The 243793-nt window shown below is 41.6% G+C and overlaps 3 protein-coding genes across 4 annotated transcripts; 1 reads left to right on the forward strand and 2 right to left on the reverse strand.

Annotated features, from left to right (window-relative positions):
* Positions 1 to 9106: 9106 nt before the first annotated feature.
* Positions 9107 to 10093, reverse strand: OR13A1 (olfactory receptor family 13 subfamily A member 1; the record flags this gene model as incomplete). The annotated part of the gene is made up of 1 exon (XM_080823071.1): positions 9107 to 10093. One exon carries the CDS (start codon positions 10091 to 10093, stop codon positions 9107 to 9109), a length of 987 nt encoding a protein of 328 aa, XP_080679197.1.
* A 51794-nt stretch (positions 10094 to 61887) lies between these two features.
* On the forward strand, positions 61888 to 105162 carry ALOX5 (arachidonate 5-lipoxygenase). Its single transcript, XM_080823504.1, has 14 exons — positions 61888 to 62088; positions 67457 to 67655; positions 71870 to 71951; positions 80269 to 80391; positions 88495 to 88601; positions 90397 to 90569; positions 93590 to 93736; positions 99229 to 99432; positions 100143 to 100229; positions 101895 to 102073; positions 102325 to 102446; positions 102832 to 102932; positions 103248 to 103418; positions 104468 to 105162. The coding sequence occupies exons 1-14, from the start codon at positions 61939 to 61941 to the stop codon at positions 104645 to 104647; spliced, it is 2025 nt and encodes a 674-aa protein (XP_080679630.1). The 5' UTR covers positions 61888 to 61938; the 3' UTR covers positions 104648 to 105162.
* A 7024-nt stretch (positions 105163 to 112186) lies between these two features.
* MARCHF8 (membrane associated ring-CH-type finger 8) lies at positions 112187 to 242928 on the reverse strand. Of its 2 annotated transcripts, XM_080823449.1 has the most exons (8): positions 242801 to 242928; positions 192314 to 192493; positions 135091 to 135141; positions 121032 to 121114; positions 119946 to 120785; positions 118336 to 118516; positions 116236 to 116383; positions 112187 to 115829 (listed from the first exon to the last, which is right to left on the reverse strand). In XM_080823449.1, the coding sequence occupies exons 2-8, from the start codon at positions 192413 to 192415 to the stop codon at positions 115525 to 115527; spliced, it is 1710 nt and encodes a 569-aa protein (XP_080679575.1). In that variant the 5' UTR covers positions 192416 to 192493; positions 242801 to 242928; the 3' UTR covers positions 112187 to 115524. The 2 variants fall into 2 exon arrangements, with proteins under 2 accessions (XP_080679575.1, XP_080679576.1); XM_080823450.1 differs by lacking the exon at positions 119946 to 120785.
* Between the last annotated feature and the right edge of the window lie 865 nt (positions 242929 to 243793).

The following is a 243793-nucleotide window of genomic DNA, read 5'->3' on the forward strand; positions in this document are numbered from 1 at the left end:
CTCTGGTCAACTAGGGTTCATCTCAGATCTCTAAACTGGCTGGGTGACTTAGTCAAGCCCCACTCTTTTAAGTATGTTAAATCAGCTTGAAGAGAAACAGACCCTGGTTCAATTCACAATAAATAAACAGCAAAATAAGCCAATCACACTACAGCCATGTACTCACCCAAATGTAGTTCACAATAAGCAGAACTCAGTCTCCCTCTCTTTCACTCTCTCAATAAGCCAAAATGCTGATCTAGGCACTTAGAAATGTGTGTGTTGGGGGCGGGGGGGTGTCGGGGAGAGCACTTGCGTTTGAAATGACCCTAATTTGTCCTAGAGAAATGTTCAAAATGTGCATCATGTGTCCCAAACATGCTTCTTCATATGAAATCAGAACTTTCCAAAATTGGGGAAAAGTGAAAGTTCCATGGCAGTCTGGCCTGATGAAATCCTGGAAATCCTGGAAAAGAAAGGATTACATACATACATAAAGTCCCTAGTGCTCTACTGGAATCTGAGAGTAAGTTAATCTGGAATTCCAAAAAACTTTTATACCTTCCTTGCAGGCTCTAGGTTCCCCAAACTCCCATTCTGCTCCTGCATTAGCCACCACCAGCAAGAGACCCTGCTTGTTGGCAAATGCTCCAGGGCATAGTGGAAGACATTAACCTCCTCACTCAAATTGGTCCCTTCTAATAGTATGCTTCTTAAATGCATTCCAGGGTAGGTAAAATGCATTTCCACTTCCTGACTTCTCTAGGTTGAGGAGAATATGCATGTCATTGGAAGCTGAGATAAAAGTGAAATTAATTCTGCCCATCATATTCTTAGCGTAGGAGTCTCTTGACACCACTCAGGATCCACCAGGACCAGTGGGCAAATCCCAGACACACCAGATCTCATTAGAATATAGAACATAGCTAGTTAGAGATCAATGTCTCTCTAGGATCCCCGGTGGCTACTAATTGGGCATTGCTGGAAACAGAAAATTATAATACAAAAATCATACCTACCCTTTCATTATATATGCAAATACAATAATATGGACTCCCAAATGTCTATTGTCCTCCATAAAAGTCTTCAAAGATAGACTGCATATAATCCTCCCAGATTTTATAAAGTCCCAACTTCATAGTGCTAGGTGGAGTTGAAAGCTCAAGTGGAGGAATTTAGAGCCCCACCTGTGGTAATAAAGTAAAGCTCTCCCTTAATCTCCAAGAGCAGGGTCAAAGAACACCAGACAAAACACCAAGTTTAAAAAAGAGCTAAATGCCCAGGTTTCAGTTGATAATAACCTTTCACACCAAGAACAAGGAAGAGTTCAACTTGAATGAAAAAAAGACAATCAATGGACACCAATATCAAGATGCGAGAGATATTACAATTATTTGACAGAGTTTGAAATAGCCATCACAAAATGCTTCAATGACCAATTACAAGCATGCTTGGAACAAATTTAAAAATAGAAATTTCCAGCTAAGAAATAAAAGGCATAAAGAGGAACAAAATGGAAATTTTGGAACTGAAAAATATCATAATTAACTTTTTCCTTAAATTCAGTGGATGAGGTCAACAGCAGAATGCAGGAGATAAAGGGAAAAATCAATGAACTGAAGAAAGAATAACAGAAATTACCCAAACGAACAACAAAAAGAAAACAAACTGGAAAAAAAAAAAAAAAGATACAGCCTCCTGGATCTGTGGAACTATAACAAAAGATCTAACATTTGTGTCACTAGAGTCTGAAAAAGAAAAGAAAAAGAGTGGGGCTGAAAAAGGACTTGGAAGAAACAAAGCCTGAAAACTTCTCAAATTTGGCAAGCAATATAACTTACAAATCCAAGGAGCTGAATAAATTCTAAATAGTATAAATCCAAAGAAATCCACATCAAGACACATCATATTCAAACTTCTGGTAACTGAAGAGAAAGAAAAAATTTTAAAGCAGCAAGAAAGAAACAACACATTACCCATGGGAAAGAACAATTCAAATGACAGTAAATTTCTCATCAGAAACCATGAGGGCCAGAAAGAAGTAGCACAATATTTTTTTCAAGCGCTGAAAGAAAAGTATCGCCAATATATAGAATCCTACATCTAGTAAAAATATCCTTCAGGAATGAAGGGGAAATAAAGACACTCTCAGATGAAGGAAAACTGTAAGAATTTCTCACCAGTGTACCTATCTTAAAAGAATGAACAGAAGTTCTCTGAACAGAAAGGAAATGATATCCAGAGCAACCACTAAAACTGCTATGCAAATACATACACTTAAAAGCATTATAGATAAATCAAAATTGAATTATTATAAAATGTTCGAGTAACCCATATGAAGGCAGGAAAAAGAAAATATGGAAATAAAAAACAAACAGAAAACAAAAATGTAAAATGGTGGACTTAACCCCTAAGACATCAAAATGTGAATGGTCTAGCTATACCAATTGAAAGAAATATAGATAAAATAGACTGAAAATCATAACCCAACTATATGATGTCTATAAACACTCACTTTGAATATAACAATAGAGGCTGTTTGAAAGTAAGTGGATGGGAAAAGATTTTCACACAAATATTTATCAAATGAAGACAGGAGTGGCTATATTAATATCAGACTAACTAGACTTCATAGCAATAAAAATAACCAAAATCAGAGAGGGACATTACACAATGATGACAGCATCAATCCACCAAGAAGATACAGCGATCCTAGGTATGTGCACCAAACAAGAGACCTGCAAAATGTGTAAAGTAAAAACTGATAGAACTGAAAGGCAAAAAAAGATAGTCAACAATTACATTTGGATACTTCACTGTCCCTCTCTCAACAATTAATAAAACAAGTAGCCAAAAAAATCATTAAGATGTAGAAAAACTCAACACCACCAACTATCAGTTTCTAATCAACAATTATAGAACACTCCACCCAAGAACAAAGAATAAAATAAAAGCTCTGAAACTATGAATGATGTCAGGAGAAAGTCCTCTAGAGCATTCAAAGAGATTTCTCTCCAGTCCAGTTGTGCAATGAGGAACATGTTGACCTCTTTTCAAAAAGATCCTGAAATCTGTAAGAGGAAGCCTGAAAAAATTCTTAACTCTTATAACAAATACCACCTAAGGTCATCAGAAATGTCAACAAAATCAGAATTACGGTCTCCTAGCTCCTGGGGCAGGATAGACTCTGGCCCTTGATCATCTGTCAAATGTCTGAGACAGAAATTGATGGAGTATGGCTTAGATCTGTCAGAGTCTGAAGCATTCCTGCTGGAGACGATAGGAGCAGCAGCAGAAACATCATTAAAGCAAACATCCACTGAATGGAAGCCTACATCAATGTCCAAGTTGGGAAACAGAAACAGTATCACACAACTTTACAGAGAAGATTTAAAGTAGGAACTGGTTAGACAAGTTTTGGTGGACCAAAAGGGCATGAAGCAAACACTGAGGTGATACAGAGACAGCAAGTGCAGAAGAAAGCCTCATCTCCTAGGACTGGAGGAACCAAGACAGAGATTAAGGCTGTTGTAACTGAGAAGCCCAGAGAAGGAATTCCACTGAGCTAAGTCAGAGATCTCTGTTGGGTGTGTGTTTCCTGGGTAGCCCTGGTCTTCCTGTGGTGTGAAGAGATTCTATGGAGCTAGGACTCAGGCCCCTGAGGCATAGGCACTCCTCAGAGAGTGCTGCTTCCTCAGGATCTTGAAGGAGAGAGCTCCTGCTGAGCTGGGATTCAAACATCTAAGTAGGCAAAGCTTGTCCTGACCACAGGACACTTGTTTCTGTGGGGGCTAATAACGGTACTCCTGCAAGTGTGAAAACAGCAGCCAGCTGCTGCCCCTGGGCCCAATCACTGCTGCAGAGTTAAAGAAAGAACATTACAGCAATGCTGACAAAAACAGGAAACAAGTGGAACAGAACAAGTCCCTTCTGCCTCTAGCAGCTCAGTCTTTCTCTAGGGCTCCCTCTGGGCAGAGACTAACAGAAATCCTTCTGCAAAGGTGAAACATGGTTTGCAGAACCCCTGGCTCAGAGTTCCAGAGCTGGGGTTGGCGCTGAGAGATAATAGGTTAATAATGAGCCAGCTGTTGCCCAAGCAACTCAAGACCTCCCCATCTAGACTAGCTCAAGCAGCTATCCTAGCACAGAGGGAAGCAGAAGAATGTGGTTGTGTTTCCTGGCATGTAGACCCACACAAAAGTTATGCTATGTAGATTAATTAGCATCCCAAGGAATCTGAGTGGAGAATGGATTATAATTCGGTCTCTGAGTTTTTCCACTGTCCAATACAGGAAACATGGATGACAGTTTTGTTTTAGAAAGCACACATTTATGGGGCTACCCAATCACCATAATTCATTATAATCCAGAAAAATGAAGTATTCTGATAGGTCTCATTCTTCTCATAAGCATATCATAACCTGTACAAGTCTACCATGGCCTGTAGAAGAGTACAAGTGTTGAAGGTGGAAAAGGCAACATGTGGGAGCACATGACAGTAGATCAACTCAGCATCATACTACCAATAGATTCAGATGCAGATGTATGGGAAATCCCAGCCCACTGAAGTCCTGAGGTTTGCTTACCACCCCCCCAAAAAAAGGCAAAGCAAGAACTAATCATGACTTGGTCCTCAAATCTGACATGAAGCCAATGTAAGGAAGTACTGTCTTCAAAAGCCCAGACCCTCTCTTCATTTCATGTTTCTATAAGAGAATGCCAGGTGTACTCTCTAGCTGAGCTGTCAACATAGTATGACCAAAATATGGTGCCTAGCTGATGGATTTAAGGAGGCTACTGGGCTCACTCCAGTGGCTGGTGGAAAACAAAGGACTAGCCCTGTCTCTGGGCTCTGTAGCTCCCAGATGAGGTGGGACAAATACCTTTTGCTTGTCTTTGATGAAAGTAACCCCTCCAAACTCCTAAGAGAAAGGAGGATCTTAGATTAAATTTAAAAAGATAACATAAGAATCTGTTCCATGAGATGGGAAGTTAAATGGGACAGGGCTTCTGTAATCTCACGCATCCCTTTCTCTGGAATAAATGCCTGCCCCTGCCAAACGGGCCTCTGAGAAATCACATCTGGGGAAATGGCTCAGGTCTCTCATCTCTGTTAAGTGATAGACATCACCGCACCAATTCAGTATCCCCACAGAAAAAGTTATTAGGATCTAAATCTGTGTCCTCTGCTGAGGCCAGTTGCTCCATTTCAAAACACTTTCAAAAAGATTGCTCTTCCAAACCCACTGGTTGGAAGGAGCTACAGCAGGTTTGCTGCTTGTTAACAAAGACCCTTTTCCCAACCGTGGACAGTGGCAGAAGGTGGAGTCCATGACAGGCTCTAATATGCTTTGGTGGATAAGAGCATATGCTCTGGATTCATGGAGCTGTAGCTGAAATCCTATCTCCACCTCCCACTCGTTGTAGAACTTGGGTGTATCACCTAGCCTCTTACAGTGTTCCTGGAAAACCAAAGATAAATTGTGGCAGTATTTAGTCTCAGACCTGACACACAGAAGCTACCTTGGCTAGAGGCAATAGTCAGTGGTGGAAGTGGCACACCAGTGACTACAAATCCCAAAAGTGTGAGAGACTGGTTGGTTGGAGCTCAGTGGTTCTCACCCAGAGATGATTTTGCTCTCTCCTCACCTCCAAGGAGATCGGGCAATGTCGAGATATTCTTGTCTGGAGTGGTTCTACTGACATCTAGTTGGTAGAGGCCAAGGATGCCGCTAAATTTACTATGATGTACAGGACAGCACCTGCCATGATCAACAAGGTCAAAGTTGACAAACTCTGGTATAGTGGTACCCAAAGGTCAACCCTAAACTGAAGAAAAAGGAAAGCCAATATAAAATACAAGAATAGAAGTACCTCATTGTCTGGAGCCAAAGGACAGGAATGTGGCTAAGACTTCAGTTCATAAAGCAGCCTCCAGGGGTGCCTGAGTGGCTCAGTAGGTTAAACCTCTGCCTTCGGCTCAGGTCATGATCTCAGGGTCCTGGGATCAAGCCCTGCATCAGGCTCTCTGCTGAGCAGGGTGCCTGCTTCCCCCTCCTCTCTCTGCCTGCTGCTCTGCCTGCTTGTGATCTCTCTCTCTCTCTGAAAAATGAATAAATAAAATCTTTAAAAATAAATAAATAAAGCAGCCTCCATGGAGGAGGAGCTGGATGTACCACAGCCCATATCATATCTCCATCATCCAGACCCTTTATCAAAATATGGCTGTTGGTGTTGGTGAACTAATCTGGTGGAACACTTACAGAAGATCTGCTTGGTCAGGGAGGCTAAAGGGGTAAGGGCTTGTGGTTGGAGAAACATCTGAAGAAAGGGTGAGCCTCCCTTGACTGATAGACACTATCAAAGACAAAAAGCAGAGAAATGGGTAAATCAGAAGTTCTAACAGTTCCCTTCTGTGGCTCACCAAAGAACTGATAATGTGAAGTCATATCAGCCTGTCATAGAAAATGCTGCCTGCTGGATGCCTGTGGCGTCATGAGTTTGTCTACACGAAATCACAAGGACTAATTTTAAGAGATAACATCTGAGAAGCAAGAGCTGCATCTCTGTTTCGGCTAAGAAAAGCAAATTTGCTGCTGTAAAAGGAGCCACCAAAAAAAATGTCAGGTATCAAGACTGTTGAAGGAAAGGAAGGCAGCTAGAGATCTTCTAGAGAAAGGAATGATCTAGAGAAGATAAACTCCAAGCAAGACAGGACTCTGGCAGGGAGGGGTGCTGACCTGGACCTAGAGGTCACAGAGAGAAGGACCAGTTACTCACATAGGGCTCAGAGGGACAGAACCTGACACAGGGCTCCACTGAACAGGGAAGAAGGTGATCTGAAAACTAAAATGGACTGTTTGCATTTGAAGAGCAGGAACAAAAGTTTGGGGCCTGAAATATGACAGGCTTTAGGAAGCTGGGAGAGAATCCACTAAGGAAATGTGGATGATCTATCAGGAACTCCATCTGGCCTTTCCTGAGCAGAGCTGGTCTCGCTCATGAGCCTGAGGATCCCTGAGATAAACAGGATCCACTCTATATCAGAAACCACCAGAATGGCTTTTTATTTACCCATCTCAATGCTGTTTCTCACTGTGTCTTTGCTGAATCCACTGCCATCCCTGCAGCCTCTTCCTGTGTCGTTGGATCATCTTAACCCCCACCAACCCTTTCCAGCTAGCCACCACAAATGTCACCCTGAGGCAGGCAGAGGTGAGGGGCTGTGACATCCAGACTTCCTGGGCTGCTCCTGCCCTCAGCAATAATCCACCACAATAAAATCTTACGCTTAGACAGCACTTGACAGCATTGTCTTCAGTTCTCTTATTCAGTCTTGACAGCAACTCTGGGTTATTTATTTTCCTCATTACACTTAGAAGGAAACTACAGCTGAAGTGAGTTGAGTGCTCTGAAAGTCTGAATATGAATCCAGATCTTCCCAACCAGTGCAGGGCTCCTTCTACATTGCATTCATCTTTGTACATCCACACCATACCCTGGAACGCAACACTCTTTATGTCTTTTCTTTTTATATTCACCATCATGGATACTGCTATATATTTTTTTCAATTCCAATGTTATTTTATTTTTTGGAAAAAATGCTCAGAGACACATTGGAATCCAGCGAATAATGCATACAGTTCCCTCTATACATTTTTTTTTATTTTTTTGTAATGTTTTATTTCTTTTCAACGTAACAGTATTCATTGTTTTTTCACCACACCCAGTGCTCCATGCAATCCGTGCCCTCCCTAGTACCCACCACCTGGTTCCCCCAACCTCCCACCCCCCATCCCTTCGAAACCCTCAGGTTGTTTTTCAGAGTCCATAGTCTCTCATGGTTCACCTCCCCTTCCAATTTCCCTCAACTCCCTTCTCCTCTCCATCTACCCTTGTCCTCCATATTGTTTGTTATGCTCCACAAATAAGTGAAACCATATGATACTTGACCCTCTCTGCTTGACTTATTTCACTTAGCATAATCTCCTCCAGTCCCGTCCATGTTGCTACAAAAGTTGGGTATTCGTCCTTTCTGATGGAGGCATAAAACTCCATAGTGTATATGGACCACATCTTCCTTATCCATTCATCCATTGAAGGGCATCTTGGTTCTTTCCACAGTTTGGCAACCGTGGTCATTGCTGCTATAAACATTGGGGTACAAATGGCCCTTCTTTTCACTACATCTGTATCCTTGGGGTAAATACCCAGTAGTGCAATTGCAGGGTCATAGGGAAGCTCTATTTTTAATTTCTTGAGGAATCTCCACACTGTTCTCCAAAGTGGCTGCTATATTCTTAAACTGAAATTTTTTAAAGATTTTATTATATGATCTCCCTGATATGAGGAAGTTGAGAGGCAATGTGAGGGGTTTGGTGGGTAAGAAAAGAATAAATGAAACAAGATGGGATCGGGAGGGAGACAAACCACAAGAGGCTCTTAATCTCACAAAACAAACTGAGGGTTGCTTGGGGGAGGTGGGTAGGGACAGGGTGGTGGGGTTAGGGACATTGGGGAAGGTATGTACTATGGTGAAGTGTGTAAACCTGGCCATTCACAGACCTGTACCCCTGGGGCTAATAATACACTATATGTTAATTTAAAAATTATTAAAATTAGAAAAAATATTTTATTTATTTATTTGACAGAGAGAGACATCAGAGAGAGAATTCAAGCAGGGGGAGTAGAGAGGGAGAAGCAGGCTTCCCGTCAATCAAGGAGCCCAATGTGGGGCTCCATCGCAGGACCCTGGCATCATGACCTGAGCCAAAGGCAGACGCTTAATGACTGAGCCACCCAGGCACCCCTTAAACTGAATTTTCTAAGGATACAGATCAAATGAGCTTTGTTTTATCAAATGAGTAATGTGTTTTTAATCACTCAATGCTCATTTAAATGTTTTTTATTTTTTTAAATCATTACAAAATGTAGAAAATATAAAAATTACGAGATTACAAGAAAGCAAGATGAATAACAATAATGGCTCTTCAAGTCATTAGAGAATCTATCAGTAACCACACTGAGTCATTAGTGGTAGTTTCCAAAACCTTATTCATTGGAGAGTCTCTGAAACCACTGTGGACTTCAACATGTAGTCTCCAACAAAAGCTTCAGAAGACAGAAATTAATTTCCGGAGAAGGCGAAAAGCTTCCTGAGGGCTGCCTTGACCTCCTTGTTTCTCAAAGTATAGATGAGGGGGTTGAGCGTAGGGCTCAACATGGTATACAGTACACCAGCCAACTTGCTCTTTTCTGCACTATAGCTGGAGACTGGGCTTATGTAGGCATAGAAGACAGCAGTATAATACATGCAGACCACAATGAGGTGGGAGGAGCAGGTGGAAAAGGCTTTCTTCTTCCCCTCTGCAGTCCGCATCTTGAGGATGCTAGAGATGATAAAGCCGTATGACACGATGGTCATCAGGAAGTTCAATATGCCATAAAATGCATCAGCCAGGACAATCATGATGCTGTTCACATAGGTGGAGCTACAGGAGAGAAGCAGCAGAGGAGGGACCTCACAGAAAAAATGGGTAATGACATTAGGGCCACAGAAATTCAACCGTAGCATCAGCCCCGTGTGGATGGCTGTGTTGAAGGCACAGAGCACCCATACACCTGTAGCCAGCTTGCAGCAGAATGCCTTGCTCATTGTGGTGCTGTAATGCAGAGGATGGCAGATGGCTGCATACCGGTCATAGGCCATGACCGTGAGGAGCAGCAGCTCAGAGGATGCAGACCATGTGAGGAAATAGAGCTGGGCCATGCAGCCCCCGTAAGAGATGGAGCTATCCTTTGACATCAGACCCTCCAGGGCTTTGGGCATGATGGAAGAGGTGCAGATAATATCCATAGTAGCCAAGTTGAACAGAAAAAAGTACATGGGGGTATGAAGCCCAGGGTTGAAGGTGATGGCCAAAATGATGAGGATATTACCTATGAGAGCCACAGAGTAGAGGGAGAGGAAACAGCTGAATAAGAGCACGTGGTATTCTGGGTGCTCTGAAAAGCCCTGCAGGATAAATTCTGCTACTAGTGTCTGGTTACTCATGGTTCTTGGGCTGAGAGAGGTTTCCAGGACTATCAGGTGAATCTCTACCCACAGCTTCATGTGATTTCCAGGCTAAAGAGAGAAATGAGAGGTATTCTAAAGCAGGCTGCTATCATTTGATTCATACCTGACATCATCCATGAGAAATATTATACAGATGTACTGGGATTTATTAAGGAAGAGAAACATGCCAATAGGACATTAGGCAAAGGGCATGAACATTTATCTCATAAAAGGTAAGTATAAATGGCCAACTAAATTCATAAAGCATCATTCAACCTCAAAGAAATGCAAGTTAAATCAACAATCCAATCTTTATGCATGATTTGGCAAAGTTTGAAAACCCTGGTTTTGATGAACAATAGCATGGGTACCAAGAGCCAGGCCTTTTAAAATTCATATTCAATATGAGCCAGAACCTCCACTTCTAGGAATTTAGCCTAAAGAAATAATTAAGAGCATCTTCAAGGTGTCATCACAGCATTATTTGTAATACTGAAAATGTAAAAGCAACTATACTTTAAAAGGTCAGAATATTATGATGTATTAATATAGCATAATGCTCTATACCTATCAAAATGATGCTTTAGGAGGGTTTTACTGATGCTTATAAAAATAGAACAAAGAAAATTCAAAAGTAAAAAGAAAGAAAATTCAAAAGTAGTGTATACAAAGGGATCTCATGTTGAGTTTAAGAAAAAAAACTTATGTTTGTATATACACCTGGAGAAAAAACAACAGGTGAATGACAGTACAGAATTTGAATAGTGGGGATACATTGTCCTTGATTTCATTTCTTTGTCTTTGCTTCTCTGTATTTTCCGATTTTTCATTTACAAACCTTTCTAAAAGTCAGGTCTGACAAAATAAATGCCCCCAGCTGGTACCTTGGATGCACCTCCTCTCCAGACATTGTCTTCCCTCTCATCTCATTCCTCAAAGCCCAAGTTCCAGCCACACCCAGGACCCCCGAGTCTGGCCAGATTTTGTGGCTTTGTTCTTGCAGCTCCCTCAGCCAGAAATGCTCTCTTTCTCATGAACCAGGTCTATCACCATCTCTCACCTTTTCTAACATCCCTTCCCTAGAGATAAAGATAAAGCTCTCTCCTTTGTGACCCCTCAGGATTCTGTACTGACTTCTACCCTAGAACCCACTGCACTTCACTTCACAGTATGGTCCTCTTAGACTGAGGCATTTGCCTCATTCATCTCTGAGCACCACTTCTTGGTCGCCAGATACGTTTGTTGAAATAATAGTAAGGAACAGTCCAGTAGCAATAAAAGCAGAGTGATTTCTATTCTCAACACAGTGCACATTCTGTACTGTTTAAGATGAAATCAGCATGGTACCACATTTGCTTTTCCCTTCTTTTCGACTCTCTATTCATTAAAAGGGTTCATTTAAGGAAGATGCGCATTTTCAATTAAGAATTCTGGTTTTTGTCAAACTTCAATAAATATATTTGCCACTGAAGTGTTAAAAGGTTTATACAAGATGACTAAACACCTATGATCAAGTCATGTCGCCACTTTGTAAGGTGAAGATGATTCTTTGAATAGAAGAGCATAAAATTTCTCTGACTCAGAGCAATAGGCTGTGTTAGTATAAATTCTGTTCAAAGCTGATGCAAATGACAGAACTCCATCTGCATCTTCCCAGCAGCAAGGTATCAGGTCAGCCCCATCAAATTGCCGGAGATAACAAATGCAATATGTTTTAACTTATTTCATATTTGTTTGGGACAAAAGTAGTGAATGTTATTTTTGTATAGCTCGGGCTGCAGATCTGGAGATTTTATTTGCTCTCCTGGAACTTTACTGGCTCCTCAACATAGTCTGGTGGGTGACTTTGGTTTAACTCCAAGGACCACTGTGAGACTGAAAAGCTGAAGCAGGCTGAAAAGGGACAGAGTTGGATTTGCCCCATGGATGTCCCCCTGTAAGGTTTCTCCACTTACCGCTGATTTCCTCCCTAGGATTCTAACCACCTGACACCCCCCAGTCATCACTCACAGTCCACTCCGCCACACAGATTATAAGCCAGAGACTCTTAAGGCTGTAGCCACACCTAAGAGGAGACAGACACCTCCATCACCAAACACTGAGCAGTCGATCACACTGAGGTCGATGACACAGCATGACTGGAGTACCAAAAGAACCTATTAGGAAGGAAACCTTATACCCCGTCTTTCTCTTAACTCCAGAGTGAGGACAGAAAATAAATAACTGAAACCTAAATGGAAGTTTTGAACAGGTGCTCAGCACAAGGAAGTGTCAACAAACTGATTCACATTCAGGGAACAAATTACCCCTCAGATAATTACCCTCTCACTATAATTTCCACGGCAGGTGGACAGTCTCCTCATCCAATTGGTCAACAGAAAGATCAAAGAATCTGGAAGCCAAGATTCTTTCTGTGAGAATGACCATAAAATCTCTGTTGGACTTCAGCCAGTCACTTCCTCTTCTGAAAATAACAAAAATCCTTTCTCTCCTGAGGTCCATAGGGCATTGGCTTTTATCCTCATCAAGCATTACAGAATTATTTCCAAAGGTGTGAAGGAAAAGGAAAAGATTTCAGGTACCAATTGCCAAGTTTAAACATGTACTGCATGCAGACTACATGACTCTCCACATGTGGGGTGATAGGACAGTTAAATAGTGATAATTTTCCACGCTTACCAGACCCGTCAGCCCTCAAGTTTCAAAAAAAAATAAAAATGCATCTTGGATGACTTGATTACTTTAACGAAACAGCACAAAGTGTCCTAAAATCCCTGAAATTAAAATGTTCATTTCACTTAGTTTTTTATAAAGATAGGTTGGATTTTATGTGAAATATGTTTTATTTTTAATGAAATTTTATCTTAGCTCCAATTTATTGTTCATAATTTCAAAACTGGAGAATTATTGTTTTTGTAAGGTACTCAATAATGGAGAAGTTGACTACTTCTATTATTCTTATCTCTAAAGAAGTTTGAGAATTTTCAGACACCATATAATTAATCCAATGTTCATCTATTACATATGAAGATAAATATTTCTATTGCAAAAATATTTTAAGAACAGAAAAATAAAAATCAGAAAATGCCAAAATCTCAAATGTTTGGGTTTAAATATGAAAGATGCTTTGAAGACAACCTAGTCCAACCCATTTATTATAAAGTCACAGAGGCATCCAAGTGATTTACCCTAATCACACAGAGTATTAGTGACAAAGCTAGTATCTAGTCCCAGGACTTTGGGATTCCAGCCTAGAATTCTTTGCTATGTAATTTGCTAGTTGTCCCACTAAATCTCACCTTATTGAATGTCCAAAGAAAGTCAAGAAAAAGAAAAATCAACAAAGAATTTTTATGATTACTATTATGATTGAGGCATGAATGCAAACCCTAACTCTCAGCCAGTCTTTGCATCTTAGTTAGCCTATTCATTTTGTGATCAAACAGTAATAATACAGAGTGATAAATCTATAAATGTTAATGATTGTAGGTCAGCTAAATGAAAAATATCAGGTCTTATAAATAGTTAATGATAAAAATTAAGCATACTTAGAATTATGAGCAGAATGTTTCTCATCCATTTATATCACCCAAAAGAATGAGCCATCTTCACAATACTCTTAATTACCTTGAAAAAAATTCTTCACCTTTGTGGAGCTAATGGATTTTATGTATAGCCATCCTTTCGCCATCAGTCATGACTGAGGTTGGAAACATGGTGACACTGAAGCAGTATGCAATCTAGGACAAGATCAGTCCAGATAAAAAGCTTTCTTCCCCTATTTAAGCTAATCCTGCCAAGAACTTGTGACTCATCTTCAGCAAAGTTTGTCACTGCCAATGGGAGACACCTGGGACACCCGTTCTCAGCTATTATTCTAAGTGGACCCTGAAGGAGCAATTAAGTACCATTTTGCTGGGTGCTTGGCTGTCACTGGTGTTCAGACAAAGGCCAGTTCAGATTTCTGATCCAAATGTATATAAAACGGTATGAGCTTGGACAGAGAGCAAGACCAAAACTTTGTCCTAGTTCACAGAACCTGGGGCAGTGCAAACCCAGGTTCAGGCGCCCAGAATAATGACTTCACAGATATAGACTGGGCTGGGCTGGGGAGGGGAGGGGTATCAGGAAGGCAGCTGGCATTTCTAGACTGCCTTTCATGGAAATCTAGAGCCATGAAGTAAATGTCCCCGTGTTTACCAGCATAAACCTTCCCTACCAACAGCACTGGCCCCCTCTCCATCTTTCACTCACACCTTGGCTCCCTTACCAAGCTATCTTCCCTTCCCCTGTGCTCATATTTTCTCTCCCTATCTAAATCCCAACCAGATCTAACTCTAACAACTCTACCAAGGCTTCTTTGACTTCCTGGAGGGAAATAATTACCCTCTGGTAAATTTCAGTCATATCCAGGGACTCCCCCACCATGCTTTAGTGATAATAACATGAGTTTGGGAATCTTCACAGACCTAGGGTCAAATCCCAAGCCTGAAAGCTACTGGTTGTGTGACTTGGCGCAAGTCTCTTAACATCTCCAGGACTTTCAATTATAATAAGACTTACCTCATTATTGCAGTATTTAAAACATAAAAAGGGCTTGGTCATATGGTACTTCCCCTTTCCCCAGTGTGGCACCTGTTTACATATACATGTTCTTCTGTATGAGCAGAGAACAGGCTAGAAAGGACTATGACCTTCTTCCCTATGAAAAGGAACTGAATATCACTGACAATGCATAGTTGTTGATTAAGTGACTGATTAGCTTGGGTGGGGACTTAAGTGGGTTTGTTATATTTTCTTTTAAGTAATCCCTTTTTATTTTATTATTTATTTATTTATTATTTTTTAAATTTTTAATTAACATATAATGTATTATTAGCCCCAGAGGTACAGGTATGTGAATTGCCAGGTTTCCACTTCACAGCACTCACTATAGCACATACCTTCCCCAATGTCCATAACCCCACCACCCTCTCCCTAGCCCCCTACCCCCGGCAACCCTCAGTTTGTTTTGTGAGATTAAGAGTCTCTTATGGTTTGTCTCCTTCCTGATCCCATCTTGTTTCATTTATTGCTTTCCTAGCCCCCAAACCCCCCACATTGCCTCTAAACTTCCTCATATCAGGGAGATCATATGATAATTGTCTTTCTCTCATTGACTTATTTCACTAAGTATAATGCCCTCTAGTTCCACCCATGTAATCACAAATGGCAAGATTTCATTTCTTTTGATGGCTGCATAGTATTCCATTGTGTATATATACCACCTTTTCTTTATCCATTCATCTGTTGATGGACATCTAGGTTCTTTCCATAGTTTGGCTATTGTGGACATTGCTGCTATAAACATTTGGGCACGTGCCCCTTCGGATCACTACATTTGTATCTTTAGGGTAAATACCCAGTAGTGCGATTGCTGGGTTGTAGGGTAGCTCTATTTTCAACTTTTTGAGGAACCTCCATGCTGTTTTCCAGAGTGTTGAATCAGCTTGCATTTAAGGCAGTTCAATCACTTCTAACTTTACCAAGCAGTGTGAAGTACTTAGAATAAGCACTAAAGTAAATAGTTCACAAATGGCTTTGAGACCTGTTACTTGAGTAGTTGTGTAAGTTAATATAAGTCTTTTTTTAAAAGATTTATTTATTTATTTATTTGAGAGAAAGAGAGACCACGCATGCACGTGTGCATGCACAAGTGGGGAGGGGGCGCAGAGGGAGAGGAAGAAGCAAACTCCCTCCTGAGCAGGGAGCCCAATGAGGGGGTTTAATTCCAGCACCCTGAGATCATGACCTCAGCCAAAGGCAGACATGCTTAACCAACAGAGCCACCCAGGTACCCTGAATTTATGGAAGTCTTCTAATCTCTCTGAATTCAATTTTTTAATCTATAGAATGTGAATAATAATATCTTCCTTCAGGATTTTTCAGGACTCCATTTTTGTTGTTTTTATGGATTATTAATTTGGTTATTGTATTTATTATCTATTGTTAATATGGAAACAATTACACAGAAGGATTGTGCCCTGACAGCACTACACCCAATAAGGTTATATTTTTTCCAACAAAATAAAAGATACATAAACAAAAATTTCCTTCCTGGGATATTATGTATATTTATGATATGTCACCATTCATGAATAAATGTGTTAAATTAAATGTGTTAAATTAAAGACTCAACTGTTATAATGAACTGCTATAATGAAGAAACCCAAATATATGGTGGCTTCATATTTTCTCTTTTCTCAATAATCTGAAGTGTGTATGAGTGGTGGGGTAGTTTCCAGACTGATGGGGTAAACTTGCCCCATCTCATTAAGGGATCCACTTCCTCCCAAGTCAATTATTCTTGATCTCCTCGGCCATTATTGTCTTCAACTTCATGAAAGATTCCACAATCTCCACATTTCAGCTTTTAGGAAGAAAAGTGACAGGAAGCCTTAGGAAAGCAATTTATTTCAAGCAAGTGAGGCATATTTGCACACAAAACTTCCGCTCACAGTCTATGGGCGAAAATTTAATTATATTGCCTATTTAGCTACAAGGGAAATGTAGTCAAGCTGGGAAGTCATATAGGAAAAAGGGAGAGTAGGTGCACCTGGGTGGCTCAGGGGGTTAAGCCTCTGCCTTCAGCTCAGGTCATGATCTCAGGGTCCTGGGATCGAGCCCCGCATCAGGCTCTCTGCTCAGCAGGGAGCCTGCTTCCTCCCGCCTCTCTCTCTGCGCCTGCCTCTCTGCCTACTTGTGACCTCTGTATGTCAAATAAATGAATAAAATCTTTAAAAAAAAAAAAGGAGAGTAAATCTTTGAGGAAAAAAATAACTATTTCCATAGATATACAAGAAGAAACTAAATAGGAGAATTTACAAAAAAAGACTGGCAAGTCAGAGTGAAATTTATTCTACTCCTTTAAACAGAGACTCAAAAAAGGAAAGGAGAATGATCATATAATTATACAGGAAGGAAAGGAAAGGTAAACAGAAGGTAAAAGAAACAGAAAGGCAGATTATGCTGAGTGAAATAAGTCAAGCAGAGAGAGTCAAGTATCATATGGTTTCACTTATTTATGAAGCATAACAAATAACATGGAGGACAAGGGTAGATGGAGAGGAGAAGGGAGTTGAGGCAAATTGGAAGGGGAGGTGAACCATGAGAGACTATGGACTCTGAAAAACAACCTGAGGGTTTTGAAGGGGCCGGGGGTGGGAAGTTGGGGGAACTAGGTGGTAGGTATTAGGGAGGGCACGGATTGCATGGAGCACTGGGTGTGGTGAAAAAACAATGAATACTGTTATGCTGAAAAGAAATAAAAAATTTAAAAAAATAAATAAATAAAAATGTAAAATAAGTATAAAAAATAAATAAATAAAAATAAATAAAAATAATTTTTTTAAAAAATAATAAATAAATAAATAAATAAATGTTACACTTAAAAAAAAAAGAAACAGAGAGGCAAATGATCTACACTGAAAGTTCAAGGAAGAAAGTAAGAAAATGAATTTAAGAGTTCTAACATTCTTATATAGTATTAAGAGTCTCAGAGTGTTGGGACTCTGAAAAATTATGTGTAATCACCAAAAGCTGCCATCTGACAGACAAGGGTACCAGGCAGAGTTGAAGAATGGTTGACTGAAAGATAGTAGGGGCTGTGCTGTGAGACAAAGCAGAAAGGGAAGGCCTTTCAGCAAGATGTTTGGAAAATTGTATCAAACTTAGGGATCTACCGAATGCCATGGGGAGTCCTGCCTAGGCAATAGCGTAGCCCACTCTTCCCAGGCCCTATGCCCTAACCTCAGCTAAGACCAACTGTTAAAACAATCTAATTATTAATTTTTGGTTGAGTCCTTATTTCCCAGCTGTAGCCCTGAGTGTATTTCATACTCTTCAAGTCCTTCCTTTTCTGCCTAACTCTCTCATACGTACCAGCCTTGCCTCATACCTTCCTGAAAAGGGAAACACCATCCTATCAGACTTCCTCCATCTCGTTCCTTCTCATCTCAATCTTTCTACATCTTTATCCTCAGTCTTTGTTGACTCCTGTCCTCTGTTAAAGTTCTATGAGAAACCAGTAGAAAAACCAAGAACAGAGCATTTTCCCTACAACAAACTGTTGAACTTGTTATTTTCTTTAAGATACCTATTGAATCTTAAAATGATTCCCATGCTAGGCACAATTTGTATACAAGACATGCAAAGAGGAAGGAAAATATACTCATATTTTGCAGTGAGAAAAATGAATCAAAACTGAAAAATGACAAAAAATGATAAAATTAGACAAGATCATTAAAACAGGTATTATAACTATATTATAAATCTTCAGAAAACTATAGAAAAACATAATAAATGGGGACATAGAAGATTTAAAAGATTCAAATACAATTTCTGAGATGTAAACTACAATGTCTTCAATTAATAATACACTTAATGGGACTAACAGTAAATTAGACATTGCAAAAAGAAAATGGGTGAATTTGAGAAACTAGCAATACAAGCTACCCAGTCAAACACAGGAGAAAACAAAAACCATAAGAATAGTGCATCAGTGAGCCATAAATCCACTTCAAATAGCCTAATACATGTGTGATTAAACCCCATAAGGAGATAAGGAGTGGAGTAGAATTTAAGAAATATCTAAATGAAAAAAGGCTGACTTTTTTCCAAATTTAATAAAAAAATATAAACTCACAGATGTAATAAATTCAATACACTCCAAGCACAATAAAAAATGAGAAAATCACACCAAGACACATGCTTAAGACCAATGACAGAAAATCTCTAAAAACAGAGTAAAAAAGACACATTAAGTGCAGAGAGAAAAGACAAGAAATACAGAAGACCGTCTATAGAATCAATGCAAGAAAGAAGACTGTTAAGAAACATCTTTAAAGAACAGAAAAGAAGGGAGGGAATGTCAGTGTAAAATCTTACATCCAGGAAAAAAATCTTTCAAAAATAAAGGTGAAAAATATTTCAAGGAATATAAAAGGAATATAAATATAAAAGGAATTCATCACCAGCACCACTTTTCTTTCTATGTAAGAAAAGTTAAATGAAATCTTCAGTGAAAAGGAAAATTATACCAGATGGAAATCTAGATTTACTCAAAGGAATGAAGAGTACCGGAAATGGTAAAGATGCAATATTTATTTATCATTTAAAACTACTTAAAAGATAATAAACTATCTAAAGAGAAATAATAACAGTATTGTGGGGTTTAAAATATATTCAGAAGTAAAGGATGACAGTGACACAAAGGCCATCTGGAAAGAAATGAAATAATGTTATCATAGATTCTTACTACTATATATTAAATTATATAATACGACTTAAAACACACTGTGATAAATTAAAAATGAATACTATAAGCTCTAAAGTGACCACTAAACTTAAACACAGAGTTATAGTTAACAAAGCAGAAATCAAATTGAATCATAAAATATACCTATAGTCATGCATAAGAAAGCAGAAAATAAGAATAACAGGAACAAAAAGTAGATGAGGTAAAGCAAAAGCAAATAGAATACAGTAAATTTAAATCTGAAGTTCAAGTGTAGGACACCCTTAAGAACAGCGGAGGTTGTGGGGAAAGACATTCCACCTTTAGAATCATGGATCAAACAAAGATACAGTCTAGACTTAGCAGCTAGTTCACAGGGGAGAACCCAGGAGTAAAATAGCTGGAAGAAACTGTCCAGGCTAAGAACAAATATTAGACACTGACCTCATACAATGGATTATTATTCAGCCATCAAAAAGAATGAAATCTTGCCATTTGCAATGATGTGGATAGAGCTAGAATGTATTATGCTAAGTGAAATAAGTCTGTCAGAGAATGACAAATATCATAAGATCTTACGCATATGCAGAATTTAAGAAAGAAAACAAACAAACATATGGGAAGAGAAACAGAAAAAAGGGAGAGAGTGAAACAAGCCATAAGAGACTATTAATGATAGAGAACAAACTGAGGGTTGATGGAGGGAGGTAGGTGGGGTATGGGCTAGACGGGTGATGGGTAGTAAAGTGGGCACTGGTGCTGAGCCCTGATGTTGTATGTAAGTGATGAATCACTGAATTCTACTCCAGAAACCAATATTGCATTGTATGGTAACTAACAAAATGTAATTTAAAAAAAAAAAAGAAATTATTTCTACTAAGAAGCCGCAGTTTCATTGAATTCATTCATAGAGCCTTTTATGCCCCAGGGCATTGTTGAAAACAATACAGCAATCATCTTGCAATTAGTGAAATTGAACAGCTGGGTATGATGGGGAAAGAGTGGAAAAGAGACCTACCATTGCCACTGTCGCACCAGGATGACTGTGGGCATACTCAAAGCTAGGCTTTCTAAGGCTTATATTAGATATTTCATACTGGGGGGAGGAGAGAGACCTCACTAAATGATCCAGTCAGTCACTGAACAAATAAACAAGCAAAGAATAGGAGGTCCTGGGGTGGGGAGTCTGTCCCAAAGTTGATACAATATATTACCTAAAATGCTGAGTTTCCAATAAAAAATTACAAGTCATACCAAGAAACAGAAAAATATGACATGCATACCAGAAAGTAGGCAACAGAAACTACCTGCAAGCGCAACCAGATGTCAGATTTAACAGAAAAAGATTTCCAGACACTACGACTATGCTCACAGAAAGAAACATCTTTATATAAGGGATGATGACAATGTTATACGAAATAGAGAATACCAATAAAGAGATAGGAATAAAAAAAAAATAATAGAAGTGATGATATCTGAAAGAGAGTAAACTGGAAGCTTCAGGCCTTCATTTCCCCCAGGGAGACACTGAATTAACAACAACATATAAACCAAAATACCTCTGTGAGAACTTCAGGAACTAGTTCAAAACCTATAATCCCCAAGTGAATGCACAGTCAAGAAATGAAAGCTCACAAAAGGGTAAGTTTGTTGGGTCCCCAGTGTTGGGTCCCCCAATAATGGGTCCGTGATTAAAGGAGCGAGACTGATACAAAGTGAAGGTCAAGCAAAGCTTTATTTCACACCAAGCATCGAGAATCCAACTGACCGGCCGGGGCCACACCTCTTATAGAGAGCGCAACACCTCCCTGCTTCACAGACTAACTTTTATAGAGCAAAGGCCATGTGGTTGGGCCTGGCCACACACAGGTGGCGAATGAGATTGTAACACACAGAGAAAGCTGCACAGTCATGCTAGGTCACACATAAGTGACCAAATGAATTACAATTTACCCTATAGTAGACATTTGAACTAGCCTATCTCCTTGGTGAGAATTGGTGCCCAAAAGGCTGGGACCACACTCCTTGGTAGCCAGGGAGACAGTATCCACGCTTTACTGACCCGCTCATCCCTGCATTCGGGATGTTCTCTCTACCTGACCTGACCCACCCTTGTATTTGGGGGGGGGGGGGCAGGGTATTTAAGTTTTACTGCATAAACAACAAAATGGCCGTTCAACCGAGGTGGGGCCGCTCTGGCTAAATAGGCCCTTACAAGTTCATAGCATTTTGCTCACCTTTGCCTCTTCCCTTATCTGGCACAGAGCAATTCAAACAGGAGGAAACCTCCCAATTTTCACCCCATCACTTAGGATGGACAGAAAAGAGTGGGACTTGTGTCCAGAGTTTTGGTTTGTTGGTAGGGCTGCCTGAGGGACTGGTTTCTGTCTCAGCTGATCAGGAACATGAATGAGAATGGCAGCATCCATCTGTCACCATTTTAGAGGTCACTGAAAACAGAGGCAGGTGCCACAGCACATTTAGAGCCACAAGGAATCTGATGTTCCACAGACAGGTGGTAGGGAAGCAAGAGATTATGGGCAGAGGAGTAAAACAGATGCCAAGACCAAAAACTTCCAAGAATCAGGGAATATCTTAGGAAAATTAAGACTAATAAAAACTGTATTGGTTTGGAAGAAAGGCACACACAAAAGCCTACAGAGATGCATCCCCAGAAAAAGACTGAAAGGTCCAAAAGCCTCTCACTGGACTACTTGGTGGAGGTCTTCTACATAATCAATGGGAGAAAGCAGCTTTTCAAATGCCCAAATCTCAACAAAAGATCACAAGGGATATAAAGAAATAGGGAACTATGAACCAATCAAAGGACCAAAATAAATCTTCAGGACCTGACCCTAAAAATAACAGATATCCGTGGATTACCTGGCAAGTAATTTAAAACAATTGCCTTAAAGACGCATGATTAGCTAAAAAAGAAACACAAAGGCAACTAAATGAAATCAAGAAAACAAATAAAAAATGATAATATCAACAAGGAGACAGAAACTATAAAAACTAAACAAATTCTGAGGCTAAAGGATATAATAACTGAATTGAAAAATTCACTATGCAGGTTGGAAACTTAAAGGGCAGAAGGGAGAACCAGTAAACTTGAAGACAAGTCATTTGAAATTAGCAAAAAAGTTAGAGGAACAAAAACAACAAAAGAAAGAAAACAAAGTAGAGAGAGCCTAAGGGACTAAAAGATCACCAGAAAGCAGACCAATGTACACATTATGGAGTCCTAGAAAAAGAAGAGAGAGAAAACGGGGCAGAGAGCACATTTTTTTTTAATTTTTTTTAAAGATTTTATTTATTTATTTGTCAGAGAGAGAGAGAGAGAGTGAGCACAGGCAGACAGAGTGGCAGAGGGAGAAGCAGGCTCCCCGCGGAGCAAGGAGCCCGATGTGGGACTCGATCCCAGGACACCGGGATCATGACCTGAGCCGAAGGCAGCCGCTTAACCAACTGAGCCACCCAGGTGTCCCGAGAGCACATTTTTTAAATAGCGAATGAAAATTTCCCAAGGTTAAGGAAAGACATGGACATACAAATTCCAGAAGCTCAAAAAACTTAAGGATAAATGCAGAAAAATTCATACTGAGACACATTATAATCAAACTGCTTAAAGTCAAAGACCAAAAAAGAGTCTTAGAAGCAGCAAGAGAAAAGTGACTTGTGATGTTCTAGGAAACATCTGTAAGATTATCAGTGGTTTTCTCAGCAGAAACCTTATAAAGGGCTAAGAGGCACTGGTATGATATCTTCTCAGTACTGAAAGAAAGAGCAATCAAAAAAAAACATTATATTCAGCAAAACTATCCTTCAAAATTAAGAATAGATAAAAGATAAGAATTTCCCAGATGAAGAAAAACTGAAGGAGTTCATTGCCACTAGATCTGCTCTATGAGAATGCTAAAGAAATCTGCTCTATAAGGAAATGCTAAAATGTTACACCCTCAAGGTGTAACAAATGGATGCTACACAGTGACATGAAGCCATGTGAAAATATAACATTCTCCCATAAAGGTAAATATATGGATGTGTAGAGACTTATATCATGTAATTTTGGTATTTTTAAATTCACTTTCAATTCTTACACAGTGTTTAAAAGGGAAGGGTATAAAAATAACCACAAAGCTACGTTAATGGATGTTCAATATATCAAGATATAATTTGTGACATCAGTAACATAAGGTGGGGGCAGAGCTGTAAAGGAATAGAGTCTACACGCAATTGAAGTTAAATTGTTATCAGTTTAAAACAGATAGTTAAAATTTTAAACTGTCTTACATAAGCTCCATGATCTCTCTCATCTCCACATAGAAAATATCTATAGAAAGTACACAGGAGATGAAAAGGGAAGCAAAGCATGTCGCTACAAAAAAGAACCAGCAAAACACAAAATAAGAGAATAACAGAGGAAATCAGAATCAAAAACCTATAAGACATACAGAAAATTATTAAAAGGCGAGAGTAAGTCCTTCCCTGTCAGCAGTTACTTTATACATAAATTAATTAACTCTCCAATCAAGAGATATAGATTGGGAAATTGATTTAAAAATAGGTTCCAACTTTATGCTGTCTATAAGAGACTCACTTTTTTTTTTTTAAGATTTTATTCATTTGATAGAGAGAGAGAGGTAAGCAGACTCTGCTGAGCAGGGAGCCTGACAAGGGGCTTGATTCCAGGCCCCTGATATCATGACCTGAACTAAAGGTAGATGCCTAACCAGCTAAGCCAGGAGCCCCAAATTAATGTAAGTCTTATAATCTCTCTGAATTCAAGTTTTTAATCTATAGAATGTGAATAATATCTACTCTTCAGGATTTTTCAGGACCCCATTTTAGAAACCTTTTAGTTGTTATTGTAGATTATTTATTTTATTTATTGATTTAATTTATTATTTATTATTAATAAAGACACAATTACACAGAAAGATTATGCCCTGGCAGCACTACACCCAATAAGCTTATCTTTTTCCAAAAAGAGCTCAACAACAACAACAACAACAAATGTCAAACAAGAGTCCTATATCCAGCAAAGCAGTAATTCAAAAATGAAGGTGATATACTTTGCCAGATAAACAAAAACTGAGATAACTGACTGCTAGTTAATAGGATGAAATCAAGGAACCCCCAAATAGTAATTCAAATCCACATTTTTAAAAAGCCACTTGAAAAAATGAAGATAATTACATAATTATTAGACAATAGAAATGAATTTTTTCTTGGCTTCTCTTAACTGATTTTTAAAACAATATATTTTAAAGATTTATTTATTTATTTTTAGAAAGAGAGAGAGAGAGAGAATAAGTGGAGAGGGGCTGAAAGGAGAGAATCTTTCAAAAAGATTCCTTACATAGTGCAGAGCCCAACATGGTCTAGATCCCATGACCCATGAGGTCATGACCTGAGCTAAAACCAAAAGTCCAATGCTTAAACAACTGAGCCATCCAGGCTCCCGATTTTTAAAACAATTGTATAAAGTAACACAAATTATATGTCACATATGATATTATAGACATAACATGCATATAATGTGTTCTATTGGACCTATAATATGTACAAATGTAGTATATGAGTATTATATTTGCTAATAGCAGCAAGGAGCAAAGCTGTTATAGGCTAAGGAAATGACTACAGATGGCAAAGTAATAATTAAAACAACACATTTTGGGGTTTGTAGCACAAAGATATGTAAGATGAATAACAATGACCACAAAAGGGGAGAGAAGTTATAGAGCTATACTCTATTATAGAGTAACATTTCTATACTTTACTAGAATTAAGCTCCTATAATATGAAATTAATACTAACAAGTTAAATATATATAGTAAATCTAGAGCAACCATTAAAAATTTTTCAAAAACATAATGAAAAAATCATCAATGAAATTAAAATGCTATATTAAAAATATTCACTCAGGGCGCCTGGGTGACTCAGTGAGTTAAAGCCTCTGCCTTTGGCTCAGGTCATGATCCCAGGGTCCTGGGATCGAGCCCCACATCGGGCTCTCTGCTCAGCAGGGAGTCTGCTTGCTCCTCTCTCTGCCTGCCTCTCTGCCTACTTGTGATCTCTGTCTGTAAAATAAATAAATAAAATCTTAAAAAAATTTTAATATTCACTCAATGTTAACAAAAGAAGTAAAGGAATGGAGGAACATTATATATATATATATATACACACACATATATATATACATATATGTGTATATATATATGTATATATACATATACATACATATATATGTATATATACATATACATATACATATACATACATATACATATACATATATGCGTATATATATTATATATGTATATATATTATATATGTATATATAATATATATACATATATATAATAAAAAATTATATATATGTATATATATATTATATATACATATATATGTATATATATACATATATATGTATATATATATACATATATATGTATATATAATATATATATACATATATATATAATAAAATGGTAGAAATAAATGCAGTAATATAAAAGATAACATTAAATGTGAGTGAAATGGGGACACCTGCATGGTTCATTTGGTTAAGCACCTGCCTTTGGCTCAGGTCATGATCCTGGGATCCTGGGATCAAGCCCCGCATCCAGCTCCCTGCTCAGGAGGGAGTCTGCTTCTCTCTCTCCCTCTGCCTCTCCCTGCTGCTCATGCCCTCTCTCTTGCTTGCTCTATCTCTCAGGTAAATGAGTAAAATCTTTTTTAAAAATTTTAAAATGTGAGTGAAGTAAACTATCAAAAAAGAGATGCTAGATTGGATAAGAAAACATGATCCAACTGTATGTTGCCTACAGAAGACACCCTTTAATTTCAAAGACACAAATAGGTTGAAAGTGAAAGGATGGAAAAAGATAGATTACACAAATAGCAACCACAGGGAAGTTTGAGTGGTTATACTGCTATCAGGCAAAACAGACTTTAAAACAAAAAGTGGTACTAGAGACAAGAAGAACCTTTTATAATGACAAAAAGAATCAATCCATTAGGAAGATACAATGATTATAAATTAATATGAACCAGTAACAGCACCAAAGTAATGAAGCAAAAACTAACCCAAATGAAAGGAGAAATAAACAACCCAAAAAGCCAACAATCATAGACACTTCAATACTCCACTTTCAATAATGGATAGAATGACAGAAGATGAACAAAGAAATAGGGAACTTGAACATTATAAACCAAATATACCTAAAACATACCATAGAACACTCCTCTCAACAATAACAGAATATACATTCATCTCAAGGACACCTGGAATATTCTAGAGGATAGACAATATACTAGGTCGTAAACAAATAAACAAATTTTAAATAATAGAAAGTATGTTCTCTGACCACAATGGAATGAAACTAGAAATCAGTAACAGGAAAAAAATGTCGAAATGTAAAAACACATGCTAAAACAACCCACAAGTTAAAGAAGAAATCAAAGGAAATTATAAATACTTTGAGATGACTACTAATGAATACACAATGTATCAAAACATGAGATGCAGTTGAAGAAAGGCCTGGAGTGAAATTAATATCTATAAATACCTATATTAAGAAAGAAGAAAGATCACAAATCAATAACCTAACATTCAATCTTATGATGCTGAAAAAAGATCCCAATAAAGTAAGCAGAAGAAAGGAAATAGTAAAGATTACAGCAGAAATTAATGAAATCAAGACTAAAAACAACAGGCAAATCAATGAATCCAAAAGCCAATTATTTGAAAAAGTCAGCAAAGTTGATAAATCTTTATCTAGTTTCATCAAGAAAAAATGAAAGGAGTCAAATCATAGAACCTAAAATGAAAGAAGGAACATTACTACTGACCTTACTCAAAAAAAAAAAAAAGGAATATGAAAGAATACTATAAACAACCATATACCAATAAACTGGATAATCCATATGAAGTAGACAAGTTTCTAGAAAGATACAACTATCAAAACTTACTCAAGAAGAAATAGACTTGACTTGGAGGGGAAGATAGCAGTGGAGTAGGAAAAGCCTAGGCTCATCTCATCCCACAAATACAATCGATAACTATCAAATCATCCTAAATACTCCAAAAATCAACCTGAACACTGGCAGAATAAATTCAACAACTAAAGTTAAAGAAGAGGCCACAGTGAAGAAATCAGGAAGTCTGGAGAGACAGATTAAGAGAGAAATGGATTAAGGCTGCTATGGTAGAGAGGAAGACACAATTGCAGAGAAGGGTGAGAGAGAGCCTAGCACACAGGAGTGTGCATGGGGGAAACAAATCCCCATAGAACTGGCTTGTAAATTGAGAGGAGCTGAATTTCATGAGTTCTTGTAACCAGCAGAACTTAAAGCCTGGAGTTTTAAGTCAGCAGGCTTGGCTCATCTGAGGAGAGCCCAGAAGCAGTGGGGCTGCTCTTGGACAGAAGGCAGGGCAAACAGCTCATGGACATACAGCATGGAGACAGTGATCTGAAGAACACTTGGGGCACACAGTGGAGAGACTATCTGCTCATCTCAGAATGTGTCTCAGAGAGGCAACATTCATGGAGAGACCAATACAGGAACACAGGAACTGGCAGGTGCCATTTCCTTCCCCTACCCCTCAAGATAAACAGAGTCACTTGTGGGAACCAGCACAGCACCACCATTTGCTATCTAACTTGCTTACACCAAGCTGTGCCTCCCTATGCTTCAATGGAACTGCCCTTCCCTGTCACACTTGCCTCAATCCCAGCATAGTGGGTCCCCTCCTCTGAAGACCTGCCCACACTACATTTCCAAACCCATGAGTTTTACAGGGCCTTGGTTCTGATGGCAGTGGCAACAGGTCTCATTTCACAAGCAGACGAGAGCATACCCGTTGAAACATTTAGGTCAGGGACCAACAATGTCCACAACAGGCAAAGAGAGCCTCTTCAGATGACTGGTCTAAAGGACAAAGCAGCCAGAAGACAACAGCAGAGCACATACAGCACACACTGCAGACATTCCTGGACGTGCCAGGCCCTGGGGACACTAAACTGCAGAGCACTACTGGACCTCTTCATAAGTCCATTACCCTCAAGAACAGAAAAGTAATTGACCTTCCTAACACACAGAAGCAGGCACAGAGACTTAGACAAAATGAGAGGAGAGAGGACTGTGTCCCAAATGGGAAAAAAAAAAAAAAAAGGATAAAGTTATGACAAAGCTAAGTAAGATGGCTGGAATTTAAAGTAATGATCACAAAGATACTCACTGGAATACAAGAAAGAGTGGAAGACATCAGTGAGACCTTTAACAGAGATAAGGAATAGCATAGCAGAGATAAAAGGCTTAGTAAATGAAATGAGAAACATGCTGGATAGAATGAACAGCAGGCTGGAAGAAGCAGAGGAACAAATTAATGACACAGAACACAGAGTAATAGAAAGTAATCAAACTGAACAAAAGAGAGAAAAAAGAATTATGCAAAGCAAGAGGAGACTTAAGGAACTCAGTGACTACATTAAACATAAGAACCCTCAAATTATAGGAGTCCCAGAAAAAGAAGAGAGTGAATAGGGGGCAGTGAATTTATTTGAAGAGGTAATAGCTAAAAACTTCTGTAATCTGGGTAAAGAAACAAAGATAGATATCCAGGAGGCACAGAGAACCCTTCCCAAAAAATAAAAAAAAACAGGCCCAAACCAAGATATATTATAATTAAAATGGCAAAATATAGTGATAAAGAAAAAGGTTTTAAAGCAGCAATACAAAAGAAGATAGTTACATAAAAGGGAAACATCATAAGGCTATCAGGGGATTTTTCAGCAGAAATTTTCCAAGACAGAAGAGGGTGGCATCATATATTCAAAGTGCTAAATGGGGAAAATCTGCAGCCAAGAATACTCTATCCAGCAAGGCTATCATTCAGTATAGAAGGAGAGATAAAGACCTTCCCAAACAAAGGAAAACTAAAGGAGTTCATGACCACTAAACCAGCCCTGCAAAAAATATTAAAGGGAGTTTTTTTAGTGGAAAGGAAAGATCAAAAGTGACAACATGAAGGTAGGCAACATAAAAGCAAATAAAAATGAGTATTTTTGTAAAATACCCATTAAGGAACTCACAAAAGAAAAGGATGTAAACAAAAGTGAAAATGAACTTTTGGGACTTCATCAAGATCAAAAGCTTCTGCACAGCAAAGGAAACAGTCAACAAAACAAAGAGGCAACCCACAGAATGGGAGAAGATGTTTGAAAATGACAGTACAGACAAAAGACTGATATCCAAGATCTATAAAGAGCTTCTCAAACTCAACACACACAAAACAGACAGATAATCATGTCAAAAAATGGGCAGAAGACATACAAATGGCTATCAGACACATGAAAAAATGTTCATCGTCATTAGTCATCAGGGAAATTCAAATTAAAACCACACTGAGATACCACCTTCACCAGTTAGAATGGCCAAAATTAGCAAGACAGGAAACAATGTGTGTTGGAGAGGATGTGGAGAAAGGGGAACCCTCCTACACTGTTGGTGGGAATGAAAGTTGGTGCAGCCACTTTGGAGAACAGTGTGGAGATTCCTCAAGAAATTAAAAATAGAGCTTCCCTGTGACCCTGCAATTGCACTACTGGGTATTTACCCCAAAGATACAAATGTAGTGAAAAGAAGGGCCATCTGTACCCCAATGTTTATAGCAGCAATGGCCACGGTCGCCAAACTGTGGGAAGATCCAAGATGCCTTTCAACGGATGAATGGATAAGGATGATGTGGTCCTTATACACTATGGAGTATTATGCCTCCATCAGAAAGGATGAATACCCAACCTTTGTATCAACATGGATGGGACTGGAAGAGATTATGCTCAGTAAAATAAGTCAAACAGAGAGAGTCAAGTATCATATGGTTTCACTTATTTGTGGAGCATAACAAATAACAAGGAGGACATAGGGAGATGGAGAGGAGAAGGGAGATGAGGGAAATTGGAAGGGGAGATGAACCATGAGAGACTATGGACTCTGAAACAATCTGAGGGTTTTGAAGGGGCTGGGGGTGAGAGGTTGGGGAGCCAGGTGCTGGGTATTATGGAGGGCACGTATTACATGGAGCACTGGGTGTGGTGCATAAACCAATGAATTCTGTTACGCTGAAAAGAAATTAATAAAAAAAAATTCCAAACTCAAAAAAAAAGGTGTGAAGTATGACACCATATACATAAAACATGGGGAGGACAGAAGCAAAGAATGGATTCAAACTTAAATGACCATCCACTTAATATAGACAGCTATATATAGAAGTTATATACAAACCTAATGGTAACCACAAATCAAAAACCACTAATAAACATGCCATGAATAAAAAGAAAAAAATCCAAATGTATCATCAAACAAAACCAGCAAACCATGAAATGAGAAAAATAAGATAGGATCAGAGAAAATCTTCAAAAACAACCATAAAATAGGTAATAAAAACACTCTTAACTATAGAGAGCAAACTGATGGTTACCAGAGGGGAGGGTGGGTAAGGGGAATGAGTGAAATAGGTGATGGAGATTAAGGAGTACGCTTATCATGATGAGCACTGGGTGATGTATGGAATTACAGAATCACTATATCATACACCTAAAATTAATATAACACTGTATATTAACTAACTGGAATTAAAAAAAAAAACTACAAAAATTTGAACAGGTGAGGAATTGCTTCTTATGGATGAACCAAAAATGTGGTTTCTTGAGAATGGAATGGAATATACTCCTGGTGAAAATGCTGTGAAGATTTCTGAAAAGACAACAAGGAATAAAGAATATCACATAGACTCCACAAATAAGTGAAACCATATGATACTTGACTTCACTTATTTGTGGAGCATAACAAATAATACAGAGGACAAGGGTAGATGGAGAGGAGAAGGGAGTTGAGGGAAATTGGAAGGGGAGGTGAACCATGAGAGACTATGGACTCTGATAAACAACCTGAGGGTTTTGAAGGGGCAGAGGGTGGGAGGTTGGGGGAACCAGGTGGTGGGTATTAAGGAGGGCACAGATTGCATGGAGCACTGGGTGTGGTGAAAAAACAATGAATACTGTTACGCTGAAAATAAATAAAAAATTTTAAAAAAAAAGAATATCACATAGACTTAGTGACAAGATTGACTCCAATTTTGAAAGAAATTCTACTAGGAGTAAAGTCCTATCAAACAGCATCACATGCTAGAGAAATCATTTGTGAAAGCATGAGTAGATCAAGACAACAAACTTCATTCTTGTCTAATTTGAATAAATTGCCACAGCTAGCCCAACTTTGCTCAACCACTGGCCTGGTGAGTCAGGATCTATCACATCAAGGCTATACCTTCCACCAGCAGAAAGATTACAACTCCCTGAAAATAAGGATGATGATTATCATCTCTTAGCAATAAAGTATGTTTTTAATTAAAAAGAAGAAATAGACCATCTAAATAGACCTAAAACAAATTAAGATGTTGAGTCAATAATCAAGAAACCACTCAAAAAGAAAAGTCTATGCTAGGTGGCTTTACTGGTGAATTTTATGAAACATTAAATAATTAATACCAATTCTTCACAAACTCTTCCAACAACAACAAAACAAAAAATGAGGTGAGAACACTTCACAATTCATTTTATGAGGTCAGTATTACCCTAACCTCAAAACCAGACAAAGATGTCTCAAGAAAACTATATATCACAAGAAAACAAATATCTCTTATAAATAGAGGCACAAAAATCCTCAACAAAATATTAGCAAGCCCAACCTAGAAATATATAAACAAAATTATACACCATGACGAAGTGGAATTTATCCAAGGAATACAAGATTGGTTTAATATCCAATAATCAATTAATGTATTATATCATATCTATAAAATCAAGGCCAAAACCACATGATCATCTCAATAGACACGAGAAAAATATTTGGCAAAATTCAACACTCTTTCATGATAAAAAAAAAAAACACTCAGCAAACTAGGAATACAAGGGAACTTTCTTAACATGATAAAGGATATTTATGAAAAACCCACACCTTACATCATACTCAGTGGTGAAAGACTATATGCTTTACCCCTAAAGTTAGGAACAAGACAAGTAGTAGTGTTCACCACTACTACTGAACACTGTAGTAGAAGTCCTAACCAGAACACATAGTCAAGAAAAGGACATTAAAAGCATACAAATTTTAATGAAAAAAGTAAAATTATTTGCTGATAACATGATTCTAAATATAGAAAATCTCAAAGAATCCACCAAAATTTACTACAATTCAAAAACAAATTCAGCAGAGTTGTAAATACAGTATCAGCACACAAAAATCAGCTGTGTTTCTATACATCAACAATGAAGTCTGAAAATGAAATTAAGAAAAAAATTCCACTTACAATAATACCCCTAAAAAATTTCTAGAAATAAATTAGCCAAGAAATGAGAGATTTGTAGACTGAAAACTATAAAACATTCCAAAAGAAGACCAAATTAAATACAAAGGTATACCATATTCATGGATTGAAAGAGTTAATATTGTTAAGATCACAAACTCCCACAAAGATAGCTACAGATGCAGTGCAATCCTTATTGAAATTCCAATGGCCTTTTTTGCATAAATGGAAAAGCCAATGCTCAAATTTACATGTAACTGTAAGGGGCTCCAAATATTGAGAACAATATGGAGAAAGAAGAACAATATTAGAGGGCTCCTGTTTCCCAATTTCAAACTTACAGGTATGCAATGGTAATCAAGACAGTGTGGAACTATAAACCACTGGAATATGACTGACAGTCCAGAAATAAACCCACATATTTATGGCTAACAGATTTTTTACAAAGGCAATAAGATCATTCCAGGAGGGGGTAAAAAGGGTTTCTTCAACAAACAGTGCTAGAACTGGATAGCTACATGCAAAGAATGAAGTACCATATCATAATATTCAAAAGGAGGAGAGGGGGTGGGGGGGGTGGGGTAACTGGGTGATGGGCATTAAGGAGGGCATGTGATGTAATGAGCACTGGGTGTTATATACAGCTGATGAATCATACAACTCTACCCCTAAAACTAATAATACACTATATGTTAATTAATTGAATTAAAATAAAAATATTTTAAAAAGAATGTGAAAAGACAACTCACAGAATGGGAGAAAACACTTGCAATTTAGATGTCTGATAAGATTAATATTCAAAAATATAAGAGCTCTTACAATTCAATAACAAAAAAGACAACACAATTTCTAAAGAACAGACAAACGACTTGAAGAGACTTTTTTTTTAGCTGTTCTGACTGGTGTGAGGTGATATCTCATTGTTTTGATTTGTATTTACTCTATGAGTACTATACATACTACTACATAGATGAACCTTGAAAATATTATGCTAAGTAAAAGAAGCCAGTCACAAAAGACCACATATTATAGGATCCCATTCATATTAAAGCCCAGATTAGGGAAAGCCATAGAGACAGAAATTAAATAGCAGTAAAGCTGCTGGGAGTTGAGGGCAGAGAAGGTAATGGGGATATATGAACATAATGGCCAAAAGATACAGAGTTTTTTTTTTTGAGGTGATGACATGTGCTAAAATTGCACTGATGGATGCACATTATCTGTGACTATGCTAAAAATTACACATTTTATGTGGGTGAATAGTACTGCTTATGGATTATAGATCTATCAAGGTCATAAAAATATTTAAAGATTTTATTTATTTATTTCACAGACAGATATTACAAGTAGGCAGAGAGGCAGGCAGAGAGAAGAGGAAGCAGGCTCCCTGCTGAGCAGACAGCCTGATGCAGGGCTCGATCCCAGGACCCTGGAATCATGACCTGAGCCAAAGGCAGAGGCTTCAACCCACTGAGCCACCCAGGCACCCCAAGCTAATAAAAATATTTAAATTCAATCATTTCAATAGTCATCCTAACTACAATAGGTCTAAACACACTGTTAAAAGGCAAAGATTGACATAATGGAAAAAAGGAGGACCCAATTATATGCTGCCTACAATAAATGCACTGTAAATACAAAGACAAGGGTAGGTTAAAAGTTAAAGTGTAGAAAAAGTTATATCATGCTAAAACTGATCAAAAGAAATCTAGATTAGCTTTATTAGTAGCAAAGTAGGTTTCAGGGCAGAGAATATTATCAGGGATAAAGCAGTTATTTCATAGTGTTAAAGTGCTCATTTAATCAAAAGGACATAACAATTCTAAACACTTATGTACATAATAAAAGAGCTTCAAAATACATGAAGCAAAACTGATAGAACTGCAAGGATAAATAGAGAAATTCAAATGACAGTCAAGGATTTCAACAACCTTCTCTGAGCAATTGATAAAACTTGCAGAGAAAACAAAGGTAAACATTACTGTGACCAAACTTGACCTAACTGACAATTTTCACTCCAAGCAAAAATAGCAAAATACACCTTGTTTTAAAATGCACGTGTTTACCAAGACAGTTCAGAGTCTAGTCTTCAAAACAAGTCTCAAAAATGTTTTCAAATCAAATATACAAGTAGATTATTAGAACACAATGAAATTAAATTAGAAATTAGTTGAAAGATGTCTGGAAAATACTCAAGTATTTGGAAGTGAAATAAAATTTTAATAACACATGAACAAAGAAGAAATTAGAAGAAACAGATTCTTACTATAGAGAAAAAACTGATGGCTGCCAGAGGAGAAATGGGTAGGTGGTTGGGGGAAATAGGTGATGAGGATTAAGGAGCACCCTTGTGGGGGTGCCTGGGTGGCTCAGTGGGTTAAGCCGCTGCCTTTGGCTCAGGTCATGATCTCGGGGTCCTGGGATCGAGTCCCGCATCGGGCTCTCTGCTCATCAGGAGCCTGCTTCTCTCTCTCTCTCTCTCTCTCTCTCTCTCTGCCTGCCTCTCTGCCTACTTGTGATCTCTCTCTCTGTCAAATAAATAAATTAATTAAAAAAAAAAAAAAAAAAGGAGCACCCTTGTACTAATGAGCACCGAGTTGTATGGAAGTGTCGAATCACTAAACTGTACCCTGAAACTAATACTATGCTATAAGTTAACTAACTGGAATTTAGATGCTTGTTCCCTTTGTCATATTAGGGAAATTCTCTACAATAATTCTGTCCAATATACCTTTTCTGCTCCCCTCTCTCTTTCTTCTTCTTCTGGAATCCCAATTATTCTAATGTTGGGTCGTCTTATGGTGTCGCTTATCTCTCGAATTCTCCCCTCGTGGTCCAGTAGTTGTTCATCTCTCTTTTGCTCAGCTTCTTTATTCTCTGTCATTTGGTCTTCTATGTAACTAATTCTCTCTTCTGCCTCATTTATCCTAGCAGTAAGAGCTTCCATTTTTGATTGCACCTCATTAATAGCTTTTTTGATTTCAACTTGGTTAGATTTTCGTTCTTTTATTTCTCCGGAAAGGGCTTTTATCTCTCCGGAGAGGGTTTCTCTAATATCTTCTATGCCTTTTTCGAGCCCGGCTAGAACCTTGAGAATCGTCATTCTCAACTCTAGATCTGACATATTGCCAATGTCCGTATTGATTAGGTCCCTGGTCTTCAGTACTGCCTCTTGTTCTTTTTTTTTGTGGTGAGTTTTTCTGCCTTGTCATTTTATCCAGATAAGAATATATGAAGGAGCAAATAAAATACTAAAAGGGTGGCAGAGACTCCAGTAAAATGTGCTTTAACCAAATCAAAAGAGACCCCAAATCATGGGGGGAAGAAAGGGGGTAAAAAGAAGTACAGGGAAAAAAAATTTTTTTAAAGAAAAAATATAAAAAAGAATATACATATATTAGACTGGTGAATAGAACAGGGTCACCCACTTAATTTTGGGAGTATTTTGGTCTCTTAGAAGAAACTACCTCCCCAAATTTTAAAGAATGAAAAACATATATAAAGGGTAAACACGATGAAGGGATGGAATATGACTATAAAGATGAAAATATTTTTTTTAATTTCTAAAAAAGGAGTTGATAAGATAAGTTGGTTGGGAGAATAAAGAAAAAGAAAGTGGAGAGAATTTGCTCAGGCTAGAGACTAGAACAAAGCCCTGTGCTAGATTTAGGGTATATTTTGATCTATTAGAAGTTGTATTCCAAATTTTTTTAGAAGAAAAAACCCTAAGTGTATACAAAAAATAAAGTTAGATACAATGAAGGATAAAATATGACTATAATAATGAAGGTTCAAAAAAGATTTTTTTGAAAGATATTGTTAAGATACACTAGTTAAAAAATGTTAAAAGAGGAAAGGGTAAAAGTTTTAAAAAAAATTAGCAGAAGAAAAAAATAAAATTAAAAAAAAAAACTGCAAGACTAAAGAATCATGGGGAGAAAGCCATAAATTCCATGCTTTGCTTTCTCCTCTTCTGGAATTCTGCTGTTCTCCTTGGTAAGTGAACTGGGTCCTGACTGGATTTCTTGCTGATCTTCTGGGGGAGGGGCCTATTATAATGATTCTCAAGTGTCTTTGCCCAAGGCGGAATTGCACCGCCCTTACCAGGGGCCAGGCTAAGTAATCCTCTTGGGTTCACTTTTGGGAGCTTTTGTTTTCTGAACACTTTCCCTAGAGTTCCGGAGGACTGGAATGAAAATGGCGGCCTCCCAATCTCCAGCCCTGAGGAGCCGAGAGCTCGGACCCCACTCCTCAGTGGGCCCTCGGAGAAAAGTGCTCAATCATTCCTGTCTCCCTGGCCTCCGGCCACTCTCTGAGTTCATCCAGCCTGTGACCAAGTGAACTAACTGGCATTTAAATAAAAACTTTTTTTAAAAGGGAATTTCTAACTAATGAATATGAAATAAACTATATCAAAATTGTGAAATGCAAATTCAAGCAATATTTAAAGGAACATTTTTTATTGTGTATATATATATATACTATATATATAGTATATATTTATTATGAATTATTAATTAATTTTTATATAATGTATTATTAGCCCCAACAGTACAGGTCTGTGAACATCAGGCTTACACACTTCACAGCACTCACCATAGCACATGACCTCCCCAATGTCCATAATCCAACCACCCTCTCTCCACACCCCTCCCCGCATCAACCCTCAATTTGTTTCGTGAGATTAAGAGTCTCTTATGGTTTGTCTCCCTCCCAATCCCATCTTGTTTCATTTTTTCCTTCCTTAGCTCCTTAACCCCCCACTTTGCCTCTCAACTTCCTCATATCAGGGAGATCATATGATAATTGTCTTTCTCTGATTGACTTATGTCGCTCACATTATACCCTCTAGTTCCATCTACATCATTGCAAATGGCAGGATTTCATTTCTTTTGATGGCTGCATAGTATTCCATTGTGTATATATACCACATCTCTTTTTATTTAAAGGAACATTTCTAATACTACCTGCACATTTTATAAAAGAATAAATGTCTCAAATCATTTATCTGTCTCAGTTTTTTAGAACTAGCAAAAGGAGGAAATTAAACCCAAAGTAAACAGAAGAAGAAATATTAAAGAGCAGAGAGAAAAAAATCCATAAAGTTAAAAACAAATCAGAAAACCCTATTAAATAAAAAGTCTGATATGAAAGTCAATAAAATTGATAATTCCCTACCCAAATTAATTAGGGGAAAGAGACAAATTGCCCATATCAGGAATGAAAGAGGGGTTTCAATACAAGCTCTAAAGACATTAAAAAGATAATGAAGGAATAGTGTGGAAATGGTATGCAAATAAATTCCACAACTTAGATGAAAAGGAAAACTCCTTAAAAGAGACACTTCCAAAGTGCACTCAAGAAGAAATAGATAAGCTAAACAGTCCTATATATAATTAAAAAATTGAATTTGGAGATTTACAACTTTGCCCTCAAAAACACTCTAGAGCCAGGAGTCTTTATTGATAATTTTAACCAAACACTTTTTTTTTAAATAATGCCAATTCAATACAACTCTTCTGGGACATTAAGGATTAGAAAACATTTTCTAACTTATTCTATGAGACCAAAGTTACCCCAGCACCAAAATCAGATGAAGCAATTACAAACAATAAAAAATTATAGACCATTATCCTTCATGATCATAGATACAAAAATTCTAAATAAAAGTTCAGTCAATCAAACCCTACCAATATATAAAAAGGATAATATACCACAATCAGGTGGGGTTTTATCCTAGCAATGCAGGGTTGCTCTAACATATGAAAATTAACCAATGTCATTCACTAAACAAATTAAAAAGAGAAAAACCATATAATCATCTCAATAGACGGAGAGAAAAAATTTACAAAATCCAACATACAACATCCATTCATGATAAAAATCATCAGAAAACCAGGAACTGAAGGAAACATCCTCATCCCAAAAAAATGGCTTCTGTGAACCCTACAGCTAACATCATACTTAATGGTGAAAGACCGAATGCTTTCTTCTGAAGATCAGGAAAAAGATTCTAAAAATCTAAAAAAAAAGATTCTAAAACAAAAACAAAGAGAAAACAAGGTGCTAGAACAAATAAGTGAGTTTAGGAGTGTTGCAGGTACAAGATAAATACATAAAAATCACTTGTATTTCTATGTGCTAGCAATGAGTGACTAGAAATTAAAATTACCAACTTATTACTAAATATATAAAATATCAGGATTTATATAGAGAGATAAATCTAACAAAAGACATGTAACATATGTACACTGAAAATTACAAAATATTGCTAAAAGAAATAAATAGGATATAATGAAATGAGGAGATACGCTATGTTTGTGGATTCAAAAACTCAATTCTTTCCAAATTGACCTGTGGATTTAAAACAATCCCAATCAAAAGTCCAGCAGATTTTTTTATAGGTCTTGCTAAACTAGGTCTCAAATGTATACGAATATGCAAAGGATCTAGAATTGACAAAATAACTTCGAAAAAGGACAAAGTTGGGCAACTACCTACCACCACCTTACTTTAAGACTTACTTTGGTGAAAAGATAATACGTAAGTAAATGGAAAGGAATAGTTAGCCTATAAGTAGATCTATATACACACAGCCAATTAATTTTGGAAAAATGTGCAAAGACAATTTCATGGAAAAAAGTCTTTTTCAAGCAAATGAAGCTAGAAAAATGGGACATCTGCAAAGAAATGAACTTTGATTCATACCATACATTAGAAACAAAAACTGACTCAAACTAACTCGTAGGTTCAAATGAACAGAAACCTGAAACTACATGATTTTTAGAAGAAAACATAGAAAATGGGATTTTTTTATCAGTTAGGCAAAAATCCCCTTCATGTAATGCCAAAAGCACAATCCATGAAATAGAAAATCTAATAAATTTTATTTCATCAAAATTTTGAAGTCCTGCTCCTCAAAATAATCTGGTAAAGACAAATCCATGATTCATATAAAATATGTCCAAATCAAATACCTGATACAGGGATTACATGTAGAATAAAAAAGAACACTTAAATCTCAACCATAAAAAAGGAAACAATCCAGTTCAAAAAACTGGTCAAGGGATTTGATCAGATACTTCACCCAGAAAAATATGGAAGTCACAAAGAAGCGCATGAAAATGTGCAAATGCCACTAGTTATTAAGGAAATGCAGACTAAAACCACAATGAGATATTAGTGCATGCCTAAATGGTTAGCATTGAAACAACACACTTCACACTGACAACAAACGGCACATCTGGAGCTCTCATACACTGCTGGTAAGAAGGTAAATGATATAAACACTTTGGAAGACAGCTTGTCAGTTTCTTAAATGGACATTTACCCATCTTACCCAGCCCTTCTACTCCTGGATATTTATTTACCTTACAAAAATGAAAATGTATGTCCTTATATAAAGACCTCTATGTAAATGTTGATACAGCTTTATTTCAATAGCCAACTGGAAAGAAAAATAACCAGCTGGACAAAAAATGAATTGTTCATCAACAGGTGAATGGATAAACAGCAACATACTCATACAACTGAATATTTCTCAATGATTTAAAACTATGAAAAACTAATAAAATACAGTCACATGGATGAATCTCATACTGAGTGAAGAAAAAAAAATCCAGAAGAAAAAGGGTACACACTGTAGGATTCCATTTATGTAAAAATTCTATAAAATGTATACTAATCTGTTGTGACACAAAACAGATCAGTGGTTGCATAGGGAAGGCACAGGGCGTGATTCCAAAAAAGCATGAGGAAACTTGGGGTGCCTGGGTGGCTCAGTGGGTTAAAGCCTCTGCCTATGGTATGATCTCAGGGTCCTGGGATCAAGCCCAGCATTAGGCTCTCTGCTCAGCAGGGAGCCTGCTTCCTCCTCTCTCTCTCTGCCTGCCTCTCTGCCTACTTGTGATCTGTCTGTCAAATAAATAAGTAAAATCATTAAAAAAAAAAAAAAGGCATGAGGAAACTCTTCAGAGTGATGAATACCAGTTTTCATTATCATGGTGATTTCAGATGTGCTTAAACTTCATATTGTACACATGAAGTAGGTAAAGTTTGTTGTATGTCACTGACAGTAAATTGCAGTCACTTAAGAGAAGAATCAAAAAAAGGACTCAGAATGGAGAGGCTGTGGTTCAAAAAAATAACTAATGGTAAGCATCAAACCCATTTAAATATGGACCCAGGGAGGAGACAAGATGGCGGGGAAGTAGGAGGAGGCGCCTTTTCAACCTGTACCCTAAAGTGAGCTGATTACCTACCAAAGAACTCCGATCACCCATGAAATCAGCCTGAGATCAGAATTATAAACGTCTGGATCTCTACGGGGGCCAGAAGACGCCAGTGGGCAGGTAAAGTGGAGTGGGAACGTCGGACTGATATCGGAAGATAAACAAAAGGGGGAGGGAGCCACCAGAGGCGACCGATTGGAATATAATACCCCAATATGAGAGTGCCCTGCATCTGGGGACCAGCATTAACTTGGAGTCTTGTTGAAAGCACTCAAAATAGCAAACGATCGCGCAGGGAAATTGTGGGAATCGGGGAGGCTAGGGATAGGGGCTTAAGTCCCCAGACCCAGGGCAGCCTCCCCTGGCGCTGAGCCAGAGAGTGCGGCGGAGAAACCAGGTCTTTGTCCCGGAGCCGCCAGTGCGCCCGAGAACGGGTGGAGTCCGGCTCCCGTGAGGGGCTGGGAGCCACACCAGACGGCAGAACGCGCACCTTACTGAAGATGGGCGCGTGCCTCACTCTCCCCTGAGAGAGGTGCACGAACGCCCAGCCTGGTGTTCTCGGACCCACGCGGCGATAGAGCCGATAGAGCTGGAGGTGCCGCGCCCCAAACCCTCCCCTGGGAGAGGTGCGCGCAAGCCCGGCGCTCTTAGCCCCAGCCAGCGGGAAAATCTCAGTGTGCGATCGCTGCTTGGAACCTCTCTGGCGCTCTGGAGCTGCCCAGACAGCCACAGCTGCCTTGGTTTTGCGTACAAGCAGGAGATCCTGCGTCCCCAGGGACCGCGACTCAGAACCTGCTCTGCCAGCGGCCCAGCGGCTGCAGCACCTGCAGGGGAGCAGACTGAGACTTCTCTCTGAGAGGGAGGTTGGGGTACAGTTTTCTTTCCTCTAAACCTCCAAAAACCATCAAAAGCTGTCAAGGCGAGAGAAAAGAAGTGAACAAACATAAAAACCTCCAGAGAACAAAAACCTGAAAAAACTGTTTTTCTCAGAGCCCACCCCCTTGAGGGGGTCGGGAGGACTTAACTCAGGGAACAGCATTGACTGAAAACCCACCTGGCAGCCCCCTCCCCCAGAAAACAAATCAGGAAAGAAAAAAAAAAAAGACTACAAGAGAACAACCACCACTACTTCATAGATACAACTTTTATTTTTAATTCTTCCCCACTATTCTGGTTCATTTTTTTTCTTTTTTTTATATAGATAATTTTTTAACCTATTTACCATCACAGTGAGATGTCCAGTACATCAAATTCCATGATAAACTTCTAACCTGAATTTTTTGATACATACACATGTGTTTTTCTTTTGCTTTTCCATTTTCTTAATTTTTAAAAAAATTTTTAATTTAGTTTAGTCCAGTTTATTCCTTTTTTATTTTCTAATATTCATATAGAGTTAAACTTCAAGGTAACCCCCTTTCTCCAAGCAATGCTACCCCTATAGGTGAACCAATTTTTAATCCCCCTTTTTCTTAGGAAAGTTGAGTCCTTTAACAAAGATATCAAGATACATCCAGGAAGAATCAAAATAACCTTCCTCGCCCACACCGAGAATCTATAACCATGCTCCCATCTTTTTCTTCTGCCAGTGTCTCTGTGTATTTATGTTTGTCCTGATAGTATATAAATCTTATATTTGGGGTTCTTCTTGACGAGGCTCCTCCTTTTTTTTGCTTATATATATATATATATTCTCTCGTCATATACTTTTATCAGTCTTTTTGTTTGTCTGTTTTTGTTTGTATACGTCATAAATCTTACCCTGGGGCCCATTTGGGCTGAACCTTCTCTTTTATCTTCCCTTTTTTTCCTGTCTCTCTCTCTCCCTCTTTTTTCTTTTTCTTTTCTTTTTTCTCTCATTTGGGTGGGGAATCCTGAGTGCTCAGAAGCGTTCCAGGGTGCACCTTGACGGCACCACGGTCAATACATCCAGCTACATCTGTCCAGTCATCTCTCACCAAAATGACTAGGAGGAGGAATCCCCAACAGAAGAAAAATACAGAGGATGGGCCTTCTGCAACAGAGCTAACGGCTATCAACATAGACAATATGTCAGTCAGAAAGAGAATTCAGGCTAACAATTATCCAGGCAATAGCGAGGTTGGAGAAAGCCATGGATGACCAAACGGAATTGATTAGAGCAGAATTGAAAGCGACCAGAGAGGAGGTTCATAATGTTAGGGCAGAGCTGAAGGCCACCAGGGATGAGGTTCACAACGCTCTCAATGAGTTCCAATCTAATCTAAATTCTCTAAAAGCTAGGGTAACTGAGACAGAAGATAGAATTAGTGATCTGGAGGACAAACAAATAGAGAGAAAGGATCAGGAGGAAGCCTGGAACAAACAGCTTAGAAGCCACGAAAACAGAATCAGGGAAATAAATGATGCCATGAAACGTTCCAACGTCAGAATTATTGGACTCCCTGAAGGGGAGGAGAAAGAAAGAAGTCTAGAAGATATAGTGGAACAAGTTTTTCATGAAAATTTTCCCAATCTTGCGAATGGAACAAGTGTTCATGTACTAGAAGTAGAAAGGTTCCCCCCCAAGATTATAAATTCAAAAAAAACATCCAGGCACCTCATAGTAAAATTGAGGAATCATAATTGTAGATACAATCTCTTGAAAGCCGCTAGGACAAAGAAGCTCCTTACATACAGAGGAAAGCCCATCAGAATAACGTCAGACCTGTCCACAGAGACCTGGCAAGCCAGAAAGGGCTGGCAAGATATATTCAGGGCACTAAATGAGAAGAACATGCAGCCAAGAATACTTTATCCAGCAAGACTGACATTCAAAATGGATGGAGAGATAAAGAGTTTCCAAGACCGGCAAGGCTTGAAAGACTATGCAACCACCAAGCCGACACTGCAGGAAATATTAAGGGGGGTTCTATAAAAGAGGAAAAATCCTAAGAATAGCATTGAACAGAAATATAGAGACAATCGACAGAAAGAAAGACTTCAAAGATAACACAATGTCAATAAAAACGTATCTCTCAATAATCACTCTCAATGTGAATGGCCTAAATGCACCCATAAAACGACACAGGGTTGCAGATTGGATAAAACGACAGGACCCATCCATATGTTGTCTACAAGAGACCCATTTTGAACCTAAAGATACACCCAGACTGAAAGTGAAGGGATGGAGAAGCATCTTTCACGCCAATGGGCCTCAAAAGAAGGCCGGGGTAGCGATTCTCATATCAGATAAATTAGATTTTAAACTAAAGACGGTAGTCAGGGATACAGAAGGACACTACATCATTCTTAAAGGGACTATCCACCAAGATGATCTAACAATTATAAATATCTATGCCCCCAATATGGGAGCAGCCAATTACATAAGAAAACTATTAATCAAGATAAAGAGTCATATTGATATGAATACATTAATAGTAAAAGAATTTAACATGCCTCTCTCAGAAATAGACAGATCATCGAAGCAGAAAATCCATAAAGACATAAGAGCATTGAATGACACATTGGACCAGATGGACCTCATAGATATATACAGAACATTCCACCCTAAAACAACAGAATACTCATTCTTCTCAAGTGCACATGGAACCTTCTCCAGAATAGACCACATACTGGGTCACAAATCAGGGCTCAACCGATACCAAAAGACTGAGATTATTCCCTGCATATTCTCAGACCACAATGCTTTGAAACTGGAGCTCAATCACAAGGAAAAGTTCAGAAGGAACTCAAATACCTGGAAGCTAAAGACCACCTTGCTTAAGAATGCTTGGATCAACCAGGAGATCAAAGAAGAACTTAAACAATTTATGCAAACCAATGAGAACGAAGACACTTCACTCCAAAACCTATGGGATACAGCAAAGGCGGTCCTAAGGGGGAAATTCATAGCCATCCAAGCCTCCCTCAAAAAAATTGAAAAATCCAGAATACACCAGCTGTCTCTACACCTTAAAGAACTGGAGAATCAACAACAAATCAAACCAACTCCACACGTAAGAAGGGAAATAATCAAGATTAGAGCAGAGATCAACAAGGTAGAAACCAGAGATACAGTAGAACGTATCAACGAAACTAGAAGCTGGTTTTTTGAAAGAATCAATAAGATCGATAAACCATTGGCCACACTAATCCAAAAGAAAAGAGAGAAAGCCCAAATTAATAAAATTATGAATGAAAAGGGAGAGATCACAACCAACACCAAGGAAGTAGAAACAATCATCAGAAGCTATTATCAACAGTTATATGCCAATAAGCTAAGCAACCTAGATGAAATGGATGCATTCCTGGAAAACTATAAACTCCCAAAATTGAACCAGGAAGAAATTGACACACTGAATAGACCAATATCCAGTAACGAGATTGAAGCAGTGATCAAAAACCTCCCAAAAAACAAGAGCCCAGGACCTGACGGATTCCCTGGGGAATTCTATCAAACTTTCAAAGAAGAAATAATACCTATTCTCCTGAAGCTGTTTCAAAAAATTGAAGCAGAAGGAAAACTTCCAGACTCTTTTTATGAAGCCAGCATTACCCTGATCCCCAAACCAGGCAAAGACCCTACCAAAAAGGAGAATTTCAGACCAATATCACGGATGAATATGGATGCTAAGATTCTCAACAAGATCCTAGCAAACAGGATCCAACAGCACATTAAAAAGATTATCCACCATGACCAGGTGGGATTCATCCCTGGGTTACAAGGATGGTTCAACATTCGCAAATCAATCAATGTGATAGAACAAATCAATAAGAGAAGAGAGAAGAACCACATGATCCTCTCCATTGATGCAGAAAAAGCTTTTGACAAAATCCAGCATCCGTTCCTGATTAAAACGCTTCAAAGTATAGGGATAGAGGGAACATTCCTGAACTTCATCAAATCTATCTATGAAAAACCCACAGCAAATATCATCCTCAATGGGAAAAAGCTTGCAGCCTTCCCATTGAGATCAGGAACACGACAACGATGCCCACTCTCACCACTCTTGTTCAACATAGTATTAGAAGTCCTAGCAACAGCAATCAGACAACAAAGAGAAATAAAAGGTATCCAAATTGGCGAGGAAGAAGTCAAACTCTCTCTCTTCGCAGATGACATGATTCTTTATATGGAAAACCCGAAAGACTCCACCCCCAAACTACTAGAACTCATACAGCAATTCAGTAATGTAGCAGGATACAAAGTCAATGTCCAGAAATCAGTGGCTTTCTTATACACTAACAATGAAAATACAGAAAGGCAAATTAGAGAATCGATTCCATTTACTATAGCACCAAAAACCATAAGATACCTCGGAATAAACCTAACCAAAGAGGTTAAAGATCTGTACTCGAGGAACTACAGAACACTCCTAAAAGAAATTGAAGAAGACACAAAAAGATGGAAGACCATTCCATGCTCTTGGATCGGAAGAATAAACATCGTTAAAATGTCTATACTGCCCAGAGCAATCTATACTTTTAATGCCATTCCAATCAAAATTCCACCAGTATTTTTCAAAGAGCTGGAGCAAATAATACTAAAATTTGTATGGAATCAGAAGAGACCCCGAATTGCTAAGGAAATGTTGAAAAACAAAAATAAAACTGGTGGCATCATGTTACCTGATTTCAAGCTTTACTACAAAGCTGTGATCACCAAGACAGCATGGTACTGGCATAAAAACAGACACATGAACCAGTGGAACAGAGTAGAGAGCCCAGATATGGACCCTCAACTCTATGGTCAAATAATCTTTGACAAAACAGGAAAAAATATCCAGTGGAAAAAAGACAGTCTCTTCAATAAATGGTGCTGGGAAAACTGGACAGCTATATGTAGAAGAATGAAACTTGACCATTCTCTTACACCGTACACAAAGATAAACTCGAAGTGGATAAAAGACCTCAACGTGAGACAGGAATCCATCAGAATCCTCGAGGAGAACATAGGCAGTAACCTCTTTGATATCAGCCACAGCAACTTCTTTCAAGATATGTCTCCAAAGGCGAAGGAAACAAAGGCAAAGATGAACTTCTGGGACTTCATCAAGATAAAAAGCTTCTGCATAGCAAAAGAAACAGTCATCAAAACAAAGAGGCAACCCACGGAATGGGAGAAGATATTTGCAAATGACAGTACAGATAAAAGGTTGATATCCAGGATCTATAAAGAACTCCTCAAACTCAACACACACAAAACAGACAATCATATTAAAAAATGGGCAGAAGATATGAACAGACACTTCTCCAATGAAGACATACAAATGGCTACCAGACACATGAAAAAATGTTCATCATCACTAGCCATCAGGGAGATTCAAATCAAAACCACATTGAGATACCACCTTACACCAGTTAGAATGGCCAAAATTAGCAAGACAGGAAACAACGTGTGTTGGAGAGGATGTGGAGAAAGGGGAACCCTCTTACACTGTTGGTGGGAATGCAAACCGGTGCAGCCACTTTGGAGAACAGTGTGGAGATTCCTCAGGAAATTAAAAATAGATCTTCCCTATGACCCTGCAATTGCACTGCTGGGTATTTACCCCAAAGATACAGATGTAGTGAAAAGAAGGGCCATCTGTACCCCAATGTTTATAGCAGCAATGGCCACGGTCGCCAAACTGTGGAAAGAACCAAGATGCCCTTCAACGGACGAATGGATAAGGAAGATGTGGTCCATATACACTATGGAGTATTATGCCTCCATCAGAAAGGACGAATACCCAACTTTTGTAGCAACATGGACAGGACTGGAAGAGATTATGCTGAGTGAAATAAGTCAAACAGAGAAAGTCAAGTATCATATGGTTTCACTTATTGGTGGAGCATAACAAATAATATAGAGGACAAGGGTAGATGGAGAGGAGAAGGGAGTTGAGGGAAATTGGAAGGGGAGGTGAACCATGAGAGACTATGGACTCTGAAAAACAACCTGAGGGTTTTGAAGGGGCGGGGTGGGAGGGTGGGGGAACCAGGTGGTGGGTATTAGGGAGGGCACAGATTGCATGGAGCACTGGGTGTGGTGAAAAAACAATGAATACTGTTACGCTGAAAATAAATAAAAAATTTAATAAAAAAATAAAAAATAAAAATAAAAATAAATATGGACCCAGCACTAAGCAACTATGGAATTCATGGCTATAGGACACAATAAATAATAAACATAGTAATATAACTACCTAGCACTAAAATTACTGTGACAAGGGATTTTGATAGATGTTTCCTAAATTGCCAACCAAGGGAATATTTTCACAACTGTACCCATACTATTTTGGTATTTCATCTTTGCTAAGTGAGAAATACATTCTTATTCTATATTTTATTACTTTAATTGAAGGTTGAACGGCTTTTCATATGTATTAAATTTACATGGTTATTCTTTTTCTGTTATTTGCATGGGCTCTCAATATGTTAAGAAATCACCCCTTCATCTACCAGACATTACAAATAGCTTTTGTTTAGTGTGTGTATCTATATACATGCCTGTGGGTGCATAAATTTTGAATATTTTATGTAGTCAAATCAGTAAATGTTTCCTATTGTGAATTTTGGCTTTCCTGCCTTACTAAGAAAAGCTTTCTTTACTTTAGCATGTTAAAAATATCTAGTATTTTTCCTTGGTAATTTTAAGGCCTAATATTTTATACCTAAAACTATGAATCAGCAATTCCTCAAAAATTTAACATAAAATTATTGTATAACTCAGCAATTACACTTCCGGGCATATGTTCAAAAGAATCAAAGCAGGCATTTGAACAGATATTTGCCCACAAATATTCACAGCAGTATTATTCGCAGGAGCCAAAAGATGAAAGCATTCCAAGTGTCCACGGATAGACGAATGGATAGACATTTGGTGTATACATACAATGCAATTTTATTTGGGTTTAAAAACGAAGAAGATTCTGGCGCATGCTACAACATGGAGGAACCTTAAATACACTATGCTAAGTGAAATACACTTAAATATACTATGCTAAGTGAAAGTCACAAAGAGAGAAGGGAAAATTGTGGCTATCAAGTTCTGTGAGGAGAGGGAAATGTACCTACAAAGTGCAGAAGCCAATGTTGAGCACTGTGGTTGGCAGTGGACTCAGTTCTTCTCAAAAGGCAGGATGCCTCGAAGACATTTCTGACACCTCCAAGAGGGATCTGGCTTAGTGAGGAAAGCAGGTGGCCCATGACATCCTAAATGCACCCACCATACTCTGCCCCTTTTGCTACCACCACTTGGGGGTATACTATTGAGATGAAAACCAGGAGGTTTTGTCTCCTAAATCATGCCTAACCACCCCCCTCAAGCTCACTCTGGAGCAGCTCTTAATTTTGCCACCACCCCAGCTCTACAGGGCCATTCAAGGACCAAAGATGTAAAGTATTTGTCCCCAGAGCTGGGTGAGGAAAAGGGTATGCCCCTGCTTTCCCTTACATGCCAGAATTCCTTCTTTTACTCCCCACGAACCTTTAGACTGCCCCTGGGGAGCTGGCATCTGGTGTGAATGCCACCAGCCTCTAGTCCTGGATAGGTGACAAGATGAACGAGAACCACTGTGGCCACTCCATAAAACATACTTACTGGACAAGTCACTTCACCTTCCCAAGCTTCTCTTTCCCAACTGCTGGCTGAGAATAACCACTAACACTCACCTCTTCTGCCTCTCAAAGCTATCATAAAAGCACAATGAAGTCCGTGCAAGAAAATGCTTTGTGCTGGGCAAGGAGATAGGTAAGGGGTAATTGACACTATCATCATTGGTCTCACAGATCAAAAAAACTTAAACACTACATGTGAGGTTTTTAAATTCATTTTACTGATCGCACCTCCCTTCTCCCCTACAACTTTGATGAAAAGCTGGGACCCTAAAGTTAGACCACCGAGATTCACCACTTACTGGTCTGCCACTTAACTGGGTACACAGCCTTGGGAATGTTACTTAGTTCCTCTTCCCCTCAGTTTCCCTATTTGTAAAATGTGGGTGAGAATAGTATGTGCCCAAATAAGATTCAGGTCAGTTCCTGGCAGCATGGAGCCGCCAGTAAAGGTTAGTCAACAGCACACACATAATTGACATTTTGGGGTACTGGGTTTTAATCACACTAGACTATTTTCCTTTCTAAAGAGTTTTTCACTCAAAGAAGCACTTTCTTGGATGCTGACTGCTGTCCTCACCTACTTGAGACATTTAAACACACACACACACACACACACACACACGATGCCATTCGGAAGATATTTGAACTCAGGTTCCCTTCTCTGTGAAACTTAGTAATGATATTTACTTCCTGGGGGTGTTATGAGAACAAATGAGATAGAGTATGCAAAATTTCTTAGCCCATAGTGCCTGAAAAATTACTAGCTTCCTTTCTCCCCACCTATGTGTGACCACAAATCTTTGTGGTGGGAATCACACACTGAAAGTGAACAGAACTGGAAGATATCATGGTGCTCAGCTTCCAGCAGGAGACACAGACAATCAACTAGGAAAAACATACCACAGAGTCAGCCAGCCATAAGTGCAGTCATCATCAGTAAGAGCCACCCTGAACTCAGGAAGCTCCTAGAAGCTTCTGCCTAGCTACCAATTTTATGTTTTCAAAACTAACAAATGGCTGTAAAAGGGAAAGAAACATTTTGACTATGACCCCCAGGATGATGCCTGGGCAGATGAAATCATAAAGTGACCAAAAGTTAAACCAGGTTCATTATATTGTTAAAATCCCCATCCTGGGAGGGGCATAAGCTTCATTAACATAACACACAATGTATGCACAGGCATATTTTCTGAATGGGCATATGCTTCTTTATGCTTACCCATTATGTGCGATGATGGGACCTCCCCTTCTGAATATTCATCCCAAACCCTAATAAAAGGAACCTGCCTAACCCTGTTTGAGGAGTCAAGGCTTTGGAAATTATTCCCCATGATCTCCTTGTTTGCTGCAAATACAGACGACTTTGTGAGGCAACTCCACCTGGTGGAGGCTCTGTCTGTAACTCACCAAGGAGCAGACCCACACTGGTTCAGTGAAAACAGTTCACGTGGCATGAAAGGAGTGGTCTTTTCAGACAGGAGCTTAGGGCAGGCCTCTCTGGGGAGAGACAATGATGCTCAGTCCCCCTGGAGTGAATTAGTCCTCTTGTGCTGGTTCAGTTAGGGTTCATAGAGATAATCTCTTGTGATTATCTGATGTTGGGATGAAAAATATCACATAGGTTTCAGCCTGAGTATGAGAATTATTCTTCCTTTTGAAAAAACACACCAATCACAAATATAACAAGTGTATTTGAATCTCGTCCTTCATGAATCAGAAAGTATCTCTGTACTCGGTGGTTAAGTTCCAAAGGGAAGAATGTCCACTAGGTTTGTCTTCCTAAGCAAAAAAGTTGAACTAACTGGACCACAGAGGGTCAACCTACCTGGGTCTTAGGAGAGTATAAAACAAGGTAAGGTAGTATGGGGTGCCCCATCCCACTTCTTATATATAACAGCCTTGCAGGCTGGGAGAGGGACCAACCAGCAAAAGCCTGGTCTTGTTCTGAAATGCACAAAGTGGGAGAAAGAGGGGGTTTGGGGGAGTACTCATTCAAAAGGGCCTGAACTCTGACCACAGACTGAAGAAGGAGCAACAGGCTTTTTCATCATTATCCTTTCAGGATCTTACGAAGGGGCACTCTCACAACTCAGTCTTATTCTTCTTATTCTTCCTGGGAAAGGATAAAGGGCAACCAAACAATGGGCTAGAGGAGCAGGTGACATTTCCCTGAGGGGAACTCATCCAGGACTAGGAGGTCATCTATCCAATGGCAGGGGTGGAGAGGTAGGGTTCTGGGCAATTTTTTTTTTCTTTTTCCTTCTTTTTCTTAATTCCTGGTGAATGAACATTAGTCAGTGCTTAATTCTGATTAACTATGCAAATGAACTGGGAGAAACTGAAACGAGCTACAAATGTTTGGGGATCACCCAAAGAAAGTGTGGTCCAGGTGACAGATGGTAACCACACGTATGGTCGTGAGCATATCGTCATGTATGAAATATCAAATCACTATGTAGTTTACCTGAAACTAATGTCATACTGTATGTCAACTGTACTTCCATTTAAAATGTTCAATGAGAAAGGAAAAAAAGTGTGTATCTACAAAATAGTCTCCAGAGGGAAATGACTACTCAGAAGGACCTGTTGGCAGTCACTTCCCCGGCCAGCCAGGGCACCAGGACCACGCGGTCCAGCTGCAGTCATTAGTGCCGTGGCTACGAGGCTTCCTGTACGCATGCCACAAGTTCCACTCCGTGACTCAGGGAATCATGCGACCCGCTAGAGGGGAAGTTAGAGCTGCTCTCTGGAACTTAGGCTCAGGCTGCCTGTCTGCTGTGCCTGCCACAAAAACCAGACTTTCCTAGCAAGTTTTAGGTTCTCTGGTTACTCAACCTACCAAGGATCTACTTATAGCTTCTCTGTGCCTGACATCATGCAGGAGACCAAGAGATGAAGAAGCTACTGTCTCTGCCCTCACATACCCCAGGATATGTTGGGGGAGATAGAGACAGAAGCCAGTGCCCATGGGACAGAGGGGCAATGTTCCAAAATATGGGCATGAGCAAAAGTTGTGGGAGCTAAGAAGATGTGCAACTAGCTCTGCCAAGGAGAGTTCCACGAAGGAAGCAACACTGGTGTCGTTTCTTGGAGGAAGAAATCAGGAGACAGAGAAAGAAGCCAGGAGTACTCCAGGCAAGACTTCAAGGGGTGAGAAGAAGTAGTGTTCAGGAAAGAGCAGAGTAGTTGAAACTCAGCGTGAGGTCGGTTTTCTCTGTCAACGTGGCTAGGCTATAGGACCCAGTCATCCAATCAAACACTAACCTAGGTGTTACTGTAAGATATTCTGTAGACGTGCTTAATATCTCTAACCTTTTGACTTTATGTAAAAAGAGACTATCCTGGATTATCTGGGTGAGCCTGATCCAATCAGTTGAAAGGCTTTAAGAACACAACTAAGTTTTCTCTGAAGAAGAAGAAATTCCTCCTGTGGATAGCTGCTTGACCTTAGAGCTCCCAACCTGCCCTTCTGGATACCCTGACCTACAGATTTCAGACTTGTTTACCCAATTCCCCCAGTCACAGAAGCCAATTCTTGCAATAAATCTCTTCCTGTATACACATATGCTTCTGATCCTGTGTCTCTGATGGAACCCTGACCAAAACACATGGGAAGGATGGAAGAATGAGTGGATCCTTGCCCTTGCAGGGAGGTAAGACTGTGACGGGCCAGTGCATAGAGTGAGTGCTTCACACTAAAGGCAAATGATTCTTTAAAATGTTCCCACTTGTATCAAGGGCTTGGAGGATAGCAATGAGAGGTGAAAAGTCAATCAATCAGCATTTCCAGTCCCTGCATTATTTCACTTTATGTTCAAACAGAGCATCTCTGCTTTTACCTGCTTTCGTGTAGGATTTCCAACTCTTCAGGTTGGAAAGCAAGGATGCAAGAAGCATTTCCAGAATGATGGCACGAGGAGCTCTGCAGACATTCTCCAGAGTGAAGCCACCATAACTGATGAGAATCAAAAACAAAACAGAACAAAAAATATGAAAGTGAGGAGATATTGTCTTAAAGTCATATAGCAAATGAAGAAACATTTATTCAAGAAAAGCTACTGACCTCAGTAAGAGTATTGAGAATCTGTGGCATTTTAGCCTTGACCCACTCCCTTCCTTCCCTCCACACAGCCCTATAAAACAGATACTTTACTCTGGGGAAGTCCAGCAAAGAACATAGGGCTCCCTCATCCCTCAGCCCAGTCTATGGTTATAGTGCCTTCCAGGAGGCAAAGACCACCACCATTTCTCATCTCATCTGGCTCTATGTTACAAAAGCTATATTCTAGGCAAGCTTGGCCAAGAGGTCAAAAGCTCCTCTCTGGCTCTCTCTTAGGGCATGAGCTCTCTCTGAGGCCCAGCAGGCCAAGAATACTGTGGTCTGAATGTCCTCACCCCAGATCACTCATAATTGGGGAATGCCATGCCACGAGAGGAGATTCCATGCCACAAAAGGCAGAAAAACAGGGACTACTGCCCCACTCATAAAGAAGGGAAATCATCTGAAAAAAGTATGCCATTGTCTCCAACCTACCTCCAGAGCAGTGGCATGGGACTGCCCAGAGAGAAAGGCAGGTGATAAGAAAGTCTCCCTAAGAGGACTGACTTTATTTGAAAGAGAACATGGGGAGGTCCAATTAAGGATGCTATCAAAAACAGTAGAGATTTTGGCAGTAAGCAATTAAGAGGAGACACCGGCTTAACAGGAGCAATAATCCAAAGTATAAACCAACTAGAAGGATACAATAGAAACCAAGAAAGGAGACCGCCATGAAAAGCTTTCATGGTTGAAATGTTGAAACAGGCTGAAACAAACTTCAAATACAAGTCTCAGAAACTACTGCTATAAAGGGTCCAAATTTATTTGGATCTTACCATGAAGCAATTTATTCCCCAGGGAACTGTCAAAAACAACAGCAATCAGTCAGCAAGTAGTATAGGATTAATAGTAGGATGTGGTACCAAAAGAGGCAAAAAACTTAGCAGACAGGGAGAGACCAAAGAGAGAAGTGCTAAAAACAAACAAACAAACAAACAAAAACACATTGTCATCCTGCGTGAGAATACACGTGCCCAAGTCCGCATCCTGTGGAGTGACAGCAGAGCCCCCCACACTGCAGAGGAAACAGACTTCACTGTACTGACCGGTCAAGTCAATAAAAAATAAACAATCAAATGAGAGCATCACACACATCAACCAACTGAATAGAACATAGAGTCCAGAAACAAATCCATATACGTGGCCAACTAAACTATAACAAGTGTGCCAAGAATACATGATGGGGAGGGGTGCCTGGGTGGCTCAGGTCATGATCCCAGGGTCCTGGGTTTGAGCTCAGGGTCAGCCTCCCTGAGGGGAGCCTCCTTCTCCCTCTCCCTCTGCCCCTCCCCCTGCTTGCACTCTTTCTATCTAATAAATAAATAAAATCTTAAAAACAAAAAAGAATACATAGTAGGAAAAGAATAGTCTCTTCCATAAATGATGTTGGGAAAGCTGGATATTCACAAGCAAAATGATGAAAACAAGCTCTTACCTTACACCATATACAAAATTGACTCAAAATAGATTAAGGACTTAAATGTAAGGCCTGAAACAGTAACACTCCTAGAAGAAAACATAAGGAAAAAGCACTTTGACATTGTTCCTGGCAATCTTATTTGGATATGATACCCAAAGCACAGAGCAACAAAAGCAAAAATAAATAAGTTAGACTACATCAAACTAAAACTCTTCTGCATAGCAAAGGAAACAATGAACGAAGTGAAAAAAACAACCATTCGATGGGAGAAAATATTTGCAAATCATATACCTGATAAGAATTTAATCTCTAGGGGCACCTGGGTGGCTCAGTGGGTTAAAGCCTCTGCTTTCAGCTCAGGTCATGATCCCAGGGTCCTGGGATCGAGCCCCACATCGGGCTCTCTGCTCAGCAGGGAGCCTGCTTTCCCCTCTCTCTCTCTGCCTGCCTCTCTGCCTGCTTGTGATCTCTCTGTCAAATAAATAAATAAAATCTTTAAAAAAAAAAAAGAATTTAATCTCTAAGGGAAGCAAGGCCAAAAATGAACTATCAGGACTTCATCAAGATCAAAACCTTTTGCACAGCAAAGGAAACAGTCAACAAAACCAAAAGACAACTGACAGAATGGGAGAAGATATTTGCAAACGACATATCAGATAAAGGGCTAGTATCCAAAATCTATAAAGAACTTATCAAACTCAACACCCAAAGAACAAAGATTCCAATCAAGAAATGGGCAGAGGACATGAACAGACATTTCTGCAAAGAAGACATCCAGATGGCCAACAGATACATGAAAAAGTGCTCCACATCACCTGGCATCAGGGAAATACAAATCAAAACCACAATGAGGTACCACATCACACCAGACAGAATGGCTAAAATTAACAAGTCAGGAAATGACAGATGCTGGCGAGGATGCGGAGAAAGGGGAACCCTCCTACACTGTTGGTGGGAATGCAAACTGGTGTAACCACTCTGGTGTAACAGCATGGACATTCCTCAAAAAGTTGAAAATAGAGCTACCCTACGACCCAGCAATTGCACTACTGGGTATTTACCCTAAAGATACAAACGTAGTGATCCAAAGGGGCACGTGCACCCGAAGTTTATAGCAGGAATGTCCACAATAGCCAAACTATGGAAAGAACCTAGATGTCCATCAATAGATGAATGGATAAAGAAGATGTGGTATATATATATATACAATGGAATACTATGCAGCCATCAAAAGAAATGAAATCTTGCCATTTGCGATGACACAGATGGAACTAGAGGGTATTATGCTTAGCGAAATAAGTCAATCAGAGAAAGACAATTATCATATGATCTCCCTGATATGAGGAAGTGGAGATGCAACATGCGAGGTTTGGGGGGTAGGAAAAGAATAAATGAAACAAGATGGGATCGGGAGGGAGACAAACCATAAGAGACTCTCAATGTCACAAAACAAACTGAGGGTGGCCTGGGGGATGGGGGAGGGAGAGGATGTGGGGTTATGGACACTGGGGAGGGTATGTGCTATGGTGAGTGCTGTGAAGTGTGTAAACCTGGCGATTCACAGACCTGTACTCCTGGGGCTAATAATACATTATGCGTTTATAAAAAAAATTATTAAAAAGTATGAAAAGAAAAAAAAAGAATTTAATCTCTAAAATATATAAGGAACTCCTACAACTCAATTGCAAAGAAACAATCAACCCAATTAAAAACTGACAAATGATCTGAATAAACATTTTTTTCAAAGACAAACAAATGACCAACAGGTGCATGAAAAGGTATTCAACATTATTCATCACGTAAATGCAAATCAAAATGACAGTGAGGTACCACCTCACACTTATTAGGATGGCTATTAACAAAAAGACAATAGATAACAAATGTTCACAGTGTTGAGAAAAGGGAACCCTTGTGCCCTATTGGTGGGAATGTATATTGATGCAAACAACTATGGAAAACAGTATGGAGATTCCTCAAAAAATTAAAACAGAACTACCATATGATCCAGCAATCCTACTTCTGGGTATAGATCCAAAGGAAATGAAATGGGGGTCTCAGAGAGGTATCTGTACTTGCATGTGTATTGCAGCATTATTCACAAGGGCTAAGATATGGAAACAACTAAGTGTTTGTCAATGGATATATATATGCATATGTGTATGTATGTATATGTATGTATAGTATATGTATATGTATATGTATATACGTATATGCACACAATGGAATACTATTCACCCATAAAAAAGGAAATCTTGTCATTTGCAACAACATGGGTGACCCTGGAACATATCATTCTAAGTGAAATAAGCCAGACACAGAAAGCAAATACTGTATGATCTCACTTATATGTAGAATATAAAAAAGTCAAACTCAGAACCAGAGAAGAGAGCGTGGTCCCCAGGGTCAGGGGTGCAGAGATATTGGTCAAAGGGGACAAACTTCCAGCTATAAAATAAATAAATTTTGGATATCTATTATACAGCATGATGACTACAGCCCATAACATTATATTGTATACTTGAAACTTGCTAATAGATCTTAAGTGTTCTCCCCACACCAAACAAACAAACAAACAAAAAACAAACAGCTATGTGAAGTGATGGATGTCTTAATGGTTTGATTGTGGTAATCATGTCACAGTATATCCATATCAAAACCTCACACTGTATACCTTAAATATATACAATTTTTATTTGTCAATTATGCCTTAATAAAGCAGGGGAGAGGGAGGGGGGACAAAAATAAATAGCTTTCTTTCAAAAAAAAAAAAGATAAAATATTCAGAAATAAATTCAATAACAGAAAAGTACACTGAAAACTATAAAACATTATTGAAATAAATCAGAAAAGATTTAAATAATTTGAAACATATCCCATGTTCCTCATTCAGAAGACTTAATATTAAGATAGCAATACTTCCCAAATAGACTCATAGCTTCAATGTGATCCCAATCAAAATCCAACCTTGCTTTTTTTTCTTTTTTGTAGAATTGAGAAGTTGATCCTATAATTTGTAAGAAAAAGCCAAGGACACAAAATAGCCAAAATGCTCTCAAAAAATAAAGAACGAGGGTGAATTCACACTGCCCAATTTCAAAACTAACCATAAAGTTATAGTAATCAAGACAGTGTGGCACTGACATATACACATACTGGTCAAAGGTACAAAATTGAAAGTCCAGAAATAAATCCCTCCACTTACAGTGAATTAAAATTTTTACTAAGGTACAAAGACAATTCAAGGAAGACTCATCAACAAATGATGCCACAACAACTGGATATTCACATGCAAAAGAATGAATTTGGATCCCTATATCACACCGCTCATGAAAATTGGCAAAATGGATCATAGGTCTAAATGAAGAAAACACAGGAGTCAATTTCTGTGAACTTAGTATAGGCAACAGTCTCCTAGATGTGGTATTAAAATCTCAACAACAAAAGAAGACTATACGTAAATTGGGTTTACTTGAAATTAAAACTATATTGCTTCAAATAGAACCATCAAAAAAGGGAAAAGGCAAACCACAGAAGCAACAAAAATATATAGACAATATTGTTACATCCTATCCAGGATGTACGAACACTTACAGCTCACTAATAAAATAATAAAAAAGTAAATAAGCTAATTTCATAAATGCATCAAGATCTGAAAATACATTCCTCTAAAGGAGATATACAAATGGGCGAGAAGTGTTGCTCAACATCATTAGCCATGAGGAAAATCCAAATCAAAACCACAATAAGATACCACTTCACAGAGAATATAACGTGTTGAAAAGGACGTGGAGAAAATGGAACCTTACAGATTGCTTATGAAAATGTAAAATGGTGCAGCCACTTTAGAAAACAATCTACATGTCCGCAAAATGAAGTTACCATATGGTCCCCCGATTTCACTTCTAATTATCTCCCCAAGAGAAATGAAAACATATGCCTATACAAAAATTTTTACATGAATATTCATGGCATTATTATTCACAATAGCCCCAAAGTGCAAACAACTTAAATTTCCATCATCTGATGAATGGGTAAACACAATGTGACAGATCCATATCCATAAAATGGAATATCATTTAACCACAAAAAAGAATAACATACTAATGCAAGCTATAACATGCGTCACTCTTGAAAACATTATGGTAAGTGAAAGAAGCCAGCCACAAAAGGTCACATACTGTATGATTCCACTAGTAGGAAATGTACAGAATTGGCAAATCTATAGACAGAAAGTAAATTAGTGCTTGCCTTTGCTGGAAAGATGAGGGGGGCAAAGGAAGGTGACTGCTAATGAGGTGGCAGAAATGTTCTAAAATTGATTGTAGTGATGGTCTCACAATTCTCTGAATACTACTAAACACCATTAAATTGTATACTTTAAATGAGTGAATTGTATAGCATACAAATTACATCTCAATAAAGCTGGATGGAAGGAAGAGAGAGAGGGAGGGTGGGAGGAAGGAAGGAAGGAATGCAAGCAAGCAATGATGGACTGTAAGTAAGGGAGTGAGATTATCCCATCTACCCTACAGGGAAATACTCTGGTTAGAGAATTGGAGGGAGGGGGGCAGCCAGGCTAAAGACCGAGAGATGAGGTAGGAAGCTGTTGTTATAGTCTGTGTAGGAGATCCTGAAAGCCTAAACCAGGACAGAGACAATGGGGACAAGATCTAGGGATATTTTAGAAACTACCCCACGATGGCAAAATTTCTATGAAACCAACATCCCATGTTATGCATTACAGTAAATGGCACAAGTATAAATTACTATAGTTCTTGGAAAAGTAGCTTAATAACATGTTACAAAGGTCTCCGAATATTTATAATCTCTGGTCCATTTCTAAATCCCTATCTCAAAACTTTTAAAAATGTTTTAAGCACCAAATATGTACTATAGCAAATAATGAGGGAAAGCAACTTAAATGACCAATAATAGTGGACTAATGAAAAGAAAGTGGTACATCCATATAATTGAACATTATACAGTTGTCAAAATATTTAAAAAGTAAAATTACGTAGGAAAATGCATGTTACAATACTAAGGAACATACACATACAAAAAATTACACACAATAGTGTGGGCCTAATGGCGTAAAAATGCCTAATAAGGAATATTTACTAACCACTTTTTCTACACGTTATGAATTTTGTTTATATATCCACTTTTCTCTAATTTCTACAATGATAATTTATTACTTTTGTCCAAAAAAAAAAAATGTTGCATTTACTTTTTAAAGAAAAACAACAGTCATTTCATTCTTAGATGTGAAGTGCAACTCCACAGCCATCCTTCACTCACCGGGGGGCTCCTGGAGCCTATCTTCTGCCTGGCAGGGGTTGGGTTCCAATTCTGAGCTATCTTCACCTGCACATCTCAGCTATGACCACTCCTCCCTGTCTTATTTGATTCTCAGAGAACCCCTTCAGTGCCTGTCTTTCCATGAATAAAGCCAGTCCCGCTGAAATCTGTCCTCATCTCCCACTATAGAAAGTGGATCAGCAGGTTCCCTCTCTGCTTTGAGTGGTGGTCCTGCCAGGCATTGGAGGAAGCAGCATTTGCCACAAGGTGAAGCCCCGCATCCCAGAAATGGGGAGCCTGTCTCAGGCCTGCCTCTTTGCACCTCCCAAACAGTGAATGTACAAAGCCGGGCACTTGACGCACCCACCTGACATGGAATTAACTTCTATTTTAATTCAGTTCAGCTCATTATCGAATGTGCACCACAGTCAAACCCAGTTCTTAAATGGGCGCGGGGGGGGGGGGGCGGGCGGGGGACACGCTGCAAGCCAAGAAAGTGGAAATGAAGTTTGGGGTAGGTGCAGGCGAACACAGAAGACCTATCAGATTAGGTCACAGCAGTAGGAAAGCTGACCACCGATGGGAAGCTTCCTTCTAGGGCACAAAGCCTTCTACAAACATCTCTTTCAGGCCTTAGCCCACCACCAGTTGAAATCCGACCAATTTACTGGGCCAGGCAGCCCGTTCCCCACTCCCAGCCATAACTCCTGGAACATGCTTGCTGTGGAGTACACATCTTTCCCAGGACTTCCAGTCAGTGGTCCCCCTGCCCCGCGAAAAGCCATCACTAAGGAAGCCTAACTCCTTCCCCAGCCTCCCGCCTCCCCTAAGCCCGCTGACCTTCTCCAGACAACACCCAGGTGTTCAGATTTGTTTTCTTGTCCTGGCCCCCTCTGGCTGCCCCGCTTCCCGCAGCACACGGGCAATCTCTAGACCGAGAGCGGCTGGCATCTGACTCACCTCGGTGCCCACGTGCAGCTTGCCCAGGGTGACACTCAGCCAAGCCTGTGGAAGAACCCAGAGCTGCCCTAAGTCTGTGTTCCAGATACCACTCTCCGTATCAGCTCCGGTGTGACCTCCTCCAAGAAGCCTCTCTGGTAACCCCAGGTGAGTCCCCCTTTCCCCTGTAGACTCCCAGAGCACCCCTAATCTAAGAAACCATGGCATGGGTAATCGCCCCGGGCACAACCGGAACTTGGTGAGAGTAGACACGACGTCTCATTTTGAGGGGTCGCCTAGGGGCTTCCGGAAGCCTGGCGCTGAGGCAGGAAGGAAGGATGAAGGGTGAGAACAGTGAATGGGAGGCTGAGTGAGTGAATGAACGGATGCAGGGGTGAGGGGACGGCAGCTGAGGTGTCCCCAGTCCCCAGACCGCTAAAACAGACACAAAGCCCATGGGATGAAAAGCAGGAACGCGCGACCCCTACCACGTCCGCGGCGGGTCCGAGCCGTCGGAGCGTCAGGGGCGGGGCGGGGAGGGGCGGGGGCGGGGCGGGGAGGGGCGGGGGCGGGGGCGGGGCCGGGCTTGCGGGGTCCGGGGCGGGTTGGGTCTGGCAGGGCCGAGGGCGGGGGTAGAGTCAGCTGCTAGTGCCGACGCGCGAGGACCAGCCGCACCGAGGCTGGTGGAGTTCGCGTCCTCCGCCATGCCGTCCTACACGGTCACCGTGGCCACCGGCAGCCAGTGGTTCGCTGGCACCGACGACTACATCTACCTCAGCCTCGTGGGTTCTACGGGCTGCAGCGAGAAGCACCTCCTGGACAAGCCCTTCTACAACGACTTTGAGCGCGGCGCGGTAGGGGCGCGAGGCTGGGACCGGGCTGGGGACACCCGCGGCCCCGTCGGGGCGGCACAGACCGAGGCGGGGGGCCTCCGGGACCCGTTGGAGTGGCTAGGGACCGGGCTAAGGGAGTGTTCGGGACCACGTCCGGGCGGCTGGGACCCAAGTTCGGGAGCGGGAGGCTTACAGGGTGAGGCCTGCAGCGCGCCGAGCTTCTCCCGCAGGAGAAGGTGCAAGGTCTGCTCTCCATTTCACAGACAGGGATTCCGAGGCTCTGAAATGTCCCTTAACTGGGCAAGTGCTGTGGGCATGCTTGTGCCCCATTTCGTAGGGCTCCTTCCACAGGTTGTGGGGTGTGGGGGTCTGGGGGTTTGTGCGGTCCTTGCCCTGCTGTGAAGCACAGATGGCACCTCGCAGCAGCCTCAAGCTTTGGGGAGAAGGCACAGGTCTGGGAGTTCAGAGACCTGGGTTGAATCAGGGCCCGACTGCTAGTTCACTCTGTTTCCTTACCGGACCTCAGTTTCCCCAAATGTAAAATGAAAGTGATGACTTCACGTTGGTCCAGGAATCTGCGTTAGCCCAAGCGCAGCTGCTGGTCCAGAGTGATACTTGCAGGTGTCTTCACACCCGGGTCCCTTGCATTCTCAGGCAGGTCCCCAGAGGAATTTAGAGGGAAGGAACAAGAAAACTCAAGCAAGAAGCCTTTTGCAACCTGGAGATATCTGACTCCCCGCAGAGTATTTGCCAGGGAATACTGGAACCCCAGGTGTGAGGGCTCAGTGGAGCAAGAAGAGGAAGGAGGGCTTCTCCTCTCCCCTTGTCACTAGATACTCTGGAGCTGGGGGAGTCCAGGGAGCAAAGGGAGCCAGTGTTTACTGTACCTCTAGTCTGTGCTGCCAAGTACTATATAAGGCCATACACAGGTGGCCCCACTTAGAAGTGAGCTCCTGATGCTGACCTGGGCATGAATTCCAGCCCCGTGGCTTTCTCAGTGAGCATGGCAGCTCACTGCCATGAGCATTTAGTGACTTGCCCAGTCCACTGCCAAGTGCATAGGAAGTGCTCATTGTATGATTATTCTGACAGTCCCAACATGCTTTAGGTAGGTGCGCAAGGAATGTTCCCATCTGTCACCTCCGAGCTCCGGAACTGGGCCAGAAAGATTTAGACTTCACTAAACGTTCTTTTCGCTACTTAGTTGATTATTGGGTTGAACCATATGAAATTGCTCAGAGTTGACAATTTTTGATAAACAAAACCAGGAATCTCATATGGTTCAACTGAATTCTTCTTGGATAAAATTTGTGAATTAGGTTTTAGGTCTGTAGAGGCTGCAGTAAGTAAATAATAGTCCACTCCTTTCCCCCATTTCCAAACTCAGAGTGGGTTTGATTCCTCCCCCAAGAGCTTCAGAACCTTATTATTAGCCAACTTGGCAATTAGCCAAGTTCGGCATGTTAGCCCAGCTCAAGCTCCCTTCAGGAAGAGTGAGGTATTGAGTATAAATACAACCATCTGTTGTCTGGTTTCCCCCATTAGGGAACTGGGCCCGAGGACAGTGGTGTAGGAGGGAGGGCAATGAGACGTCCACTTGGGAAGATGACACCTTCTGCCATTTCTGAAGCACCTTCATTTACTTCCATTCTTTCATGGTTTTCCCAGCATCTCAGGGAGGAAGATTGAGTGCAGACTACTTTCCCTTCATAAGGGGGCCACGGTGGGCCCCATTATCCTCTAAACACACCAGTGTGTTCATGCTGTGCAGCGCAGAGTGCCCCACATGCAGACTCTACCCAAAGAAGACACTGTGGTGTGGCCATAACAGGGTCATTAGAAGAGGGCTGAAAGCACTGTTCTGTTCATTATTTCCCCTTGGGATTTCATTCAAATGACACTATGACTAAACACCTCAGTGAGCGCCCCAGAAGCAAATTTCAGGAGAAGTTTGCATGTCACATTTCCATTAGGGTGAGAGAGGGCAAGTTAGGAAGGCTGGTAGGCTGCAGGGGAATCAGCTGGGTCCTAAAGTCTCTGATAAAAATCCACTTTTGAGAAAGTTCCTGTTGGTACAAAGTTACTCCACACTTTGTCTTGCACAGCCCAGAGTTACTTCCCCATTCGCCAGCCGGTGGCTCTTTAAGGACAGTCTGTCCCCTGTTGGATAAAGCTGAAAAAGAAACCTTAGAGAAAATACTCGCTCTAGAGGAATTGGCCATCCCACTTTACTTGGAAAAGTGTCCGAATCATTATGGTTAACAACAGTTACAGTCACAACAATAAGGGCTGTTACCAGCCAATTCAGTCATTTCTAGGTCTTTGACACATCAACACCCACATACCTCTGTGCAGAATTCGGTCAAACAGTAGGACTGATTTCTTCTCCACAAATTGAGTTACAGAGCCCCAGTTATTCTCATCAGAGTTCCACATACTGATTTGGGTCAGAACTAGGAATAGAAGTCCTCCAAAGGTGAGACTCTCCTGTAAATGTTCTCCCCCTCAGGAGCTCCCCACTGCCTGCTTGGGAAGGCCCAGACCATGGACCCAGACAGCTCAGACACTGGCCTGAGGCTGGGCAAATTTGGCAAATTGATTTGTTTCCTTACTTCTGTCAACTGAAAGCTGTTCAAGGCAGATGGGATGACTTTTCTTGATCCAAAGATCTCTGGGAAGTCACTTGAGCCATTTTCATTCCAAGACAGCACTCTTAGGAAAGCTAGGGACAAGGCAGAAGTGTTTAATATATTGTCCTTGAATATATTCGGTGAGTGTAGACAAGTCTTACAACTATATGTACTTTTCATATATTCAAGGAATGTTAACCTTATTAATTTCTATGAAGAGAACACTCTAGAATAACTCCTTCTCAGTAATAAGAATTAATGAAGAATACACATTTCCTTATGAACTTCCATCTCTATCCCCCAGTCTTCCCTCTCTGTCCTCTCTTCCTAGATTCTGCCTCCTGTTCCTCCTTTTCTTCCTTCCTCTCCTCCCTAGTCCCCACCATGCCCCAATGTCCCCCATTTCTCTCTTCTGCTGCAATTTCTCCCTCTCACTCTGTCTTCCAATCCCCCCCACCCTGAGTTCCTTCTTCTCTGCTTCACAACGTCCCCCTCTCTCTGCCCAGCCCCTCATTAGCTTCCACCAAGAAGAGCATCCCAGGCTGGGCCTCAGGTCTCTCTTCTGTCCATGCTTGAGCAGAGAGATCCCTCTCCTTGTCCCAGCAACAATAGGGATCTGGGACAGAAACAAAACCTTTCTAAAAATGCTCATATAAAGATCAAATAAAAAGTGATCAGCTAACACATTGATGAAATATTCAAAAGCCTTAAAACCATATAACCAATAAAGAGTTGAAAGTAACAAGTGAAATCAGAAAACCGGCCCTTTTGTGAGATGGGGCTGGGGAATTGTCAGTTTCCCTGACTGCATGTCTCTCTCTAGCATCTGAGCACCTCTGACCCAAGGAGCTCCAGGCTCTAACCTCCTCCTTCTAAATATGCATTCCCCACCGAACGCATCTTGCTCTCTCAGTTCTCTATAGCTAAATGCCTTGCCCATTCCTTCCCCTCCCCATTGACCTCACCTCCGAAACCTTACCGCTTGGCCTACTGATGCCTCAGCTCAGGGGTCTCCATTCTCTCCCACCCCAGAAGTCACCCCAGAAGAGCTGTGTCCTTCCTTTCCTCTTCTCCTCCCAGCTCTTTGGGTCATCCAGCCCTCTGCTGGGATCCTGCACCCTGGGGCTTCCTGGCTTCTTCCCAAGGGATTAGCACCCTGCAGTACAGATAAGCTACTCAGCTGAGGTCCCGCAGACCTGGGGGTCAGTGCTCTCTGTGACCACACCTATGCATTCTGCTCTCCCACAGACACGCTGTGGGAAAGAAGGGTTCTTTTCACCCTGCAGGAGGGTGCATTCTGGCAGCACAGATATGCTTGCACACCTGTTAGGGACCAAGAAATGTCATCCCAGCACAGAGGCCTGGCTCCTTGGTCCTCAGAAACATTCTGAGGACCTAGGCCCAGACCACAGGGCACAGGGAGGAGACTTCCACTTTCTGACCACAAGTGTCTGGCATCTTCAGTAACCACAACATGCGAGCTGCTCACTGCGCTCAGAACCAAGAGGTTTGCTAAAAATACCCAACTTCCCATTCCTCTTAGGAAGTCCTCCCTGGGGTTCCTCTGGCAGCTTGGTGGGAGAAGGTTGGAGACAGAGACGCATGGGATCACATGCAGGATGAATCCCACCCCACCCACCATTTACTTCACTATCACACTGAGAACTCTAGGTTCTGCCACCAATGAAAAATCTCAAGGACTGGTGAAATCCAGCTTATAAAGTACCTTGGTGGGGGTTGCGGGGGATAGGGCACCAAGTGCAGGGCTTCCCAAACCTGCTAGTATATAGAATACCCGATGTGATGCTTGAGCTCTCTTCCTTCCTTTCCCTCTGCCACCAAGAGTTGTAGACACACAGATCACCCCAGAGCCTTGGAAGCGTTGCCTGCCCATCTCCCAGAGTCAGGAGCCTGGCAGCACAAAGCCCTGAGCAGCTCAGGGACCTGGTGGGCAGTCTGCACAGGGCCTACAGTGGTACCTTCTAGCAGCAAGACCAACCTCAGTCCACCACTCCCACAGATCTCATGGGTACCGCTTATCGGATTTTCTTGACCTTTCTGTGGCTCAGTGACAGAGGATGCCCTAGGATGATATGTATCTGTGCAACTTCTCTTGTACCTGAGGCTCTCCATTTTCCCTCAGTTATTTGCTCCCCAGAGAACAAGGGAGACACGGAGTAGCTGTACTGGAAAGGTCTGGATTAGAACTCCATCTCTGCCAATGAATAGCTGAAGTGGGACTTAGTAAGCCTCAATATCTTCATCCGTGACACAGTCATGATTGCCCCTCATCTTCACGTCATTGTAGGGGTCCATAGCAATTGTCAGCAAGCCTTTTGCAAGATGTAAAGGGCCTCCAAGCATGCAAGGACTAGTTTGCCCTCTCCAGCCTGCAGGGCGGGAAGGCCAGCCGCCCCCCTACCCTCATTGTGAGCAGGGGCAGCTGCAGAGGACTCTTACCAAGCACAGCCTAGCAGAGGGCATCCCTTCCTGGAGTCTCCCCTCTTCCAGCCCGAACCATGTGCAGACAGCAGAATGTCCCACTCTGAACGTGATGAATGTCTCCATCCATCCCTCACTCACTAGACCTCCATCTCCATAAAGGCAGAGCCAGGATTTGTCCCCGTGTGTCTCCCAGGTGCAGCAAGGAGCCTTGCCAAGGGCAGGCATTCGGCCACGTCTTAGCTAAATGAACTAAGGGGTGATACAAAGGCTCAGAAAACCCCTAGACAACCTGATTTGCCTTTTTCTCCTCTTAGGTTGATTCCTATGATGTGACAGTGGACGAAGAACTGGGCGAAATTCAGCTGGTCAAGATCGAGAAGCGCAAATACTGGCTCCACGATGACTGGTACCTGAAGTACATCACGCTGAAGACGCCCTATGGAGATTACATCGAGTTCCCGTGCTACCGCTGGATCACCGGCGAGGGTGAGATCGTCCTGAGAGATGGGCGTGGTGAGTGTCCACTCCCTGAGCTTCCCAGGGACTGAGGGGCTTCGCAGGCCCTCCTTCCTCCAAGAACCGTATTCAGGGGAATAGCAACACTGCTTCTCTGAGCCTCGATGCACCGGCAGGTGCTGTGACCTTCCTCAGGGTACTAACAAGCCCCACACGCAAAGGGTGGAGGGAGAGGCCCCTGGCCATGTGCTCAGCTGTCTTCCGTCTGTGCTGCAGTCCTTCAGGGGCAAGCTTAAGACTCCCTTTTTGCCGGAGGGTCCCTCATAGCACATGCCTGCAGGACATCTCCCTAGATGGGCAGTTTCCAGGGGAATTCTCCAGTTTTCCTCTTTGGGGGTCATAGTGGGGCTTGGGCTCCAGGGCACCCCACACAGGCCTGGGAGGGGAGGAGGTTGATAGGAGTGTCCCAAGTGCCAGCCTGGAGGGGCCATGGCCAGACCTGGCAGTCATGGTCACCAGTTGTTAAACCGGAAGTCCTACATTTGCTAAAAAAGAACCTAAAATCTACCCTCTTAAGCAAGACCCTCTAGTGTACAGACCCCAACCTGGCACTTCCTTGGAAGAGCATTCCTCATAAGAGATAGGGAGTCGGCCTGGTGTGGAGGAACAGAGAGAGGGATGGATGGCAAAGGTCAGCTAAGGCCACTGTCCCTCTGAATGACTCCCCCTTGCACACTAGCCTCTTAACGTATGGGAGTCAAACCCATGCCTTGGCAAAATTCTATCTGACTTCAAGTCATGGCCCTTCAGTTTTCTCACACTCTAAAACCAGAATGAGAAATCTTCAAAGCTATGTACCACTAGAATAATAAGGAGGAGGACAGGTGTTTTACCCATAAGATATTTAATACTTCCTAGTCGAAAGTGCATTCCTATCACTAGATCGTTCATTTTTCACAGAGGGTGACGGTAAAATGGAAATGATTACTACCCCCATTTTTTATCTAACAAAACCAAGACAGAGGAGGAAGAAGTTCTTTTCTACTTCGTGTTCTTAAACTATCAGGCCACATCCCCTTGTTTCTCACATGGAATTTAAGAAACCAAATTCTAAAAATACTTCCAAACTGAGTGAGTGGAGCTAGAAGGATTTTTTGTCTCCTGGCCTCATGACCAAAAAAAAAAAAAAAAAAACCCAAAATTCACTCTGTCTTGTGGTGGCCAGAATGTGAACAGTTGTAGACAAGGTTCTTCTCTTTCTCTAGTATTGGAAAAACACTAGCTCCTGGTCTCCTTCCAGCCACTCCCACCCAGGATCTTGGTAGGACGGTCCCTCTTCCCACATACCCTGAATCCCTTTCCAGCAAAAAAACGTATGGCCCATTCAAATGAGGATGTTTAGAAAGACCAGTGTGCAGGGGAGCACACCAGTGTGGAGGCCACTGGCACTCCTAGTCCTGGTAGTGTGAGGAGAGAGAAGGAAAGCCAGATTAATCCAAGAAGGAAGTGTCCTCGAGACAGCGCTCCCTTGGGAGTAGCTATGGCTCCAAGTAGAGATGCAGACACTGCATCACCAGTGCAGACACTGGGCAAATACTGAGAGAGGACCTGGGGAATAATGTCCTCTCCTCATTCTCCCATGCCCTCCTCTCCCTGGTCAGGGTTCCCAGTGGCTAACCCAGTATGAAGCCCATCAATGCAGTTCATTCCCATCAAGGACGAGATGAGGGCCTTCAGGGACAAGACAAGGTAGATCTGGAGGGACACCTAGAAGTTATCCATCCAGTTTGTTCCACTTATCAATTGCTGTGTAACAGTCTAAGTGGCTTTAAACAGCCATTTTCTTCTGTGCATGATCTTATGGGTCAGAAATCTAGGAAAGGCTCAGCTGGGCAGTTCATCTGTGAGCCGTGAAGCATTAGCTGAGGGGGAAGGAATAGAAGGCTCACTTTTAAGATGGTTCTTCCCACACGTGCCTAGTGCCTCAGGGCTCGTTGGCCTCTCTTTCCACCTGGAATCTCATTCTTTTTTTTTTTTTTTAAGGGTTTTATTCATTTGACAGAGATCACAAGTAGGCAGAGAGGCAGGCAGAGAGAGAGAGGAAGGGAAGCAAGCTCCCCGCTGAGCAGAGAGCCCGACGTGGGACTCGATCCCAGGACCGTGAGATCATGACCTGAGCCGAAGGCAGAGGCTTTAACCCACTGAGCCACCCAGGCGCCCCCTGGAATCTCATTCTTGAAGGCTTCTCTATGGCATCGGGCTTCTCACAGTTTGGCGGTCACAGGATAGTTGCACTTCTTATGCAGTGGCCGGCTTCCAAGAGCAAGTACTCCAAGAGACAGGAGGTGGAAGCTGCCAGTCTCTTCCTGCCCAAGCCTGGAAACTGGTGGAGGGTAACTTCCACCATATTCTATTGGTCCAAGCAATAGAATAGATCACAGAACCCACCCAGACTCAAGGGGGACAGTCCCCACCTCCTAGTGGAAAGAATGTCAAGGAATTTATGGCCATCTTTAATCCACCACATAGCACAACAACCAAGCCTTGGGACAACTTGGAAATGAAGGGGCCCAGCCCACGAGTGACATGGTAACCTCTGCCATCTAATACTTCACCATGGCACCTGGGGTGAACATAATGGTCAGAGGCCCATCACTGTGGTCCTGGGGATCCAGAACACCTATGTGGAAAGACAGCTTCAGTAAAGCACTCATATCAGTGTTTTGGCATCAACCCCCACTCCCGAGCTTCGGGGCATTTAGTCTAGGTCTTGTCACCTGGTCACCTGCTGTGTTCCCAAAAGTTCCATCAGTCACTGCAATAAATGTCCAACACCCTCAGGGCCAGAAGAAATGGAGCTCACACCTTTTGAAATTTGGTACAGTACATGCAGTTTCACATGTTCTGACTTACTCATACCACTGGAACTGAAGAGACCCAATTTCTCAGAGCCAGGTGCCAGAGAAAGAGGTGGATTAGAAATGATGAATGTCGAGTCCCCACGACAGTGTCTCCTACAGCCAGGGACAGCTGTTTTTACAGTTAATACTCATCTTGCCTTCACTGGCCTTTCACTCGGGCTGCGCCTACTGGATGGCTTTCCATCCCCGCTGGAGAACAAAGAGGTGCCCTATTGATCTTCCTCTGTGGGCCCCAGTTCCAGCCCTGGACTGGAGCTGCCTCAGCCAGAAGGGGTTCTGAGTGTGGGCTAAGAACTGGTGGGTGTTGGTCTTTAATGAGATAAGTGCAGAGGCTGAAAGTAGGCATTTACAAGCTTTTATAGTAACTTGCAAGAATTATTCTGTGACTGTTGCATCTTATAATAAAGACATAAAGACAGGGCTTTGTTTTGAATGTCCTTGGTTTGTTTTTTATTTCATTTTTCCCGTAGTTAATTTTTATTGTATTTTACAAAAATATCAGTCTGTGATGGAATGGAAATTTTAAAAACCATAGAGAGCTGGAGAAGCACTATTACAGGCCCCCTTTTCAGGAGATGTTCTGGAATCCTGCTAGTCTGGGCTCCCACTAACTGTTCACTGGCTTTACTTTAAATAACAGTATAAAGGGTAATCAGGAACGAGCCTCTCCTGTTCTGAAGGCCCTGAGCAGCTTGACCTTGCCCTTAAGCTACTTGCCCCACTCCTGAAATGAGAACCAAGACACCTTTGAATCTGGGCTAAGAGGGAGGAAGAAGCAGCTCAGGTCCATCATGATTATAAGGACAATAATAGTAATTATTGTTCCCACTTACTGGGTGCCAAGCACTGTGTGAAGTACTCACAAAATCCCCATCATGACCCTAAAAATAGGCATTATTGTCTCCATTTTACATGTGAGGAAGCTAAGACAACTTGTTATATACACGGTGCCTGCTGGAGAGAGGCAGCAGATCATCGGCCTGCCCCCATAATGCCTGATAACCAAGCCCGGGGATGGACGTGATTCTCAGGGCCCTGAGTGTCCCCAGCTTAATGAGTGAGCAGGCAGAAAGAGGGGTAACTGGATTTGTCTTTTATAATGGGAGTGGCTAAGAGCACAGGATTTGAATCTTGTGTTGAAAATCCACTAATTAGGTAAATGACCTTGCGCAAAGTTCAAAGGCAAAGCTGTTCAAACTCCCTAAGTCCCAGTGTCCTCAGTATGAATGGGGGAGGGTATTCTGAGGTGGGTAAAGATGGTGCACAGGCAGGGGGTAAGAGGGAAACCCAAGTACCAAACACTGTTACCCTTCTGGTGGCTCTTCTCACAGTCCTGTCCTTTCCTCACAGCAAAGTTGGCCTGCGATGACCAAATTCACATTCTCAAGCAGCACAGGCGTAAAGAGCTGGAAACACGGCAGAAACAGTATCGGTGAGTTACGACAAATGGCTATAAAAAAAAACTGTGCCCACAGGTTATGGCCAACCACTGTTAACAAATAATGGCCAAGCCACCAGTTTCCTGGAGGGCTCCCCAATCTTCAAGCTACCTCTGACCACCACTCCAGGCAGAGATGGTAAAGAGCATTATGGAGAAAACTTGAGGGCAACCATATCAGCATTTAGGAGGAATTGGGCAGCAAAAGCTTGGATTTACATTAATGTGCTTTCACCTCCCAAATAGAGTTTGGAATTACATTGTTTAGGGAAAGTTATACAGCAGTGGAACAATAATAATAACAAGGAAATGATTCTCATAAAAGGGAGGATGGTGAGTGGGAAGCAGGTGCAGTGTGGGGGTGCCAGTAACATTCTGATTCTCCAACCGAATGTTGGTTATATAGATGTATGCATTTTTCTACATGCATCTGCACGTATATATACATATACACATGCACATGTATTCACATATTCAATTTCATAATAAAATGTTTATATAAAACTTTTATGTCTTTGTATCAGGTAAGGGAAGGTAATCTGATTATATGAGTACTGTTAAAGATTTATGAATTTGTGATTTAAGACTGTGTGTGAGCTTCTCAGCTCAGACACCATATGGATGTGTACTGCGACTTGTGTATTTGGCACAGTGCACAAGGCATTGTCTGGGAGCTCTGCACCACCATTCTCATCTTAAAGGATTGTTACTTCTTTTTTTTTTTTTCCTGAAGTAATTTTTTTTATTTTTTCCCATCTTATTTTTTATTTTTTAAATTTCAATTAATTAACATATAAGGTATTATTGGTTTCAGAGGTAGAGATCAGAGATTCATCAGTCTTACATAATATCCAATGCTCTTTATATCACTTGCCCTCCTTAATGTCCATCACCCAGTTACCCCATCCTTCCACCTCCATCCCCTCCAGTTGTTTCCTATTATTAAGGGTCTCTTATGGTTTGTCTCCTTTTCTGATTTCATCTGGTTTTATTTTTTCCTCTCTTCCCCTATGCTCCTCTGTTTTGTTTCTGAAATTCCACATATGAGTGAGATCATATGATAATTATCTTTCTCTGATTGAATTACTTTGCTTAGTACAATACCCTCTAGTTCCATCCACATCATAGCAAATGGCAAGATTTCATTTTTTGATGGCTGAGTAGTATTCCATTGTGTATATATACCACATTTTCTTTTCTTTTCTTTTCTTTTATTTCTTTTCAGCGTAACAGTATTCATTGTTTTTGCACCACACCCAGTGCTCCATGCAATACGTGCCCTCCCCAATACCCACCACCTGGTTCCCCCAACCTCCCACCCCCCGCCCCTTCAAAACCCTCAGGTTGTTTTTCAGAGTCCATAGTCTCTCATGGTTCACCTCCCCTTCCAATTTCCCTCAACTCCCTTCTCCTCTCCATCTCCCCTTGTCCTCCATGTTATTTGTTATGCTCCACAAATAAGTGAAACCATATGATAATTGACTCTCTCTGCTTGACTTATTTCACTCAGCATAATCTCTTCCAGTCCCGTCCATGTTGATACAAAAGTTGGGTATTCATCCTTTCTGATGGAGGCATAATACTCCATAGTGTATATGGACCACATCTTCCTTATCCATTCGTCCGTTGAAGGGCATCTTGGTTCTTCCCACAGTTTGGCGACCGTGGCCATTGCTGCTATAAACATTGGGGTACAGATGGCCCTTCTTTTCACTACATCTGTATCTTTGGGGTAAATACCCAGCAGTGCAATTGCAGGGTCACAGGGAAGCTCTATTTTTAATTTCTTGAGGGATCTCCACACTATTCCCCAAGTGGCTGCACCAACTTGCATTCCCACCACCAGTGTAAGAGGGTTCCCCTTTCTCCACATCCTTTTCAACACATGTTGTTTCCTGTCTTGCTAATTTTGGCCATTCTAACTGGTGTAAGGTGGTATCTCAATGTTATACCACATTTTCTCTATCCATTCACCTCTCGATGGACATCTGGGCTCTTTCCATAGTTTGGCTATTGTGGACATTGCTGCTATAAACATTAGGGTGCACGTGCCCTTCAGATCACTACATTTGTATATTTATTTTATAAATACCCCATAGTGCAATTCCTGGCTCATAGGGTAGCTTTATTTTCAACTTTTTGAGAATTGTTATTTCTACATTCCTTCCTCAGCTTTCCTCCCCACTTCAGCCACCCCTGTCAAAACCCCTACAGTGAGCACTTCATGTATTTTTGGCCCTGTGGGAAGAAGGAATCTTAGATTGTGGTGATGTTAAACAACTTTCAGAGAATCGGGCCGGTTTGTATCCTGTTAGGTGAATGGACAAGTTTTATCAGTTCCACTGTAACTCAGACTAAGATGTTACCAGCTGATAAATTAGTCTTACAGGCACGTTGTCTTAACTCAGTATTTTCCAAAGTGTGTCCTGGAGCACTGGTCCCAGAACTTTGTCCGCAAGATAAAACAAGTTCAGGAAATCACATGCCCTTCCTGGAGGTTTCCAGGGCACATAAGCATGGAGAATTCTGAGAAGTTCTGTGCTGGTGGACCGTGCTTAATTTTTTTTAGTCCAGTGTTTCCCAAGAGAATCTGACATATAATTCTTAACATCCAACAGAACAAGTCCTTTGTGGAACACCCTTTGGAAAATGCCCCTTTCCTAAGGAGCGGTCGATCCAGGGGTGTGTTTGTTTCACAGGGATAGGGCTGTGGCGGGGACGAGGAAAATGGGGCCAAGAGCTTTCTGGTGAAACAGTTTTCCCCTTTCTTAGATCTAATCGTCATTTTTTTCTTCCTCCTTCCACTCATCTGTCCTTTTCAGATGCCTTCCTCTCTTTCCGTTCAGGAAACACTGAACTTTGCATCGTCTGCATAATCTAGCGGTTCCTCTTTCACTTGAACTCTCAGGGTTCCAGATGAGAGTTTGGAAGTAAAGTAAGAACCGTCTCCAGTCTGTCAGCAAGCTGCAGGTCCAGCCGGCCCTCGGCCCTCAGTCAGCCAGGCAGGCATTTGGAGAAGCCCACATGGCTCATCACGCACTGCCCTGTTCTTACTGTGACTGCATAGATGTAGATGGTGCACTCAGACAGAGCAGCGTGCAGTGTAATGGTATGCGATTTATAATACGTAATCTCTTCATGACTTGCTTTTTTCACCCATTATTCTGTTTTGAGGGCAGCCAGTTGACACAGATAGGTGTCATCCATTCATTAGGCATCTGGACAGCACACCATGGTATGAGCAAACCACCAGGCTCGCCCACTCTCCAGCAGATGGGCAGGTGGGCCATCGTTCATTCCTGGCTGTCGCAAGCCGCACCTCAGGCAGCTTCCTCGTATGTCTCCTGGTGCTGTCATGGAAGAGTTTCTTTAGGGGATATTCCTACGGATAGATGTGCGGGATTGCAGGCCACGTTTTAAGTTTTCTAGATATTGCCAGTTGTCTCCCAAAGAGGTTCTGCAAGCTTTCACCCCTAGCAGCTGTTTCTGAGGGTTGCAATTTCCCTGCATTGTTGACATACTTTTCATCTTGAGACATTCTTGTTCAGGTCAGTCTAATGTCCTGAAATCGTATCTCCTTGATTTCCTCATTCTTAAATTGCCACATATTTCTAGCTGAGTGTGAATTCAACCATTCCCCTACTGATGGACATTCAGCTTGGTTGTCATCTGTCTGTCCATCTGTCTTTGGCATCACCCACAGTGCTGCAGGACACAGCCTTGCACAAGCAGCTGGATGTCCTGGTGTTTTCATCACTGTCCATTAAGTTCCAGAACTCACACTGCTGGGTCAAAGTAGCAGTTTCATTTTAAGAAATACTAACAAAAGTCCTTTCCCACAATTTTATGCTAATTTTTGGTGCAATTTTCCAGTTGCGTGTGTATACCTATGACATACCTGGTCATGCCGATCTTTTATGTTCTTAACAATCTAAAAATCTATAAGTTGGACCCCATTGTTGTTTTAATCTGCATTCCCCTCACCACTGGTGAGTTTCACCTCTGTGGAGGGCCTCTTCTTTGAATTGCCTATGTGTAGGCTTTATTTTTCTCTCTTCCTTATGATTAATCCAAAGGAGCCCTCTGTATATCAGGCTAGTATCCTTTCGTTATAAGTATAGAACATGTCATTTGTCTTCTGTTGCTTTTGTCACAGAAGATTTTAGTTCTTTATTTTCTTAACTACATGTATTGGTTTTCCTTTATTGCTTCTGGGTTTCCTGCTTTGCATAAGAAGGCCCTCCCCACCCCAGTGTTACATAAATACACCTTTTTTTTGGTCTAATACTTTTGCGATTTAGTCTTTAACATTCGGCTTTTAATTTGCCTGCCATGTATTTTTATACACGATGTGAAGCAGAGGTCCAGCACCCCCAGTATCACTTATTACAGATTATATTCCTTCCTCCTGCCTGGAGAGGACCCCCACCACACAGAGCCAGCCTAGGACCGTGGTTATGGATGGGCATGGGCTCTGAAGCCTGCTTCCAAGCTCAGCTCCCCTTAGAGCCACTCACTCCATGTCCTGCAAATGTTGCTTAGTCTCTGTGTGCCTTACCCCCTCGATCTAGAAGCTGGGTAAAAGAATAGTACTACCTCACCAGGTTTTGAGAGAATTAAATAGATTAAACCATGAAGACACATAGACTAGTACTTGGCACCTAGAAAGCCCTGGATTAGTGTTAGCTAGTTTTCTGTCACATTTACGTATTTTCTTGGGGCTGTTTCTGGACTTCGCATGTTAGTCCACTTTTCCATTCTGCAGCCCAGTGCCATGTTTTGATTATTTAACTTTCTTTTTTTTTTTTTTGATTATTTAACTTTCTAATATATGTTAAAAGCTCTGTCATTCTCTCACTGTTCTCTTTTAAGATTTTCATGATGAGAATTGCTTTGAATTACCTATAAATATGTATGTACTGACGTGCTGATGACACTCAGTCCTCCCCACCCCCGGGGAGACCTAGAACACAGTGTGCCTTCCCCCACCTAGATCTTGTGTAATGACCTTCCGTAGAGTTTCTGTTTTTCTTCTTGCAGGTCTTTCTCCTCTGTGGGTACTTTAGACAAAGTATAGCTTGTACCATTCCAAGTGGCATATTCTTCTGTTTGTAAATAAATATTGCTGGGATAAAGATAAATTAGTTATTTTTTAAAATATTTTCCTTGTATTGACATCTTCCTAAGCTCTTTTATTGGCGCTAATCTTTTCTGTTAATGAGTCTTTTTAGTTACCTAGTCAGTCATACTATCTAAATGATGATAATTTTGTCTGTTATTTTCCATTATTTACATCGCTGTGGTTTTTTTTTTTCTTATTTCACAGCTGGAATTCCCAAAACAAGTAATAGCAGCAATGATGGTCTTGATTTTTGAAAAAATACCTTTGATATTTTTGTTTATTTACAGTTACACTTGCTATTGTTTTTTGATGAATACTCTTTACTATATTTCAGAACTTCTTGGTTCATTCTAATTTTTTGGCTGAACTTCTTCAGTTAATTGCCTCAGAAGAGGTTTGGGGGTAATATAATATCTGAGTCGGTGCTTGTCCCCACCCCCCAAAAATTCTCCTGCCCTCGCCAATTACTTGATGATATAAGAGGCTTAGAGGATGACCTAAAAAGAAGTCTGTAAACACTTCACACCGTCTCCCCATTTTCAGTATAAAATGAAAAACCTAATAATAACTCTATTGTTTTTCTTTTCCTAGAAACTCATGAGCTTATGAGAGCATCTCTCTTCCCTCCCCAGTTCCCCTCTCCTCTTCCCTCCCTCCCGCATCCTCCCCTCACCCCCTGCTTTCCCTCTCTCCCTTTCTCTTTCTTCCCCCCAACACACACACACACACACACACACACACACACACACGCACAGTCTTCTCTCTCTTTGGCAGTATAAATCTAAACATGCCCTTTTTCCTTTTCTTCCCTGCCTAGGACTTACTCAGTAAATTGAGGTCTTTTCAACTTAAGAAAGTTTTTCTCTTATTTCTTGATTTTCTCCATGTATTTCTCTCTCTCCTTTTGGACCTCTTAGTCTGTGTATGTTAAATCTTCTATATCTGCCTTTCATATCTCCTGTGGTTTTTTTCTTTAAGTTTTTATTTTAATCCCAGGTAGTTAACATACAGCGTCATACTAGTTTCATACATAATAGTACACTATTCAACACTTCCATACAACACTCAGTGCTCATCACGAGTACACTCCTTAATCCCCATCGTTGTTTCCTTTTCTCTGTGGTTTTGCTCTGTATTTGTGTTACATTATCTTCCCTTTTGCACAGAGCAGCGTCTGGCCCATGACAAGTTCTCAGTAATTATTTACTGAATGAACAAATTTTGTCCAGAAGACAAATTAGATCTCTCAGTGACTGTTCTCTTTTCCCATTTCTCTGTTGAATTTTCAATTCAGAAATCATGTTTTGTTGTTGAAGAAAGTCTTTTAACATTCTACTTATATCTCTTTAACACTTCTCCTTTTTTAAAATAAATGTCTTTTTTGCTTCTTTCCTTCCTTCAGCCTGGTTGTTCAACTTGGCCTTCCTCAGTAGAGTGTGATTTTATTTTTCTTTGCCTATTATCTGTGGGCACAAAGTCCTTTGGCCCCTGTGCAGGTCAGCCTGTCGGGCGTCTGAGACAGCAGCGGCCTGCAGTAGGAGGGACACCAACGTTTTTGGTGGTGAGCTTACAAACTGTACTGTCTCCATGCACTACGCGGCCCTAGTCTCCGGACCACCCTGATGGGGCACGTCCATCTCTCAGTGCTGCCACCCTCAGGAGGCCTGGGGAACAGCAGCGGGAGGCTGGGAGTTCGAGGAAATGAATCATTTTCTAAAACAAAGGGGAAAAAATCAGTAGATTAGTTGACGTACACGCGTCTACATTTTATCCTGTTAATGTACTAGCAGTGATGCTAATACATATACAACAAATATGGAATATTAAAGTCCAGGAAAATAGAATATTGTAAGTAAGCCAACAGTGAGAAGTGACAGTACTGCATGACAGAAAATGCTTTTCAAAATGCATCTGCTCTGACTGAGCATATCCAGTTCCTGTTCACCTCTGGTGGTCCTAATGGGAGTCTTACTGGGCTGACAGGACAGCATGAAAAACCATAGGGACTTTCATGACAGTAAAAGGACAAGATGATATTAAAGGGACGCCAGAGTTTTTCATGCCCTCAACTCTTAGTGCTTTAGTTTCCTGTCATAAGAGAGATTTTAATAAAGGAGAATTAGGAATACAAAAGGAAAAGCTGTTTACTCAGAATGTAAATTTTGGTTTTTAAACAAATACAAGATCATTCTCCCTGAGCTAAAGAAACAATCTTGGTTAGTTTGAGTTTTGTGGTAAGCAAAGAAAAAAAATAAATAAAGTTTTTTTTGTTGTTTTTAAGTAAAATTTAAGGGACACCTGGTGGCTCAGACTGTTAAGTGTCCAACCCTTGATTTCAGCTCAGGCCATGATCTCAGGGTCATGGGATCCCCACGTCAGACTCTGTGCTCAGTGGGGAGTCTGCTTGAGATTCTCTTTCTCCTTCTGCCTCTGCCCCTCCCCACCATGCTTGCAGGTGCTCTTTCTCTAAAATAAATAAGTCTTTAAAAAATTAAATTAAAAACAAAAACAAAATGTATGTGCCCAGTGCTGCAGGATAAGTTTCAAGACACCAGGATTGGAAAATTTGGGCTGGACAGAGTGCATGGCCCGTGTTTGGGGGGAATTATTTTGATTATAACAGTCACTAAGCCGGCCACGGACAGCATCTGTGCCTAAAGCCCCGCATCCAATCACCCTGCTGTCCTGGGCACCCTACTGGGAAGGAGTGACCGCCGTCCCCATTCCCCAGCTGCCACACACGGTGCAGGGGCATGTCGGCTGAACTGGAGGGATACTGGCTGTCCAGGTCAGCCTGGAAGTGGGGGAGCCTCGCCCACTTCTACCTCCAGTGACCAGCAGGGCTGCTCTATGCCAGGGGAGAGATGGCGGTTGAGTGTCTCATCAAATTGAGGTCTTCTGATGCTTCCTCTCAACTTCTTTTTACGCACTGGTGCACACTTACCATTCTCTACCCCTCTGCCAAGAGCCCAGTCTCAGGTTCAGAGGACCTCGGGCCTCCTACTGTGATGCTCAGGGCACAGGGAAGCAGGCTACCACCAGCCCCTGGGAGGGGTCCCTGTACCTCTCAGGCTGCACACTCAGCTGACAGAGGATACGCCCTCAGACCACATGGGCAGCCTTTAGCCTGAGGGACCAACCCAAAGGCAAGGCATTTGATAAAATTTTCTTCTTATTATTCATTCTCAGGTGGATGGAGTGGAACCCTGGCTTCCCTTTGAGTATTGATGCCAAATGTCACAAGGATTTGCCCCGAGACATCCAGTTTGATAGTGAGAAGGGTGTGGACTTCGTTCTGAACTACTCCAGAGCGTGAGTTTCCAAGAGCTTAAGGATGCTGGGCAGGCCCTCCATGGGTCAGGGGCGTGGGTTGGACCCTCACTCCTTTCTCTGTAGGGGCTTGGGGCTGGAGGGTGGCTCATCTGGGCGCCTCTTCCCACATCGTTTGACTGGATCCTCAGTGCACAGCCACAGGGTGGCCTGTATCTAAACCAAGCTACCACCATGATGACTCCAGACACCAGACATAGCTCTGTCATCAGCCCAAAGTCTAGCTCTTTCCTTGAAGTGCCCCATCCCTATCCACATCTCATCCCCCCTGGGCCAGTTCAAGGATGGACAGGGTACAGGCTGTCACCTAGGTAGCACGGCTCTGCAGTGAGAATGGCCACCATGGCTGGGCTGGTCACCCCATCCCTGGTTGTCCATCACAGCAGCCCCGTGAGGCAGGCATGGTTGTTATCCTCACCTTATCATTGGAGAATCTGAAGACTAAGGAAGTCATATACCTTGTCCAGTAGCCTCTGCTGATAAGCAGCAGAGACGTGAGTTCTGTGCGCCTTCTTTATGACTGAATTCCCACAGGGTTTCTACTGAGCCTGCTTGGGGGCTCCTGAAACATATGGAGCCCCAGCACCATCCCAGGGCCAGTTGGGGAGCCCTGAGATGCACCTTGACACTTTAAGGAGTTCTCATAATCATACACATCTAGAAAACTCTACAGCCATGATTCTGCCACGCGACTGAGCTTCAGCACCTGCTGGTTCCAGGCTAACTCCACAACCAGGAGGAGAGTCTCCGGGGTGGGGCCCTGGCCTCCAGTAGGCATATCCAGGAGGCAGACAGGTGGGGAGCCACTAACCCAGTCAGCTTCAGTGGCAGCATCTGCCTAGAGCAGAGCTGCTCCCCTCAAGAAGGGCCCCTCATCTGGTTGGACACACTCAGGCCTGTGCCAAAGACTTCTTCCTCCTTTGCACATATAGGAAGAAATCTACATGCAAACACAGCCTTACAATCAACCTCCATAGGGGACCCCCTCGAAACGGAAAGACCATGGGCATTTGTCTCCCTCAGGCTGCATCTACCTTGCGGGGAGGAGGTGGTAGAGGCCTAACACTCATCACGCCTCGGCTGAATTCCAGCCTCATAAATGTGGGTGTTTTCTAGTAGAATCATCTATTTTAACCTTCACAGCCATCCTGGGAGGTAGACACTGTTCTTGAATGTTTCCAGGTAAATAAGCTGATGTTCTGCTGGATCCAGGTCAGGGAATTTGTCTAAGGACATTTAGGCAGAAATTGGCACAATCAGAATTTGAATTCAGATCTATTTGGGTCCAAAGCTGGGGATATTTTTTTCCCGGCTACAACTGAGATCAACTAGGAAGAAAAACTAAAACCAAACATCTACATTAGTAATGCAGTGTAGTACCCAACATCTGGCTTCCTGGAAACACCAGGGCAATTAAATGTCTCATGTCCCACCCAGAGATTCCCAAAGTCGTGTGGGTTTTAGGGCAAAGCCCTGACCGGGATGGTCCGAGCAGGAAAGAAGGCCCTTGTGAGGGGCAGACTGAAGAGAAAATGATAAGGATGGAGAGGCAGCAAGGTCAGAGGAGATGATACTGCTTTATGGAATAGAGCCACCTCTTCTTAGTAATGGAGAAGGGATAGATGGCAGAGGCATAGTGGACGATGGATGGATGGATAGATGGTGGATAGACGGATGGTAGAGGGATGGATGGATGATGGAGGGGCAGTGGATGATGGACGGATGGGTAGATGGTGGATAGATGGATGGTAGAGGGATGGATGGATGGTGGATGGGTAGTGGACGATGGATAGATGGGTAGATGATGGATAGACGGAAGGTAGATGGTGGATAGACAGATGGTAGACAGATAGTAGAAGGATGGACGGATGGATGATAGAGGGATAGTGGACGATAGATGGAGGGGTAGATGGTGGATAGATAGATGGTAGAGGGATGGATGCATGGATGTTGGGTGGAGGAATGGAGGGAGCGAAGGAGGGTGGATGGCTGGTAGAAGAATATGTGGATAGATGGATGGAGGGTGGATGGCTGGTAGAAGAATATGTGGATAGATGGATGGAGGGTGAGTGGATGGACAGTGGAGTGAAGGCCAGACTATGCCTTTCTTATGTCTGCTCAGTGTTCCTGAAATTAATTGCCATCTTTGTACCTCAGGAGCCTAACACAGCAGCTTCCGCAGAGTAGGTGCTCAGTAAACTCTATCATAAGGAATGGAGTATGCCCCAGGTGGCCTCTCAGAGGCCTTTGTTATCACCTCATGGGTACTTCACACATCCACACTCGCTCTCTGTCTTATTCTCTTTCCATCTCTCTCTCTGCCACATGCACACACACACACGCATAATCACCTTTCTCCTCTCATGTACCCCCAACATGGCTGACAGCCTCTTAGCTGTACTCTCTCTGCGACCTTGCCCCACCCGGCCATGCCCAGACTGCTAACCCAGCCTCTGTGATGCCATTTCTCGGAGTCCCCTGGGGGATTCCAGTGTATAGTCAGGGCTGGAACCACTGGCCTCCATGCCTCCCTTGGCCTCATCCTCCACCCAGTTGCCTGTGGGGTCATGTCTATCCCCTGGGGCCTCAGGATGTATGTCCTTCCCTCCCAGCTCTGTCATCCCTCCCTGGGACATTCAGGAATACCCTTCTCCCTGTTTCCCTAGGATCCATCCAGCATAGCAATTGGAAATTCATTCTCAAGTGCCCATATAGTTTGTTGGAAGCTCCTTCTACGAAGGCAAATATAATTCTTTTACTTCCCCATAAAACCCTCACTGATTACCCCAGTTCCAGGAGAGAGCCTGCACATCTCTGCCGGCCTCCTCTGCCTTCCCTCCTGCCCCCAGATACAGAGGACACCCCAGCCATATGCATCCAGAACTAGTTAGCAAGGCATCTTCATGCCCTTTGTCTTTGCCCCCGCCATTCCCTCCAACTCAGATACCATTCTTCCCTTCTTGGCCTAAACTCATCATTTTTCAGGACCTTCTCCCAGAAGCTCCTAGAAGCTCCTGGGCCTGAGTGAGGTCTCCTCCCTTGTGCTCCCCAGTACTGGCCGCACAGGCCACTATTTCTCCAATGACATCACAGCCTGTCTTTCTCCACATCTGCCGTATAACTTGGTCCCTTGAACTGTGGACTATTTGGCAGGAACAAGCAAAGAAATCTTGAAATGGGCGCTCAGCCCCTCCTGGAGTAGCACAGCTTTGGTGGGGGGGACGCTCAGCTAAGCCCTGCCTCTGCTGGCTGAGCACCGTGAGGTTCTAAGAAGGAAACGAGAGATGTGCTCCCTGCCTTTGAGGAGGGTGCAGCCTGAATGAAGGGGACTAGACCTCAAGGAGATAGCTCAGAGTACCCCCCACCCTAAGAAGATGAGGGACACATGGGAGAGGCCTCTGGGCCAGTGGAGGGTGATGTTAGGGAAGCTAACTTCTCTGAGCCTCAGAGTCTCACCTGAAGAATGAGACCACAGCTCCTTCTCAGGGCTGTTGTGAGAATATAATGAGGCCACATATGTCAACCCTGCACAGAGAAGATGCTCCCTAAAAACAGCATTAGTTTCCATCCGTTCTTGGTCATGGGGTCAGGCCAACAGGACCAGGTCTCCATCATCACACACGTGCTGAACACCTGCCCCCTCAGATTGGCTTCCGCCCTCAAGGACTCACAGAGGACCCCTCACTCTGTCTGGTGTTGTCTTCTTATGGGGACCACGAAGTCTTCACAGCAGGAAGGCATCTGGCCTGGCCTTGCAGTGAGCAGGCAAACATAGGCAGGGGCCGGGAGGAATGGGACAAGGATGCTCTGGCAGAGAGGGCACCTTAGGCCAAGGTCAGCTGTGGCAGGGCCTGTTCACAGAACCAAGTGCATTGTAACATTTCCTGGTGGCATCAAAGGAGGAACAACTTGTGCGTTTACTGACCACTCACTGTTTGCAGACTAGAGCTTGATTGCAGGCGTTGGTGGGCTGATAAGGGAATGTCCCTTTAAAGGAAATTGAGAAAGAGAGCTTCCTTCCTAGTATGGTAGAACACTGCAGAAATGGGACTGAGTTCCAGAGGAGGTGACCAGCCTTGTGCCAAGACCAAGGGGCTCGGACCCTCATGCTCTGGGCATTTCCCATCAGATGGGATCAGATGGAGGCAGCTCCCTGAAGGGGCACCCTTCTCCCTGAGGTCCTGGGGGCACCTCGCTGTGATCACAGATGGCTTCCTGGGAGGGCGGCATCAGAAGAGCTCCCACAGCCTGCACGGACTGCTCCGGGCCTACATTTGCGGGGTCCGGTGACAGACGGGGAGCTCTGAGAGGGATCGTTGCTGCATTGCAGAAGCTCGGCCTGGCTGCCTTCAGGGGTCAGAGGAGAGAGCCTAGAGCTGGTGAAGAGGGGAAGTGGGAGAGTAGGGAAGATTGTGGGATGTGGTGTGGATGGACCTGGATCTGGTTAGAATTCAGGCATAATGGAGAGACTGAGGGGAGACCCCCAGGCTTCCTTGGCCTGTGGATCCGTCTGTCAGGAAAATAGAGTGATCCATACAAAGGGGAGCTGGGGAAGGAAAGGGGGAGATGAGTGCCGCTTGGGAGCATTGATGAGATTGAGAGCCCCAGGCAGCCTCTGGTGGTGCAAGCAGGCTCAGGGCCAAAGGCCAGAGCTTGCTACAGATAAGATTTTGAACTTGTCTGCTTGTCCCCCAGAATGCCAGTGCTTAAGGCTGTAGACTTTAATATTAATAATGAGGAACAACTAGGGCACTACTTGCTAATGTTTGTTGAACTCTTTTTATGAACTAGGGCTTTCTGTACATTAGGTCAGCCCTGTGAGGCAGGGACAGTCGTGCCCATTTCACAGGTGAGAAAATGGAGATGCGGCCACATGGCTGGGAGTGATGGGGCTGAGATCTTAGGCCAGGCCTTTAACACCTGGTGATGAGCAGCCCTATTTCAGCTGCCATCTCTCAGGGACTCCCAGCCCCATCCAGACTGCATCCAGACCCCAGCACTTGGGTCAAGGGCTCTAAGACCCCTTGGTGCAGCCCCCTAGAGGTCTGATGGAGTGTCCTTGAGGAAGAGACATCCAAGTGCCTGGCAGCCTGCTCTGCATGGACAGTTCCTGATAGAGAGAACCCACAGAGCCAGCGCCTAGCTAGCCTGTGTCCCTGCAGCCCACACTGGAGCGTGCCACTCTGCCCATGGTTAAATCAAGTCCTGCTGTGGAAAACAAACTTGTGGCTGAGGTCACCAGAGAGACCTTCCCCATTGAATCTCTGGCTTTGGGCAGTTCAGCCTCCATGCCACTTGTGAGTAATTACGGGGACTTGTCTCTTCTGAGCCACCAGCTCTGCCTGGAATGAGGCAGCCCTCCTCTGCAGGCGCCGCCCCCCCTCTCCAAACAGCAAAACTGTGAAGTGGAAAATGGAGACGCTGTTAGAAGGAAAGGGGCAGGGGAAGCAGAGAAGACCAGAGCTGTCCTCTCTCCTGGCACAGAGCAAGCAGCCCAGTGCATGCTGGCACTGGCTGTGTGACCTTGAATGAACCAGTCGCTCTCTTTGGGCTGCAGGTTCCTCTTTGTGCAGTAACAGGTCTTTGGAGTCCCAACAGTCCAGTTGTCTGTAAGCATGTAAAAATATTTTGCCTTGAGATGACATGCAAATGTTTTCCTCCTAATTCCACTTCTTCCTGAATCTGTGGCTTCCTCTGGGTACCAGCCCACCCCACCCTGTGTTCAGTGCCAGCCTTTTGTTTTGAAGTCAAAGACACCCAGCTGGGGAGATGATGAGCCAAGGGCTGTGACTCACTCCCGGTTCCCCACAGGATCCTCAGACCTCAGGACCTCTTTCCTGGGCACCGTGTGGCATGTGCTGGGGCTCCTGGGCCTGCAGAGACCTGGGAAGGCCTGTCTTCTCCCAGAAACGTGTCCTTTTCCACACCCGGTCTGACTGTGGGTGTTACAGTGCGGTTTACTCCTCTTGTTTAACGCTGCTCTCTGCCCCAGGAGGCTGAGCAGATGAGGGAGGTGGAGAAGGACAGCAGATGCTGGCTGAGGAAGGGGTAGCGATGCTGACAGCAGCTTAGCAGGGTCTGCCTAGCCGTGGTGAGGCTCCAAAGCATGTGTGCAAAATAAGCGTGCGTGTAAGAGCCCCTCCCTCCTGGGGAGGGGCTAGGATAAAGTGTTGAAGAGACCAGTCCAGCCTATAGGACAAGTCCAACTCATTCTCCAGCCCCGGGGTGTGGAGCGTGGGCTGTGCGCACGGCACAGCCCAGGCTGCACGCCAGCACCTTCCCAGCACTGCAGCCTCTCCAGAACCCTCAGGCAGCTGGGTCATCGGACTCAGAGAAGGCGAGACCCATAGAGGTGACCAGCTTCGTGGCTCCTGGACCCACTCCCGGGCAGCGTGGCCTCCAAGGGGTCCCAGGGCAGCTGGTGCAGAGGAGAAGCATTTGCTAGATTGAGCAGGGGGATCGGAAGGGGAGTCATAAAGGTGTGCCATGTTCTGCCTCACGTGCCTTTCCCACATCTGGCAGGACTAGGAGGGAACCCTGCTTTCCTGCATTCAGTCACTCAGACTTGCTGCCCTCATGCATGCTCCCTGGTAGCTCCCCTGGGATGAGACAGCCATCTGTCCCCATCAGCCAGGGTCACTCTGGACAAAACACCCAAATCTCAGTCCTTTGATGCTGCTGGGAAAGGTGTGAGGTGGCTTTGGAACCCTCACGCTGTCCGCAGTGCTCAGACCCCAGTCAGCACCAACCCTATCCCCTCCCACCCACTCCCTACCAAGGAGTGAGTCTAAGGAGGGCCCCAGTCCTGCACAGGTTGGGCTGCTGCTTCTGGGAAGCATTGAGTCTGCTGCTCATGCCTGGGAGGTGGGTGGATGGGAAGGGGGTTCCCCAGGAGAAGCACTGGCCAGCATGGTCCCCTGCCTGGGTATATACACTGTCTCTCTCAGTCAGTGATCAGGGCTGCCAGAGTCACTGGAGAGCCTGGAGCCCCCGGCTCCGCGCGGAGCAGTGCAAATGCACCTTTGTCCTCCGGCGCTGCAGGCAGAAGCAGGGCTCTGCACCGCTGAGACGGCATCATGGGACAGACTGGGCTGGGGAAGGGGAGCTTCCCTGAGATCAGAGGAGCTGCGGGGGTCCTCGAGGCCAGCCCTCCAGATACACTGACCCCATAGACCCAGAAGGAGAAGAGGGCATTTCAGGCAGAGGAACAGCACATGCAAAGGCCCCAAGTGAGTATATACAAAAGGCAGTGCGGGCGGGAGGCTTGAACTCTGGAGTGGGCGGTGAGCATTGACAGTGGGGAGCGAACAGTGTGACTGCCTGGTACCCTTAGCTGTGGGTGTTCCAGAGAGAGAAACTGAGGCGGAATGTGTCACATGAGCACTGACCAGAAGGCCCTAACCTCAGTCCTGCACCTTGCTTGAGTTAGTAGAGAAGTCTGGGAGACCTTTCTCTCTCCCCCGCCATTCCCAGGCCCATTCCAGAGTTCCCTCCTCCGGTAAGCCCCTGGGATCGCTTGGACCACTCAGATCTCACTCCTGAGTGTGTGCAGCCTGCTTTTTGGATTTATGAAGCTCCTGTCCTGGCTTATTTGGCTGTCCTGTGTAAGGAGCATTTGGAAAACTCTCTCTCTCTCTCGGTACCAGGCACAGAGCCAGAGTTAGGCAGAAAGTAAGTAAGGGATGAACTCAATCAAACTGCTCATGCCCTAAAACTCCAGACGGTTGGCTGGAGTAGCTGCGTAGGGACTAGGGTGCTCTGTGCCAGGGAGCTGGTCCCTGGTGGGGGCAGCCAAACTTTACTGAATGACCGAAGGCATGGGCGAAAGCTGGTGTGGAGGGCGTTGGAGGCACTCTGGGCTGTTCTCGAGGGCGGTGGCGACTTTCCAGGGGAGATGCAGTAGGGAGAGCTTCAGCGTCGGTGCTGGTTCCTGTCCTGGTTCCACCAGGCCAACCAGCTGTCCTCTCAGAGCGGCCCTGGGTTCAAAGTTCCTTGCTGCCCAGGAGGCCACCGTGTGAAGGGGCTGTGCGGAGCGGGGCAAGGCCAGAGCGAGTGCAAGTGGGGATGCTGTCTCCTGGTCTGCAGGATGGAGAACCTGTTCATCAACCGCTTCATGCACATGTTCCAGTCTTCCTGGAGCGACTTCGCCGATTTCGAGAAAATCTTTGTCAAGATCAGCAACACTATTTCGGGTGAGTGTACACACCCCTTTCCTCGGGTCTCTCGTGGGGCTGGGGAGATTTGCCTGGGACTAGGAAAGGGCCGCCCCACCCCTGCTCCCACATGGCAGCTGGCTCCTCCCCATTGGCCAGGCCTGCACCCCTGCCACAGCCCCCGCAGTTTCCCAGTGGTCCCCCTCCTGCCCAGAGCTTACCCCTCCTTGGACACTCAGGGCTAAGCACCCTCAACCTCACTTCATCATCAAAGGTCTCAGAAGTGTCAAAACATTGTATTTACGTGAATCGGTCATTTATGGTGCATCTGAGCAGAGTAAAGGCAGAACTTAGCTTGTTTTTTAAGCATTTACAGAAAAGTGACCTTGGGTTTGCTTGGACGAGGATGTGTTTGGTCGGTGTTGACTTGCAATAGCAACATAATTGTCAGGGATGGTCCAGGAAGGAAAAACAGAAAAGATAAGGAAACAGGAATGATGGATGAAGAATGGGCGTTGAAATAAGCACCTGGGAAGACCCTGCGCAGGCTTCTCCCCAGGAGGCCCCTCTGCTCCCTCCTCCCTCCTCCCTCCTTCTCTCCCCCTCCTCCCTCCTCCCTCTTTCTTCCCTCTTCTCTCCTCTTCTTCCCTCCTCCCCTCTGCTCCCTTCAACCTAGGTGGAAGGTCTGGAGTCCCCTCTCCCCTTGAGGCACAATGTTGTACAGCAGACTCTAGAACATACTCATCTTGCTTAACTGAAGCTTCCTGGTCATTGGGTAGTAACTCCGCATTTCCCCTTCCCGCAGCTCCTGGCAACCACCATTCTGACTTTAGGAGTGTGACTGTTAATGACCACGTGTCAGTGGCATCGCGTAGTATTTGTCTCCCCGTGACTAGCGGGTTTCCTTAGCATCATGTCCTCCGTGTTCACCCACGCTGGCAAACTGCAAGGTGTCCTTCCTTTCTTAAGGCTGTTTCCACACCTCGGCTGTTAGGAAGGGTGCTGCAGTGACCATGGGAGTGTGGATATCTCTTCCAGATCCTGATTTCAGTTCTTTGGGATAAATACCCAGAAGTGGGATCACTGGATCATACAATAGTTCTACTTTTAATTTTGAGGGATCCCACCCTACTGTTTTCCATAGTGGCCACACATTTTGCATTCCCACCAGCAGTGCACAAGGTTCCAGTTTCTCCACACCCTCTCCAACCCCCGCTGTCTTGTTCTTCTGATAGCCATCCGGACAGGTGCAAAGCGGTACCCCATTGTTGTTCTCACTTGCACTTCCCTGATGATTAGTGACTTTGAGTAATTTTTCATATACCTGCTGGCCATTTGTACGTCTTCTTCGGAAAAATGTCTGTTCCAGTCTTTTGTCCATTTGTTAATCAGGTTATTAGTTTTTTTGCTATTGAGTTGTAGGGGTTCTTTATGTATTTTGGAGATGAACCATTTATCAGATGCTCAGTTCACACGTGTCTGCTGCTCTGTAGGTTCTTTTCACTTGTCGACTGTTCCTTTGCTGTGCAGAAAGTTTTTAGTTTGGTGCAATCCCATTTGTCCACTTTTGGTGGTGTTCTTGAGGACGGAATTCCCCAGGAACCTTCTGAGCCACTAGGGGCAGCTCAGGGAGGACAAGATAAGCGTCATGTCCTAAGCCAGGGGTCGGGCAGTAGGGCACAGCCAGCAGGATTCATGGTTGACCAGCTGGCCGGCAAACACCTGGGGGATGGGACCCAGCGGGGACTCTGGTCCTCAGCCAGGGTCAGAAGAGCTGCAGCCCGGGTTGCCGCTACTCAGAGCTCGGGCAAGGCCACAGTTTTCTCCCCTTTAGAGCGGGTCATGAACCACTGGCAGGAAGACCTCATGTTTGGCTACCAGTTCCTGAATGGCTGCAACCCAGTGTTGATCCGGCGCTGCACGAAACTGCCCAAGAAGCTCCCTGTGACCACAGAGATGGTGGAGTGCAGCCTGGAGCGGCAGCTCACCTTGCAGCAGGAGGTCGAGGTAGGACCTGGTTGTTGGATGACTTCAGCCACGGCCAGCTCAGATGGCTAGGTCACGCTCTGTGGGGCAGAAAGCACTTTCTGCCGGCTGGTGCTCACGAACCTGTCTCCAGGCACCTCTGCCAGGCTGAGGAGGAGATCAGCTGCCCTCGGTGAGGGGGTCTCCTCCTTTTCCTGGGCATTTGTGGAAAATGTCTTGTCCAGTGTGGGAGGAGGCATTGATGGTGGTAATTCTCAGTGCTCAGGGCTGGTAGCATGCCTGTATTTTCAACGTCAGTGTCACTAATTAAAAGAGCTCCCCCTCAGTAGGGGCTAGTTGTAGGCCAGGCTTTGTGACGGAAGCTTTACACTCATGGCTGTCGGGTTGTCACCAACCTTGCAAAGGTAAGGAAACCGGAGAAAGACACAAGCCTTGTAACAGCACAAGGAAAAGGGAGAAAATGGGTGGAATTTTTAAGTTTTTAATTGAAAATGGTGTCTTCTGCTTCTGCCCTCACCCTCCTCCCAGCCCTCCTTCTGGCTCATCTTCAGGGAACTGAGGCCCAGAGATGGTCCTGGCTCTCCAGTTGGTTGGCCTCTCCCGCCAGAGCCAGCACAACAGTCCCCTGCCCCCAGGTGTCTAGGTGGCCTTCTGTTTCTGGTCACGTGTCTTGTTTGCTCAGCTTGCCTTGGGGACCCAGCGAGGGAGGGGTGGTCTGTGCCATCTGTGGACAGCCCACTCAGCCCCCACCACCTGCCCACCTGGCTCTAGAGGGCCACCTGCCCAGCTGACCGTCCCCCACCCCAGGGCACATGGTCCCAACCCCTGCACCCTGGACTGCCTGGGCCCCAGCACGCTAACCGGTCACATGGACCGATGACCAGGGCCGCACATGCCCCCACACAGGCACATACTCACACATGCACACACATAGCGGTATCCTTTGTAGATTCCATTTCTGGCCAGATGAACAGTGATTCGGTGGCTATGGGTTCCACACTTCAAGCCAGAGAATCCTACAACCTCGAGAGCCACAGAGTTGTACAATGGGAAGGGACTGCATAGCCCTCTGGCTGGCGGACAGCTTCTGCTTGCCAGTCCTTGCCACCTCCAGGGCTGGGGGTTGTGGCCATCTTTGTCAGAATGGCCACCTTTCCTCTGAGTGATGGTCTAGAGGCTCAGCCGTGGTTTTGGTCACAAAGCAATAATCTAATAGCCACCACTGACTAGAGTCTTATGTGCCATCCATCTCTTACACACACACCACCTATTTCTTACATGCCATGCCTTACACACACTTCCCATCTCTTACAGACACCTGCCATCTCCTACACACACCTCCCATGTCCTATAGCACAATTCTTAATTCCCTGAATCAGTCATTAGGGCCAGGAAAATGGAGCCTATGGACCAAAAGGAGAGGACAGGGAACCAGACAGGCAAGAACACCAGTATCCAGTGCAGAATCCCAGAACATCAGAACTAAGAGAGAGGGTCTCCCCCCTCACTTTTCAGAAGGATGACACTGAGACCCAGAGAGAGGAGGTGACTTGGGATAACAGAGCAGTGCCCCTGGTACGGGCCCAGATTCCAGGCCGCCTGGTTCCCTGGCCTGGGTTCCCAGGGCCTCTTGTTAGCCTGACATTCATCACCTTAACTAACCTGGGTCTCCTCAAGATTGGATTGGCAGCCATTCCTGGGAAGTACCCACGATGGTCATGTCCACTCTGACAGTCCAGTTGCCCAGCCCATCACAGGAGCCCACCCAGCCCAGTGACCCACCAACCCATAGGCCTCTACCTTCTTGACACGGTGATCCTGAGGGGCCCCGTCACATGCTCTCCTGAAACCAGCTTCTCCCCACACTCCTGCCCTGGTGAGCGGTGGGCACAAACTGCGTCCTCTCCACCCCTGCCCCACACACATTGCAGACAGACAGCCCAGAGCTCATCACTGGTGCCAGGTGACTGCCAAGGTCCCTTGAGCTGAAAAAGGAGGAAGATGGTGACCAGGCCCTTAGCTCCTGTCCCATGTTCGGTCCCCCCTAAGGGGGATTCCTAAAGCTTGTGCTGGGCGGTCCAGCACGCCCTCTGCAGGGTTGTGGACATACATCTCACCTGAGCACTGGTGGACCCGGCTCTGCAGCATAGGGACCACCCCCTTCAGCAGCATCCATTACTTGCTTAAAATGAGAAAAGCTTTAGAAGAAGTGCCCCATCCTCCTTCCAAATTCTTCAAGTTCTGGCGTGAGCAGGCCCCAGCTTTAGGAAAGGAGCCCTCACAGCTCTCAGGTTGGGCTCCCTGTAGAAGACTGATCTATAGTCTGCGAAGAGTGGCTTTCTCCCTTCCCTACATCCCAGGCACATGACTTTTTTTTTTTTTTTAAGTGTAACAACCCCAGAAAAAGAGCCCGAATCAGGAATGTCACCAAGATCAATGAATTTTCACCAAGTGACCCCACCTTGCCACCAGCCTCAGACCAGGCTGCAGAACACACCATCCAGGGACAAAACACTTCTTGCCCCCAAAGAGTGTACCCTCCCCCAAGGCCTAAGGACCCCCCCAGGACCCTGCAGACCCCTGCCCCTGCAGATTCCCCTGCAGAACCTTCCACCCCCGAAGACCCGGCCCCATTTCTCCTCCCAAGGGTGACATGTCGTGACACCGTGTAAGTGCACGCCGGCGGCAGCGCTCTTCAGAATTTGCATTCTTGTCTATCTCGTCCGCACCCTATCTGCTTCCTTATGATGCTGCCACTCTGGGGGGTCGTCCAGTATCTTGCATGAGGGCCACGCAGCTCCCAGGGACAACACATGCAGACCAGGCCCCTGCCATTCCTTCACATCACCCGAAAACCACCACAACCTCTGAACACTTCTGGTTGCAAAGCAGCCCAGAGTCAGAGAACCAAACTGTCCATTCGGAGCTCTGATCAGATGTTAGGGGCCTCTAAAGCCACCTCTCTCTCCCCCTTGGGCCTGGTTCTTGGGTCCATCTCTGTCTGAGGCTGACGCGGCAATATTTCCTCTTGCCTCCTGCAGCAAGGGAACATCTTCATCGTGGACTTTGAGCTGCTGGATGGCATTGATGCCAACAAAACAGACCCCTGCACCCTGCAGTTCCTGGCAGCGCCCATCTGCTTGCTGTACAAGAATCTGGCTAACAAGATTGTCCCCATTGCCATCCAGGTAGGCCATCACCCTGCTCCTTTCCCAGACAGCTCTGCCCTCGGCAGCCAGGGATTGGCAGGGAGTTTCCTGGGTGTCTCCATCTGAACCTCCAGGAGGAGGTGACCACTCTGCCTCGCATCTCCTAGGGTGGGTGCAGAAAGCTGAAGGCTGTGCCAGGTGGATAGGAAAAACAAGAACTTAGGGCTTCCTGCCAGCGGTGGGGAGAGCTGGCCCCAAGCAGCGGGAAGGGCTCCCCTCCCCAAAATACACTTGACAGATTCCTGCTGAGCACCTGCCCTGGGATAACATACTACACACTTCGCTTCCTCCCAGCATCCTGACCAGGGACCCCAAGTCAGAACATCAAAAGGGGTCTGGCAGGTGAGGCTGTGAGATGAGCTATAGACTGAGGCCACCAGGGGGCACCATGGAGGCTGGGGTCGGGAAGGGGCCAGTCCTGCAATGCTGCCTTCCAGCACCCAGGGGTTCTTGTTTCTACCAAAGATGATGGAGGAGAAAGCGGGGCAGTTCCGGTGAATGGGGGCAGGGGCAGAGCATCCTCTCTCGCACTCCTGGCTGCTGCTTCCTCAGAGCACCAAGCACTCTGTGACCGCTGGTGTGCAGACAGCGGGAAACAACACCCAGCACAGCACCAGGTGTAGGTCTGTGAAGAGGGCTGCTGCCCAGGGGCCCCTGTGGGGGACAGATGGACAAGCCATCTGCAGACTCGACTTTGAGCCAGTTGTGAACCGGGCGTTGAGTGCTATGGGCATAAGAGCCACTGGTTTGCCCTGTGCTAACCCCATGACAAGATTGTCCCAAAGGTTAGCCTGCACAGTACACAATCCCTTACCCTCAATTCTGAAATCTAAGAAGTCCTAAAACTACTAGGTTTTTCAAAAGTGTGCACCAAATTCATTGGCAGCAAAACTTGCTGTGAACCAAAACAGAGACTGTTTAGAAGCTTTGCCCCACCCAGTGTGGTATGCATGTGTATCATAGAGAAGTACTGACGCATTTGATTGTAAAATAGTGTGTTGCCCGGGACCCGGTGTGGGGGGAGAAAGGTGTCACCAAATGAAGTATATGCACTGCTAAAATCCTAAAACTTCTGGATTCTGAGACACGTGGTCATCAGGGTTTCGGACTAGGACCCGGCTCAAGTTATATCATCGTCATGACAAGGCTCCGAGGTCAGGGACTACTGCTGCGAGTCACGTCCAGCAGATGAGAGGACAGACATAGGTGCACAGTCAGCATAGTGGGGCTTAGTGCCAGGCTGTCTGGCTCCAGAGTTCATGCTCTCCCAATCTCCTGGTCTCGGGCACATCTTCCCCCAGAGGAATTCCCAGCCTGAATTCCCAGCCTAGCAGAGAGAAGCTCTGTGCTTAAGAAACTGAAGCTAAAGGTAAAGGGACAGGCGTCGGGAGAGAAGCAAACAGGACTGAAAGACCTGAGGAGGAGCCATTTACAAGTGGCAGGCACCCTGAAGCAGCCTGTCCTCCAGAGACTTCTTGGAGTGGCCTGGAGTGGCCTGGAGTCAGGGGCCTGGCTTCAGTCCCAACTCTGTCACTTGCTAGCAGACATGGGACCTTGGGCAAGTCACAATATTCCTGAATATCTTCCCTCTGTTAAAAATGCAACCTTTGCAAACTATGAAGAACCATGAAAATAAAACCAAAAGAATAATAAATCTAAACTTTGGTTCTTTGAAAGGTTTAAGAAAATGGAAAGAAACAAAATTATGTAAGATTAGGAATAAGACATAATCACAAGGGTGTTTGTTTTCTTTAAAAGTAATAGCATGGCATCAAATTTGTAAAGTTGGAAGCAATAGGTAAAAAACCTGGCAAAATATAAATTATGAGAAGAAATTGTAGACAACAGGCCAATATCCATATAAGCACCTGGGAAGCTGACTGAACATCTAGTGGGGTGAGGAGCCCAAGAGCTGAGCTGCTGAGCTCCAGCCAGCCTTTACCCAGTGGACATTTGCCAAGCTGTTTCACAGGCTTCAGCTCCGGATCTCGTTCTGGGAAGCCGGCATAACCTTCATGCTGAGCCCCCCAACAGGCAGACTCCCAAAGAAAGCTGAAAACCAATCCAAGTTACAAACACAGATTTTATTTTATTTTTTAAAGATTTTATTTATTTATTTGACAGAGAAACAGCAAGTGAGGGAACACAAGTAGAGGGAGTGGGAGAGGGAGAAGCAGGCTTCCCACCAGGCTCAGGGCCAGGACTGAGCACCCACACCACAGAACAGGTGTGTCCCAGCCGGAGGAGCACGCAGTGGGACACTCTCTCCTAGAACAGCCCTTCTGGGCCCAGCAGCCTGTCCTCTAGCGCCAGGTCCGTGGAGACCATAGAGATGCAAGCCCTAACAGTTAGGGCATCACAAGCATCGCTCATGGTGGGAAAACAAACGAAGACCATCTGAAGGCAGCAGAGGATTGATTGAATGAAATCTCTTATGTCCAGACAATGAGCTGTTGCACCAGCTTTAAAAGGAATGAACTTGATGTATCGCAGCAGGCCTGAGGGGTTTCCACAGTGAGCTAACAAAGCAGAAGGATGGACATTGGGCAGAGATCATCGCATCTCCTCTGTGCAAATGGAACGTAGGAAGCAGCACACCATTGACAAGACAGTACTTGCGGGTGTGGGGAGGTGCAGAAGGACACAGCCTCACCAGTGGAGAGCACTGGGATGGACTGGCTGGGGCACAGGTGAGCAAGAGAAAGAAGAGAAAGGCATTTATTATAGCAGTGTTCGATTTGTGGAACATTGAACAGGTTAATATGCACATACACAAAGAGCTGGATTAGGAGATTATTTATTACTACCCTCTTCTGAAGTGACCAAATTGTTTTTTCTTTTTTTTTTTTTTTTTTTTTTTTTTTTTTTTTAAAGATTTTATTTATTTATTTGACAGATAGAGAGATCACAAGTAGGCAGAGAGGCAGGCAGAGAGAGAAGGGGAAGCAGGCTCCCCGCTGAGCAGAGAGCCCGATGCGGGGCTCGATCCCAGGACCCTGAGATCATGACCTGAGCCGAAGGCAGCGGCTTAATCCACTGAGCCACCCAGGCGCCCCCAAATTGTTTTTTCTAATCAGAAACAAAAAACTACTTTGTTAACCAAAACACAAATTAAAAAAAAAAAAAAAAAAACAAGTTGTCCAGGGTACATTCTGGACTCCCACAGTGTCACTGAGCCCGGACAGAAGTGGGGAGGACGGGACAATGGGTAGGAGAGGGGAAGGCCCAAGCCAGCATGGCCTTCAAGGCCAGTGGAAAAGTTCCAGGAGGAAAGCAAGGGAGCGTCTGGACTAGGCAGTGAGAGTTGAAGAGAAGGGCTGAAGGCAGTGCCCAGGCCCCATCCCAGCTCAGCTGTTTACCCACTGTTGTGGCTTGGGAGACCTGTGCAAGCACTCTGAGCCTCAGTTTCCCCCTATGTAAAATGGACAGGAGTACCTGCCTTGCAGGGTGCTGGTGAGGATTAAATGAGACAATACAGGCGAGCCCCTCACAGCAGAGGGTGTCCTCAGCGACAGGGCCATGTTCCAGAGCGTGACAGGCCACCCATGTGTTCTGGAGACCAAGTGCCCAGGCAGGTGTCTGTGGGGCCAGGCAATTAGTACAGAATGAATGAAGCTCCATGGAGCGGAGCCGACTTTGGGAGGGGAGGGACAGCCGTGGTGGGGGGCCAGCCAGAAAGGGGGAGCCAGTGGAAGAGAAGGGAGCTGCAGGGCAGGGAGTGTGGGAGGGGTGTGGCCACAGGGAGGGGCGGGGGCAGAGGGGCAGAGCAGGCACTGTTTAAAAAACGCATGAGTGTTTTCTAGAATGTTCATTCAGAGTTCACAGACTTAGTTTTTGAAGAAAATTTGGTAATCCCGATTTTTATGTGAAATTCTCTGATAATTAAAAGTTGGCAATTAAATCTCATTAATAAACAAGCAAACATGAATCGTGTGAAAGTCAGACTGCTCTATCCTGGGTGATCAGGATGGAACCAAGTCTCGAGCCACTGGCCACCCAGGGTCAGAGAGCACTTGAGATGTGGTTAGTCCAACTTCCATAAGTGCAAAATACATGCCTGATCTCAAAGGCCTAGAATGAGAGAAAAAAAATGTTAAAATATCTCATTAATAATTTTATATTATCTTCATGTTGAAATATTTTCAATATATTGGGTAAAACAAAATTAGTAAAAGTTTCACCTGTTTCTTTTTACTTTTATTACTGCGGCCACCTAAACATTTTAAATTCCATATGTGGCTTGCACTAGATTTCTACTGGACAACACTATGTTCAAAGGAGAGACAGGGAAAGTACCTTCCAAAATACTTACCATGACCTTAAGGAGTCCACTGGATTTGGCCCCTCCCCACAGTCCCGGACAGCTGTCCTCCTTGGTTGGTCACTGTGCAGCCACACTGGTCTCCGAAGAGCTTAAGGGACAGCCCAGCTCCTGCCCACCCCAGCCCACCCCAGCCCCAGCCCACAGTTCCTCCAGCCCAAATGCTGCTCCTCCACTCCAGATAATTCCTTCTCATCCTAAATGTTCACCCCTCCAAGGCTCCCTGTGTTTCTGCAAAAGAGGAGGTAATGACAGTGCTCACATGACCTCACAGTGTCAAGTCCAGAAGCTATGCAGGCCAGTGGCTGTTGTCATGGGCAAAGCTAGTGACCAAGGAATTGGTGGTCCACGTAGGGCTACCTCTGCAGAGACGACAGTGGCCAGATCATGGACTTTGGGGTCTTTCTCTTCTGGCATTAAGAGATGACTGGTTTTAAAGAGGAGGTTGACATAACATGATTTGCATTTCAGGAAAAAAAAAGTCACCTTGGCCCCAGTGTGGAGTTGAAACTGGAAAGGCAAAGGCAAGCTTTGTTTCTCCGACAGAAGGCAGCTGGCTACAAGTCTGGGCTCAAATGACAGGGACCTAGGTCACTGCATCCTGAGGACCTTAGAGCCCTGGAACTAGGAGGAGCTAATGGAGGGCAAGAAGGGAAGTCAGGTGCACCAGCCCGAGCCTGGGGAACAGCAACATTTAAGGGAAGAAGGGAGGAAAGGAACATATGGGACATGGAAAAGCAGCAGTCAGAGCAGTGGGAAGAACCAGGAGGGAGAGAGCAGGCAAGGGAGGCGAGAAAGATGGGGGCAGGAGTAGAAGAGCAGAGCAACACACTCTAAGCACCTAAGCTGGTCATCTTAGTCAATTAGTCATCTTAGTCACTTGCCCTCCCTCTGGGAGGTAAGTAAAGAGTGTAGCAGGTGGTGGAACCAGAGCTCAGAGAGGCTCAGGTTTCCAGTGCCCTACAACTAGTAGGTGTTGTCACTGGGGTTGGAAATGCAAACCCTAGACCCTCTGCCCTCCTCCACGATCCTCTCATGACTCCAAGACCACTGTTTAAGAAATTCAGACTCTTCTGGAATTTCCTGAGAGGCCAGGCTTTCGTATATAGAACAAAATACTACCATGTATTTTCTTTCCCCAATGTATCAGCTCAACCAAATCCCAGGAGATGAAAATCCAATTTTTCTCCCTTCGGATGCAAAATATGACTGGCTTCTGGCCAAAATCTGGGTGCGCTCCAGTGACTTCCATGTCCACCAGACCATCACCCACCTTCTGCGCACACACCTGGTATCTGAAGTTTTTGGCATTGCCCTGTACCGCCAGCTGCCCGCCGTTCACCCCATTTTCAAGGTACAGCAAGCTACCAGTGCCCTCAGCTGGTGAAGGAGGGCATTGGCACATGGTGGGGGTTAGCAGAGGGAGGGAGGCAGGGCCCTGACACCCCCACAGGGCTGGGGCCAGGAGTAGCCAGCAGAGAGGGGCCCTTGGGGATGCTCAGGTGGTGGTACTACAGCTCTGAGGCTGCTGGTTCCTGAGGACATGAGGCCTGGGCCTGACAGGGCCTCACTGGCCTGGGAGCAGAGGTTGAAGAGGCAGATGAGGTCCGTGTAACCCTGGTCTGATCCCAGGTGCCACCATCACTGCCCTTCTCTTCCTGAACCTCGCTGGCACTGACTCCTGGGACGTGACAGGCTCTGGGCCTGTTTCCCCATCTGTGCAGCAGGCATCGAAGAGGACACCTGCCTCATAGATTCCCGTCAGAACCAAAAGAGTTAACAAATTCCAGGGATGAAAATACTGCCTGGCACATAGTTCAGCTCTATACAAGGGCTGGCTGTTATCATTTTCATCATTATCGGGTCACTAAGCGTCGAAGCAGCAGTCCCCAGGCCCCAGCAGCTCACCTGACCTGCACCTCCTCCCTCAGCCCTGGCATCACCCCTCCTCAGCGGACTGGGGTGCAGGGTGCTGGGGGTCTCTGGGGCACGTGGGGGGTGCAGCCCTGGTCAGGAGGCCTGGCCAGGCCTTCTCTGAGGCCTTCTCCTGCTCCTCCCCCCCAGCTTCTGGTGGCACACGTGCGGTTCACCATCGCCATCAACACCAAGGCCCGCGAGCAGCTCATCTGCGAGTATGGCCTCTTTGACAAGGTGGGCACCTCCCATCCACCTCTGTGCAAGGGCCCTGCCTCTCCAAACCTCCGCCGCCAGCCCAGGTTTCCTCTCAGGAGTCAGGCATCTGGGCACCAGGGTGGCGGTGGGTGCCTGAGAAGGGTGGGGGACCAGAGGTGCTCAGAGTGAAGGCTCCCCAGGTCCTCTGGCCAGTCTGGCCCTTCTCTATGGGTGACCCGCCCCCTCCCCTCCCAATGCACTGTCTGCCTCTCTGCACTTCCTCACGTGGCCTGTGTCACCCCTGTATCCTCCTCCTGCTCCTCCCCCATCCTCTGGCTTGTGGCTTTGGATTCTGCTTCCCAGCCCCCACTCCTCCCCTCCTGCTCTGCTTCCCCATGGAGCACCACCAGCCACCCTCTACACTTCTGGGCCCATGCTCCTACCCTCCCCTCAGCTGGGTCTAACCCCTACCCATCCCTCAAGTTCTCCCAGGCAGCACTTTGCCCGTTCTGACCCCTGCCTCGTAGCAGCCCATGAGCCTCCTAGCAGCCCTTCCCCCGCCTTCCTCCTCTCCTTCGGCCCGTTAGTGAGGCAGCCAGCTCATCAGTAAGGCTGAGCCCCCACGTGGGCTGCAAATAACCAAACCCAAGTCAAACGAGCTAAAGCTGGAAAAGAAGTGTATTCTCTCAAAACCCGGAATGTAACAGAGGTGAGGGGCTTCCAACCCCTCCCAAAATGGACTCAGGGACTCAAATAATGGCCTCACGGGACAAATGCACTCGCTGGCACTCTCTTCTACTCTTTAAAGATTTTATTTATTTATGACAGAGAGAGCTCACAAGTAGACAGAGAGAGAGAGGAGGGAAGCAGGCTCCCCGCTGAGCAGAGAGCCCGATGTGGGGCTTGATCCCAGGACCCTGGGATCATGACCTGAGCTGAAAGCAGAGGCTTCAACCCACTGAGCCACCCAGGCACCCCTCTCTTCTACTCTTTAAATTGTGCGGGCCCCACTCCCCCAGTCAGGCTCTGCGGACAGGCTTTCCCCCATGGGAAGGGAATGGGACTTCATCACAGGGAGTGCCAGGCTCATGTCCCCATGCAGTGACCATCCACTCCCATCCAAAGTCCAGGGAGCAACTCCCATCACTCCAGCTTGGGTCAAACGACCCTGTGGACCAATGTGTGGCACTCCAGTACCCAAGACATCCTTTACAAGGTCCTGTGGCCTGAATGCTCAGCCACAGTGTGTGCTGGGATGGGAACCAGGATGCCTCCTGTGCATCTCTCCCGCCCTCACCTAAGCAAACACAGGCCGTCAACAGGACGTGTGGCCCTGGGGGCTGGCATCTGCCCCTTTCTTGAGCCCAAAGCTCAGGTCACTGCAGTGCTTGCACTCCGGGCAGCCTGTGCTCAGAACAAGAGCCCTGACCTCCCGCAGCTGCCCCCAGTCCCTCGCACACCCTTCGGCTGTAATCCCTTGCATTAGACGGGGCCTCCCTAATATCTTCTGTGGGCTGCCTGGGTATTCTCAGAATTAAACAGCCCTCCTACCCCACCTCTTCAACCCCCAGGACATGGGCTTGCCTGCCGCGTGCCCGGCCACCCGGGCATCCTCTCACAGTTTCTCATGGTGAGCTCTGGGTGAGAAGGCTGGCCAGGGGCGGCCAGCCTCAGCTCATGGTGCTCTCTCCCCTCCCACTCAAGGCCAACGCCACAGGGGGCGGTGGGCACGTGCAGATGGTGCAGAGGGCCATGCAGGACCTGACCTACACCTCCCTGTGCTTCCCTGAGGCCATCAAAGCTCGGGGAATGGACAGCGCAGAGGACATTCCCAACTACTTCTACCGGGATGACGGGCTTCTGGTGTGGGAGGCCATCAAGACGTGAGTGCCTGGCTGGGGCCAAGGGACCCACTCTGTGCAGAATGAGAGGACTGGGGCATTGATAGGCCAGACCAGGGGCCTAGACCACTGACTCAGCGGGCCAGGGCATGGCTCGTTGTCAGGGCCCTGAGAGAGAGGAAGGTATGTGGGTGGGGGCGGGAATGAGTGACCCAGATCTGGACATTAAGGAGTAAGTCACAGGGTCCTGGCCAGGTCACCCACTCCTAGCTGGGCCCCTCCTCCTGAGCCAGGTTCACGGCCGAGGTGGTAGGCATCTACTACGAGAGTGACCAGGTGGTGGCAGAGGACCAGGAGCTGCAGGACTTCGTGAATGATGTGTACATGTACGGCATGCGGGGCAAGAAGACCTCAGGTACAGACCGCCTCCACTCTCCTCCGGGCAGGCTCTGCTCTTCCCTGCACCTCTGACTTTCCTTGGGCACCGCTGGCCCAAAGCATCCACCTTAGCACCTGGTGCTGGGGCCAGAGCTCCCAAGACACCCCTGCCCACCACTATGTCTCATGGGGACACCTCAGGGACTTTCTGCAGCCACTGAGAACCAGGGTCAGAAACATCAGGAACACTGGGCCATTGTCCCCTTCCAGTGTCTTGCCCATGTGTGGGCCCCCAAAGTCCTTGTATGGGAGAACTCAGGGACTGGGGTAAGGGCAGGGGGAGGGTATCTGTGGGTCATCGGTCCACTGCGCACTCTGTCCCCCGGGGTCGGGGCCTCAGCCAGCCCCTGGCTCTGCCCTAGGTTTCCCCAAGTCCATCAAGACCAGAGAGAAGCTGTCGGAGTACCTAACGGTAGTGATCTTCACAGCCTCAGCCCAGCATGCAGCAGTCAACTTTGGCCAGGTGGGCTAAGGCAGGGTGGGTCCTCTGGGCGGGACATTGCCAGAGTCACCTTACCTTGACTGCTGCTGATGGGCCCAGACAGAGCTGCCCCTCTTTCTAGTCTTTTGGGGCTGGTCTCGGGCAGCCTCAGGGCCAGCCAGAGAGGGGTACCTTGGGCAGGCCCTGCTGGAGCAGGAGGTGATGGGAAGGAGGGTGGGAAGTGTCTGGGTGGTTGCTCCCTCTGTGGGGCAGGTAGGGGATGGCCTGCTGTGCGGGGTGGGGGGGGTGGCAGCTGGCTGACGAGGGGCCCAACCATGTCTGCGGCTGCCCCTGCAGTATGACTGGTGCTCCTGGATCCCCAATGCCCCCCCAACCATGCGGGCCCCACCACCAACGGCCAAAGGTGTGGTCACCATCGAGCAGATTGTGGATACTCTGCCAGACCGTGGCCGCTCCTGCTGGCATCTGGGCGCAGTATGGGCACTAAGCCAGTTCCAAGAAAATGAGGTGAGCAGGGGAGACATTCTGCCCCCTCTAAGGGGCAGGTTGCCCAGATTTAACCCATTCCTCCCTCTCAGGCCTTTGCGATTAAGGGCTTAGGCTGGACACCTGTTTTCCTGACTTTCAAGGCTGGGGGTGCCTAGGGGGTCCCAGGCCTGTGCCTGGATGGAGCTCGGGGTGGGGGAGGGGCAGGAGAGCACAGGCATTCTGCTCCACTGGTGACTACCCAGAAGGGACAACTGGGTATCCTGCCAGACACTCCCATGCACATATACCTTACTGAACCTAGTGTCAAAGCTGGGTATCTCAGATGCAACCCCATGGCATTAGCTCAGTGTCACAGAGAGTGACTGCCAGCTCAACCAGCCCCAGACCCATGGGCATTTTAGGGGGTGCTGAGGTTGCTTTGGGGACTTTGCTAATGTCCCCACTGACTCACTAACATCTCTGTATATGTGTCTTGGCACAAGTATTCAGGAGGGCCAGATGACGTGCTCCTCGTAGAGGAATTTCTGGGTCAGAGACCGTTGAGACCGATGTGTCCTCCACAGACTAATCCCAAATCCCATCCTTTCTAGCCCTGGCTATGAAACTTGCCAGTTTTAACAATCCCATCGTTTTGAAAAAGACAGATCTAGTTTTGATTTGCAGACATCTGTGTGAGTGTGGAAATGAGCACAGCACCACAACAGGGCCCGGCCGTGGCTGTCCCAGGCTGGAGAGGCTAGCGCTGGCCCCCATGCTCCCACTGCCCAGAGCCCAGACAGGAAGGCAGGAGTGCTGCGGAGGACAGGGCCCAGCAGGAGCGGACTGCCGCCGGCCCGCCTGCCACAGCCCCCCTGCACCTGCACCATCCCACACACGGCAGCTGTTTATCCCATTTATCTGAGACCCCAGACTGGGGGCATTCTTCGGGTACTCTCAGCAGGGGGTGGAAAAGGGGAAATGAGCACATGCTTCCTCACTTCCCCAGGGTTGGTCTCTGGGGGTGAGACAAGACCTGTCAGTTTGCATCACCTCGGCAAAGATTAACCTGTCTGCGTTTCGGCCCTTAGCTGTTCCTGGGCACGTACCCAGAAGAGCATTTCATCGAGAAGCCTGTAAAAGAGGCCATGGCCCGATTCCGCAAGAACCTTGACACCATCGTCAGCGTGATCGCCGAGCGCAACAAGAACAAGAAGCTGCCGTATTACTACTTGTCCCCAGACCGGATTCCCAATAGTGTAGCCATCTAAGTGGCCACCTGAGCCAGGCTCACATGCAAATGGCCAGCTGCTCGCAGCCGAGCTCAGCACCCAGACTCCAGGCTGCCCAGGCAGGCAGGCCCACAGGTGGCCCCGGGGCCGACCTCCTGGCCGCTTGCTCTCCAGAGACTGCCCCAGCTCCTCAGGGCCCTGGCTGACTGGCTTCAAACCAAAGGCTTCCAGGTTGGGCCATGTTATGCCTCAGCTTCAGTGCATTTTCCAGTTTGTTCCTCAACCTTTAGTGAATCCCATACTTTGACCACAGTGGGCACAAGGCAGGGACCCGTCCTATACAGAGCAGGACAATGTTGCTTCCTGCCCATGGCCTCGCTCAGCGCTTCTCCACTGGGAGCGGTGAGAAGTCAGGACCAATCTGCTCTTGCTGGGGGATGTGGAATGATTCTCTTCGATTTATGCTTCATCCAATTTCCTGCATATAGTAGGTGCCCAAATAAATCCTTATTGAATGAATGAACTGGTTATCCTAAAAGTAAAGGAGCGCATTTAAAATAAGCATCCGCCTGCATGTTATGTTTCAGGCACCCCAAACAGCTCACATCCCCTCTCACGACCAAAAAAAAAAAAAAAAAAAAAGCCATAATCACTATGATTCCATCTGGGCAAAAGCTCCACCCACCCCACAAACCCCAGTCTAGACAGAAGGTGGTTCTTCCTCTTCATTCCTCAGAAAGCTCCTACATTTTCTTCAGAACACATTCTTAATATCGTCCAGCCTGGGGAGGCATCTTTGATTCTCATTTCTACCCACCACCACCCCTCCAGGCCCAGGGCTTTGTCCAAACCTCTGTTGTTTTCTTCCCATGTGGGCTCTCCCTTGGACCCAAAGCCCGTGCAAGACAAGGAACTCACCTTACTTGTGGCACAAGGCACCAGCCTGCTGCTCCCTCATTTCCCTCCTGCAAGGCACCTGGCAGGTTCTAGGCACTGTATGGGAACTGCAAGAGAGGACTTAAACTGACTTGTAAAATGCATTTCTTTCCCCACACCCAAGAAGCAGAGCCAGCCCTGAGCCTGGGCTTGATGATCCATTGTGTCCTCCTATACACACTTATCCAACCTATACCCCCAGCCCCTGGCTTCAGAATCAGATCACCAGGGTCTCCAGAATTTCTGGAAGATGTACCCAATGTGCTAGGTCATAAACTCAAAGTCTAGGTCAAAGGCTTCCACTAGGGCCAATAAAGCATGGGAGAGGTCATGCGGGAGAAGGCTCCTGAAGCCACAAGTCCCTCTGAGGAAACTTGAGCACTGGGATGAGGACTAGAGAGAGTGAGGCCTGGACATTTACTGCCCCAGACTCCCTACCATCCCTCTGAGAACTGCCCACACTGATGAGTGACCTTGGTGGTGGACTCCATAATCTTATGGTCGTGGTAAAGGCACTCACTCAGATCCATATTCCTGCGAGGGCCAACGTACCAAGTTTTAGAAGCTGCGAGGCCGTGTGAGCAAAGGAAGGAAGAGGAGCAGGCAGGAATGATGATGCAGGTCTGATCCTGTGGGTGCAACCAGGGAGGGAAGGAAGGTCTGGGTAGGATAGACTCCAGACTGCAGGGCACCTCGATGAAAGCCGTACTCAGCTGATGTGGAGTCCTCAAACAAAAGTGGCCCATTACAGAAATCTTGCATCAGGCAGGAAGGACAAAAATGGTCTTGGCATGAAGGTCACAACAGATCCAAAGGTGTGGCAGCTGGAGCTGTTGGTTAATTATGTTCTCTGCAGCTGGCCCTCGGCCTTACCCATTCCCCCGCAGCTGGGTATTTAGTAGCACACCCCGGCACAGCTAAGGACAGGGAAAACCCCACTTCTGTGCACAAACTCTGTCTAAACCTCTGGCTGACCCCTAAGCCAAGCATGCATGTGGCCAGCTGCAAATAGCTCAACCGAGGATCAAACCACTAAAGCGAGATTTGTTAAACAGTTCTCAGTTTCAGCTCAACCAAGTTAACTGCTTCCTTAAAAAAAAAAAGTCCTCTTCAGAGGAATGTAAGAGAACTCAGAATCTCTACAAAATGATATTCACAATACCCAGGGCACAATCCAAAATTATTCAACATAAAAGGAAAATGTGACCTACTCTCAAGGGAAAAGGCAACCAAGAGAAACTGCTCATATATGATAGCACAGATATTGGAATCAATAGATAATGATTTCAATGAAGCTTTTATACCTGTGCTTTGTGGGTTAAAGGAAATATATTACCAGTTCATGAAAGGATAGGAAATCTCAGCAGAGAACTATACGTTGTAAAAGAGAAGAAGGAGAAGCGAGGGAAGAGGAAGAAAAAGAATCATCATCAGATGGAAATTCTATAACTAAAAATATCTGGAAAAAATAATCTAGCAGAACAGAGACAAGAGAGCAAGGAATCTGTGAACTTGAAAACAGATCAATAGAAGTGTTCTAATCTGAAACAAAAAGATTTTTTTTTTACATGAACAGAGCTTCAGAGATCTATGGAACAATATCAAAAGGTTTTACATACATGTCATTGGGAGTCCTAGAAGGAGAGGGGAGGTAAAAGATGATGGGGCAGAACAAATATCTGAAGAAATAAAGGCCAAAAATTTCCCAAATTTGGTGAGAAACAAATTTATAGCTTCAAGAAGCTCAGCCAAACCTAAGCCCAGGCAGAATAAATACAAAGAAAACCATACTTTAGAGACAAAGAATGAAAGAGACTACACAGAATTCTATAACCAGCAAAAATACTTCTCAAGTATGATAATGAAATAAATTTCCAGGTCAAATAAAATAAAGAGAATCTATTGCCAGCAGATCTACAAGAAATGCTCCCATGGAAACTAAGATCCTCAGAAAGGACAGGGCAGTATCAGATTGGTAAATATCTGATAAATGTAAGAGACTTTCTCCCCTCCTCCTTCCTGTAAAATAAATATCATTATTTGAAGCGAATATTATAACACTGTACGTGGCACTTCTAATACATGTAAATCCAACAGGAAGATAGCATCAAAGACAATGGGTGTTAAAAGACTATTTCAGGCACATGGTTTCTACATCTTCTATCAGGGGGTACAATATTAATTCTAAGTAGTTTGTGAAACTGTATGTATGTAATTATAACTTATAGAGCAACCATTAAAATAATATAAATAAGTACAGCTAAAAACCGAGAGGGCTTAAAATGGAATTCTAAAAATATATAAATAATTTAAAAGAAAGGGAAAAAAAAAAAAGAGGAACAGAGAAACAAAAACACAGAGGACAAATCAAATAATAAAATGCCAGGCACAGAACCAACCATATCAGTAATTACATCAAATGCTTTAAGGACTAAAAACTCCAGCTAAAAGGCAAAGATGATCAGAATCATTTAAAAATCAATACCCAACTACATGCAATATACAAGACACAGACTTTAAATCCACAGCAGCGTTAAGCAAATATTTTAGGTTTGGTAGGCCACATACAATCTGCTGCACTTTTAATTGTTTTTAATTTTTTTGAGATTTTATTATTTTTTTGGCAGAGACACAGCAAGAGAGTGAAGGCAGACGATGAACTAAGCCACCCAGGTGCCTCTGTTTTACAACTTCAAAAGGTTGTTTTAAAAAATGCAGCAGGGGGCACCTGGGTGGCTCAGTGGTTAAATTTTTTTTTTTTTTTTTTGACGGACAGAGATCACAAGTAGGCAGAGAGGCAGACAGAGAGAGAGGGGGAAGCAGGCTCCCCACCGAGCAGAGAGCCCGATGTGGGGCTCGATCCCAGGACCCTGGGATCATGACCTGAGCCGAAGGCAGAGGCTTTAACCCATGGCTCAGTGGTTAAAAGTCTGCCTTTGGCTCAAGTCATGATCCCAGGGTCCTGGCCCCACATCAGGCTCCCTGCTCATCAGGGAGTCTGCTTCTCCCTCAGCCTCTGCCTCTGCTCCTTCCCCCACTTGTGCTCACACTCTCTCTCTCTCTCTTAAATAAAATCTTCTAAAAACTAAATTAATTAAATAAAATTATAAAACACTAGATCAAGAACTTTACAAAAATTTGCCATGGGCTGGATTTGGCCATGGATTATAGTCTGTCAGTGGATTATAGTCTGTCAGTCCTGGTATGAAAAGATAGATGAGCGGGTGCCTGGGAGGCTCAGTCAGTTAAGCGTCTGCCTTCAGTTCAGGTCATGATCCCAGGGTCCTGCTCAACTGGGAGCTCAATCCTTCTGCCCCTTCCCCTGCTTGTGCTCTCTCTCTCTCAAATAAAAAAATAAGATCTGTTTAAAAAAATAAAAAATATAAAGAAGATTTGTGAATGGCAAATCAGCACATGACAAGAAGCACACAAAAAGACGCTCAACATCATTAGTCACTGGGAAAATGCAAATTAAAACTACAAATGCAAATTAAAAGCAAATTACAACTATATATCTATGTGAACAGCTAAAATTCTTATATTTTAGGTTAGTGACTGACAACATCAAATGCTGCCAAGGGTCTGAAGTAACTGGAAGCCTCCCAGCTTGCTGGTGGGGATGTAAAATGGTACACCTGCTTTGTGAAAATGTTTTAGTTTCCTATAAAACTAAACATCTCTACCCTCTCTGAACCAGCATTTTATGCCTAGGTATTTACCCAAGAGAAATGAAAATGTGTCCACAAAAGTAATCTTAACAGTTCTATTCATAATGGCCAAAAACTGGAAAGAGCTCAAGTCTCCAACCATAAGAAAATGAAGAGACTGGTATATTTATACAGTGGAATATTATTCAACACAAAACAGGAATGTGCTGATACAGGGGCATAGACAAAACTCAAAAACACTGTGCTAACTTAAAGAACGCTTACACAAGAGTGTGAGCTCCATGACTTCACTAAAATTAAGCACCAGGACAAGCTAAAACCAAAAATCAAAACAACGATTTTGCTTCAGAAGGTATGGGGACAGGGGTGGCCTGGGAAAGGGCATCGCAATTTTCAGGACTGAGATAATGTTCTGTATTTTAACACAGAACCTATGGTTTGGGGTTTCACAAGTATATACATCTGCCAGACTCATCAGATGGTACACTTACGGTTTATACATTTCACTGTATGTAAATTTTTCCTAAGAACAAGAAGAACCATAAACACATGTTGAGTTGTAGCTAACGATATACAAACTGAGGTGGGGTAAAGTATACACTTCCGGTTGCAGTCTACTCTGAAAGGCACTCAAAAAGCAAGGCGATGGAAGGAGAGTGTAATGAACAGATGGAAATACATGGTAAAGCTTATACAGCAAAATGCTAACTGCAGAATCTAGGGTACATGAAATCTCACTAGGCAATTACTCAAAATTTTGTATTAAAATTTTTCGTAATAAAGTGGAGAAAAAAATGAAGAGCCAGTTACATCAAACCAGAGTTAATGTTCTTTCACCAGAAAAAGCACCTATGATTTAATGTAAAACATACCCAAAAAACCCAAGACAAATGGCCAAGGCATGGAAATTCACACAAGCAGACACATACAGTAAACAAAAGATGCTCAATCTCATTTATCCAAGAATGCAAAGTAAAACATCAATGATAAGAGAGAAGACAATCATTTTAGTAACAATTTAAAAAATACCTCCATGATACAATGTAAGGAGAGACCAATTCTTTCAAGTGAGCCATTCGGAGGGTGCTTTTGGAACTTAAGTGCCTCTACCCTTTTCTTTCCTTCTAGGAATTTATCTTCCAAACTGCGCCCCACCGCCACACACACATATGCGTGCACGTACAAAGATAAATGTCATGGATGTGGACTTCAGCCTTGTTTCTAATATCGAAATTCAATTAAACATCCTTATCATTGCAGTCACGTGACTGCTGTAAGCAACACGCATTTTCTAGATCTTTCAGACACGTGGAGAGTATGTGATGCCTCTACCGCCTGACTACGGCCCAGAACCCCCGCCTTCCCGGGACCCAGCGCTGGGCTCCTGCTCAAGGCCTTTCCCTGAATAGGGGCTGTTTGATGTTTTTTTTTTTTTTTTAAACCCATGCTGACCGCTTTGCTTGTTGCATGCCTGCCCCTCCCCTCAGAATGTTTAGTCAGACATTTCATCTTTTCCAAAGGGACCAGCCACTCCTGGTCATCTATGTAGTTCTACTATAGCACCAGGCTCACCCTCCTCCCACCAGCCTGACACCCCAAATGATGAGCAGTAAGTATGTCAGTATGCCACTAAATGGGGCTGTAAGTCTGTTACGGTTTCTTACAAAACAGGAGGCTGGCCTGCGTGTAGTTTGCCCCCCTGGAAGTGTTCCAGGCCGCAGCCCTCACCCCATCACTTTGTGGCTGCTGTTAAAGGGCAGAAAGGCCTAGGGACAGCAGGTTCAAGCCTCTGTGCAATAAGACCCCACTGGGCATCTCTTCGGCCACACTCACCAAATTTGGTGGATCCCCAAAGCAGAGATCCCCCTCGGGGAGCACCTCCCACCTCACCTTTTCACCCATGATTCCTCTTTCTGCTCCACCCTCCTCACCCCTCCAACCAATAGTCAAGCACTCCCTCCCTCCCATGGACACATACCTGTTCAGCTCCTCCGTGATCATGTCCTCCTCCACAGGCCTCAGCAGCTCCTGAAGTCAGGCAAGGACACTTGGCAGAGTATCCTCCCGCTTAGTTCCCAAGTCTCCTGGCAGTTACTCCAGTACCCTTTAACTGGTGGACGATCCTCTGGGCTCACCTAGAAAACAGTACGTACAGGGCAATCCTGGCCTCCATTTTCACCTTGGGCACACAGGTAAAGGCAGGTGCCCGCCCTCGGCACACACAGCCCTGTGAACAGTTTTCAGGCTCAAGACAGAAGGACCCATGACACCACCATGACTCAGGGAGGCCCCATCAGAGGCCAGGAGATACAGCCAGGCTGAGCTATCACCAGAACCTCCCTGATTCTCCTCTCAGCAAGGCTGTGGCTCAGTAAGTGTTTCAACAGACAAGAGGAATTAGGCAATAATCACCTGCTCCATGGTCACATCGCCAGACACACCCTGAACTTGAATCTCGCTTCTCGCAGGGCACGGAGTCCAAGTAGAGCCTGGATGTTTGAAGCAAGCACACCTGTGTGAGCTACTTCTGTCTACACTCCCACTCCCGCATACTCTCCTGAACCCAACACCTCCCCACCAACCAACGACCAGTGTCTGGGGGCGCCATCCCCCCTGTAGGGACAGGCCTCGGAAAACAGATACCTCCAGAGGTTGCATGATTTTCTTTCCCAACGTGCAAGTCAGAGGATCGTGGAAAGGGGGATGAGAACCACTGGAATGCCTGCCAATGTTCCCAGCCTTCTTGCAGGAAAACTTTCATGGCAAAAATCCCTTTTTAAAGAGATGCTTTATTGCTGCAATTAGACCCCCGTGTATAACACAAACAATCCCCCTAGAGAATGATTCAAGTAATACTGAGAAACAGTGAACATACACAAAAGGATACAAAACCAGACATTCAGATAACTAGAAACTTCACAAGCTAAGAAAATCTCCGAATGTGAAGTGCCTTTTAGAAACTACACCACACATGCCAGTGTAAATTTGGTTTTTATTAACAATCAACTTTCTATAAACATTGCCTGTAAATAGGTGAAGAGCTGCACAACTTAATTATGTCCAAAACAAAGATAAATGCTTTTACTTCCCTGTGTTCCGGTCCTTCCTTGGGCTGGAGAGGGAAGCTGCATATTTCAAATCAGATTCAAAAGGGAAAGTATTCAAAAAGTGTCTTTGCCAAATGCACAGCATCACGGCTCCTGGCCCTGTGGTTCCCAGGCCCCCTCCAGCCCTGCAGCCAACCCACTAGGTGGCAGCAGCAGCCCCAGCTGTGCAGGCCCTACCTGAGGTTCTGGAACTGGCCCACTGCCTGTGGCCTGCATGTCTGCAATCAGGTGGCGCACACCAGCAAGGCTGAAAAGCAGACCCATAAGACTGAAAAGGGTGGAATGAGGCAGAGAAGGAGGAGACGGAAGAGGCCTTTGATAGTTTCCAGAATTTCTTAAAATCAACTCAGGCACAAAAACTAAATTCCTGCTGGCAGCCAAAGTTGGAAGTGCTTGAGCCAACTTTTGAGGGAACAGAGGCCAAATCAGAGAGGGCTGACTGGCAACACCCGGGAAGCCACTTCCCTCTCCTCCTGGCCTGGCCCCCCAACTACCAGCCTCCAGGCCCTGAGACCACCAGCTCATCCCACATTTCTGGTTCAGCCAAATGTTGTCCTCCCACCAAAGCCACGTACAGAATGAGGGGAAACTGGGGAATAAATAACCCCCCAAAACTCGAAGGCAAGCTGCTATGAATACAGGAAACCCCTGGCAGATCCGCTGCGCCCACTAGATGGCAGCAGCGCACCACATTTCCAGAGCTTGGGCCTCCCAGGTCCATCTCTGGGAGTTAGTGATCAAAGCAGAGACGAAGAATGGAGTCAGAGGTGCTCAACTAGAACCTACGAGAAAAAAAAAAGGCAAGGGAGCATGTGTGTGCCATCCCAGGCAAGGAAAGAAGGATGTGGGATGGACCGTCCCCAGGCAGAAGGCTTTTTTTTAGGAGCTTGGTGGAGATGATGTGATGGTGTTAGGCCTTCCTGAAAAGAAGGGTAGGTTTCACATGAGAATCTGGTCAGGCATGGGAGCAACACAGCAGTCATGGGTTATAAAGGCACCTCTGCCATAGGGGGTGCCAGCCATGAAAGGTGGGGCTGCCCAGAGGCTGTCCCTACCTAAGCACACTTTCCTCTCTGCCAGAAATCTAGTGACTTTCAAGTTCAGTGCAAGGGGTTCCATCAGGGACAGGGGAAGGAATCCCACTTAAAAATCGATCCCAGTCTTCACATGACTGCTCATCTGCTGTAAGAAGGCAGGGACAGGGGGCCTTGCCTGGGCAGCTCCTAAGGGGCACAGGCAGGGCTGGCCCAGGACTCAGCTCCCCTGAGTGGAGACACTGTGTAGCTGCTGGGCCGTCCCCAGGCTGAGAAGGGGTGTGGGTAATTGCACTTTGGGGCACAGTGAACACAGGCACGGACAGGACGCGGCCTGGGAAGTGGAGAGAGCGAGCAGGCTGACCTATTTTCAGGGGATGGCCAGAGGAAGGCCACAGCAGGGCAGCTCCTTAGACCAGGGTCCGTGATGCCAACAAATCAGACACAGGATGGGAAGAGAAGGCAGGGCAAAGCTACCCTCCCCCAGAGCTTAGATGCACTTCAGCCTCCTCCAGGCTTTCAAAACAAACCAGAGCACTTCCACTCTGAAAGGCAAAGGTATCATCTTGTGTTTGCTTCATCCTCTTAGCAGGACAGGGGAGTCAGCTAAGGTTCAGGGGACTGAAGGCAGGACCCCCGGGCACCCTTCCCCTCAGAGGAGGCTTACACATGCACCGTCGCCTGGAGGGTAAGTACCCGGGCACGCTCGTGTTACACTGCAGACCCTCCTGGCCTGTTTACCTTGAGTTGACTCCTATTTTCCTGGTAAAGTGAAACTCATTTTTAAAAACAGAATTTTAAGCAGATTTTTAAAGGGACAAAGGCCATTTGATGGTAGTGATTTTGGTTTTGTCTTATGAAAATGGTACAGGAAATAATCCCTGATGACAGAACGAACTGATCACAAGAATCCTCTCTGTGCAGTCCAGTTAAGGCGATAAATGGGTAGAGGTATGGCTGGGGGCAGTGACCATGGGCCATGGCATTTTGCTGCTCACTCCTGGCCTTTGTCCCAGAGCCAGCCCGTCTGTCTCTCTGCCTGGGCTAGCGATCCACAGAATCTCCCCGAAGCAGAAGCCGTCCAAGGCGGCAGGTGCCCAAGGAGAACCCCCTGGGGCCGCGCCCCAGGCCAGGGCAGTGCACGCTTACTCTTTCAGTGAAGCCTCACAAACTGGAGAAGTTTGTCCGGGAAGGAGTCGTTTTTCAATATCCAGTTTTGTTCTAATTACTCGCTTGCTTCCTTTTGTTCAGATCTCACAAAACCTTCTTTTTCAAAGTTGACCAAAAAGAAATGTTTGGGGAAGGCCCGTGACATAAACACTTGTCATAAAATAGACTTGAAACCACAGGAATTAGGCTCAAATTGCCATGCGGCATCCATTAATTCCCATGGAATGTTAGGAAAAAGCCTCCGATCTGTTTGTCCTTGCTTTAGAGCCACAAGTCCCTTTTATGGACACAGAGTAGATGTCGGGTTTCTTAGAATATATAAGGCAAAGAGGGTTTTAGATCTATTATAATGTAAAAGAGATAACAAAAGCAAGGCTTCTAAATGAGACGTTCTTTTAAATGTCAATCCCACTGGACACACATATTACAAAATAAAGATTCTCTTTTTGTAAAGTGCTGTTTGCTTAGTGAATCACTTGCCACCATGCACAGAGCACCACAGCCCCGTCTGCTCAGGAAAATGGTCAGTGGCAGCATCGGCAGAGGGGCTCGGCTCCCCAGGCTCTTCTCGAGGAGGAGGGAAATCCTCTCATCATAGCTAGACATTCCCGAACACTCTGTGCCAGGATAGGGACTGCTGCCAACCGGGAGAGGCGAGGCTTCGAGGCCAGGGTGCCACCACGCTCCTGCTCTTCCCTCAGGTTTGGCATTTTATTCTCTCATTCTGCTCATGGGCCAGAACAGCCAGCAACCCATCAGGGAGCATCACGGGGACCTCCCTTCCCATACAAATGCTGGCAGAAGTGGAACCCGGCCGTGCACAGCCAATATGAGGGCTTTCCAGAAGATTCACTAAGGAGGGTTTAGAAAAAGAGAAGCCATTAAAACAGTCGCCTGCCTGGTCTATGCTATTAAAGGACATAAGAAAAGGTACACAATTGGCAGTAAACAATTTCCTTCAGCTGTTCTTCGATGTCTAGGAAAACTACTCCTCCACAAAATCAGACGTGAACGATTTCTGTTCCAGTGTCTTCAGGTTCTGTCCAACAAGAAGAGTTTGTGTCAGAATGACAGATTCCATGTCCATCTTTACTTTCAAAGTTGGCTTCTGTTAGTGCAGACTTTTCAAAAATATTCTTTTTGCTTGTTTCTGGACAGTTCTGAACATAGATTACTCTGTTATAAGCCTTGAGTCTCTTCCATAATTGCACGTACACTTTGCATTGAACGTACATAAAAAGAAGTCCGCCGGTAAAGCCGATGGCCACAACCACCAGTTTAGTCCAAAAGGGCCACTCTAGGATTCCTGGAAGGGGAAAAACCCGGTTAGCCTATCCGCAGACCTAACTTAAGAACTGAAGTAAATAAAACACAACTTCTGACCTTCACATAACCAATGGAATCTTCAAATCCTGCTTCATCATAAGTGGGGAGGCAGAGGGCGTCCATTCTCTTATCCTGCTGCTCCTCCAGGAGATTCTCTCTCTCCCTGATTTATCTCTTATGACTGAGTTTTTTAAGAAGTACTCACCACAGCAAGAGAAACATCCAGAAAGGATGCTTGGTGCCTCCTAACTGATGCCCCCGCTCCAGAAACCCAGATATTTGAAGGCTGACTTAAAAACCAATCTGGAACAACGCCCTAATCCTAGAACCCCTGTGTGTTATCCAGGATGTCTACACTGCGCTCATCTGTCACCCTGAGCACATACCTGTTGCCTGTCCGTGTTTGATCTCCTCGGTGGTACGGTCGATGAGCACATACAAGGACCAGACCACGCAGGTGATGGCGATGACATGGAACGTCACCGAGCACATGATCTTCCTGCGCTCACTGGCCGTCATCTGCAACCTCTCCCACTGGAAAGACCACACACAGAGCATGAGGTGCAGGACCCCAACGGAAAGGGCAATAATGGGGGTGAGAGCATTGTAGATGGGTAAGATTGGCTTTCTTGCCCCTCCCCTTTCCCCAGACTTCATGAATTTTCCCAAATACCAAAAGTCATTCTCCTTAAACCAACCAGGTACCAGGCACTGGTATTCTGTTGACAGCCAACTTTTCATGCAATGAAAAGAAGGTGGGATCAAGATGAGTTATGAACCACAACCAGGTACCAATCCTCCTGTCTGCTTATTCTTGCAGGCAGACAGCCCATGGCTAGCTGAAGGCCTCTATGGTTTCAGTCCTGATGAAAACAGTATGTTGGCCCCCGATCCAGGTGGCACACACGAGACCTCCCTGCCTTGCAGACTGGCGTGGGCAAGGGGAGGAAGGTTGATGACACCACGACACACTAGCAGATGGGTCACACTACATCGTGAAGGTGATGGCGGGAGGGGCTCACTCTTTGGTCCTTTGCTACTTTGGCAGCAATAGCTTGAAACCGACGCTAAGAGTTCTTGGTATAAGCAGGCTCTGCCAGTCCCATCTCCCCTAGGAGCTCATTAACTTACTCCAAAGAGCCAGATTTTCTTTTTCATTTACTGCTTTCCGAATCAGAAGAAAACACATAAGAGTAGAGAAAAAGAACAAAGTGTGAACACTCTGCATATCCTTGGCCAGCCCTAGTCATTGCGTCTTTCCAGAGAGATCTGCGCAGGACAAGCTGAGAATAGAGCCTCGTGGATTATCTACATTGGTCAAAGTGCTACAAGCCTCACTTGAGAGGCCAGTGCAGAGTAGGTACCCAATAAATCACACAGTCTCCATGGGACAAAATATTCTTCAAGTAGTTTACATCTGCCTTCTCCAACAGTGCAAATGCTTTTTCTGCTACGGTTTTATATAGTGTCTTCTTTTGGCTTTCCTCCTAAAATCCCCCCTGCTCCCTGATCTCCTACTATTTCCTAAGACACACTCAGTCCAAGCCTTTCACACTGCCCTGCAATGCTCACACACACTGTTTTGGTATATGCTTTTCTACACAACCGGACTTCTCTAAACTCCTTTCACTTCACTCCAAATCCTACTGATCCTTCAGGAATGGCTTTAACACCCAGACATTCTGTGACACAAGCACCATCGCACATCCCCAAGGCTCCAGCCCACAGCCCGTGCTTCCTCCTCTGAATGTCTGACGTGCTCTGCCGCCACTTAATCTAGCCTTCACTTGGCATTGTCATGTGTTGTGATTTGATTGTGTGATTGTCCTTGAATACACATACCAAAATTCTGAGATAAGAACAAGTCCTACTCTTCCAAACAAAACCTCACGTTGCTGGGCATATAAACAAACACATTAAACCATTTTCACAGGAGGCACAAACCAAATGAGGCTCTGGCTCTGTGCAGAGGAAGCCGTGACATGGGGCATGAAGAGAGCTGCGTTTCCCATAAGGCCTGAGGTTCTTTTCTTTTCCCACCCACCCTCCCTTTACCGACTGGCAAATACTTATCACAGGTACCAAAACAAGTAACTATGTGCTTGGCGCAGGAAAGAGATACTAATGTCTAATAACATACAGTCCTAATCAGAGACAAGACACGAACAGTTAATACATATAAAACTAAATGCTAAGATGTCACAAAACAGTCTGTGATCAACGGCCAAACGACTGACACAGACAAGAAAGCAGTCTTAGTTTGACAGAAAAACACCTTAGGACCGGAGGGTTAGAAAGAGCTTCTTCCCAAGAGGAGGGAGCAGGAAAGAAGACTGGGAAAGGATGACGCCCGTAGCAGGAACGCACACGCCAGCAACTACTTCCGACAGAGGAGCGTAAGGCTTGGCCCCTGCTGAGGCGCTGACTCTGCCCAGCCCCTCATTTCAGCGAGGCAAGGGCACCTCCAAAGGTGTCCTGCCACGTACCTTTCTCAGAGGCTTCAGCTTGACCTCCATGATGAACTCGTACTTGCAGAGCTCACAGCAGCGCGTGTCCGAGCTCTTGATCCACTGCTGCAGGCACGTCTGATGCACGAAGTGCAGGCTCCCCGTGCAGCGGCAGGGGGTGATCAGAGGGCTCTCGTCGTCCCCCTCACAGTGGCAGATCCTGCGGGGAGAGGAGAGCCAGGCGTTACCAGGAGACCCGCGTGCCAGAGAAGAGGACGCTCCAGGGGAGGGTTGGTCCCCCAGTGAAAACTTTCAACAACAAACATCATAGAAAGGACCACGGGCACAAAACACACAAACACGGATGTGGACAGTGACTACAAACTAGAAACTTCTAGCTTACCATACCAATATGGAAAGTCTGGATGGCATTTGGCATCAGAGAGGAAAAAACAATATAAAAAATGACAAAGCAGTCATTTTTGGTAAGATTTAAGAACTTCACTGAAAGCCAAATTAAAGGCAACACGGAAGCATCCTTCACAACATGTTAAAATAATTAGAAGAAAAATTTCCGTGTAAAATGGAACCAGCACTCTACTTTCCAAAAATACCAGAGACTTAAAAAGATGATGAATTTGGTTTTTGGCAGTAATCACAGACTTCACCTTCGCACACAACACTACATGTCTCCGGCCTCCCGCAGACAGTACACGGAGAAAACACAGGACCTCTCCTGGACCTATAAACCCCATTAGAAGGTGCCATTTCTTTTTTGAGGACACGAGAATTTTAAATCATTTTTGAGGATGTGAGAATTTTAAATCATTCATGATTTCTAAGGGTGCATGCAAGAGGACATAGCCACTAACCTCAAGGAACTTAACAGACTTTTGAGACACAGAAGGGTCTGTGCCAGCTGCTGGAGAACAGGTAGGGATACCTGGCCTGACAGGAGCTGGGCCCCGGCCCTGGCCATGCTTGCAGCTCTCTGTTTCTGTGAGAGGGGTTGCTGATCCAACTGTTAGAAATGGTAACAGCTGGCCCGGAAGGGGCACCCAGGGAAAGGCTGGAAGAGGGAAAGTGTGAGCGTGGTGACCAAAAGCGGATTCTTAAAGATTCTAGAGGCCAGACAAGGATGCTGCACACAGGAAGACAAAGGTGGGAAGTGGAGGCAGGACCCGGGCAGAGGTGGCCACATCCGAGTTAAAAAGAAAGAAGGAAGGTGCTGCGGAAGGCCGGCCTCTTGCCATTCACGCTGTGTTGCAACTGGAACAAAGGGTAAAAATGAGGCTAGAAGGGGCAGCCAATGCTTAACAACTAGATCCTCAAGCTGGTAAACTGGAGATACTATTTTCTCTCTTCCTTAAGCAAAGTCTACTTATTTTTGGTTGAGAAGAGTCAGCTTGGCCTTTAATATGTGTAGCTTCTTCCTCTTTTGTCATCTGTGAAACTATTTGGGACCCAGCTCATAAAAATTTGTCAAATGACACCAATACTCCACTCTTCTGGAGGAAGCTATCAACCCACAATCGTCTACCTACCGCCCATTACTTCATTTTCCTGAAACTTCACATATTAAAGCAAGATGAGGCCACCGAGGTATGGGGAGCAGAGCTGGCCAGAACGCTGGTTCTTGGCAAACCAACCTGCAGGCATCCCCTGACGTGGACACAGGAGAGATGGGGGGGCATTTTTCAGAGGGGGGAGAAGGACAATCCAGGTCACTGTCCTTCTCCACTGAGCAGAGGGGCGCCCGCGGGACCTTGCTCTTCCATTTTGCAGATGTGCTGTCCTCAAAGACATCGTCGTCTCCCATTTCATCGGAGTAGAAGCCCGTGCTCCCTGCCAGCCCGCTAGAGGACTTGGTGGTGTGCAGGTGGGCGGCACGGCTCTCCAGCTCCTGGAACCTGTGCAGGCTGCTGGCGCTGGAGCCGTGTGAGAGCGAGAACAGGTACTGGAGCAGTCGCCGGCCCCGGGACACGGCGTCGCCATCCGCTTTCTCTTCCAAAAGAGGGACGTGCATGCCCCCCTTGCCAGCTTCCGCCTCTGAGGCAGTTGACCGATGGGCAGAAAGGGAGGAAACACAAGAATGTTTGGAAGTGCCAAGAGGTTTGTGATGCAGTGCTCTTTTTTCCTTCTGATGGAACCTGTTAATTCTCAGACCCGGATCTGGAGGGAGCATCAATTTCCCTTCGGAGCAAGTTCTTTCCACGTAGTCAAAACTTTCCACAGTATCCTGGGCCTTCTCACCCACATCGTTTAGAGATTTTGAGAACTTTAGTGTTCTTCTGGCTTTGGTATTGTCAGCAGGCTTCAAGGCCTGGGCCCATTCGGAACCACAGGAATTTCTCTTGGACAATGTGTCTTTACAGATAACTGTCACAGTGAGCCCTTGTGTCAGAGAACTCGGGCCTGGAGGAGCTTTCAAGACAACAGCAGACTGCACGGGACTGTGGTGACAACACTCAGAACACACTGCCCTGGAACTGCATGCAGAGAACAGTGGAATAAAAGCACAGAAAGTAAAAACAATCTTAAAGGAGAACAGACATCGAAGGGAAGAAATGAGACTCGGGTGGTAACCTGGGGAGCAAACAGCACAGAAAACTGAGCCAGCTGTTTACAGCAAAGGCATACTGACTGAGCAAATGGAAAATCGAGAACCTGCAGACACTAATGCTTATTTCCGGGATGTCACATGAACCACTCCAGCACGTGAAGCAGAGCGTTACCTGCAGATGTCCTGATTGGACGGCGTGACAGAAGAGCGAGGGAAGGCGGATACCGGAGCCGACGCCAACGAAGAACCCCCAGCCTGCAACGACACACCCCCGGTCAGTTTCAGAGGAAAGAGCAAAGGGGACGGTGAACACCACCGCCTTCTAGATGGCAATGGACAGAGAATCTAAGAACACCTGCTATTTCCAACTGCTCGCTGAGTAATACATATTTAAGGTCCTGATGTGTGGAGGTGAGACAAATCAAACAGCACTCTTTTGTTCTGTGTGGGTAAAAGCATAGCCAAGAACTATCTGAGACTCTAAAGCAGCAACACCAACCTCCTGCAGATTCAGTGATCCTTATTTACTGAGCATCTGAATTTAATTAGTTCATACATAGTCAAGATACCAAGTACTAGACAGGGGGGCGTATGCCTGGCTGGCTCAGTTGGTAGAGCGTGCAACTCTTGATCTCAGGGTCATATAAGTTCAAGCCCCACATTGGAAGCCTACAAGAAGGAAGGAAGGAAGGAAAGGGAAGGGAGGGAAGGAAGGAAGAAAGAAAGAAGGAAACCAAGTACCAGATGGTACTTGGTCTGGTGAGGGGCCATTCCTGCCAGTGCTTACCTTCCCCACCTGGCACTCTTTAACCTGGTTCCGGGGGTAATCCTAATCAGGGTGGCTGGATGTGAGGGCTCTCTCCTACTCACCTCACACTGGGTCCAGGAAACCTTGCTACCCCACCGGATCTCTTTACACAGAAGGGAAACTAGTTGATCACAGGGCCATCAATCCATAGCTCAACCTGGGGCCCAGGATGGGGCTGAGCACAGAAGGTTCCCAAGAGTTCCAATCATGGGATTGGGAATTAAGAAAAAGAATCAAGAAAATTTAAATTTGAAAGAATTTGTCACAACCTAGAGCAAGGGCCCTGAGCATTTATAAACAAAGCCAAAACAAGAAAGGAGCTCTAGGAGGGTGAAGGAGCACCACAGTGGAAAGAGAAATGGAAAGAGAGAAACAGGAAGAGTGTACCTGAACCTCCCTCTGCGGGCTCCTTGCTAAGCCTTCTCTAGACGCACATTCCTGAGTCCCCACGGCCCTCGGAGCACCATGTGCATTCACATAAATGCATTCCTCCCTCCTAACACAGTCAGCCTATCTGCCACACACAACCTGAACAGCCACATGAAAGCAGTACTAAGAACAAGCCCACATTACCTCCCTACCTTCCCCACCCTACCTTCCCCAGGCCTCCCCAAGTGGCCTTTGGCCCTGCTCCTTCATTAGAGGGAGTTCCACAATTCCCCCGCTGAGGAAAACTCCCCAGTCTTGCTAAGCACCATCCCCCAGGGCCACGCCCTCATCCTGGCACTGAAGCTACGGGACCCCTGCCATGGACCAGCCACCAAGCCAGCAGCACCACTGTCCAGAAGCTCTCCCCATCTGCCCTCCCCAGTAAATGCGCCCACGTGAGGAGAGAGCCAGGCCTGGCAGTCGGATTGAGGGCTTCAGTGGACCACTCTTCCTGCTCCCCAGCAGGAGAACTGAACATCACTTTAAATCCAGCTCAACCTGAAACTTGGTCCAAGAAGTTACATGATATCACACTGCATGTGTGCGCTAAAACCATGAAGTAGTACTCAACTAGCACACCTGCTGAGTCACCAAAGAACCTACATGTTCTAACTGAACGTGGAAAATATTCAGTGTCCTGGGAGGAGGCTGGTCTCAGATGGGAAGCTGAAATCAAAAGAAATGGTTTCTCACTCCTGTCCTGAGTTCAAGTGACCCAGGTCAAAAAGGGAAGTCTGGGGTTGTGATAGCATCATCACACGCCCCAAAACAAGGGAGTGCTTGGAGGCAGGAGGGAAGAGCCTCAGGGCAGAACAAAGCCTGCACCGAGGAAGCAGGGAGATGGTCGACACCCACATCAGGAGCTGGGATCACTTCCCCATGGATTCCATGTCTCAGGCGTACCCCTGGGAACCCGCACAGTCACCTGTGTACTTGCAGCAGAGCATCATGCCTGTGATTGGTGGCAGCAGTCCAAAGCCCATGATCTGCTTATTCAGGAAAAAGGAATAGTCTCAGCATCCTCTCTCTGTGTCCCTGTCCTCATTTCATCCTATCTAATCCCACAAAAATATCACAAGACACCTTCAACAGGTAATGTCCAAGCCTCAACAAGCCTCCCAATTATAGAGAAAAAATTTCTCTTCTCATTAGATCATGAGGTTTCAAGGAAATTTTTAAAATCTGCTTTCTGTTGTTTGATATAAACGCAAACCAACAAGGGCACCTGGGTGTCTCAGTAAAGCATCTGCCTTCAGCTCAGGTCATGATCCCAGGGTCCTGGGATCAAATTTCACATGGGGCTCCCTGCTCAGCAGGGAGTCTGCATCTCCTTCTACCCCTCCCCCCTGCTCATCTCTCTCTCTCTCTCTCTCATTCTCTCAATAAATGAAATCTTTATAAATAAATACAGACAGACACACAAACCAACAAATTTCTTATCCTGGAGGACTCCTTCTCCAATAAGAATGAGAAAACAAGCAAGATTTGTGGGGCCATCACAGATCTCATAAGAGGCTCCTGCTGTTTCCAGTTAAAGAGGAGCCCATGTTGACGTTCAGGACCAGTCTACATGTAAAATGATCACCAAACCACAGCATCAACAATTTTAAAAAGCTTAACTTGCTGCTGGTATCAAGCTGAGTAAAATCTACCAACCTACCGATGAGGATTTAAAAGACTGGATTGATCGTTAACAGCAAAGACAAAATGTAGCCTACAAATACAGTTCAAATACAGTGCCAGGGTCCAACTGGGGAGGTCAAGATAGGTCAGGGGCCACCGGTCCCCTCTCAGAGGACTGGAGCGCTAAACAGCTCTCCCACTCATCCTGAGGAGAGCAGGCAGGTGGCGTGGGGGAGGCTATGAGCCAGCAGTAGTAGCCTTAAGTAGTCTGCCTTAAGGGAAAAGGAGAGAACCCTCTCTCCTCTACAAGATCAGACCACACAGGACTGTTGCTGATAAAAGAACGTGTAAATATTCATAATGAGAACATTCCCATGTGTCGAAAAAACTAAAGCCCTGTGTTCCTGAAGCTCTTTGCTGGTTCTCAAACAAGAGACTTTCTGGTCCTGTAAAGGAATGTAAAGCAATCTCACTACAAAAAAATTTTTGTAAAAAATCCCCTCTTCTTAAGATGTCGTAATCAATTATGCAAACAAACCTCTGGATTGCATCTAGGCCTAAACCCAGTTGATTGTATTTCTTAGGAAGGACAATTTTAGACAATTCGTCAGTACTCAAGTCACTTGATGGTCGTCTTTCCTATCAGACTTGTTTTAAATTCTGTTATCAGCGCTGCCAAGAACAACCAAAGGAAAACTTCCCATATAGCTTTAGTAGAAGCTGGCATTTCCTTTTGCGAGAACATGCTGACACAGAAAGGGCTATCATGACAGACTCATGAAGTACATTTCTCCCTTCATGCCGGGAACCTAACAATTTCACAGCAGAGGGACTTTCTCAGTGCAGGACACCAGCTGGACCTTCCCCAGCTCTCTTCTTGCTTCATGTCCTTTCCCTGCTCCTTCCAGTAGGTTACTTCCCAACCACCCTCTACCACCCATTCCCTCCTTCTCTGCTGTAAACCCTCAGTGGGTCTTCTTTTCCTTTACCAACAAAGCTACTTTTTTTTTTAAAGATTTTATTTATTTATTTGACAGACAGAGATCACAAGTAGACAGAGAGGCCAGCAGAGAGAGAGGGAGAAGCAGGCTTCCTGCTGAGCAGAGAGCCTGATGCGGGGCTCGATCCCAGGACCCTGGGATCATGACCTGAGCCGAAGGCAGAGGCTTTAACCCACTGAGCCACCCAGGCGCCCCCCGACAAAGCTACTTTTAAACATCTGGGGCTCAGGCTCCTAACAAAAGTGAATTCACCCATCAACAGGTATAGGGGCCACAAGAAATGGTCTGGCTGGGTTCATTTGCTTTTAAGCCAGGAGCAATCTAAAGAACAACTGGATAAGGACGGTAAGAAACAAGTGGGGCTCCTGTTTACAAGTGACCTCAAACTCAACAGAAAAAATGGGAAAAGGATTTCCCAAAATTTCCCAATTTAGATGGCTCTCCAAACATAAGATGCTTAGCCTCTCTTACAATGAGAACTACAAATTAAAACTACAATGAAAGGGGCGCCTGGGTGGCTCAGTGGGTTAAAGCCTCTGCCTTCAGCTCAGGTCATGATCCCAGGGTCCTGGGATTGAGCCCTGCATCATGCTCTCTGCTTAGCAGGGAGCCTGCTTCCCTTCCTCTCTCTCTGCCTGTCTCTCTGCCTACTTGTGATCTCTGTCTGTCAAATAAATAAATAAAAATCTTTAAAAAAAAAAAACTACCATGAGATATACCATCAGCAACAACAACAAAAAAAAGCCTGTTTTTTCTTTTTTATATCGCCTGATACCTGTGTTGGCAAATGTGTGGGAAAACATCATGCTTCTACACTACTGGTGCGAAAGCAAATTGCTAAATTCCGTAAGATGGCAATCTGGCAATTACTAAATTACAAATGCACATTCACTTTGTCCTGGCAATTCTTCCAGAATTCGTCCTCACACATATGCACAAACAGGTTTGCTCAGCACTGTTTGGGGGAGCAATCGCCTGGCATAACCCCAGTGCCCGTGGGCCCAGAGCTGACTGAGTCAATATACTGACAGAAAGGAACACGAGGTGATCATACAGCGAAGCAGAAGGGACTGTTCTGCCCAGTACTGGGGACATGGAGGGACAGGCAGAGGGGACAGCCATGCCCTGGGCGCTGGCCCATGCAGACTACTCATCAACAGAAGGGTGCACATTGCAAGGCTCCTAATAGCAGTTTCCTCTGAAACATGGAAGCAGACCAGGGCCCCTGGGCATGAGGAACAAGGACTTCAGTGGAGATCCTTCCCAAGCATTACACCCTTTTTACCATGAACACATATTTCCTAACCACAAATTCATTTTTTAAATAACATGTGATCAAAAGTTTAAGAAGTAAAATAAAACTACAGAAGCACAGCCAACTGTACTGATTTTCCAACTCTGGAAAAGCCAGTGAACAAACTGAGTTAGTGAGTCATGAGCTACATTTTTAAAAAATGAAATAAAATAGAAGATGTCAGAATGCATCTGACATCCTAAAGATTAAGTCCTCTGGAGGAATTTTTTCTTTCAGTTGTGTTTGTGAGTAAATGGAGTTTCAATGTAAAAACTGTTTTGTACCAACAATCATGGTCAAAATAATTTGGAAGTCACTACACTACTCTATTTCTACAAATACAAAACACCAAAAGAAAAAGAAGAAGATGGCACAGTCCAGAGAGCAGGCGGCACCGCCTGCACAGAGGTTTCAGAGGTGGGAGCTTGGCTGTGCCCGAGAAGGAAGGCCTTTCCCCCACAAGGACAGCGTTTCCGCCCAGATGACATTTCTACCGCTGGCTAACAAAGTACCACCCACTTAGTGGCTTAAAACCACACCAACAATGAATCAGACACACAGTGTGATGGGGTCCTCTGCTCAGGGTCTCCCTCCTTTCTGGAGGCTCTGGGGAAGAACGTGCTTCCACGTTCATTCAGCTCGGCGGCAGGATGCGGTTCCCTGCAGGATGTCAGTCGGGAGCCACCTGTCTTCCCCATCGATCCCTCCCCATTCTCAGGTCCACTCTTACTTCCAGTCTCTCATGACCTCTTCTGCCACCAGCCAGAGAAAGTACTCTGCTTTTAAGAGCTCAAGGGATTCCATTCGTTACAACACAATATCCTGGGAATGACGCCTCGTCAAATACAGGCGTCACATAGACACAGGGTCTGGGTGTCGGGGTGGGGCATTTTAGAAGCAGTGCTTCCCAGGCTACCTGACACTTACTCACTGCTCAGTGCTTACTAAATGCTGCTGCCGTCCTCGCTCCCTCCCAAACTGGGAGATAATCATCTGCTCCTTACTGCCAGCTCGGCAGGCCTGACTTCATATAAATAGAGCCAAATAAAGTCTAACTTGGTGTTTAGACACTGCAATACAGACTGCGACTGCATTTCAGCACACTTTCCGCTTAGTACAGAAGTTGCTCTGTGAAAACAAATGCTTCCTTATAAACAGAGACCCTGGTTTCTATAAATACCCAGTTGTATTCAACTTTGAAAATGAGCTACAATTGAAGGAGAGGCCAGTTCTGTGGCTGCTCTGATAAACACATGTTGACTCCTGATGAAGGGCTGTGCCAAGAACAAGCTTTCACAATGGCAGTTAATTAAAACTAACCATTAAGAAAGTAAATATAGAATATATACAATATAGGATTCATGGAGGAGAGTGTACAATAAAACTACTGAATCCTCAAATGAGTTCCATTATAAATGACTCTCCTTATTGTCTAGCAAGTAGTGCTAACACTGAACATTGTTCTATGGTGGCCTTTTAGAGACAGTTAGAATCACGGGAATAATAATACATCCCCAGCACAACGAGGGGCACATTATCATAGCACTGTTAGAGGCAAAGCAACAACTGAAGGGACTTTCTCATGGCTCATCTTCCAAAGCAGGCTTTTTAGCTATTGCTGGGAACATTACAAATATAGCTGGTTTTCAATAAATCACATTGAAGGCAATGATTTCTGAGCAAAGATAGCTTCACATTCCCAGAAAGTACAAGTATAACCATAAAAAGATCTAAAATCATGGTGTTGGGTCACCCAGCACTGCACACCCCTCGCTCTTCCTGGGGATGCTCTATACCCCATCCAGTAGGACCAGCCTCTCCTCAGATTTCTCTTCAAAAGGGGCTTTTCACTGTCCTTGTAACCCCGTTCTTTTCTTTCACAGCATTTATGAAGCTTTATCAAAAGATGTTTCTAGAATAATATGCTAACTCAGAAGCCATGGTTTGGCCTAGCATAGTGCCTGGCACACAGTAGGTGTTCAAGAACACTTCTGAATGAATAAAACAAGTACACTCTGAAGTGAATGCCTGTTCATAGGCGTAAAACAGGTTCTCAAACGTGTGAGTCTCATGAGGGACCCCTTTATGCTATCAAAAATCACTGAGTCCCCCAAAGAGCTTGTGTTTATGAGGGTTACATCAATCAATCTTTACTATATTAGAAAACATTAAAACAAAAGGGGCTCCTGGGTGCTTAGTCAGTAAGTGTCCAACTCTTGATTTCAGCTCAGGTCACGACCTCAGGGTCGTGAGACTGAGCCCCAAGTGTGGCTCCTCCCTGGGCATGGAGCCTGCTTCAGAGTACTCATTCCTCTCCTTCTGCCCCTCCCCCTCCTCTCTCTTTCTAAAAAGAAAAGAGAACTTTAAAACGCAAGGCCACCAGCACACGTCCCACTAGTGCCAGAGAAAAGATGCCATCTCGCAGGCTGCATAGCCCCGTACAGCCCTGTACAGCTCCTCTGTACACTCATGAGAGACTAAGAGTGAAAAAGGCAATTAAATAATCTGCAGTTATGACACTGGTTTTAACCCTGCCCCTTCTCCCTCGAGAAGACTCAGAACCAAGTTTTGAAAACCGCTCATCTAAAGCCTTAGCCAAAAATGAAATTACAAGCAGTCAGAAGAAAAAAAAATACAAGAAAATATGATCAATCTCTACAAAAGATGAGCCACACAGCAAAACAGTGCCCGTGCCACTCCGTCAGCATCCCAAGTGAGACCACACCGTGCCAGTGAGGCCACTCAGCTCCTCCACATCACTTCCCTGTTCCTGCCGCAGGAAAGTACGTGTCTTGTCCTTAGGACTGATATTTTCTTCAATACAAATTAAGAAAGGTACAGTTTGGCTTATACTTAAACTGTAAGTCTGAGCAACCTAAGTCTGTCACTCGTCAGCTTTGTCTTTAGAAACACAGAGAAGCAGACACTGGTCTTGACAAAAATACCACAGCCCATGACCTCCGTCCTAAGGCTGCATTTACGTCTACACATGACATTCTACTATAACTCATTCCTATCTAACAGCAGTGATAACAAGAAAATATTCAAGAGATCTGGGAAAGCCAATGCTTAAATTCACTCAGATCTGCTTGCCAAACAATAGAACAGCAATAATTTTAGGTGCTCTTTCAACAGGTCTGGTTGGACTCGTCCCCAGGAATATTTGATTAACCAGAGACATACAAGGCTCATGGTATCTGAATAAAATTATGCAGAGCTCTAAAATATTCTACTAGGTACCAGCCTTTGGCAAATGTCAGAGCCTAGGAGGACTAACTGCCGGAGTGCAGAAAGTATAGGACCCATGCTCCAGTTTTCATGATGTATGTCTAGTTCCCCTCACCATTACCATTTCCTTATATGTGCTACCAACCATGAATTTGCTCGAAAAAATGGTGTCACCTGGACCAAGTCCAATTCTCAGGGTCAAATGAGAATGCTTCCCTCACGATAAACTAATGCCATGTCTATGTGCTACGAGAGGTCTGAGGAGAGTCTCTAGAAAGTCTAGCCCCTACAATGAGCCAGGCCTAAGCAAATTTCTGGTGACTGAAAGAATTCCAGTGGGACTGAGTGAGTTCAAGCATCTCCAGGGAATTCCAACCTTCCTCTGAAGAATTTTTAAGCCGAAGTACGGTTGTCCTCACTGGAATGCCCCCAGCCAACATGGTCAGCAGGCACCGTGCAACTGGGCAGTGAGGACAGTCTTCACTCCCAGTACAGCTGCCTTTCATTTCTACCTATTGTTTTGGATTTCTCAAGGAGGTGACAACCAGTTTTCTACAGTTTAATCCCATCCTGGCTGGCTCCTTTTCACGTTTTATGGTTTTACGGTTTTACGTCCTGCTTTAAGGAGCCCCTCCTCAGCCACACCTTTCCCAAGCAGCCCTTCTAAACTCCGTTCCTTGGCTTTCTCTACCTCAGCTCCTGTCTTTTACCTTCATAAAAATTCTCTCCAGCTTTCCGCATTTTCTGGAGGTCTGCTTACTCATCTCCTCTGTCTGGTTCAGCGTTCGGAGCACAATGGTTGGCATAGAGTTAAGTGTGAGACCAAATCTGACCTCACATAATCCTCATGCACGCTGCACTGGGCCCCCTTGTCTCGTCTACGTTACAGATGATGATACCTCATGCTGGGGCGATGAGAGAGGCTTTAGGTGAGGGGCAACTGTGGTATGTTCCCCTGGACAGGAAAGCATAACACCTCAATCTGATGTGGCAGGCCTGCCACAAGCGGTCATCTGAGGCCACCCTGAGGCTCTGCTCAGTACCTCACTGTGTTCCCTCCACCAGCTCAAGCTCCAAATGACCCTGGGAGTGATGGCCACCTGATGCCACACACCACACTCCTGCAGCAGAGAAACCCCGTTGAGCCCTCCCCTCTCTCCACCACACAGCCTCCCAAATCCCCTTGTCTGTCAGTGCTAGTTCACAAAGGGCAGAATCAGGAACAGTGGTGGGTGACAGGGCAGGAGTTTAGGTGACATACTTAAGAACACATTTTTTAATACCTTTGTTTTAATTTCACATCAGAAAACTAGCAAATCAAAATGTGATTTCAGATACCACAGAAGGATACAAAATTCTCACAGCAAACAAGTTTAATTAGAGTAAGTCAGTTGAAAGAAAACAATGAACCAAACACGCAGCACAGGTAGTGCATGGGGTGAGGGTGGGGTGTAGACGGCTCCTGCCTGGGGAACGCTGCTGGCCCACATGATCAAGGACCCTTCGGCAAGGCAAAGGTTAAGGACAGGCTGCAGGAGAGCTGCAATTCAAGTGCCCCCCTTCCACAAGCATGCCTCCAGTGGGACTCATCACACCTCAACTTCTCTTTTCCCAGGAGGCAATTCTGCTGCTTCTTTAAAAAAATAAATAAATAGGGGTGCCTGACTGGCTCAGTGTGTTAAAGCCTCTACCTTCGGCTCAGGTCATGATCCCAGGATCCTGACACCGAGCCCCACATCAGGCTCTCAGCTCAGCGGTGAGCCTGCTCCCCCCCCCCCACCTGCCTCTCTGCCTACTTGTGATCTCTGTCTGTCAAATAAATAAATAAATAAATAAATAAATAAATAAATAAATAATTTAAAATAAATAAAGGATTGGCCGCATATTGCTACAGTATCATTATAAACTATGGTAAGTGATTCAAATGAATGAATGTGCATGTGGCCGGGACCAGATCACCTCAGATCTGGCACATGAAGGTAGAGAGTTTGAATCTTATTCTAAATGCAGTAAGAACCCACTGAAGGCTTATATGAGAGCCAGTGGGATTCTGTTTACCTGGTTGCTGTGGGGAGGCTGATTTGGAAGGTTGCAAGAATGTAGGCAGATTCTTAGAAAGCTACTGCGGTAATCCAGGGGACTTGGGCCCGGGATGTGGCTGTGACGATGCACAGAGCAGAGGGCTAGATGTCAAGGGTCTAGCACAGCACTATGCACACATTCATCCAACAAACATGTACTGAGCCACTCCCAGGCTACTGTCTATCCTTGGCTCTGAAGATCTATGGGTCAACAAAACACAACCTTAGCCTCATGGAACTTACTTGTGGGGCAAAGGGGCAACAGAAAAAAATTAAAACTCAGGGAGTGATAAGTGTTCTCTTGAAAATAAAATAGGAAAAGGTACCTAAGGGGACCACTTAAGTGATTAGGATGGGCCACTAGGAGGAGGTGACCAATTTCATGAAAACTTGCACTTGCAACAGAGCCTCAATAAATGATACCCACTTAACATCATTACCATTAATACAAAACAAAGTACTTGGTGTAGACTTTGCAATCAAAACTGCTTGAATGTTCCAATATTCTTCCTTAAATTAATTAGTTCTCTAAGAGGATCACACCTGGATGCCCATTTTAAAGCCAGAGGAGCCATCTAGCAGCCTCTCACACAGCCCATCTAATCTGCCTGCTTCCTTCTTTGAAAGGGGCACATGGTTTCTGAGGCTTTAGCAAAACATGGGGAGCCTCCAACAAACACTGAATGAGACACCCCATCACTCTGTAACAAGATCTAGCCGGAACACTAGGAGACAGATGGAAGGTTTATTTTCACCTGTGCTCAACCTCTAACTTCATGTACCTTCAGTTACCAGTAAGCGGTACACCGCGGGAACGTCACGCACACTGCAGGTGACTGACTAACCCGGACACCTGCCAGCACTGAACTCGGCCGGAGGCGGAGTCAGCGAGAGACAATGGAGATTTCAGGTTGCATAAACCATGTCTGTGTTCTAACCTTTTTTTCTATCTTCTTTCTCAAGGGTATGAGGCATCAGCCTAAGTACGTCTGCTATATTGAAAATAGAGTTTTATGTGCCATGGCCTAAAGTGGCCTCAGACAACAGGCTCATTTTATAGATATTGCAAGAAAGAACTGCATTCTCAAAAACAAAGTTCTCTTTCATAGCAGTCCTGCCCACCTCCCAGCCCCATGTAACTGGTTCGTGTCTAACAACTCCACATTATACAACTTTCTTATTTCAGAGGGGTACATTTTGCAACAAAATTTCATGCTGATAGTTCACTGGGAAGCAATGTGTGCACAACACACCACTCCTGAGATTTCCCTCTGACCCCAATTCAGTGTGCGGGAACTCCTGCTTTGAAAATGGAAGAGGCCCACATCTTCTTGGCCCTACTCTGTGGCAGAAAGCTGTGAGGCTTTCACAGTTACCCCATTTCTAAAACAAAGTATGGAGCTAAAATTGCTTTTTAAGAAAACCCCAATCCTGCCCATAGGAAAGTGCTACGTTAGTGCCCATGTTTGTCTCCTTCATCATTTTATGCCTGTACCCAGCTTAGTGCCTGGCACAAAGAACACATAATAAAAATGTATGCAAGAAGGAAGAAAGAAAAGGCCAGAGTTTTTATTAGATTTAATTTCCACCCCAGTTGATATTTATTTTAAAGTACGTAGTTCTGCCTTTGATCAGTAATAAAATAGTAACAGCTATCATCAAGGACCAGCATGCCCCAATCCACCTAAGATCACCAGGGTTCAACAAAGGTTGACTACAGTGAGTTCACTGATTCACTGCAATGAGGGAGCTGCCCTAGGGTTCCTTGCAAACATTATCCCCAAGACTCACAGCAACACTGAAGGTTGTATTATTCCCTGATTTTACTCATCAGGAAATTAAAATTCGAGGAAGTATCTTTCCTCACAGTCTCATGGCTAGTAAATTCCTGTCCATCAAACTCACAGAGTTTGAAAACTACCACAGAGCAACTCAGAATATTACAACCCAGTCTGCACCAAGCTCATAAGATGTTCCTATAGACCATGTAAACCAGTGGTTTACAATGTTTTTTGGGTTTTTTTAACTGCAGAAGGAAACTTCCCTCCAAATAAAATCTACTAAAACCATAAAGAGACATATATTTGAGGAACAGGATGTTGCCGTCCTTCAGAACTGCCCCAGCCACTGGGGCAAGGCAATGAGTGCTACTATATACTTTTAAAATGTTTAATTCAACGTAACCAGACAGGCCATCTGGATCTACATCTTCTCACTCTTCTCGATTCTTAAATGTTGGACAGCTCCTTCAAAGCGAGTAGGACAAAACTGGGCATTTAACGCAGACAGCAAAGACCTACCACTGCACAGTTCCATTAACTCCCATAGTCCCAGGTGAACAAACAGCAAAAGAAAAGAAATGGAGGTTGGAAGAAGAGGGATTATTTGTTGAAAGTTATTTATTTGAGATGGCCAAGGCCTATGCCTTGAAAGACTATTCTGGGGGTTGGGGGGAGGAGGAGAGGTCAAGTCAGGAATGCACCAAGGAGCATTCTAAAAGGCCTTCGGTGTCATACTGAGCACTATGGACTTTTCTTTTTATGCAAAATTAAGTGGATGGATGATATGGTGAGATCTGAAATATGCCTAAGAACAGACTGATCATCTCAAAGGATTTGCTAGATTCTACTTCTCAGTTAAAAAAAAAATAGGGTGCTACAAATGAAAGTATCTGTATAGTTTGTAAATTAAAATGGCATATAACATGGCTATTTATTTCTGAGTACTCAGGAGGCCTGTGACAGCAGGTCAGGTTTCGTCACAGTGTTCAGACCTTCCTGTCAGTATCTGTGTCGGTGTCTGGCCGGCTGACACAGACATGAGGAGAAGGCCCATCTCTGCAAGGAACCTACACAGACACACTGCATGGATGACATCGGCCAGAGCCCATGCCTGGGCTGGGAACTGAGCAGTGCCTACAAACAAGTTTGCCTGATGGCTCCTGGGTCACCCATAGCAGCTGATATGCTCTTGACAGGCTAGTCGAGTGACTACACCACAGGTGTGTCAGGTGCTTTCAGAGAGCCAATTCACCCTCTCATTTTCCTAGCCACTTCACCGGGAGGCAGCTCTGTGATCCAGTTCTGGCCAGTGAAATGTAAGCAGAAGTGAGGCAGCTGGGTGGGGCATCTGGGAAAGCTTCCCGCCTTCCTGCAGAAAAGGGCTGCTCTCAGCTCACAAACCCCTCCATCCTTCATCATTCTTCTTAGTCCTGCCAAGGCCAGGGCCATGATACCTGGAGGTCCAACTCGCATCTTTAGGCAATGAGGTACTAAAGCAGGAGGATGACAATGTGCTAAGGAAAGCGGCATAGAGAGGACAGAAAGTGCCCAGGTCCCTGACAACACCTGGGAGCAACTGCATCAGCCTTGACCCACTTATCTCCAAACACACTTCGTCATCAAGACCACATAAACCCATAATTACTGAGGGCACCAGAGTTGGCTTTTTGTTACTGTCAGTCAAATGCACTCCTGAGGGGACAGATTCTCTGGTGACTCTCTGAGATCTTTTTTAACCTGAGAGTAAATGATTTCCACTGGAAGAAATATAGGGTTTTCTCCTATTAGTCACTAACTTCAATACACATTTGGAACTGCCTCGCTAGAAAAAAGTAACAGCCATATACCTCACTATATGGTCCTAAAGCAGATTAAAGAAATGTGTCAACAACTTCGCATACTGAAAATTAAAGAGTACAAACACTTGCAAGATAGAAGAAACCAAACCCCAAACTACAAAAATAACATATTTCATTGGCACTCTACCTTAGAAATGTTACTTGAATGACTCATGGAATGTCCCAAAGTCTTCTCATTCTGCAAGAAAATGAAACAGGTGTTAAGCATCAAGAAAATGAAACAGGTAATTAAAATGTGCAGAAAATAAGTAATTTACTCCTAACAATCCTCTTGACAATCATTTCCTCAACTAGAATTTGCTAAGCACAAACCATTCTGTACTAGCAAAAATGAATGAAACAGTAGTCCTTGCCTTAAAGGAACTTAAGAACAGGAATTTAGAATTAACTAAAAATAAAAGAGCTTTACGTGTCTTAAGACACATTCAAATGGAGGTTCAGAGGAAAGACTGCAGGTTGAGTTTTATCTGATATTGCCAATGCTGTGAGGAGCCACTGTAGGATCAGGAAGGAAGTGGGATAACTGACCCCACCCAGGTCGTTTGGCTGTCCAAGTGGTGGGTACTCAACAGGGACATCCCACACCTCACATCTGTTCCCTTAAGCCTGTTTCTCCTCCTGGATTAGAGAAATCTGAGAGTCATGCTAGACTCCTCCACCTTTAGTAACAAAGTCTTGTATCAAAATCTTCCTGTTTAAGGTGTTGGCAAGGATGCAGAGAAAGGGGAATCCTCCTACACTGTTGGTGGGAGGCAAGCTGGTGCAGCCCCTCTGGAAAACAGCATGGAGGTTCCTCCAAAAGTTGAAAATAGAGCTATCCTATTATCTAGCAATTGCACTACTGGGTATTTACCCTAAAGACACAAATGTAGTGATCCAAAGGGGCACATGCACCCAAATGTTTGTAGCAGCAATGTCCACAATAGACAAACTATGGAAAGAGCCTAGATGTCCATCAACAGATGAATGAATAAAGAAGATGTGGTATACACACACACACACACACACACACACACACACACACACATATTATGTAGCCATCAAAAAAAAAATCTTGCCATTTGCAACAATGTGAATGGAACTAGAGGCTATTATGCTAAGCGAAATAAGTTTATCAGAGAAAGACAATTACCATATGATCTCACTGATGTGAGGAATTTGAGAAACAAGACAGGATCATAGGTGAAGGGAGGAAAAATGATACAAAATGAACCCAGAGAGGGAGACAAATCATAAGAGGCTCATAATCTCAGGAAACAAACTGAGGATTGCTGGGGGGTTGGGGGGAGTGATAGGGTGGCTGGGTTATAGACACTGGGGAGGGTATGCACTATGGTGAGTGCTGTAAATTGTGTAAGACTGATGATTCACAGACCTGTACCCCTGAAGCAAAGAATGCATTATATGTTAATAAGTTAAAAAAAAGAAAGAAAGAAAAACTGCACAATCAAAAAAAAAAAAAATCTTCCTGTTTAATGTCTCTCAATCTTGAATCTCTACCCCCTACCCCCACCCACAAGCTCCGTCAGACTTCAGTGAGGAAGCAAGCAACACAACACCCCCAGAAGAGGCTGGAGTCACTTAAACCAAACATCACCCCCCAGGGCTGGCAAGGGCATCTTTACTAGGGAAGGTCTGACTTGGGAGCCACCAGTGTAGTGGGCCTCTCCGGCCGAGGACCAACACAAGCCCCCTGCAGGTACCAAGGCTACTGATCATACTGTGCTCCAAAGTGTTGGCTTCAGTTCTGGTGGAAATAGAACCAAGCTTTTTCTTTTTTCATAAGAATCAAGCTTACAGTTTTTTGTTTGTTTGTTTCCTTTCCTCATTTTTTGGATCAGACTTTTTCTTTTTTTTTTTCTTTGTTTTTCTTTGGAATCAGACTTAAACAGTTTTTTTGTCTGTCTGTTGGCATTTTTTTTATTGCAACATTATTTTATTTTATTTTTTTAAATTAAATTTTTTATTTATTTTCAGCCTAACAGTATTCATTGTTTTTTCACCACACCCAGTGCTCCATGCAATCTGTGCCCTCCCTAATACCCACCACCTGGTTCCCCCACCCTCCCACCCCGCCCCTTCAAAACCCTCAGGTTGTTTTTCAGAGTCCATAGTCTCTCATGGTTCACCTCCCCTTCCAATTTCCCTCAACTCCCTTCTCCTCTCCATCTACCCTTGTCCTCTATATTATTTGTTATGCTCCACCAATAAGTGAAACCATATGATACTTGACTTTCTCTGTTTGACTTATTTCACTCAGCATAATCTCTTCCAGTCCTGTCCATGTTGCTACAAAAGTTGGGTATTCCTCCTTTCTGATGGAGGCATAATACTCCATAGTGTATATGGACCACATCTTCCTTATCCATTCATCCGTTGAAGGGCATCTTGGTTCTTTCCACAGTTTGGCGACCGTGGCCATTGCTTCTATAAACATTGGGGTACAGATGGCCCTTCTTTTCACTACATCTGTATCTTTGGGGTAAATACCCAGCAGTGCAATTGCAGGGTCATAGTGAAGCTCTATTTTTAATTTCCTGAGGAATCTCCACACTGTTCTCCAAAGTGGCTGCACCAGTTTGCATTCCCACCAACAGTGTAAGAGGGTTCCCCTTTCTCCACATCCTCTCCAACACACGTTGTTTCCTGTCTTGCTAATTTTGGCCATTCTAACTGGTGTAAGGTGGTATCTCAATGTGGTTTTGATTTGAATCTCCCTGATGGCTAGTGATGATGAACATTTTTTCATGTGTCTGGTAGCCATTTGTATGTCTTCATTGGAGAAGTGTCTGTTCATATCTTCTGCCCATTTTTTAATATGATTATCTGTTTTGTGTGTGTTGAGTTTGAGGAGTTCTTTATAGATCTTGGATATCAACCTTTTATCTGTACTGTCATTTGCAAATATCTTCTCCCATTCCGTGGGTTGCCTCTTTGTTTTGATGACTGTTTCTTTTGCTGTGCAGAAGCTTTTGATCTTGATGAAGTCCCAAAAGTTCATCTTTGCCTTTGTTTCCTTTGCCTTTGGAGACATATCTTGAAAGAAGTTGCTGTGGCTGATATCAAAGAGGTTACTCCCTATGTTCTCCTCGAGGATTCTGATGGATTCCTGTCTCACGTTGAGGTCTTTTATCCATTTCGAGTTTATCTTTGTGTACGGTGTAAGAGAATGGTCAAGTTTCATTCTTCTACATATAGCTGTCTGTTGGCATTTTTGTTTGTCTTCCTTTTGTCTTGGATCAGGCTTTCTCTTTTTTCTTTCCCAGGCTTATTTTAACAAACAAATCAAAGCACACTTAGTTAAAGGTCCAAACCCTCCTCACTGAAAGCAAGGAGGAACTCTGCAGAGGACTGACCTGTGGGAAAGAGTAGCCAAAACACCACAGTGAAGTGCACACAGCATACACCAGAAACACTTCCTGAAGCACCAGGCCATGGACAATGTATGACCCCTTCTTAATATAGCATTACTCTCAGGAGCAGAAAACAGAACAAGGTTTTATAACATGTAAAAGAAACCTGGACAAAATGACAAAACAGAAATTTTCCCCAAAAGAAAGATCAAGAAGAAATCACAGCCAGGGATTTGTTCAAAACAGATATAAGCAATATGTCTGGATAAGAATTTAGAACAACAGTCACATGAATACTAGCTGGGCTTGAAAAAAGCATTGAAGATACCAGAGAAACCCTGATTCTGCAGAGATAAAAGACCTAAAAACTAGTCAGGCTGAAATAAAAAATGCTGTAACTGAGATGCAAAACCAATAGGACGTAATCACAATGAGGAGGGAAGAAGCAGAGGAATAAATAGGTGAAATAGAAGATAAAATTATGGAAAACAATGAAACTGAAAAGAAGAGGGGAGAAAACAATTAGGTCACAAATAAGACTCAGGGAACTCAGTGATTCCATAAAGCACAACAATAGCCATATCATAGAAGTCTCAGAAGAAGAATGAGAAAACAGGGCAGCAGGTTTATATGAACAAATTATAGCTGAGAACTTCCCTAATATGGGGAAGGAAACAGGGATTCAAATCTAAAAGGCAGAGAGAACTCCCCTCAAATTAAAAAAAAAAAAAAAAAACAGGTCAACACCAAGAGAGATCAGAGTGAAACTTGCAAAATACAAAAGTAAAGAGAAATCGGAAGCAGCTTGGGACAAAAAGTCCTTAATCAACAAGGGCAGACACATAAGGTTAGCAGCATTATCTGTCCACAGAAATTTGACAGGCCAGAAGAAAGTGGCATGATATATTCAACATGCTAAATGGGAAAAATACACAACCAAGAATACTTTATCCAGCAACCCTGTCATTCAGAATAGAAGGAGAGATAAAGAGTTTCCAAAACAAGCAAAAACCGAAGGAGTTCATGAACATTAAACCAGCTTTGCAAGAAATATTAGAGGAGACCCTCTGAGCAGGAAAGAAAGACCAAAAGCAACATAGAAAGGAATGGAGACAATCTACGGAAACAGTGACTTTACAGGTTATACATTGGCACTAAATTCATATCTATCAATAAATACATTGAATGTCAATGAACTAAATACTCCAATCAAAAGACACATGGTATCCAAATGGATAAAAAAAAATAAGACCCATGGATATGCTGCCTACAAGTGACTCCTTCTAGACCCAAAGAGACCTACAGATTGAAAGTGAAGGGGTGAAGAACCATTTATCATGCTAATCTCCAATCTCATTTACATTTCTACTATTAGTGCCTTAGGTTTAGGTTCTCCTCATTTTTCACCTGAAATTTTTTTTTTAAGACTTTATTTATTTGACAGACAGAGATCACAGGTAGGCAGAGGCAGGCAGAGAGAGAGAGAGGAGGAAGCAGGCTCCCTGCTAAGCAGGGAGCCCAATGCGGGGCTCGATCCCAGGACCCTGAGATCATGACCTGAGCCGAAGGCAGAGGCTTTAACCCACTGAGCCACCTAGGCGACCCTCACCTGAAATTCTTGAATAACTTCCTATCTTGTCATCTTTCTACTTTGAAAGTGACCTCCCTGATACATAATTGCTATGTACTGCATTGTGTCCTCCCAAATTTGTATGTTAAGTTCTAGCCCCTGTACTCAGAATGTGACTATATTTGGAGATAGGGTCTTTAAAGAGGTAACTATGTTTAAATGAGGTCATTGGGGTGGGACTTGACCCAATATGAATGGTGTTCTTATAAGAAGATGAACTTAGGACATAGGTACACACAGAGGGAATAATATCATGTGAAGACACAGGGAGAAGGCAGGGGAAGCTGCCAAAGAAAGAGTCCTCAAATGAAACCAAACCTGCTGATATCTTAATCTTAAAATTCTAGCCTCTAGAACTGTGAGAAAATTATTTCCTGTTGCTTAAGTACCCACTGCCTCATTATTTTGTTATGGCAGCACCAGCAAATAATACAAGAATCTACCACACTACAACTTTCTTTAAAAAAAAAAAATTAATGAATGTTCAAAATGTAAACCTGATTTTCTAAAAATAAGAAAATAACTCTCCCTGAATCTAATATTCTTACTCTAAACCCAAATGAGTAAAAAAACAAAAACAGAAACTATTACCTATGGAAAAAGATCATCTTGTATTTTTAAGATTGTCATATTCTCTTTTCATCTCACATGCTTTGCAATAATCATGGGGAAGACCAGAGAAGGTCGGGATGTAATTAGCAGGTAAAATTCCTTTGGTCAAAAGTACAAAGGAGCTACTGGGTCATTTTAAAACTGCTTTGAGAAGAGTTGATTCCATTCCACCAAGCTTCTCCTTAAAGAGAACTAGCAATCAAGAGAATTTTAACTTCCCCCTTCCCCAAAACCCACCAAATGATATACTGCCTTGACTTTGGTACAGTTGGCTTTTGAATACTCGACACCCCTAAAATGTTAGTGAAGATACATTTCAAGAGCTCCCAAGTGGCCTGCCAGCTGGCACTTGTTTCAACAATATTGTCTTTACAGCAATGTGTCTGTGCAATTTTTTTGAGTATTTTCATTATATTCTCTTATTTTATAAATCTGAATGAAAACAGAAGTTCAAATCTCTTAAGTATAATACAATATACACACTGCTACTAAATGTTTTTGCATCATTGGAATGTTTCTTGGTTTTAAGCTAGTCAATTAGCTTTAGGAAAAGAACAAAATTATAAAGTATGCTCAAAGTATTGACAATGTCAGCAAAAACTATTTTTAAAAGACCAGAAGAATCAAATTTCATTCATTCATCTTATTCATGCATTCACTCATTGGGAGTAGAGAGTCTCTCTGTCCAAAGCACAGGTAAATCTGTAACCATTCAAGTGTCATTCATGAGTCAAGAATGTACTATGGACAAACACAGGGCACTGCTGTGAATCCAAGCTTTAAGGCTCATCTACCAGCAATTTACTACTAAATTTTAAGTTAGCTTACTAAATTAAAACAAAGATTCCATATGCCCTGGAATATCTGTACAGAAAATCATTATAACGACTATGACATTACCCACTACCTTAAAGGAAATGGCCAGTTTACCACCACCTGGAAATCTACAAATAAGTTCTGAGGTACTGAAAGAAGCAGTAATTTCTATCCTTGACTTTTTTTTTTTTTTGACATTTATTATTCCACAGAGAAGGGTTACTGGGGTGGGGAGAAGCCTAGGTGTTAAGCTAGGTAACATTATAAATCCAGACTGCGATGCTCTTTACCTTATGAACTTGAGAAGTAAATTTTTTTTTAATTTTTTATTTCTTTTCAGCCTAACAGTATTCATTGTTTTTGCACCACACCCAGTGCTCCATGCAATCCGTGCCCTCCCTAATACCCACCACCTGGTTCCCCCAACCTCCCACCCCCCCGCCCCTTTAAAACCCTCAGGTTGTTTTTCAGAGTCCCTAGTCTCTCATGGTTCACCTCCCCTTCCAATTTCCCTTAACTCCCTTCTCCTCTCCATCTCCCCTTGTCCTCCATGTTATTTGTTATGCTCCACAAATAAGTGAAAGTAAATTTAATGATGTAAGCCTGTATCCTGTTTTCCTTCTTAGAACAAGTCAATATTTTACTTTGGTAAAAATCAAACAAATTATCTAGCCCCAGAACATACAGATGCTTTAAAGCCTGAAACCTGTCAACATTTAGAATTGTTTCTTCTGCTTGGCAGGAAATTAATAATTCAGTTCCCAAAGACCATTTTTCCCCTTAAATACTACTACATTTATTCGGACTTACTGAAAAAAATCTAAGAAGTTCAGGACCGATAACCAGACCTATTTTTCAGGAAGCAAATCCCAGGATTCATTCAAACCAGTGACTCACTCATTCCATACGTATTTACTATTTGACTAACACATGCAAACTAATGTATTAGGCACAAAACATGGACAAAAATAAATCTCACTCCTAAGCTTGTTCTAATGATGATGTTAACCACAGAACTTCTTTGAAATGGTGTTTCAATGAGAAATATATAACCAGGGAATCAAATGAATAAAAAAATTTTTTTTAACTTTAAAAAAGCACAAACATGAATTATATCAGGATATAGTGGGTGACACCATTCTTTCCTACAGTCACACTCGCATGTCTCTGAATGAAAAGGACAGGTTACCAAAGATCAAGGTCAAGAACTGGAATTAGGCATTCTGAAGAGAAAAAGAGTTCCATTCCAGTTCAAGCCAAAATTAAGTTCCAATGCCCAAGTGATACAAACCTTAGCAAATTATTTTCATAAATCTTTAATATACTCAGTCACTGCTTACTGAGTCCACCATCTTATAAACCTGGGTGAGATAAAAGCCTCACTGCTGGTAGCAAAAGCTGTTACTTTCTTTTCTTGGAGAAGGTACCAGGAGATGCCACACTGTGATAGTACAAGCTCCCCTGGCTTGCTTTTGTCTACATTTTTAAAAAGAGGAGCTCCTCAGAACACAGCTGCATGCCCTCTTCTCATTTGTTGTCTCCCTCAGACCAGTGCTTCTGAAATTTTGTGCACTTCAATCATTTAAAGACCTTCATAAAATGCAGACTGTGATTTGTTAGGTCTGAAGTGGGTTGAGATTCTGCATTTCTAGTAAACTCCCAGGTGACTCCCATGCTGCTGGTCCCCAGACTATACTTTAAGATGCAAGTTTCATTCCAAATCCTGGGCAAGAATAATCCATAAAGGCTATGATTCATTTTTTTAATTGAGGTATAACTGAATATGACTCATATTTTAAAGAGCAAGTCATGACTACTGTAAAAGTAAATTTCTGCATAAAAGATGGTAGTGAGCTCACAACTGAGTTAATACAAATAAATCAATCAGGAAACAGACTGATACATATACTGGGAAAGACTGAGTCTGAGGGTGTGAGAAAGAAAAGTCTTATTAATGTAAGAAGTTACCAAATCACAAAGATAAAGAGAAGCTCTGTTGAAGAATAAGGGACATTTCACAATTTACTCAGTCCAGTCAGTGGTGTTTTGCAAGTCCATGTGTGGCTCCAACAGAATGTACCTTGAGGCTAGAACTGAGATACAGAGCCCACAGAGACCAAACACGCCCTGGGAAGTAGAAGCCAAGAATTAACGAGAAGACAATGAGGTGAGATGCCTAAGCAAGTTTTGAGGATTTTGTATAAAGGAGTCAAACAATAAAACTTCATGTGGGAGTCTCCCTGAAACTCTGACCACGAACAGTCATTTAAACACACAACACACACACCAAAAACCAAAAAACAAGCAAACAAGCAAACAAGCAAAAAACCAAAACAAACAAACAAACAAAAATCTGTGTAACAGATATGCTATGTATCTACCCAATCTCCATCCCTACATAGAACAAATTTGTTCTGAGCAGCAATGGGCCCAAGTACTCATTTTCTTACTCTATTTTGCAATTGTAAGTAAATATGTGAGAAAGTTCTCCCCAAACACATTAAACTTGAGGTTTTCTGGGAAAACATTCTGCTACAGCCACTGTTCCTTTCTTCAGCATTCCTTCTTTCCTGAGTCACCCTGGAATAAAGATGTCATGCCAGGAGGTGCAGCAGTCACCTTGAAACCACGAGGAGAAAAAGTATACACAGAGGTCTCCAACTTTTTGTCTCAGGACACCTTTACAAGTATATTACTGAGGACTCCCCAAACCTCCTGTTTATGTGGATTATATATATTGATATTTGCCATATTAGAAATTAAAACCATTTTTAAAATATGAATCTCTTAACTCAATTAGAATAAACCCAGTTAATACAAATAACATTTCTATGAAAAACAACTATTTTTCTGAAAAAAATTAAGTGAGCAGAGTAACATAGTTTTATATTTTTGTAAATCTTGTTATTGTTCAGTTAATAGAAGATCGCTGAATTCTCATATCTGCTTGAACCTTCAATCTCCTCTGTTGTTCTGACTGAAATAAATGAAGAAAATTTGGCCTTCTACAGTTACATACTTATAAAAGGAGTGTGTATTTAACTGCCATTTGAGATAATTGGATATTCTTTGTACTACACAAAAACTCAACAAGTAATTAGGGGTGATGTACACTCTGAAATGGTATTACTAAATTTTTAATACTCCATTAAAATCAACTGGTTCATCTTCTACTTTGAATTGGATCTCTTCTTAATCATGCATGACCTTATAATATCACACTAAATTGGTCATTTAGAAATTACTGGTTCACTGGGTTATGCAAATCTTCCAAGACTGACACATTTCATAATGCAAAATGAAAAAAAAATCACACTTGTTAATATGACCATAATTATAGAAAAGCTATCTAAAAAAAAAAAAGAAAGAAAGAAAGAAAAGAAAAGAAAAGTTATCAAGTTCACAGTGGTGGATAAAAGTTTTCCAAAATCCTAATTTTTTTTTTAAAGATTTTATTTATTTATCTGACAGACAGAGATCACAAGTAGGCAGAGAGGCAGGCAGGAGAGAGAGGAGGAAGCAGGCTCCCTGCTGAGCAGAGAGCCCCATGCGGGGCTCGATCCCAGGACCCTGGGATCATGACCCGAGCGGAAGGCAGAGGCTTTAACCCACTGAGCCACCCAGGCGCCCCCAAAATCCTAATTTTTGCTTAGAGACTTCAATTTTTTTTTGGCAACAAAAGCTGTTACTTTAAAGATTGGCTCATTCATTCAATTTAGAGAAAATGTCTGCCAAATATCCAAGTCAGAATAAGCTAGAGTTTGACTGCCAGTAATTCTTTCAAGTAAAAATTGTATTCCGGGGCGTCTGGGTGGCTCAGGGGGTTTAAGCCTTTGCCTTCGGCTCAGGTCATGATCCCAGGGTCCTGGGATCGAGCCCCACATCGGGCACTCTGCTCAGCGGGGAGCCTGCTTCCTCCTCTCTCTGTCTCTGCCTGCCTCTCTGCCAACTTGTCTGTCAAATAAATAAATAAAATCTTTAAAAAAAAATTGTATTCCACTAAAACTGACTAGTTAACTTGGGAACTCAATCACAGGCGTGCTCTGTGTCAAACAATGCTCTGAGTCAAACAATGCACTCTGGTATGCAGTGGAAATTATTTATACCAGATATGCAAAAATGGAATAAAACACATAATCTAAATGGAGAATAGTCAATTAAGAGTGGCATACATATTAAAATGAGCAGAAAATGAATCAAAGTATTATTATAATTGTCTTCAAAATGTTCCCAAAGTTAAAGAGACATAAGATACAAGAAATACATCAAACTTCCAAAGATAAACACTAAAAGAGATAAAGAGATACACTCATTAACACCACACATAAAACAAAAAGAAATTCTTAAAAGGGTCAAGTAGCCCACATGATGGTAAGAAAAAGAGAAGGAAGAAAGAGAGATGGGGAGAGAGGGAGAGAACAAACAGAAAATAAAAAGTAAAATGGCACCCTTAATTCCTAAGATATCAGAAACTATCCTAAGGGCATGTGGCAAATAGAGAAACATTTATTCAAGAAAACTGACTATACTTTGGTATGAACAGTAGGAATCTGTGGTATTTGAAGCATAACCCAGTCCATCCTCAGGCTAGAAGCTCCACTCTGGAATGGTGCAGCCAAGAAAAAGTACCAACCTTTCCACCCAGCTCCCAAAAGAACAGAAAAGCATCTCAAGAGGGGCAGGCCCCAAGCATGACACATTCTACTCTACCAACTCTATGTTCCGGAAGCCATGTTCCAAGCAAAAGTGATTTAGAAGTAGGTCTGGGCTCCTTTCTGTACAGTGCCCACTACCAGAGAAGAAGCTTCTACTTCGCATGGCAAACTGGGTATAATGTAGCCCCTTTGCTCAACGCCAAGGACTGATAGGTGGAAGTTGCACACCAAGAGAGGCAAGCCAAGAAAGACACAGGCTACTGCCCTACATAAAGCAGGTATGTCACTCCAAAAGATGTGGGCTACTACACTTACCCCCGGCTCTAAAGCACAAGCTTAGACTTTGAAAAGGTGGAAAGGCTGGCCAAAAGAACAGAGAGCTCATAAGCTATCTCCAAGGAAACAAACATTAACTGGAATAGAATATGTAGAAATTCCAGCCTAATGCTACTGGCAAAAATGATGGCATTTTGGGTGGCTGGTAGCTCTAAGAGAGCAACAAGAAAAACCATAAAAGTGTACCACAGAAAACCAGGGACAGACTACTAAGAAGGTCCTCCCGGAAGAAATTTCAAATACTGCCGTCAAAAACAGCTGTAGCAAAGGAATCTGCATTTACATGGATCAGACGTGAAAGATGCCCCAGGGAATTGTCCAAAATAGCAGTGCGATCAGCCAGCAGTTAATGGAGCTAAAAACCGAGTGTGAAATCAACAGAGACAAGAAAACATAAGAGGTCAGGGAGACAATCAATCAAAACACTGCTCTCAACAATCATCCCAACTTGAGAGAGCACATGCCCAAGGCTTACCCCTCTGAGAAGCAAAATCAGAGACTACATATTGTGAGGAAAACAGATTTTGCTGTAAAATCCAGCCAAGTTACTAAACAAAGAACAACCCACAGGAGGTGGAGGGAGGTAAAAGAATTTTAATTCAAAGATGCTAAAAAGTATTATCTAAAATATACAGCATTGAGTACAAAAATTACAAGATATGCAGAGAAAGAGGAAAGCATGACCCAAATGGGAAAAAAGGGAGGTAACAGAAAAGGCCCTTCAGAGAGCCCACAAATTGTCTTTAGTATACAAAGGCTTCAAAGTAACTATGATAAATATGTTCACAGAACTAAATGAAACCATACTTAAAGAGGCAAAGGAAGATATGGTGCCAGTATCTTACCCAACTGATGAAAGCAATAAAGAAATAGAAACGATAAAAAGTGAACATGGAAAATGCGGAACTGTAAAGTACAATAACTGAAATGAAAACTTCATCACAATCATTCAACAGCAGATCTGACCTGGCAGAGGAAAGAATCTGTAAACATGAAGATGGATCCTCAGATTATGCAATCTGAAGAATAGAGATCAAAAAGAATAAAGAAAACTAAATGCAGCCTTAGAGAAACAGGGAACATGAGTAAGTACACCAATATATCCATAATGTGAGTACAAGGGAGAAAGAAGAGAGAGGAGGAGAAAAAATATTCAAAGAAATAATGGCTGCAAACTCCTAAAATTTAGTAAAAACATTATTCTCCACAACCAAGAAGCTAAATTAAATTGTAGCAGGATAAAAGCAAAGGGACCCACATCCAAACACAACAAATTAACATGCTGAGAGACAAAGAGAAAACTTTGAAATCAGCAAGGGAAAAATAACTAATTATATACAGCAACCCCTCCCCCCAAATTAATAGCTGATTTCTCATCAGAAACCACGGAGGACACAAGACTGGGGAGAGGAGAGAGGGAGACACATTTATAGAGAACTGAAAGAAAAAGAATTTTAATCAAGAATATTATTCCAGCAAACCTATCTTCAATAATGAAGGTAAAATAAAGATATCAAGAACTTATCAAGAATGACAAAAACTGAGAGAATGCAACAGTAGTAGACACAACTTAAAAGGAATATTAAAGAGAAGTTCTTCAGGCTGAGAACAAGTAACACCAAGCAATAATTAGAAACTATGTGAAAAAAAAAAAGAATGCCAGAAAAACTAATTATATAAAAATAAAAGACAGTATACACATATATATTTCTTGTCCTTTTATCTCTTAAGTGATTGTAAAAGGAATTATACAAAAACATGTATATATTGTATTTTTGGACCTATAACAAAAAGATATGTTAACATACTTGATAATAACAAACAAAAGAGATGAGTGGGTATAAAACTGTATTGGCAAAGGAAGCATCACCAGATGGCAACACAAATCCACAGGAATAAATGAGAACGAGAAATGGTAAATAATTTTGAACAAACTCTGTAAATGCTCTTTCTTTTGCTTATTTAAATGACAAATTAATAACTGCAACAATGTATTATTAGGTTTGGAACATATATAGTGTAATGTATAACAACAAGCAAGAAAGGGAAAGAAGAAATAGAGGTATATAGGAAGCATGATTTTATATCTTATGGAATTGAATTAATATGATGAATCTGAAGTTAGAGTGTGTTAAAAGAATGTATACATTAAACCCTGGAGCAGACACGATGTTGATAACTTTTATCACTTAAGGCAACACAAAGCAGTAAAGGAGAAATAGAGAAAAAAGACATAAGTTATATAAAAAACAAAAAGTGAAATGACTAACAAATCAACCATATTAATAGCAATAAATATTAACAATCCAATCAAAATGAGTTTATCAAAGTGGACAAAAACACAAAATGCAAGGGCACACTGTCTAGAGAAAACACACTTTACACTGAAAATTACAAATAGGATTAAAGTTAAAAGAAGGAAAAAGATAAAATTGCAAAAACAATAACCATAAGAAAGTTGAAAAGACTATACCAGTATCAGACAAAACAAAATTAAGAAAATTATACTAAAGATAAAGAGGGATGTTTATTATAAGACAGTCAATCCATCATGAAAATGTAACAATTATAAACATATATGTACCTCATAAGAGACCCAAAAATTGCTCATAAGAGAGCAAAAACTGACAGAACTGAGTGAACACCAGACAATTCAACAATATTGGCAGACCTCAATACCATATATTCAACAGTGGACAGAACAACTAGGTAGAAGACGACTAACAAAAAAGAACTAAACAGTGCTATAAACCAGACAGACCTAACAGACCTCTACAGGACACTAAACCCAACAACAGAATACATATTCTTCTCAAGTGTACATGGAACATTCTCCAGGACAGACTACAAGGTAGACCATAAAACAAGCCTGAAGAAATTCAAAAGAATTGAAATAATACAAAGTATGATTTCTCACAACAAAGTTAAATTAGGTATCAAGAACAGAAAAATAAGAGATTCACAGATACATGGAAATTAAACAATAAAATCAGAAATAACCAATTGGGTCAAAGAATTCACAGGGAAAATTAGAAAATGTGAAATTAATAAAAATGAAAACACAAAATATGAAATTAATAAAAATGAAAACACAAAATGCCAAACTTACCCAATGCAGCTAAAACAGTGCTTAGAGAATATTTACAGCTGTTAAGTGCTGATAAATATAAAGAATAAGCTCAAATAAATTACTTCCACAATAAGACACTCAAAAGAAAAGAGCAAAGCACACCTAAATTAGAAAACAAAGGGAAAGATTACAAGGAGATGTTAATAAGGACTAGAAAATTGATGGGAGAAAAAGCAACAAAACCAAAAGTTGGCTCTTTGAGACAAGATTCTTTTTAAGTCAAAAAATTTATGTAGCTTCACCAAGTGAAAAATGAAATGTAACTCAAATTATTAAAATTAGGAATAAAAGAGCATGTCTTACCAACCTTACAGAAATATAAAGGATTATAAAAGAATACTGTGAATAATTTTATACCAAAAAAATAGAAAAGTAAAAGAGGAAATTCCTAGGGCCACCTGGGTGGCTCAGACCATTAAGCGTCTGCCTTTGGCTCAGGTCAAGATCTCCAGGTCCAGTGATCGAATCCCACATCGGGCTCCCAGCTCAGCAGGGAGTCTGCTTCTCTATGCTCTGTCTCTCTCTCTCTTTCAAATAAATTAGTAAAATCTTAAAAAAAAAAAAAAAGAGGGAATTCCTACAGAGATAGACACAAACTACCACAAGTGACTCAAGAAGAAATAAAAAATCTGGGGGCGCCTGGCTGGCTCACCTGGTACAATGTGTGACTCTTGCTCTTAGGGTCATGAGTTCAAGCCTCACAATGGGCACGGGGCCTACTTAAAAATAAAAATTTTTAAAAATAAAGAAATAAAAGAAATTTTAAAAATCTGAATAAACCAGATAAAATAAGTTCCCTAAAAACTTCCCACAAATAAGGGCACCTGGGTGGCTCAGGCAGTTGAGTGGCCAACTCTTTTTTTTTTTTTTAATTTTTTTTTTAAATTTATTTATTTGTTAGAGAGAGAGAGCGAGCAAGCACAGGCAGACAGAGTGGTAGGCAGAGGCAGAGGGAGAAGCAGGTTCCCCGCCGAGCAAGGAGCCCGATGTGGGACTCGATCCCAGGACGCTGGGATCATGACCTGAGCTGAAGGCAGCCGCTTAACCAACTGAGCCACCCAGGCGTCCCTGAGTGGCCAACTCTTGATTTCAGTGAAGGTCATTATCCCGGGGCCCTGGAATCAGGCCCTGCATTGGGCTCTGCATTCTCTCCCTCTCCCCCTCTCCCCTGCTCATTCTTTCTCTCAAATAAATAAATAAACCTTTTTTTTTAATGACCAAAGATATCACAAGAATAGAAAACTGCACACCAATATTCCTTATGAATACAGACTCAAGATTTCTCAACAAAATACTACCAAACCAAATCCAGCAAAAGATAAAAAGGATATACACTATGACTAAGTAGCATTTATACTAGGAATGCAACACTGAAATAGCTAAAACTCAACATAAGACACAAGATCAAAAACTGCATAAAATACACAATAAACATTTGACAAAATCTAACACATTTCCTGATAAAAACACTCAATAAAAGGAGAGTGTATCTGATAAAGTGTATCTATAATAAATCCACAGTAGTTAACATCACACTTAATGATCAAAGAATGGCCTTACACTAGGATTGGGAACACGACAAGCTGTTCACTCTTTGATCTTCTATTCAACATTGTAGTGAGGATTCTAGGCAGGATAATTAGGAAAAAGAAAGAAAAAAGACATCCAGCATGGAAAGGAAGAAGTAAAAGTAACTTTGTCCCCAAATGACATGATCTTGTATACAGAAAATCCTGAGGATGAAAACAATATACAAAAATAACTTGCATTTCTATATACTGTAAATGAACAGCCCAAAAACAAAATTTGGAAAACTCTTTTACAATACTGTCAAAAAAGGTAAAATATTTAGGAATAACACTAACAGGATAAATGCAAAGTTCATACTCTGAAACTACAAAGTATTTTTGAAAGAAATCAAAGACCTAAATAAATGGAACATTAAGTTATTTGAGGTTGTTGAGTTGTAGGGAGTTCTATATATATTCTGAATATTAACCCCTCATCAGATATACGATTTGCAAATGCTTTCTCCAATCCACAGACTGTCTTTTCATTCTGTTGATGCAGTTTTTAGTGTTGATATAGTCCAGTGTATTTATTTTTACTTTTGCTGCCTGTGCTTTTAGTGTCAATAAATCCCTGCCAATCCAATGTCATGAAGCTTTTCCTCCTCTATTTTCTTCTTCCAAGAGTTTTATATAGTTTATGTTCAGTTAAGACTTTGACACATTTTGAGTTAACTTTTGTATGCAGTGTAAGAATCCCACTTCATTCTTTAGCATGTGGATATTTAGTTTTTCCCAGCACCATTTGTTGAAAAGACTACCCTTTCCCCACAGATCACCTTAGCACTCCTACATCATTTAGCACTCAAAAGTTATTTGAGATCTATGTGAGGGTTTATTTCTAGGCTTTCTATTCTATACCACTGGTCTAAATGTCTATCTTTATGCCAATACCATGCTGTTTTGATTACTGTAGCTTCTGAAATCAGGAAGTATGAGACTTCTAACCCTGTCCTTTTTTCACAATATCATTTTGCTACTTTGGGTCCACTGAGATTCCATATGAATTTTAGGATGACTGTTTTACTTTGGGTACTACTGACCTTTTAACAATAGTAAATCTTCCAGGGGCGCCTGGGTGGCTCAGTGGGTTAAGCCTCTGTCTTTGGCTCAGGTCAGGTCCTGGGATCGAAACCTGCATCGGGCTATCTGCTCAGCAGGAAGCCTATTTCCCCCTCTCTCTGCCTGCCTTTCTGCCTACTTGTGATCTCTCTCTGTCAAATAAATAAATAAAAATCTTTAAAAAATAAAAAATAATAGTCTTCTAATACATGAACACAGGATGTCTTTACATTTATCTATATCTGCTTTGATTTCTTTCAGCAGTGTTTTACAATTTTCAGGGTAGATGTCTTTCATCTCCTTGGTTAATCAACAAAAAACTCCTAAAATAAGTAAGTTCAGCAAAGTAAAAGGCACAAAATAAACACAAAAAACTTAATTGCATTTGTCTATATATCAATGAACAAAAGGACATGAAAATAATTATTCACAATGCAAATCTATCAAAACAAGACTCGAATCCTAAAACTAAAACACTGATGAAAGAAATACAGAAGATCTAAATAAACAGAGATATACCATGTTGATGGATTAGAGGTCTCAATAAAGGAAAGTTGTCAACTCTTCCCCAAACTGATATACAGTTTTAATCTAATTTCTATCAAAACGCCAGCAACTACTTTGTAGATACAGAGAAACTATTCTAAAATTTATATGGAGAGGAAAAGAATTAGAATACCTAAAACAACTGCATAAAAGAAGATTAAGGTGGGAATAAGAAGTCTGTATGATTTCAAGACCTACGAAATAGCTACAGTAATTAAAACTGTGTGGTGTTGGCAGAGAAACAGACACACAGATCAATGGAACAAGACTGAGAATTCAGAAACAGATCCACACAATGGGCCAAACTGACTTTGGAGAAAGAATCTTCAGCAAATGGTGCTGGAGTCATTGGACAATAAGCAACAAAACAAGACAAAAGCCTGTAAAACTTCTAGGGAAAAAAAAAAACAAATCTTTAGGATCAGGTAAAGAGTTCTTATAGTTGATATCTAAAATATGACTGATGCAGGGGTGTCTGGGTGCCTCAGTGGGTTAAAGGCTCTGCCTTCCGCTCAGGTCATGATCTCAGGGTCCTGGGATCAAGCCCCACATTCGGGCTGTCTGCTCAGCGGGGAACCTGCTTCCTCCCTTCTCTCTCTCTGCCTGCCTCTCTGCCTACTTGTGATCTGTCTGTCAAATAAATAAATAAAAACTTAAAAATAAATAAAATATGACTGATGTAGAAAAGAAAAAAATGGTAAATCAAACTAAAATTTAAAACTTTTGCTCCATTAAGAGGATGAAAATAAAAGCTACAGACTGAGAGGAAATATCTGAAAACCACATATCCAACTAAAGACTAGTATCTAAAATATATATAAATTCTGAAAATTCAACAGCACAAAAAATTTGATTAGAAAATGGGCAAAAGACATGTAAAGACATTCAAATGAAGAAGATATGTGGATGGCAAATAATCATATGAAAACACATTCAATATCATTAGCCATTAGGGAAATAGAAATTAAACCATAATGAGATATCACTACACATCTATCAAAATGACTAAAATAGAAAATAGTAACATCACCAAATTCTGGCAGAGGATACAGAGAATCTGGATCATGTGTATATTGCTTGCAGGAATATAAACATATTTACTGTGGAAAAACACTGCAAGTTTCTCTAAAAATTAAACATGCAAATATCACATGAAATAGCCATTGTTGTTCTGGGCATTTATCCCAGAGAAGTGAAAACATATGTTCAGATAAAAACTTATACCTGCGGGGCGCCTGGGTGGCTCAGTGGGTTGGCATCTGACGCTTGATCTCGGCTATAATCATGATCTCAGGGTCATGGGATTGAGCCCGGGAGTCAGGCTATCCACTGAACTCTGCTTGCCTCTCTCCCTCCCCCTCTGCCCCTCTCCCTGCCCATGTAGGCTCTCTCTCTCTCTCAAATACATAAAATCTTTTTTTTTTAAGATTTTATTTATTTATTTGACAGACAGAGATCACAAGTAGGCAGAGAGGCCGGCAGAGAGAGAGGAGGAAGCAGGCCCCCTGCTGAGCAGAGAGCCCGATATGGGGCTCGATCCCAGGACCCTGAGATCATGACCTGAGCCGAAGGCAGAGGCTTTAACCCACTGAGCCACCCAGGTGCCCCTCAAATACATAAAATCTTAAAAAAAAAAAAAAAAAAAAAAAGGCCTTGTACATGGGTGTTTACAGCAGCTTAGTTCAAACAAATGTCTTTCAAGAGGTGAACACTTGAACGCTCTGCTATATTGATACCATGGAACACCATTCAGCAGTAGACAGGAAATCTCAAGAGAATTATACATAATTTAAAAAGCCAATCTCAAAAGTTCACAAATATGATTCCATTTATATAACATTCTTTAGTTCACAAAATTATAGAAAAAAAGAATAGATTAACGGTTGTCAGTGGTTAAGGAGGGAAGTAGGTATGGCTATAAAGGGCAACTGAAGGATCCTTGTGGTGATGGAAATATTCTGTATCTTGACTATATCAATGTCAGCATCCTGATTGTGACATTTCACTAGAGCTCTGTAAGATGTTACCATTGGGTGACAGAAAGTAGGTAAGGGTACATGAGGTTCTCTGTAACATTTTTTTATAACTTTGTATGTGTGGTTTTATGATTTATAAGAAATGTATATTTGGTCATTCAGATGACCAAAATCTATTTCTCATATATATTTGGTTTTCATCCATAGTTCCCCACTCACAGTTCCCAAAACCCTTGGAATTTCCTAAGCTGAGAGTGGTAAGGGTGTCTTTGGTTATGTTAATGAGTGACTTAAGGGTGGGGGGCCATGTGATTACAGAGTTGGAACTTTTAAGGTAAAGGGGGTGAAGGCTAAATCAATTGCCAATGGCTAATGATTTAATCAACCAATCATACCTTATATAATGAAGCCTCCATAAAAACCCAAAGGACAGAGTTTGAAAAGCTTTGGGGTTGGTGAACATGTCGGGATGTAGGCAAAGTGGTGCTCCTGCAGAGGACATGGGGGCTCTATGCCCTTTCCCTATACCCTGCTCTACGCAAAATTTCCATCTATCAGGTTGTTCCTAAATTATATCCTTTTACAATAAGCTGGTGATCTAGTAAGTTAAACATTTCTCTGAGATTTGTAGCAAATTAATCAAACCCAAGTCGGGAGGGCATTATGAGAACCCCTGATTTATAGCCAGTAGGTCAGAAGTACTGGTAACAACCTAGACTTGTGACTGGTATCTGAAGTCCAAAGAAGGGGTCATGAGAACCTCCAATCTGCAGCCAGTTGGTCAGAAGCACAGGTAACAGCCCAGGCTTGTGACTGGCGTCGGAAGGGAATGGTGGAGGTAAGGGGGACAGTCTGGAAGAACTGAACCCATAATCTCTAGATCAGATGCTATCACCAAGTAGATAGTATCAGAATTGAGCTGAATTCTCAGATACTCTGCTGGTGTTCTGAGAATTGCCTAGTGCTATGTAGGAAGCCCCTCTCCCCGTACTGGAATCAGTACCAGAACCAATTTGTATGTACTTATGTATGTATGTATGTATGTATGTATGTATATGTGTGTTTGCGGTATACATGAATTAAACACCATACTAAAACACAGAGGTTTTCGACTTGGAGATAAAAGCAAGATACAACTACATGCTATATACAAGAAAAACACTTTACATATATAAATACAAACAGGTTAAAAATAAAGCCTGGGACACCAATAATAAAATTACACTAATAATAAGATGACAGAGGTATTGAAATTATCTGGCAAAGACTGCAGCTCAAGTGACCATTCACAATTCTTAAAATAGAAAATGGACTCAAAAGTAGAGAAATGAAAGAAGAAAAAAAATCAATGACAGAAAAAGTATTCAATCTTAAACAACAGAGAGAAAAAAAAGATTTAAAAAATATGGACAAAATCTCAGGGACCTGTGAAGCAAAACCAAATGGTTTAACAGTCATATCACTGAAATCTAAAAAGGAGAACGAATACAGTGCTGAAATATACTTGAACAAAAACTTGCTGAAATGCTCCCAAGTTCATAGAAAGACATAAACCTACAGCTTAAAGAAGGCGAATGAACTACAAACAGGATAAACAAACAAAAAACTTAACTAGAAATCTTGCTTTAAAAAATAATCACTTTTGGGGTGCCTGGGTGGCTCAGTGGGTTGGGGCCTCTTCCTTTGGCTCGGGTCATGATCCCAGGGTCCTGGGATCAAGCCCCGCATCGGGCTCTCTGCTCAGTGGGGAGCCTGCTTCCCTTCCTCTCTCTCTGCCTGCCTCTCTGCCTACTTGTGATCTCTGTCTGTCAAATAAGTAAATAAAAAAATTAAAAAAAAATAATAATCGCCTTGGTCAATGCTCTGGATTGAACTTGCCGCCACCAAAGTTCCTATGTTGAAGCCCTAACACCCAAAGTGACTGTATTTGGAGATGGGGCTTAAGGAGGTACATAAAGTTAAATTGGTTATAAGTGGCCCTCACCCAATAGGACTGGTGGCCTAATGAGAAGAGGGAGAGAAAGAGACATCTCTGTCTCCACACTCGTACTATTTTGTTACAGCTGCCCAAGCAGTCTAATATAGTTGGCAAAAAGAAAAATTACGAAGTAATCTACACCTATCTCAAAAATAAACGCAAAATTCAGGTAGTTTTAAGGAATAACAAAAATGGCACATATTTTATAAGAAGTTCAAATTTGAAATAAAATTTAGAGCACAACTTGAGTCATTACAATTATAACCCAGGAAAAAACCAATTGTATCACAAAAATTTGGTGGGGGGGCTTATAAAACTGTATTTCAACACACGGACTAGGCAATTTATTTAAAGTTATAGAAAATGCATCAATAGTTGTCTTCAATAAAACAGTTCAAATTTATAGTAATGTGACTATCCACTTCACTTTTTTTTAGCTTTAACACAATAATGAAGTAACAAGAAACTAGAAAGCATGAGACCATAACAGTAACCATTTTTTCTTGGCCATTCATCTATACTCTCTGGACTTCAGTTTTGCCCTTTATAAAGAGGGCTTGTATGGAAGGGGGTGGGTCAAAGAAGTTAACAAAGAGGACCCCTTTGGTTCCTCTAAGCTCCAAATGTGATATATCTAGGGGGAAAACATGTTGCCCTATTTAGTTCTACTCAGCACCACACATATTACAGTTTTAAAATTAGCCCTGAAGATATGAATAAATGGGTTTATAGTTCCAAAAACCCTTCTGACATAGACTAACTAATATTTTTAAAATGTTAAATGTAACTGCATAAGTAGAGTGATAATCTTCCTAGTAATGTATTGATGAATACAATCTTTCTCAAATGAGTTTTCCATTAATTTTCATTTTCATTTTTTGAACATGAAATAGTTATGCTGAAAAAATTAAAGGTCTTTGTATTCCTCATTCATATTTTAAAACCTTAATTATACAAACAGTAAAGCAGATTTTAATTTTTGTCATTTAAAAACTCTCTATAAATTCATATACCCTTGAGGTTAGCTGAAAAATCTTTATCAATACAAATCAGAATACATTAGCTATAAAAGTTATTATAGAAACTGTAGCACTGAAAATACTTACCACAGTGCTATATAAGTAACCTTTATAGAAAGATGTTCAATTTCTTTAATATAGAATGTATTCACTCAGGGAACACATTCACTGACCACCAACTATATGTCAGGTACCATTCTAAGTCCTTGCGAATGATGAATGAACAAAAAAATTCCTATTCTTGGGGAGCCTAGGTGGCTCTGCTGGATAGGTGTCTGACTCTTGGTTTTGGCTCAGGTCATGACCTCAGAGTCGGGGGATTCAAGCTCCTGCATCAGGTTTTGTGCTTGGCTAGAAGTCTGCTAGAGATTCTCTCTCTCTCCCTCTGCTCCTCCCCCTGCTCATGCTCTCTAAGATAAATAGGTAAAATCTTACAAAATAAATGAATTAAATATAAATAAAGATTCCTACTATTGTGGAGCTTGAGAAAATGGTACAGAAGGAGACTGTTATTCTTTCCTGATTGTCTCAGAGCTCAGAGTGTTATCTGTTCACAACATGTCTGTTCACTGAAGAGTTTCAAAACTATAAGTGATATTTCATGGTGAAATACATACATGCAGTTTAGCCCAGATGCCACAAGGCTCTGATTCCTTTCATCTCCACTATCTTTGTCCCTTATAGGTCAAGAGCATCTCATAGTCTTAGCAAAGTTAACAGAGATAGATAGCATCCATAAAAATCAGACAGACATGCAAATGGCAACATTAGAATGTCCCTGCCAAATGAAATTACATGTCTGGCTTAAATACACACACACGATATTAACAACAAACAGAACTAAGAGCCTGTTCCATCTTTATGCATTTTCTATCCTGTAAGAAGCTAAAAAAAATCTTCCCAGAATAAATGCAAAAGAACCAAGCAAGGAGCCTTCTGAAAACAAAACTTCCTCAGGAAAATGCAATGGAGCCTGCAGCTATGCTCATTCCAATTAAAAACCAAGTTGTCTCTTTCAGAATCTTTCCAAAGCCATAATTCCCTGATTTAAATTTATATGGGCAGTATCACATAAAAAAAAAAGGTACTTTTTACACTAGCAGGAGGATACCATTAAAAGAAATCTGCTATAATTTATACACTTAAATGCTCATTTGGCTTAAGAATACTTTTCACAATTCCAAGGAACAGTTTTGTTACAAAGTACATCCTTGAAAATGGAATTAAACCCCTAAGCTTCTCTGGTTGAGAACCTCAACAATGAGGCGTCCTTGAACAATTCTGGTTCTCTCTGTATTTATTCCCTAAGGCCTAATGGCATCCCTAAAATCAATGAGAAATCCGGCCACTGCTGATGGGGCACTTCTCCTACCTGAAGCTTCATTTTCCATCAAGATGCATCGGGGAGTCCTCAGTGCAGCTCTCCCCAGCAGCATGTTCCTGGGTTCCTCTGCACGGCAGCTGCCGCCCTACAGCAGCCAGCAGACGCACATCTGCGCAGCTGGACTTGTAAGGGCTTGCTGGAGCCCTTGGCATACCACTGCTGTGATCAAATTGGACTAACTACTTCCTCCAGCTGATTTCCAAGGAACTAGATAGTGAATGAATAATTCATGACAAGTCCATTCCAGCAAACCATTTCTGCTCTACGGTCTACTTCCCACAGCAATTTGCAATGTAAAGATTCTAAAGCCTATACTTGCTGGCAAAGAATGAAAGTTCACTTTCCTAGTCAATGACAGTAAATGTTAGTAGATCTGTTTGCTCTTCTTTTGTGCTAACCTATCACCCAGACTTACTTAAGAGATTTTTTAAAATGTAGGAAAGGTAAATGATTAACCACAGATATTGGACACATGCACACAAAGAATTTTTTCTCCATAAAACCTGTCCTACACAATGGTTTCTGGTGGTAGAAAAAGCAGCAAAGTGCTTGCTCTAAGATCAGCAGGTCAGTACTTAACATTTAGCAAAAGACCAGTTCCAGCAGAGCACAGGAAATCATCACATGGTAGGGGAGGGGAGTTTCAGTATCAATGCCAGGAAACAAATTGCTTCAAAGGGGAATTTTCCTGGTCTCTCAGGCTATAAATATAACTTTCATCTCATTGGTATTCTTCTAGGAAGAAGATGAACATTCATTTTCACCAATTTGTCCGTGTTTACATATTTCCAAATGAGTGATATCTAAAGTAGTCAATTCTCTGTAACCAAACACATGATGCCAAGAGGAACGTGAACAAAAAAAAAAAAAACAAAAACAAAAAAAAAAACTAGCTCAGCTCCACATCCAGGAAGTCCAATCCTACACCTATCATTTTTACCTGTTTCAGTCTTTCTTTCCTTTTCTTCTGCACTCACTGGGACTGTCTCAAGCTTGTGCTCTGTCAGTAAGTTCATTTTCCAGACATGACTACTCTGTTCCTAGCTACTTCTAATTAATTTGTTCTGCAAACTGGTTCTCATGTGACTCCTTGGCTCTGTATTCTTCCCTTTTCACCTCATTCTGCCATTTCATTATTTTTTTCATTCTTTTATTTTATTATATCATTTTATCCAACCCAGGTCCTTAACAGCTTACTCCTTAATAGCTTACTCGGGAATTCTCTTCATTCTGGAGGGAAATGAGTATTTCTTCCAGAATAGACTCTGCATCCTTCTTCTATATGTCCTGTGCCTGTGACTTTCCCTCCTTCCTGCCATGTGTTCAGAGGGCTTGTGATGTCTTCTTGTTGGCTCAAGCTTCACTGGGATGTTGTGCAGAACGCATGACCTTCTTTTATATAAGTTAGTGAAGTTTTCATTGTTTAAGCCAGGTTGGGTTGGTTGTTCTGTTACTTAGAGCTTAAAGCATCCTCCTTGGACTATCTGTTTATATCATTAAACCCTCTTTTGTTAGCCTGTATATTTTTAAAATTAACACAGAACTTCAAACTGATTATTAAGGCTCAAGTATGGCTGAGGATGCTCCGAAAAAATCAAAATCAGTGATTCTCAGAATCAACAGAGACAAAAGTCATCTATTCCAACCCAACACAGAACCTGAATCCTTGTATAATACTGCAGCTCTGGCTGTTTCTCCTCAACACTCCCAGGAACAAAGAGTTCTCCAGCCACCTCCCAAGGCAACCAATTTGCTTCAATCTGCTGATAAATGAATCCATGTTACTGTCAGGCTCATCATCCTTTGGCCTGAGGGGTCTATTGGAACACTGGATTTTAAGAGCAAATTAAAAAGAGGGCGAGCAGTTTGGCACAATACTGGCAGCAGCAGCACAGCAATGGCATGAACAAGGCACACTATGGACACCAATTTTCCCAAGAGTATCAGTTAGTTGGCAGAACTGTGGCTCCATTAGCATTTAACCAGATTATGAAAACTCTTTCTCAGGATGGACTGCACACATATACAATTCTACACTGCATTTTAGGGCTTCTTTCCACTCCTCACTATAAGAATGAAAACGTGAGAGGTGCCTGGGTGGCTCAGTCAATTAAACATCTGCCTTAGGCTGAGGTCAGGATCCTAGGGTCCTGAAATTGAGTCCTGTATTGGGCTCCCTGCTCAGCAGGGAGTCTGCTTATCCCTCTACCCCCTGCTTGTGCTCTGTCTCTCTCTCCCCCAAATAAATAAATAAATAAAATCTTTTTTAAAAAGAATGATGATGTGAATATAATGTAAAAAGGAGAACCTCCGCTATAAGAAGGACCTATAGGGGTGCCTGGGTGGTTCAGTTGGTTAACTGGCCAACTCTTGATTTTGGCTCAGGTCATGATCTCAGAGGTCTTGAGAGTGAGCCCTGCACTGAGGTCCACCTCTGTGGGGAGTCTGCTTGAGGATGCTCTCTCCCTCTCCCCCTTCCCCACTCATGTGCATGCACTCTCTCTCTCTCTCTAATAAATGAATCTTTTAGAAAAGGGCCTATAAGTGTTATAAGAAACTAAAGCTACAAGAGAAGATTTTGGAACATAGAATCATTCAAGTTTTCTTCTATTTTCCATGTCCTCTTCAGCAGACTAAAGTTTGGGTAAACACATCCCAAATATTGTAGGTAAGGTTTTCAACATTTTTCTATGACAAACCATGAGAAAAACACAAAAGACTGCTGGATAATATGTTAATTCTGCATGATAAACTAATTCTGCAATTTTGAGATACTCATCGTTTTAGTCACAATCTACTGGATTTTTTGTATATTCTAAGATATAACAAATTTGGGGGGTTATCATTCTAATTCTTCTTTTTGTCTCTCAACTACTGTCATCTATTCCTTATCTCAACTTCCTCTTTTCAAGTATCTTGTGCTCTGGGTTTAAAACTCTCACTGAAAGAAACATTCTTCAAGACTTTAAAACATACGTATTTTCTGGTAAAGGTTTTTTTCTCCAAAGATCATTTCATCTGGCAGCTGAAACAACAGATGATGAACTCACAGCATATTCCAAGTATCTCATAAAGAACTGATTCCTTTGGGGTGTCTGAGGTGAAAGGCCTGATTATGGAGGGCCTGGCCTTCATAAAAAAAAAAAAAAAATGAAGTAGGGCAAGATGGTCTTGGTCAGGCAAGCCTTTTCAACTTTCATAAAAACTCTACATCAGGAGCACTTGGGTGGCTCAGTCCGTTCAGTGTCTGCCTTCAGCTCAGGTCATGGTCCCAAGGTCCTGGGATCAAGCCCCACATCAGGCTCTCTGCTCAGCGGGGAGTCTACTTCTCCCTCTAACCCTCGCTCCATGTGCTCTCCCTCTCCCCCTGCTCAAATAAATAAAATCTTAACAACAACAAAAAAACTCTACATCAAAGTTGGACTTCCACAGAGTATTTTCAGTTCTATATTACAGTGCCACTTGAAATGCAGGACACAGAGCCTTAGGTGAGACAGAATACAAAGGTTGTGGCTTGATCACAGTACACATGTACTCTCCCCCCAACTGATGACGTTCCAACGAAGACCTTCAAATTCTTAAGACCGTTACAATGACATGTCCCTGAAGCAGCAGAAAATATGAAAGGAAAGTAGCCATTACCCTGCCTGCTTGCAACAATCACTCATGGCTTTTCCCTGTCAGTGCCACTCTTCTGAGGACACTGATGATGAACTCTTGGCTCACCAGCTCTTGAACATTCTTAAATGCTCCTTCAAATTTTCCTAATACCCTGGACAAGCTATCTGGTTTTCTCTGACCTCTACTGTATGTTTATTTGAGTCTTTCAGAAGGACTGGTCTTCCTTGGTTACTAAAAAGTTACCCAAGAGAGCACCCTGTGTGAGAACTTAGTAGACCTTTTCTACATTATCTCTAGAATGCCAGTCCTAGCCTGGCCTACTGATAACAGCTCAGCAGCAAACTGTGCCCTCAGACATTGGTACAGTTTTCTACCTAGAGCCTTCTTCTCACTTATCTGCCACATACAAGAACATTCTTGAAGCTACCAGTCTCGTATCATTGCTCTACACCACAATGTTTCTAATAAAGCACTCATCATATACTTATTAAAACAACTTAGCTTTCAAACCACTGTAATTGTCAGAGGACTGGGGGCCTTACCAGTTTTATAACAGACGTACGAAAATCCCACAGCTACAGAAACTCTTAACAGATGTGCTGGGAAGAAGTCTACACAAGAAAATCTTTCCCAGATTTTTCCAAATGCCACTGCATACTTTTTTTTTTTTTACTTACTCTTAAAATGAAAATCCAAATATTTGAGTAGAATTACAATTACCATTTACAAAAGGTTGAGTATGTCTTCATTCAAAGCTGGATAACTGTATGTTACAAGGGATTTCTGTTGATGACTAAAATATCATCCATTCTCAGGACCCTTGTACCTGGTGCTGGAATGCAGCTTGGCTCCCCAGGAGTTCCCAGAACCCCCTGCTCCACATGCCCTCAGTCCTAGCACTGCCTCCAAAGCTGGAGGTCCATTCCACTTGCACTCCCCTATCAATTGTGGGTGCCTCATGGGTTCCAGGTATGTCCCTCCTTTGTGGGTCCTCTCTGTATTTCCCTCCTTTCCCCAATTAAAGTTCTAGCCTGGGGAAAAAAAAATCATCCCTACCAGTAAGGAATTCATACTCTATTATGGGGATATAAACACAGGACTACAGGTAACAATCATGTAGTAGAATTTTTTAAATGCCACATCAGAGACACAGATGCTAATTTCTCTTTCTCTCTTTTACATATCTACCCATTACAACCCATTCATGGAAGAAGAAAATGGAGAATGGGGTGGAAGAATGGAGTCCCTAATAGGCATATGGATGAGAGAATTTATAAATACTTTATACAGGCCTACTTAAATATAGAAAAAAAAACAGAGTATTCACAATAACAAACATCAACGCAATCCTTGAATACTTGATATAATATACAGTATATTATCTAATTTATAATTTAACAAACTCAATTATATCAGATTAAATTCCTTCAATGCTAGAAAAAATTAATGCTAAATATATACCCGGGGGAAAAAAGTACAAATGAAGATTTGTGTGGTTTGGATAAAGCAAAATCAGACTTCGGGTTTAGAAAGGGAGTAGGATCTGAAATAGGTATTAAGTAGGATTCAGACTTGTGCCAGTCACCCAACTGCATGCTTTTGTTACGTTCTAAAGACTGATGTAGTCTATGAATTCCTTTCCACCACAAAAGAGAGGATGTGGAGAAAATATCAAGGTGAGATTACTAAAACCAACTGCAATTACTGTAATGCTAAAAACAAATCAGCCTGGCAGCTAGAATATAATTTAATTTTTTATTAATAGGAGGTAGAAAATAGAAAATACAAAATATTTTGAGAATTAAATATAACTAGAATATTTCATGATAAAATTCAATAAAGAGGCATTAACTTTGTTGAATGATACACATTTTATCTGAAAGAAACTACAAAATATTTTTATCCTCACATTTTACCTGAAATACCCTGAAGAACTGTGTAGTCCAAGAAAATATTCTAGTCACATTTAAAACAATCAGCTTGGGGCGCCTGGGTGGCTCAGTGGTTTAAGCCTCTGCCTTCGGCTCGGGTCATGATCCCAGCTTCCTGGGGTCGAGCCCCACATCGGGCTCTCTGCTCAGCGGGGAGCCTGCTTCCTCCTCTCTCTCTGCCTGCCTCTCTGCCTACTTGTGATCTGTCTGTCAAATAAGTAAATAAAAAAATTTAAAAAAAAATTTAAAACAACCAGCTTCACTAACAAGTACTGCTTCAGCTGTTCAAATACGCATTACTCCATCGCTATGACCATCATAGCAACTGAGAACTGAGAATAGCTGAAAAATTAGCTTATCTTTAAATATGTTATCTTAAGAAAATTTTCTATCACTTCAAAATTACTTTGCTCTGCTCTCAAAGGTTTCTCCCTCAAAAGCTCTTGATTAAAGAACAGTAATTGGGGGCAGAAGAGATGAAATCACTTTCATGAAGCTATCTATACTATGAGTTCAAAATACGCAATCACAGGGCAATATAGCCTAGTTCTGAGGACTCAGAAATACAGTTCATATAAGACAGAAAAAGATAAATGGCCTAGGTATTATAATGAAGTAATGTGATTACTTATTAAAAGATTTCCCCAAGTCAGTAATTCCACTTGTCCCTCCGATGGCCTGAGATGTTTATTTCCTAGGAATGGCAGCAGAGTTAAGTAAATGGATATGTCCTCCTCCTTCCGAGGAGGGAAGAGCTGCTGGCAGAGGAGGTGCAGGTGAGCAGTCTTGGGCTCCAGTGTACATGGAAGGGGAAGATCTGAAGACGGATCCCCTTAAGCCCACCCACGCTTGTGCATCCTCTGGAAAGTCTGCATACACCGCCCAGAAATGGGTATGCCAGGCTGAAGACTATTCTTAAATATATCAGAGAAAAGAGGTCAACCAGAAAGAGTGAACCACACATTTGAGAACTCTGAAAGTCCAGATATTTGATAGCACAACTTGCAAAAACCTAAACAAAGGAAGAAAATTCTTCTAAAATACAACACAGAGAAAATCTACAGCTAGTCACAACTTTATTTTGGATATTCTACTAATGTGATAGGTGAGGAATATCACTAATGATCAGCAGTAACCACATTTTAAAAACAGAATTCTTTATTCTGAGCATAAACATCAACCAATGTCTATATAATCCTAAAATATAAAAAACTTAGAATAAGATTTTAAAATATATGAGTATCTAGGAAGCATCTCATTAGATAACTTACCCACTTAGCCTTAAAATTGTTTATTATTGTTTACTGTTTTTTCATTGTTTACTGCAATCTGAGCTTTATCTTACATCTGGCAACAGCACAGTCTTTTATTTCTCAAAACTTTTTATTTTGAAAATTTTTTCATCTACACAGAGTTTGAAAGAATAATATGATACCCTATATCCTTCAACTAGATGCATTAACTAACATAAAATTTGCCACATTTGCTTTCTGATACACACACACACACACACACACTTTTTTTTCCTTTTGTTATTTTTCTTTTTCTGGCAGAACCATTTGAAAGTAAGTTACAGGGGTCCCTGGGTGACTCAGTCAGTTAAGCATCAGACTCTTGGTTTCAGCTCAGGCCATGATCTCATGAGTGGTGAGATTAAGCCCTTTGCTGGGCTCCACAGTCAGCAGTCTCTCTCTCTCTCAAAATAAATCAATCTTTCTAAAAAATTTAAAAAATTTTTAAAAACTTAAAAAAAGAAAATAAGTTGAAGACATTATGTACCTTACCACTAAATATTTCTGTATGCATTTTCTAAGAATAAGGATATTCTCCTATACAACCACAGTACCATTTTATGTCTAAGAAAATTAACCATAAGTCTATACTTACTTATCATCTAATACATACACACTATTCGAATGTCCCAGTTGTCTCAACACAGTTTATAGCAGCTAATTCTATCTAGCAGGTTCCATTAAGGTTTACACATTACATTTGGTTGTTAAGCCCCTTTAAATCTAAAACAGTGCCCCCATATTTTTCTGTTTTTCATAATAATTTTTTAAGTGAAGAACTCAAAGTTTAAATTTTTCTCAGAAAAACTCTCAGTATTATCTTGAGCTTAATTGAATTTTTTCAAAGTTATGAAAGTGTACTTATTGGAAGACTCTGGCTAGCTCTGTGTCTGTTAGTTACATCTGCGATAACAACTGCTATGGGTACACTGGCTGTGGGAGGGCCATTGAGGCCAAGAAAGGAGGACAGTGATCCTCACTGAGTGACGACAAGAACTATGCCGATAAGCAGAGACTCATCCAAGCTCAGCAGAATCCTAGGTCACAGTGTATTTAAAGAGAAGACCTCTGCTCTCAGGGAATAGCCGTCAATGAATCTTGGGGGACAGTACGAATCACTTGAGCATGTTTTTCACAATGCGACTCAGCTTAGCAGAGCTCATCACACGGCTGATAATACTTAAGCATTATGCCTCAATTGGCCCAAGCCTAATTCAAAAACAATGCCCCAGGGTAAAAGACATTAAGACTTTCTTGTAACGAACCACTACTAGTTATTCACATATTACCCAAATACCGTGAATCTGACAGCAGTCTCCTGCTATTTAAGAAAAGACATTTTGAAATGTGGTAAATTGAGTTCTTTATAAGCAAACACAAAAAAACACAAACCCAGCATTAGGAAGACCGAACAAAAGAGGCACTATTTCATGGCCTAGGCAAAAGTGGCATGGAAGAAAGATAACAATATTCTCAAACACAGCAAGCACCAAAAGCCACCTGAGGTACTTGCTGCTGTGATAAGGAAAGTCTCTGAGACAATGACTCCAGATGGTGCCTCCCCTTCCTCAGTGTCCTGTCCCCCCCCTTTTTCTTCTCAGGCAATTCATTCTGACAATTTTATCTCTTCCTAGGGCCTTCTTTACCATCTATATGCTACCCAACTTCAAAATTTCTCTTTCTAGCTCTTGCTTCAATAGATTTCTCTCTAAAGATTGAGACACAACTGAATTCTGGACATCTTCAGGTGATCCACCCACAAGCACCTCACACTTGCATGTTCACCATCAAATTAACCATCCAATTTCCCCATCTTTCTGATTAACCTGCTGCCCTTCGTCCATCAAAGTGAATGTCTTGATGAGACCTCACCTCCCCAAGACCACCACAATCCATCAGCCACCAGCACTGTTATCAATCCCGCCTCCTGTCCATCTCCTGTGATCCGCTCACTTCTCCTCCCTGATACCACCTCCCTGGTTTAGGCCGTCATCACACGGAGCTCCCCCATCCCCTTCACCAAACTACAGTCATGTTACTAAAATAGAGCTCTACTCTTCACAGTTTCAGTTCCCTTAGCCCCACTGTGGCTACTCCCACCTCATCTCACTGCTCCCTCACCTGATCTGTCAAGCTCCAGCACAATGAGTTTTTCTCAGTACCACAAACGTACCATCCTTCTCTTCTCTAGGAATTTTGGCCCCATACTGTACCAAACACTCTTCTCCTCAATCTTCAACTAGCTCTTACTTCTCAAGACTCATCTCTGACATCTCTTCTTCCAGAGAAGCCTCCCTGTCACCACAAGACTAGGTCAGGGTGCTTCTCTAGACCATGGCACTTACCACATCAAACTGGGCAACTGCCTATTTTCCCAGGCAGCAGTATGCAGAGCAGGAAGAGGGAGGCCGAAGTACAGAGACCAACATGTGGGTTGCTGCAGCAGGAGAGCCGACCAGGACCTGGACTACAGTTGAGGCGTGGCTTACAGAAGCATAAGCCTGGGAGATTCGGGCAGCAGTGAGGGCGTCTCTGTGTTACACAGCACTTATGCCCAACGTCTGATGGCAAGTGCCATGTAACAGGTGCTTAATATGGATCAGTTCAAAAAATGAACAGATCAATGAAGACAGGAGATAAAGACATAAGAAGCAAACAGAAAAACATCTGAATCGAGCTCAGTATAGACTCAGTGAGTGCTGGGAGAATGAAGACACAGAGCAAGCGAAGCTAGGCGAGTTTCATCAGGAGGGACGTGTGGTTTGGAGAGATAAAGGCCAGTGGCTGGCAGAGCAGCATGCAAAAGGCAAGTGAATGAAGAGCATAAGTGTGGAGGTTGGATGTGAATACCAATTCTGATACTCACCAACCGCCAACGGGGAAACCCTAGGCAACTCATCCAGCTGTTCTGTGCCTCACCTAGAAGATGAGGGTGACGATGGATGACAATGATAATGCCTAATGGTACTTGGATGAGGATCAAACGAATCCACTGAGTTAATGTTTGTAAAATCCTTAGAAGAACCGCGCCTTGTACAGAATAATCATGATGTAAGTATGTTAAATTAAACAAATCCTTAGTAGAATCTCAACCTATTTAGATGCAGTAAAAATGGCCACCTGTGAAGTGAGTAATTAATTAATGGTATATGCATACCTCCACTTATTGGAAGGAGATGTATCAACCATATTTACTGTAAAATGTGAACAATTTTCTCAACCAGAGTTTTAGTATAACAGAACTGTTTTTACACATATACACACAATTCATAGTACACTGGGGAAACTGGAACTTCTGAGCTACACTAAAAAAATACAACACCCTACTCCCATCTCCAGTCACATACAAATCCTGGGAAAATACAGCAAAATAATTTTTAAAGGTTTTTATTTATTTGACATAGAGATACAGAATACAAGTAGGCAGACCAGCAGGCAAAGGGAGAGAGAGAAGCAGGCACTCCACTGAGCAGGAAGCCCAATGTGGGGCTTGATCCCAGGACCCTGACATCATGACCTAAGACAAAGGCAGCCGCTTAACCAACTGAGCCACCCAAGCACCCCAGCAAAATAACTTTTAGTACACAGCCGAGCTCAAAAGCAAGAAGAAAAAAATTCCCAGAGGCCAAGAGCAAAGAAAAAATTTAAAGTCAGAGCATTAAACAAGAGGCTAAAGCTAAAGGAGAGAAACTTAAATTACAGGTTCACAGAGATAAAGAAAAAATTCAAAAAACATTATTCAAAGACAAAGGAAATTATTTTTTAAAATTATGAAATAAAAACATGGAGACATTGAAATTATGATCGCAACAGCAGAACTAGACCTGGCTAAGGAGAGGGTTAGTGAACACAGAGAATGCTGAAGAAATCAGAGCTCAGCACACAGACAGAAAGCATGGCAGAAGACAGTGAGCTTTACTCCCAGAGAGGCAAAATAAAGAGAATGGGGGAGAGGCAATATTTGAGGAAATAATGAGTAAGTGCTTTCCAAAAGTGAAGAAAGGCCTAGGTCCTCAACTTCAAAAACTGAAAAAGCACACCTACATTCCAAGAAGAAATGGGATAAACAAAAACAAACAAACAAACGGAAAAAAAAAAAACAAGCTACATCACAGATCAAAGACCTCCAGTTACAATACACTGGGGAAGCTGCCATCAGAGCGTTCACCACATTCTCTGACATGGCTCTTCCCATCTCCCTGCTACATTATAGGCTCCTCGAGGGCAGGGTACTTTCCAGCACATAATACACTGTTAGTATCTGCTTGATGCATGAATGAAAGTATAAATGTGTGCAGTGAATTCATATTCACTGCATTTTTTTAAAGATTTTATTTATTTGGGGCACCTGGGTGGCTCAGTGGGTTAAAGTCTCTGCCTTCGGCTCAGGTCATGATCCCAGGGTCCTGGGATCGAGCCCCGCATCAGGCTCTCTGCTCAGCAGGGATCCTGCTTCCCCCTTTCTCTCTGCCTGCCTCTCTGCCTACTTGTGATCTCTGTCTGTCAAATAAATAAATAAAATCTTCTTTTTTTAAAAAAAGATTTATTTTTTTAAAAAAAGACTTATTTTTTTTAAAAAAAGATTTATTTTTTAATAAATCAGGGATCAAGACCTGAGCCGAAGGCAGACGCTTTAACCCACTGAGCCACCCAGGCGCCCCAGAAAAGAATTTTTAAGAAGAAACAAAATAATATGGAAGAAACATCATACAAATTCAAACGTCCACGGATAAGGCATTTCTCTTAGGACCTGCTTCTTCATTTGTGTAAAATAAAGGAGTCATATCTCAATGATGTCAGATATAAAAGCCACTAACAATTATTACAGGATACTATAATATTATTTGAATCGTTTTCTAATTTTCAACAGGCTTATTGATAGGAAATCTGAAAAATTACCTGCCTCCTAGTTGTTTCATGCAGGTAGGAGAGCTCTAAGAGAACAGTGACAACCAACAAACCACAGTCATTGAGTACTGAGGTAGGACCCTAGACGAATATATCTATGCACCACCTTTGATCAATTTACATGCAACACACCAAAGCCAACTGCAAATGTTTCACTTCACAACCAAACTAGACTCTTGGTTTTACCTACACGACATGGATTCTCATCTAACAAATTCTCACTAGATCAACATTACAGAGCTGAGCTACAGTCATTCTGTGCATTCTTCCATCCCCGTACCTAAATAAGTAAACAGCAAACCATTACCAATCCAAGACTTACCTGAGAATTGGCGAGGAAAAATAAGCTGTTAATATATAAAATAGCTAGAATCAATACTGTTGGCTTTTGACTAAGATATTTAAAATGGCAGGACCTCGAAGTTGTATGTAATTTTATCTGTATTTCAAAATCTATATATGCAAAAGAAAATGTAACAGTTCAAACTGATCAACCTGTATTTAGTGTCTGATAACAGCATGCTTTTTTATTTCTAGAAAAACATCTAAGCTTATTTCTCCATTCTTAAAGAAAACAAGTCTTACAAGGCAGAAAACAACCATTCAGAAAAGAATTAGTCAGAATTTGTTTCTTAAACAGTGAGTGTGCTACCACTTCCTATGAATGTTTGAGTAAACTAGGAATAACAGTGATAGATTTGATTACCAGACAGGAAAAACACATTAGGAAGCAGACTTTCAAAAACCACACCAGGGATGAAGGAAAGATAAACAGATGACAAAAGAAATCCTTGTTTCTAGATATGAGAATATTAATCTCTTGGGCTCTTATAGATAAAGTAGGTAGATGATTCAAGAAGTCATACAATCTCACAGAGGGTTACACTTAACCAGAGACAGTAATTTGGGACAAGTATATTTTAAAGATGTATATTCATCTCTTCATTTAAACACACTTATATGAAGAAACCAGGAATGGTATGAAAGAGAACAATCAGAATGCTCAGAGATTCAATTTTGTGATACATAAAACAATGGATTTTTATGTTGCAGAATAAGACTGATGGTCCCTGGAAGAAAAAAGTTAAGACTGGGGTGCCTGGGTGGCTCAGTCAGTTAAGCACCTGCCTTTGGCTCAGGTCATTATCTCAGAGTCCTGGGACTGAGCCCTGAGTCAGACTCTCCCTCAGCGGGGAGTCTACTTCTCCTTCTCACTCTCCCTCTCTCTCTCTCTCAAATAAACAAAATCTTTAAAAAATAATAAGAAAGAATGCCAATAAAATAAAGTTACAGAGAATTTGTTCTTATAGTGGATCTCAAATTTCTGGTCACCTGAAAAAGAACAAAACAGTCAGGGCCATGAGAGATGCCCTAAGAACAAGAACAAGAACAAGCCAGCCACAATGACACAGAGCAGGTTCGAGCATTAAATTGGGAGTTGGGCTAGATTCTGGTATGTTAAAACACAGATTTTATGATTTAAAAAGAGAATGATTTATCAAATAGAAAAAAAGAGAATAATTAAAAAGTAAATGTGTAGTGATTATGCCTCAAAACACTGTTATCAACTGAGAGGCCATCTTTTCAGAAAATGTCAGGTAAAGATGAGTACAGTATTAGCTGCCAGCATTCATATATTCTTATAGCAAATATAAATGTGGTTAGATGATCATCACCCTATAAGCGCACGTAAACTTATATGTAAAAGCAAATGAAATAGCTATGTGCTTAACACACTGAAACTACAGAACATATAAACCATCTTTCCAGTAACATCTTATTTCACTAAGATACAAGTGTTTGTAAATGTATGTGGCAAAGCATAAAAAAACAAAACAAAAAACAAACAAACAAAAAAAAGATCATCATCCTGATGCTTCACAGTAAAATCAGAAGCAAGACAGTGAGGCCAAAGGGGTCAGCAAAGGAACTGTTCATAAAATACAAAAGAAAATAGTACTTTCTTTTCCTACTGTTTCAGTGTAAGCTATTCACTGAATTACCTTTGTTTGCCCTTTTCCAAAACTACCATAATGCAGCCCAGTTCATTCAGTATCCATATACATCTCATCTTAAAGGGATATAAAGCAGAACATTTAAAGCTGTATTTTCTGAACAATCTTGCAATATGGGTCCAGGCATAATTGGATTGTGCTTATTCAATGCACTCACACTGAGTGTTTTGATTTGGAGATGATATGTGGGGGTGAAAAACAGAGGGTAGAGAATCCACTTTGCCCATCCAGATCATGGCGTAAGTGAGTGGTTCTAGAGCCATCAGCTTCTTCCCATTTCAGCAATGTCTATAGCAATGTGGCAGCTTTTCCAACTATGGTTAAGGTAGTGATTTCTTCACCAGAAGTGGCAATAACAACTTTAATTTGCCAACTGATCTCAGCAGAACAGTCCCAAGAGTGCTGGGATTAGCTGTTCCTGGAAACCCAGCCTGCTCCTCCAGCCATTCAATTATTTTGTAAGCATATACTACTTCGCTATATTAAATCCCTCTCCTTAAACTGATTAGAAATAATGCTGTTGCTTACAGTGGACCCTGTCAGTAACAGGGAAAATGGACATCATTCTGGAAAATAACTTACACATACCGTCAAATGAAATGTGCATTTCTAAACATAGATTTGGTGGCCAAGTACAAAATTTATCTTTTAGACTTTAAAGAGTACATGTTAAAAATCCTACTTAAATGAACAGAAGGGTATTTTAAAATAGGTCTAAGTGGGGCACTTGAGTGGCTCAATCAGTTAAGGGTATGCCTTTAGCTCAGGTCATGATCACAGGGTCCTGGGATCGAGTCCCATATCAGGATCCCTGCTCAGCCAGGAGCCTGCTCCACCCTCTGCCTGCCATTTCCTCTGCTTGTGTGTGACATATGTGAGCTCTGTCAAATAATAAATAATATATTTTTTAAATTTTTATTTTTTTTATTTTTTCAGTGTTCAAAGATTCATTGTTTATGCACCACACCCAGTGTTCCATGCAATATGTGCCCTCCTTAAGACCCACCATCAGGCTCATCCAACCTCCCATCCCCCTCCCCTCCAAAACCCCCCAGTTTGTTTCTCAGAGTCCACAGTCTCTCGTATCTTTCAAAAATAAAATAAAGTAGGCCCAAGGATAGGAAAAAGATCAAATAATTGGGAAAGGAGACAAAAGAATGAGAAAAACATGTTTTTTTTTAAATGGTGAAATTATTTGTATGAAAAAGAAAAGAGACCTGATAATGAAATACAGAAAAATCTCAGTTAATCAAGTGGATACCCCAAGAATGCTAAAATTAGAGAAAGAAAAAAGTCTACAAAGATATCCATCACTTGGTATCTTAAGTCAGTTTTATTCTTAAATAAATTTTTTAAAGTTCAATTTGGATCACATGATCAAAAAATTTAACAGAGATATGGAAGATATAAAGAAAGAATCCAAACTAAACTTCTGGAGACAATAACTATACCATGAGATGAAAAATACACTAAAAAGATTAACAGCAGATTACACATGAAAAAAGATTAATAAACTCGAACACAGCAATTAGAATGATCCAAAATAAAACACAGAAAGAAAACATAAAATTTTTTAAAATGTAAACATTAACATTGGACATCTTCCAAGAGTTAATGTGTGAAATGGAATCCCAAAAGAAGGGAGAAAGCAGCAGAATATTTGAAAAATATTTCAAATTAATGGAAACCATGAACTCACAGATCCACAAAGTTCAACAAATCCCAGATACAAGAAATGAAGGGAATAGGGGATGCCTGGGTTTGTTCACTCAGTTGAGCGTCCACCTCTTGGTTTCAGCTCAGCTTGTGCCATGTGTCTCATGGGTTGTGCTATCAAGCCCCAGATCAGGCTCCACACTCAGTGGAGAGTCTGCTTGAAGATTCTCTCCCTCTGCCCCTGCCCCTACCATCTCTCTCTAAAACAAATAAATACATCTTAAAAAGAAATGAGGAAAACAAAAAAAGAGAAAAAAAAGCTGAAAAATTCTTTACCAGCCAGCTCACACTATAAGAAATGTTAAAGTCCTTCCCAAAGAGATAGTGAACAACAGAAATGGTATTTATGAGAGTAAACAGATATTTTTCTTACTATAGTAATCTCTTTAAAAACGTTTTAAAATGATACTGGGATTTATAGCATACACATAAGAAAGATGTATGACAACAATACCATAAAAGCCAGGAGGAGAGAAATACATAGTATACTTGAGGTAATATAATATCACTTGAAGGTAGACTGTGACAAGTTAAAAATGTATACTATTATAAACCTTGAAAATTTTCTTTAATTAAAAAACCATTAAAATAAAGAGTTATGGCTTGGGGCACCTGGGTGGCTCAGTGGGTTGGGCCGCTGCCTTCGGCTCAGGTCATGATCTCGGGGTCCTGGGATCGAGTCCCACATCAGGCTCTCTGCTCAGCAGGGAGCCTGCTTCCCTCTCTCCCTTTCTCTCTGCCTGCCTCTCTATCTACTCTGATCTCTCTCTGTCAAATAAATAAAAATAAATAAATAAATAAATAAAGAGTTATGGCTTATAAGCCAACCAAGAATTTATAAAGGCCAAAAGGGATGAGAAGGGGAACAAAGGCAGATGAGACAAGTGGAAAACAAACAGGAAGACTTAATCCAACTGCAGCAATAATGCCTTTAGATATAAATGGTCCAAACACCTAAATAAAGAGTAGAAATTGTCAGACTAGATTTTAAAAAAAGACCCAACAATATGCTGCTTACATAAAGACCACTTTAAATATAAAGACACAAATGAGTTAAAAGTGAAAAGACAGAAAAGATGATGCTTTGCTAATACTTACCAAAAGAAAGATGCAGTGCCTATAATATTAACAAAGTAGCTTTCAGAGCAACAAATATTATTGCCATGATAAAGATAGTCATTTCATAATAATAAAGGGTTAATTTATCAAGAAGACCAAACAATCCTAAATGTTTATACACCTAATAACAGAGCATCAAAAACATGTAGCAAAATTGGGAAAAATAAGACAAAGCTAAATTATACTCAGCAATTTCACTGCCACTCTTTGAACTAAGAGAGCAACTAGACTCTAGGATACAGTAGACCTGGAAAACACTACCAAACAACTTGACCTGATTGACATTCACAGAACACACCATCAAACAACAGAGAAATACATATTCGTCTAAAGTTAGTACACTGCACATTTACAAAAAGAGACCGTGTTCTGTGCCATGGAACAAGCTTCGATAAATTTTTAAGGATTTAACTTATTCAAAATATGCTTACAGACCAAAATGGAATCAAATTAGAAATAAATAAGAGCAAGATCTCTGGAAAGTCCAGAAATTTTGAAAATTAAATAACACTTAAAGATACCCATGGATCAAAGAAGAAATCGAAGGGAAATTAGAAAGTATTTGAACCAAATAAAAATGAAACTCAAAAAACAAAATTTGCCAGATGCTGCAAAAGCAGAAATTGGGAAATTTATAATCTCTAAATATCTACATTAGAAAATAAGAAAGTTCTCAAAAAAGAAAAAAGGAAAATAAGAAAGGTCTCAAATAAATAACCTTGGCATATACCTTAAGATGTTAGAAAAAGAAGAGCCAATTAAACTCAAAGAAAACAGAGAAAAGGAAATGATGAAAAAACAGAAAACAACAACAGAGAAAATCTATGAAACTGATTCTTTGAAATCAGTTAAATTGATAAACCTGTGACCAGATGATCAAGAAAAAAGGATAATCAGTGCCATAGATGAATGTTTGTGTCTCTCCCAAAATTCATATTCATATGTTGAAATTCTAATGCCCATGTGATTATACTAAGAAGTGGGGACTTTGCATGTGATTAGGTGAAGAGAGCAGAGCTCTCATGAATGGAAAGAGGCCTCAGAGATATCCCTCACCTCTTCTGCCACAGGAGGCTATCATGAGATGCTTGCAACCCAGAAGAAGGCTCTCACCCTGGATCATGCTGGCACCTTGATCTGGGACTACAGAACTATGAGAAATGAATTTCTACTGTTTATAAACAATCAAGTCTGTGGTATTTTTTATTATAACAGCACAGAATGGACTAAGACAACAAGCGAACATTATAAACAATTTTATGTCAATAAATTCAACAATAAAACTGACCAACTTCATAAAAGACACAAATTATCAAAGTACATTAGAAAAGAAACAGATAGTGCAATTGCAGGGTCATAGGGAAGCTCTATTTTTAATTTCTTAAGGAATCTCCACACTGTTCTCCCAAGTGGCTGCACCAACTTGCATTTCCACCAACAGTGTAAGAGGGTCCCCCTTTCTCCACATCCTCTCCAACACATGTTGTTTCCTGTCTTGCTAATTTTGGCCATTCTAACTGGTGTAAGGTGGTATCTCAATGTGGTTTTAATTTGAATCTCCCTAATGGCTAGTGATGATGAACATTTTTTCATGTGTAAAGACCTAAATAAGTTTTTAAAATGCTTCACGTTCATGGGCAGAGAGACTTAATATTGTTAAGATGTCAATACTACCCAAACATTTATTACTGAATAAAATATGCCCTTACTGCTTTATCTAGAATACAGCTTTTTATTCGGTAAGACACAGAAAAAGCATTTGACAAAACCCATGATCCATTCCTGACCAAAACTCTTAACAAACTAGAAATGGAAGAGAACTTCAACCTGATGGTATCTACAAAAAACATACAGCTAACATCATACTTAATATTCAAAGAATAAATGCTTTCCCCCTAAGATCAGGAACAACACAAGGACTACACACGTTCACTAGGACAAAAAGGAAGGAGGCGGCATGCATAAAAAAAGGCAATGTAAAACACTATTCATAGATGACACAATTACCTACATAGAAAATTTAATGGAATCAAAGCTACCAGAACTCATAAGTGAGTTTCCTAAAATGGCAAACAAGATACAAGATATAAGATCAATACACAAACATCAATTTTATTTCTACATATTAGTAATGAGCAAAAGGATATTAAAATTTTTTTAAAAAATAGTACCATTTACAAAGGCAGCAAAAGTACAAAGTAAATAGGGATAAAACTGACCAAAAAAAAAGACTGATCTACACACTGCGATCTATAAAACATTGCTAAGAGAAATTAGGTAAGACTTAAAGAGAAGACATACCTTGTTCATGGGTCAAGACTCAATATTGTTAAATGTCACTTATCCCACAAATTGAACAAAAAATTCAATAATCCCAATAAAAATCCCAGCAGACTTTTGTGTAGAAACTGAACACCCGATTCTTAAATTCATATGGAAGTGCAAAAAACTAAAATAGGCAAAACACGTTTGAAAAAGAACACTACTGATTTTCAAGATTTATTATAAAGCTGGAGTGTTTATGACAGTGTGGTATTGGCGTAAAGACAGTAAATAGATCAATGAAACAGAAAAGAGTCAAGACAACTGACACAATGGGAGAAGATATTTGCAAATGATATTATCAGATAAAGGGCTAGTATCCAAAATCTATAAAGAACTTATCAAACTCAACACCCAAAGAACAAATAATCCAATCAAGACATGGGCAGAAGACGTGAGCAGACATTCTCCAAAGAAGACATACAAATGGCCAAGAGACACACAAAAAAATGCTCAACATCACTCGGCATCAGGGAAATACAAATCAAAACCACAGTAAGGTATAAACTCACACCAGTCCAAATGGCTAAAATTAGTAAGTCAGGAAATAACATGGAGTAAACAGTATGGAGGTTCAGAAAACAGTATGGAGGTTCCTCAAAAAGTTGAAAATAGAACTACCCTATGACCCAGCAATTGCACTACTGGGTATTTACCTTAAAGATACAAATGTACTGATCCGAAGGGGCACGTGCACCCCAATGTTTATAGCAGCAATGTCCACAATAGCCAATCTATGGAAACAGCCTAGATGTCCATCAACAGGTGAATGGATAAAGATGATGTGACACACACACACACACACACACACACACACACACACACACAGTGGAATACTATGCAGCCATCAAAAAAAGCAAAATCCTGCCATTTACAAAGATGCGGATGGAACTAGAGGCCATTATGCTAAGCAAAATAAGCCTATCAGAGACCATTACCATATGAACTCACTGATATGAGGAATCTGAGAAACAAGACAGGATCATAGGGGAAGGGAGGGAGAAATGAAACCAGAGAGGGAGACAAACCATAAGAGACTCTTAATCTCAGGAAACAAACTGAGGGTTTCTAGAAGGGAGAGTGGTGGGAGGGATGGGGTGGTGGATGATGGACAGTGGGGAGGGTATGTGCTATGATGAGCACAGTGAATTGTGTAAGACTGATGAATCACAGACCTGTGCTCCTGAAACAAATAATACATTATATGTTAATAAAAATAAATGAATAAATAAAATTACAAAAATAGCTAAAAGTTGAGACCCAAGGCTTAAACCAATACGGAAATTTTTTTTAAAGATTTTATTTATTTGACAGACAGAAAGAACACAAGTAGGCAGAGAGGCTGGCAGAGGGAGAGGGAGAAGCAGGCTCTCCGCTGAGCAGGGAGCCCAATGTGGGGCTTGATTCAGAACCCTGGGATCACGACCTGAGCAGAAGGCAGTCGCTCAACCAACCGAGCCACCCAGGCGCCCACCCCCAATATGGAAATGTTTACAAGCATAAAGGAAAAGCCCTCTATTTGGATTCACAACATTAAATTACATAATGTGTAATTTCAGGTTTGACACATGTGATAAGGATTCCTGTGACCCAAAGCTTAAACTGAGCCAGTAATGTTTTAACCTGCAAAACCTAATTAACATATATTTTAGAAACTGTACATGCATTATGAATGCTCTTAGCCTTCTTCAGTTGTACAGCATACCCAGAGAACATGCTCACTTCCCAACTTGCTAATTAAAGGCATTCAATAAACCATGCTGAGTCCAATTAATCGCAACCAAAGAAGCATGGTAATTATACATCATACAGTGTTGGGGGCAGCTGACACCCATCAAGCACTTAGAGAAAAAAGAAAAGAGTCAAGAAATAAGCACATACATATTTGGGAAACTGATTAAGGTAATGTGATGGAGAAAAGACAGTCCATTCTACTCAAAGAATGTTACTGGAGCAACTGGATATATACAAAAAAACTATATTCGATATATACTCCATATAATATACAAAAATAAATTCAAAATAGATCCCAGACATATGTGTAAAACCAAAACCATAAGCATTCTAAGATACTATTTGCACCTTTGGGTTAAGTAAAGCTTTCTTTTTTTTTAAGATTTTATTTATTTGACAGAGAGAGAGAAAGATCACAATTAGGCAGAGAGGCAGGCAGAGAGAGGGGCGGGGAAGCAGGCTCCCCACTGAGCAGAGAGCCCAATGCGGGCTCAATCCCAGGACCCTGAGACTATGACCTGAGCTGAAGGCAGAGGCTTAACCCACTGAGCCACCCAAGTGCCCCAAGTAAAGCTTTCTTAATAGAACACCAAAAGTACAATAAATACAAGGGAAAAAGGATAAATTTGACTTCACCAAAATGTAAAAAGTTAAAACCAAACTTTACTCTTCAAAAGACACTGGCAGAAACATTAAAAGACAATCCAGTCACTGGGAGAAAACATCTGTAAAGCATTTATCTGATAAAGGACTTGAATCTAGACTATATACAGAATGCTCAAAATTAGACAAAAGAAAAATGGCCACCAATTATTTAAGTGGACAAAAGATTTAAAGAGGCTCTTCAACAAAAAAGACATAAGGATGAAAAGTGCATGAAAAGATGCTCCACATCATTACTCATGAGGGAAATGCAAATTAAAACCCCAATGAAATGCCAGTATACACTTATTAGATGTTAAAATTAAAAAGACAGACCATGTGATTGGGGAGACAAGATGGCGGGGAAGTAGGAGGAGGCGCCTTTTCAACCTATACCCTAAAGTGAGCTGATTACCTACCAAAGAACTCCGATCACCCATGAAATCAGCCTGAGATCAGAATTATACACATCTGGATCTCTACAGGGGGCAGAAGATGCCAGTGGGCAGGTAAAGTGGAATGGGAACGTCGGACTGATATCGGAAGATAAACAAAAGGGGGAGGGAGCCACCAGAGGTGGCCGATTGGAAAATAATACCCCAATACGAGAGTGCCCTGCATCTGGGGACCAGCATTAACTTGGAGTCTGGTTGAAAGCACTCAAAAGAGCAAAGGATCGCGGGGGGAAATTGTGGGAATCGGGGCGGCTAGGGACAGGGGCTTAAGTCCCCAGACCCAGGACAGTCTCCCCTGGCGCTGAGCCAGAGAGAGTGCGGCAGAGAAACCTGGTCTTTGTCCCTGAGCCGCCAGTGCGCCCGAGAACGAGTGGAGTCCGGCTCCCGTGAGGGGCTGGGAGCCACACCAGACGGCAGAACGCGCACCTTGCTGGAGATGTGCCCGTGCCTCACCCTCCCCGGAGAGAGGTGCACGAACGCCCAGCCTGGTGTTCTCGGACCCACTCGGCGATAGAGCCGATAGAGCCATAGAGCCAGAGAGGCCGCGCTCCAAACCCTCCCCTGGGAGAGGTGCGCGCAAGCCCGGCGCTCTTAGCCCCAGCCAGCGGGAAAATCTCAGTGTGCAATCGCTGCTTGGAACCTCTCTGGCGGTCTGGAGCTGCCCAGACAGCCACCGCTGCCTTGGTTTTGCATACAAGCAGGAGATCCTGCGTCCCCAGGGACCGCAACTCAGAACCTGCTCTGCCAGCGGCCCAGCGGCTGCAGCACCTGCAGGGGAGCAGACTGAGGCTTCTCTCTGAGAGGGAGGTCGGGGTGCAGTTTTCTTTCCTCTAAACCTCCAAAAACCATCAAAAGCTGTCAAGGCGAGAGAAAAGAAGTGAACAAACATAAAAACCTCCAGAGAACAAAAGCCTGAAAAAACTGTTTTTCTCAGAGCCCACCCCTTTGGGGGGGTGGGAGGACTTAACTCAGGGAACAGCATTGACTGAAAACCCACCTGGCAGCCCCCTCCCCCAGAAAACAAGTCAGGAAAGAAAAAAAAAAAAAAGACTACAAGAGAACAACCACCACTACTTCATAGATACAACTTTTATTTTTAATTCATTCCCACTATTCTGGTTCATTTTTTTTCCCTTTTTTTATATAGATAATTTTTTAACCTATTTACCATCACAATGAGATGTCCAGTACATCAAATTCCATAATAAACTTCTAACCTGAATTTTTTGATACATACACATGTGTTGTTCTTTTGCTTTTCTATTTTTTTAATTTTTTAAAAAATTTTAGTTTAGTTTAGTCTAGTTTATTCCTTTTTTATTTGTATTTTCTAATATTCATATAGAGTTAAACTTCAAGGTAACCCCCTTTCTCCAATCAATGCTACCCCTATAGGTGAACCAATTTTTAATCCCCCTTTTTCTTAGGAAAGTTGAGTCCTTTAACAAAGATATCAAGATACATCCAGGAAGAATCAAAATAACCTTCCTCGCCCACACTGAGAATCTATAACCATGCTCCCATCTTTTTCTTCTGCCAGTGTCTCTGTGTATTTATGTTTGTCCTGACAGTATATAAATCTTACACTTGGGGTTCTTCTTGACGAGGTTCCTCCTTTTTTTGCATATATATATATATTTTTTCTCTCGTCATATACTTTTATCAGTCTTTTTGTTTGTCTGTTTTTGTTTGTATACGTCATAAATCTTACCCTGGGGCCCATTTGGGCTGAACCTTCTCTTTTATCTTCCCTTTTTTTCCTGTCTCTCTCTCTCTCTCTCTCTTTTTTCTTTTTCTTTTCTTTTTTCTCTCGTTTGGGTGGGGAATCCTGAGTGCTCAGAAGCGTTCCAGGGTGCACCTTGACGGCACCACAGTTCATACATCCAGCTACATCTGTCCAGTCATCTCTCACCAAAATGACTAGGAGGAGGAATCCCCAACAGAAGAAAAATACAGAGGATGGGCCTTCTGCAACAGAGCTAACGGCTATCAACATAGACAATATGTCGGAAAGAGAATTCAGGCTAACAATTATCCAGGCAATAGCTAGGCTGGAGAAAGCCATGGATGACCAAACGGAATTGATTAAGGCAGAATTGAAAGCGACCAGGGAGGATGTTCATAATGTTAGGGCAGAGCTGAAGGCCACCAGGGATGAGGTTCACAATGCTCTCAATGAGTTCCAATCTAATCTAAATTCTCTAAAAGCTAGGGTAACTGAGGCAGAAGATAGAATTAGTGATCTGGAGGACAAACAGATAGAGAGAAAGGATTAGGAGGAAGCCTGGAACAAACATCTTAGAAGCCACGAAAACAGAATCAGGGAAATAAATGATGCCATGAAACGTTCCAATGTCAGAATTATTGGAATCCCTGAAGGGGAAGAGAAAGAAAGAAGTCTAGAAGATATAGTGGAACAAGTTCTTCATGAAAATTTTCCCATTCTTGCGAATGGAACAAGTGTTCATGTACTAGAAGTAGAAAGGTCTCCCCCCAAGATTATAAATTCAAAAAAAACATCCAGGCATCTCATAGTAAAATTGAGGAATCATAATTGTAGATACAATCTCTTGAAAGCCGCTAGGACAAAGAAGCTCCTTACATACAGAGGAAAGCCCATCAGAATAACGTCAGACCTGTCCAGAGAGACCTGGCAAGCCAGAAAGGGCTGGCAAGATATATTCAGGGCACTAAATGAGAAGAACATGCAGCCAAGAATACTTTATCCAGCAAGACTGACATTCAAAATGGATGGAGAGATAAAGAGTTTCCAAGACCGGCAAGGCTTAAAAGACTATGCAACCACCAAGCCGACACTGCAGGAAATATTAAGGGGGGTTCCATAAAAGAGGAAAAATCCTAAGAATAGCATTGAACAGAAATATAGAGACAATCAACAGAAAGAAAGATGTCAAAGATAACACAATGTCAATAAAAACGTATCTCTCAATAATCACTCTCAATGTGAATGGCCTAAATGCACCCATAAAACGACACAGGGTTGCAGATTGGATAAAACGACAGGACCCATCCATATGTTGTCTACAAGAGACCCATTTTGAACCTAAAGATACACCCAGACTGAAAGTGAAGGGATGGAGAAGCATCTTTCATGCCAATGGGCCTCAAAAGAAGGCCGGGGTAGCGATTCTCGTATCAGATAAATTAGATTTTAAACTAAAGACGGTAGTCAGAGATACAGAAGGACACTACATCATTCTTAAAGGGACTATCCACCAAGATGATCTAACAATTGTAAATATCTATGCCCCCAATATGGGAGCAGCCAATTACATAAGAAAACTATTTTTTTTTAAAGAATTTATTTATATGACAGACAGAGATCACAAGTAGGCAGAGAGGCAGGCAGAGAGAGAGGAGGAAGCAGGCTCTCCGAAGAGCAGAGAGCCCGATGCGGGGCTTGATCCCAGGACCCTGGGATTATGACCTGAGCCGAAGGCAGAGGCTTTAACCCTCTCAGCCACCCAGGCGCCCCTACATAAGAAAACTATTAATCAAGATAAAGAGTCATATTGATATGAATACATTAATAGTAGGAGATCTTAACACGCCTCTCTCAGAAATAGATCATCGAAGCAGAAAATCAATAAAGAAATAAGAGCATTGAATGACACATTGGACCAGATGGACCTCATAGATATATACAGAACATTCCACCCTAAAACAACAGAATACTCATTCTTCTCAAGTGCACATGGAACCTGTTCCAGAATAGACCACATACTGGGTCACAAATCAGGGCTCAACCAATACCAAAAGACTGAGATTATTCCCTGCATATTCTCAGATCACAATGCTTTGAAACTGGAGCTCAATCACAAGGAAAAGTTCAGAAGGAACTCAAACACCTGGAAGCTAAAGACCACCTTGCTTAAGAATGCTTGGATCAACCAGGAGATCAAAGAAGAACTCAAACAATTTATGGAAACCAATGAGAATGAAGACACTTCACTCCAAAACCTATGGGATACAGCAAAGGCGGTCCTAAGGGGAAAATTCATAGCCATCGAAGCCTCCCTCAAAAAAATTGAAAAATCCAGAATACACCAGATGTCTCTACACCTTAAAGAACTAGAGAATCAACAACAAATCAAACCAACTCCACACGTAAGAAGGGAAATAATCAAGATTAGAGCAGAGATCAATGAGGTAGAAACCAGAGATACAGTAGAACGTATCAATGAAACTAGAAGCTGGTTTTTTGAAAGAATCAATAAGATCGATAAACCACTGGCCACACTAATCCAAAAGAAAAGAGAGAAAGCCCAAATTAATAAAATTATGAATGAAAAGGGAGAGATCACAACTAACACCAAGGAAGTAGAAACAATCATCAGAAGTTATTATCAACAGTTATATGCCAATAAGCTAAGCAACCTAGATGAAATGGATGCATTCCTGGAAAACTATAAACTCCCAAAATTGAACCAGGAAGAAATTGACAACCTGAATAGACCGATATCTAGTAACGAGATTGAAGCAGCGATCAAAAACCTCCCAAAAAACAAGAGCCCAGGACCTGACGGATTCCCTGGGGAATTCTATCAAACTTTCAAAGAAGAAATAACACCTATTCTCCTGAAGCTGTTTCAAAAAATTGAAGCAGAAGGAAAACTTCCAGACTCTTTTTATGAAGCCAGCATTACCCTGATCCCCAAACCAGGCAAAGACCCTACCAAAAAGGAGAATTTCAGACCAATATCACGGATGAATATGGATGCTAAGATTCTCAACAAGATCCTAGCAAACAGGATCCAACAGCACATTAAAAAGATTATCCACCATGACCAGGTGGGATTCATCCCTGGGTTACAAGGATGGTTCAACATTCGCAAATCAATCAATGTGATAGAACAAATCAATAAGAGAAGAGCAAAGAACCACATGGTCTTCTCAATTGATGCAGAAAAAGCTTTTGACAAAATCCAGCATCCGTTCCTGATTAAAACGCTTCAAAGTATAGGGATAGAGGGAACATTCCTGAACTTCATCAAATCTATCTATGAATAACCCACAGCAAATATCATCCTCAATGGGAAAAAGCTTGCAGCCTTCCCGTTGAGATCAGGAACACGACAAGGATGCCCACTCTCACCACTCTTGTTCAACATAGTATTAGAAGTCCTAGCAACAGCAATCAGACAACAAAGAGAAATAAAAGGTATCCAAATTGGCGAGGAAGAAGTCAAACTCTCTCTCTTCGCAGATGACATGATTCTTTATATGGAAAACCCGAAAGACTCCACCCCCAAACTACTAGAACTCATACAGCAATTCAGTAATGTAGCAGGATACAAAGTCAATGTCCAGAAATCAGTGGCTTTCTTATATACTAACAATGAAAATACAGAAAGGCAAATTAGAGAATCGATTCCATTTACTATAGCACCAAGAACCCTAAGATACCTGGGAATAAACCTAACCAAAGAGGTTAAAGATCTGTACTCGAGGAACTACAGAATACTCCTAAAAGAAATTGAAGAAGACACAAAAAGATGGAAGACCATTCCATGCTCTTGGATCGGAAGAATAAACATCGTTAAAATGTCTATACTGCCCAGAGCAATCTATACTTTTAATGCCATTCCGATCAGAATTCCACCAGTATTTTTCAAAGAACTGGAGCAAATAATCCTAAAATTTGTATGGAATCAGAAGAGACCCCGAATTGCTAAGGAAATGTTGAAAAACAAAAATAAAACTGGTGCCATCACGTTACCTGATTTCAAGCTTTACTACAAAGCTGTGATCACCAAGACAGCATGGTACTGGCATAAAAACAGACACATGGACCAGTGGAACAGAGTAGAGAGCCCAGATATGGACCCTCAACTCTATGGTCAAATAATCTTCGACAAAACAGGAAAAAATATCCAGTGGAAAAAAGACAGTCTCTTTAATAAATGGTGCTGGGAAAACTGGACAGCTATATGTAGAAGAATGAAACTTGACCATTCTCTTACACCGTACACAAAGATAAACTCGAAATGGATAAAAGACCTCAACGTGAGACAGGAATCCATCAGAATCCTTAAGGAGAACATAGGCAGTAACCTCTTTGATATCAGCCACAGCAACTTCTTTCAAGATATGTCTCCAAAGGCAAAGGAAACAAAGGCAAAGATGAACTTTTGGGACTTCATCAAGATCAAAAGCTTCTGCACAGCAAAAGAAACAGTCAACAAAACAAAGAGGCAACCCACGGAATGGGAGAAGATATTTGCAAATGACAGTACAGACAAAAGGTTGATATCCAGGATCTATAAAGAACTCCTCAAACTCAACACACACAAAACAGATGATCATATTAAAAAATGGGCAGAAGATATGAACAGACACTTCTCCAGTGAAGACATACAAATGGCTACCAGACACATGAAAAAATGTTCATCATCACTAGCCATCAGGGAGATTCAAATCAAAACCACATTGAGATACCACCTTACACCAGTTAGAATGGCCAAAATTAGCAAGACAGGAAACCACGTGTGTTGGAGAGGATGTGGAGAAAGGGGAACCCTCTTTCACTGTTGGTGGGAATGCAAACTGGTGCAGCCACTTTGGAGAACAGTGTGGAGATTCCTCAGGAAATTAAAAATAGAGCTTCCCTATAATCCTGCAATTGCACTGCTGGGTATTTACCCCAAAGATACAGATGTAGTGAAAAGAAGGGCCATCTGTACCCCAATGTTTATAGCAGCAATGGCCACGGTCGCCAAACTGTGGAAAGAACCAAGATGCCCTTCGACGGATGAATGGATAAGGAAGATGTGGTCCATATACACTATGGAGTATTATGCCTCCATCAGAAAGGACGAATACCCAACTTTTGTAGCAACATGGACAGGACTGGAAGAGATTATGCTGAGTGAAATAAGTCAAGCAGAGAGAGTCAAGTATCATATGGTTTCACTTATTTGTGGAACATAACAAATAATATAGAGGACAAGGGTAGATGGAGAGGAGAAGGGAGTTGAGGGAAATTGGAAGGGGAGGTGAACCATGAGAGACTATGGACTCTGAAAAACAACCTGAGGGCTTTGAAGGGGCGGGGGGCGGGAGGGTGGGGGAACCAGGTGGTGGGTATTGGGGAGGGCACAGATTGCATGGAGCACTGGGTGAGGTGAAAAAACAATGAATACTGTTACGCTGAAAATAAATAAAAAATTTAATTTTAAAAAAAAAAAAGACAGACCATATCAAGTGTTGGCAGAGATGTAGAAGAATTGGAACTCCCCTCCTTCTGGTAGGAATGTAAAAGGGTACAATCACTTTGGAAAACAGTTTGGCAGTACCTTAAAAAGTTAAACATACATCTTCCGTATGTTTCCACTACTAGGTATTTACACAAGGGAAAGGAAATATATGTGCATACAAGGGCTAATATGAATGTTAAGAGTAGCCTTAATCATAACAACCCAAAATAGGAAACAACCCAGATGTCCATCAACAGGAGAATGAATAAACAAATTATGATAAATCCATACAATGAATACTACTCAGCAAGAAAAGGACACAACTTAGTACACAAACACACACACACACACACACACACACACACACACAGGAATATAACTCAACCATCAAAAAGAATGAAATCTTGCCATTTGCAATGACATGGATGGAAGTAGAGGATATTATACTAAGCGAAATTAAGTCAGTCAGAGAAAGACAAATATATGATTGCACTCAAATGCGGAATTTAAGAAACAAAACAGATACACATAGGGGAAGGGAAGGAAAAATAACGGGAAATAGAGTAGGACAAACCATAAGAGACTCTTTAATTACAGGAAAGAAGCTGAAAGTTGCTAGAGGGGCGGTGGGTAAGGGGATGTAGTAACTGGATGATGGGCATTAAGGAGGGCACCTGATATAATGAGTAATGGGTGCTACATGCAACTGATGAATCACTAAATTACCTCTGAAACTAATAATATATTATATATTAATTAAATTTAATTTTTAAAAATGTAAATAAGTAAGAAAAGGACATAACTATTGATACACACAACTTGGATGAATCTCAAAAGAATCTCTGAAAAAAACTAAATTTAAAAAAGTACATAATATGTAATTCCATCCATATAAAACCCTAGAAAATGCAAACTAATCTATAGTGAAAGAAAGCAGATCAATGACTGCTTGAGTAGAGGCATGAGGAAACTTTTGCGAGTGATGGGTATGTTCACAATCTTGCTTGAGAAGATACTGTACATTTTAAATATGTTGTTTAATTGCATGTTAATTATAGTGTAATAAGGCTGTTTAAAAATGAAATAAAGCAAAAAAATCTTTAAAAAATGTAACAGGACCTATCAAACCACAAGACAGATTTAGTTTTGATAAGAAATTAATAACTCTCTAAACTATAAGAAAAAATATTCTCCCAAAAAACTATGAAGAATATATTCCTTATAGACGGAGTGCAAATAACCTCCATATCAGGTTTCTAAAAGCAAACCAGAGTCTGGAAGGTAACAGATTGATACTTATAAAACATTAAGAAAAAATTAATTCTCAAGAAACATCTACCCAGTTCATAAGCAATAGTAGCAGAAATCTTTTTATTATAAAACATTCCTCTTAATTCCACAGTGGTCCCCATACCATTAAAACTAAATTCATTCATTCATTCATCAACTGTATTGACTGCTCTGTAAGTCATTAACTCTTTTTGGAACTGTATAGATATGGGCTCATGCAATGGATGCTATAAAATCATGTACCTGATAAATCTAAGTAAAACTGTCAACATTAAGGATTAGATTATTTGATTCTGGGTAAACTGCAAGGCCCCTCCTTCTTAGAAGATTCAGAAGGAATAAAACTATTATTGATGTAATGAACTGTCTCATGTTATCCCAGAGACTGTGAGATTAAGTTCAACCTTTGCAGCTCTGAGAAAGTGGGTAATGAGCAGGAAGGAAGGAGTGTGTCCTCCCCTCCTCTCCAAACACAGAGGATCAGAAATCATACCAAAGAATTCTGTTGTGAACTCACTGGGCCAGGGAAACTCGATAAAGGAAAACAGACTCCAATGGACAAAAATGTGCCTTCCAAATCAATTCTGATACCACACTGCAAAACCTAGACACCCACAAAAATCATTTTCAGCAACCTACCAGCTGCTTCCAAAACTTCAAGCTCCTGTCTGGACTGCAATCCCACTGCCTGCAGCCTCACCTTGGCACCTGACTCCCAGAACTCTCACAATGCCATCAGGTGTCCAAACTATTCCCCACACTAAAGTGGCACAGAACGGTGTCTCTTCTCAATACCAATTAAAATCCCAACTCCATGAACATAGTCATTAGTGCTACTTATTTAAACCTTAAAATCCCCATCCAATAGATCAATTCACTAAGTATTTACTGAATATCCACTACAACAAATCTGCAATAGGGTTCTACATCCAAATCAATCTCCCTTCCTGGCCTAAAATGTTGGACTTCTTCCTTTTTTCCAAACAAGTATAATATATAAATATAAATTATATATATACATACGTGTGTGTGTGTATGTATGTATGTGTGTGTGTGTGTGTGTGTGTGTGTGTGTGTGTGTGTGTGTGTGTGTGTGTGTATATATCTATCTCAAGAAATTCCTGCCATCTGGTGTCCAAATTTGACACTGCACTGAATAGGGACCGAGCAACCTCTATTTGGTATAGGCAAGCACCCTAGAACTAAAAAATGTTCTATGTGGTGTTATTTAAAAATCCATTTGGACTAAAGAGTTACAAGAAAAGACCATTAATTTAAATGAATCTTAAATGAAGACTATTAACTTAAATGAAAACTGAAAGAATACGGGAAAACAGGCCTTCTCCCATCTCCAGCAAATCGAGGAAAAACTGAAATACTGAAAATGAAATATCCAAAACCCATCTACACCAGCACCACTCCTGGTCAGCCTTTCAATCAATGCTGACCACACTCCTAAGAGCGCGGCAAAATAGAAAGGGTGCAGACTGACAACACAAACAACTGAAAAAAGGAAAACACAAACTAAGAATATAGAGACCTCTTTTAAGTTATATGGTACTTTCTCATTTTCTATAGTCCATGTGCTTCAAGAACTATGATATGATAGATTCAGGGTTGGTTTGTTTTTTTTCATTATTTATGTAATAAGGCAAAGAGTGGTGTCCCATCAACTATAATGACTCAACTTCAAACAAGACATTACTTTTTGACTTAACAAGAATTCTTTAGAGTCTTCAGCAAAGATTTACTACAAAATAGGAAGGCTATCAGAACTAATGAGCATGTGTCTACACAGCACATGGGAAAGGCAAGGAGAAAGTAGGAGTCATCCCTGATTCCTCCCTATCTCACCCCACATGCAATTACCAAGCTCAGTCGATGAATAAACTAAGTATCTCTCTATCCCCACTACCCTATCCTAGACAAAGTCACCATCACCTTTTCCTTAGGCCAGGAACTGGCAAACTACAGCCTACAGGCCAAATCTGGCCTGTCACCTGTTTTTGCAAGTAAAGTTTTATTGGCACACAGTCATGACCACTCATTTATATATTAACTTTGGCTATTTTCATGCTACAATGACAGAATTAAGGAGATGTGACTGGCCCACCAAGTCTAAAACATTTACCACCTGCCTTTTTATAGAGAAAGTTTGCCAAACTTGGCCTAAGTAGGCTATTAAATAATCCTCTAACTAGTCTCTCTACCACTCAATTAATTCACTCTCTAAACTGCAGTCTGAGTGAAAAGTTTTAAGAACACAAATTTGATCATTCATTCTTCTGCAAAGATAAACCAAATTCCTTATAAGGAATATATATTCCTTATTCCTTTTCCAACCTCCCATCTTGTCACTACCCTTTATATTACAGTAATTCTATTTTAATCTCTCCAAACTCACCTTGCTTTAGCCTCGTAGCTTTCAGCATATGATATTTCTCCCAACTGGGATATTCCACCTTTCTTTAGCTAACTCCAGGTCACCCTTCAGATTCTCTATGTAAATGTCATTCTCTCCAGGAAGCCATTCCTGACCCCTTGGGCTGGAATTTGGTGGTCCTGCATTCCTCCATCACTGACCTTGTTTAGACTCTAATACATTTTAACTGTCAGGCCAGATCAAGAGCCATATGAGGGCAGAGACAGGCTCTGTGCTGTTAACTATGATACTCTTGCAGCAAACAGGGACTAGTATATATGAGGCATTTATAAAATCTTGGTTCAAATTAATTTACCCTTTGCATCATGTTCTGAGAATTAAAGAACTTGTTCTCAGAGATTTATCAGAAATAATCATACCATTGTAGGCAATGAAGATAAATAAGTCGTGTATAACCATAGCAGAATACGTTGATACCAAAATCTGAAACCTAGAAACCTATAGAGAAAACTTCTGAGCCCAACTATTTACACCTTTTGCATTTTAGTATATTACTGGAGAAAACCTTGATCATCAGAGCTTATCATTCTAGACCACATATAATAAAAATAATGAAACTAAAAAAGCATTCTCCTAATACCTGCTCTTCCCTCTCCTTTTCTTTGGTCTTACTTCTGTAGACTCTAGCAGAGGCGACATCCTGGGTTGGAATGGCAGAGATCTGATGCAGTGGCATGCTCATCCCAGCCTCCTGTCTGGTTGTTTTCTTTACTGAAGAGAGTCTCCAGTGGTAGAGTCATTTTGGGCCATCGATGTCAAGCTGAGAGGGAGGATACAAGACATAAATGAGCTAAAACACTTCAAATTTCCAACAGTGAGATTAGCATTTATTTATATTTATATTCTTACATTCATATTTGAATCAGTTACAATGTCTGACATAAGTATTTGGTATCCAAAAACAACAGAAGATAAACGTTTTATGGGGGAAATTTTAACATTTTTCTCATATAATAAGATGGAAACACCTGAAAGAGGCTGTGGGTCAGGTACAGGTATAATGAGATATTAATTTTCCATTGGCCATTAGGTTTTAACCAGCAGTGTCATCCTTTATTTTAAGAATATTTCTGAAATCAAATTTTTTTCTTGAAAAGGCATTCATTCTGACTGAAGTAGTCATCTTTCCTTAAAACCACTGCCCTAGAATCCACATAATGGTAGGATTAAAGGTTAAAAACTCCAGAATAAATTTAAAAGATCTATGATCTCTGCTTAACCTTCTGAAAGTCTAGACTGTCTAGACCAGTTGTCGGCAAACCTTTCCTACAAAGGGCCAGAGAGTAAATACTTTAGGCATTGTGGGCCATGTATTTTTTTCTTTCTTACTCAGTTCTGCTGTTGTAGCATCAAAGCAGCCACACTAAGTGTATAAATGAATGAGAATGGTTATGTTCCAGTAAAACTTTTCTTACAAAAACAGATGGCAGGCTAGATTTGGCCCATAGCTTATAGTGCTAATCCTGTTCTAAGGAATCTTCCAGGGAAGAAGAATGTCATCAGGAATATTCCTGGGATCTTGAGAAGGCTGCCCTTAGGTAAAATAATAGTTTCTAAGTCCAATGATTCCAGGCACACCTGTCTTTTTTCTGTTTTTTTTTCTACATTCCTCCAAAGTACCTGGTAACTGAATTGTATGTTTTCCATCCCCCTGACACTGCCCCCACTGAAATTTATCAAACTCTGTATATAAAACCAATTATATATCCAAATTATCCATTAACTTTAATGTAGTAATGTTTCATGCTATTTGAATTTTAACAAAGGTTGGAAGCATTAAACCAAACAATGAATCTCTGATTTGGGGATTTTCACTTAACTAACCATGCATTGGAGGGTGGGACAACAGGCAGGGAGCGTAAACAACAGGTCTTGACAACTCTGAGGTCATATTTGATGAGTAGCCATTTATTCTACCCAACCCTAAGGTCACATCTGAAGGGCAGCCAATTATTCCACCTCTCCCCAAACTCTGCTCTGTGTTTGTGTGGCTGGTCCCATCCCTGACAGTGTTACTAATCAAAACAATGAGCAACAGAACTCACAGAATTAATTTCTTTCACCAGATTCTCTGATCAACAAGCAAGAAGAACGAATAAGAAACTGGAAGGGATCAACACTATGAGAAAATGAACAAAATGAATATTGTTCTTAAAAGTCTAGTGTTGGGGTGCCTGGGTGGCTCAGTGGGTTAAAGCCTCTGCCTTCAGCTCGGGTCATGATCCCAGGGTCCTAGGATCAAGCCCCATATCAGACTCTCTGCTTAGCGGGAAGCCTGCTTACTCCTCTCTCTCTGCCTGCCTTTCTGCCTACTTGTGATCTCTGTCTGTCAAATAAATAAATAAAATCTTAAAAAAAAAAAACTTTAAAAGTCTAGTGTTATAATAGGTGGGTGATCACTTATAACCAATAAAACAGGGAAATATAGGTGATATTAATGTCTACATATTACAATCAATAATTAATAAAATGTTGGTGTCTACATACTATACATTACCTACTCTATCTTAAGCCTTTGATGAGGCTGACACAAGATGGAACACTGTGCCCAGCAAATGGTCTGGATATTTATGTTTGCATCACATAAGATAAGAGGCACTTACTGCTTAGTTGTCTTATACTGTCTGGGTGGTCACAATAGTCACTGGAGAGCAGTTTTCTCATCACTCATACATCAGAGTTCTCTGTCACAGATGGCAAACTCCATGTGGCCTCTTGAAATACTTACTCAAAATAACCATGTCCACAGCCCCTACTACATATCATATCAAAAGCTGCCTTTGGTGCTTATAGTATAATAATCATTATTACATCATTGTACATGACCATGAAAAGCCTGAAGAGGACTATTTATGCCAGAGAGACACAAATGTGAGAATAGGTTTTAAATATTTTGTAGAATTTTGAAGGTCCTCCCCTGCTTACTGTCATTTAAGCTACTCTTCTGATATGAACCCCTATCTCCAAGTAACAGTCCTGAAAGTCTGCCTGAAGCAATTCCTCTCCTATGCCGTATTTAGGACAAAAATGATAATGTTAAGGGGTGCCTGGGTGGCTCAGTGGGTTAAGCCTCTGCCTTCGGTTCAGTTCATGATCCCAGGGTCCTGAGATCGGGCCCTGCATCGGGCTCTCTGCTCAGCAGGGAGCCTGCTTCCCCCCCGCCGGGCCCCCTCTTGCCTCTCTGCCTACTTGTGATGTCTCTCAATGTCAAATAAATAAATAAACAAATAAATAAATAAATCTTTATTAAAGAAATGATAATGTTAAAAACCAAAATGCAAGACAGACCATGCCACTTTCTGTGTGAAGGTTCATGTGAAAAGCATAAAGCAGGTATTACTCGTACTATTTTCTTTGCATGATTACCAAATATCCATTTTATATCAATTCATCTGTAATGAAGAGCAATAATTAAACCTCTGAACTATGCCTGACAATCCAGGCATGAGGACTTCAAATTCTACTGCCAAAAGTATAGCACAAGTGACACAAACATCCATATCTAGAAGAAATGGACAAACTGGGTGTTTAAGAATATGGAAACGGGGGTACGTGGCTGGCTCAGTTGGTGGAGTATGCAACTCTTGATCTTGTGGTCATGAGTCTGAGCCCCACATTGCATGTAGAGATTAGTTTAAAAAAATCTTTAAAAATGGGGGGAGGATATGGAAAGAAATGGATATTCCATTGTCACTAGACCAGAAGACTTACTATTGTGAAGGTGGCAATTCTCCCAAAACTGATATTATACACATAAAGCAACCCTTATCAAAAATCCAGCAGACTTCTAGGCAGAAATTAGACAAGCAGATCCTAGAATTCGTATGGAAAGTAGAGGAACCCAGGATACTCAAACAATCTTGAAGAACAAAGTTGGATAACTCACACTACCCAATTTCAAAACTTAGTACAAAGGAATAGTAACCAAGACAGAATCAAATTGGAATATGGGTAGATATACAAATTAACAGAACAGAACTTAGAGTAAAAAAATAAGCCCATGTATCTGTATCTATGGTCAACTGGTTTTACAATGAGGGTTCCAAGACTATTCAATGGGGGAAAGAACAGTCTGTTCCATATGCAAAAGAATGAATTTAGATTCCTATCTCACACAAATAAAAAATAAACATCACCAAAATAAAAGCATTTGTGTTTCAACAGATACCATCAAGAAAGTGAAAAGACAACCTAGAACACAAAAAATCATTTTGCAAAACATACAATAAGGGACTTGTGTGTTGAATATATGAAAAGGGCTGTCACAACTCAACAATAAATAGACAAATAACCCAATGAAAAATGCGTTGTTCAAGAGACTCTAAATTATACGGATTACTAGAGGAGAGGGAAGTGGGAGGATGGGTCAAACAGGTGACAGGGATTAAGGAGTACACTTGTGGAGATGAGCACAGGGTGATGCATGGAAGTGTTGAATTACTGTATTATATAACTGAAACTAAGATAACACTGTTAACCAACTAGAATTAAAATAAAAACTTTTAAAAAGCAAAAATGGGTCGTTTAACATCATTAGCCAACAGGAGAATGCAAATCAACTTCAATTATGACTATATTTAAAGACAGGTAAGTGTTGGCAAGGATGTGGAGAAACTGAAGTCCTCATACAGTGCTGGTGGAACTATATGCAGCTGCTTTGGAAAACAGTTTGGATCTTCCTTAAAATGTGGAAATAACACAAATGTCCATAAATTAATGAATGGATAAATAAAACATGTTATCTATATAATGGAATACTATTTAGCAATAAGAAGGAATGATATGGGGCGCCTGGGTGGCTCAGTGAGTTAAAGCCTCTGTCTTCAGCTCAGGTCATGATCCCAGGGTCCTGGGATCAAGCACCACATCGGGCTCTCTGCTCAGTGGGGAGCCTGCTTCCCCCTCTCTCTCTGCCAGCCTCTCTCTGCCTACTTGTGATCTCTGTCTGTTCAAATAAATAAATAAAATCTAAAAAATTAAAAAAAGGAATGATATATGAAGACATGCTATAACACGGATTAAACTTGAAAGCATTATACAAAGTGAAAGAACAAAATATTTCATGATTACATTTGTATGAAATGTCCAGAGTTAGACAAATCATAGAAACAGAAAGTAGATTACTGATTGCCAAGGACTAGGGTAGGGCTCGGGAATGGGGGCTGATGGCTAAAAGGGTTTCTTTTTAGAGTAATAAATATGTTCTAAAATTTATTATGGTCATGTTGCATAATTTTTAAAGATACCTAAGAGCCAAAGAATTATAGAATTTGAATGGGTGGATTGTAATGAATGTGAATTATATCTCAATAAAGCTGCTTTTAAAAAGAATATATAAGTAATATACTATGAATTAAGATAGATAAACTGACCCTCAACTCTACGGTCAACTAATCTTTGACAAAGCAATGTGAGTTTTTCCCAATGGAAAAAAGACAGTCTCTTCAACAAATAGTGGTGGGGAAAATGGACAGCCACATGCAGAAGAATGAAACTGGACCATTTCCTTATGCCATACACAAAAATAGACTCAAAGTTGATGAAAGATCCAAATGTGAGACGGGAATCCATCAAAATCCTAGAGGAGAAGACAGGCAGCAACCTCTGTGACCTTGGCCGCAGCAACTTCTTGTTAGATAAGTCTCTAAAGGCAAGGGAAACAAGGCAAAAATGAACTACTGGGACTTGGTCAAGATAAAAACCTTCTGCAAAGGAAACAGTCAACATAACCAAAAGATGACCAACAGAATGGGAGAAGATATTTTCAAATGATATTATCAGATAAAGGGCTAGTATCCAAAATCTATAAATAACTTCAAACTCAATACCCAAAGAACAAATAATCCAATCAAGACATGGGCAGAAGACATGAACAGACATTCATTCTCCAAAGACATACAAATGGCCAACAGACACATGAAAAAGTGCTCAATATCACTTGGCATCAGGGAAATACAAATCAAAACCACAGTGAGATACCACCTCACACCAGTCTGAATGGCTAAAATTAACAAGTCAGGAAACGACAGATGTTGGGGAGGAAGCAGAGAAAGGGGAACCCTCCGACACCATTGGTGGGAATGCAAGCTGGTGCAGCCACTCTGGAAAACAGTATGGAGGTTCCTCAAAAAGTTGAAAATAGAACTACCCTACAACCCAGCAATTGCACTACTGGGTATTTACCCTAAAGACACAAACGTAGTAATAGGAAGGGGCACGTGCACCTGAACGTTTATAGCAGCAATGTCCACAATAGCCAAACTATGGAAACAGCCTAGATATTCACAACATATGAGTGGATAAAGAAGATGTAGTACATATCTACAATGGAATATTATGCAGCCATCAAAAAACTGAAATCTTGTCATTTGCGATGACATGGAACTAGAAGCTATCATGCTAAGCAAAGTAAGTCTATCAGAGAAAGACAATTATCATATGATCTCACTGATACGAGGAATTTGAGAAACAAGACAGAGGATCATGGGGGAAGAGAAAAAAATAGGAAGAGGAAAAAAAATAAAATAAGACGAAATCAGAGAACCATAAGAGACATCATAGGAAACAAACTGAGGGTTGCTGGAGGGGAGGGGGTTGGGGGGATGGGATAACTGATGCGGTAATGAGCACTGGGTATTTATATAAGACTGATGAATGGTTAGATGATCAGTGGACCTCTACCCCTGAAACTAATAATATATTATATGTTAATTAATTGAAAAATTTTTTAAAAAGACAGATAAAACTGTTTTTCTTCGTGGCATCCCTATGTCATTTATCCGATGACATGGATACCATTATCCGATGACACAGGATACCACTGTTACCCGCTCTTCTGGTTTTGAGAAAGGTAACAGGAAGAGTGTAAAATCAGCAATCATAAATCTAAGTTCAAGCCTTGACTCTTGAATACTATGTGATGTTGGACAAATTAAGAAATTTCAAAGGTTCCATTTCCTTCATCTGTAAAACAGAAAGGTAATAATCTCTACTCCATTCACAGGGTTATTGTAAAGACCAAAGAAGACTGTGAATGTAAGGGTTGAATGTAAGGGTTCTTAACGTCAGCACATTTTCCAGCCTGCTTTTTCAGGCATCTGCAATGATCCCCCTCACTGCCTCACAATGGCCAGTTTGTTTCCTTTGTCTTTCCAGTACTATTTTCTGTCTTCCTACATCTCATTCTGATGCAAGATTTACACAACTGGGAACTTCAAATCCTTTCTGACATTTATTTAGGACCTCTAGCAGCATGACTCTGAGGGGAAGCAAGGCTGACAATGCTATCCCTACAAGGGCAGAGGTAGGAAGGCCTGACCGTAAAGATGATCAGCGTGGCGTAACAATCATGCTATTCTATGTGCTTTCCAAATGGTCAAGATAAACGAAAGACTCTACCCATTCCAACGATGATGCTCAGGAAAAATACAGACAACAAAGAGGCTGCCAGGAGAAGACAAAGATGCCAGTCGCAGCTTCCCTGAGGGACAGTCACCACTGGTCTGCATGCCTCCCTGCACCCCTCCCTACAGGGTGCCAGGCTCCAGGAGCAGCCTGCTCCTACCCTTTGTGTGGTGCTGAATTGTAACATCCTGAATGGCACTCAGAATAAACAACTTTAAGTTAAGCCTGTTTTTATCAGAAGCACATTTCGTACAGAAAATGAGAAGCCTGGGTACAGCAGCTAACAGATACAAAGAAAAAAAAAAGCAGTAAGAGAAAGGAGACCAGCTGTAATACTAATGAATGATCAAAGCAGAACCTAACACAGTGAATGTGGATGGAGGGAAGAGAGAGACGATTTGAAAAGGAGGACTAACATAATCTAGTGAGGGGACTAAAGCATACCCCGGTTTCTCACTGTACATTCAGAAGACCAGGATGCACAGAGGAGTGGGGGATAAAGAGAAGTTCACCAAGAGCATATTGAGTTTGACATGCCTGTGGGGAAACCCAAGATATGTACACGGTGTACACTGGGAATCACCAACACACCACGACACCTGAACACAGAGGAACAGAATTAAAGGAAAACCTGCAGAATCAGTAGTTTACATTAGATGCTCTAAACAAATGATAAAACACAATTATCAATACAGACTTTTTACATAGCAATCAAGTATTCGTAACTTTGAAAAACACCCATCTCAACCAAAATTTAACTTTACAAACAGCAAAATTCCTAGAGACAGTCTAATTAAGCCAAGAGGCAAAATAAGCACATTACCACACTGTATTTAATATATAATTTTTTTTCTGCTAATGTGATAAGACTTAAAAAGAGAACTTCATAGGGGCGCCTGGGTGGCTCAATCAGTTATCTTTTTTTTTCCATTTTATTTTATTTTCAGTGTTCCAGAATTCACTGTTTATGCACCACACCCAGTGCTCCATGCAATCTGTGCCCTCCTTAATATCCACCACCAGGCTCACCCAGCCCTTCACCCCGCTCCCTTCCAAAACCCTCAGTTTGTTTCTCAGAGTCCACAATCTCTCATGGTTTGTCTCCCCCTCTGATGTCCCCCAACTCACTTCTCCTCACCATTTCCCAATGACCAAATGGTTATCTTGATCTCAACTCAAGTCTTGGTCTCGGGGTCATGAGATGAGGCCCTGTGTTGTGCTCCACACTGCACATGGAGCCCACTTAAAAAAAGGGGGGGGGGACTTTATAGTACAATAAAAGAGCTAAAGTCCAAAGGAATTTTCTAAAAACTACTAGAATCAGTTAAAAACATAAACACTTGGGCGCCTGGGTGGCTCAGTTGGTTAACCAAATGCTTTTGGCTCAGGTCATGATCATGAAGTCCCAGGGTCAAGTCCTGCACTGGGCTCTCTGCTTAGCAGAGAGTCTGCTTCTCCCTCTGACCTTCCCCTTCTCATGCAGGCAAACTCACTCGCTCTCTCAAATAAACTTTAAAAAAAAAGTCTTAAAAAAAAGCTCTTTAAAAAATAAAAAAAATAAAAACATTTGTGTAAAATCAGTAATGTATTCTAGTATAAAAGAAAAAAATACATATATATATAATGTCACCACATGCCTTTTATGCATGCCCTTCTTCTCAGCTCAGGGCCAATCCTTTTCCACTTCCCACAGGAGCTATAAAAAACAGATAGTCACACCATCTTTTTGAATTTGTCAATGAATCACACAAAACCAACAGTGTTTTTCTAGAGGGACAATACAGAGTGACATAGCCCAGTGTGCTCTGCACATGGAAACTTACCATGAAAAAAAATATACAATATCGCCAACATTCCTTTACACCAACATAACAAAAATCATGAAACAGAGATGAATGATACAAAATCTACTTAAGAATTTTTAATGAAAACTATTCAGTGATTTTAGAGTATATTTGAAAACTATAATAATAGTTTGTTGTAATAATAATTTTTATTCTTCCCAAATAAAGCATATATATAAAATGTAATTCCAAGGAGTCTAAGTAAGATTTTTCCGTTTTACAAAGTGATTCTAAAATTATGCATAAGAATTAATGAGACGATCAAATAAAAATGTTGAGAAAGAAGCAATAGAGAGATGAATCCTCTTGGAATATAGACATAACAAAGCAATAATTATTATTAAAACAGCAAGATACAGAAGACTGGAAAGACAGTCCAGAAACTGAATGAATTATACAGAAGAGTAAAATAGTAGCCCCAAATTATAGGAAAGGGATGCTACTCCTTAACTGATGTTGGGATAACTGGATAAGAATTTGGAAGGGAAAAGAATATCAATTAGGACTCACATTTCATTCACTAAAATGAATTCTGATGGACATAAAAGTTAAATGTTTAAAAAATCCACATAAAAATATAAAATGCAATTATGAATGAATATATTAAGGAACTAAAGGGTGACTAACTTCCTAAGTCTCAAATTAATGGGAAAAAAGTTACAAAAGAAAATGATTTATAGATATGACCCTATAATTAAAAATAAAAATAAACAGGCAAAAAAAAAAAAAGACTGGAAAACATTTATAGAATATAGGAGACAAAATCAGTATCTTTTATATATAAGAAGTTAATACAAGTAACTTTTCAAAAACATTAAAATTCTCACAGATAAAATCGGCTTAGGAACAACTGCTTCACAAAAGAGGACACAGTATAGGCCCTCACTTAACATTTTAATAATCAGGGAAAAGCAACAGTTCAAAAAACCTATTTTTCAGGCACCTGGGTGGCTCAGTGGGTTAAAGCCTCTGCCTTCAGCTCAGGTCATGATCTCAGGGTCCTGGAAGAGAGCCCCACATTGGGCTCTCTCCTCAGCGGGGAGCCTGCTTCTCTCCCCACCTCTGCCTGCCTCTCTGCCTACTTGTGATCTCTGTCTGTCAAATAAATAAATAAAATCTTAGAAATAAATAAGTAAATAAAAGAACCATTTCTCCCCTTCACAAAATTCTACAAAAAATATGGCAAAACCTACCATTGACCAGTAAGTGCTGAGCCTATGTTCTATGATCCTCCAGAAGAATCATAAACTCAGAATGCCTATCAGGAAAAATGCTGAGCAACAGGACCGAGAAACTGTGAAAGAGGATGCCTTTGCGAAGCTTAGCCTGATAAAATACATAAAAATCTACGAGCCCCAAGATTTTCACCATTACACTATTTACAGCAAAGAAAAACACACAGTTCCCTTAATTTCGCCAAACTGGGGAAAAGCTAATTGAATTACAGTGCTAGAACAATTAAAGGAAGGTTATGTAGGCATTAGAAGCAAGAGAAACATGGGTTTGATAAAAAGCACACATTGTAATTACAACTATGTTAATATATACACAAGCAAAAATCCTAGGAGGGAAACTCATTAAAAATGCTAAAAGCAGTGGGGCACTTGGGTGGCGCACTCAGTTAAGAGTCCAAGTCCTGGTTTCAGCTCAGGTCATGATCTCAGGGTTGTGAGATAGAGCCCTGAGTCAGGCTCCATGCTCAGTGTGGAGTCTGCTTGAGTTTCTCTCTCCCTCTGCCTCTACCCCTTTCCCTAATATCCATGTACTCATGCTTTCTCTCTAAAATAAATCTTTTTTAAAAAATGCTACCAATCACAGACCTGTACCCCTGGGGATAAAAATACATTATATGTTTATTAAAATAAAATTTTAAAAAAATAAATTAAAAAAAATGCTACCAGCAGTTTAATGATGTAGCAATATAAGTGACTTTTCATTTCTCTATGTTTTAAAACCTTAGTGATGATGTATTACTTTTACGGTTTAAATATTCAAAGAATTAAAATTAAAAGCTCAAGTTATCCCACCTAGGTTGGCAACAATCAGAATTTTAGATTGTCAATGACCACATACGACCATAAAAGGTAGTACATTTCTGAAGAGCTCACAAAATTCAAGCTTAATCTTTTTTTTTTTTTTTTTAAGATTTTACTTATTTGTTAGAGAGAGCACGAGCAGGGGGAGGGGCAGGCAGGGGGAGAAATGGGTTCCCTGCTGAGCAAGGAGCCTGATGTGTTTTAGACTATTTTAGAACTGCTGTCCCTATCTTTAAACTATTATAACTATGTGTTACATTACATAATGTTATAACATATCCTTAGACTATTACAGCTATATAAAACTTAGAGTCAAATCTTTAAACTATTCCAGTAGATTATTCAAGAAGGACAGAGTGGACTCCAGGTACGCCCAACAATGCTGCTCCACAGGAGGAGAATGGGCCCCTAAGGAAAATTGATGGAACTTGGTACTAAGCTCTTACCCAAAAGCAAGTGGTGCGTGGGGCAGGTGCCTGGCAGGCTCAGCTGATAGAGCATGAAGCTCTTGATCTCAGCATCAAGAGTTCAAGCCCCATGTTGGGTGAAAGAGATTACTTAAATAAACTTTTTTTTTAAAATGGTGGGCAAGAGAGAGGAGATGTGCTGCAGACTTAAAGGTCAGTATGTACAATTTAGAATCTCAAGCAGCAGAGCAACACAGCAAGTAAGGGAGAAAACAATGTGGGGCAGGTGGGACTCAGCTCAAAGCAGTGCATACCATCTTCTCCAATGACCCTGGGAGACCTCAGTAGAACCACTCCACCGTCACTGGATAAAGGATCTGGACTAACATCCAGATTTTCCAAAAGAGTCTGAACCCTAGGAAAGTTAAGGATGAACACTCCTGGGCATTCCCTTGTTCACAGGACAAATACAAGAATACTGAAAACACTCAGTTAACAAAAGGGAAAGTTTGGGGTTCTTTCAGCATTTCACTTCTGAGACAGAAGTGTGAGTCTGACTGACGTTAGATATAGAAAACGCTTCCAATGAAGTACAGAAATAGTCTACTTCCTCTAGTTCCTCCAAATGTTCTTCAATTCCTGTCCTATGGAGAACAGTGCCTGATCCTTAGAGCTGAGGAAAGAGGGACAGAGAAGAGATCAAGGTCACAGCAGCCCAGAGCCCTTCCTGGGCATTTACCGCACTGTAACAAAGTGACCTACTTATATTTCTGCCTCCCTCACTGGACTGTGGGCAGCTTGAGGGTTCAGTAATGGAACCATGACTAGAATACAGAGATAGATTCTAACCATTTATCACAGGATGTTTCCATTTGCTATTGCTGGGAAACAGACTACCCAAAACTTAGTTGCTTAAACAGCAATGATTCCTATTTCTTACAACTCCATGGGTTGGCTTCTGCGGCCCTTATCTGACTTAGTCATGCTGCAGCATTGGGTCAAGGTCAGCCAGGGACTGGGCTCAGTGGGGAAGGCTGAGCCTCCCTTTCCATGTGGACTTCCTTCTAAGCTTCTTTATGTAGTAACAAGCAGCACTCTGAGAGGCGAGGCTTGAGAGGGGCGGCTCACTGCACACAGTGCCTCTGACTGCATCACTGGCCAGTTCAAGTCACATCTGAAAGGCCAGCATCAGGGGTGAAGAAACAGACTTTACCACTTGCTGGAAGAAACAAGCAGATTCACATCGCAAAGAGAAAGATATGGACGGAGAGGCGGTTCATCAGGGGCCATTTTGTGCCAAACTACCAAATACTCTTTGTGCTATTTTCCTCTCTGATAGTAATTATTATTTTTATTGGTAAAGGGGTTTTTTAATACCACAAGGTATTTTTATACCTATTACATTTAAAAAATTAATTAGGTCATTTAATTTTTAATATTAAGAAAAAGTAACTGGGCTCTATTTCTATTTCAGAATAATGGATCCAAAAATATTTCAAGGCTTAGAGACTGGAATTACTTCTGGCAGCAATTCACATATGAAGTTATCATGTTTCTTCACAAACACATGGATCTTTTGAAGATCTTTATTAAGTTGATAGAGGAACACATTTTATAACAAAAAAAAATCTAAGGCAATTACATTTCGTTTGAAACACTTCTTGCAAAGGAATTCTCTTCACATCATATAATATAGCAGATGATGCTGGCCGTGCAGACAGCCCTGCACCATCATCAGCTGTCATCTCAGGCTGGAGCAAGCACCTTCTCTACTTACTGCAGTGAAGTGGAGAAACCAGGGTGGGCCTTCCCTCACCTCTTCAGTCTTACCTCCCTTACCTTCTAAGATAGGTCTGTCCAGCCAGGACAAATCTTCTCAAGGACTATTATACATGCCACAGTCAACTCTAGCCTTGTTCATTCTCATCTACTCTCTTGGGATGTTCTCCATACTATGTACACTGGGCCATAAACTCCCTGGCCTTCAGAACACATTCTGAAGCTTGTCTCCTCTACAAGAAATAAATAGCAAAACTAATTCCCCCTCCCCTTTAATACCACCCACTGCACTTATCCAATGTTCTTTACAGTGTGAACAAAATGGCCCTTCAATATTTGCAATAGCTAATTTTATGTCCACTTGACTAGGCAATGTACTCAGATATTTGGTCAAACATTATTCTAGACGTTTCTGTGAAGGTATATTTTCAGATATGATTAACATTTAAGTCAGCAGAATTTGTATAAAGGAGATTACTTTCCATAACATGGATAGGCCCCATCTAATTACTTGAAGGCCTTAATTTTAAAGGACCAACCTCCCCTGGAAGGGGAGAGAGAATTCTGCCAACAGAACACCTTCAGACTTGAATTCCAGAATCAATTCTTCTCTGGATTCCCAGCCTGTCAGCTTCCACAGCACATGAACCAACTTCTCAAATCAAACAAAATCTCAATCTCAAATCTTTTTCAGTGTCTCTGTCTCTCTGTGTCTCTCTCAGTTTCTCTTTATATATATATACACATACATATACACACACACACACACGTGTGTACATATATAAAAAAGTACCAATAGGATATATATTATATATACCTAAATATATATTATATACCTACATAATATATATTTGGAGATATATATATATATATATATATTTTATATATATGTTTGGAGAACCCTAACATACTACATACTTCTAGATGATTATTTCCATGCATATAAAGCTTAGCTTACTTAAATGGCTGAATTCTCTCTGGATTATATTCCTTTAGCACTCCCTACACTGTCCTGGATCATCATATATTTCTTTAGTATTCTCTACAGTGTTCTATATAGAAACACCAATTTTAATTGGTGTTTCCTTATGACTAAACTTTGAATCCTTTCATTTCCTAACCTTTTGCCCCCACTGACTGTGACATGCCTGTAAATGCATAACAAAACAAAAGCTGAAAGAAAGAAAAGTAACCCTGGTCCTGTTTTCTTATGGAAAAATACCAAAAGGTGGCTAAGGTCAATTAAGAATTGGTAAATTTAATATTAATTTGTGTATGGGTGGTTAAATATTAAGAACTTAGGTATAGGGGTGCCTGGGTGGCTCAGTGGGTTAAAGCCGCTGCCTTTGGCTCAGGTCATGATCCCAGCGTCCTGGGATCGAGCCCCGCATCGGGCTCTCTGCTCAGCAGGGAGCCTGCTTCCTCCCTTCTCTCTCTGCCTGCCTCTCTGCCTACTTGTGATCTGTCTGTTAAATAAATAAATAAAATCTTTTAAGAAAAAAAAAAAAAAGAACTTAGGTATACTATTTTTTTAATGATCCTGGAGCCCATTCTTTTTAGTTTTCTCCCTCCAGATAGCATTTTCTAGTGAAAAAACTATAGTTACAGAAAAAATATTTCAGTCAATCATCAAAATAATAATCTCAGTCCTAATTTAAAAGTAATATAAACCAGGCAATAGTTATTTGCTGTTTTTTTTAATTTTTTATTTTTTATTAACATATAATGTATTATTAGCCCCAAGGGTACAGGTCTGTGAATCTCCAGGTTTACACACTTCACAGCACTCAGCACAGCACATACCTTCCCCAATGTCCATAACCCAACCATCCTCTCCCTCCCCACCTCCCCCCGGCAACCCTCAGTTTGTTTTGTGAGATTAAGAGTCTCTTATATTTTGTCTCCCTCCTGATCCCATCTTGTTTCATTTTTTCCTTCCCTACCCCCCAAAATCCCCCACTTTGCGCCTCAACTTCCTCATATCAGGGAGATCATATGATAATTGTCTTTCTCTGATTGACTTACTTCGCTCCGCATGATACCCTCTAGTTCCATCCACATGGTCGCAAATGGCAAGATTTCATTTCTTTTGATGGCTGCATAGTATTCCGTTGTGTATATATATATACCACATCTTCTTTATCCATTCATCTGTTGATGGACATCTAGGTTCTTTCCATAGTTTGGCTATTGTGGACATGGCTGCTATAAACATTTGGGGGCGCATGCCCCTTCAGATGACTACATTTGTATCTTTAGGGTAAATACTCAGTCCTGCGATTGCTGGGTCATAGGGTAGCTCTATTTTCAACTTTTTGAGGAACCTCCATGCTGTTTTCCAGAGTGGCTGCACCAGCTTGCATTCCCACCAACAGTGTAGGAGGGTCCCCCTTTCTCTGCATCCTTGCCAGCATCTGTTGTTTCCTGACTTGCTCATTTTACCCATTCTGACTGGCTTGAGGTGGTAGTTATTTGTTTTTAAAGTCAACTATCAATTCTCAGAGGTTTTCACTTCATTACAAATGCCCTCCTTTTGGGAAGACATAAAATATCTGAATCAATTAAACTAATCAAACAAAAGGAGAGACATATATTTTCACAGGAATAAGAAAGCTAGTCTGAAAAAAAAAAAAAAAAAGAAAGCTAGTCTGGCCCAAACACTAAAATGGCTCATCAACATTTTCTGAGTACCTTCTAAGTGGCAGGATCCTCTGGGGAACTGAGAAATGTTAAAATGGGACTGATTCTAGCCATCCCCTCCCTAAAATATACTGGCTAATACCCAGAACATACAGACTACTCACATTTAGTAAGCAAATCTCAGTGAACGTGCACATTTCTGCTCCCAACAATTATGTGCATATCCAAAATCTACCGTTTATACCTGCTAAAATAACCAGATTACGCCCAAAAAGGAATCCCTCAAGATAAGCCCTAAGTCAACAAACCAAAATTTAACTAAATCTCTATGTTCATCTCTTCCAGAAAAGGAAGGTCTAGGTTAACCAGTCAGCAACTGTCTGCTCAGCACAAGTTACCTGACCTGGCTCCGAGACTTCCCTTTCCTCCACATAAGGAAAGTAACCATAATCCTGCTCTGACCAATGAGCAAATGGCCAGTGTAACTTCCTTGATTCACTTTGACCTATAAACATCTTGTAGAGTGCTTTTGATCTGCTAGGTTGGATGCTGCCAATTCATAAATCGCTGAATGAAAGCTAACTAGATCAGTAAACTGACTATGGAAAATTTTCTTCTAACATACCCAAACCTGTTTATGTCAGCTGTTCTCCTGATCACAACTGTATAATTTAATACTATATAAACTAATCCCAAAGGAGCAAAAATGTGGCTATAAAAATAAGAAATTACTCTTCTCATAAAAACTAAGTTGACCACTGTGGAAATTACTGAGAAAGGTATATTATTTCCCTTAAATTTTTCTGACAAATGGGTTTAAGACAGACAACTACAACAGACTAGGAAAAAATACTCTGAAACACTAGAATTCTATGCTCAGATTGCTTCAAAAATTTCTAAAGTCTCAATCTACTTTAAAGAAACTAAAACTGGAAAATACAAGTTACCAGCTGGATATAGTTTATATAACAATAATGATCCGGGATGCCTGGATGGCTCAGCCAGTAAAGCATCTGCCTTCAGTCTGCCTTTGGCTCAGGTCATGATCCCAGGATCCTGGAATCGAGCCCCACATTGGGCTCCCTGCTCAGCGGGGAGCCTGCTTCTCCCTCTGCCTGCCACTTGCCCTGCTTGTTCTCTGCCTCTCTGACAAATAAATGCATTAAATCTTGAAAAAAAATGATCTGGAACTCCAATCAGTGGAAGCATACTCTAGGTCAAAAGATTGGCTTCCTTCATGCCCCACTGATATCAGAACAATCTATCAGTGGCAGTAACCTTGCATCTGAATGCTTCCCACAGTCAGTTATTCTACTTAAATTTCCCTCGAGGGTGGTAAAAATTCAGAAACTATAGATATACCAGTTATTCACTACAGCACTATTTGTAACAGCAAGAGACTAAAGACAAAATGTCCATTAATAATGGACTGGGTGAGTAAACCACATCACATTCACACAAGGAAATACGATATAGCTGCAAAAAAGACAAAGAATATTCTCTATATACTTGCATTGTATGATCTCCAAGAAATAACATGAAGAATAAAAAGCAAGGAGAGCAAATTATATATAGTATGTTATCATTCATCTAAGACGAGGTTGAGAGGCCGAGATAAATACGTACAAGTGAATGCGCACCTGCATGCACACACACATGCCTACATGTTTTAAGTAAAATGACAGGGAGAGGGGCACCTGGGTGGCTCAGTGGGTTAAAGCCTCTGCCTTCGGTTCGGGTCATGATCCCAGGGTCCTGGGATTGAGCCCCGCATCGGGCTCTCTGCTTGGCTGGGAGCCTGCTTCCTCCTCTCTCTCTCCTTCTGCCTGTATCTCTGCCTACTTGTGATCTCTGTCTGTCAAATAAATAAATAAAATCTTTAAAAAAAAAATGACAGGGAGAGAACACCAGAACAGAGGGGACAAGGATCAGAGCTAGGCTTTTCTGATGCTGCCCTGTTCTGTTGACTTGGCTCTGGGACCATGTACACGTTTTCTGTAATTATTAAGCAAAAACACAAAAAACAAAAAACTTTTTAATTCCTAAAATTCAAAAGCAAAATGAAACAAACCTAAATATTTATACAATCAGTGGTATAACTATACAAAAAGGAATTATTTCAAATTTCAAATTGTGTAAACACAATTTCACCATACATCCCTTGAGGATATTATCTTAAGAATAGAAAAAAGAATCAGAAAAAAATGTTTTTTAATTCTTAAACCATTTTTAGCAATCATATCGTTAGTAGTAAAATTTATAAATATAAATATCAAAGGAGTTCATGTCAAAAAGACCCAGGAGCCAATCTGAATGAAGGTGCTCTCGCTGGCCGAAGATGGGACCATATGATTAATAAGAATAACTGTGATAGACTGAAAAATAATCAAATATGTTAAAATTCATGTGTTCATAATATGTTTTAAAATGAAGAAAAAAATCATTCACCATCTTTGGAGATATTAAGAACCCTCCAAAAGTTAAAAATAAAGAGAAAAAAAATTCATTTAACTTGTTTCCCCTGTATGAACTGTTACCTCTGAGTAACCAATACTTAATAAAAAGAAACCTCTCTACGGATGTATTACAGCTAATAAATGAAGGAATGCTGAAATTAGAATAGAAACATCTTGGGGCGCCTGGGTGACTCAGTGGGTTAAGCCTCTGCCTTCGGCTCAGGTCATAATCTCAGGGTCCTGGGATGGAGCCCCGAGTCAGGCTCTCTGCTCAGCAGGGAGTCTGCTCCCTTCCCCTCTCTCTGCCTGCCCGTGATCTCTCTCTGTTTAAAAAAAAAAAAAAAAAAGAGAATAGCAACATCTTGCAAGCCCCTGATTAAATAATGGATCTATGCAAATTATAAGTGGCCATTAACATCACCAAGGAAAAACAATCAGGCATGAAATGCTGTTGGAAACTACCCTCTATGAAATATTCTTGCAACAAAAGCCTAAATCAAATCAAATCTCTAAAATTCACATTCAGTTTACAGGAAACAAGGGGTAGTGGGAGAAACAAATTAAATGACACCACTGGGATGCATTCTGCAAAATTCATAGTATGGGCAACTCTAAGATAAAATGACAGGATTTCTTCAGCAAATATGTTTCAAGAACAAAGTAAATAAATAAAAAGGGGAACCTATATGTTAAAAGATAGTATAAGAAAATGTACCAACTAAATGTAACATGTGGATGAACCAGGCTTAGAGTCAAACAAATAAACTGCAAAAAAGAGTGTGAAATAGATGTGTCCTGGGTGGCTACGTGGGTTAAGCATCTGTCTTTGGCTCAGGTCATGATCCAGGGTCCAAGGATGGAGCCTCTGAGTGGGGCTCCCTGCTCAGCATGGAGTCTGCTTTTCCCTCCCCCTCCGCCCCACCACTCATGCCTGCTCAAGAGCTTGCTCTCTCTCACTCTCTCAAATAAATAAATATTTTTTAAAAGGTATTGAAATAATTGTGGGACAACTGTGGTATTGCAGTTAATTCTAAGAAAATGGCCCTTCTCTCTCGGTAAGAGTACCGAAATATTTAGATGAAATGATATTATAACTAGAATTTTCTTCAAAGATGCAGGGGGTGGGTGTAAGGAAACAAAAGGGGCTAGGAGGGGATGCCAGAAGCGTACTACACTATTTCTCTACTTTCGTATATATCTGAAATTTTCCATAATTAAGTTTTGAAAAATTGATGAATGTGCAAATATATGCTTTAACTTACTAATAAAATGTTCACGGTATATACAATTCTTCTCTTCTGTAGTTCAGTTTAAGTGGCAATGCTTTTACTGTGTCACCTATCTGTCCTCTGGGGCATATGCCCCTTAGATCTCTAAATTATAAACTAAAAGTACGGAGCCTACTATACTGGAGGTGCTCGATAAATGTTAAATGAGTATATTCTGTTTGTTGTACATCTGCTCTGCTCTGGTAAACCTTCCAATAATTCTAATTTGTCAATGCAAGTTTGTGATAAAGGATGAATAAATAGAACCAAGTAAAAAAGAAAAAGTTTTAAAATCCCAAACACTGTACTTAACTTTTTCAGTCTACATCCCATTCTTCTTTTATTGCGGTTAAAAAAAAAAAGTATGAAATTTATTAAATTAACCATTTCGGTGTACAGTTCAATAGTGTTAAATTTATTCACACTTGTTTTGAAAAGATCTCCAGAACTTTTTCAACTTGCAAAACCAAAAGTCCATACCCATTAAACAAAAGATGCTCATTCTGAATACTTCCAACCCACTGTCTATTTTATCCTATACATGCCTCTAACTACGCAAGCCTTTGAAACATAATTCTTCTAACAATAAAAATTCTGGATCACTAGCACAATAGCAGATTTTTAAAAAAGAAAAAAGAAACACCTTAGTCCTTAAAGGAAATGGGAGAGGTCAGAATAGGACTACAAACAGAAGATCCATATGAGCGCCTGTGCAGAGAGGAGGACAGGGCTGAAGAGCAGCTTCAGAGTTACTCTGAAGGGGCATGAGGGGCCAGAAGCAGTGGGCCCAACACTAAGAGAAGTCCCCTGAGGCAGCACCCCAGCAGAAGCAGCAGGCCTCTCACAGGTGTGCTCAACAGGGCTTACCACGCCCCCAACGGCCCCATAACAGTGATGGCAAGACTACTGACAAGTACACACCGCAAATCTAACAGACGCCTTGGATCGGTACCTAGAAATGCTCTGTGCCAAGATTCACTCAACACTTTCAGTTAAGTATGCCTATTCAGGCATACAGTAATAATAATGGCAGCTATAAATCTGGGAATAATTATCTGCCACAGTGTGTCTAACAAATACTTAAGAAGAGAGATCACTGATACTTTTTTGCCTGTTATTACAGTTCCAGTTAACTCTGGTTATTTCTATCTTAGAAAGATGAACCCTGGAGTGCCTGGGTGGCTCAGTGGGTTAAGCATCTGCCTTCAGCTCAGGACATGACTCTGGAGTCCTGGGATCAAGCCCCAGGTCAGGCTCATTGCTCAGCAGGGAGGCTGCTTCTCCTTCTCCCTGCCACTCCCCTGCTTCTGTTCTCTCTCTCTCTCTCTCTCTCTCTCAATCTCTGTGAAATAAATAAATAAATAAAATCTTTTAAAAAATTACTCCATACAATTTTATTCCTCTGAAGCACAACTCCCAGCTGAGCCTACACTAGGACCACTCTAGGAAAGACAGATTTTGCACAGGAATGAGGACATTGGCAGGGCCAGACCAGCCAAAGGCCTGTTTACAAAAGGCACCAAGAGGACTAAGAAATCTCTATGGGTGGGCTGCAGGGAGGGGAGAGAGGAACAACAATTCACTGTAAAGCAAAGGCCAGGTTTAATCCAAATAAGGCAACAGAGCATGAGAACAGAGTTGTGGCCTGGAAGACCAACATGGCGTGCGTCACTCACACTACGCTGCACAAAATAGGGGAGCTGTAGATAGAGACACTTCTCAACAAGGCTCTGGAGAACAATAAAATCTCAAGGAGTTGGCAGCACAAGAAGCAGCATCTGTTAGCCAGAAAACTAATAGCAGCGTCAGGGATAATGGCCATCCTGGTGCCCTAGCCACGATGGTGTCCTGTCAACACAACATTTGCATCAGTAACGGTGGCTGTACTGACAATGTGGGGCATAAGGTGAGAGCTCTCAGTTCTGCCTCTAGCACCAGCAGGTTGTGTGTGGGCATGTGTGTATGCATAAACACACATATGTTACAGGTGTGTGTAACATCCAACTATTAACAGTGTAACTAGAAAGCATCCAGACAGAGAATGGGAGTGGCATCACAAGGGAACTTTCTCTTTTGTTATACTGACTGCTTTTTTTTTTTTTTTACAATTATGTTGTAGTACAAATAAACTTATATTTTGGAGAAATAATGTCTACATAAAGTAGAACATTTCGAGGCCTAAAGGGAAAAAATATGTAGTAAAATCAGGAAAATTTAATACAGGCTTTTACAAAAAAAGCCCCAGTCATACTTTGACAATTCTTGCCTTTTATTAATTTTTTGAGAAAAAGAATGAAAGAGAGTACAGGGAGCAGGCACAGAAAGAGAGGAAGAGGGAGAAGTAGACTTCCTGCAGATCAGGGAGCCTGAACACAGGGGCTTGATCCCAGGACCCTGGAATCATGACCTGAGCTGAAGGCAGCCACATAACCAACTAAGCCACCCAGGTGCCCCAATTCTTGCCTTCTTATCCAAGTGAATGTATCTTTAAAAAGAAAAAGTGTAGTTTAAAAAGTAATAATTTCTAGCAATATCAATTATTCAGGAAGAACATAAATTTTAGGAAAGGAATGAATAAATTTAGCCTCTAATCATATGTACATTAAAAGTTGATAAACAGATCATAAATTTAATAGGCCATCAGAAGAAACACAATATAAAAGTACAAGATTCAGAGTCCGGGAACCTGGTCTGACTTCTGGGTCTGCCACCAGGGCTATTGAGCCTGCACCAGAACAAATATTAACAGAGCATTTACTGCACCACAGGCCAGCTCCACATACTTTACATATACTAAATATAGCAATCCTCACAACCCTATCAGACAGATCCTACTATTATATCCATTTTACCCATGGGGAAACTGAGACACAGAGAACTGGACTGGCGTGCTGAGGGTCCTTCATCTGGTAAGAGCTAGCCCAGATGGCCAGCAGCAAGCCTAGTCTCAGAGCATGTATGTAACATCCAACTATTAAAAAACTATTATAAATATTGTATTATTATATTATTATACTTATATTATAAATATTTATAACTATTATAAATCCTCATTAGCACAGCTCCCTACTTCCTGGCATAATTCATATTCAAAGGCCTCTTGGTGAAAGTATCTTAAGGGGCACCTGAATGGCTCAGTCAGTTGAGCATCTAGCTCTTGGGTTTGGCTCAGGTCATGATCTCAGGGTCGTAAGACAGAACACCACATCAGGCCCTGCATTCAGCAGGGAGTCTGCTTGAAATTCTCTCCCTCTTCCTCTCTCTCTGCCCCTCTCCCTGCTCATGCACACTCTCTCTCTAAAATAAATAAATCTTTTTTTTTTAATTGCTCAAAAAAAAAGAGAGAGAATATATCTTCAACTGAGGCTCTTTGGACTCTAACAGACTAAGTCTGAAAAAATAAATATAAGCTCAAAATCAAATTTTGCCACACACATGAATATGTCTCTATGAGTGAAAGAGCAGAAAGAACAAATACCAGAAACAATACTTGAAGTGATAAAAGCTGAGAATTTTCACAAACATATGAAAGACTTGGACCAAGATTCAAGAAAAACAATATATACTAAGTAGTATAAATAAGAACTCAACACCTAGATACACTGCAGAAAACTGCAAAATGAAAGACTTTAAAATAGCCAAACAAAAAAACTGATTACTACAATTAGATCTGACTAAAGCATGCTGACCAGCAACAACAAAAACCAGAAGATAGCAGATTATCTTCAAAGTACAGAGAAAATATAATGTCATCAAACACTGTATGCTCAAGAAAACTATCCTTCAAGAATAAAGATGAAATAAAAATATTTCCAACTAAATAAAAGTTTTTTTTTTAAATTTATTTGTTAGAGAGAGAGAGCAAGCACAGGCAGACAGAGTGGTAGGCAGAGGCAGAGGGAGAAGCAGGCTCCCCGCCGAGCAAGGAGCCCGATGTGGGACTCGATCCCAGGACGCCGGGATCATGACCTGAGCCGAAGGCAGCCGCCTAACCAACTGAGCCACCCAGGCGTCCCAATAACAGAGTTTATAACCAGCACATCTTCACCAAAGAAATTCTGAAAGAATATACTGCAGAAAAATGGAAAATCATCTCAGAAAACAGATCTGAGATAAAAGCAGCAATGATATAGTAATTATAGGTAAACATGCAAGAAAATGTAAACAAACATTTTCCATGCTAAAAGTAGTAATAGTTTGCAATTGTGGGTTTAAACAGAAGAGAGCAAATAAAAATCTGAAAAACTAAAGTGTTTAAGTTAAGGCATATAGATGGGAAGAGAGTACTATCTCAAGAATAAACCAGGGAAAAACTCCCAAAACAATATAGAGGGGAAAACATCATAAGAAAAAACAAGAGAGGGGCGCCTGGGTGGCTCAGTGGGTTAAGGCCTCTGCCTTCAGCTTAGGTCATGATCTCAGTGTCCTGGGATCGAGCCCCGCATCAGGCTCTCTGCTCAGCAGGGAGCCTGCTTCTTCCCTGCCTCTCTGCCTACTCGTGATCTCTCTGTCAAATAAATAAACAAAATATTTAAAAAAAAAAACAAGAGCAAAAATTTTATTGTTTTTTAAACAAGAGCAAAAAAGAAAAAAGCATAGAAAAGTGCAAATAAAAAGTACAAAGTAAAATAGCAGGGATAACAAATATATCAACAATCATAATATACATAAGTGAATTAAAATTGCCAATTAAAAACAGATTATAATGTTATTTTATAAAATAGAAATAGCTTATATATTATTTATATGTTGTTACATATTGTTTACACAAGACATACCCAATAAATAAAAACTAAAAGTCAAAAGTAAAAGGATTAAAAATTTTAAGTTAAATATTAAGAAGACGGGAATAGGTGTAATAATATCAGAAAAAAATACACTTATATCAGCTGTTACCCACTGTAAGCGAAAAAAATAAGAAAATGTGGTCTTAATGTATAGAAATCTCAACTGAGAATGAAAATTAAGAAATGGAACCAAACAGAAGTCCTAGAAGTGAAGAAAATTAAAATTAAAAACTCAATAGATGATCTTAACAGTGGACTGGAGATGATAACAGAGTCAGTGAACTGGAAAACAGACCAACAGAAATTATCCAAGCTGAAAAAGGGGAGGAAAAATTGGAGGGAAAAAAAAAAAAGAACTCTCACAAATCTGTGATACAATATCAAGAAGTATAACATACATATAATTGGAGACACAGATGAGGAAGACTGTGAAAGTGGAGCAGAAAAAAATATATGAAAACATGATAGCCAAAAATTTCCTAAATTTGATGAAAAACACCGACCTGTAAATCCAAGAAACTCAGTGGATACTAAGTAAGATCAATAAAAGAGAATTATACCAGAGCATATCATAAACTACTGCAAACCAAAAACTTTATTTTACTTATTTATTTAATTTTACTTATCTTGAAAGTGCCTAGAAAGAAATGACAGTAATAGTAACAGCAATATGAATGACAGCTGACTTTATCATTTAAAAAGAAGCCAAAACACAATGAAATAACATCTATAATGCTGAAAAAGATAAACTGTCAGCCCATACTTCCATATGAAACAAAAATATCCTTCAACAATGAAAAACAGGGCACCTGCCTAGCTCAGTCAGTAGAGCATGTGACTCTTCATCTCAGAGTTGTGAGTTCAAGCCCCAAGGTGGCTATACAGATTACTTAAAAAAATAAAATCTTAAAAACAATGAAAGACAAAGATATCCACATAAGCAAAAACTAAGGAAATTCAGCCCTAGCAAATGACACCTGATAAAAACTAGGATCTACAAAAAAGAATTTATCAGAAATGGTAAATATGTGGTAAACATTAAAAAAATATCTTTCATTTTCTCCTCTTAATTTCTTTAGAAGACACTGGCTATTTAATCAACAAGTATAATACCAGGGCTTATTATGTAGGTATATGACAATAATAGTACAGTGAATGGGGCGGGAACAGAATTATATATTTACAAGGTTCTTATATTTTACAGGAATTGTATAATATTAACTCTAAGACTAGGATAGCCTAGGATAAGTTAAGGATGCATATTGTAATTACAAATGCAACCACCAAAAAAAGTTCTTAAATAGAATACTTTTTTAAAAAACAGTCGATTTGCCCTAAAAAAAAGGAAAATAAGTAACAGAAAAAGAAAAGAAAAAAGAGATTTAAGCCCAACTACAGTCAATTCTCATTATGTGAAGCAGTTATATATTTAAACTAGCCGTGAATATTGAATTAACAAATACAGAACCATTGCTCCTAAGGGAAATCTAGGGCTGGGTTCCTGTGAGCCTTTGTTAACACTTTGGTCATCCAATCAATATATAACCTTGTTTTATGTTTGTTTCTGTTTGAAACCAAGCGAATATATATTGCTGATTCAATAACACAAAACTTAAGCCCAATAGCACTATAACTCGTGCCTAAAGAGAAGTTTTATCTAACATGTCTATATTCTTTGTAAAGCACATCACTGCCTTCTTGCACTAAGGAATACTAGACAGTGCCTCACATTACATTTAGGGATTCAGAAGTTATTTTTTTCACAAAAATATTTTTTACTTATAGCATACTTCAAAAAACATGGTTCTAAAAGATATATATAATACATTCCATCCAAGAAAAACAGAACACACATTTTCTGTTAAGATATATTTATTTATTTTAGAGAGAGTGAGAGTGTATGCAGGGGATCAGGGTGAAGGAGGGAGAGACGGAGAGGGAGAGAGAATCTCAAGCAGACTTGGAGCTGAGCTAAGAGCCCGACAGGGGCAGGATGGCGGGGGAGTCTCAATCTCACGACCCTAAGATCACGACCTGAGCCAAAACGAAGAGTCAGATGCTTAGCCAACTGTGCCACCCAGGTATCCCCACATTTTCTTCAAGCACACAAGAAGAATCCCCTGGTTAAATTACATAAAAAAGATGTAACACAAGCGCATGGGTGGCCTAGTCTGTTAAGACTCAGGTCATGATCTTGGGGTCCTGGGATCTGTCCCATGGCAGGCTCTGCCATGCTCAGCAGGGTGTCTGGTTCTCCCTCACCCTCTGCCCCTCCCCTGCTCTTGTGCTCTCTGTCAAATAAATAAATAAAATATTTTTAAAAAGAGAGAGACATAACCAATATTACAAATTTAGGAAGACTGAAATCATACCAAGTATATTTTCCAACCACAATAGTAGAAAACTAAAGATCAGCAATAAACAAAGCTGGAAAATCTACAATGCAAATATTTAATATGTCAATATTAAACAACACACTACTGCACAAGCAATGGACCAAGTAAGAAATCAAATGGGAAATCAAAGTATGTCTCAGAACAAAAAGGAACATGGCATGTGGAAAGGCACTGGATAGACGGCAAAAACGACACGTTTACAGTAAGAAAGCTGAAACAAGAAAGCAGAATATGACTTTTTCAACCTCAGCTGAGAACATGAATGTCAGATGACTCAAATTTTTCACTGCCTCATGCATGTCCATCTTGAGAGGACTGCCGAGTATTGATTTTGGGGTTATAAATTTTAGCAAGCAGACAAATTTGCAGAGAGGGAATCCATCAATAATGAGGAGCCACTGTGTATCAATAAATACATTAAACAAAAAGGGACGAAATACTCCAATTAAGAGGTAGAAAATGTCAAACTGGGAAAAAGAGAAAAATCAAGTAAACAAGGCCCAATATACTATGTCTACAAGAAATATACTTTGACTATAAAGACAAAGGTTAAAGGTAAGAGGATGGAAAAAAATCTACTATAATGATAAGAAAAACACAACTTACCACAACTGACACAGGATGTAATTTTAAAAATCTGAATAGCCATTACCTATTAAATAAATAAATAAATAAATAAATAAAACTACCTTAAAATTAACTGAATTGGTCAGCCAACCCTTTTGCAAAAAGAAACTCAAAGTTCAAATGTTTCACTACTGAATTCTATCAAACATATAAGGTAGACAATTAAGGAGGAAAGACTTCCCAAGTCCTTTTAGATGGTTTGCCTAAATCTATTAGCAAAACCTAAAAAAATTACAAAACAACTACAAACTGTGAACACAGGTTATAAATACAGTTGAAAACACTCTTGGCAAACAAAGGGAAAATCAAAATCAGTAACTTAAAGAAGGATAATATATCATGATCAAGTGGGTTTTATCACAGGAATATAAAGTTGGATTAACATTTGAAAGCCATTATCTTTCAATATAATAACAGATAAAACACAAGTATTTGACAAAAATCAACACCCTTTCTAAGTTAAAAAAAAAAAAAAGCCTTAGCACACTACAAGGAGAAATTTCCTTTATAATATAAAACCTATGGCAAATAATATAATAATGAAATCCTCAGAATTTTCCCTCTATGGTGGCAACAAGTCAAGTATGCCCACTCTCACCTCTTCTATTCAACAATAAAGAGAAAGTCCTACTCAATATAATCTGGCAAGAAAAAGAATTATATGGTATAAAAATTGGGAAGAATGATGTATACCTGTCTCTTTTCCCAGATGACATAATGTTAACAAATTCCTAAGAAATCTAAGTCAGTTTAACAAGATTAATCAAGGTCAACTCAGCAAGTTTGCAAGAAGCAAGGTTAATAAACAAAATTCAAGTGCATTTCTATATACCATCAACAAAAAATAAATAAAATGTTAAAAATTCATCTTAAAATAATGTCAAAAGCTGAGTAATTATGAAACATTTTAACAAAAGCCATGCATTCCCTACATACTGAGAAATAATAAAAAAAAAAAAAAGCTCCTGAGAGAAGTTAAATATCTAAATATCTAAGTAGAGACGTACATCTCGTTTATAATTTGGAAGAATGAGTGCTATAAAGATACTGATTCTGCCCAAATCAGAATTACATTCATATTCCTACCAGGCATTTTTATAGAAATTGGCCATTTGATTCTAAAATTTATATGGAAATGAAAAGACTCTGGAACAGCCAAAACAATCTTAAAAAGAACGAAATTGAAGGACTTACACTTCAAGACCTACTATAAAGTTCAGTAATCCTCAAACTATGGTCCAGGCCTAAAGACAAAAAGATCACACCAGGAATAAATGCACACTCACACGGCCAATTGATTTCAAAAGAGGCAGGGAAGCAATTCAATGGGGAATGGAAAGTCTTTTCAACAAATGGTCCTAGAGAAACTGGATATCCACATAGAAAAAAAGATAAACTTCAATCTCTGTCTCACACCATAAGCAAAAAATAATCTGAGACAGATCATAAATCATAAACTAAAAGCTAAAACTATTAGATTCCTAAAAATAAACATAGGAGAGTATCTTTTCACCATTAGTGTAAGCAAGATGCAACAGCATTTGACAAAATTCAATATATGCAGGGACACTGGAATGTATCTCCATGGTGTTGGATAACATTGGTAGTATCTCTATGAAATCAGCTGTTTTGTTTTGTTTTGAGAGAGAGAGCGCATGCAAGCAGAGAAAGGAGCAGAAGGAGAGAATCTCAAAGCAGACCGCACCCTCAGTGTGAAGCTGGACACAGGGCTCAGTCTCACCACCCTGAGATCATGACCTGAGCCGAAATCAAGAGTCAGATGTTGAACCCTGGCGCCCCTGAAATCATTTTGAATATATATACATGTGTATACACACATGTATAAGTAAAAAATACAGACATTATGTGAGAATGCATCTGCATACACACACAGAAACATATGCTGGCTCTGTCCCCTAAGAGGCCTAGATAGTAACAACACACTAGTTGCAGTTAAGTATATCATGCACCCAGATCTTGTTCCCCACTTTTCCGAGGAGAAAAGTTTACTTGAGGGCTGAGGCACATAAAATGAGCCCAGAGTGTCTTGTTGTACCAGAAAGCAAATAAATTCTCAAAGAACTGCAGACATACAAAAAGGACAGAGGAGTCAACTTGAGAAGGTTCACATGGACCAAATCTGGAAGAATTAGAGTACCCAAATAATTATAGGTCACTAAGTTATAATAAATTATAGGTCACTAAATAAGAATATATCTATGAATCATTCAAATAAGTAACAAATAAATGAGGGGTGGAGGGAGGAAGGAAAGCTCTTCTTTATAACAGAATGCCAATTAATAAATACAGAAGGAAAATGGAGTTGAAAATCACAGGATGCTAAAACTAGTGGATGAAAGCTTAATGAAGAATATAATATTTATATAGTGTCAATAATAACCTCAAAGGGAAAAACCATATCTTGACAGTGGAGAAATCTAACAGACAGCAACTTAATCAAGTGTTAAATTATTGGTGATTTTTATCACCAATATTGGAACTTCCTATCATCAGGAGGCTCCTAATATGCTGCACTGAAAAAATTAAAAACCACTTTTGTATTCTCCCCATCTAAAATGTATAATCTGAATCTAACCATGAAGAAACTTCAGATAAGCACAAATTGAGGGATATTCTAGAAAATAACTGGTCTGTACTCTTCAAAAATGTCAATATCAAGAATGACAAAGACAGGTTGAGGAAATACTCCAGATTAAAAGAGACTAAAGAAATCTGAGCTCCCCATGCCTATTATTCACCATCCCACTTTCCAGCAATGTCAGTAACTCAGCTGTATCACAGTGTTTCATTCAAGCAGCCTGACTTATTAACTATCATTTATATCACAGCTCACTTTATGGACTATACCAACTTGGTATTTTTATATCATCTATGTGGGGACAGCATGTGTCCATTCTGTAAGGACAAAAATTTGCAACCTCCACCCATTTCCAAATGGCTGTGTTAGTTTTGGCACATGGTCAAATAATTTTTGGCAAAGGCAATAAAGTGATGCATGCAGATTAAAAAAAATTCAGTGTGATTCTGGATTGCATACTGGACAGGGAAAACAAAAGAACAATAAAGAACATTATGGGGACAATTGTTAAAAATGCAATATGAATTGTGAATTAGGTAATAGTAGTATACCTAATTATTTAATTTCCTGACAAATATTTTACTGTGGTTTTATAAGAGAATGCCCTGGTTCTTAGGAAACATACAAATTAGACTCAAATTAATCAGAAAAACATACATTTAAATATATGCATACAGAGAGCATGATAAAGCTAATGGGTAAAATATAAATAACCGGTGAATCTTGGTAAAAGATATGTGAAAATTCTTTGTATTCTTCTTATACTTCTCTAAGTTTGAAAGAGTATCAAAATAAAAAGTGACACATAACACAAAAGACATAATTGAAAAACTGGAAAACTTTTTGACAAATATGACAGGTGAAAAGTTACTTCCTTTAATAAAGAAACTGTACAAAATATTCAGGAAAAAAGTAACACCTCAAAAGATTAATGGGAAAAGGGTATGTACAGCTTATTTCTAAAAGAAATTAATAAACTTGTAAAGGAAAAACAACAAAAAAATCAACTTCACTAATACTTTAAATAGGCAAAGAAAGACGAGATGTTTTCCATCTCTTAAATCAGTTGGTAAACATGCCCTAAAATGGCCGCTCAAAACCCTGTAGGTGAGAGTGTTAATTATAACCTCAAAAAAAAAGAAAAAAAAAAAACCTTTCAGTAAAGCAGTTCATAAATATAAATCAAAAGCCTTAAAAATATCCACACCATCTTACTCAATGATTCTAGTTCATAATACTATCCTAAAGAAATCATCTGAACTATGGATTTAAAATGTATGCCCCGGGGCACCAGGGTGACTCAGTCAGTTAAGCATCTGCCTTTGGTTTAGGTCATGATCCTGGAGTCCCAGGATCAAGCCCTGCACCAGGCTCCCTGCTCAGCAGACAGTTTGCTTCTCCCTCCGCCCTTGACCCCACCCATGTTCTTTCTATCTCTCTCTCTCTCTCTCTCAAATAAATAAAATCTTAAAAAAAAAAAAAGAAAGAAAAGACTTTACAAAATGTATGCCCAAAGATATTCATCAAAGGATATTAACAGTAGCAAAATTCTTTAAAGCAAGCTATATGTTTAACAATAGGGAAATGGGTAAGTAAATCAGGATATAATCACAAATACAACAGGCAGTTATTAAAAGTTATTAAAAATGGGGACTATTAAGCAATAAATGTTAAGAAAATAAAGTTTATAAAAAAACAGGCATTCAGGGGCACCTGGGTGGCTCAGTGGGTTAAAGCCTCTGCCTTCGGCTCAGGTCATGATCCCAGGGTCCTGGGATCGAGCCCCACATCGGGCTCTCTGCTCAGCAGGGAGCCTGCTTCCCTTCCTCTCTCTCTCTCTGCCTACTTGTGATCTCTGTCAAATAAATAAATAAAATCTTAAAAAAAAATTTTTTTTTAATTAAAAAAAAAACAGGCATTCAAGGATGACCCTGACTAGGTTAAAAAAAAAAAAATCCATGAAACACAGAAGAAAAGTACTAATAACAAACACTGATTGTTTGACTATAAACAAGGACTGTGAACACCTGTTCCAATTCTCAAGTTATCTGTAAGAGCTCTCCTTGTCCACCCCTTAGCGTCTGCCTCCACCTGAGAGAGAGCTACGGCCCCTTACATGGTGGCATCATTCCAAGTTACCTGCCTCGCTCTTCAGGACTCAGCCTTTCTTGAAGGTATGGCACTATGCCCAGTTGCACTCATCAAACATTTGCTGCTTCATATTTACAAATTCTCCTACCTCGTTTCATATATGTTAAAAAAAAAAAAAAGCCTGTTAACAGTATCTAGCTATTAAAGTCACCTCAACAACGAAATCGAAATTGAACATGGGAGTTCATCAAGAAGCAGTCTATCTCCTCTTTGTTTCTTTCAAATAAAAACATTAAAGACAGAACATCCCTGGAGCTTTCTTTCAAAACCGCAGACTCCCAAGGTGGACTTCAGACAGCATGAAGACATCACTTACCTGATGAGCATGAAACCACTGTCACTGTCAGCTCACTTTCACGTCAAGAAACATTTGTTTTTAAGTCTAACCGTTAGCTGCCACCAAAAAACACACCCGTCTGTGTGCTGCAGGGATCAGCCACTACTCAGGGCCACACCTTATACCAGCTCTGCCCTATTCCCCATTGATTTCACTACTTCTGCCCTATTCCCCACCTTCCCCTTGGGAACTTTCCACCTAATTAGCTGAGCACAGCACAGTCACAGGGAGGAAGACATGAGCAAGACCAGTAACATGGAGAAACCAGATGGGAGCAGGACGACAGAGGGCTGGTGGAGAGGCATCCGTAAGTCAGTGGTTCTCAACTGGAGCGATTTTTGCCACCCACAGGACTTTTGGAGATATTTCTGATTGCCCTAACTGTGGGGTGCTACTGGCATCCAGTAAGAAGACACCAGGGATACTACTAAATATCTTATAATGTACATGACAGCCTCCCACAATGAAGAATTTCCGGCCCCAAATCCCAATAGTGCAAACACTGAAAACCTGCTATAAAATGATTTATCCACTAGCACAGTGCAATCTAGTCCCAACTCAGAAGGAAGAGGACACCCAGTGGGTAAAGGAGATCTGAGGTAGTTTAGGAAATGTACATACACACACACAACCTCCTCAACCAGACACTAAGTCAGGGTGAGACAACTGTTCCTCTGATGACCAAATTCTACCGCAGTAAGTAGGAAAAGGAGCATTATAATTCAATAAAAGGAGTAAGAATAACTTTTTCCCCAAGGGTGTGCTCCCCCACATATATTCCTTCAAAGACTGCTTCAGAGCAGAAACTATAAGATTGTACTATCAAAATTTTCCACCCGGATCCATAAACATCTCCAAAGAAGCTGGCAACGTACTCACACAGTCAATGACAAATTTAGCTGGTATGTCAACAAAACCCAAGAACCCAAATTCACAGTTCCCAGCTTAGCTTAAAAGAAAAGTGCCAAACATTCACACATCAGTCAAAACAAAGAAAGTAAGAGTGCTGCTCTTCCCAGATGAATCACCAAAAACTATGCAAGGCTCAGGAGGAGCAACATTTTCAAAACTGAGAACAAATAAGTCTAACACTACATGGAAAGAAAGAAAGAAACAAAGAAACAAACAAAAAAAAACAGAAATAAATTTAGAATACAAATGTCATTAACTGAGAACACTCAGTTAAAGTCCAACTACTTTGCTACACTACAATATGGCTTTCTTTTGTTGATTATTTTAACAACTTTATCATGTCATGATTTCCACCCAGGGGAGGCCAGAAGGTTTCTAGAAGTCATCCAGCACCATCCCTGGCTGAGGTGGAAATAACTTTGGTCTGACTCTGAAGCATCACTTGCCAATCTGGCCTTGGCCTTTGTCCTTCCGGTGTCAGGAAGCACTTAACGTGGCCCATTTCAATGCTGGGACAGGCATATCTGTTAGAAATGCATCCATCATGCTGAATCAAGAGCTCTTCCCTTCCAACTACAAGTGTTAGTTTTTCCCTAGGTTAGAATCAGTGAAATAAACCTAATTATCAATGTATCAGCCCTTACTGTTTTCTGTAAGCCCATACTGTTTCTCCCCACTCCAAGCTTTTTTTTTTTCTTCTTTCTTCTCTAGGCTGTAAAATATGCTCTCCCCATGAACTGTGTTATAGCTAGCTCACTTATGATTCAGTGGGAGACAAAAAACCAGAATGGAAGAACTGGTAGGACTCTTGGAGATCAACCAGTTCAAACCCAAGGCCACTTTTTTTTTAAGATTTTATTTATTTGACAGAGAGAGATCACAAGTAGGCAGAGAGGCCGGCAGAGAAAGAGAGAGGGGGAAGCAGGCTCTGTGCTGAGCAGAGAGCCCAATGCGGGACCCAATCCCAGGACCCCGAGATCATGACCCAAGCTGAAGGCAGAGGCCCAACCCACTGAGCCACCCAGCCTCCCCCCAAGCCCACTTTTATAAATGAGTAAAGTAAGGCAGAGAGAGAGAAAGCAAGATTGCTCACTTGCCAGAGTCAAGCGGCTGCTCATGAAAGTAGGAAGTGGAACTCGGGTTTCCTAACTCACAAGCCTAATGCTCTCAGAACTATACCAAATTGTAGAATATGCTGTGTATGTAACAGAATTGACATATTTTCTTTAAAGTCCCCTGCGCAAGGATGACACGCAAATTCGTGAAGCGTTCCATATTTAAAAAAAATAAAAAAATAAAAAAATAAAAAAAAAAATAAAAAAAAAAAATAAATTTCAGTCTTAACAAGTTTAAAAAAAAAAAAGATTTCATGTTGTCACAACCACCCTATGAAGTAGCAGAACTGTTATCATCTCCACTATATGGATGGTAAACCCCTGCTCAAGTCCATACAGTAAGCACTGAAGCTGGCTCCAGGGCCCATATCCTTAACTACTATGTTACCTGGGTAAGTACTAGAACATTCCTAACAGTATCTCAACTGAATTAACAAACTTAAGACTTCCAATAATTCTTTAAAATGTTAATGCTTTGACAGAATCTAATATAAAAGTTATCCTTCCTGGAACGCCTGGGTGGCTCAATTGGTTAAGCAGCTGCCTTCGGCTCAGGCCATGATCCCAGCATCCTGGGATCGAGTCCCACATCAGGCTCCTCGCTCAGCAGGGAGCCTGCTTCTCCCTCTGCCTCTGCCTGCCACTCTGTCTGCCTGTGCTCACTCTCTCTGACAAATAAATAAATCTTTTTTTAAAAAAAGTTATCCTTCCTGAGAATATAATAAAATTATTTTTTAACAAATCAAGATAGATGCAAAAGATTATAGCATAAGAATTATAATTTATAAACTATAAATTTAAAGAATATATTATATCAGTATTCCTGGCAAAAAAATGTCATTTTAACCTAAAAATCAGGTTATGGTATTAAAGTATCATCTTCTACATCAACTACCCTCAAGAAATTCACCTAAAAGCAATCTAATCTTTCTGGGAGTAACACTGAAGGGATTCATTTATAGAATGGAGGTTTTTGAAAAATCTTAGTCAAGCAGAGTTTCATGCTCTCAATCATTTCTCAAAGGCCTTCCCACACAGTGTGCCATGTACAAAACAAGCACTGAGCAAATAAAATATGTAATCTCCCTAATTCATACAAATGTACTAAAACATTAATAAATAATAAAAGTATGGATTAAACACTTAAGTTTAGTTCCTCTTCCACCAAAACTATTAAAATGATGGTAAAATTACTTTTAAAAATGAAAAGCTTATGTTTCTGGGAAGATGGAGTAAACATATTTTTCCTTCTTTGTCTCACTAAGTACAACTAAAAACTGCAGACATTATATATAAAATAAATAAAGACTCTGAAAGGCAAATAAGAAGGCAGACCAGCTAGGGACCTCAGGCTTTAAAGAACGATACGGTATCGAGGTTCCTTGGGTTTTGTTTATATAACCCAAACTTACAGATGAAGAACTGGCAATTCAGAAACATCAAGAAGTACAGACTGAAGGAAAAAAAAAAACAACTTCAAGGAAAGCCAACTCTTTCTACTCAACAAGCAGAAAAGGGTCAGCCCAGAAAGACAAAAAAGTTTAAGACAGTAAAACTTTTAGACACCTTACTCCAGCCAGACACCACAGAAAAAAACTGCAGCTACAACCCCACCCAGTCCAGCAACTACAGAAGATAAACTAGACTTCTACTCCCACCAAGATGTAACAAAGCATCCCAATATTCTCATCAGGATGGTATTAGAGAAAACTGAGTAACAGCAGGGATTTTCATCCCCATTACTGCTGTGTCTTGGTTAAAAAACAACAACAACAACAACAACAACAAAGCCTCGGCAAGGAAATACAGGATATAAAGAAGAACCAAAAGGCGATTTCAGAACTGAAAAATATAATTATCAAAATACAAAAATCAAGAAATGGGTTCAATATCAGAATGGTGGGACCACAGAAAAGAGTCAGTGAACCAGAAGACAGAAGAGAACTACCCAATCTGAATGACAGAGAGAAAGAAAACTAAAAAAAAAAAAAAAGAAAGGAAAAAAGAGAGAGTGTGTGTGTCTCGGGGACTGTAACTAAAGAGCCAATATTCATGTCATCACAGAGGACTGAGTTGAAAAAGCATTTGAAGTAATGGCTGAAAATTCCCAAATTTCACAGAAGGTAATACATACACTTACAGACTTAAGATTCTGAGCAAACTCCAAACAGGATAAACTTAAAGAACTCCTTACCAAGACATGTCATAGTCATACTTCTGAACACCTCAAAGAAAACGTCATGAAAGCAGTGAGAGAGCAACAACACCTTACCTACAAGGGAAAAATCATTTAAATGACAGCAAGTATTTAATCAGAAACCAGAGAGACCATTAAGAGGAGACACAATACTTTTCAACGACTGAAAGAAAAGAACTATCACCTCAGAATGTACATCCAACAAAAATATCCTTTCAGAGAGGAAAGGGAAATCAAGACATTCTGAGATAAAAGTAAATTAAAAGAATGTGTCACTAGCACATGTACTCTAAAAGAATGAAATGGCTACATAATGTTCTCTTGGCGATAACCAGTGCAATAAGGCAAGAAAAGGAAATAAGAGGCATGCAGATTGGAAAGTAAGAAATAAAACTGCACCTATTTGCAGCTGGCATGACTGTCTATATAAAAATTCCCAAGGAGTCTACCAAAACACTCCCAGAATAAGTGAGTTCAGCAATGTGCATGACATAACAGAAGCTTACTAAAATTAGTTGTACTTGTATATACTATCAATTAAAACAAGGACACAAATTAAAAATACAACACAATCATTAAAAAATTACATACTTAGGTATAAAACAAAGATCTTTTATGCTGAAAAGCACAGAATGCTGGTGAAAGAAATCAGAGAACTAATAACATAAAGACACATACTGTATTCGTGGACTGGAGTTCAACAAAGTAAAGATATTCTTTCCTAACTGATACACAAGTTTAACATAATTCCTATCAAAATCTCATCAATAATTTTTCGTATACATAGACAAGATTATTTTGAGTCACCTAGGTGGCTCAGTCAGTCAAGCCTCCTACTTTTGATCTGTGTTGTGCAAAAAAGAGATGGAAAAGAAAAAAAAGACAAGATTAGTTCTAAATGTATATGGAAAAACAAAGAATCCCACAACAGCCAAAATACCTTTGAAAGAAAAAAACAGAATGGGAAAAATCAGTCTACTGATTATAAGACTTTAATTACAGAGTTACCATAAACAAGACTGTGTGGTATTGCCAGAGGGACAGACATATAAGTTAATGGAACAGAATAGAGAACCCATAGATACATCCACACAAATATGCCCAGAAAATTTTTGATAAAGCCATTCAATAGAAGAAAGATAGCTTCTCAATAAATGGTGCCAGAACAACAGGAAAAAAAATGAGCCTTGACCTAAGTTTCATACATAATACAAACATTAATTCAATACGTGTATAACATAAAGCTATAAAACTTTTAGGGAGAAAAAAATTATAGAAGAAAGTCTCTAGGATTTAGGGCTAGACAAAGAACTCTGACACTTGACACCAAAGTCATGATCCCCAAGAGGACAATTTATAGATATCATAAATATAAAAAATTTTGCTCTGTGAAGGGTGAAAAGAAATACTACAGACTGAGAGAAAATATTTACAAAGCACATATCTGACAAAGAACTAGTAAAAAATAAAGAAATAAAGGTATAAATAAGAAGGCTACAAATGAGAGAGGGCACCAAAGGAGACAAAAAAAAAATCTCAACATGTTTTTTGAAGGAAGAAAATATGGAAATATTAATTATATTAATATATAAATATTAATAAATTAATTAATGCTAAATTGATGATTTGGCAAGGTAAAGAAGGCCACAATGTAAAATACATGAAATGATGTATAAAGATACAAAATGAACTAATTCAGGGCACCTGGGTGGCTCAGTTAACCATCTGCCTTCAGCTGAGGTCATGAACCCAGGGACCTGGGATGAAGCCCCACATCAGGCTCCCTGCCCACCCCACTCATGATCTCTTGTGTATGCACTCTCTCTCAAAACAAATTTTTTTTAAAAATGAACTAACTTGCCTATTTAAAAAAAAAAAACCATCACAGGGCTCAGGCTTCAGGTTATGAATGGAAACAATCTAAAGGCTAAGAAACAGAGATGCAATAAAAGTCTATAAATAAAACAATTTGTCCCTGACCACCTCCCCACCCAGAAACTTCTACCAGAAGTAGGGTGCTATCGTTACAAAAACCTAAATAAGTTGTATTTATTTAGTCATCACTTTGTAGGCAATGAGGAACTTCATATAGAGAATGGGGTGATGATGATCCATGTCATGAAAGGGAAAATATTTAGAAACTCTGCTGATGGCTCTAACTCAGAAGACAAACCACACACCTGATGAACTTTAACCTCTATGGGTCTTGAAAAAGCTAGAAATTGAAAATGATGGTGTGTTGGTTAGTACCAGCTATTTCTATCAGGGTATTACAAGAAAAAAATTGCCCCAGAGAAAATCAGATTATAGTGTGACATTACAGATGGCTTCCACTGAAACAAGACAGAGGAGTCGAAGCAAGAAAGCAGAAAAATAGAACAGATTTCAGAACTATGTCTCAAAAACAAATTTGGTTATTGGCACTGTGATCGACTAGAAGCAAATGGATAACGAGTCTGCTAAATTTCTAAGGGAAACACACTGGCAGAAAACTGTAAACCAGATTTGGAAAGTGTGACTGTTCAAGACCTAACAGCAATCTCTGGGAGTCCAACCTTCTACAAAAAGACTAACTTCACAATACCCAAGAAGCTCAAGCTCCAAATATCAAACTTGGATGTGGGATGTGGCCAAATAAGACAAGTGGGTGGGGTGAGAACCTTTTAGAGGATGGTGCCTGTGGCCATAAAGAAAAAAGAATGTGAGAGTTTGTCCCTAGGAACAAAATCAGAATCTACTTAAATATCCTTTCCTTCCATGGATGGGAATCTTCCTTTATAATGTCCGTCCGTAAAGATTAAGGAACTGTTACAGAAGAGTGACTTCTGTCTCTCTATGCTTCACCTTCCAAATGGGATTGATTACTAATCATGTTGTAGTCTTACTATAATACGTTTGGGGGGGTGGGGGTAGGGGGTAAATAGGTCATTTTAGTTCACTTTAAAAAGAAAGGCTGATGCGGACTTGACAGCCAGTCATAGAGATCCTGTACTTTGAACCAAAGGCAATGACTGGTTGGATAGGGGATTAGTGCGCTCTATGTGTGGGAAAAAGAATGAAACAGTTTGTGAACCAGAATGACTTACTGAAACAGTGTCAATGCTATTTACCTATTACAAACTTTCCGTTCCCAGGCAAACCAGAGACGACATTTTCCACTCTCTCTTGCAATTATGTGAGAAGCCATGTGACAGATTCCCAGCCAATATAATATGGGGAGAGTAGTATTTGTCACTTCTAGTCCCTTAAAAATATTCACTGAGATCCTCCAACCAGGTCTCTCTTCAACTGCCATCCTGGAGGCAGATGGCATTAGTTACAGATGGAAGAGTTACAGACACCTTGTATTATTTTTGCATAACAACAATATTTTGTTGTTCCTATTGTTACTGTTACCGCACTATAGCACAGCCCCAGGGTTTCAAATTTTTCAACGCATACAAATCACCTTGTTGCAGATCTGGAATGCAGCCTGAGATTCTATTATTTCCTAACAAGCTCAAAGATGATACTTAATGTGGCTGGTTTATGGAATACATTTTGAGGAGCAAGGTTTAAATTATCAAGACTAAAACACAATGAGAGAACAGATGATTCTCTGGAGAAACTGGCCAGGATAGAGGTCTTCCACATGGTGACTGAGCAGGAAGCCCAGAGAATTCAGGTTCATATTAAAGCAGGATTATGGAAGGCTCTAGGAGCAAAGACCTCCAGAATATTAGAGATTGACAGAAGAGATATAATAGATGATATAGAAGAGCATCTGGTAAAAATTAAGAATGTGTATATGAAAAGTTGTGTCACTGAAAAAATGAGGTAACTTTATAAAGATACATAAGAAAGAAAAAGTAGTCATAGACTACTACTTGGCTCTATAGAACAATAGTTAAGTGGTCACTGACTGTTATTTCAACAAAAACAGGGTTATAACCATAGCTGGAATGCAGAAGAGGAAAGTAAGGAATTTAAGATTCCCAAATCCACGTAACGAGAAGGCAATGTATAATCTAAAGCTGATAAGTATGTATATGCATTATAATGTGCTTATATAATACACATAAGCATTAAGTTTACGAACCATGGAGGTAACTACCTAGAAATAAGAAAACAGAAATTGCCTCTGTGTTCATTATAAGCCCTTTGTGTTCATTATCTTCAAACAATATCCAAGTATTTTGATGAAAACTGAAACATTAATTTTAAAATACAGAAAAATATAGAGATTGGTAACAGATAATGTGGGCAAGGGAGTGGAAAAAAATGTACCTACACATTATTAGGGGGAAATACAGAGTGAAAAAAAATTGGGGCAACAATTGCCACTACACAATTTAAATCTCATTTGGCCAGACAATACCACTTTTAGGACTCTATACTGTATTAACACTTCCATGAATGTTCAAAGACATACATATGATAACAGGCACTTCAACACCGTTACAAATGAGAAAAATCAAGGGTGCCTGGGTAGCTCAGTCAATTATGTGTCCAACTCTTGATCTCAGCTCAGATCTTGATCTCAGGGTCATGATTTCAAGTCCCACAGTGGGTGTAGAGATTACCAACATTTAATAAATAAACTTTAAAAAATTTCACATAACCACTGCTCGTAACAGGAAAAAAATTCACAACCCAATTATTCACCAAGAGCACAAAGATCAAATTAGGGAATACTCATATAATGTAATACAATACAACAATTAAATATCAGTGGACTACAACCATATACAGAAATAGGGGTGAGTCTCTCAAGTCTCATATTATGTGGGATAAAAAAGCAAGTGATGAGAGTATACACACAGTATGATTCTAGTTATTAAGTTCAACAGTGTGAAGATTAAAAGAACACAGCTTAGAGAGGCAAATGTGATACAACTATTAAAAATAACAAGAAAATAATAAACACAAATTTAGGGCATCAGTTATGTCTGAGGAGAGGTTAAAAAAAAAAAAATGGGGTGAGAGGAGGACCAAGGATCATCAAAGGTAACGTAAGGCTTTGTTCCTAATCGGTGGTGATTAAAGAATAAAAGTATTTAAGATCTAAACATATTTCATAATTATTATAGTGCTTATTCAATATTTAAAAGATGAAAACATCAAGGAATAAAACTTCCAGATAACAAATAAAAAAGAAATATTTTGCTTTTGTCAAGACATGTTCATTGAAAAAATATAGGAAATATTATAAATATAGGAAATCATTAGGAAATGTCCAAATAATATAGGAAATATTATGGGAAATAACATAGGAAAGTCCAATCATTCTTTTAAATCACCTAAAATTTCACCATCTAGACATAATCAGCAACAATTTGCTGAACATCCTTTCAAACATTTCCTATGCATGTGTGTATACATACATTTAAAAATTTTACATAGAATTACTCTATATAAAACATCTATGCTTATTCTATAAATGCTATTTACACCCTTGCTTTTTTAAATCAACTGTACTAAGTCACAATTTACATAAAATATCCACTTTAAGTGTAATGTTGGAAGTTTTGACAAAAACACACACAGTGTAACCACTAACCAGTTAAAATTCAAACAGAACATTTCTATTACTGCAAAAAATTCTCTCTTGCTCCTCTGCAGTCAATTCCTCCCACTCTGGCCCTAGGCAATCACTAATCTGCTTTATTATAGATTAGTTTTGTTGGCTCTAAGATGAATTGAATGGAATTATACGGTATGTACTCTTTTGTGTCTGGCTTCTTTTGCTCAGCAAAATGTTTTTCGATTACATGCTGTGATGGTATCAGCAGTTCCTTTTTTACTGTGGAATAGTGTTCTACTGTGTAATTATTGATGGACATTTGGGCTACTTCCAGTTTTGATCTCTGAACATTTGAGTGTAAATCATTTGTGATGTAATCTTTTATTTTATAACTAGGAGTGGAATCGCTGGATCATCCCATAAACGCATGTTCAAGCTAACAGGAAACTGCCACGCTGTTTTCCATACTGCCTGTATCATCATACACTCCCACTAGCAATTCATGTAAGTTCTGGTTGTTCCACATTTTCACCAGCCCTTGATAAAGTCAATCTCTTCAATTGTAATCATTCTTATAGGTAAAGAGTTGTTTATAGTTTTGATTTGCTTTGCATTTCCCTAAATTACTGAGTATATTGAGAATTTTAAATGTGCCTCCTGTGAATTCAAATATCTTCTTTTGTGAAGTGTCTATCGAAATCTTTTACCAATTTTATAATTTGGGTTGTCTGCCTTATTAATGATTTATAGAGGTTCTTTATAAACACTGGATAAAAGTCCTTTGTCAGATACATGAATTGCAAATATTTTTTCTCATTCAAAGCAGTCTTTTGGGAGCCTGGGTGGCTTAGTGGGTTAAAAACCTCTGCCTTCGGCTCAGGTCATGATCCCAGAGTCCTGGGATAGAGCCCTACAACGGGCTCTCTGATCAGCAGGGAGCCTGCTTCCCTCCTCTCCTTTTGCCTGCCTCTCTGCCTACTTGTGATCTCTGTCAAATAAATAAATAAAATCTAAAAAAAAAAAAAAGCAGCCTTTTAAAATGCAGAAGTTTTTAATTTTTATTAAGTCTAATTTAACATTTGAAAATGTTTATAGTTAGTACTTTTTGTATCATTCATAAGACTCAATCCTTTCTCCCTCAGACTGGGATTAACACATGATTGTCTGCTTTCCACTTCTATCATAATGTTGGATTTGAGGTGTTAGCCAATGCAGTAGGTCAAAGAAAGAAATTAAGAAGGAAAGAAAGAAGGCAGGCAGGAAGGAAGAAAGAAATGGCATACTGACTGGAAAGGAAGAAATAAAACTGTCTTTATTCAATGATCACATTATGTAGGAAACTCTTTAAATGTAACCAAAAGACTACTAGCAGTAGTATGGGAATTTAGAAAGGCTACCAGATACTAAGGGAATACAAAAAACTGCACTTCTACATATGAGCAATGAATAAGTAGAAAATTATTTTTAATCCCAATTGTAACATCAAAAGCCATAAAATTAAGATATAAACTTGACAAAATATGTACATGACATGTACACTACAAAATTAAAAACCGTTCTCTGAAACAGATCTTTGAAAATAAAGAACAAAGGTAAAGACTTTATACTAACCAATTTCAAACCACACATAAAGCTACAGTAAGAAAGGCAGTACGGTACTGACATAGGGACAGACTTACAAAACTAACAGAAGAGTGAGTCCAGAAATAGATGCACATATATCTATTGACTCCCAACATAAAATGGCAAGGTAATGCAATGGGCAAGGAATAAAGGACAACAAATGCAATATGGAAAGGATAATCTTTTCAACTAATGATACCAAATCAACTGTGTATTCATCAAGGAACCTAGATCCCTATCTCACACATATGCTATTAACCCCTAAAAATGGATCACAGACCTAAATATAAGAACTAAAACTATAAAACTTCTAGGAGAAAACTTCTATGGCCTGCTTTTCTTCATATAACAACACTTTACTGATATCTTTGTATATTAATAAATATACATCTTTTGTACTTTTTAAAAGGTAGGAAAAATAAAGGACAAAGAGAATCCTTAAAACCTTTTTAAACATGTCTTCATTTTTAAAATCAAATTTCAAAACCCACGAGTTCCTTATTCACAGAGTCAATCTTTCTTCAACTGAAATACAGAAATATTCAAAGGAAAAGAAAAAAAACTTCTTTACCCTCCTTTCGTATGGTTTCAATAGAATGAGGCTGTAGGGAACTGGAGTTTCTCCCTCAGTAACTATTTTCTAAGTGCTCTGCTAAAGCCATAAATAATAAAATAAATCTGCCTAAAATATATTAATACCATCCATAACTTTCAAACATAAGAGTTACCAGAAGATCATGAAAATATGAGAAATAGTCTGTACTGCTATATGGTCTGGAAGTGGCCTGCCCTGGCTGATAAAGATTCATAATGCAGCACATAGGATTACAAAAATTTTTAATTATAATAAAACAAATTGAAAATATTCTAAGCAGGGACACCTGGGTGGCTCAGTTGGTTAAGTGGCTGCCTTCAGCTCAGGTCATGATCCCAGCATCCTGGGATCGAGTCCCGCATTGGGCTCCTTGCTTGGTGGGGAGCCTGCTTCTCCCTCTGCCTCTGCCTGTGCTCGCTCTCTCTCTCTCCCTCTCTCTCTCTGACAAATAAATAAATAAAATCTTTAAAAAATATATATATTCTAAGCATAAATTCCCCCCCCCGCGCCAATAATTTAGAGAATATCTCAAGAAATATATTACTAACTCTTAGACATGAGTTGTGGTTAACAAAATGATAAAAAGAAGAGTCAATTATAGTATATTAATTTAACCATCATGGCTTTCCATAACACCAAATGAAAGGAAACCCATAATGCAATGCTACTGCCCATGTATTATTTGTTGTGCATAACAAATTACCTCAAGACTCATTTAAAACAATGAACATTTACCATCTAACAGTTATTATGGGTCAGCAATCTAGGCAGCTAAACTGGGTACCTCTGGCCCATGGTCTGTCACAAAGCTGCAGTCAAAACTACTGGCCGGGTTATAGGATCATCTAAAGGCTTGGTTCTGTGTAAAAGGGAGGAAGGAGGAATTTGCTTCTAAGCTCACTCAGATGGCTATGGGCAAGTCTTGCTCCCTCACCACACGAGTCTCTCCATAGGGCTGCTCACAACATAGCAACCTTTTGTGTGTTTTGTTTTGTTTTAATATCCTCCCTTCTCTTAGGTGTACAATTCAATGGTTTTTCACATATTCACAGAATTGTGCAACCACCAGCACAATCAACTTTAGGACATTTCATCATCCTAAAAAGAAACAATACTGACTATCAAATCTCCCATCTACTCCCAACCCAACTCCCAGCTCTAGGCAATCACTGACATATTTTCTCACTGTATACATTTGTATATTCTGGAAATTTTGTATAAATGTAACCATACAATATGTGGCCTTTTGTGACTCACTTTTATCATTTAGCATCATGTTTTCACGGTTCATCTATTTATGTTGTAGCATGAATCTGTACTTCATTCCTTCTATGGCTGAGTAATATATCCCTGTATATACAAACCACATTTTATTTATCCATTTCTCAACTGGCATACATTTGTTTCTATTTTTTGGCTATTATGAATATTGACACTGAACACCTGCATACAAGTTTTGGTGTGAATATATATTTTAATTTTTCTTTGGGTATAAACCTAGGAGTGTAGTTGCTGTGCCATTTGCAATCCCTATGTTCAGCTGTTTGAGGAAGTACCAGACTGTTTCCCAAAGCAGTTCCATCACCTTGCATTCCTCATAACAGTGTATGAAGATTCTAATTTCTCCACTATCTCCTCAACATTTGCTATTATCTTTTTTACTACATCCATCCCTGTGGGTATGACATGGTATTTCATTGTGGTATTCATTTGCACTTCCCTGGTGGCTAATGAAATCAAGCTTCTTTTCAGGTGCTTATGGGCCATTTGTACATCTTGTCTGAAGAAATGTCCATTCAAATCCTTTGTTTCTAAAATGAGTTCTTGTTCATTTTATTGTTGAGCTGTAAGTCTTCTTTACATGCTCTAGATACTAGACTTTTCTTATTAGGCATATGATTTGCTCATACCAAATAACAGACAGCATGTAGACAGGAGAGCAATAGTAACTCTCATACACCGCAGGGAGGAAACTAAAACAGCACAACCACAACAGAAAGTAACTTGGCAATATTTAGGAAATTACAGATACCCATGCCCCACAAGCAGCAACCCCAATCTAGCTGTTTACCTCAGTGAAATCCTTACACTTCATAAAAACAAGGGTGGAACCTTAGTGGGGGGGAAAATATGAATGAAACATAGTAACCAAAGTGGAAAAGTTTCAGAAAAAAATCCACATAGTATGCTCCCATTTATATAAGGTTCAAAAACAAGTAAAAGTAAACAATGTTTGGGGGAGTTGTATACACATAAAATAAGTTTATGAAGAAAAGCAAAGAAATGATAGAATTCAGTACCTGCTTACTTCCAAAGGAAAGGAAAAGGGGTGTCTAATCAGGAAGGGGCACACAGGTTTAAATGGTGTGATAATATTCTATTTTTTTGAGCTTTATATATGCAATTACACATTTTTGTACATGTAACATATTTCATAAACATTTTTTCAGAGAGCTACACTGACATCTAAAGATCTCTCTAATATACACACTGAAGAAATTTCATTCCAATATACTTAATGCAGATGAAGAGTATTAGTGAACCAAAAACTACATGTAAACAATATTATCAATTACTTTTAACCCAAAAAAGTGTATGCTTTGTAGAACTGAGAATATGGATTCCCTGCCTTTTCCTCCTTCATACCTTTCTGTAGGCCTGTCTTCCTCACCCAACATTTATCACAATGATCTAGATTACATACCACCTCCTCTAAGAGGTTCTGCCATTCAATCTATCGACTGATGGGTTCTCATCCTCCTCTCAATTTCCACGGTATTTGTATTACTTCAAGGCCTTCATCACATTATCCCTAGAATGCATGTGATTTAACTCCTCTGTCAAAGATAAGCACCTGAAGATCTAGAACACTGATTACAAGAGCCTGGCTCATAAAAGACACTCAATTTTTTGTTGACTATTGAATGAATGAATGAATGAATTTGAAAATTCACGAATTTCAGAGACAGGTGAGTAAAAGATTTGGCCTAGTTTTCTTTAAAACTCTCAAAAATTATAAAAAATTAAAAACTATACTCCTTGAAAAAGAATTTCAACACTGAAATTCTTCAAGATATAGCAAATACAAGATTAACAGTGGGCTGTTAAAATATAAAATGTTTAGGGGCGCCTGGGTGGCTCAGTGGGTTAAAGCCTCTGCTTTAGACTCAGGTCATGATCTCAGGGTCCTGGGATCGAGCCCCGCATTGGGTTCTCTGCTCAGCAGGGAGCCTGCTTCTCCCCCCCCCCTGCTTGCCTCTCTGCCTACTTGTGATCTGTCAAATAAATAAATAAATAATCTTAAAAAAAAAAACAATATCAGCATGCACTAGGAGTTTAAAAAAATAATAAAATAAAATAAAATATAAAATGTTTATACTGCATACATTGATTATTTTCCAAATTCACAGGGGGCCAAATCATAGGTATAATAATTTCCTGAAAGATTATTTACCATCAGAACAGTCAGCTGCCTTAGAACATATCTTAAAGTCAATCATATAACTGGAGGACAGGTAGAGTTTTATCTTCTATAGAAAAAAAAAATAGTACATACCATTTCCTGACCCAAATGTGTTACTTTTAGAAATTTAAAAAACTTTTTTTTTCAGGTATTTAAATTGTTTACCAGGGAACCTTGGTGGCACAGACGGTTGTACAACTGACTCCCGGTTTCTGCTCAGGTCATGGTCTCAGGGTCATGAGATGGAGCCCCTAGTCAGACTCCAGGCTCAGCATGGACACTCAGCAGACACTCTTTCCCTCTACCTCTGCCCCACCCTCCTCCTGTGCTTGCTCAAGTTCTCTCTAAAATAAATAAATAAATCCTTTTTTAAATTTAAAAATTAAAAAAAATAAATTGTTTACCACCGAAAGTACAAACCTAAACATTATGTGCCTAGGGCAGAAAAGGAATTGCTTCATGGTGCAACCACAAATGAAACAGAGCTGTTCTTTAAGCACTAGACACTACTGCTGATAATAGGGAGTCTTGAGTGAATAAATTCATTCCTGTCTATGCATCTATAATTCCTTCCTAAAGCTAAATTAAAGACAAAAATGTTGAAGTAGGGTCGCCAGATTCAGCAAATAAAAATACAGTAAGCCCAGTTAAACTTGAATTTCAGATAAACAATGGATTTTTTTTAATAATGCATGCCTTATGCAATATTTATACTAAAAACTTTTTCACCATTAATCTAAAATTCAAATTTAAACTAGGTTATCTGTATTTTATCTAGTAACCCTAACTAAAGCCAAAAACTGAGTAGTAATCAATCCAATTTCCTCACTTTGTAGCAGAAACTGAGACATAAAGAAAATATGTGACTTACCTAAACCTACACCAAAGATTATGGGAGTGCGTCTACTTTGAACAGAGAAAACAGGGTACCTGGGTGGCTCAGTTGTTAAGCGGCTGCCTTCAGCTCAAGTCATGATCCCAGGGTCCTGTGATCAAGGCCCTCATTGGGATCCCTGCTCAGAGGGAAGCCTGCTTCTCCCTCTCCTACTCCTCCCTGCTTGTGTTCCCTCTCTGGTCTCTCTGTCAAATAAATAAAATCTTTTAAAAAAAAATAAATAAAAGGAAAAGAAAAGAGCAAACATATTCCATAGATCTCCTTGGGTTCCATTCATAGTACTTTCAACCTCCAATCCTGGCTCACCTCACAGAAGCACCAAGTGGACAAGCTGTAAAAAACTATGGTTTTCCTCTTTCAATATCAAACTTCAAGTTTCAGTAAATCTCTATCAACCCTAATCTTCTAAAACAACCAGGAAACTAAGCAATTTCTCTTAACTTAAAAAAAAAAATCATCCTAATAATTTTTGGTCTACAGACCACAATATGAAACAGGACCTCCTTTTCACCTAAACCTAGTTCTCTCAAAATCCAAGGTTTCAAAAATGAAAAGATGGGATTGGGAGGGAGACAAACCATAAAAGACTCAATCTCAAAAAACAGACTGAGGGTTGCTGGGGGGAGGGGGGACGGGAGAGGGTGGTGGGGAAATGGACATTGGGGAGGGTACGTGCTATGATGAATGCTGTGAAATGTGTAAACCTGGCGATTCACAGACCTGTACCCCTGGGGATAAAAATACATTATATGTTTATTAAAATAAAAAATTTAAAAAAAATCCAAGGTTTCAAAATTTGTAGTATGTTCATGACATGACTCTACCAATTTAAGTCATGTATTCTCCCAACTTGTATATTTTTCAGAGTTAATGTCCTAATCCATTCAGTTGGGCCTAAATCAAAGTCTTGCAAAAAGTCTTCCACTCCCATTCTATACCTGAGCAAGTAGGTTAATAACGAGCACTAGGTCTATTATAAGCATACACTTACACCCCTTGGGCCCACAACGCAAGAAAAGATGGAAACAGAAAGGTCCATCGGAAATTTGGGGGCCTTTCCCACGTCTATATGCGAAATATACCAATTGTCTCTCTAACTATATGACACACGGTCGAACAAAATTGAAGGAAAAATAATAGCTAACTCCACATAAGCAAAAGATTCATCTTCCAGAGCCTATTAACAAACACAGAACACTTCCTCAATAGTGTAACAGTGCTTCTCAACCTGTGATCCCTGGGGGCCCTCTGGGGTATTGCAGTGGAACAGGAAGACAGAGAGGCAGACAAAGGTTTCAAGTTTCTTTTCTTTTTTTTCTAACTTACGGGGCTTCAGAAGAGCTTCTAAGAAAGGTTTCGTTGCATCAGAAAAGCCTGGGGGGTCGGGGGGGGAGCAGCAGCATAAACCATTACGACTTTGTATATTAAGTTTTCTATTAGAAACTTCGCCCAGGTAAACAAGAAGCCAAATCGTGTCAGATGAAAAATTTAAAAACAGGAACTTAGCAATTAAAAGACAGGTATCTATCTAACTATCCCTCTGGCAGTTTCCAAAGTATGCAGTTCTTTCCCGAGATCGCACACGTCAGAAGTGGAAGGTCCTCACAGATCACCTAGCCCGACGTTCGTTACAGATGTGGAAACTCAGGCCAGGGCCACGGCTGAGGCTGACTTGCCCAAGGTCTCATAACCCGCGTGGGCCGGAGACTTCAACAGGGACTCCACGCTGGCAGCCCCACACCCTAAGCGCCCGACGGATCCTGCAGACCCCGGCTCGGCCTGATCCAGGGGCAGCCTCGAGCAGCCGGAACAGAAGGGCCCACAACCCGGGGTCGCTGCCGCCAGAGCCGCGACCCAAGGCGCTGCAGAGCCCTGGCCTCGGCGGCCGCCCCCGCCCACCCCACCTGTCGCAGACTGCACAGCCGGCAGCCACACCCCCTGCCGGGGCCGGGGGCTCTCTCGGCCCGATCGGCGGCGGGCAGCAGCTCCTGCAAGCGACGTGAGGTACGCCGTTCCGAGGCCGCAGGGGTTACCTCAGGTGGGCGCTGAGTTCGCGGCTGGGCCGTCCGGACCCGTCCGAAGCATGCCGGACACCAGGATGCAGCAGGCCCGCAGCTCGGCCGCCACCGGGCCTGTTTACACCCCTACGCAGGAGGACGCCACGGCCCCGTCACGTGACATGCGCGTCACGTGTTCGCCGCGGGCGGACGTTGTGGAGGTGTTGCCTGGCAACGACGGGCGCGCTAAGGGGCCGGAGAGGAGCCGCGGCGGCTGTGGCGACTGTGGCGACTGTAGCGGCTTCTGCTTCCCTGGTATCGGCGAGGCCCGCGGGTCGTACGCGGTCAGGACACGGAAGGGGAGAGACCGTTCCTGTTTCCCACCGTCCCTTTGTGAGCCCTGGGCTCGACCGCTTATATTATTAGTGCTTTGAAAGGAGAAGGGAATTCGGCCAGGTATTCTGATGTTGAACTTGGAGAAAAAAATGGAAATACTTCTTAACCTAAGACTAGCAAACGAAGGCGGAGTGTTTGTTTACCTTAAGGAATATTTTTGTTTCCTTTCGCTCCCTAATCTGGAGTGAATGGCTATTCCACAGCCTACCCCACCCTGACTCCCATCCTAGAATGGGTGTGAGGAAGGCTTATGGGACTTCCAACTTCTATTTTAAATTACATTTTATTATAATTTTCATGAGAATTAGTTTTTGCATCTGTAAATACAAACATACCTAAATAAATATTTGATTCAGGGGGCACCTGGGTGCCTCAGTGGGTTAAAGCGTCTGTGTTCAGCTCGGGTCATGGTCCCGGATTGAGCCCCGCGTCTGGCTCTCTGCTCAGCGGGAAGCTTGCTTTCTCCTCTCTTTCTGCCTGCCTCTCTGCCTACTTGTGATCTCTGTCAGTCAAATGAATAAATAAAATCTTTTTAAAAATAATTTGATTCAGCATTCAGGTTTTGTTCACATCAAACTTTACTGATTATAGCTGATACTTGTTTTTAGTAACTATTTCTACCAAGTCATTTTC

The sequence above is a fragment of the Martes martes genome (genome assembly GCF_963455335.1).
Source record: "Martes martes genome assembly, chromosome: 14".
Taxonomy (NCBI): domain Eukaryota; kingdom Metazoa; phylum Chordata; class Mammalia; order Carnivora; family Mustelidae; genus Martes; species Martes martes.

Excerpts from the sequence above, each read along its gene's own strand:
- ALOX5 (XM_080823504.1), top strand. The coding sequence starts at position 61,939 with ATGCCGTCCTACACGGTCACCGTGGCCACCGGCAGCCAGTGGTTCGCT. Across the intron at positions 80,392-88,494 it reads GTTCTGAACTACTCCAGAGC|GATGGAGAACCTGTTCATCA; the intron begins GTGAGTTTCCAA and ends CCTGGTCTGCAG. Across the intron at positions 102,447-102,831 it reads GCGGGGCAAGAAGACCTCAG|GTTTCCCCAAGTCCATCAAG; the intron begins GTACAGACCGCC and ends GCTCTGCCCTAG.
- MARCHF8 (XM_080823449.1), bottom strand. The coding sequence starts at position 192,415 with ATGAGCATGCCACTGCATCAGATCTCTGCCATTCCAACCCAGGATGTC. Across the intron at positions 120,786-121,031 it reads TCCAATCAGGACATCTGCAG|TTCCAGGGCAGTGTGTTCTG; the intron begins GTAACGCTCTGC and ends CTCTGCATGCAG. Across the intron at positions 118,517-119,945 it reads ACGTCAGGGGATGCCTGCAG|GATCTGCCACTGTGAGGGGG; the intron begins GTTGGTTTGCCA and ends CTCTCCCCGCAG.